Raw genomic sequence first — 277467 nt, forward strand, 5'->3', positions numbered from 1 at the left:
GAATTCAATAGCTGATAAATTAATTCAGCAAAGTAGCAGAATGTGAGATCAACATTCATAAATAAATAGATTCCCTAGAATATAACAGTGATTCTACTGAAAAAAATATCAAGAAGACCATTTCACTTTGAAAAACCTGAATGCAAAAGAAAAAAAATACCCATAAATCTAAACAAGCAGGTAAAATGTTTCTATAATGAAAAACATAGATCACTGAACAAATATATTAAAGATGACCTGAGAATATGGAATGACCTCATATCTTCTTGAACAAGACAAATTAATATTGTCAAATTGGCCTTACTACCAAAAGGAATATAAATCCCTATTAAGATACCAATAACATTCTTCAAAGAACTAGAAGAACTCAGTTCTTAAATTATTTGGAAGAATAAGAGATTCAGAATATGTAAAGCAATTATGAGTAAGAAAGGTGATGCAGGAGGCATCACAATACCTGATCTTAAGTTATACTACAGAGCTATAGTATCAAAAATTGCATGGTGTTGGCATCAAAATAGAAAGCCAATGGAATAGAATAGGATACAGAAAGACCAATCCACATAGAGGCAATCATCTGATATTTGACAAAGTTGTAAATAGTATGTGTTGGAGAAAAGATAGCCCTTTAAACAAACAGGATTAGGAAAACTGAATGTAGATATATAGAAGAGTGGAACTAGATCCCTCTCTCTCACCCTGCACAAAGCTCAAATGAAAGTGGATCAATGACTTAGGAAATAGACCAGAAACTTAAAAACTGCTAGAAGAAAACTTAGATTCAGTACTCAACATATTGGTGCAGGCATTAACTTCCTTATCAAGACCCCTAAAGCTCAAGAAAAAAAAATCAAGAATCCATAAGTGGGATGCCATCAAATTAAAATCTTTTTCTGCAAAGCAAAGAAATTATTAAGAGCATAAAGAGAGAGTCCAAATAATGGGAAAGAATCTTTACCAGCTAATCCTCTGACAGGGGATTAATAGCAAGACTACATAAAGAATACAAAAAGCTTTACACTAAAAAACAAACAAACAAACAAACCACAATTTATAATGCAAAAGAACAAAACAAACTTCTCAAAAGAAGAAATGCAAATAACCAAGAAATACACAAAAATGCAAATCAAAACTGCACTAAATGTTCTTCTCATTAGTTAGAATAGAATTCATCAAGAATACAAATACTAGGCTGAGCCTGCCCCCCCAAACTGAAGTTGGATGCCAGCACTGAGTCTGCCTGCCCCCACCCACCGAGATCAAACGCTGTGGCTGAGCCCACCCCCCACCATGGATGGACCCAGTGCTGAGCCTGCCCACCCATCCCACCCCAAGATTGGATGCCAGCGCTGAGCCCCCTAACCTACTCCCACACCGAGTACGGATGCCAGAAGCTGAGCCTGCCCGCTGCCTCCATACTGACTCATCACACCCTCGCTGGTGCTCCCTAGTTTCTTTGGAGGCTGGTGCAGGCATTTTGAATTATTCCTGAGGGCATGGCCATCATCATTGAAAGGGCAGCTCCCTTCCTGAGACACCTACAGGAGACTGGAAGCCCATTGACAGGTACCTCTATTTGCTCACGTCCTACATCCTTCACCATCCTCTTGTTCACAACTGATACTGATCATTACAATAATGTTAAAGTCTTTATAGGGGCTATCTGGTTGAGGGCTACATTTTCTCTGTATTGGGTGCTATTGGTATTGATCTCCCCTTCAAAGGAGAGGTAGTGGAAAACTGCAGGATAATAATAAGCCTGCAAGGGGGGAACTTCTATATCTCTGATCTTCGCTGCTAAAGGGGAATATATAGAAACAATATGAAAAAAAAAAGGGGAAGAAATTGCCCCAACAAACCAAGATGCTGTTGTGATAGAATCCAATGACAGCATGGCAGTAAAAAATGACAGAAAAAGAGTTTAGAATCTGCACACTTAAAATGATCCGTGAAGCAAAAGACAAGAAAAGAGAACAAATGCAGGCAATGCATGACCATTCCAGTAAACAGTTAAAAGAGCACATGCAGTAAACAAAACAACACTTCAATAAAGAGATAGAAATTCTGAAAAAAAAAAAAAACCAAATACTCAAAATGAAAGAAACAATAAATCAAATTAAAAATTCAATAGAAAGCATCACCAACAGAATAGATCTTATGGAAGACAGAACCTCAGACAATGAACACAAAATATTTAATCTTGAAAATAAAGTTGAACGAACTGAGATGTTAAGAAGTCATAAATGGAACCTCCAAGAATTATGGGATATCATGAAAAGACCAAATTTAAGAATTATTGGGATTGAGGAAGGCACAGAGATACAAACCAAATGAATGTACAACCTGTTCTATGAAATAATATCAGAAAATTTCCCAAATATGAAGAATGAAATGGAAAATCAAGTACAAGAGGCTTACAGAACACCAGGTGCACAATATTACAGCAGATTCACACCAAGACACATTACAATAAAAATACATCACATACAAAATAAAGATAGGATTTTAAAGGCTGTGAGAGAAAAGCATCAGATTACATATAAGGGGAAACCAATACAGATATCAGCAGATTTCTCAGCCCAGACTCTTAAAGCAAGAAGGGCCGGGAACAAAATATTTCAAGCTCTGAAAGAACATGGATGCCAACCAAGAATCCTATACCCAGCAAACTTACCTTCAGATTTGATGATGAGATGAAATATTTCCATGATAAACAAAAGTTAAAAGAATTGACAAATAGAACGCCTACCCTACAGAACATTCTCAGCAAAATATTTCATGAGGAAAAAGTAAAAAGCAACAATACAAGTCAGCAAAGGGAGGACTTAACCTAACTGAAAAGCCAATCAAAGGAGAAGCCATGTCAAGTTAAAAACCAAAAATAAGCCAAAATGACCAGGAATACAAATCATATCACAATAATAACCCTGAATGTCAATGGCCTAAACTCAATAATTTAAAGACATAGACTGACAGATTGGATTACAAAGAAAGACCCAACAATATGCTGCCTTCAAGAGACTCGTCTCATAGAAAAAGACACCCACAGACTAAAGGTGAAAGGATGGGAACAAACATACCATGCACATGGACCCAGCAAAAAAGCAGGGGTCTCCATCCTCATATCAGATATAGTGGACTTTAAACCTAAGTTAGTTCTAAAAGCTTTCTGGTAGAATTTCCCAGTTCCTCTAAATATAAAATCATGTCATCAGCAAATAGGGATAGTTTGAGTTCTTCTTTTCCTATTCATATCCCTTTAATTTCTTTTGTCTTTCTAATTGCTCTGGCTAGAGTTTCAAGGACAATGTTTAATAGAAGTGGTGAAAGAGGGCATCCCTGCCTTGTTCCAGTTTTTAGGGGGAATGCTTTCAGTTTTTCACCATTTAGAATGATATTGGCCATGGGCTTAGTGCAGATGGCCTTTACAATGTTAAGGAATGTTCCCACTATCCCTATTTTTTCTAGTATTTTGAGCATGAAGGGATGCCGTATTTTATCAAATGCTTTTTTATTCATGTATCAAAATAATCATGTGATTCTTGACTTGAAGTCGGTTGATATGGTGAATTACATTGATTGATTTCTAGAGGTTGAACCATCCTTCCATCCCTGGGATAAAACTCACTTGATCATGGTACACTATCTTTTTAATATATTTTTGTATGTGACTTGCTAAAACTTTGTTGAGAATTTTTGTGTCAATGTTCATTAAGGATATTGGTCTGAAATTTTCTTTCCTTGATGTATCTCTGTCTGGTTTAGACATGATTATACATTTAGAGGAACCAGGAAATTCCACCAGAAAGCTTTTAGAACTCATAAGTGAATTCAGTAAAGTAGCAGGTTATAAGATCAATGCTCATAAATCCAATGCATTTTTATACATAAGGGATGAATCTTCAGAAATAGAAGTTAGAAAATCTACCCCATTCACAATAGCTTTGAAAAAAATAAAATACTTGGGAATCAATCTAACAAAAGAGGTGAAAGACCTCTACAGTGAGAACTACAGAATGCTAAAGAAACAAATTAAAGAAAACCTTAGGAGATGGAAAGATCTCCCATGCTCTTGGATAGGCAGAATTAATATTGTCAAAATGGCCATACTACCAAAAGTGCTATATAGATTCAATGCAATTCCAATTAAAGTCCCAATGATGTACCTTACAGAAATATAACAAGCAATCATGAAATTCTTCTGGAAGAGTGAGAAACCCAGAATAGCTAAAGCAATCCTTAGCAGGAAGAGTGAAGCAGGGGGTATCGCAATACCAGAACTTCAACTATACTACAAAGGCATTGGTACCAAAATAGACAGATAGATCAATGGTACAGAATAGAGAACATGGACTACCAACCCAAATCAATACAATTTTCTCATACTAGACAAAGGTGACAAAAATATGCAATGGACAAAGATAGCCTCTTCAACAAATGGTGCTGAGAAATCCATGTGCAGCAGAATGAAACTAAACCCCTATCTCTCACCCTGCAATAAACTAAACTCAAAATGGATCAAGGACCTTGGAATCAGACCAGAGACCCTTCATCTTATAGAAGAAAAAGTAGGTCCATATCTTCAACATGTCAGCTTAGAATCAGACTTCCTTAACATGACTCCAATAGCACAAGAAATGAAAGCAAGAATCAATAACAGGGATAGATTCAAACTAAAAAGCTTTCTCTCAGCAAAGGAAACTATCAGCAATGTGAAGACAGAGCCTTCAGAGTGGGAGAAAATTCTTGCCACTCACACTTCAGATAGAACACTAATTTCCAGATTATATAAAGAACCCAAAAAACTCTACACCAAGAACACAAATAACCCAATCAACAGATGGGCAAAGGAAATGAACAGACACTTCACAGAAGAAGATCTACAAGCAATCAACAGATATATAAAGAAAATGTTCAATATCTCTAGTAATAAGAGAAATGCAAATCAAAACTACCGTAATATTCCATCTCACCCCAATTAGAATGGTGATTATCAAGAATACAAGAAACAATAGGTGTTGTGGAGGATGTGGGGAAAAGGGTACTCTCATATATTGTTGGTGGAGTTGCAAATTGGCGCAACCTCCCTGGAAAGCAGTGTGGAGATTCCTTAGAAAACTTGGAATGGAACCACCATTTGACCCAGTTATTCCACTCCTTGGCCTATACCCAAAGGACTTAAAATCTGCATACTACAGTGATGCAGCCACATCAATGTTCATGGATGCTCAATTCACAGTAGCTAGATTGTGGAATCAACCTAGATGTCCTTTAATTTATGAATGGATAAAGAAACTGTAGTATATATACATACAATGGAATATTTATTACTCAGCCATAAAAAAGAATAAAATTATGGCATTTGCAGGCAAGTGGATGAAATTGAAGAATATCATGCTAAGTGAGATAAGCCAATCTCAAAAAACCAAAGGGCAATTGATCTCGCTGATAAGTGGATGATGACCCATAATGGGAGGTGGGAGAGGGGCAAGAATGGAGGAAGGAGGAACTGTATAGAGGGAAAAGAGGGGTTGGGGGGGGAAGGAAAAAACAACAGAATGAATGAAACACCATTACCCTATGTAAATGTATGATTACACAAATGGTATGACTTTACACATGTACAAGCAGAGAAACAAGATGTATCCCATTTGTTCACAATAAAAATAAATTTAAAAAACCCTAAGTTGTCAGAAGGGATAAAGAAGGACATTTCATACTGCTAAAGGGGAGCAAACAGCAAGATATAACAATTTTAATATTTATGCCCCCCAAAATGGAGCATCTATGTATATCAAACAAACCCTTCTCAATTTTAAGAATTAAATGGCAAAAACACATTAATAGTGGGGGACTTTAACACACCAACTTCACCAGTGGATAGATCCTCCAAACAAAAACTGAACAAAGAAACTATAGAACTAAATAATACAATCAATGATATAGACTTAATGGATATTTACATAGTATTTCATCCATCATCAAATGAATGTACTTTCTTCTCAGCAGCTCATGGATTCTTCTCCAAAGTAGACCATATGCAATGCCACAAAGAAGCCATTAGTAAATACATAAAAATAGAGATCCTACTGTGTATTCTATGAGACCATAATGAAATGCAATTAGAAATGAACAATAAAATAACAACAAAAAAAAAAACCACTCATACACCTGGAGACTAAATAATATGCTATTGAATGGTGCAATGATTACAGAAGACATCAGAGAAGAAATTAAAAAAAAAAAAACCTCATAGAGGTAAATGAGAACAAGGACACAACATATCAAAATCTCTGGAACACTATGAAAGCAGTACTAAGAGGAAAGTTCATTGCATTGAGCCCATACATTAAAAAAAAAAAATGAGAAGTCAACAACTAAATAACCTAACATTACATCTCAAAGCCCTAGGAAAAGAAGAACATATCAACACCAAAAAAAGTAGAAGACAGGAAATAATTAAAATCAGAGCTGAAATCAATGAAATTGAAACAAGAGAAACAATTCAAAAAAATTGGCAAAACAAAAAGTTGGTTCGTTGCAAAAGTAAACAAAGTTTATAAACCCCAGCCACACTAATGAAGAGGAGAGAGAAAACTCAAATTACTAGAATTTATGATGAAAAAGGAAAGACACCATTGAAATACATAATATAATTAGAAGCTACTTTGAAAATCTATACCCCAACAAAATAGAAAATATCGAAGACATTGACAAATTTTTAGAGACATATGTTCCTCCCAAACTGAATCAGGAAGACATACACAATCAAAACAGATCAATTTCAAACACCAAAATAGCCATCAAAAGCCTACCAACCAAGAAAAACCCAGGATCAGATGGATTCTCGGCCAAATTTTACAAGACCTTTAAAGAAGAACTGATACCAATACTCCTCAAAGTATTCCAGGAAATAGAAAAGGAGGAAACCCTTCCAAATTCATTCTACTAGGCTAGTATCACTCTGATACCAAAACCAGACAAAGACACATCAAGGAAAGAAAACTTTAGGCCAATATCCCTGTATGCAAAAATCCTTAACAAAATATTGGCAAATGACATACAAAAATATATTAAAAAGATAGTGCACCATGATCAAGTGGGTTTTATCCCAGGGATGCAAGGTTGGTTCAACATCCAGAAATCAATAAATGTGATTCATCACATCAATAGCCTTAAAGTTATGAATTATATGATTATTTCAATAGATCCTGAGAAAGCGTTTGATAAAATATAACACCCCTTCATGCTTAAAACACTAGAAAAAATAGGAATAGTGGGAACATACCTCAACATTGTAAAGGCTATCGATGCTAAGCCCATGGCCAATATCATTTTTTTTTTTTTAATGGAGAAAACTAAAAGCATTCCCTCTAAAAACTGGAACAAGACAGGGATGCCCTCTTTCACCACTTGTATTCAACATCATCCTTGGAACACTTGCCAGAGCAATTAGACAGACCAAAGAAATTAAAGGGATACAAATAGGAAAAGAAGAACTAAATCTGTCACTATTTGCTGATGACATGATTCTATATTTAGAAGATATAAAAAACTCCACTAGAAAACTTCTAGAATTAATAAATGAATTCAGCAAAGTAGCTGGATATAAAATCAATATGTGTAAATCTTATGTATTTCTATTCATAAGTGATGAATCCTCTGAAAGAGAAATTAGAAAAACCACTACATTCACAGTAGCCTAAAAAAAAAAAAAAAAAAAAAAAAAAAAAAAACTTGGGAATTAATCTAACAAAAGAGGTGAAAGACTTCTACCATGAAAACTACAGAACATTAAAGAAAGAAATTGAAGAAAACCTTCAAAGATGGAAAGATCTCCCATGTTCTTGGATAGGTGTCCAGAGCCGGCAGGCCACACCCCCGCCTCACCATATGTTGAGCTAAGTTGGCGCCTGCCAGATGCTGGCAGGGCGTGCCTCTCCTGCACATGTAACTGTCAGACAATACCAGGTGTGTATCAGGCTAGATTGTGTGGTGCTTCATGACTGGCCAAGTATTTTTCCTTGTTCGAGCTCTGGCACGCGGACAAGTTTTGCCTTCATGTGCTTTCCCCTGATTGGCTTTTGTACTTGATATTAACTGGATTTATTCCCTCAATAAATGAGACTTGATCAGGCTTTTGTCCTGTCTCCATTTCCTGTGTTTCTTGTCTCTCCCAATCCCCGCTCCCCCCTCCAGGTTCCCATTGCAGTCCTGCGGGTCGGACAGTTGGCGTCCAATGTGGGGCAGGGATATGGGGGAATTCACGAGGGAAGAGGCGTTTAATTGTTTGGCTGAACAAAGCAGAAGTCAGTTCAAGGAAGATCTCCGCGGGAGCCTGCCGCTCTTAAAGGTACAGTAATGCCTAACTATGAGACAAGAATTAAGCATAAAGTTTTTGTTAAGCAATTAAAAGAAGCTTTAAAGACACGGGGAGTAAAGGTTAAGAGTAATGATCTTTTTAAGTTTTCTGACCTTATTAAGGACACCTGTCCATGGTTCCCACAAGAAGGAAGCATTAATATAAGAAGCTGGAATAGGGTAGGGGATGCCTTGGGGGATTTTCAGAGAACGTTTGGCTCAGATAAAGTTCCTATTACACCTTTTGCTTACTGGAGTCTCATAAAGGAGCTTTTAGAACATACAACAAATGATTCTGATATAGCAGCAGCAGTTACTCAGACAGAGGACATTTTAAAAGCAGCATCAAAACAGGATCTTCAGGGAGAGTCCTCCAAGGATAAGGGGGAGGTAGATCTTATTTCCCTTGAGAGTGAAGATCAGGAAGTTACAAGTCCTTTTCCAGAAGCAGGCAGCACAGATGGTAAAAAGAAAACTCAACATCAGAATGAAGCTCCACCTAAAATTTATCCTTCATTGACTCATTTTAAAGACCCTTCAAATGAGAATAAAATAGATAATGAGGAAGTTGATTGGGACTTCATAAATGAGAAAGCCTCAAAATATCATAATCCCGACTGCCCGCTTAAACAAGGACAGTCTGTTTTCTCATATCCACCTCCCTATCGCACACCCTCTGCTCCTATGGAAATGGCGGTGATAGATCCAAAGGAAGACCTTAAAGAAAAAATTAAACATTTAGAGGAACAAATAAAACTAGAGGAACAATATCAAGCTCTAATTACCAGGTTACAAAAATTAAAGACAGGCAATGAGTCAGCGCCCAATCCTGATGGATTTAAAAGGGATATTCGCCCCCAAATGCTACCTGGACAACAGTGTCCAAGAGGAGGAGTTCCCTTAATCAACAGAGATTTAAAACCCCCTCCTCTAAGTGCTTTCCCTGTTACTGAGACAAGGGATAATCAGGGACAACCCTGGAGGCACCACACTGGCTTTGATTTTACTATCATAAAAGAATTAAAAACTGCTGTTTCTCAGTACAGGGCTACAGCGCCATACACCCTTGCTATTTTAGACTCCATAGCAGAAAATTGGTTAACACCACAGGATTAGAATACTTTAGTCAGAGCCACCCTGACTGGAGGTGACTTCTTGCTTTGGAAGTCTGAATATTTGAAAATGGCAAAGAGACAGCTAAAAGAAATCAACAAGCAGGAAATGGGTGGACTTTTGATATGCTCACTGGAGCAGGTGATTATGAAACCACAGACAATCAGATGCAGTACGACCCTGGAGCGTATGCTCAGATACAGGCAGCAGCCACTAAGGCCTGGAGAAAATTGCCTGTTAAGGGAGACATCAGCTTGTCTCTTACAGGAGTCAAACAAGGCCCCAATGAGCCCTTTGCTGACTTTGTTCAAAGACTTATAACAACGGCTGGTCATATTTTTGGCAGTTCTGATGCAGGTCTTGACTATGTCAAGCAACTTGCTTATGAAAATGCCAATCCCGCATGCCAAGCCGCAATAAGACCATAGGGAAAGAAGACAGATTTAACATGATATATTCATCTGTGCTCAGATATAGGACCTTCTTATCAACAGGGCTTAGCAATGGCAGCTGCTTTTAGTGGACAGACAGTGAGGGACTTTCTTAATAATAAAGACAAAAACAAAAGGGCCTGTTTTAAATGTGGCAAGGGTGGACACTTTGCCAAAGACTGCAGATCAGATTTACAAAAAACTCTTGAGGCCAAAATACCTGGTCTCTGCCCTAGGTGCAAGAGAGGAAAACATTGGGCTAATGAATGCAAGTCCAAAAGAGACAATCAGGGAAATCCCCTTCCGCCACATCAGGGAAACGGGAGGAGGGGCCAGCCTCAGGCCCCAAAACAAGCATATGGGGCAGTCAGTTTCATTCCAGCTGACAGCAGCAACAACAATCCATTTCAAACCTCAGCAGAGCAACCCCAGGGAGCGCAGGATTGGACCTCAGTTCCACCTCCCATATCCTATTAACTCCTGACATGGGCCCTCAAGCCTTGAATACTGGAATTCTTGGCCCATTGCCCTCAGGTTATTTTGGCTTAATTTTAGGAAGAAGTAGTTCCACTATGAAAGGTTTACAAGTACTCCCAGGAGTTGTAGATCAAGATTTCTTGGGAGAAATTAAGATCATGACTAAAACAGATAACAACATTATTACTGTTACTCAGGGAGAAAGAATAGCACAGCTGATACTATTACCATTAGTTCCAACCAAACACCCAGTTTATAATCCTAGGAGAGGAAATAAAGGCTTTGGATCTTCTAATATATATTGGGTACAACACATAACTGATCAAAAACCTTCTTTGACCTTATGGCTAGATGGCAAATCCTTTACAGGTCTAATAGATACAGGAGCAGATGTGACCATAATTAAACAAGAGGATTAGCCTTCTTCTTGGCCTACCACAGAAACTATGACTAATCTTCGGGGTATTGGTCAAAGTACAAATCCAAAGCAGAGTTCTAAATACCTCACTTGGAGAGACAAAGAAAACAACACAGGTCTCATTAAGCCTTATATCATACCTCATTTGCCTGTTAATTTGTGGGGAAGAGACCTACTGTCTCAGATGAAAGTAATCATGTGCAGCCCCAATGAAATGGTTGCTGCTCAAATGCTATCTCAGGGATATACACCAAGAAAAGGGCTAGAAAAGACCTAAAATGGTATTTTACATTCCATTCCCAATGTAGGACAGATAGACAGAAAAGGCTTGGGAAATTTTTGATTTCGGCCATTGACATGCCTGCACCCCAACTGTGTGCAGATCCAATAACTTGAAAATCAAATGAACCAGTTTGGGTTGATCAATGGCCGCTAACTTCTGAAAAACTTGAAGCTGCTCAAATGTTAGTGCAGGAACAGCTAACAGCCAGACATATCATAGGGAGTAACTCTTCTTGGAATACTCCCATATTTGTAATTAAGAAAAAATCTGGTAAATGGAGATTACTACAGGACTTAAGGGCTGTCAATGTCACTATGGTGCTCATGGGAGCCTTACAACCAGGGCTGCCATCTCCTGTAGCCATCCCTCAGGGATATTTTAAGGTAGTTATTGACATCAAAGATTGGTTTTTTACTATCCCTCTACATGTAGATGATCAAAAAAGATTTGCTTTTAGTCTACCATCAATAAATTTTAGAGAACCTATGAAAAGATATCAGTGGAAAGTATTGCCACAAGGAATGGCTAATAGTCCAACTTTATGCCAATAATTTGTTGCTCGTGCCTTACAGCCAATTAGAGATTATTGGAAACAAATGTATATTATTCATTATATGGATGATATACTCATAGCAGGACAATCAGGAGAACAGGTATTACTATGTCTCACACAGCTTAAACAGCAGCTGTCTACAGTAGGATTACAAATTGCTCCAGAAAAAGTTCATCTACAAGACCCTTATACTTACCTAGGTTTCCTGCTCAATGGTCCTAGGATTAATCATCAAAAGGCAACAATCAGGAGAGACTGTTTAAATACACTTAATGATTTTCAGAAGCTTCTAGGTGATATAAATTGGCTTTGACCATACCTTAAATTAACCACAGGGGAGTTAAAACCACTGTTCGAGATATTAAAAGGAGACCCTAATCCACAATCATCCAGGGTTATAGCTCCTGATGCATTAGCTGCTCTTAAAAAGGTGGAGGATGCTATTGCAGGTCAATTTGTTACCAATATTGATTATTCTCACCCCTTGACACTCATTATATTTAATACTTCCATCACTCCAACGGGTCTTTTCTGGCAAGATAATCCTATTATGTGGATTCATCTTCCTTCCTCACCCAAAAAAGTGCTATTGCCTTATTATGATGCAGTAGCTGACCTGATTATCATGGGGACAGAAGATTCTAGAAAATATTTTGGAATAGAACCATATAAGATTATTCAACCCTACACTTGATCTCAGGTCAATTGGCTGTTACAAAATACACATGGCCTATAGCTTGTGCCTCATTCACAGGTGATATAGATAATCATTATCCACCAAATAAATTGGTTCAATTTTGCAAACTACATCCTTTTGTGTTCCGTCATATTATTAGAAGGGAGCCCTTACACAATGCTCTTGTTTACTTTACTGATGGGTCATCCACAGGAACAGCTGCTTACACCTTCCTTGATAGAATTGTCACTTTCCAGACGAAATGCACATCTGCCCAACTTGTTGAATTACAGGCTCTTATTGCAGTTTTATCTGCCTTTCCCAATCAACCCCTTAATATCTACACAGACAGTGCCTGCTTAGTGCACTTGGTGCCACTCCTTGAAACTGTCTCTCAGATCAGATATGTTTCTAAAACAGCATCACTGTTCCTTCAATGTCAGACACTCATCCATAATAGAGGGGAGCCTTTGCTTATTGGACACATCAGAGCTCACTCTGGCCTTCCGGGGCCATTGGTTAAGGGCAATAAAATTGCTGACACAGCCACAAAAGTGGTTGCGGTAGCCTTTTCAAATAATATGAGGCAAGCTCAAGACACTCATAACCTACATCATTTAAATGCCCGCTCTCTTAGGTTACTCTATAAAATCACTAGGGAACAAGCAAGGCAAATAGTAAAAGGCTGTACCACGTGTGCTACTCATCTACCGGTTCCACATCTAGGAGTTAATCCTAAAGGCCTTGTTCCTAACATGGTGTGGCAAATGGACATTACCCATTTCTTAGAGTTTGGTAATCTAAAATATATTCATGTCTGCATAGATACATTTAGTGGGTTTATATTGGCTACACTTCAGGCTGGAGAAGCAATGAAACATGTAATTGCCCACCTATTACATTGCTTCTCAGTCTTGGGCATACCTAAACAAATTAAAACAGATAATGGACCTGGATATACAGCAAAAACCCTCCAAAAATTTTGTGAAAAATTACAAATTCAACATGTCACCAGAATTCCTTATAATCCTCAAGGCCAAGGGATGGTCAAGAGAGCACATCTTTCTCTTAAAACTACTATCGATAAAATTAAAAAGGGGGAATGGTACCCAATCAAGGGTTCTCCCTGTAATATACTCAATCATGCTTTACTCATTCTCAATTTTTTAAAAATGGATGATCATGGGAAATCTGCCACTGATCGTTTCTGGCACCCAGAATCTCAAAAGCATTTTGCCATGGTAAAATGGAAAGATCCATTGGATGGTTCATGGCATGGCCCAGACCCAGTCTTGATCTGGGGTCGAGGCTCAGTCTGCATCTTCTCTCAAAAAGCTGATGCAGCCAGATGGCTGCCAGAGTGCCTTGTACTCCAAGTTAATGAAGTTATCTCCTCCAGGGATAAAAATCATCCCTGAGAGTCTTTTCTTCTCCTTCCACAGGTATGAACAAAACATTGCTTCTGTGGATGATGGCTGCCTGTTCACTGCTCTCCTACAGCCATGCAGGGTTTGAGGACCCTGCTAAGGTTCATGAGTATTTACTGGAACTCAAAAACCAACCATGTAAGTGTGAGGGAGGATTTATATTGAGTACTGATGAGGCAAGTTACAAGCCATCATACATCAGTAATCTCCTGAAACAACGCATAGAGATAGATTGTGGCAGTCACATCGCATTTTGGAAGACACATACTCTGTGGTACTGTATCGAAAAACCACAAATCATTTCCCCAGTTAATGGCAAATCTGCACCTTGTTCTTGCACGACCTTTCACACTTCCTTCCATAGCTCTTGTTATTCCTCAGCTCAAACCTGTTCTTCAGGGAACAAAACCTATTTTACTACTGTCTTAATAAAGTCCCATCCAGGATCAACTGGAGGGGATTGGTCTAATAACCCTGGAAAATTAAGTGTTGCCTCATGTCCTGCAGACCTAGTGGGGAAAACAGTTTGCTGGTCTACTATGGCTCCCCTACATGTGTCTGATGGAGGAGGTCCCCAAGATTCTAATAGAGCCAAACAAGTCCATGAAAAAATTCAATGGATGTATGAGGAACTGCATCCCAGTCTGTTATATCACCCACTAGCATTACCTAACCACAGACCTTCTGAGATAGACCCTGCCACTTATGATATCCTTGAGGCCACTCACGCCTTGCTTAATTGGTCTAACTCTCCCTTGACTGTAGATTGTTGGTTTTGCCTACAGCAAGGATATCCTGTTCCACTAGCTATCCCAATTGATTATAGAAATAACTCTGCTACCGACCTCACAATAATAAGTTATAAGACTATGACCAATCTTGATGCATCATGGTCCAGTTTTACCTGCAGAAATTGCTTACCGACTCTACCATTTCTAGTACAGCCATTCATATACTCCAATACTACTTGCTTTTTCTCACCTGGCTATAATAATACCTGGGATTTAGATGTAGGGACTATAACATTCAGTGGTTGCTCTCAGACATTCAATCTCTCGCAGCCATTGTGCCCCCCTAATGGCACTGTATTCATTTGTGGAGGTAATAAGGCTTTTACTCAACTGCCTATCAACTGAACTGGACTATGTGTCTTAGCTGCCTTAATCCCAGGAGATGAGTCTGTCCCTATACCAACAATTGATTACATTACAGGGTGACCTAAATGCACTGTCACATTCATTCCTCTACTTGCAGGACTTGGAATAACTACAGCAATGGCCTCAGGTACTGCTGGTTTGGGGGTCTCTCTTACTCAATATACTAAATTATCCAGACAATTGATTTCTGATGTACAGATACTCTCAAGCACCATACAAGATCTTCAAGATCAGGTAGATTCCTTGGCAGAAGTGGTCCTACAAAACAGAAGAGGTTTAGACCTTCTAACTGCCGAACAGGGAGGCATTTGTTTGGCTTTGCAGGAGAAGTGCTGTTTCTATGCCAACAAGTCAGGAATCATTAAGGACAAGATCAAACATCTGCAAGAAGACCTAGAAAAATGCCAACGAGCACTGGCTGATAATCCACTATGAACTGGATTCAGTGAACTCCTTCCCTATCTCCTTCCCTTCTTAGGTCCCCTCCTTTGCTTGCTGCTCATCATATCTATAGGTCCTTTGATATTCAACAAGATTATGGCTTTTATTAAAGCTCAAATTGAGGCTATACAGGCAAAACCTATTCAGGTTTATTACCATCACCTGGAGATGATGGATTGTGATGATGCAACATTTGATCAATATTAGATCCTAATAGACCATCACCCCTGTGAGCTGAACTGGACAGCCAATGACAGGTAAGATTCATGAGAGCTCATACCAACCTAAGACAGGAAATGAGGGCTAGAGCCTCATTATCCAATGACGGGTAAGGATGTTGCTCTGTCACAGACAACCTAAGACAGGCACAGTTCCCGAGGGACTGTCACTCCAGCTCTATAAAATAAAAAAAGGGGACCTGTCTGGAGCCAGCAGGTCATGCTCCCACCTCAGCACATGTTGAGCTAAGATGGCGCCTGCCAGATGCTGGCAGGGCGTGCCTCTCCTGCACATGTAACTGTCAGACAATACCAGGTGTGTATCAGGCTAGATTGCGTGGTGCTTCATGACTGGCCAAGTATACTTCCTTGTTCGAGCTTTGGCGCGCGGACAAGTTTTGCCTTCGCACGCTTTCCCCTGATTGGCTTTTGTACTTGATATTAACTGGGTTTATTCCCCCAATAAATGAGACTTGATCAGACTTTTGTCTTGTCTCCATTTCTCATGTCTCTTGTCTCTCCCAATCCCCGCTCCCCACTCCAGGTTCCCATTGCAGTCCTGCGGGTCAGGACAGATAGGCATAATTAACATTGTCAAAATGGCCATTCTACCAGATGTGCTATACAGATTCAATACAATTCCAATTAAAATCCCAATGACATTCATCTTAGAAATAGAGAAAGCAATCATGAACTTCATCTGGAAGAACAAGAGACCTTGAATAGCCAAAACAATCCTGAGTAGAAAGAGTGAAACAGGAGGTATCACAATACCAGACATTAAACTATACTACAGAGCAATAGTAACAAAAACAGCATGGTATTAGCACCAAAATAGACAGGCAGACCAATGTTACAGAACAGAAGACAAAAATACAAAACCACATAAATACAGTTATACTAGACAAAGGAGCCAAAAACATACAATGGAGAAAAGATAGCCTGTTTAACAAATAGTGCTGGCAAAACTGGAAATCCATATGCAGTAAAATGAAATTAAACCTCTATCTCTCACCCTGCACAAAACTCAACTCAAAATGGATCAAGGACATAGGAATTAGACCAGAGATCCTGCACATGATAGAAGACAAGGTAGGCCCGAATCTTCATCATGTTGACTTAGGATCAGACTTCTTCAACAAGACTCCCAAAGCACAAAAAATCAAAACAAGAATCAATAAATGGGATGGACTCAAACTAAAAAGCTTTTTCTCAGCAAAGGATACAATCAAGAATGTGAAGAGAGAGCCTACAGAGTAGAAGAAAATCTTTTCCACATGCACATCAGATAGAGCACTTATCTCCAAAATTTTTAAAGAACTTACAAAGCTTTACATCAAAAATATAAAGAACCCGGTCAACAAATGGGCCAAGGAACTGGAGAGACACTTTACAGAAGAAGACATACAGGCAATTAATAAATATATTAAAAAGTGTTCAACATCTCTAGTAATTACAGAAATGCAAATTAAAACAACTCTAAGATTTCATCTTACTCCAATTAGAATGGCTATTATCAAGAACACATACAATAATAGATGTTGGCGTGGATATGGGGAAAAAGGCATGCTTTTACATTGCTGGTGGAGTTGCAAATTGGTGCAGCCACTCTGGAGAGCAGTGTGGAGAATTCTTAGAAAACTTGGAATGGACCCACCTTTTGACTCAATTATCCCACTCCTCAGTTTATACCCAAAGGACTTAAAATCAGCATACTACAGTAACACAGCTACATCAGTGTTTATAGCAGCTCAGTTCACGATAGCTAGATTGTGGAACCAACCTAGATGCCCTTCAACAGATGAATGGATAAAGAAACTGTGGTATATATACACAATGAATATTATTCAGCCATAAAGAAGAATAATACTATAGCATTTGCAAGTAAATGGATGGAATTGGAGAGTATCATGCTAGGTGAAATAAGCCAATCCCAAAAAACCAAAGGCCAAATGTTTTCCCTGATAAGTGGAGAATGATATATAATGAGGGTGGGGGGTGGGGAGGGAGAGAAGAATGGGGAACTTTAGATTATGTAGAAGGAAATGAGAGGGAAGGGGTTATGAAAAATGATGGAATGAGACAGACATCATTACCCTATGTACATGATTACATGAATGGTATGAATCTACATCCTGTACAACAATAGAAATGAAATGATGTACCCCAATGATGTACAATGAATCAAAATGCAGTCTGTAAAAAATGAAAAGGTAAAAAAGAATACAAATACTAATAAATGCTGGCAATGTTGTGGAGGAAAGGTACACTTGCACATGGTTGGTGGGAGTACAAATTAGCACAGTCACTCTGGAAAGCAGTGTGGAGATTCCTCAAAAAAAGTAAGGATGCAACCATCATATGACCCAGCAATCTCACATTTTGATATTTATCTAAATGAACTAAAATCAGCATACCATAGCAATATAGTCATGTCAATGTTTATAACAGCACAATTCACTATAGCCAAGTTATGGAACCTGCCCAGATGCCTGTCAATAGATAAATGGATAAAGACAATTTGGTATACGTACACAGTAGAGCCTTACTCAACCATAAAGAAGAACGGAAATAAGCCATTTTATAGTATGTGGATGAAACTGGAGAATATCATGCTAAGTGAAATAAACCAGACTCAGAAAATCAAAGGTCAAGTGTTTTTTCTCATATGTAAATAGGGGTTGGAGGGGTAAATTGGATATCATAAAGATGTGGGGAAGATCAGTGGTTTAAAAGAAGGAGAATGAGAGGGAGGGAGGAGTAAGAGGAAGGAGAGGAAATGTGGAATAAATTAAACAAAATCATGCTACATATACAGAGAATATAACACAGGGAATTTCACATTTATGAGTATGTAGAAAGTACCAACAAGAAATAAATAAACCAGCCCAGCTTGGCAGGCACATGCCTGCAATTCCAGTGGATCAAGAGGCTGAAACAGGAGAATTGAGACTTCAAAGCCAATCTTAGCAAACGTGAGGCACTAAAACTCAGTGAGACCCTGTCTCTAAGTAAAACACAAAATAGAGCTGGAAATGTGACTCAGTGGTTAAGTGTTCCTGATTTCAATCTCAGGTACCAAAAACAAACAAACCAGCAAAAGGATGACAGAGTAGAAAAGGGGAATAAGGAGAAGGAAGAGAGAGAAATGTGGGAAACAGAAACTGAAATGGAGTAAATCAAATTTCTTGCATGTATGATATTGTCAAAATCAACTGAATTACTATGTATCGCCATAAGGTTCTAATATAAAAACCTGTTATTCTTCTGACAAGTTTGTCTGTGTAAGTGATTTGGACATTCTCACTTGCAGCTTATAATATACTTCCCTATTTTGCAATTTGGCAATTTTATTTAATAATGCCTGGAGAGTTTCTTCTCTGGTTCTCTTCACTGAAGTTCTAAATGCTTTCTGTACTTGATGTACATTTTCCCCAAAGTTATGGGAAATTTCCTGCTATTATCCCAAACCCCAGTTCCTTTCTATATACATATGATTCATTTACTAAATTAATACACATGGCCCCATAGGCCATATATATTCTGATAATTCAGGTTTTTTCTTTTTCTTTCTTTCTTTTTTTTTTTTTTTGTTGTGATAATTCATCAATATTGCCTTCCAACTCTGATATTCTTTTGACCACTTGATCTAGTCTATTGATGTAACTTCAACTCAATTTTGGGGGTGACTGAGCTTTTATTTCCAAGATTTATGTTTGATTCTTTTTCAAAAACTCTTTCAATTTTTTAAAAAATATCCTACCTTATCTTCCTTAATACATTGTCATTTATTTATCTACTTTGAATTAATTGACCATCTAACCTCATTTTTGGAAATTTCACTCTAACTTTTCATCTACTGCATTATCTTTGGAATCATTTACTATAGAGTTATGAACTTTTTGAGGAGTTATATACCTTTTTCCCCCATATGTCTGCTGCATGTATGTTGAGATTTGTTCTTCTGTGGGGATGTAAATTTCTTCCACTTTTATGTAAGAAATCTCTCACATGATGTGTCCTCAGATAACTGTTGTGTACTATAGCACTCAATTCATTCCAATTGAAGTTTGTAGTGTAGTTTCCCTATAGCTTCCCTAGCTGTGAACTGTGAGTTTTCATACAGTGTGTATTCTGTCAGAGCCTTTGAAATGAATGTTCTTTGTAGATTTTGCCAAAGAGGATTCACTTTAGTGGTACAAGTGTTGTGGAGATTGGAGTGTCTGGGATGCATCCTCTGTGGTCATTCCTCCAATCCTGTTGATAATGTGCTCTCTGAAAGGGTAGGGGATGCCCCAGGCCCAGGGTACTCTTGGGTTCAGTTTCCACAAAGACCATTTTTCTAGGAGATGAATATCCAGAAATGGAGATTTTTGCCCTTCTCTCTGCCTACAAAGGGCTATGTCAGCTGGAGGCTTTTATCTCCCCTGTCCAACAACTTGAAATATCTGCCAAGGTTTCAGGGGAACTAGAACTTGGCTAAGATACTATTTAAATACTAGATCTCAAAACTTGCTGTGTGGTATTGTTTAGACTTAGAAATGATGAGCAAAATGACAATCTCTGTGCAGAAGGTCAGCCAAGGTCAAAGACCCAATAGATCTGTGACAAGTTACTGGGTGACCTCAGGCAGCAAGACAATGAGATCAAGCTGAATTTAAGGTACAGTACAGACAGTTCACCCAGTAATTGGTGAGATGGGTGGAGATGAAAAAAATATAAAGGAAGGTGTAAGACTTTTGCATAATCCACCCTTCTTTGTCATTGCTGTAGGTGTAACTCTTGGTATGTGATTTATGGCAACCCTGCCTACATTTTACATCTAGAAGATATTGAAAATTTTCTAGATACATATGACCTGCCAAAATTGAATCAAGGGGACATAGAAAATCTAAATAGACCAATAACTAGGAATGTGATAGAGCAGTAATAAAAAGCTTTTTAACAAAGTAAAGCCTAGTAACAAATGGACTCACAACTGAGTTCTATCAGGTTAAGAAGAACTAATGCTGGGAGAACCAGGCCCAAGCCAGTGCCACTGGGAGACTTCCACTCCAGAGAGGCAGACCCAGAGACCCAGAACCAGACCAGTCTGGCCCCAGTCTACAGTCTAGTGCCCGTGCTGTGGTTGACCATCTGTCAACACGTGGAGGTGCTTCTGCCCACTAGTAGAGATTATACCCCACCTGGAGGCCACCATTGCTAGAGGGGCAGCATCCTTTCTGGGTCACTGCATTATCAAGTTCCTCCAAGACATCAAGCTACTGAAGACTATGAGGTTTGAACAGTACTGTATAGTTTTATTGTAGATTTTTTATTAGTAGTAATATTATATTTATTCCTACAATACCTACTGTTATTCCTACTTTTATTTTCTTCTATTAATATTTTTCTCATCCTCTCTATTCTCCTCTTTTCTGTCTCCTTGGAGACTCTTTCTCCCTTTTCACATGCTAACAACCAATTTCTTTTAATTTCACTTTCACTACTCTTACGACATAGTACCTCTATAGACACACATCTTATCTTGTTAACATTGTATCCTACACTCCTCTGCATACACTTTGTCCACCTTTAGAAATTGTGGTCCATATGCCAAACTTATTGGATAAGCTGTAGATAATAATTAAACTCATAATTTCTGTTTATTAAGACAATATGGTTAATATAAAAGGGGACTATGAGTTAAGGACGCATATTGTTTGTATGGCATGCTGCTAATATTGAACTCTCACTTCAAGGTGAGGTATTGGAAACCTGCAGTGACACTATAAGTCTATGAGGGGAAACTGCAATAACTCGGATTTGCTCTAATAGAGGGGAAGATACATGAACAACATGAGAAAACAAGGGAAGAAATTGACCCAAACAAATCTAGATGGTACATCAATAAAATCCAATGACACCATGACAGAAGAATAGTCTGAAAGGGAATTCAGAATGTACATAATTAAAATTACCAGAGAAGCAAACGATGAGAAAAGAGAGCAAATGCAGGCATTGGATGATTGCACAAATCAACAGCTAAAAGAGCAAATGCAGGAAGCAAGGGATCATTTCAATTAAGAGATAGAGATTCTGAAAAAAAAAAAAACCAGAAATTATTAAAATGAAGGATACAACAAACCAAATTAAAAACTCCATAGAAACATAGAAAGCATAACCAATAGACTAGAATACCTGGAAGACAGAACCTCAGACATTGAAGACAAAATATTTAGTGTTGAAGACAAAGTTGACCAAACAGAGAAGATGGTAAGAAGTCATGAATGGAACCTCCTAGAATTATGGGATATCATGAAAAGACCAAATTTAAGAATTATTTGGATTGAGGAAGACACAGAGATACAAACCAAAGGAATTAACAATCTATTCAATGAAATAATATCAGAAAATTTCCCAAATTCGAAGAATGAAATGGAAAATCAAATACAAGAGGCTTACAGGACACCAAATGTACAAAATTACAACAGACCCACACCAGGCACATTATGATGAAAATACCTAACATACAAAATAAAGACAGAATTTTAAAGGTTGTGAGAGAAAAGAATCAAATTACATTCAGGGGAAAACAATACCAATATCCACAGATGTCTTTCAACCCAGACCCTAAAAGTGAGAAGAGTCTGGAACAGCATTTTTCAAGCTCTGAAAAAAAAATGGATGCCAACCAAGAATCTTACACCCAGCAAAACTTACCTTCAGATTTGATAACTAAATAAAATCCTTCCATGATAAACAAAAACTAAAAGAACTTACAAATAGAAAGCCAGCACTACAGAACATACTCAGCAAAATATTCCATGAGGAAAAAATGAAAAACAATGTTGTAAATCAGCATAGGGAGGAATTACCCTAAAGGAATAGCCAAAAAAAAGGACAAAGTCAAGTTAAAAACCAAAAATAAGCCAAAATGACTGGAAATACAAATCATATCTCAATAATAACCCTGAATATCAATGGCCTGAACTTATCAATCAAAAGACATAGACTGGCAGATTGGATTAAATAGAAAGACCCAACAATATGCTGCCTTCAAGACTCATCTCATAGAAAAAGATACCCACAGATGAAAGGCAAAAGGATGGGGAAAATCCTACCATGCACATGAACACAGTAAAAAAGTGGGGGTATCCATCTTCATATCAGACAAAGCAGACTTCAAGCAAAAAGTAGTTAGAAGGGATAAAGAAGGACATTTCATACTGCTTGAGGGAAGTGTAAATCAGCAAGACATAACAATCATAAATATTTATGCCCCAAACAATGGCTCATCCATGTACATCAAACAAATCCTTCTCAATCCCAGGAACCAAATAGAGCACAACACAATAATACTAGGTGACTTCAACACACCTCTTTCACCACTGGACAGATCTTCCAAACAAAATTTTGAACAAAGAAACTATAAATCTCAATAACACAATCAATAATTTAGACTTAACAGACATATATAGAATATTACATCCATCAATGAGTGAATACACTTTCTTCTCAGCAGCACATGAATCCTTCTCTAAAATAGACCATATGTTGTGCCACAAAGCTACTCTTAGCAAATACAAAAATATGGAGATAGTACCTTGTATTCTATCAGATCACAATGGAATGAAATTAGAAATCAATGACAAAATAAAAAACAGAAACTACTCCAACACCCAGAGACTAAATAATGCGTTATTGAATGATGCACAGATAACAGAAAACATCAGGGGGAAAATAAAAAAATCTTAGAGGTAAACAAGAATAAAGATACAACATATCAAAATCTGTGGGACACTACTAAAACACTACTAAAAAGAAAATTCATTGCATAGAGCAAATTCAATAAAAGAAGAAAAGCCAACAAATAAATGCCCCAGCATTACAGCTCAAAGCCCTAGAAAAAGAACAGATCAACACCAAAAGTAGTAGAAGACAGGCAATAGTTAAAATCAGAGCTGAAATCAATGAAATTGAAGCAAAAGAAACAATCAAAAAATTGACAAAACAAAAAGTGGGTTCTTTGAAAAAATAAACAAAATTGATAAACCCTTAGCCACACTAACAAAGAGAAGAAGAGTGAAAACTCAAATTACTAAAATTCATGATGAGAAAGGAAATATCATGACAGACACTATTGAAATATAAAACAAAAGCTATTTTGAAAATCTATTCTCCAACCAATATAAAAATCTTGAAGACATTAACATATTTCTAAATGCATATGATCCACTCATACTGAATCAGGAGGAAATACACAATTTAAACAGATCAATATCAAGCAGTGAAATAGAAGAAGCTGTCAAAAGCCTACCAACCAAGAAAAACCCAGCACCAGATGGATTCTCAGCTGAGTTCTACAAGACCTTCAAAGAACCCATTCCAATACTTCTCAAAGTATTTTAGGCAATAGAAAGGGAGGGAACCCTACCAAACTCATTCTATGAAGCTCACCCTCAAACCCAAACCAGGTAAAGACACCTCAAGGAAAGAAAATTTCAGACCAATATCCTTGATGAATATAGATGCAAAGATCCTTTTAAAAATCCTGGCAAACCACATCCAAAAACATATTAAGAAGATAGTGCACCATGATCAAGTGGGGTTCATCCCAGGAATGCAAGTTTGGTTCAACATCCATAAATCAATAAACGTAATCCATCATGTCAATAGACTTAAGGACAAGAATCATATGGCTATTTCAATTGATGCAGAAAAAGTGTTTGACAAAATACAACACCCCTTCATGCTCAAAACACTTGAAAAAATAGGAATAGTAGGAACATACCTAAACATTGTAAAGGCTATCTATGCAAAGACCACAGTCAACATCATTCTTAATGGAGAAAAACTGAAAGCATTCCCTTTAAAAATGGGAACAAGACAGGGATGCCTTCTTTCACCACTTCTATTCAACATCATACTAGAAATACTAGCCAGAGCAATTAGATGGACTAAAGAAATTAAAGGGATATGAATAGGAAAAGAGGAACTTAAGTTGTCACTATTTGCTGATGACATAATTCTCTATTGAGAGGATCCAAAAAACTCCTTCAGAAAACTTCTAGACTTCATAAATGAATTCAGCAAAATAGCAGGTTATAAAATCAGCATGCGGGCTGGGGAGATAGCTCAGTCAGTAGCGTGCTTGCTTTGCAAACACAAGGCCCTGGGTTCTATCCCCAGCAACGAAAAAAAAAAAAAAAAAAAAAAAAAATCAGCATGCATAAATCTAAAGCATTTTTATACATAAGCGATGAAACATCTGAAAGGGAAATGAGGAAAACAACTCCATTTGCAATAGCCTCAAAAAAAAAAAAATACTTGGGAACCAATCTAACCAAAGAGGTAAAAGATCTCTACAGTGAAAACTACGAAACATTGAAGAAATTGAGGAAGACCTTAGAAGATGGAAAGATCTCCCATGTTCTTGGATAGGCAGAATTAATATTATCAAAATGGTCATACTTCCAAAGGCACTATACAGATTTAACACAATTCCAATTAAAATCCCTAAGACATTTCTTATAGAAACAGAAAAAGCAATCATGAAATTCATCTGGAAGAACAAAAGACCCAGAATAGCCAAAACAATACTGGGCAGGAAGAGTGATGCAGGAGGTATCACTATACCAGACCTTAAACCCTACTATAGTAATATAGTAATATAGCAATAGTAACAATAAATCGATCAATTTCAATCAATGAAATAGAGAAGTTTTCAAAAGTTTACCAACAAAGAAAAGTTCGGGACCAGATGAATTCTCAGTCGAGTTCTACAAGACCTTAAAGAAGTGCTCATTCCAAACTCCTCAAAGTATTCCATGAAGTAGAAGAGGAGGGAACCCTTCCAAACTCATTCTATGAAGCTAATATCACCCTGATACCAAAACCAGACAAAGACACATTGTGGAAAGAAAATTTCAGACCAATATCCTTAATGAACATAAATGCAAAAATTCTTAACAAAATTTTAGAAAAGCACATACAAAAACATATTAAACAGATAGTGCACCATGATCAATTGGGTTTCATCTCAGGGATGCAAGGTTGGTTCAACATCCAGAAATCAAAAAGTGTAATTCACCACATCAACAGGCTTAAAGTTAAGAGTCACATGATTATTTCAATAGATGCAGAAAAACCATTCGATAAAATACAGCACCCCACTAGAAAAAATAGAAATAGCAGAAACATTCCTCAACACTGTAAGGCTATCTATGCTAAGCCTACAGCCAACAGGCTTAATGCAATTCCAATTAGAATTCTAATGTCATTTCTCATAGAAACAGAGAAAGGAATCATGAAATTCATCTGGAAGAACAAAAGACCCAAAACAGCCAAAGCAATCCTGGGCAAGAAGAATGACACAGGAAGTATCACAATATCAGACCTTAAACTCTACTGTACAGCAATAGTAACAAGAATGGCATGGCATTGGCACCAAAATAGATAGACCAATGGTACAGGATAGAAGACACAGAGACATACCCACATAACTACACTTATCTCATACTAGACAAATACTGTGCCAAATACTTACAATGGAGAAAAGATAGCCTCTTCAACAAATGGTGCTGGGAAAATTGGAAATCTGTATGTAGTAAAATAAATTAAACCTCTATCTCTCACCCTGCACAAAATGCAACTCAAAATGGATCAAGGACTTGGGAATTAGAGCTGAGACCCTTCACTAAATAGAAGAAAAATTAGGCCCGAATCTCCAACACATTGGATTAGGATCAGACTTCTTTAACAAGATCCCCATAGTCCAGGAAATAAAAGCAAGAATCAATAAGTTGGATAGATTCAAAATAAAAAGCTTTTTCTCAGCAAAGGAAACAATCAATATGTGAAAAAATAACCTACAAAGTGGGAGAAAATCTTTTCGTCCCACACTTCAAACACAGCACTAATCTCCAAAGTTTATAAATAACTTAAAAAAACTTTACACCTAAAATGTAAAGAACCCAATCAATAAATGGGGTAAGGAGTTGGGCAGACACTTCACAGAAGAGGATATACAGGTGATCAAGAGATATATGAAAAAGTGCTCATCATCTCTAGTAACTAGAGAAATGCAAATTAAAACCACCCTAAGATTTCATCTAATTCCAATTACAATGGCTATTTTCAAGAACACAAGCAATAATAAGAGTTGGTGTGGATGTGGGGAAAAAGGCACACTCATACATTGATGGTGGAGTGACAAATTGGTGCAGACACTCTGGAAAGCAGTATGGAGGTTCCTCAGAAAACTTGGAATGGACCCACCATTTGACCCAGCTATCCCATTCCTCAGTTTATACCGAAAGGACTTAAAATCAGCATACTACAGTGATGTAGCCATATCAATGTTCATAGCAGCTCAATTCACAATAGCCAGATTGTGGAATCTACCAAGATGTACTTAAGTTGATGAATGGATAAAGAAACTGTGGTATATATACACAATGGAATATTACTCAGCCATAAAGAAGAATAAAATTATGACATTTGCTGGTAAATGAATGAAGTTGGAGAATATCATGCTAAGAGAAATAGACCAAGCCCAAGAAACCAAATGTCAAATGTTTTCTCTGATAAGTGGATGGCAATACATACTGGGGGGGGGGGGGTGACAGGGGAGAGGAAGAGACGAATGAAGGAACTTTGGATGGTGTAGAGGAAAATGGGGTGGAAGGGGGTGGGGGAAGGAAAGATAGTAGAATGAGACAGTATTATCTTACATATATGTATGATTACATGATTGGTGTGAATCTACATTGTGTACAACCATAGAAATGAAAATTTGTACCCCATTTGTGTAGAGTGAATCAAAATGCAGTCTACAAAAATAAAAAAAATTTAAATTAAAAAATTAAACCCCTAACTCTTACCCTGCACAAAAGTCAAAGTGGAATAAGGGGTTAGGCATTGTAACAGAGGCCATGCACCTAATAGAAGAAAAAGTAGGCCCAAATCTACATTATGCTGGCTTAGGAACTGACTTCCTTAACAGCCTCTAAAGTGCCAACAGTAAAATGAAGAGTCAATAAATGGGAGAGAATCAAACTAAGAAGCTTCTTCACAGCAAAGGAAATAATTGGTAATGTGAAGAGAGAGCCTACAGAATGGGAGCAAATCTTTGCCAACTGCACTTCAGATAGACCATTAATCTCCAGCATATATAAAAACTCAAAATACTCAACACCAAAAAAAAAAAAAAAATCCCCCAAATAACTAAGAAACTGAGCAGATTCTTCAGAAAAACAGAAATACCATCAATCTACAAATATATGAAAAAATGTTCAACATATTAGCAATCAAAGAAGTGCAAACTAAAATTACACTGAGATTTAATCTTACTCAAGTCAGAGTGAGAATTGTCAAGAATAAAAGCAACAATAAATGTTGGCAAATATGTGGGGAAAAATAGACTCATCCATTGCTGGTGGGATTGCAAATTGGTGCAATCACTCTGGAAATCAATATGGAGATTCCTCAAAAATCTTGGAATAGAACTAGCATTTGACTCGTTATCTCACTCCTCAGTTTATACCCAAAGGAATTAAAATTAGCATACTATAGACACAACCACATCAAAGTTTATAGCAGCTCAATGCACAGTCAAACTGTGAAACCAATCTAGGTGCCTTCAACAGATGAATAGATAAAGAAGTTGTGGTATATATACACAATGGAATATTACTCAGCCATGAAAAAATGAAATTATTGTCTTTGCTTGTAAATGGATGGAACTGGAGAATATCATGCTAAGAAAAATAAGTCAATCCTCAAAAATCCAAGGTCTGAATGTTTTCTCTTTGTTTAAAGGGCTATCTTTCCTCCAACATATACTGTTTACCTTTGTCAAGTCTCAGATGACTGTGTCTATGTGAATTTGTCTTTGTGTGTCCTATTCTGTTCCATTGGTCTTCATTTCTATTTTGATGCCAACAAAAGTGCAGTTTTTGATACTGTAACTCTGTAGTATAGCTTAAGATCAGGTATTGTGATGCCTCCTGCATCACTGTTCTTACTCAAAATTGCTTTACATATTCTGGGTCTCTTATTCTTCCAAATGAATTAAAGAACTCTTTATTCTAATTCTATGAAGAATGCTAAGGTATTTTAATAGGGATTTCATTGAATGTGTATACTGCTTTTGGTAGTATGGCCAATTTGACAATATTAATTTGTCTTTTCCAAGAAGATAGAAGGTATTTCCATATTCTCAGGTCTTTAATTTCTTTCTTCAGTGTTCTATGATTTTCATTTTTTAAATATTTCACCTGCTTGGTTAGATTAATTTATATGAGTTTTTTCTTTTCTCTTTTTTTTTTTTTGTGATTTTTTGAAATTGAATGGTTTTCTTGATTTCTTTATCAGAAGAATCACAGTTGGATTGTAGGAATGCTATTGATTTAGAAATATTGATCTTATATCCTGATACTTTGCTGAATTAATTTATGAGCTCTAGAAGTCTTCTTTTGTAGTTTTTTTTGGGGGGATCTTTTAGTTATAGGATCATGTTATCATCAAACAGAGATAAAGGACATCTTCCATTCTTATTTGTATCCCTTTAATTTCCTTACCTTGTCTGATTTCTCTGACTAGAGTTTCAAATTTCTATTGAATAGGCATGGTAAGAATGAATGTCCTTGCTTTTGTCCTGATTTTAGAAGAAATGCTTTCTTTCTTTTTCTCCATTTCAGTATAATCTTGGGTTTGAGTTTGTCATATTTCTCCTTTATAATGTTGAGGTAAGTTAATATTATTTCCAGTTTCTTCATAATTTTTAACATGAATGGGTATGATATTTTATCAAAGGCTTTTTATGCATTGAGATGATCACATGATTCTTGTCCCTTAATTTTATTCATGTAGTGAATTACATTTATTAATTTGCATATGTTGAACAAACTTTACTTCTCTGAAATAAAACCTACTTGATCATGGTGTACTGTCTCCTTAGTGTGTTTTGAATGTGGTTTAATATTTCATTGAGAATTTTGCATCTATGTTAATCAGAGAAATTGGTCTATTGTTATCTGTATGTCCTTATTTGGTGATGGTATGAGAGTAATTCTGACTTCATGAGTGAATTGTGCTGTATTCCATTCCTTTCTATTTTGTGGAGTTATACTACACCTTGGTTTATACACAAAGGACATAAAATCAGCATACCACAGTGACAGCCACATCAATCTTTATAGCAGCTCAATTCACAATAGTTAAACTATTGAACCAACCTAGATGACCTTTAACATATGAATGGGTAAAGAAAATACACACAATAGAATATTACTCAACCTTAAAGAATGAAATCATGGCATTTATAGGTAAATGGATGGAAATAGAGAATATCATGCTAAGTGAAATAAGCTAATACCAAAAAAACTGATGACTGTTTTCTGTGATAAGTGGATGCTGATCCATAGTGGTGTGGTGGGGGTGAGGGGAAAAAAGAAGGAACTTTGGATTGTGCAGAAGAAAGTGAGGGGAGGGGTGGGGTGGTGGGGACAAGAAGGACCATAGAAGGAGGCAGATATTATTACCCTATATACTTGTGTGATTATACTACTGGTGTGACTCAGCACCATGCACAGCCATAGGAATGAGAAGTTATTCTCCATTTTGGTATAATATGTCAAAATACATTCTTTCATGTATAACCAGTTAGAACAAATAAAAATAAATAAATAAAACATAAATAAAGATTTTCTACATCCTATTGATTCAGTTTGGGCAGGTCATAGGTGTCTAGAAATTTGTTAATATCTTCTAAATTTTCTACTTCATTGGATATAAATATTCAAAATAATTTCTAATGATCCTTTGAATTTAAGAAATGTTGGTATTGACATCTCCTTTTTCATATCTAATTTTATTTTTTCCTCCCTCTCTCTTTCTTTTGATTAGTTTGGCTAAGGGATTATCAATCTTATTTATCTTTTCAAAGAACCAGTTCTTCATTGCATTGATCCTGTGTATTTTTTCTCAATTTTATTAATTTCAGCTTTGCTCTTAATAAGTTTCTGCCTTCTACTGATTTTGGAATTAATTTGTTTTTCCTTTCCTAGCCCTTGTTGTGGAGCATAAGCTTATTCATTTGGAATTTCTCTGTATATTTTAATGTAGGCACTCAATGCAATACATTTTCCTCTTAGAACTGACTTTATGCTGTTCTAGATATTTTGATACGGTACATCTCTGTTTTAAGAAATTTTTTATCTCTCTCCTGATTTCTTCTTTGATTCATTCATCATTTAAAAAAACATTGTTCAAATCTATTCAATGAAATAATATCAGAAAATTTCCGAAATCTGAAGAATGAAATGGAAAATCAAGTTCAAGAGGCTTATAGGACTCCAAATACACAAAATTACAACAGACACACACCAAGGCACATTATAATGAAAATACCTAACATACAAAATAAAGACAGAATTTTAAAGGCTGTGAGAGAAAAGAACCAAATTACATTCAGGGGGAAACCAATATGGATATCAGCAGATTTTTCAATCCAGACCCTAAAAGCTAGAAGGGCCTGGAACAACATTTTTCAAGCCCTGAAAGAAAATGGATGCCAACCAAGAATCTTATGCCCAGCAAACCTTACCTTCAAATTTGACGATGAAATAAAATCCTTCCATGATAAACAAAAGCTAAAAGAATTTATAAAAACAAAGCCAGCATTACAGAACATTCTCAGCAAAATATTCCATGAGGAAGAGATGAAAAACAAAGAAGCAAATCAGCAAAGGGAGGAATTATCCTAAAGGAATTGTCAAATAAAGGAGGAACCAAGTCGTGTCAAATAAATAAATAAATAAAATTTAAAAAATGAACCAAATGACCGGGAAACCAAATCATATCTCAATAATAACCCTGAATGTTAATGGCCTGAATTCATCAATCAAAAGACAGACACAAACTGGCAGATTGGATTAAAAAGAAAGATCCAAACAATATGTTGCCTGCAAGAGACTCACCTCATAGAAAAAGATACTCATAGACTAAAGGTGAAAGGATGGGGGAAAACATACCATGCACATGGACTCAGCAAAAAAGCTGGAGTATCCATCCTCATTTCAGATAGTGTGGACTTCAAGCCAAAGTTAGTCAGAAGGGATAAAGAAGGACATTTCATACTGCTTAAGGGAAGCATAAATCAGCAAGATATAACAATCTAAACATCTATGCCCCAAACAGTGGCTCATCCATGTATGTCAAACAAATCCTTCTCAATTTCAGAAACCAAATAGACCATAACACAATAATAATAGGTGATTTTAACACACCTCTCTCACCACTGGACAGATCCTCCAAACAAAAATTGAACAAAGAAACCATAGATCTCAATAACACAATCAATAATTTAGACTTAATGGACATTTATAGAATATACCATCCAACCAAGAGCGAATACACTTTCTTCTCAGCAGCACATGGATCCTCCTCTAAAATAGGCCATATATTATGCCACAAAGCTAATGTTAGCAAATACAAGAAGATAGAGACACTACCTTGTATTCTATCAGATCATAATGGATTGAAGTAGGAAATAAATGAAAGAGTAAAAAACAGAAACTATTCCAACACCTGGAGATTAAACAATATGCTATTATATGATGAATGGATAACAGAAGATATTAGGAAGGAAATTTAAAAATTCTTAGAGGTACATGAGAACAAAGAAACATCATATCAAAATCTCTGGGACACTATGAAAGCAGTACTTAGAGGAAAATTTTTTTCATGGAGCGCATTTAATAAAAGAAGTAAAACTCAACAAATAAACAACCTAACACTACAGCTCAAAGCCTTAGAAAAAGAAGAACAGAACAGCACCAAAAGTAGTAGAAGAGAGGAAATAGTTAAACTCAGAGCTGAAATCAACGAAATTGAAACAAAAGAAACAATACAAAAAATTGACAAAATAAATAGTTGGTTCTTTGAAAAAATAAACAAAATTGATAAACCTTTAGCCACACTAACAAAGAGTAGATGAGAGAAAACCCAAATCACTAAAATTCTGAATGAACAAGGAAATATCACAACAGACATGATTGAAATACAAAACATAATTAGAAGCTATTTTGAAAATCTATACTCCAACAAAATAGAAAATTTCAAAGACATTACCAGGTTTTTGGAGACATATGAATTGCCTAAACTGAACGAGGAGGACATACACAATTTAAATAGACCAATTTCAAGTAATGAAATAGAAGAAGTCATCAAAAGCCTACCAACAAAGAAAAGTCCGGGACCAGATGGGTTCTCAGCTGAGTTCTACAAAACCTTTAAAGAAGAGCTCATTCCAATACTTCTCAAAGTATTCCATAAAATAGAAGAGGAGGGAACCCACACAAACACATTCTATGAAGCCAATATCACCCTGATACCTAAACCAGACAGAGACACATGGAGGAAACAAAATTTCAGACCAATATCCTTAATGAACATCAACGCAAAAATTCTCAACAAAATTTTAGCAAATCGCATACAAAAACATATTTAAAAGATAGTGCACCATGATCAAGTGGGTTTCATCCCAGGGATGCAAGGTTGGTTCAACATCAGGAAATCAATAAATGTCATTCACCATATCAATAGACTTAAAGTCAAGAATCACATGATTATTTCAATAGATGCAGAAAAAGCATTTGATAAAATACAGCACCCCTTCATGTTCAAAACACTAGAAAAAATAGGGATAGTGGGAACATTCCTTAACATTGTAAAGGCCAGTTATGCTAAGCCCATGGCTAATATCATTCTAAATGGTGAAAAACTGAAAGCATTCCCCCTAAAAACTGGAACAAGGCAGGGATGCCCTCTTTCACCACTTCTATTCAACATCGTTCTTGAGACTCTAGCCAGAGCAATTAGACAAACCAAAGAAATTAAAGGGATACGAATTGGAAAAGAAGAACTCAAACTATCCCTGTTCGCTGATGACATGATCATATATTTAGAGGAACCTGAAAATTCCACCAGAAAACTCTTAGAACTCATAAGTGAATTTAGTAAAGTAGCATGTTACAAGATCAATGCCCATAAATCCAATGCATTTTTATACATAAGTGATGAATCTTCAGAAAGAGAAATTAGGAAAACTACCCCATTCACAATAGCCTCGAAAAAAATAAAATACTTGGGAATCATTCTCACAAAAGAGGTGAAAGACCTCTACAATGAGAACTATACAACACTAAAGAAAGAAATTAAAGAACACCTTAGAAGATGGAAAGATCTTCCATGTTCTTGGATAGGAAGAATTAATATTGTCAAAATGGCCATACTACCTAAAGTGCTATACAAATTCAATGCAATTCCAATTAAAATCCCAATGGTGTACCTTACAGAAATAGAGCAAGCAATTATGAAATTCATCTGGAAGAATAAGAAACCCAGAATAGCTAAAGCAATCCTTAGCAGGAAGAGTGAAACAGGGCGTATTGCAATTCCAGATCTTCAACTCTACTACAAAGCAATAGTAACAAAATGGCATGGTATTGGTACCAAAATAGAAAAGTAGATCAATGGTACAGAATAGAGGACACGAACACAAATCCAAATATATACAATTTTCTCATACTAGACAAAGGTGCCAAAAATATGCAATGGAGAAAAGATAGCCTCTTCAACAAATGGTGCTGGGAGAATTGGAAATCCATATGCAACAGAATGAAACTAAACCCATATCTGTCACCATGCATGAAACTAAACTCAAAATGGATTAAGGACCTCGGAATCAGACCAGAGACCCTGCAGATTGTAGAAGAAAAAGTAGGTCCAGATCTTCAACACGTCGGCTTAGGACCAGACTTCCTCAACAGGACTCCCATAGCACAAGAAATAAAAGCAAGAATCAATAACTGGGATAGATTCAAACTAAAAAGCTTTCTCTCAGCAAAGGAAACTATCAGCAATGTGAAGAAAGAGCCTACAGAGTGGGAGAATATCTTTGCCAATCATACTTCAGATAGAGCACTAATCTCCAGAATCTATAAAGAACTCAAAAAACTCTACTCCAAGAATTCAAATAATCTAGTCGACAAATGGGCTAAGGAAATGAATAGACACTTCACAGAAGAAGATCTACAAGCAATCAACAAACATATGGAAAAATGTTCAACATCTCTAGTAATAAGAGAAATGCAAATCAAAACTACCCTAAGATTCCATCTCACCCCAATTAGAATGGCGATTATCAAGAATACGAGCAACAACAGGTGTTGGCGAGGATGTGGGGAGAAAGGTACACTCATACATTGCTGGTGGGGCTGCAAATTAGTGCAGCCACTCTGGAAAGCAGTGTGGAGATTCCTTAGAAAACTTGGAATGGACCCTCCATTTGACCCAGCTATCCCACTCCTTGGCCTATACCCAAAGGACTTAAAATCAGCATACTACAGAGATACAGCCACATCAATGTTCATAGCTGCTCAATTCACAATAGCCAGACTGTGGAACCAACCTAGATGCCCTTCAATTGATGAGTGAATAAAGAAACTGTGGTATATATATACAATGGAATATTACTCAGCCATAAAGAATGATAAAATTATGGCATTTGCAGGCAAATGGATGAAATTGGAGAATATCATGCTAAATGAGATAAGCCAATCTCAAAAAGCCAAAGGACGAATGATATCGCTAATAAGTGGAGGATGACACATAATAGGGGGAGGGAAGGGTTAGTGTTAGGATTAGAGTTAGGGTTAGGGAGGGGGCAAGTATGGAGGAAGGAAGCACTGTATAGAGGGAAAAGAGGGGTGGGAGGGGTGGGGGGAAGGGTAAAAATAACAGAATGAATCAAACAACATTACTCTATGTAAATTTATGATTACACAAATGGTATGCCTTTATGCCATGTACAAACAGAGAAACAACATGTATCCCATTTGTTTACAATAAAATAAAATAAAAAAAGAAAAAAAAAGAGAGGTAACAGCAGATCAACCTACATTATCATTTCTTATCTGGTTATAATTATAAACAATAATTTCTGAATCTTGCCAATATTTTTAAAATAAAGAGTTTAGACCAAATCAATTTTGGACACCGAGTTTAGTTTCAATTAACTAAAGATTTATTTTTTCTAAAGAAATATATCAACAGGCATCTTTATCTATTCAACAGTTTATTTATACATTTCACATATACTTTCTCAGCACAGAATCCATTTTTAATGACACTGTTGGTATGGGGAAACAAGGCGTGTATGCTTTAAAACTTTAAAATGCCAAAGCAATATTGGGTAGTAAGTTGTCAATTGCTCACATTTCTGTTGGGTACAAACAAAAGCTTCCATTTTCCTCAAACACCTATTAAGTTGATATACCTAGTATTTTAGAGTACAAAATAATCATAGCTACACATGATGATACTCCCAAGAATTTGAACACAATTTGTTTAAGAGGTGTCATCAAACTCTTCTAAATATATTTAATTCTGAAATTATCAGTATGATATAGAACCAACCTCATTATTAAAATGAGTGCATACTACATTAATTTATGGATATGACAATTTATTTCCTTATTGATGAGTATTTAGACTAGTTCCAATTTAATGATATGACAGTGCTATAATAAACACTCTTAATAGTCATATTTATGTATATATTTGTATAAATGTCCTTAACATATATATATTGTATATTTAATGTACCTGTTATGCCTATTAGATATATTCACCTACTGTTTATTATGTACAACATGTAATGTTAGTCCTTAATATATGTGTGTCAGTAATGCATTTACAAGTCAACTTTTCCATTCCAAGAAGGCTCTAGTAATAGATGTGAAGCTTTTAGTTTTGAGGAATAATATTTTGAATCTTTGGTACATGCCACTAATGTACCTTCCAAAAGTGCTGACCAACTTAATGTAGGAACAGTATATGAGAATGTCTTCTTCCTCATAGTTCCCAATGTTCATCATTTTTTTACAGATAAAATATTCATTAACACATTTGTAATAAAATCGTATCTCATTGTTTATTTTCATTTTTCTGAAAACCCTCCAAGGTTGAATATCCCCAGTTAAAGCTTAATGTGCCTTAATCATGAACTATGAGACCAAATGAGAATGAGATTTAGAGAATAACAATTATCTACTGTGAAATACTGCCACAGGCTTACCGGTCATGTTCTTGAAACTTCCTAAGAGAAAAGCACTCATGGTCAGTTTTTCTGCTCTCTTTCTGTTCAGTTGATTCATCATGATAATCATCATCATGATCATCATCCTCTTCAGCACCTTCACATAGGTTTTGTGATTTGTCTCTTTCAGTTGGGTGCTCCTTGTTTTTTTCCTCAACCTTTAAGGAATGTTTGATACTAAGGATAACTGCTACTTTTCAATAAGAAGGTTTCTTTTCTGTTTTCATCCTTGATTTTACCACCTGATTTAGTTTAACTGTCACTTCAACCCATAAAATATTCTGTGCTTCCTTTAATTTTCTAAAATGTCATTGAGAATTTTTGTAAATTCTGCTTTATTTTTGTTCAAGTGGAGACAACAGAATTTTCCAAAATTTCAAATAGAACAATTGTTCATTCCATATTTTCATTTTGATCCATTCTTTGCTATCTAACATTTACACTCCCTATATGACTAGTCTTTACTACCTGGATCTTACATGAATCATCTAGTTTCAGGGGCTGTGTCATTGTTGTCAGTAAAGACAGGAAGATTTCCCCTTTCTGCACTAGTCCTTCCCCATTGCCATTTGCAATTCTTTAGTCACTTGGATCCAGGGAGAGCAAAACAGTGAAGGTGCTCAATGCACTGTATGAACTAACGTTTGCTGTAACAAAAGGAATAGGACAATCCTGCTGCTTTGTAACTGGAGTGCTGGAAAATGAGATGCTTCCCAGATGGGTTATCTACATTAGCCCCATTACCTACTTGGGAGTAAATTCAAGAAAGATTTAATGAGTCTGTCCAAGCTCCCAAGTGGCACTACCTAGCATCTTGGTGGCAAGGAAAGATGCCACAATTTCATAATGCTGGTTCAGATAAATTATCCAGAATTGCATACTAAACAGATATGTTAAGTGTGACCCATGGAAAGTAAAGCAATGCTTTCTTGGGAGATGGGAAGCCTCCCAGTTTATACACCACTACATTTGTTTTAAAAGGATATCTCTATATTTTTGTTTATGTTTGAAACTTGGTGATTTTCATAAGCCCATGTTCTACATTAGTGTCAAGTCCAACATTTGGGACTGAGATTTAATGCTTCATTATGGAATAAAATCATATATACCAAAATTAACAAGTTTTCAAAAAAAATCTTAAAATAAAGGACGCTGAAACAGAAATATTAAACAGTAGTGATATAAAAAATGCATAAGTATTGCAAGCACAAGGCCCTGGGTTCAATCCCCAGCACAACAACAACAACAACAACAACAAAATGCAGAATTATATGTACTTATCAAGAATGTTTAAAGTCCTTATACTAGAATTTTCAATACAAGTTTCAATGGTCTGAATAAAACAGACGAATTTAAACAGATGAAAGCACAATAAACAGATTAGTTTCACTGGAAAAAAAATGTTACACCTCCCAAAATGAGGCTATGGATATATTCCATCTCAGTCATGACTTCCTTACCCTGACATTTCCATTTTTTTGTTTAAATAAATGCCAATTAATCTTAGTTCATAGGAAAAACCAAACAAAAACACTTTAAGCTTATTACATTCCTCTATTCCTATTATGGTTCAGAAGATCATATGGTATAGGACTAAATCTTCCAGTTCATATGCACTTGGAAGACTGATTGACTTAAGCTGATGAAGAAGAAAGATCATGAGAATATTTTCCTGAATCCTATTTATGGAGAGAGCAACAAGCATCTATTTCTGATACAATTTCATATTTAGATAACCCCATTTAATACACGAGCTTTTTAAAAGCAGGAAATCAGAATATAATTGATAGTGAGAAAAACCAACAGTAGCAACAAAAGCACATCTATCTCATTCTGAAGGTGAAATTTTGCTTTTTCTATTGCCAAGACCTCTACTTGTAACATGCCTATCTCATTCCTAAACCTTCACTTGCCTTGCAGTAATTGGTCATCTGGACATTCTTTCATTAATCTGTCACTTTGTGGTAGATAGAATCTTACCTTTTCTAATTCAGTTCCCATACTCTTATAGCTATCAGCACTGCAATGATCACATAGTAGCTTCTGGAACATAATTTGTATTGATTTTGTTTTCTTATAAGTATCTTTAACAGTATAAATACTGTGACTTTTAATTTGAGTAACGTGATTCACTTCTTGGGAGTAGGTAAGATTCATATCAAGATAGCTTTTTGACTTACTACACCTAGGCATTTGTCCAACATTTAAATTTCAACTAGGAGTAATTATGTTCATGGTTGGTTTTATTTGCAGATCAAATTCTTGGTATTCTTTCATTATAACTATAACAGCTTCTGGGTTCCTTGCATTTTTATTTTCTGTATTATTATAAAATTCTCCTCCTCAGTGTTAGAAGCATGTTTGCTTTCTAGTTGATCATTTTCAGTCTCTAATTTATTTTCACTTAGATGCATCTCAGAACATAATTTGTGAGAATGTTCCAGAGCATGTATGAGAAGGACATATATTTTCAAGACTGGGTTCTTTTTTTTTTTTTTTTTACTAAAAATCATAAATTTACATAGGGCAATGTTGCTTGATTCATTCTCTTATATTTTTTCCCTTTCCCACCTCCCACCCCTCTTTTCCCTCTATACAGTCCTTCCTTCCTCCCTTCTTACTACCCTCCTTATCCATAATCCTAACCCTAACCCTAACCCTAATGCTAACCCCTCCTACCCCCCTTATATGTCCTCATCTGCTTATCAGCGAGATCATTCGTCCTTTAGTTTTTTGAGATTGGCTTATCTCACTTAGAATGATATTCTCCAATTTCATCCATTTGCCTGCAAATGCCATAATTTTATCATTCTTTATGGCTGAGTAATATTCCATTGTATATATATATGCCACAGTTTCTTTATTCATTCATCAACTGAAGGGCATCTGGGTTGGTTCCACAATCTGGCTATTGTGAATTGAGCAGCTATGAACATTGATGTGGCTGTATCTCTGTAGTATGCTGATTTTAAGTCCTTTGGGTATAGGCCAAGGAGTGGGATAGCTGGGTCAAATGGTGGTTCCATTCCAAGCTTTCTGAGGAATCTCCATACTGCTTTCCAGAATGACTGCACTAATTTGCAACCCCACCAGCAATGTATGAGTGTACCTTTCTCCCCACATCCTCGCCAACACCTATTGTTGCTTGTGTTCTGAATAATTGCCATTCTAATTGGGGTGAGCTGGAATCTTAGGGTAGTTTTGATTTGCATTTCTCTTATTACTAGAGATGTTGAACATTTTTTCATATATCTGTTGATTGCTTGTATATCTTCTTCTGTGAAGTGTCTGTTCATTTCCTTAGCCCATTTGTTGATTGGATTATTTGTATTCTTGGTGTAGAGTTTTTTGATTCTTTATAGATCCTGGAAATTAGCACTCTATCTGAAGTATGAGTGGCAAAGATATTCTCCCACTCTGTAGGCTCTCTCTTCACATTACTGATAGTTTCCTTTGCTGAGAGAAAGCTTTTTAGTTTGAATCTATCCCTGTTGTTGATTCTTGCTTTTATTTCTTGGGCTATGGGAATCCTGTTAAGGAAGTCTGCTCCTAAGCCAACAAGTTGAGGGTTTGGACCTACTTTTTCTTCTGTAATCTGCAGGGTCTCTGTTCTGATTCCGAGGTCCTTGATCCATTTTGAGTTGAGTTTTGTGCAGGGTGAGAGATAGGGGTTTAATTTCATTCTGTTGCATATGGTTTTCCAGTTTTCCCAGCACCATTTGTTGAAGAGGCTATCTTTTCTCCATTGCATATTTTTGGCCCCTTTGTCTAGTATGAGAAAATTGTATTTATTTGGGTTTGTGTCCATGTCCTCCATTCTGTATTATTGATCTACCTGTCTATTTTGATACCAATACCATGCCGTTTTTGTTACTATTGTTTTGTAATAGAGTTGAAGATCTGGTATTGCGATACCCCCTGCTTCGCTCTTTCTACTGAGGATTGCTTTAGCTATTCTGGGTTTCTTATTCTTCCAGATGAATTTCATAATTGCTTGCTCTATTTCTGTAAGGTACATCATTGAGATTTTAATTGGAATTGCATTGAATCTGTATAGCACTTTAGGTAGTTTGGCCATTTTGACAATATTAATTCTGCCTATCCAAGAACATGGGAGATCTTTCCATCTTCTAAGGTTTTCTTTAATTTCTTTTTTTTTTTTTTTAGTTTGCAAAACTGAACCAATTTATTTGGTGGATAATGATTATCTATATCACTGGTGAATGAGGCACAAGCTATAGGCCACGTGTATTTTGTAACAGCCAATTGACCTGAGATCAAGTGTAGGGTTGAATAATCTTATATGGTTCTATTCCAAAATATTTTCTAGAATCTTCTGTCCCCTGATAATCAGGTCAGCTACTGCATCATAATAAGGCAATAGCACTTTTTTGGGTGAGGAAGGAAGATGAATCCACATAATAGGATTATCTTGCCAGAAAAGACCCGTTGGAGTGATGGAAGTATTAAATATAATGAGCGTTAAGGGATGAGAATAATCAATATTGGTAACAAATTGACCTGCAATAGCATCCTCCACCTTTTTAAGAGCAGCTAATGCGTCAGGAGATATAGTCCTGGATGATTGTGGATTAGGGTCTCCTTTTAATATTTCAAACAATGGTTTTAACTCCCCTGTGGTTAATTTAAGGTATGGTCGAAGCCAATTTATATCACCTAGAAGCTTCTGGAAGTCATTAAGTGTATTTAAACGATCTCTCCTGATTGTTGCCTTTTGATTAATAATCCTAGGCCCATTGATCAGGAAACCTAGGTAAGTATAAGGGTCTTGTAGATGAACTTTTTCTGGAGCAATTTGTAATCCTACTGTAGACAGCTGCTGTTTAAGCTGTGTGAGACATAGTAATACCTGTTCTCCTGATTGTCCTGCTATGAGTATAGCATCCATATAATGAATAATATACATTTGTTTCCAAGAATCTCTAATAGGCTGTAAGGCACGAGCAACAAATTTTTAGCATAAGGTTGGACTATTAGCCATTCCTTGTGGCAATACTTAACACTGATATCTTTTCGTAGGTTCTCTAAAATTTATTGATGGTAGACTAAAAGCAAATCTTTTTTGATCATCTACATGTAGGGGGATAGTAAAAAAAAGTCTTTGAGGTCAATAATTACCTTAAAATATCCTTGAGGGATGGCTACAGGAGATGGCAGCCCTGGTTGTAAGGCTCCCATGAGCACCATAGTGACATTGACAGCCCTTAAGTCCTGTAGTGATCTCTATTTACCAGATTTTTTCTTAATTACAAATATAGGAGTATTCCAAGGAGAATTACTCTCTATGATGTGTCCGGATGTTAGCTGTTCCTGCACTAACATTCGAGCAGCTTCAAGTTTTTCAGAAGTTAGAGGCCATTGATCAGCCCAAATTATTCATCTGATTTCCAAGTTATTGGATCTGCACACAGTTGGGGTGCAGCATGTCAATGGTCGAAATCAAAAATTTCCCAAGCATTTTCTGTCTATCTGTCCTACATTGGGAATGGGATGTAAAATACCATTTTAGGTCTTTCCTAGCCCTTTTCCTGGTGTATATCCCTGAGATAGCATTTGAGCAGCAACTATTTCATTGGGGCTGCACATGATTACTTTCATCTGAGACAGTAGGTCTCTTCCCCACAAATTAACAGGCAAATGAGGTATGATATAAGGCTTAATGAGACCTGTGTTGTTTTCTTTGTCTCTCCAAGTGAGGTATTTAGAACTCTGCTTTGGATTTGTACTTTGACCAATACCCCGAAGATTAGTCATAGTTTCTGTGGTAGGCCAAGAAGAAGGCTAATCCTCTTGTTTAATTATGGTCACATCTGCTCCTGTATCTATTAGACCTGTAAAGGATTTGCCATCTAGCCATAAGGTCAAAGAAGGTTTTTGATCAGTTATGTGTTGTACCCAATATACATTAGAGGATCCAAAACCTCCATTTCCTCTCCTAGGATTATGAACTGGGTGTTTGGTTGGAACTAATGGTAATAGTATCAGCTGTGCTATTCTTTCTCCCTGAATAACAGTAATAATGTTGTTATCTGTTTTAGCCATGATCTTAATTTCTCCCAAGAAATCTTGATCTACAACTCCTGGGAGTACTTGTAAACCTTTCATGGTAGAACTACTTCTTCCTAAAATTAAGCCAAAATAACCTGAGGGCAATGGGCCAAAAATTCCAGTATTCAAGGCTTGAGGGCCCATGTCAGGAGTTAATACGATATGGGAGGTGGAACTGAGGTCCAATCCTGCGCTCCCTGGGGTTGCTCTGCTGAGGTTTGAAATGGATTGTTGTTGCTGCTGTCAGCTGGAATGAAACTGACTGCCCCATATGCTTGTTTTGGGGCCTGAGGCTGGCCCCTCCTCCCGTTTCCCTGATGTGGCGGAAGGGGATTTCCCTAATTGTCTCTTTTGGACTTGCATTCATTAGCCCAATGTTTTCCTCTCTTGCACCTAGGGCAGAGACCTGGTATTTTGGCCTCAAGAGTTTTTTGTAAATCTGATCTGCAGTCTTTGGCAAAGTGTCCACCCTTGCCACATTTAAAACAGGCCCTTTTGTTTTTGTCTTTATTATTAAGAAAGTCCCTCACTGTCTGTCCACTAAAAGCAGCTGCCATTGCTAAGCCCTGTTGATAAGAAGGTCCTATATCTGAGCACAGATGAATATATCATGTTAAATCTGTCTTCTTTCTGTATGGTCTTATTGCAGCTTGGCATGCGGGATTGGCATTTTCATAAGCAAGTTGCTTGACATAGTCAAGACCTGCATCAAAACTGCCAAAAATATGACCAGCCGTTGTTATAAGTCTTTGAACAAAGTCAGCAAAGGGCTCATTGGGGCCTTGTTTGACTCCTGTAAGAGACAAGCTGATGTCTCCCTTAACAGGCAATTTTCTCCAGGCCTTAGTGGCTGCCGCCTGTATCTGAGCATACGCTCCAGGGTCATACTGCATCTGATTGTCTGTGGTTTCATAATCACCTGCTCCAGTGAGCATATCAAAAGTCCACCCATTTCCTGCTTGTTGATTTCTTTTAGCTGTCTCTTTGCAATTTTCAAATATTCAGACTTCCAAAGCAAGAAGTCACCTCCAGTCAGGGTGGCTCTGACTAAAGTATTCCAATCCTGTGGTGTTAACCAATTTTCTGCTATGGAGTCTAAAATAGCAAGGGTGTATGGCGCTGTAGCCCTGTACTGAGAAACAGCAGTTTTTAATTCTTTTATAATAGTAAAATCAAAGCCAGTGTGGTGCCTCCAGGGTTGTCCCTGGTTATCCTTTGTCTTAGTAACAGGGAAAGCACTTAGAGGAGGGAGTTTTAAATCTCTGTTGATTAAGGGAACTCCTCCTCTTGGACACTGTTGTCCAGATAGAATTTGAGGGTGAATATCCCTTTTAAATCCATCAGGACTGGGCACTGACTCATTGCCTGTCTTTAATTTTTGTAACCTGGTAATCAGAGCTTGGTATTGTTCCTCCAGATTTATTTGGTTCTCTAAATGTTTAATTTTTTCTTTAAGGTCTTCCTTTGGATCTATCACCGCCATTGCCATAGGAGCAGAGGGTGTGTGATAGGGATGTGGATATGAGAAAACGGACTGTTCTTGCTTAAGCGGGCAGTCGGGATTATGATATTTTGAGGATTCCTCATTTATGAGGTCCAAATCAGCTCCCTCATTATCTATTTTATTCTCGTTTGAAGGGTCTTTAAAATGAGTCAATGAAGGATAAATTTTAGGTGGAGCTTCGTTCTTATGTTGAGTTTTCTTTTTACCATCTGTGCTGCCTGCTTCTGGAAAAGGACTTGTAACTTCCTCATCTTCACTTTCAAGGGAAATAAGATTTCCCTCTCCCTTTTCCTCGGAGGGCTCTCCCTGAAGATCCTGTTTTGATGCTGCTTTTAAAATGTCCTCTGTCTGAGTAACTGCTGCTGCTATATCAGAATCATTTGTTGTATGTTCTAAAAGTTCCTTTATGAGACTCCTGTAAGCCAAAAGCTGAAATAGGAACTTTATCTGGGCCAAACGTTGTATGAAAATCTCCCAAAGCATCTCCCACCCTATTCCAACTTCTTATATTAATGCTTCCTTCTTGTGAGAACCACGGACAGGTGTCCTTAATAAGGTCAAAAAACTTAAAAAGATCATTACTCTTAACCTTTACTCCCCATGTCTTTAAAGCTTCTTTTAATTGCTTAACAAAAACTTTATGCTTACTTAATTCTTGTCCCATAGTTAGGCGCTACTGTACCTTTAAATGCGGCAGACTCCCGCTGCGATCTTTGTCGAACTGACTTTCACTTTTTTCTTCTTCTTCCACTGAACACTTAGACACCTCTTCCCTCGCGAATTCCCCTGTATCCAAAGCCACACCATTGGGCGCCAATTGTCTCGACCCGCAGAACTTCAATGGAAACCTGGAGGGGGGAGCGGGGATTGGAAGAGACAAGAGACACGGGAAATGGAGACAGGACAAAAGCCTGATCAAGTCTCCTAATTTCTTTCTTTAGTGTTCTGTAGTTCTCATTGTAGAGGTCTTTCACCTCTTTTGTGAGATTGATTCCCAAGTATTTTATTTTATTTTTTTGATGCTATTGTGAATGGGGTAGTTTTCCTAATTTCTCTTTCTGAAGATTCATCACTTATGTATAAAAATGCATTGGATTTATGAGCATGGATCTTGTAACCTGCTACTTTACTGAATTCACTTATGAGTTCTAAGAGTTTTCTGGTGGAATTTCCAGGTTCCTCTAAATATATAATCATGTCATCAGCGAACAGGGATAGTTTGAGTTCTTCTTTTCCAATTCGTATCCCTTTAATTTCTTTGGTTTGTCTAATTGCTCTGGCTAGAGTCTCAAGAACGATGCTGAATAGAAGTGGTGAAAGAGGGCATCTCTGCCTTGTTCCAGTTTTTAGGGGGAATGCTTTCAGTTTTTCACCATTTAGAATAATATTGGCCATGGGCTTAGCGTAGATGGCCTTCACAATGTTAAGAAATGATCCCACTACCCCAATTTTTTCTAGTGTTTTGAGCATGAAAGGATGCTGTATTTTATCGAATGCTTTTTCTGCATCTATTGAAATAATCATGTGATTCTTAACTTTTAGTCTGTTGATATGGTGAATGACATTTATTGATTTCCGGATGTTGAATCAACCTTGCATCCCTGGGATAAAACCCACTTGATCGTGGTGCACTATCTTTTTAATATATTTTTGGGTGCAATTTGCTAAAATTTTGTTGAGAATTTTTGTGTCAATGTTCATTAAGGATATTGGTCTGAAATTTTCTTTCCTCAAAGTGTCTCTGTCTGGTTTAAGTATCAGGGTGATATTGGCTTCATAGAATGAGTTTGGGAGGGTTCCCTCCTCTTCTACTTCATGGAATACTTTGAGGAATATTGGAATGAGCTCTTCTTTAAAGGTTTTGTAGAACTCGGCTGAGAATCCATCTGGTCCCAGACTTTGTTGGTAGGCTTTTGATGACCTCTTCTATTTCATTGCTTGAAATTGATTTATTTAAGTTATGTATGTCCTCCTCATTCAGTTTAGGTAATTCATATGTCTTTACAAACTTGCTGATGTCTTCAAGGTTTTCTGTTTTGTTGGAGTATAGATTTTCAAAATAGCTTCTAATTATGTTTTGTATTTCACTCATGTCTGTTGTGATATTTCCTTGTTCATTCCAAATTTTAGTAATTTGTGTTTTCTCCCTCTTTCTCTTTGTTAGTGTAGCTAAGGGTTTATCAATTTTGTTTATTTTTTCAAAGAACCAACTATTTATTTTGTTAATTTTTCTGATTGTTTCTTCTGTTTCAATTTCGTTGATTTTGGCTCTGATTTGAACTATTTCCTGTCTTCTACTACTTTTGGTGTTGGTCTGCTCTTCTTTTTCTAGGTCTTTGAGCTGTAGTGTTAAGTAGTTTATTTGTTGATTTCTACTTCTTTTGTTGAATACACCCCATGAAATAAATCTTCCTCTAAGTACTGTTTTCATAGTGTCCCAGAGATTTTGATTACGGAAAACCGCTGCTTGCCGCCGGGGCTGCTCCAAGCAGCTCTGCTTACGGAAAACCACGGCTTCTTTGCCTGACTGCTCCAAGTGGCTCGGCGCCGCTTCTCGTGCTTATGACTCGACCAGCGGGACAGAAGACACGTACACTTCAGAGGTTCATGGAGCAGCTTACTGTTTATTCAAATAACACCCTCAATATATAAGCAGTCTCATGCATAAGCAATTGTAACCAGATATGTCCATCCAATCCTGTTAAAGGTCAAGCGATCACTCGCTCGAGCATACATGTAAATATATTTGTCCAGGTGCTAGGCGGCTGAACTGATTATCATACAGCCAATTGTAAATGCGTCCTGCCATTCTCCATGCATATTCAGGACGCTGTTTGCTCTCTGCCAGTCACCATCTTTAGATGCACATGGCGTAACGCTGGGCCCCGGGTTCCGCCCGCCACAACTCCCCCTTTCTGTTTATAAAAGGGACCATGCCTGTCTTAGGTTGTCCATGGCAGAGCAACATCCTTATCCATCATTGGACAATGAGGCTGTAGCCCTCATTTCCTGTCTTAGGTTGGTATGAGCTCCCCATGAATCTTACCCGTCATTGGCTACCGGTCCAGCATATTTAATCAGACTTGGGGGGATGGGCCAGCATCAAGTGCGATGAGAGCTTGGCGAATAACGGCTGTTTTTCTGCGTGGATGTATATGCATTTTGTACATGCACAGAACAGATACAACACACAAAAGTCCTCCCCTGGACAAAAACCCAAACCATTCTTTTCCCCATTGAACAGCAGACTGCAGAAATGTGGCCAAATGTTGTAAAAATAGGAGGATATAGAATAGAGAAGTTGGTAAGCGGTACAGGATAGGGCCACATCTTCACTATCCCCCATAGTTCATGCAAGTCTCCTCCATTAATTTGTCGAGAATTCACCAGCACCATCAGTGGGAGAAGCCTCCTCATCTTCTTACTGTTTTGGGGTCTCTGTTGAGGCCTTGACCAATCTCTCCGGCACCCAAATTGGCGATTGTGCATCCTGTGGGAAAACACAAACAGACCCTTGGGTCCAGATTAATACCAGATCTGGGCCTTTCCATTGTCCTGATAGAATGTCCTTCTAGAGCACTTGAGGTAGATGCTTTTTATTAGGTTCTGAATGACGATCAGCAGCTGATTGGCCCTCAGAATCAAGATTTTAAAAATTTAAAATGAACAAGACAACAGACAATTTGTCTTTTGGGGATCTGTATGATGCCCCTATTCCCCCTTTTTGTTAGTAAAGCATGTTTTTAAGCGTTAAATGGGCACGCTCAACAATGCTTTGTCCAGTAGGATTATAGGGAATTCCTGTGACATGTTGAATACCAAAGGTGGAACAAAATTGTTTAAAGGCCTGGGATGTATATCCAGGATCATTATCTGTTTTAATTTGTTTGGGAACTCCTATGATGGAGAAAGAGTGTAAACAGCGTGTTATTACATCTTGGTTTTTTCTCCAGTAAGAGCAGAGGCCATAATCAATCCTGAAAAGGTATCAATAGACACATGAATGAATTGTAGTTTTCCAAATTCTGAATAATGAGTTACATCCATTTGCCAAATATGATTGGGCTGAAGCCCTTTTGGATTGACTCATAATGAGGGGTTAGGAATAAGTGTAACACATTTAGCACAAGACTTGACTATGTCCCGAGCTGTTGCTTTAGTAATTTTAGAGCGTGTGCATAGAGTGGAAGCATTTCCGTGAAATTTGGAATGAAAAGTTTTTGCATTTTCAAGCATATTAAAGATGTGTGGGTCTCTGGTGGCCATGTCTGTCAAATCATTGTGTAAACTTAAAGGACCTGGAAGGCCAGTATGAGCCCGAACATGCCCAATAAAAAAAGGATTTTTTCTGTCCCAAATAAGTTTTTGTAAACTTTGTAAATATTTAGTAATAGTGGAGGTGAGGGAAATCAGACCAGTTAATTCTAAATTTTGAATAGCATTAACAACTTATTTGCTATCAGAGAAGAGGTTAAAAGGCTCATGGTGGGTTTTGAATACTTCTATAGCTACTAATAGTTCCATTTGTTGTGCAGATAGAGTATTAAACAACAATGTTTCTGTAACATTATCTATAGTAATAGCACCTGTACCATTTTTTGATCTGTCAGTAAATATAAGGGTAGCTCCTGTAATAGGTTCTTTTCGGGTGACTTTAGGAAAAATTATAGGATGTTGACTCCAAAATTGGAGAAGAGGATCAGATGGCATATGATTGTCAAACATAGCAGAAGTACTAGTAAAGACTATAGCCCATGAATTTGAATTATTAATAAGATATTTTATCTGATCAGTAGTATATGGAGTAGTGATAGCTGAGGGATATGATCCAAAGGTGGAAAGGGATACTTTTAATGTCTTAAGGATTAATTCTGCCACAGATTCAGTAAACAAGGCTAAGACCTTATGTTAGGGGCATAATTCATGTGTACCCATAGATTAGGACACTTTTGCCAAAACACTCCTGTGGGTAACTTATGTGTGGCCAAGACAATGAACGATAAAGGCTTAGTTAGGTCAATACGATCAAGATGAGCCTTTTCCATAGCTGTTTCAATAAGCTTGAGAGCTGTTCGAGCCTTAGGGGTAAGCACCCGCTTAGAAAGAGGGTCAGAATCACCTTTAAGAATATCAAACAGGGGGCCCAAACTTGAGGTGGGTAAATGAAGGTAAGGTCTAATCTAATTAATATCACCCAAAAGTTTATGAAAATCATTTAAAGTTCTAAGCTCGTCCACCTGAATGGTAATTTTTGCGGGTTTAACCATAGTTTGATTTATGATAGATCCTGTCGGGGTCTTAAGCCCCCTTGCCCTTCTCGACCAGCGGCAAGGGAAGGGGACACTCCCCAACAAGGTCAGACCGGGATAGGTAACGCCAACTGACCGCCCGCTCCCAGCCCTCCATGCAGAGGACAATCAGACGCCTCAGGGAGACCCGTCACAGCAGGAACTCATTTATTGAGGAAGTCACACAGCTTTTATGTAGGGTGGGGGCTAGGCGGGAACCAATCAGCTTAAAGGTCAGCAAGGCATGGGGTGTTCACACAGGCAAGAGTCCCATAAGACTATATGGCAAGCACGAGCTGATCACATTCGCGGAACTATTGTTAACCAATCCCTGACGGTGGTCCAATTCATCGTCATTAACTATTGAAACCGCCTTTCAGGCCTTGATCTTGCTCACTCACCAGGAAGTAAGGAGTCAGCCTGAGTTAGTTAACGTGTCATTAGTCCCAACATATCCCCCTTTTTTGTTTTATATTAAGGGTGTGTCTGTCTTAGGTTGCCCCTGGAAGGGTCTTACCCGCCATGGACCATCACCCTAGCAGTTTGGGGGTCCGCCTTACTCGAAGGTGTGCCTGTCTTAGGTTGTCCACAGCAGAGCAACATCCTTACCCGTCATTGGACAATGAGGCTCTAGCCCTCATTTTCTGTCTTAGGTCGGTATGAGCTCCCCATGAATCTTACCCATCATTGGCTACCACCTTAGCACTTCAGGCGGGACCCTCAGGAGGAGCAGGGCTTAAGAGAAAGACACTTAGACTCCAGTGTCCTGATACGAGTGATCCATGATCCTATAGGGCTCCCAATCATCATTATGAAGGGCAGTATAATGCTGTCGGACCACCATGAGCTGCACAGACTTAGCCTAGCTCTTCAGGAGATGAATAAGCTTATTGATTATGCAAGGCCCAAAGGTGAACACAAGGATAATGGTGATTAGCAGTCCCATAAGCGGGAGGAGGTAGGGGAGCCACCCATGTAACCCAGTCCAGAGGAAATTAGAGTGGAGCTCGTTCCTACGATGTTCCAGATCTTGTAAGTTTTTGATTTTATCTTGTACAATGCCAGAGCGGTCGGTGTAGAAACAGCACTTCTCACCAAGGAACAGGCAAAACCTTCCTTCCTTCGCCATTAGCAGATCCAAACCACGACGATCTTGCAGGACAACAGCGGCCAAGGAATCAAGTTGAGCCTGTAGATCTAAGATGGTAGAGCTGCAAAGTGCAATGTTAGGAGCTCTGTGTAGCTCTCAAAGAAGTCCACTGTCCAAAGTCATGAGGTCAGAGACCCCAATCTCAATCACTGCTGTCCCATTTTGCTACGGCGCATTACATTCTTAAATGTCATTTTAAGAAGTTTACATATATTGACTTCTGAGTCTATATGAACATTAGTTAACACAATTTAACATTGTATCTAAACATGAATTTAAGAAATGCTGAGAGCTTTTAACTTTCCTTTTGTATGACGAAGTGTCTAAATGCTTTTATGTTTAACCTTTAAACAAATCAGGATCTCAATAACCTCCAGAAATGCATTTAACAAATTTTACATATGCCCTATTGATGATAGGTCCTATAATAGAACATTAAATGATAGAAATAAATCCCCAATAAAATTTACTCTTTTTTAAGTTTAAAATTACTATTACAGACAAGCTTAGTTTAGAGAATAGCAGCTTGATAAATTCCCTGCTTTAAAAACTTGTATACCTGGAAAATATGAACACATTTAATATATAAAGAGTGACTATTTCACAATTACCTTGACATTTTTATCTTACCAAATTTAGTTTTTTAAAGAAAAATTTAGACTCTGTAACATAGTACAATACTCTTAACAGTTGCTTAACCATAATTGTATATCCCAATTTTTAAGACTAATTGTTCTAAAGAATAAAACTTAATAGACACAAAGTTAAGAGTAAATTAGTGTTTCTAAGAAATCCTTGTCATTTTACCATATAGATTAAACTTTGGTTTATATCAGAACATTAGTATTTCACCTTAGGAAAAAACCTTAAATAGCTTTAACTGTGTCACATACATACAACCAACTTAGTTACATGCAAACTTATTGAAACTTGCCCTTTACAGACTTTCTTAGCACTTATTTAGACCCTCATGTATTTTATCACATAAGCACTTTCTTACCCAGAAACATTTTGTTTTTCACTAAATATATTTCCATATCTAGAACCTTTTATTTTTTTTTCTGTTGACCCCTTTTTGTTCACATTCTGAAACAACTCTTATGAAATTTCTTAATTTATATAAATTACTCCATTTTAATAAGATTAAATATTTTGTTATTTATAGTACTCTAATTGAAACACAGTTGAAATCTTTAGAACCCTTTGTATATAGAATTATACCTGTTAGGACATAACTCTTAGTAACCTTGTTTTTAGTTTAGTGATGACACAAAACAATTTTCTCTACAAACACATTTGAGTAATCCCATGCATGTTAACTCTAATTCACTTATTTTGTAAAAACCAAGATATCAGACAAGTGTCCTGAACAGTATTTGCCATCTTTTTCTTGTTGGAGGAAAGTCCTAGAAAAATTGATGTTAGACATTTTATTAACATCAACATTTTTAATTTGACCACCTAGAGACTTGCGAGTTATTTTCAAGACATTTTACTTCTACTAGTTTACCCAATTTAAATTGAACCTTTTTAAATCATGTGAATTAAAAGTATTTGGATCCATTTTTAAATTTTAATTTTAGGAGCGCTCAGTTTTGATACAGACAAAACATGACACCAGACAGCACGACATACACATAACACAACATCAAAAGCCTTGTAACTTATAGGTGACTCTCCATTGCAATGTAACAGATGTTCAAAAACTTTAGTTGAATAAAAAAAAAAAATAGAACTGATCAAAAAATCATGAGCTCAAAAAAAAAAAAATGTAGAATTCAAAAAAAAAAAGAGTCCTGGGAAAATGATCCGTTGGTTAAGTACTTTAGTAAATCACCATAAAATTTACTTTTGCTGGAGTTCAAGAAAGACTCTTTTTGCTCTTTTTTTTTCCCCTTGGGTTTGAGACCGGTCTTCTACTGAGGCTTCAGGCTTTCTCTATTTATATTTCAATGTAAGCCTTGACTGAGATTTGGATCTGAAAGGGGCTAAAATGCTCTAGCAGAAACTTGATGCCTAGGGCATTTTAACCCGTATTCCTGATTAGTAATCAATTCAGGTTTGGATGCAGAAAATTGTGAAACAATTATCTCCCAATACTTGTGGGGACTGGGGCTACTATATCATACTCCGTATTAGGACATGCCACTGATGGTTGGGCTGGTTACTCCCTCCACACCAGTATATATGGGACCTCATGGCCTGGGGAATGGAAGCAGGAACAGCTGAGTCAAAGTTGGAGGAGGAGGAGGGATTTTAGAATACTTGCAGTAAACATACCTCAAGAGGGTAGTTGTTCTTGTACAATATTTCTTAAATGTTGAAGCTTATTTTGGGGTAATGGCCACTGTTCCACCCATATTGGGGGACCTGGGAGCCATTGGATGGCTGGTGTTATTGGAACAGTGGCCCTTAGGATTGGGGGTGAGGGTTTACCCGGGGAGCTGGGACCTTCTGCCTAGATGCTTCAAAAGAGTGTCTCCTCTGTAATTGCTAAAAGGGCCAGATAGATTAAATTGCTGTTCATATTCCTCTTGCTCAAGGAGGTCATCATACACTGCCTTGTGATCAGTTGTTATATAGACCTCTGCTTCCCCTAAGATATCCTGTCCTAGTAAATTTGCAGTAAGACCTGAGGCCACGAGGAGGCGCACATCTCCCTGGGCACTGTCCACATCCCGCCATTTGAGCCAATCTTTGGTCTCTTCTGATTTAATATTACCTCCTACCCCAAGCGACTGGGGGCCAGGAATCAACCTCCATTGAGGTGGAACTTCCTCCTTTCTTAACACAGTCCTATCTGCTCCAGTGTTGATGAGACAGCGGAATTTCTTTCCTGCTATAAAAATGTCCATTTTTGGCCTGACCCTGGGGACAATGGGAACAGTCCAATGTGCCTCAGGGGGGCTTTTGGGGGAGAAACCTCCTTTGTGTGACGGGGCTGGAGGGTGCCCCCTGATTAGTTTAAAGGTTTCCCCTCAATGTCGAATTTAGATTTGCAATCCTTCTGCCAATGAAATCCCTTTCTGCATCTTGGGCAAGGTATTTTGGGGGTGGCCAGCCTTTGAGCTGAACTGGCCGGACTTTGAGCTGAACCCCTAGAGCATCTGGGCAGAGCCTCAGAATACACCCGACCAGTGGGGCAATCCCTCTTGAAGTGGCCTGGTTGCCTACAGCCATAACATATTCCTTTGCCCTTAGCCCCGACTGGTGACAAGGCTGCCGTGAGAGCCTCAGCAAGTGAGGCAGTTTGGGCCTGTAGGGCTGCAACCAAGGATTGAGACTGATGTGCTTAAGTGCCAATATCTTTGGTAGCCACTATCCACCTTCCCATGGAGTGATCTTTCATCCCTGCACAGGCCAATTTGTGATCGGTAGTCATTCCTTCCCAAACTAACATTTTAACAAATTGATCTCTTGGGGCCCTGGAGGAAATTTGCTCTGAAGGCTTCTTTCTACCCTTTCAATGAAGGTTGCTAGGTCTTCAGTTGCCTTCTGAGTAATTCCTGAGATGGGGGGTTCTGAGGGGCCCTCTTCTAGCTTTTTCCATGCCACCAACCCTAGGGCTCTTACTTGTTCTTGATATGGGGCTGGGATGGCAGCCTGTAAGAGGCCAGTAGAGAATTGGTCACTGGACCCCGAGAGCATCCCATAAGTAACCGGGATGGGAGGGTTAGCGGCTAGCGGCCTGGTTCCGTTCAGCCTGAGCATGACATTCTTCATTAAAAAAGGCACACCACTTTAGATATAAAGGACCAGGAAGGACAGCTTTAGTTAGGTTCTTCCAATCCTGAGTGGTGCACTGCTGGTGGGCGAGGCCCTGGAGAATGGTTTCAGCCCAAGGGGAATTGGGCCCATCCTCTGAAACAGCTTTCTTTAGTTCCTTTAAATCTTGTGTCTCCCATGGGTACCATATAGCAGGCCAGCTACCCCCTGGATTAGCATTTACCGGGAAGGCCATACAGGGAGGGGGGAGGGTAGAGTCAGTGCGTTCTCCCCCAGTATCATAAAATGGCTGCTGGGAAGATTTCCCGTCATCCGGAAGGAGGAGGGCAAGGGCTTTCATTGGAGTCTGATGTGGCCCCAGAATACAAGAAATTTTATTTCTCCTATAAAATCAGGGTCTATAATTCCAGGGACAATATTTAATCCTTTTAAAGCAGAAGAACTGTTCCCCAGAACTAGTCCCACTGTTCCTTTAGATAATGGGCCAACAGCCAAAGTAGGTATTGGCTGTACTCCCATCTCTGGAGTTAATACTGCTCTGGCGGAGGCACAGAGGTCTATATCTAATATTTGATGATATCTCTGATTGTTTTGATCTTCAAATACTGGGAGTATTGGGAACACTGATGGAGATTCTACATCAGCCCACTGTCTGGGGGCCTCCCCTGTGCTGTAATTACATGCGCACTTACAACTTGAAAAAGAGTGATGATCTGGATTATACGCCAGAGGGCGTGGCACAGTAGGGGTTAAATGCCACTGAGGTAACTTCTTTTCTGGCTCTGTCTCAGATTGCTCCTGTTCCTCAGAGTCTGAACATCTACTTTCTCTTTCAGAAGCTTGATTTGATTGTTCATTTTCTACAGTTTCTAATATCTTTTTCCCTTCTCTTAACTTTTTTTGAAATTTTGGTTTTTTGGAAGTCAGACAAAAACAAACTAATGTACACATCGCTATAACAACTACAAACAGAAACCAAACAAGAAAAGGTAACAGAAACAGCAATTTACACATATTTGTTATGGGATGTCCTTTGCTGTCTCTTGGGACAGTCTTTCAATATATTCTCTCTCTAGGAGAATCTTCCATTAATAATCCCTCTCTAGGGGACTCTTCAGTTAAAAATAAGGTAACCATTTTCTCAAATAGGGAAACCTTCTCATTAATTATGCTAGTGAAACTGTCTATTATTTATCTGAGTGCTCACCAACTCCCAGTTCGATCCTCCTTTCATCCCAGTCTGGACCACCACTTACTGAAAACTGCCACTTGCCACCGGGGCTGCTCCAAGTGGAACCGCTTATGGAAAACCACGGCTTCTTTGCCTGACTGCTCCAAGCGGCTCGGCGCTGCTTCTCACGCTTATGGCCCGACCAGCGGGACAGAAGACACGTACACTTCAGAGATTCATGAACCAGCTTCCTGTTTATTCAAATAACACCCTCAATATATAAGCAGTCTCATGCATAAGCAATTGTAACCAGATATGTCCATCCAATCCTGTTAAAGGTCAAGCGATCACTCACTCAAGCATACATGTAAAGTATATCTGCCCACGCGCTAGGCGGCTGAACTGATTATCATACAGCCAATTGTAAACGCATCCTGCCATTCTTCATGCATATTCAGGATGCCGTTTGCTCTCTGCCAGTCGCCATCTTTAGATGCACGTGGCGTAACCCTGGGCCCTGGGTTTCGCCTGCCACATTTGATATGATGTGTCTTTGTTCTCATTTACCTCTAAGAATTTTTTAATTTCCCTCCTGATGTCTTCTATTATCCATTCATCATATAATAGTATATTATTTAATCTCTAAGTATTGGAGAAGTTTCTGTTTTTTATTCTGTCATTTATTTCTAATTTTAATCCATTATGATCTGATAGAGTACAAGGTAGTATCTCTATCTTCTTGTATTTGCTAACAGTAGCTTTGTGGAATAAAACATGATCTATTTTAGAGAAGGATCCACGTGCTGCTGAGAAGAAAGTGTATTCATTCTTTGTTGGATGGTATATTCTATATAAGTCGGTTAAGTCTAAATTGTTGATTGTGTTATTGAGATCTGTGATTTCTTTACTCAATTTGTGTTTGGACGATCTACCCAGTGGTGAGAGAGATGTGTTAAAATCACCTAGTATTATTGTGTTGTGGTCTATTTGATTTCTGGAATTGAGAAGGATTTGTTTGATGTACATGGATGAGCCAATGTTCGGGGCATAGATATTTATGACTGTTATGTCTTGCTGTTTTATGCTTCCCTTAAGCAGTATGTAATGTCCTTCTTTATCCCTTCTGACTAGTTTTGGCTTGAAGTCATTTTCTGAAATGAGGATGGATACTCCAGCTTTTTTGCTGTGTCCGTGTGCATGGTATGTTTTTTCCCATCCTTTCACCTTTAGTCTATGGGTATCTCTTTCTATGAGATGAGTCTCTTGCAGGCAGCATATTGTTGGGTTTTTCTTTTTAATCCAATCTGCCAGTCTATGTCTTTTGATTGATGAGTTCAGGCCATTAACATTCAGGGTCATATTGTGATATGATTTGTATTCCCAGTCATTTGACTCATTTTTGTTTTTTGACATGATTTGGTTTCTCCTTTATTTGGCTATTCCTTTAGGCTAGTTCCTCCTGTTGCTGATTTGCATCATTGTTTCTCATCTCTTCCTCATGGAATATTTTGCTGAGAATGTTCTGTAATGCTGGCTTTCTTTTTGTAAATTCCTTTAGCTTTTGTTTATCATGGAAGGATCTTATTTCATCATCAAATCTGAAAGTAAGTTTTGCTGGGTATAAAATTCTTGGTTGGCATCCATTTTCTTTCAGGGATTGGTAAATGTTGTTCCAGGCCCTTCTAGCTTTTAGGGTCTGGATTGAAAAAATCTGCTGATATTCTTATTGGTTTCCCCCTGAATGTAATTTGATTCTTTTCTCTCGTGGCCTTTAAAATTCTGTCTTTATTTTGTATGTTAGGTATTTTCATAATAATGTGCCTTGGTGTGGGCCTGTTGTAATTTTGTATATTTGGAGTCCTATAAGCCTCTTGTACTTGGTTTTCCATTTCATTCTTCAGATTTGGGAAATTTTCTGATATTATTTCATTGAATAGATTGTTCATTCCTTTGGTTTGTTTCTCTAAGCCTTCCTCAATCCCAATAATTCTTAAATTTGGCCTTTTCATGATATCCCATAATTCTCGTCGATTCTGTTCATGATTTCTTACCATCTTTTCTGTTTGGTCAACTTTGTTTTCAAGATTAAATGTTTTGTCTTCAATATCTGAGGTTCTGTCTTCCAGGTGTTCTATCCTATTGGTTATGCATTCTATGGAGTTTTTAACTTGTTTTATTGTTTCCTTCATTTCAAGGATTTCTATTTGTTTTTTTTTTCAGTATCTCTAACACTTTATTGAAATGATCTCTTGCTTCCCGTATTTGCTCTTTTAACTGTTGATTGGTGTGAGCATTTAATGCCTGCATTTGCTCTTTCATCTCCTCCTTCAATGCCTGCATTTGCTCTTTCATCTCCTTGTTTGCTTCCCTGATTGTTTTAATTATGTACATTCTGAACTCCCTTTCTGACATTTCTTCTGCTGTGCTGTCATTGGGTTTTATTGATATAGTATCTAGGTTTGTTTTGGACATTTTCTTCCCTTGTTTTCTCATATTGGTCAGATGTCAGTGGGACTCTGTGATATTGCAGATTTCCTCTATTGGCTTATAGTGTTCCCGTAGATTTCCAGTGTATCACCTCCCAGCCTTCAGTAGCCTGAAGTCTTGGGGTAACGTGATAATGCAGTGCTTCCAAAGAAAGCTGCCCCTAGCCCGCTACTGGTTCCAGGGAGAGAGACCTGGAGAGATCTCTGGCTGCCCTGCCCTGGTCCCAGAGGCTGCTTGTGGGTTGGAGGTCTCTGCTGGCTTGGGGGCTTGTGGCTGGCTCTGTGTAGAAAGGCTCCCACTGGGCAGTCTGCTCTGAGAAGCTAGCCTAGAAAGGCGCTTCCTACCAGAGGGAGCCAGGCTGCTTGAGGAAGTGCCTGGCTGCCCTGTCCTGGTCTCTGAAGCAACCTGCAGGTGGGCCAGAGCTCACTGCGTGCTGGTTCAGGGACCTGGAGCTGGCCCCGCACAGAAAGGTTCTCCCTGGGGGGCCTGCTCTGAGAAGCTGGAGAATCTGGCCCTGTGGGAGGAGCCTACCACCGGAGTGCTCAGGGCTGCCTGGGGGAGACTCTAGCTGCCCTGCCCTACTCTAATAAGCCACCCAAATCTGGCCTGCTGCCTGGGCCAAACTTCACCAGGTTGGGGAGACTCACCCCGTGGTTCTGTTTTAGTCCCAGTCTCTCAATGCCTCCCCTTCTTGAATCCTGGGTTCTGGAGCGACTGGAGATGCAGTCACCCTCTAGTCCGCCATCTTGGATCGCCCCGTGGAAAAAGCCTGCAGCCAGAGGGGGGCAGGGCCACCTGGAGAGGTCTCTGGCTGCCTTGCCCTGGTCCCAGAGGCTGCTTGTGGGTCCGAGGTCTCTGTTGGCCTGGGGACTTGTGGCTGGCTCTGTGTAGAAAGGCTCTCACTGGGCGGTCTTCTCCGAGAAGCTAGCCTAGAAAGGCTTTTCCCGCCAGAGGGAGCCGGGCTGCTTGGGGAAGTCCCTGGCTGCCCTGTCCTGGTCTCTGAAGCAACCTGCAAGCGGGCTGGAGCTCGCCGCGCATTGGTTCCAGTACTTGGAGCTGGTTCTGTGCAGAAAGGCTCTCGCTGGGGGGCCTGCTCCGAGAAGCTAGAGAATCTGGCCCCCGTGGTTCTATTTTAGTCCGAGTCTCTCAATGCCTCCCCTTCTTGAATTCTGGGTTCTGGAGTGACTGGAGATGCAGTCACCCTCTAGTCCGCCATCTTGGATCCTGGGTTCTTTTTATTTAAGACATTTCTGCATTATTACAGAGACGGACAACTAGAAGCAATCTTTCCTAACAATCAAGTACAGGACTTGTCAAATTTGAGTGTGTTTTCTTTGACATTATCATGTATTAAGAGCCAGTATTAATAGGCATCAAATAAGGCAGTGTGGTTGTGAAGGACCTGAGGAGCAAAAGCAGTTGGATTTTACTGTATGTCAGGAACATTGGCTTGGCAAGGTGAGCTGGGGGCCTCTCTGCCAGCACAGCTTGGCAGCCCCTCCACAGTCCCTTCTCACTCACATGATTATTTCACTAGATGCAGGAAAAGCATTTGACAAAATAAAGGTTAAAAACACAAGAAAAACAAGGGAGAGTAAAAACATGCCTCAACATTTTAAAATTTCTTTTCTCTGCAAAATGGCCAACATTATGCTAAAAAGGAGAAAAACTGAAATCATTCCCCCCAAAATTGGAACAAGACAAGGATGCCCTCTTTTACCACTTCTTAATAACATAGTCTCTCATTGCTCTAGCCAGAGCTTTTAGGAAAATAAGAGAGAAAATTAATTCATACAGGAAAATAAAACTAAACAGCTCACTTTGACAACAATATGATTCTCTCTCTAGAAGACACTAAAAATGCACCAGAAACATTCTAGAACTCATGACCCCATGCAGCAAGCTAGCAGCATACAATATTAACACCCATAAATCAATTGCATAAGAGTAAACTCCAACAACTCATGACCACTAACACAGCACTGCTGAAGGTACTCAAAAGAATCCTACATAGAAAAGAACAAGACAATGAGACAATAGAGTATGTGAAAGAATAAATATCACAAGAGAAGGGAAGCAAATGTGAATTAGGGGCAAATGCAATATTAAAAATAAAACAAAATGGCACAAAAATATATATACCACTCTACCACTTATACTGAATGTACATGGAATTGATCCTTCAATTAAAAGACATTGAGTGGAATATTGAATGCAAAAGTCAACACCCAACTGTAGCTTGTCTACAGGAAACATGTCTCATGTGAAGAGAGTCACAGAATTAAAGGATGGAAAATGTTATGTGCATTTCATACAAACAGAAGCTCAAAGCAAGGAGCAGTGGCTCGTCTCATATTTGCCAAAAGACTTCAAACCACCATGTGCCAGAAATAACAAGGGAGATCAATGTATTGGTGAAACAAATATTCCAACAAGAAGCATAAAGGGTTATAAGTAATTATGCCATGGACTTCAGTGCCCCCAAATTCATGGAACAAAACCACTCAAAGTAAAGGGACAGATGAGCCCCAGGAAGATCAGGATAGGTCACTTTAATATACCATGCTCACAAGCAGCTATGACATCCATACTACAAATCAGCCATTACTACACAAATTAAATGTACTTTGGATCAAAAGCACTTTGCACGGTCTATGGAATATTTCTTAGAGACAAGTCAAATACTCATTCTTCTTATAAAATTTTCTCCATTGATGTGGCTGTATCTCTGTAGTATGCAGATTTTAAGTCCTTTGCTGCTCAATTCACAATAGCCAGACTGTGGAACCAACCTAGATGCCCTTCAATTGATGAGTGGATAAAGAAACTGTGGTATATAAATACAATGGAATATTACTCAGCCATAAAGAATGATAAAATTATGGCATTTGCAGGCAAATGGATGAAATTGGAGAATATCATGCTAAGTGAGATAAGCCAATCTCAAAAAGCCAAAGGACGAATGATATCACTAATAAGTGGAGGATGACACATAATGGGGGGGAGGGAAGGGTTAGTGTTAGGGTTAGAGTTAGGGTTAGGGAGGGGGGCAAGTATGGAGGAAGGAACTACTGTATAGAGGGTAAAGAGGGGTGGGAGGGGTGGGGGGAAGAGAAAAAATAACAGAATGAATCAAACAACATTACTCTATGTAAATTTATGATTACACAAATGGTATGCCTTTACTCCATGTACAAACAGAGAAACAACATGTATCCCATTTGGTTACAATAAAAAAATAAAAAAATAAAAAAATTAAAAAAAAATTTTCTCCAAAGCAGGCTCCATCTTGGATATCAAAGCTATTCTCCTCAAATACACAAAGCAATCAGAATAATTACTGGCATAGTATCTGATGATAATAAAACAAGTTTTCAAAACTACACAATCCAAAAGAAAACAATCAGTACAATCACTGTGAGAATGAACAGTATACTTTTCTAGTATGAATGGCTCTTCAAAGAACTCAGGAGAAATATTTAAATACCTTTAGAATCAATTGAAAAGAGAAACACATCATAGAATCTCTGGGATACAATGAAATCTGTGCTAAGGTGGAAGAGTATAAATAGGACTACTTAACAGCAAATCTGATGGAAGGCAACTAAAATTAACTAGAGATAAGTCTTGACATCATAATGAAACAAGAGAAAGAATGAAATGATAACTATTAGTGCCAACTTAATTGAATTAGAAAATGAATAAGTAATACAAAGAATAAATGGAACAAAGAGATGGTTCCTTGAAAACATCAAGAAGTTTGATAAACACTAAACCAAACTAACAAAGTAAAGAGAGAGAAGATATCATTGATAAATTTGCAGACAAAAAAGTGACTTTTGAAGAGAAACCTTTCTGAAATCCACAGAACAATCAAGAACCATGCTGAAAATTGCAATGCCAATAAAACAATTCTAGAGGCCTGCTGGAAATAATTTTACAGTATATAATTTTACTATAAATAATTTTACAGTATAAAATAAGAAAATGTAGAAGAAATGAATGAATTTCTAGATATAGAAAGATCAAAATTTTCACATTCAAAATATAACACAGAGCAATAATCAGGAAAACAGCATCATGCTGGCAATAAAATACACACAAACCAGAGTTGATGGAAGATACAGAGAAGAAGCCACTTGGCTACAGCTTTTGCTTTTTCTTTTAATGAAGCAAACAGCAAGAGAAATGATAAAGAGCCTGAAGAGAGAATCTAAAGAATACTAGAAAAATTTGCAAACTATTGCTCTGAGAGGACACTGATAACAAAAGTATATAAAAAACTGAAAATGCTTAGATTAATGAGTACAATTAACCCAATAAATTAGGAATAAATGGACACTTAGCAAAGGAAGAAAAAGAAATATTCAAATACATATGGAAAATATGTTCAAAATGTTTAGCAGTCATGTTAAATGCAATTCAAAGGAGATGCAATACTCAGAGATTTCCTCTCCAGTCAGAATGGAAACCATCAAGAGTACACAGAGTAAATGCTGCTTAGGATGTGGGGAAAAATGTATCTCACAAATTTTTGGTGGAACTACAAATTAGTGCAGCCATTCTGAAAAGCAATATGGACAATTTTCAAATAACTCGAAATGAACAACCATATGATCCAGCTAATCACTTCTGGGCATATGTCCAAAAGTTGTAAAATGAGCCAATGGGGATATCAATAGGGATAGAAGTACATAAATAACTTCACCAGCAAAACTCACATTATCCAAGACATATTGAAAGGGTAAAAAATGTGATATATATACATAAAGATGTATTCATGCATACTAAAGACCTTATGCCATTTGCCAAACATAGATGGTAAAATAGGATATTGCGCTAAGTGAAAAAAGGCACATGAGAAAATCGGTTTTGAAAAATTTACTCTCTGAGGATGAAATTAAAGCAAGTGAAAATATACAATATCGGCTGGGGAAAGGCTATCATAGAGTTACAAGGAGATTATGAGTAAATTTTGATGGGGATGGAAGATGAAAGGGGGAAAGGAAGAGATTGTGGAATGAATCTGATTACAAAATAACTATTTGCAAGAATGAGAATATCATATTGAACCTTTATGCACATCCATGAAGCATCTATTAAAACTTAATAACTAAAGGAGTTGATGTTAGACCAGCAGAGAAGACAAAGGTGAGATTGAACACAAAGGGATGGGATGGTGGGAACAAGGGTCTGAAATCCTGTAAACAACATTCAGCCATGACAGCATCAATATGCATCCAACTACCTGTACAAGTTAACAGTTTACTCCTACCCAATCCTCTGCATCTCAGTCCTCCACATACCTCTCCCTTGGGGATATATTTATTTGCTATTGTGAACTAGTAGGGGCCTTGTGCTTCTTTCTAGGATTATTGTCATCATTAAAGGACTATGGGAGGTGAGGTGTCAAAAAGGGGTGGGGAAAAGTATTAGAAGGCACCTTACATTTTCAGGCCAGGACGATGGAGTCAACTCAGGCAAATAGTTTACCCTCAGGCATCTAACATGAAAGCTGGAGAACACAGGTTCTGAGTCACTCTCAGAATTATCCATGTCATGCAAGGCTTGATTTTCCCCTTGTTTCCAGGTGTCATAGATTCCTTTGATAATAATAAAACCAAATAAAATACACATGAAACATTTTATAATTTAGAATCAATAAAAAGCACAGGGTGGGGGACCATTTTAAAACACATTACCATTGCTCCAGAATTCAAAGAAATTTCTACACACTTCTCCTTTTCCTCTACGGATATTCTAGGATGAAGAAAAACATGATAATTGTAATGAGCAAGCATTCAATACTATTTAAACTCAGCAGCACACAAATCATTTTCTGAAATGAACCATATATTAGGACACAAAGCAATGTTTCATACCAAGGAAAAAATCAGAGAGAATAACTTGCCTTCTGTCCGATGATAATGTAAAGAGATTAGAAATCAGCAATGTACTAAAAAGTAGAAGCTACGCTAACCTCTCCAGCCTAAACAGTACACTAGTGAATGACCACCGCAGAGCAGAGGAAATCATGGATGAAATTTAAATATATTCAGAGACCAAAGAGTTTATCAAAACAAAATATCCTTATCACTGATAGGCTCTGCAGGCGGTTTTCAGAACAAAGGGCATACCACTGATCTCATTCATTAAAACAACAGAAAGTCTCCAAATAAATAACCTAACATTGCACATCAAGGCCCTGGGACACGGAGAAAAAATCAAAACTACAAGCACAACAAGACCTGAAATAATGAATGTCACAACCAAAATCAATGTAATGGAAACAAAAGATTCAAATGTTTCAACGAGACACAGAATTAGGTTCCTTGAAAAAAATAACAATCCAGGTGACAAACCCTTGGCCTTCATAAGCAGGGAAAGAAGAAAAAAGACTCCATTGTCTACAATATGGGATTTAAAGGGAAATGTCACCATGGACGAGATCAAATACGCTGGATAATTGGAAACTGTTTTGAAAACATCTTATCCAATTAAAGAGATTATCAGGAAGATATTGGCACAATTCTAGAGAAAGATTTCCTACCCACATTGAGCAGGGAAGACACAGAAAATTTACAGAGATCGAGTTCAAAGAATCAAGTTCAAGATACTAGAAATGCCTTCCAACCAAGAAAAGCCCAGGACCCAATGGAATCTCAGCTGTGTTCAACCATACCTTCAATGAAGAGGTAATAAAAATCCTCTCCAACATATTCTATGGAAAAGAAAAGGAAGGGATCCTTCCAAACTCATTTTATGAAGCTGGCCTCACCCTGATTCCAAAAGGAGAAGAAGACCCATCAAAGAAAGAAAACTTTAGACCATACCCCTGATGAACACATCATGTCAATAATAACATTTTATCAAATAAAAAATAAATAAATAAATAAATGCAAAAGTTCTTAAGAAAATGCTGGTGCATCACACACAAAAACACATTAAAGTGATAGGGTACCATGAAAAAGTGTGTTCCTTTTCCAGGGATGAATGTTTGGTTCTATTGATGGGATTCACCATATCGATACACATAAAAAGAGATGCACATGATTATCTCAGAGGATGCAGGAAAAGCATTTGACTAAATAAAGTTTCAAAACACATGAAAAACAAGGGGGAGTAAAAACATGCCTCAACATTTTAAAAGCTATGCTCTCTAAAACAAAGGCCTACTTCAATCTAAATGGAGAAACCTGGAAGCATTCCTCCAAAAGTTGCAAGAAAACAGGGATGCCCTCTTTTACCACTTCTGTACCACATGAGGCCCATTGCTCCAGCCAGAGCTATTAGGAAAATATTAGAAAGGAAAAGAGTTCATACACATAAACTAAGAGCTTAACCTAGCTCTCCTTGCCAATATCTTGATTCTGTATTTAGAAGACCCAAAAATTACACCTGAAAAATTCTAGAACTTGTTACCCCTTGCAGCAAATTATATCCCAACCTTTTTTATAATGCAGGGGTCTCCCTGCTCCAAATGAGAAGTAATCCCATCAAATATCTAAGTCACAAGTTATTAATCCTGATGAACATAAATGCAAATATTTTTAGCAAAATACTTTTAAATCACATTAAATTCATAGCACACCATGATCTAGTGTGTTTAATTTTGAGGATGATTGTTTCGTTCAAGAGATATGAATCACCCCATCTAAACATAAAGACAACAATCACATGATTACCTCAATTTTTGCAGTAATGGCATTTAACAAAATAAAGGTTCAAACCCCCAAAACATGAGGTAGAGAGAAAACATAACTCATCCTTTTAAAGTTCAAAACATGGCCAACACCATTTTAAATGGAGAATAATTGAAAGGGTTCCTTCTAAAAACTAGAATAAGACAGAGAAACCCTCTTTCTCCACTTCTGCCAACATAGTCCATGTTACTCTAGTCAGAGTTCTTAGGCAAAGGAGAGAAATAATATAGATATAGAAAAGGGATACATACAGAAAAAGAAGCACTTATACTAGCACTGTTTGATGACAACATGATTCTCTCTTTAGAAGCTCCAAGAAAAAATATTCTGCTACTTTTTTTTTTTTTTTGCGGTACTGGGGATCGAACTCAGGGCCTTCTGCTTGCGAGGCATGCACTCTACCAGCTGAGCTATCTCCCCAGCCGAAAAAATATTCTGGATCTCAGGAACAAATGCAGTAAGCTAGCAAGATTCAAAATTATCACCTATAAATCATTTGCATATGAGTAATTTAAAACAATTCATGGCCACTAAGGTAGCAGGCCTGAATATAATCAAAACAATCCTGCATATAAAAGAAAGTAAAAATCAGACATAGAGCATGTGAATTAATAAATCTCGCTACAGTACATAAGCAATTATGAATTATATTGAATTCAATTATTTAAAAAAGAATAAAATGAAATGAAGAAATACATACCTCTCTATCATTTACACTGGATGAAAATGCACTTCCTTTTTCATAAAAGACATTAATTGAAACATGAAATGATGAAAGTCAAGACCCAACTATATGTTGAATGCAGGAAACAACCATCACATTCAAAAGGTCTCACAGAATAAAAGGATGGAAAATGGTATTTCCATTTCACACAAATAGAAGTCAAATGCAAGCAGCAGTAGCTCTTCTCATATTTGCTAAAACACCATAAGCCAGATATTACAAGGAAAATCACTACCTGTGAAATGTAAAAGGAATAATCCAACAAGAAGTTTTAGTGACTCTAAATATTTATGCCATGAATATCAGTGGCCCCAATTTTATAAAACAAAAATTGCTCAAAGTAAAGGTACAGATGGGCCTCTGTGAAATCAGTTTTGGTCACTTCAATATACCATTCTCAACCATACCTATGTCATTCAGACAAAAAAATCAACAGTTCCTACTAAGTTCACATGTACCTTTCATCAAATGAAATTAACATGTCTATGGAATATTTCCACATACAAGAGTAGAATTCTTTCCATAGAATTTTCTCTAAAACAGACTCTATATTAGGCCACAAGGGTTATTCTTAGCAAATACAAAATGCAATCAAATTAATTTCTTGCATATTATCTGATCATAATAAAATAATATTTCAACAGCACACCATGAAATAAGAGAGAGACAGTACAGTCACTTTCAGAATGAGCAATACACTTTCACATTATCAATGGGTCATTAAAAAAATCAGTGGAAGTGCTCAAAAGTCTTTATAATCAATTAAAAAAAGAAATATCCCACAATCTGTGGTATACACTAAAAGCAGTTCTAAGGTAGAAGTTTATTATAAATGTGGCCATATAACTAAAAGATCAGAGGGATCTCAACTAGATATATGACACATGAATCTCCAGGTTTTAGGGAAAAAAGACCAATCTCATTCTAAATGCAGTAGAAAAAAGAAATAAATATAGTGCCAAAATTAATAAATTAGAAATGAATGAAAAATTAAAAAGATAAATAAAACAAAGAGTTGGTTCTTTGAAAAGATAAACAAGAGAGATAAAGCCAGAATCACACTAACCAAAATAAAAAGAGAGAAGATATAAATGGGTAAATTTCCAGACAAAAAAAGTATATCTTATAACAGACAACTTTCTGAAATCCAGAAGACCATATTAAGGACTATTTTGGAAAGTTCAATGCCAATAAATGGGAAATTCAGAGGACTATCAGAATTACTTACATTATAAAAATTAGAAAATGAAGAAGTAATGGATAAATTTTTAGACACATATGACCCTACAAAATGAATCAAGAGTATACAGGAAATCTAAACAGACTGATAGTTTGCCATTATTGTGAAGCAGTAATGAAAAGCCTTCCAAAAACAGAAGACCAGGACCAGACATATTCATGGTTGAAATTTCCCAGACCATCAAAAACAGCTAACACTGATGAGCCTCAAAAAATTACATGGGAGAGGGAAGGGAGAAAACTGGCAAACACATAATTTGAAGTCAATATGAACCTTATATGAAAAACAAGAATACAAAAAGAAACTTATTTAGTAATATTTCCGGGAACACAGTTACAAAACACCTCAAGAAATGTTTGAAAACAATTTCAACAACACATTTAAATGATCATACAACAACATAAAATTGGTTTAATTCCAAAAATCAAGGATGGTTCAACACATGCAAATCAATAAATGCATTACACCACAAGGAGAATCAAAGATAAAAACCTCATGATCATCTCATTAGATGTACAAAAAAGCCTTTGACAAAATTCAGCAGACCTTCAAGAGAAAAATCTTAAGAAAATAGGGACTGTGGGAACTTGATAGAGTATTACAAAAACTGTATGCCAAATCCAAGGCCAAGGGCATACTGAATGGTAAAAAATTGCAACATTCCCTCTAAAATCAGAACAAGGAAAAGATGAACATGCTCACCATTTCCATACAAAATATAACTTGAAATTTTAGTCAGAGCAATTACACAAGGGAAGGAAATACAAAGTAAGAACTCAAAGGATCCCTATTTACAGATTATCTGATTCTCTGCTAGTTAGAAGACCTGAAAGGCTCCACCAGAAAAAGGTAAGATGGGATAAGGGATAAAAGAATTTTGTGAAGTAGCTGAGAACAAAATCAACATAAAATATAAATATCTATATGATAAAAACAACCCCAATGAGGGCAAAATAAGGGTAACAACTATTCTGACAATAGAAGGAAAGTTTTAAATAGAAATAAACCAAACCATGAAGGTGTTATAAATATTCAAGCAAAATGTGGAATGACACAAAATTGTAGAAGATACAAGATTGTAGAGAAACCTCTGTTATTCATGAAAAGACTGACTTAGTATTGGGAAAATATCCACATACACAAGGTGGCTCACTGATTTTATGCAGTCCCTATAAAACCTCCAATGATATTCTTCATGCAACTAGAAAAATTATCCTGAAATTCACATGGATGAAAAACAGACCAAAAATAGACAAAGGAAACCTGAGACATAAGAGCAATGCAGAAGGCATCACAATACCAAATTTCAAAGCATAACACAGAGCCAGAGTCAGGAAAACAGCATGATGCTGGCGTTAAAACACAACCACAAAACAGAATTGACAGAAGATACAGAGAAGAACCCACTGAATGACAGTATCAATATGAATCTAACTATTATGTGCAAGTCTAATAAACAAGAAAAATTTAAAAATGGCAATGGGTAAACTGGATATCCACATGCAGAAGATTGTAACTACATCTCTACTGCTGCCGAAGTACAAGACATCACCAAGGGGACAGAAAACCTAGATAAAACATAGAAACATTACAACCACTTGCAGAATATGTAGGGGAAACACCTCAACATATAGTCATGGACTAAGACTATGTAAAAAGGAATATAAGAGCCGTGGAAAAATAGCAAGTTGGAGTGCATCAAAATAAAATCAGAAGAGTAAAGAAAACAACTAACAGTATGGAGAAAGTGCAAAGCATGGAGACATTCCTTGCCAGTTTCTCTGACAGATTATTAGCATACTAAATAATTAAAGTGCTAAAGGATTCAACTTTCATTTAAGCAATGACACGAGCAGATAGTTTTTCATTGTCTTTAACCATCAGGAACATGCAAATCAAAATTTATTTCAAAGTGCATCTTACAACATTTGGAAAAGAAACATTCAATAGTATAAGTAATGAATACTGATGAGGATGATGTGGGAAATAGGAATTCCTCTACATTGCTGGTGAGGATGCATATTATTAAATCTACTATTGGAATCAGGATGGAGGTTACTCATAAAAGTAAAAATAGAAATATCATATGGCCCAGCTATACCACCTCTCCACTATACGCTGAAAAAATATAGGCCACATACACACAATGGATTCTTATTTAGCCACAAAAATTATGTCATGTTCAGGAAAAATGATGGAACTGAGCAGCATCATGTTAAACAAATTAAGGAACACTCAGAAGGAAACATGTAATATGGGGAAATGTACATTATAACAGTGGAAGGAAGACCAGAAATGGGAAGGTAGAGAAATGGACAGAAAGAGGAGGGAATGGTACGGCCGTGTTTTGGGAGTGACATTCTTCAAACTAAGTTATATGAATATAACTTATATATTCACTGTGGTATATTTGTATACCACAGTGAAACCCTCTATTCTTAAAAAATGTGCACTGGTATAAAACTTTGGCCAACTTCAAACTTTTCAGCCTATAATTCATTAGTGATAATATCAAATGATTATTAAAAGTATTAATACAAAGAAATTTATTTAAGTAATATGTATAGGCATAAATTTGCCTATATTTCTACACCTTATAATCATAAAATGATTGTGGTCATGTATTCTGACACCCTGTTCCCGTTCACTCCAGAATCTCAGGAGACCAATACTAGAACAATGTTCTCTGTCTACAATGTTTTTCCCCCTAAACATTTATGTGGCTGGCTCCTTCCCTTCTATACTTCTCAGCTTAAATGCCACTCTTGGAAAGATCTTCACTGATTCCATATTCTGCTCACATAACTATCCACATCAGAACTACATAAATACTCCATGAATTTAAAAGAAGTGAGAATTACATTTTCTTTCACTTCTTAATTAAAATGAATTTCCAGTACTTCAGAAGAATGAAGTCTACAGTTCCTGCTATTCTTAACTTCACCATTTTTGTTGTGTGCCTTACACTCTCTGTCTTCATTCTCTATTCAATATAAGTATTTATATTACTCTTCTTTAAAGAATACTTTCCATTTTTCCCTTCTCACCTTCAGATTCACCACTATTCATTTGGTTTTCTTTCTAATTTTTCCTTCCCCAATAGCATATCTGACAAATGATTTCTCTTACCAACTTCCACAACTCTCAATCCTGCACATGTCTCTCTTGGTGCTATACTTATTTGCTATTGTGAACTAGGAGGGAGTTTATATTTCTTTCTAGGATCACTGTCATCATTATGAGAATATGGGAGATAATATGTAAACAATGGGGTGGGAAAAAAGTATTACAAGGCACCTTACCTTTGTGTCAGTTGAGGAAGGAGGAGTACCATGCAAGCTCTTTACTTTGATAGTTCTTACATGAAGGGTTGAAATCACACATTTCCTTTCACTCTCAGAAATATCATGGTCCAAAAAGGTTTGATTTTCCTGTTTCTCAGGATGACATTTTGCTTTATGATAAAAAACAGTAAAATACATATGAAACTCTATAATTTCAAGTATTGTTATAAATACTACTTGAAATCTGTTGACATTATCAGGAGAGATAAAGAGAAATAGAAAAAGAGATATTTCATGTATTTCCCTCTGAAAGAAAGAACTGGCCATCAGAATTCTAAAATGTATGTATAGCGGTAAGAGATACCTAACAGCACATCAGTGGGATGTCAAAAATGTTTAAGATATTATAATCTAAAAAGCCAACCAAAACTCAAAATAGGAAGAATCTATTGACATTCTAAAATCTAGTTTAATATATTTATGAAAATTCTCTAATTTTTATTTCTAATTTGTGACATTATTTCAATATAACTCACCTGAAATGATAACTTCTATAATGTAGAAGAGAATATAAATTTAAGTCACATTTTAGAAATTCAATAACTGTAATTATTAGCTACTTCCTGATTATAATATTATGTAGAAAACTTTATTAAGTAGAAATCTTATTTTCTGCCCATTTGTTCATGTCTAATGTATCAATCTTTCTTACATTCAAATCTGTAATCTAAATGTTCCAAGATACACGAAACTGTTTCCTAATTTTCCATAACACTCAGTGGCAGAAGACATTTAAAACAAACATTTAAATAAATAAGTACAGAAACTTCTAAAATTTGAATTTTAGAATGTGACATGAGGTCTTGGAGTGGATATTTGAAAACACAACAATGCAAAAACAGTCTGAAATTACTGTTATACATTATGACCACTGAGTCTTTTCTTCTAGAACTGGTTATTTTGTAGAACAAATCCTTCAGATAGATTTAAATACTCTTTCAATGGAAGCATGAAGAAAACTGGGGCAACACCTTTGCAATACAAATTTTGAAAAACATTTAAAATTTCTAAATTTTCATAGTTCCTAACATTATTCTAGTGTAAAAGTAGAACCAAGGATTAAAGTAGAGAAAAAGCTCTTCCCAAAATAAAATGATACTAAAATATAAAGTGTATCAGAGAGAGAAGAAACCAAAATTACAGGCAATGTGCCATACAGCTTTCAAACAAAAGTCATCATGATAATTATCAAAACTAATTAATTAGAAATTAATTTAGAATTAAATATTGTATAATTAACATCACTAGGACTTAGGTAAGAGTAAGCTAAATGAAACAAAAGAATCATTGACCAAATTTCATTATCTCTCTGCAGTTGGAAGGCTCTATCTAATGCAATTCTCCTATTATTACATATTTTCTGGTATGTTATTTTCCAGGGGCTACTACCCTTAAATGTTTGAAGACTATTTACAATAAAAAAAGAAAAATATAAAGTCCACATAAAAGGTTTCTTTTGCAAAATTCCAATAGAAAATAACACTGCTAATTTTAATGGTACACACTTCACAAAATTCATACCAAAAACATTAATTTCACAAATGCACACCTTATCTTGATATAAGATTTATTGTTGCTCCCATAGGATGTAGGCCCAGGTTCAACAGGTCCAGATTTCCTTGACAATCATTAGAGGAAAAATGAATTTATAAAATGATTGAGCCCAGGTTTCCAAAGAAATAAAAGTTGGTAAATATCTGGATATCACTATATTAAAGAGGTTTCTAGACAGATATAATTAACATATGACCTCCTTTTTAAATTAATTTTTAGTCTGTTCTAATTAGTTGTACATGACAGTAGAATGCAATTATACATTGTGATAGATCATACAAAAATAAAGTGTAATTTCTCATTTTCCAATGGTAAATATTCTAGGATGACATTGGTCATGCAGTCACATATGTACATGATGTAATAATGCCTATTTCACACTACTGTCCTTCCTACCTCCATACTCCCTTTACCTCCCTTCACTCCACTCTTCCTAATAAAATTAACTCTATAATTCCTTAGTTCCCCCTGACCCTTATGGTGAATTAACATCCACATATCAGGGAAATCATTCAGCCTTTGGTTTTTTAGTTCACTTAGCATGATATTCTCCAACTCCATCCATTTACCAGGAAATGTCTCTGTTTTTAGAAGCCTTTTTTTTTTTTTAACTTCTCTCTACCTCCACTTTTCCCAATCTATGGAATGTGAAATGAAGGCATTCTCCGTTCCATTTCAAAGGTTATGGCCAATATGTTGGCAGAACCTGAGAATAAAACTTTAAGAGAAAATTGTCCTGAAGGTTGAACTGAAAATCCAAGTGATGATGGAAATCACTTTTATTATCTGAAATGAAATAAAAACTGATAACCCAGATTAGGTAGAAGATACACTCTCCATTCATTTTTCTCCCTCCCGGGGATCAAAGACTAACAGATTAACTTGAAAATGGCAGATTCAGTTTTTCAGCAAGGAAACTACCTACTGAAAAGAATTTGTTCTTCCCCTTACCCAGAAATACCATAAGGAGTTACCCAATCCATTTTAATTGTTTGAAAGATGATTGTAAAATAGTGGAAAAAATTTGTATACTGTTACTGAAAATAATTTTCTCTGAGAGATGGAGACACTATACATTATAAAATCCAACTCATTTTCCTATTCAGAAAAATGGCAAGTAATTCTGTAGGAATGCAAAAACTTAAGGGGACATACTACTGGAAGCTGCATCTCTGTTTCCCTAAGTACAATCTAAGTAACTTCCTTCATGTGGGCTCCCACTCTAAAGACACTGTCCTGTAGGACTCAAAGGCAATCCCCTACTTTGTAATCTTCATCCTAAAAAGATGAAGATTTCTGACTCAAGGTTGTGTTCGAAGGACCAAGAGCAGGAGTTCTATCTCCTGCTCTGGGAAAACAAACTAAGTGACATCTCAGTCAATGACCTAAACATGAACATGTTACCCAACTACCCAACTGAAGTTTCATGATGACTCTGTCAACTAATTGTACTACTACCCTACCCTACATAGGAATGGTATCAGTGAGCTGGATGAGGGAGAGCAGACATCTATTAGGGGCAATACAACCATGGACTTCAGGAACTTCAAGTCCCATGGTACTTGAGGGACTCTAAGCCATTCTCACATTCCTCTGCTCTGAGGACTCTTCCCAGTGGCTCAAATTATTTTAACATCTTTCCACAGAAATGTGGATTTTGCCCACTCTCCAATAAAGCTTAAAAGAAGGTAAAAACCTATTCAATACTCCCTGGGGCACCAATTTTTAAATAAGTCTATCTAGATAGCTCCCAATGGTCTCTGTCATTAATGTTTGCTTGGTCTTGATCAAATTGACTACAGAACCTAATATTCTGATCGCTTTCCTCAAAACCTATGCCTCTAAAACTTGGTCTTGTTCCTTTGCAAACTTGTCCTCCTTACTTACATTCTGATGCTCTAGATGGGGATCATGCATAACTTCACTCATATACTTTTCAGTTTGGTTCACTTGACATGCTCTCCTATTCTATTGTTAAAGCAATTAAAATTACACTGTGATTCCATCTCACTCCAACCAATTGACAATATTTGGGAATACCAGTGACAATAAAGTTTGGCAAGGATGAGGGGTAAAAGGTATACTCATACTTTGTTGGTGGGACTGCAAATTGGTACAATCCCTCTGAAAAGCAGTGTGGAGATTCCTCTAAAATCTAGGAATGAAACCACCATTTGACCCAGTTATACCACTCCTTGGTATATATACACAAAGAACTAAAATCAGCATATTACAGTGAGGCAGCCACATCAATGTTTATAGCAGAGCAATATCTAGGTTATGGAGCCATCCTAGGTGCCCTTCAACAGAAAATGTATATTGATACAATGGAGTATTACTCAGCCATAAAAAATGATTTGATGATATTTTCTAATAAATGGGTGGATCTGAAAACTATCATTCTAAGTGAAGTAAACCATTCCTATAAAATCAAAGGCTCAATGTTTTCTCTGGTATGTGAAACCTATCCAAAATAAAGGGAGGGAAGATGAAAAACAAGAATTGAATTTCAGTGGAATAGACAAATGGGAGTGAAGGGCAGGGACAGGGATTAGCAAAGGGGGAACACTGGAATACAATTGGCATAATTTTTCTATGTAAATATACGAATACATCATAGTGAAGCCATTGTGCACATCTGAAAGAAATTAATTTAAAAAATATCAATAGGCAAATGGTAGAAAGATCAGTGGAGTAGAACAATGGGAGCTGGGTTGGGGGGGCAGGGATAAGAGACACTAGGGACTGAATTAGAACAAAATATATTCCATGTTTTATAATTACATCAAATGTCTCCTATTGTCATGTGTAACTCAAAAGAACCAATGAAAAATAAATGAACAAAAATACATACAGAATAGTAAAATTGCAGAATACTGGGCTAATAATTAAGGAATCTGAGTTCAAATCTGACTGTGACCACTTACTTTATACAGAAAAATCACTAAAATATTTTTAACTTGTAGGTTGTTGATCATAACAATTTGGCCAGATGATTAAACACATTAGGAAGTACTACATGTATCTTTGATTGGTTGCTAAGATTCCTTGAAACCCTGAAATTTCCTGGGTTCTTGATTCAGTATATAGAAGAAGAATCTTAGCTGATGGAATTTTTTTACTATATCAACAGAAATGCAAAAAATAGTAGAAGAGAAACTAAAAAATGACAACAATAAAAGAACAAGAAAAGATTATAGTTGTATAAAAGCAAACAGACTATAAAGAAAGAAGAGTCTAGATAGAACTAGATAGGGGTTGTAACTTGAAGGGAAATCCAAACTGAGCAAACCAAAAATAGAGATATTGATTAAAATATATTCTAAAGAGATTCCAAAAATAATTAATACAATGTGATATAACTTGGCCTACACATGAATATTTCACACTTCCAATAAAATAATTATTCTCCAAGACTTGCTTGTTTTTGTTCATTAAAATCCATGGTCATATAACTACAGATCTGTTTGATTCTTCCCAAAATATTCAATCTTATAAAAGGTACTGGTTACCAACACATCTATAGAAAATATTAAGACAAACTGGCACTATATCCAGGCTTCCCAGGTAAAGTCTGAATCAAAATGTGCACAAAACGGAGATTGAATTTCTGAATACATCTGATATGAATCTACATCTTGATCTTAATGCCACATTGTTCTCTATCACAGGAGTGAGAGAATGGATTTGTCAGCAAAGCTTGCAGAATGTCAAACCACAGGCCACCTACTTGTTAATTAGGAAATCATGGGACAATCAGTCAAAATCTCTGACAGTGGCTTCATCAGTAAATAATAGGTAATAATAATGCAGATAATTTCAAGCTTCTGTGATTACGATAAGAAAAACAAGTGGTTGGAGAATGCCTACAATTCCAGTGACTTGGGAGACTGAGGCAGGAGGGTCACAAGATGGAGACTGGCCTCAGCATCTTAGGGAGATCCTAATCAACTTAGCAAGACCCGGTTCTGAAATAAACAACAAGAAAGAACAGGGATGGATTACTTGCTAAGTGTTCCTGGAACCAAATAAAAAGTGCCAGACACACATGATAGGATCTCTAGCCCAGAACAGAACACTCAAAACTCCTTTTCTCTGTGTGCTACAGTATTTAAAAATACAATTTTTAAACCTATAAAACCCTAACTGGTTGAAGTTTCATTTTTAGAATTCTCATCTGTTATTAAAGAAAACAGTAAATTCAATAAAACAGTATAAAATAAAAATTAAAAATATATGACACTGATATTTCTTACAAAGTATTCCTTTGGATTCCTGGATAGTCTTCTTGAATTAATATTATTTATTTTAGGGGCAGGCAATTAAGGCATAAAAACTCTTATGTACCCTTTTTTTGGATTTATCCCATGAAAGGAGAAAGAACATTTCTCAGTGTTTGATTCATAAACTGATGTGTTCATGCCCATAATCCTAAGTGAATGCTGAAACACCGACAAGAAAAATCATTAGTATATAACTGATAGTGCCAGACAAATACCAGGAATTTTCTGGAATACTGTCAGTAGAACAATTATAAGGAGTATACTTATTGGGCCATGGTACAAAAGTCTCTACAGGTTTTCAGTCAAAACTAGTTAGGATGAAACACCTCACCACAAGGAAGCTAGTTCTGTGAGCAGTATACTAGGTAGAGTGGCAAAATGAGGGAAGCAGACCAGGGACAATTACTTACAAAGAAAATTCAGTTTTCCATTGAGAAGTGCTTGATAGAAGTTCATGAGGTTATTCTCACTAATCCTCTTTTGCTAGTCTCTTAGTTCCAGCTATTTTTCTCTCTCTCTCTGTGATGCAAACAAGGCTTTTTCTCCCACAGAAAAAAACACTGGAAAGATGACTTATAAGTTTAATTACTCTGATTCTTATGTAATTGTCTTACAGAAGATTACAAGGAACTACTGAGGAGACAGTAGCAAGTTGTCAAGGAGGAATACTTGATATGCTAATAATCTTTAAATAGAACCATTAATAAACTCAAGGAGAAGGAAGAGGAGGAGATGAATAAAAGAAAAGGAGGAAGTGAAGGAGAAGGCAGGAAAGGACAAGGAATAGGAAGTAATTTTCTTATTCTTGGAAGGGTAGTTTTAATATTGTCAAAATGGACATACTACAAAAATATTACACAGATTCAACTCAATTTTCACCAAAAACCAATGACATTCTTCACAAAACTGGAAAATAACAGCTCTAAAATTCATTTGTAAGAACAAAATATTCAGAATACTCAAATCAATACTAAAACATAATGGGAGAAGCTAAAAGCATTGCGATATCTGATATCAAATTAGACTACAGACCTAAGGTAACAAAAACATCAGGATATTGCATCAAAACATGCATGAGATCAATGGAATAGTATAGAACATATGGAGAAATCCACAGTCACCTGATACTTGACAAAGATGAAAAAAACATACATTGGAGAAGAGATAACCTTATAACCAATGGTGCTGACAAAACTCTATGTCCATAACCAGAAGAAATATCTTTTGACCTGGACAGAAATAAATCAAAGTTGATCAAAGATAGGAATTAGACCAGAAACTTAGCAACTGCTGAAAGAAAAGACAGCATCAATACTAAAAGTTGACTCGACTCCTGGACTCCTGGGTGAGTCATGAGTCGGGTCCCAGCACGCTGGAATAAACACCTCTTGCGGTTTGCATCAAGTGACGCCTCCTGTGGTTGATTGGGGTTGGCGTCGATCCATGGGACAGAGTTGGGGTTTCCTTTTTGGGGGCCTTACATTTGGGGGCTCGTCCGGGATAAGACGGCCCCCCCTCATCCGCGGAGTCGACCTTGGAGGTAAGAAGGGGTACCCTGAAGTTGTCTGTCTTTGTCTTGTGTTTTGTTAGTTGGTCTGGTTCTGTGAGCGCGCTTTCGGTTTCGGTGGCAGCCGTTCGGTGACTCGTGAGAGTGGCCGAACAGTGGTCGGTAGACGTGCCTGGGGGGCCACAGGTTGCAGCCCTGGGGGACGCCCTAAGGGTGGAGGAGAGCCAGGGATGCCTGGTAGTCTCCGTCGGTAAGGGCGCTGATGGGGTTCAATTGGTGGATCAGAGATTGGCGCCCGTCTGTATCTGGTTCTGTTGTGTGTTTGTGGCGGAGGTGGAGGAAGAATTGGAACAACTGCGGGGTTCTCGGCCCGGGCTACTCTCGGGTGGACCCCAAAGGTTCCTTCTCTGGACTCCCCCTCCTGACAGCCCTGAAGGGTAACTTAGCAAAGTAGCTTCAGTCTCAAAAGTAATGAAAAATAAGGTCTCATAATTTTAACATCCAACCTGTCCTGATGAGATGGCTAAAATGCCTTAGACACAAAGTTTCTGTTAAAACCTGTTAGATTGTTACAGATCTCAGTCAAGGCTTACATTGAAATATAAATAAAAGAAGCCTAAAGGCTCAGTAGGAGACCTGTCTCAAACCCAGGGAAAGAAAAGGTAAAAAGAGTCTTTAAAACTCCAGCAAAGTAAATGCTATGGTACTTTACTAAAGTAATTAACGACCATATCATTTTTCCAGGACTCTTGTTTTTTTAATTATATGTTTTTTTTGAGCTCATGATTTTTTGATCAGTTCGATTTTTATTCAACTAGAGTTTTTGAACATCTGTTACATTGCAATGGAGATTCACCTATAAAGTTACAAGGCCTTGATTTTGTGTTATTTGTATGTGGTGCTGTCTGATGTCATGTTTTGTCTGTATTAAAACTGAGCGCTCCTAAAATTAAAATTTAAAAATGGATCCAGATACTTTTAATTCACGTGATTTAAAAAGGTTCAAATTGGGTAAACTAATAAAAGCAAAATGTCTTTGAAAATAACTCAAGTCTCTAGGTGGTCAAGCTAATAAAATACTGATGTTAATAAAGTGTCTAATACCAATTGTTTCTAGGACTTTTCTTCAACAGGAAAGAGACAGCAAATACTGTATAGGACACTTGTCTGATATCTTGGTTTTTACAGAATAAGTGAATTAGAGTTAACATGTATGGGATTACTCTAATGTGTTTGTAGAGACATCTGATTAATTTACAAAGTTAAAATGCTAATTGTTAAATAACATCGAGTACTTTTAACTCCTTAAATTCCATGGGGTGTCATACTTAAACATTATTGGTGTTTTCATAGGTTGGTAAATAAAAGGGTTTAAACTTGCTTTGTGTCATCACTAAACTAAAAACAAGGTTACTAAGAGTTATGTCCTAACAAGTGCAATTCTATATACAAAGGGTCCCAAAAGTTTCAACTCTGTTTCAATTAGAGTACTATAAACAACAGAATATTTAATCTTATTAAAATAGAGTAATTTATCTAAATTCAGAAATTTCATAAGAGTTGTTTCAGAATGTGAACAAAAAGGGGTCAACAAATAGGAAAGAGAAAATAAAAGATTCTGGGTATGGAAATATATTTAGTAAAAGGAAAAAGGAAATGTTTCTGGGTAAGAAAGTGCTTGTGTGATGAAATATATGAGGGTCTAAGTAAGTGCTAAGAAAGTCAGTGTAAGTAAAGGGCAAGTTTCAACAAGTTTGTGTGTGACTAAGTTGGTTATATGTATGTGAGACAGCTAAAACTATTTAAGGTTTTTCCTAAGGTGAAATACTAATGTTCTTATATAAACCAAAGTTTAATCTATGTGGTAGAATGACATGGTAAAATGACAAGGATTTGAAACACTAATTTACTCTTAACTTTGTGTCTATTAAGTTTTATTCTTTAGAACAATTAGTCTTAAAAATTGGGGTGTATACAATTATGGTTAAACAACTGTTATAGAGTATTGTACTATGTTACAGAGTCTACATTTTTCTTTAAAAACTAAATTTGGTAAGATAAAAGTGTCAAGGTAATTGTGAAATGGTCACTAGTTGTATATTAAATGTGTTCATATTTTTCAGGACCACAAGTTTTTAACGCAGGGAATTTATCAAGCTCTGCTATTCTCCAGATTAAACTTGTCTGTAATGGTAATCTTAAACTTATAAAGAGTAAATTTTATTGGGGATTTATTTCTATCATTTAATGTTCTATTAAAGGACCTGCTATCAATAGGGTATGTGTAAAATTTGTTACTTTTTACACTGAGATAAAGAATTTCAAATGTAAATGTATTTCTAAACATTAGAGTCTGATTTGTTTAAAGGTTAATATTGTGAAATATGAAAGAAACATGAAAACATTTTGCCACTTAATCACACAAAAGGAAAGTTAAAAGCTCTCTCAGCCTTTCTTTGATTCATGTTTTAGATACTATGTTTAATTGTGTTAATTATAAAGTTTATATAGGCTCAGGAAACAGTATATGTAAACTACTTAATGATATTTAAGGAAGAAGCAAAGATCAACATCAGAATTAGAACACTTAAGATCTGTAAGAGCCCTGCCTTACCTGAGATAAGGCTCTGCCTCCCACCTTACTGCATATTAGAGTGACTCCAAAATAAGTCAGACTTCAGCTTATTTAAAGTTATAGTCAAAAGATTGGTTCTTGTTGTAAAAGCACTGTGATCTCAAATAGGGGATAGAATGTAGTTCTCAATAAAAATTCAAGATAGCTATTATACAAGCTGAATATATTTTAACTCTTGCTAATTTCATTTTGTAAAACTGTTACCTGTTAATGTTTTGCAGAAGTGGCTGCTTCAAGAACACACAACCTAGGTAACTTGTGATAATAAGCCATCACCTATAGAACAGATAGTGGTAACTTCCAGTACTAATACAGACTCCAGTTAGATAAAAGGGTAAATAACTGTAAAGTTATAGACAATGAAGTTAAAGCCCAGTACTCTTATTTTATGACTGGTGAGACTGGCTTGCTGGATAATTAAGATCAAACTTAGAGATTGGAGTTAAATACAGAGGTCAAGAAAAGTCCATATTTTGGTCTTGCCCTCAATGTCAGCCTGAACCCAGGGAATAAGAGAACTTCTCTAAGGAGCGTTGCAACTCTGGGTCACACAACCTCCTGATCAAGGAGATTGTTGAGACTAGAGGATGAAAAATCACCCAGTGCATCTGCTGCAGAGGAGGGTCATGGAAAAAGGGAAACATCCCTTGATGCTTCTAAAGGAAGTCACCTCATCAAGAGACCCTGCCTAATCAAAGTCACTGGTGGAGCTAAGGAGCCCACGAGTGACCCCTGTGGGAACTCAGCTGACTCTTTAACAAGACAGGAACCAGGTCAATTTGACCAGCTTGATCTTAGATACCCAGCAAAACAGTTAAAACCAAAATATAGCCATTCTTGGGCATTTAAAGGAAATAGTTAAATGTAACTTAAGATGTACACTTGTACTAGCCCACTAGAATAGACTAGAAGCTACAAATGAGAGAAAGATTCTTCAGCAAATGTGCCTGATAACTATCAAGAGAAACTGCCAGAGTCAGAAGTTTTTAGTCAGTTTAAGGCCTGCAGACCTTCCTAAGCTACACAGGTAGACTTAATCTATGTTTGCTAGTATGATTATCTATTCCTAAGTAACAGAAGTATAGAGATCTCTACTAAACACAGGTTATACCAATAAAGGAATATTTTACAAAATCAGATGACATTAAGTAGCTTAACTATATTTTCTGGGGACATCTATGACATTAAGAGTTAAATGTTGTGTTTACATTCCTGATAACCTGGACAATGTTAAAGTCCCCAAATAAAGGCCTTGTCCTCTCCTTGTCCTTTGCTAGGCCTAGTTATGGGAACAATTTCTCAGTTCTTTCACCTCCTGGTGAGAGATTAACTTCTGTCATTTTCATGATACTCAGTGCATGTTTCAGATGCTGCAACATTTACTTTGTACTAATCTCATTTCAGTACTCATGTCTTTTTGTCCTTCTATCATAGAAGCACCCACGCCCAGATGACTTTACAACCTGCTCTTCCCCAACCAGGCTTCTTCCTGGGACCCCTCGATTGACCTGATTTTTTTTAAAAAAGAAGGAACTCCAAACTGCTTGCCCCTCACTGCCCCCATTCAGCTTCGAAGCAGCCAGAACAACCGACGCCCCTTTTCATTTCCTTAACAAGCAGTTATGGGTTCCTAAAGCTAAAGGGGGGAATGAAGCCAGAATTGGGAACAGGTAGTTAGTGTAGAAATAGGGGATCGGGTCAATTCGAGCAAATGAAGCCATGAAGCCATCTGCCTCTGGAAGTTGGAGACTGCCCCTGGAAGAATGGAATGTCAAGGATCTCCAGAGGCCATTGATTACCAAATTTACCTGCCTTTATCAAGGACTATTTATCAAGGACTGCAAACAAGGGGCTGCTAATTGGAGCCGCCTGGGCTCTTGCGTGCCTGAAATCGCCTAGTCACCTTCATCAGGGAAAGAGTAAGTGCTGTACAGGTACTAATGCTCAGGCAATAATACCAGTCCCTCCGCCAAGGAAATAGCTTTGGAGAAGAGTATATAGAGACAGAAGTTCCATGATTAGAACTTAACAGAAAAGAAAATGGGAAAATGAAAGAATGGAATTTTTTTTAAGCTGTCTGTTTTATCTTAACTCCCTAAGGTCACCCTCCCAGTTATCTCAACTCCCTAAGATCTCCCTCCCATTGTCTCAACTCCCTAAGGTCACCCTCCCAGTAATGGGAACAAAGCCCCTAAAGCTGTTCCAGGAATCAGCCCCAAACAGAGAGTAAAAGAGTAAATTGAGCCAGATAGCCAGATAGTGCTCAAACAGTAGGATTACCAGAAACTATTGACCAGAATCTACGCCCAGTTGTAAAACACTGTGAAACATGTTGTATGTTATCAGCAAACCCAGACCCCCTTTGAAATTTCCTGGCAGCTTTGTTCCCCTTTTCCCTTTCACATGCGACCCCTCCCGATGTGTGGTCTCTGCCTTTATAAGCCTACAAGATTTTCTGCTAGGGACTCAACTCCTGGACTCCTGCGTGAGTCATGAGTCCGGTCCCAGCACATTGGAATAAACACCTCTTGTGGTTTGCATCAAAAAAAAAAAAATACTAAAAGTTATTTACTCAGTTACCAAATGACTTAAGAAAACCTTAAACTCAAGAAAGAAAATCAAGAATCAACAAATGGAATGACATCAAATTCAGCATGCAAATCAAACAATTAGATCATGAAGACTGAGCATACAGAATAGGAGAAAACCTTTTCCAACTGCTCCTCCAACAGGGGAATAATATACAGAATATTTAAAGAACCCCAAAAGCCTAACACTGAAAAATAAACAAATAAACCAATGAATAAATGGGCCAAAGAACTAAATGGGTACTTCTCAAAAAAAAAAAAAAAAAAAAAAAAAACACAAATGCCCAAGAAACACATGGAAGAAGTTCAACATCTCTAGTAATCAGGGAAATCCAAGTGAAAACCACATTGAGATTTTATCTCACTTCAATCATATTGGCAATTTTCAGGGATACAAACAATAATAAATGCTGGAGAAGTCAAGGGGAAAAATGTACACTCACACATTGTTAATGGGGACTTCAAATTAATAAAATCATTCTGGAAAGCAGTATGGAGACTTCTCAGAAGCTGGGAATGGAACCACCCAGCTATCCCACTCCTCACTCTTTATTCAAAAGAACTAAATCAGCATACTACAAAGATACGGCCTCATCGATTTTTCAACACTGCAATTCACAAGACTATGTAAGACCCCCAAAAAGGAGACCCTAACTCTGTCCCACGGATCAACGGCAACCCCAATCAACCGCAGGAGGCGTCACTTGATGCAAACCACAAGAGGCTTTTATTCCAGCGTGCTGGGACCCAACTCGTGACTCACGCAGGAGTTGAGGAGTTGAGTCCCTAGCAGAAAATCTTACAAGTTTATAAAGGCAGAAGCCACACATTGGGAGGGGTCACACATGGAAGGGAAAAGGGGAACAAAGCCGCCGGGAAATTCCAAAGGGGGTCTGGGTTTGCTGATAACATACAACATGTTTCACAATGTTTTACAACAGGGTGTAGATTCTGGTCAACAGTTTCTGGTAATCTTATATCCTGGAACAGCTTTAAGGGCTTTATTCCCATCACTGGGAGGGAGACCTTAGGGAGTTGAGATAAAACAGACACCTTAAAACATGTCCATTCTTTCAACTAAGATATGGAACAGGCCTAAGTGCACATCAGTAGATGAACAGATGAAGAAAAGATAGTATATAGACAACAGATTTTTACTCAGCCATACAAACTAATTATGGCACTGCTTGTAAATGGATGGATCTGGAGAAGATCATGCTAAGTGAAATAAGTTGGACTCAGAAAGTCAAGGGCAGAATGTTTTTCTCTCATATGCAGAAGCTAGAACCAAATTAAGAAAATGGGGAGAAGTCTATGAAAATGGAAGGAATATCAGTGGGATAGAAGAAAAGGATATATGGGGAGAGAAGAGACACAGGAAAAGGGAGCAAATCTGAAAGAAAAGAAGTTGATTAAATTATGCTGGGCACATATATGAATACACCACAAAAAAATTTACCTCTGTGTCTTATGTACAAACACAAATTTTAATGATGGTAAATAAAGAGATGGATGGCCAGCAGATTTGAGGAGGAAGAACAATAGAAGGGATTAGGGGAGGGAAAGTGGTACTAAAAACTTAAGTGGAGCAAATTATATTCCACACATGAATAGGTATGACAAAAATAAACCTCAATACAATATAGAGTTATAATGTGCTGAAAAATAATTTTAACAAAGGTTTAAATGTAGATGCATCTAAGACAAAGGTTAAATATATAAAAAATCATTTTCCTATGCTCAAAAATATCACATTTAAATCATGGCCACTGACTTTAACATTTGAATTTTTTTGGTGAAATCATACCATAGAATTTGGAAAGAAAACAAGGACTAAAAGATTGCTTATAATTCAATAGCTTAATGTAGTTCTTCCCAGAAAATTTGTACAGCAAAATTTACCTGGTTTGAATGTCCTTACAGCATTCACTTCCAATGCCTTACTTGCTTCATTTGTGTCTTCAATGGCAGGCTTGATGGGTTCAGAAACAAGATATTATATTAAAATTGTATATATCATACAACATATAGTTAATGATTCTATATAAAAATGGAAATATTTTACCCTGTCTTGAGGACATTTCTTTTGAAATACTGAAAAGTAAAAGGGACATATTGTCAAAGCTGATGATAGAATGTAACAGGATATGTCATTCATGAAACACTCAGAACCATTTATATGATTATATGGCATGTGTGTATACTGCTCCTAAAATTGCCTCCAATTGATTAAGTAAAAATTATGACATTTGTTGGCTTCTCAATGTCACATTTTGCTTCTATCTAAATTAAACAAAATAAAGAATATGTGAAAATGTCGATAATTGCAACTCAATAAACAGCACAAGAATGAGCAGACTTCAATTACACTACCATCATTCTTGGATGGCTGAAAATCTCCACATACTTCTTTTTTTTTTCAGGAACATTCTGGGGAGGATGAAAAAGCTTTATGTGTAACAAGCATAACATTTAATAAAATGATTGTAATATTCAGCATTACTACAAGACACATTGGAAAGAACACACGTTTCTGAATCATTCCTATGTACATTCAAATCCCAATTCTGCCATGTAATGACCTGCATTTTCACATGGGTTGAGAATTATAAGAAATAAGAGAGACAATTCCAAATATTACTCTCCTTACCTCTAGTTAGTTATTACACAAATACTGTGATACCCAATGGATTTTTTTCTTGAGCACAATAGCGTGGGGTAAAACTTTGATCCATCTGTAGCTCAGCATACTTGTAAAAATATGACATTTTAAGAAATCTGAAGTAATTACTTGTGATGTTCTGAATGTTTCCATGGTTTTTATTTGCACAAACTACCTCTTGGGGGAAAAAAAACACAAAAGCTGAGTTTTGAGGACAATTTGTAACTAAGATGGGATAGGGTCACAAACAGTATGTAAGTTCCTTTTACCCTGTATGTCAGACAGCTAAAGACATATGATTACATATATTTGGTCCATCCCAGAAAGGCAAGAATAAATTCTGTAGGACAAAGATGGATGAATGAAACCACCCACAGCAAACAGAAAACAGGAAGACTAAGTAATGAAGTCATCAAGGAGGCACAGGTGACTGAAGAGACTAGACTCTAAAGAAATGTATTCTAAAAAGAAATACTGAGTCTAGGGGTAAAACATTTTTAGAAAGGTAATGGAGGAGGAAAAACCAAACAGAAAGATAGAGACATGACCAGTAACATGCATTTAAGCCAAAGAAGAAGGAAAGGAAGGAAGAGCAAAGCATGAAAAGAAATACAACATAGAGTTTTGACCAAAATATTAATACTGATAATATTCATTTCTATTACACTATCATTTTTTGCATAAAAATTTGTATAAAAAAGCATTCAGTTTTATTAGTATAAAAGGAATTCAATTTGTTAACTGTAGTAATGAACCACTCTCTGAAATCTGTAACATTATTAGTATGGAAAATAATTTTCCACAATTTCCCTCTGAAAGAGAAAACTGATAATCAGAATGCTAAAAAGTACATAAAAATAAAAAGATATATTTAATAGCACATGGGTTGGGCCTCAAAAAATATTTTACAAATTTTGATCTAAACTCCAATCTTAGCTCAAAGCTGTGAGAAGTGAGGGATATTCTACTATCTAATTTCATACTTGTTACATGTTCTTATTTGCTTCTTATTTATGACATTAGTTTAGGATAACTCACCAGAACTTTTACCTCTTGAACTTTAAAAGAGAATGTAAACTTAAGCCATATTTTCAGAAATCCAACAGCCTTAATATTTAGCTACCTCAGGTTTATTACTTAAAACACTTCATTATATAGATATCTTATTTTCTTCCCATTGATTCATGTTCACAATGTATGTAACAGTCTTTCACATCAAAACACTCTTCTCAGTTTTCCAAGAAATACCCACATGTTTCCTATCTTGCAGTAGCACAGATGGACAAAAGACATTTAAAATAAATATTTAAGTAAACTAAGTACACAAATTTCTCAACCTGAAATCTGAGTATGACATAAAGATTCAGAGTGTATATTTTAAAATGTTACAATGCAAAAAGTTTTCTGAAATTCAAATTGGGCCTTGTGGTTTTTAAGACTTTCTGCTTCAACAACTAGTTTTTATTTGCAGAAAATATCTAGTCTTCATTTAGATTAAGAAATTTATATGTACTTTTAAGAGTCAGGTCCAGGGAGGTTTCAAGATGGCGGCCTAGAGGGTGGCTGCATTTCATGTTGCTCCAGGACTCAGGATTCAAAAGAGGAGATATTGAGATGCTTGGGACCAACTCAAAGCAGCCGGGTGACTCTCACCCTGTGGGGGGGCATCCCGGATGGGACGGTGGTCCCGGAACACAGGAAACTTTGTGAAGTAGAACTGCCGGCGAGACACCCCTCCCCCCGCTGGAGCAGTGAACTCGGACAGCTGGGAGCGCCTTAAAGGAGGCCGCTCGGCACAGCGCTGGGACTGGGAGCAACCACTGGGGCTCCAGCAGCTGCCCAGGGGAAGAGTGGCGAGGAGAGCTGTGTGGACTCAGGACACCGGGGCCTGCCCTGAGGAGGAGGAGGAGGAGCGTGGCCACTTGGATTTGGAGTGACTGCACCAGAGCTGCAGGCGGTTGCCAGAGGAGAAGCTGCGCGGCGAGCTGTTTGGACCCGGAGCGACGCTTCTGAACCCCGGGGCCTGCCCTGAGGACTAGGAGGAGGAGGAGGAGCGCAGCCGCTTGGATTCGGGGTGACTACACCAGAGCTACAGGCGGTTGCCAGAGAAGGGGCTGCGTGGCGAGCTGTTTGGACTCAGACCACTTCTGAACCCCGGGGCCTGCCCGGAGGAGTGGGAGGAGGAGGAGGAGGAGTGCGGCGGGTCGTTTGGACTCGCAGTGACTGCATTAGAGCTCCAGGCGGCTGCTCGGAGGAGAAGGCGAGTGGTGAGTTGTTTGGACTTAAAGTGACAGCTCCTGAACACGGGGGGGCTGCCTGGAGGGGAAGCGTGGTGGGACGTTTGGTCTTGAGTGGCCGCACCAGAGCTCCGGGCGGTTGCCCAGGGGACCCGTGCTGCGGGTCACATAGACTCAGGGCCACTCAGAGCGACCGCTCTGGAACACCCGGGGGGTTATCTGGAGAAGGAGGAGGAACGGGGAGGGTCACTTCGACTCGGAGTGATTGATTGCCCAGGGCTACAGGTCGTTGGTGGAGGTGGAGGCACGCAGTGAGTTTCTTGGACTCCTAGTGACCGCACCGGAATACTGGGCGGCTGTCTGGAGGAAGAGGCCTGTGGCGGGTCTCTGGGACTCAGAGTGATTGTTCGGGGCCCCAGGTGGCTGCTCAGAGGAGGGGCCGCATAGCCAGGTGATTAGGTGCAGAGCAGGGTCCCAGGATCTAGGAGGCTTCTTGGTGGAAGAGCCGCACAGAGACAGGCTTAGGGCGGAGCGAAGGTTCCAGGCCTGCGGGCAGATTCTCTGAGGAAGGGCAGCCTAAGGAGAGTCATCTGCAAAGGGTGAGGCTCCCAGGCCCAGGAGGTAGGGCCGGGCCCCTGGGAACTTTGCAGAGGAAGGCAGCCCAGCCCAGGCGGTAGCTGTAAATTGAGGGGAACCTCTAGGAGGGAACTGACCAGCGAGACCTCCCCACTGGGTGAGTCTTCCCTGCTGGGTGAGGTTTCCCCACAAGGACGGTAAAACCAGAGACACAGGCCCAAACAGGCCTTGCCTCAGCCCACAGCCTAGGTCCCCTTTGGATGATCATTGGTCAACAAGCGGAGGCACCTCTGCCCACTAGCAGGGATTATACCCCACCTGAAGGCCACCACTCCTAGAGAGGCAGCTTCCTTGTGGAGCACCGCATTATCAACTTCCTCCAAGACTTCAGCCTACTGAAGGCTAAGGGGGGATATATATAGAAATCTTCAGGGACATTGTAAGTCAATAGAGGAAATCTGCAATATCTCAGCGGTCCTCTGATACCTGAACAATATGAGAAAACAAGGAAAGAAAATGCTGCAAACAAATCTAGATGTTACATCAATAAAACCCAATGACAGCATGGCAGAAGAAATGACAGAAAAGGAGTTCAGAATGTACATAATTAAAATGATCAGAGAAGCAAACGATGAGATGAAAGAGCAAATGCATGCACTGAATGATGAGATGAAAGAGCAAATGCAAGCATTGATTGATCGCACCAATCGACAGTTAAAAGAGCAAATACAGGAAGCAAAAGATCATTTCAATAAAGAGTTAGAGATATTGAAAAAAAAAACAAACAGAAATCCTTGACATGAAGGAAACAATAAACCAAATTAAGAACTCCATAGAAAGCATATCCAATAGGATAGAACACCTGGAAGACAGAACCTCAGACATTGAAGACAAAATATTTAACCTTGAAAACAAAGTTGAACAAACAGAGAAGATGGTAAGAAATCATGAACAGAATCTACAAGAACTATGGGATATCATGAAAAGGCCAAATTTAAAAATTATTGGGATTGAGGAAGGCCTAGAGAAACAAGCCAAAGGAATGAACAACCTATTCAATGAAATAATATCAGAAAATTTCCCAAATCTGAAGAATGAAATGGAAAATCAAGTTCAAGAGGCTTATAGGACTCCAAATACACAAAATTACAACAGACCCACACCAAGGCACATTATAATGAAAATACCTAACATACAAAATAAAGACAGAATTTTAAAGGCTGTGAGAGAAAAGAACCAAATTACATTCAGGGGGAAACCAATACGGATATGAGCAGATTTTTCAATCCAGACCCTAAAAGCTAGAAGGGCCTGGAACAACATTTTTCAAGCCCTGAAAGAAAATGGATGCCAACCAAGAATCTTATACCCAGCAAAACTTACCTTCAAATTTGATGATGAAATAAAATCCTTCCATGATAAACAAAAGCTAAAAGAATTTACAGAAAGAAAGCCAGCATTACAGAACATTCTCAGCGAAATATTCCATGAGGAAGAGATGAAAAAGAAAGAAGCAAATCAGCAAAGGGAGGAATTATCCTAAAGGAATTGTCAAATAAAGAAGGAACCAAGTCGTGTCAAACAAATAAATAAATAAAATTTAAAAAATGAACCAAATGACCGGGAAACCAAATCATATCTCTATAATAACCCTGAATGTTAATGGCCTGAATTCATCAATCAAAAGACATAGACTGGCAGATTGGATTAAAAAGAAAGATCCAACAATATGTTTCCTGCAAGAGACTCACCTCATAGAAAAAGATACCCATAGACTAAAGGTGAAAGGATGGGGAAAAACATACCATGCACATGGACTCAGCAAAAAAGCTGGAGTATCCATCCTCATTTCCGATAATGTGGACTTCAAGCCAAAGTTAGTCAGAAGGGATAAAGAAGGTCATTTCATACTGCTTAAGGGAAGCATAAATCAGCAAGATATAACAATCATAAACATCTATGCCCCAAACAGTGGCTCATCTATGTATGTTAAACAAATCCTTCTCAATTTCAGAAACCAAATAGACCACAACACAATAATACTAGGTGATTTTAACACGCCTCTCTCACCACTGGACAGATCTTCCAGACAAAAATTGAACAAAGAAACCATAGATCTCAATAACACAATCAATAATTTAGACTTAATGGACATTTATAGAATATACCATCCAACCAAGAGCGAATACACTTTCTTCTCAGCAGCACATGGATCCTTCTCTAAAATAGACCATATATTATGCCACAAAGCTAATGTTAGCAAATACAAGAAGATAGAGACACTAGCATGTATTCTATCAGATCATAATGGATTGAAGTTAGAAATAAATGAAAGAGTAAAACACAGAAACTATTCCAACATCTGGAGATTAAACAATATGCTATTATATGATGAATGGATAACAGAAGATATTAGGAAGGAAATTAAAAAATTCTTAGAGGTAAATGAGAACAAAGAAACATCATATCAAAATCTCTGGGACACTATGAAAGCAGTACTTAGAGGGAAATTTATTTCATGGAGCGCATTTAATAAAAGAAGTAAAACTCAACAAATAAACGACCTAACACTACAGCTCAAAGCCCTAGAAAAAGAAGAACAGAACAGCACCAAAAGTAGTAGAAGACAGGAAATAGTTAAACTCAGAGCTGAAATCAATGAAATTGAAACAAAAGAAACAATAGAAAAAATTGACAAAATAAATAGTTGGTTCTTCGAAAAAATAAATAAAATTGATAAACCTTTAGCCACACTAACAAAGAGAAGACGAGAGAAAACCCAAATCACTAAAATTCGGAATGAACAAGGAAATATCACAACAGACAGGATTGAAATACAAAACATAATTAGAAGCTATTTTGAAAATCTATACTCCAACAAAATAGAAAATTTCGAAGACATCAACAGGTTTCTAGAGACATATGACTTGCCTAAACTGAACGAGGAGGACATAAACAATTTAAATAGACCAATTTCAAGTACTGAAATAGAAGAAGTCATCAAAAGCCTACCAACAAAGAAAAGTCCAGGACCAGATGGGTTCTCAGCCGAGTTCTAAAAAACCTTTAAAGAAGAGCTCATTCCAATACTTCTCAAAATATTCCATAAAATAGAAGAGGAGGGAACCCTCCCAAACTCATTCTATGAAGCCAATATCACCCTGATACCTAAACCAGACAGAGACTCATCAAGGAAAGAAAATTTCAGACCAATATCCTTAATGAACATCGATGCAAAAATTCTCAACAAAATTTTAGCAAATCGCATACAAAAACATATTAAAAAGATAGTGCACCATGATCAAGTGGGTTTCATCCCAGGGATGCAAGGTTGGTTCAACATCAGGAAATCAATAAACGTAATTCACCACATTAATAGACTTAAAGTCAAGAATCACATGATTATTTCAATAGATGCAGAAAAAGCATTTGATAAAATACAGCACCCCTTCATGCTCAAAACACTAGAAAAAATAGGGATAGTGGGAACATTCCTTAACATTGTAAAGGCCATTTATGCTAAGCCCATGGCTAATATCATTCTAAATGGTGAAAAACTGAAAGCATTCCCCCTAAAAACTGGAACAAGGCAGGGATGCCCTCTTTCACCACTTCTATTCAACATCGTTCTTGAGACTCTGGCCAGAGCAATTAGACAAACCAAAGAAATTAAAGGGATACGAATCGGGAAAGAAGAACTCAAACTATCCCTGTTCGCTGATGATATGATTATATATTTAGAGGAACCTGGAAATTCCACCAGAAAACTCTTAGAACTCATAAGTGAATTCAGTAAAGTAGCAGGTTACAAGATCAATGCCCATAAATCCAATGCATTTTTATACATAAGTGATGAATCTTCAGAAAGAGAAATTAGGAAAACTACCCCATTCACAATAGCCTCGAAAAAAATAAAATACTTGGGAATCAATCTCACAAAAGAGGTGAAAGACCTCTACAATGAGAACTATACAACACTAAAGAAAGAAATTAAAGAACACCTTAGAAGATGGAAAGATCTTCCATGTTCTTGGATAGGAAGAATTAATATTGTCAAAATGGCCATACTACCTAAAGTGCTATACAAATTCAATGCAATTCCAATTAAAATCCCAATGATGTACCTTACAGAAATAGAACAAGCAATTATGAAATTCATCTGGAAGAATAAGAAACCCAGAATAGCTAAAGCAATCCTTAGCAGGAAGAGTGAAACAGGGGGTATTGCAATACCAGATCTTCAACTCTACTACAAAGCAATAGTAACAAAAACGGCATGGTATTGGTACCAAAATAGAAAGGTAGATCAATGGTATAGAATAGAGGACACGGACACAAACCCAAATAAATACAATTTTCTCATACTAGACAAAGGTTGCGGGGGCGCCTAGCACATAAAACTCATGCCAGGGAAGTGTGCCTGGCGCATAAAGACCCATGCCAGAGGTTGGTAATCTTCCTCTGGAGGATGATAGCAAGGACTCGTCATAAGTTGGGTGCTGCCAAGGACTTCCCTGGAAGACGATAGCAAGGACTCGTCGTAAGTTGAGTAAAGCTGGAGCCCCTTCCTCAGAGTGTTAATCTCTCTTCCTTTTTTGTTTTTCGCCAGAACTCACAATATTACGCGGATTAATCATGTTTAATAAAGTTCTTCGGTTGAAGGATGATGGGAACACAAACAGTTCATATGAGTTAACTCAATTCCAGTAAAATAAAGTTCATTTGTTTACACAAAGCACTAATATTCCTATAGGGAATGGTGGACATTCTGAAGCAATATGTCTTGTGATGTTTTTGCTAACTTTTACAAGATTCCCAGACATCTAGTTGCATATAAGTGATTCTCTTAGCTTCAGTGATCAACATATTTATTACATCTGGTTTCTTCTGCAAAGTAATGAGCCTCCCACAGAAATACATTATATTTAGTTCAAAAGAAAAGTTTTAGTTCTTTTAGATGAAGATTTTTTACTCTGAAGATAATAACTTGGTTCTTAATAGTATAATATGATTTAACATAACATAGACATGTAATTATAGTCATGAAAAATTAATAACAAATTACTAGAAGTTATAATTAATCTTAGCAGTAAGAAATCAAATAAAAGTTAAACTTCAAGGAAAAACAGGTGGTATACATCAACTTGCTTTTGTAAGTTTCGAGTCAAGGATACTTCATTGTGGGGAAGTGTCAAGTAAGATAAGATGTTACCAGATGGCACCTGTTGGCTAAATGCCCAAATCCTTCTTCTGTTATCTATGCCCTTGAAACTTCCTCCTTAGTAAGTTTGTAAAGGGTATAAAAATTGTTGGTGAATTCAATAAACTTGTCAGCAACCTAACACTGACCTGAGTCTGTGTGGTTGCAGTCCATCGCCGACGCTGCGCCGCCTAATCACTCGGGGCTTTTACATTTCAGGCCATCAAGGACCCCTGGACTCTGCTGCTTGGGCTGGTCCCCGGCAAAAGGTGCCAAAAATATGCAATGGAGAAAAGATAGCCTCTTCAACAAATGGTGCTGGGAGAATTGGAAATCCATATGCAACAGAATGAAACTAAACCCATATCTCTCACCATGCACGAAACTAAACTCAAAATGGATTAAGGACCTCGGAATCAGACCAGAGACCCTGCAGATTATAGAAGAAAAAGTAGGTCCAAATCTTCACCTTGTTGGTCTAGGATCAGACTTCCTTAACAGGACTCCCATAGCACAAGAAATAAAAGCTAGAATCAACCACTGGGATAGATTCAAACTAAAAAGCTTTCTCTCAGCAAAGGAAACTATCAGCAATGCGAAGAAAGAGCCTACAGAATGGGAGAATATCTTTGCCAATCATACTTCAGATAGAGCACTAATCTCCAGAATCTATAAAGAACTCAAAAAACTTTACTCCAAGAATTCAAATAATCCTGTCGACAAATGGGCTAAGGAAATGAATAGACACTTCACAGAAGAAGATCTACAAGGAATCAACAAACATATGGAAAAATGTTCAACATCTCTAGTAATAAGAGAAATGCAAATCAAAACCACCCTAAGATTCCATCTCACCCCAATTAGAATGGCGATTATCAAGAATACGAGCAACAACAGGTGTTGGCGAGGATGTGGGGAGAAAGGTACACTCATACATTGCTGGTGGGGCTGCAAATTAGTGCAGCCACTCTGGAAAGCAGTGTGGAGGTTCCTTAGAAAACTTGGAATGGACCCACCATTTGACCCAGCTATTCCACTCCTTGGCCTATACCCAAAGGACTTAAAATCAGCATACTACAGAGACACAGCCACATCAATGTTCATAGCTGCTCAATTCACAATAGCCAGACTGTGGAACCAACCTAGATGCCCTTCAATTGATGAGTGGATAAAGAAACTGTGGTGTGTATATACAATGGAATATTACTCAGCCATAAAGAATGATAAAATTATGGCATTTGCAGGCAAATGGATGAAATTGGAGAATATCATGCTAAGTGAGATAAGCCAATCTCAAAAAGCCAAAGGATGAATGATCTCGCTAATAAGTGGAGGATGACACATAATGGGGGGGAGGGAAGGGTTTTGTTAGGGTTAGAGTTAGGGTTAGGGAGGGGGGCAAGTATGGAGGAAGGAAGTACTGTATAGAGGGTAAAGAGGGGTGGGAGGGGTGGGGGGAAGGGAAAAAATAACAGAATGAATCAAACAACATTACTCTATGTAAATTTATGATTACACAAATGGTATGCCTTTACGCCATGTACAAACAGAGAAACAACATGTATCCCATTTGTTTACAATAAAGAAAAAAAATGAAAAAAAAAAAAGAGTCAGGTCCAGTAAAGTACAATACCTTTACAATAGAAATGTTGAGAAACAGATTTAAATTTCTCCTTTTTAACAAGTTCTCACAGTTTAAATGTAAATATGGAACCCAGGATGGAAAAGAGAAAAGTTCTCCAAAAAGTTTATGAACTAAAATTTAAAGCATCCAGGAGAAAAAAAAAAAAGTATGCAGTGTTCTTTATAGTATTCAAACTAAGGCATCAGGAAAATTACATGACTCATAAATACTTACCCAAACCATTAAAGATTTATTTAGTCCTGAGTATAATTAATTAAGTTCATTTACAAGTCACAGTGAACTTACCCAAATAATCCTTCCCAAATCTCATATTTCCTGTGCTATTAGAATGCTTCTCCTGGGCTGAGGTTGTGGCTCAGTGGTGGAGCACTTGCCTACCTGTGAGGCACTGGGTTCACTCCCCAGACCACATAAGATAAAATAAATGTATTGTGTTCATCTACATTTTAAATATTTTTTCAAAAAGAATGCTTTTCCAAATATAATTTTGTTTCTGTTATGGATTTTCAAAAGTCCCTACTTCCCTGAAGTAGTAGATGGAACATTGATATTTACAAAGGTAAAAATAAAAATTCAACACAATTGTGCAAAATAATTTCTCCTGAGATAATTTCCAAATAAGATGACAAGAAAAGCATTGTTAAACTGTAAGACTAAGCATTTCACAAACAGAATTCAGAGCAAGAAAATTAATTTGACAAGAGGGCATTTACCTTGATATCAGATTTATTGTTGCCCTTTTCTGAAGTAGGCTTGATATCATCAGGATCAGGTCTCTCTGCAGAACTTCTGAGCAAAAATACATAACAAAAATGGGTGAGTCCATTCCAGTTTTTAAAGTAATAAAACCTAGTGAATGTTTGGGTATCACTATATTAAATGAGGGTTTGGACTCATAGGATTAAAATATGACTCCCATTTTAAGAAAACTTTTGTTTCCCTCATTCTGCCTCTGCTTTTCCCATTCTATAAATCATTCAGTAAAGTCACACTTGGCTCCATTTCAAAGAGTGATGGCCAATACAAAGACAGAAAACTGAGAATAATGTATTTTACAAATCTCTCTGTCCTGAAGACTGAACTGAAAAATCCACTAAGTGGCCAACATAAACTTTGTGGCCTGACTTGAAACAAACCTAATAATCTAACATGAGGTAGGAAGATATATTGCTTTTGCTCCATTGTATCTCCCTGGATCAGAGACTAAGATGGCTAACTCGAAATTTCAGCCTTGGTGTTTCAGCCTGGAAACCACCTGCTGAAGTGTCCCTCTTGATTCCCTTTATGCAAAAGTAGCACAGAGATTTCCCTGAAACATTTTAATGGTTTGAAAGATGAAGACCCAAAGAAAAAAACAACAAATATTTATGCTGTTACTGGGAATCCCATTCTTAGAGAGATTGAAACATTACAAATTTTAAAATTCAATTAATTTCCCAGTACAGTTCCTGCCTTATTCAGGGCCACAAAAAATATCAAGCACTTTAAAACACTCACAGACACTCACTCAATGGAAATGATTGCCTATGAAGTAGAGGAATGCTACTTGGACTTCCGTTTCCCCAAGTACTATCTAAATATCTTCCTTCCTGTGGGTTTGCATTCCCATGGCCATCTTCAGAAGGACCTCTAAATCTTCATCCTATGAAGATGCAGTTTCCTGAAACAAGGTTGGCTCCAAGGACCATGAGTGGGTGTGGCTCTTTCCCTACTCCATTAAAACAAGCTAAATGGAGTCTCAGTTACTGGTCTCAGCATAAGCACATTACCAACCATCCAACTGACACTCCATGATAGCTCTGTCAAATTGTACCCTGTCCTACCCTACCTGTACATAGGAAGGACATGAGAGACTTGGCAAAAGGGGTGGAAGTGAGCATATGCCTGCTCTGGGCCATAGATCATGCGGTTTAGCAACTTCTAGTCTTTGGTGCTTGAAGTTTGATATACCACCATCACATTCCTATATGCTCTACAGATTCTTCTCAGCAGCTTAAAAGTTTTTAACATCTTTCAACAGAAACCCTGAAGTCTGTCATTCCTACAAACATGAAAGCAACAACATGTTTTGGACTCCTGAAAACTCCCTTTTAATATGATTTTCTACATAGTTCCCAACATCCATGTCCCAAATTCTCATTTTATCTTCCTCAGACAAGGTTAAAACCCCAATATGTTGATCTCTTTTAGAAAAAACAATGATTTCTACACAATTAAGTGTTTTTCCTCTTCAAACATGCTCTCCCTTTGTTAGTTCTATTATGATTCTCTAACTCCAGGTTCACTTAATAATTCTCTTCTGATCATCTATATTTGGGTTCACTAGACTCACTCTCCCATTTTATTGTTGAAACTCTCACATGATCTAAGACAATATAGGAGAGTTTTGGCCTCCCATTAAGAAACATATGTTCAAATCTCATTGCTGCTACTTTCTACAACCAGATAATATCCTTTAATATATTTAAGTTTCATGTTAACCATCAAAACAACCAATTAGGCAGAATACAGAAAATATTTTGAAGTATTAGAGACTTTTTGACTAATTACTAAGATTCTTTAAATTTCTGTTATTCTCTGTGATTTTGATTGTATATACAGAAAAAACGAGGTACAGAGCTGATAATAACATTTTAAAAGTCGAAAAGAAACACCAAGAAAAGCAGAATAGAAATTTTTAAAAATTCAAGAAAAGATTACAGCTATAGAAAAAGCAAAAGTGATAAAAAAAATAAAAATGTTTATGGAACTATAGACAGTGGTACTAGCCTGATGAGAAAATCAAACTGGAAAGTCAAGAACTAGAAAAATCAATTAAACTATTTTCTAAATATGTGTTTAAGAAGATTAATGCAATTAATACTATGTATTCATATATATCACAGTTAAGTCATAGGTATTCTTCACCAATAATTACCTAACTTTGCTTATATAAAACCCTTGCTCCTATGACCCTAGCTATTTGAGATTTGCCCTGAAAGGTTTGAAGTTTAAAAATGTATGGTGTGTCACTGCAAATTTCAAAAATAGCACAAATTCTTCAAATATAAACATGTTTTTCGGGAATGTCTAATTTAAATGTTAAAAGACAACTGTTTGAATTAACAAATTCATCTGATATGGACCTGCATCTTGATCCTTTGTGCCACACACATCCCTATCAATCTATGGGAAAGGGCAAGAGAATGAATTTGTCAATCAGGCTCCTGATCAAATCATAGGCCAGCTACTTATAAATTATGAGATCATGGGCTCATTAGTCAACTTATTTGAATGACAGTTGCTTAATCACTGATTAATAGGTTGTAAGAGCACAGCTTCTTTCAAAGATGCTGTGATGACTATAAGAAAGTTTTAAGCACATATTATGATGTCTGGATAGGACTAGAACATCCAACAAATTTTATTTCCTTTTGTCTGCATTTCCTCATTAACTTTATTAGTTTCATTAGTTTTCTTTTCTAATTGTAAAAATCATACCTGGATAAAGAGTCATCACTCTCTAAAACAGAAAAGGGTGAAATAAATATGTTATTAACAACAGAAAATATATAATAGTAGAAATAATGAGTGATTATTTTTTAAATACAATCCTTTGGGACCAGTCCTGAAGATTATCCTACACTGGATATCAATTATATTACTGATAGGCAATTAATGCAATATGAATCAAGGTTACATACAAAGAAGCACAGGTATAGACTGTAGGATAGCAAACTTTTTCTGTAAAATAATACCAGAAAATGTACCATGTCTTCAGAAAGATGTTGACATCCAAGTTCAGAAAGTATTTAGAACCCCAATTGAACCTAACCACAAAAGTAACTCTCCACATCATATTATTATACACAATTGTCAAAAACACAAAACCAGAAAGAATATTGAAAGTTACAAGAGGGAATAGTCAAACCACTTATACAGGCAAACCTATAAGAAGAACACAGTTTTTTAAACTGAAAATTTAAAAACCAAATCAGTACACAATGATGTCTTTCAAGCACAAGAGGGGGAAAAATGGAAAATGAAAGGGCATTTATCATATAATGCAGAATAAACCAGAAAGTCAAGTATCATGTGTTTTCCCTTACACGTGCAGTCTGGAAAATAAATAAATAAATAAAAGGATACTCTGAAAAGAGAAGTGATGACTAGGGAAGAGGAAGAAGACTGGGAGAGGGAGAGAGAAGGGAGAGGTAGAAAGTAGGAAGAGAGGTAGGATTCAAGTATGATATCCTTGCTTGGAAATGTTAGAGTGGAATGCAGTCATTTTTACAATAAAAACACTGTCCATTTTTATAGCAAGCCCAATTTACTATAATGTAACTATAGAAACAACATACAACATACTAATTTTAAAATATTATTTAAATAAAGGTAATATGTCTGAGGCTAAATTTTAATTAACGAAACATTTTTTCAGAAAACAGATTTAAATTTTAGATTATAAATTTCAGCTTTTAAATTTTCTACAATGTAATAATTCTAAATTACAGGATATTAAGAAGAAAATTAAGAAAAATATGAATGCCATATACACATTGATTTGTTGCCACTCCTTTCTGATCATACTTTCTTATACAGGGTAGGAACACTAAGAGTAATTCACTATCAAAAGGAACTAAGTTCCATACTCTGCACCAAATAAAAAAAAAATAAAAACATTGTATCCATCTACAAGTAAAAATATATTTTTTAAAAGGTTTAACCTGCTTTCCTGGTTTTAATATGTTCATATGCTTCCCTAATAAGATCCAAAATTAATTTCCTATTATAGTTTATGAAAAAGTAATGAAATTAGTATCAATGCTGATAAGAGAAATACTAACCAAACAAATTGTGAAAAGTATTTTAGATAGCATCAAACCTAATATCAGTACTTGACCCCATGTATTTCAAATGTGCAAGTTTTCTCTACAGGTTTTTAACCTTACAGTTATTTTTATGTTGTTTGGAGAGGGGGTGTTTGTTTTGTTTTGGGGATAAGGTTTCCCCACATTGCCCAGGCTAATCTTGAAACCCTGGGCTCATGTGATCCAACTGCCTCAGCATCCCAAGTAGCTGAGGTTGAAGCACATGCCACTGCACCCATAAGTTGTAACCAAAGAAGAAAGAAGTAAGGTGAAGTGAATTTCACCTACTCAAGACTCAAGACATTAACTAGAATAGCCTGACATAAAGGAAAGTATCCTGAATTCAGAAGATGTCCTCTATGATCAATAGCTCTTTGTTCTTGCACAAATCATTTCACTTAGGCTCAAATTCTCCTCCTAAAAAATAAGGCTTGTACTGCTTTAGTTCACCAGGTTGTTTTGTTATGAAGATTTAATGAGAGAATATAAACTATGCTGAGAGAAATAGTAAAGTAATGGAATAATTTGTACATTAATGCTGAACTCTGAAACCTGAGTAAAATCCAATTTTTCACAGGTTCAAATATTACAATTGTTAACAAATGCTAATGAGTCTTAATTTGCGCCACGGGCTGTGATATTCTCTGTGCTTTCTTGTTTAGGACAAATCACCTATTTAATAATTTGTAATTTGATTTATTTTTAAATATAATTGAAAGACAAATATCCTCTATAATTAAACTAATCAATCACTGGGCTTGGACTATTACTATTACAGCAGATCTTTGTTCAGAATGAGGTTTAATTTCCATGTTGATCTCTAACTAACTTGAAAGAAGCAACCTTCTTTTATATGTGGATGCTGATGTGTCATAATGAGGCTTAGCTCTTTTAGATGCAATGAATCTACTTTAATTTCTGAGAATTCTGTTTAAGAAAGAATTGAAATATTCTGTAAAATGAGAAACAGATCCTAGTAGCTGGGTAAATTTTCATTTGCAGGGAAAAAAATCATGTGAGGTAATCAAAAGTTGGCAACCTCACTGGGAAACTCTAACCTGGGCCTCCCACAACCAAAGAAACTGTGCTTCACAAGATATAACGAGGCTTTGTGGTACAGATCTGTTAGAAAAGGTAAAAGGGAACTCTCAACTCTTCCTGTAACATTTTTTGAGGCTATCCCACAGTTTTGAATGATGCCAAATGATATGTGTTGGCCAAATGACAAACAAAAGCCTCAGAGGACCACTCATCATGAAGGTCTAGGCTAGCATGTGAGCTCCACATAAGGTTGTAAAGCTGAAGGGCAGGATCAGTGTGCTCACTGTGGAGTGGATAAAACTGGGAATCCTGAACCAAAGCAGAGTGCCCATTGAGAAACAATGGCTGTACGTGAAAGGAAAAAATGTAACTTTTAAGTGTAAGTGGGTATTACCATAAAGACTCAGGGATCTGGGTCAGTCAGGACAATGTAGTAGTAAAGTTAATCATTATCAGACTGCAGGACTACTTCTAATTGCAACACTGTAGCAACAGAATTAACAGAAACAAAAGAATGATTGAAAAGTTCTTTTATTCCCACCCTCTGGTGAAAGAAAATTTTCTTTGTTAGACATAAGAAACTCCTCAGAGAAATTAGAATTGCTACTTCCCAGCAAAAATAAGGATATCTTCTGGTAAACTGACATTGCAAGACCCGAAAATTCAAAAATAAAAATCAAAGATATGATGCTATTTGTGCCCCACATGCAGGGGTTATACTTGAAATGTAATGGATATTGCTGGGATTCCTAAGGATAAAGGTTTTAAAAGTCCTGAGACAGACTGATGGCTCTAGCTCAGTACTGGAGTGCTTGCCTCCCATGCCTGAGACCCTGGGTTCAACCTCTAGAACCAAAACAGAGAGAGAGAGAGAGAGAGAGAGAGAGAGAGAGAGAGAGAGAGAGAGAGAGAGAGAGAGAGAGAGAGAGAGAGAAAGAGAGAGAGAGAGAGAGGTCCTAAAATAAACCCTGCACACATTTTTCCTTCTAACTAGTCTAGACTTTTGCAGGGGTCCAGACTGAGGAAGAGGACAAAGTCACTGCATTCCAAACATATCTGAGCTATGAAATCTCATTGATGTGTAAGATGCAATAGTTGTAAAAATTTTGAACCTCCGTTTAATTAGTATGTTAATGTAGACACTTACACATTGAAACCACTTGCAAGAGCATAGGATAACGCTCTCTTTCCAGAATGATCTTCTGCTAATCCATCAATACCTCCATGAAAAAGAATCTCAATTACATCTTTTGATTCATATTTTGCAGCCAGCATGAGGGCTGTTCTAAAATAACAAAGAGATAATTTCGCCCCTTAGATACTTTAAATGATGAACTGTCTTTAAAAGTTATTTAAACAGATAATTTGATATATTTTTTGAATTTGGTTGTGTAGAACTAAATCTTTACATATATTAACACACATAAGTATCTTAAAGTATTCATCTTTACATATTGCCTCCAAGTCAAATAGAAAACCCAAAACAGGAAACCTCTTGTTCCAATGGGGTATTACATAGAAGAAGTTGCAAATTTAAAGTCCTTTGATGGACAATAACTATGAAAAGGTCATTTAACTAATATAGGTAAAGATTTAACTGAAGGATAATCCATTTTTCCCTAGTCTAATGTAATATGTTGTAACTCAGTTACCTAAAAAGGTCAAATATGTAAAAGTTATTTGCTGGCTTAACAATAGGAATAAATATGGTGATGATAATAGTCATCACAGTTTCAGATATTGATGATGATAAGCATCTGCTAAGCACTGAAATTGATGCAATCTACACAGTCTTTCAACCATCCTTCAAGCTTATATTTTCCACATTTTTATGTTAAGAAACATATTTAGTGATGAGTAATTCTTCCAAGGTGACACACCTCACAATTAGCAAAGGTAGGAATCCAAACCAGTCATGTTTGGATCCACACCTATCACTTGAGTCCTTCTCACCCACTTATGACTTATGTTTATTAGCAAATATTTATAACACTAAAGCTATTTTATTTCCCTTTGCTCAGGTCCATCAAAATTTGTTAGAAATCAAAAGGAAAAATTGAACATAATCTGACAATAGCAATTAACACTCAGAGATAACCAAAAATCCATGTTCTTCAAAGAAATTTTAAAGCAAAGGGTCATCTAAAAGTAAATGATTTTCAATGCCTACTTATGTTCAATAGAGCACACTATTTTTTTTTTTTTTGAGAATTGTAATTAATTTTTATTTAGGGATAACCTAATATCAGTTACTATAAAAAACAAAGTAATTTAAAGCAAACAATCATCCAAATGAAAAAATGATTTTCAATATCTATATTTGATTAATATAGCAATTTGAAAGGGAAAGTATGTAAGAAACAGAAGTTGAAAACAATAGAAAGGTTGGAAGTTCAGTATTAAATCAAAAATAAACTGAGTCCATACTTTACATGAAAACCCTTTGGCTAACATCAAATCATGTGGTCAATGAAATCCACTTACAGATAAAAAACAACAGGCAATATTTGAAAGGAAAAAATTATACATATCTTTGTAAGGCCCAGTCCAAGAAATTACATATCAACATAAAAGGTGGTTTGTGCTTATATTTCTCTCTCAATACTTGTAAGTTGACATTCTCCTTCCAATTAATCTAATATTTCTGATTCAAGTGACTATTACCACACCATTAAGGCTTTTTAAAAAAATAAGATCAACTTGCTATACCTTCCCTTCTTATTGACAGCATGTATATTTGCTTTTATCTGAATTAAAAATTCTGCCATCTGCTGTTTGATTCTTGTCAGAGCAAGTAAAAGTGGTGTGTGCCCTTTCTGGAAAACAAAAATAATTTATTATCAAAATCACTCAATTGAACTGAAAATCTGATAACAGACCATATGAACATAAAACATATGATATATAAAGAAAATGAAGAGCCAGCCTCTTCTTCCTACCACACTTCATGTCTACATGAACTGCTCTTTCACTTTACAATGTCCTCCTCTGCCTAGAGCGGCCACATGACCTCCAGTCATCTCCAAAACTTGCTTCAAATGTTACTCTTTCCAGGAATCTTTGCCTCTGTCATAGCCCTTGTCATGATATTTTGGAGATATGTAATTGCTGCCCTGTCTAAACCAAAACCTTCTTGAGGACAGGTACTGTAACTTTATTCTCAAAAACTAAACCACAGTAAGAAAAGGATTTAAGTATCTTATTGAATTAACGAGTTAAACTTTGATCAGTAGAGCAGAGCTTATCAACGGATTTTCTGGAGAATGTCAACATTTCCAGAAATAACAAGCCTCATCAGAAAAAAAACAATTTTTTTTATTGTAAACAAATGGGATACATGTTGTTTCTCTGTACATGGAGTAAAGGCGTACTATTTGTGTAATCATAAATTTACATAGGGTAATGTTGTTTGATTCATACTGTTATTTTTTCCCTTTCCCCCACCCCTCCCACCCCTCTTTTCCCTCTATACAGTCCTTCCTCCATTCTTGTCCCCCTCCCTAACCCTAATTCTAACCCTAACACTAACCCCTCCCACCCCCCATTATGTGTCATCATCCACTTATTAGCGAGATCATTTGTCCTCTGGTTTTCTGAGATTGGCTTATCTCACTTAGCATGATATGCTCCAATTTCATCCATTTGCCTGCAAATGCCATAATTTTATCATTCTTTATGGCTGAGTAATATTCCATTGTATATACACACCACAGTTTCTTTATCCACTCATCAATTGAAGGGCATCTAGGTTGGTTCCACAGTCTGGCTATTGTGAATTGAGCAGCTATGAACATTGATGTGGCTGTGTCTCTGTAGTATGCTGATTTTAAGTCCTTTGGGTATAGGCCAAGGAGTGGGATAGCTGGGTCAAATGGCGGGTCCATTCCAAGTTTTCTAAGGAATCTCCACACTGCTTTCCAGAGTGGCTGCACTAATTTGCAGCCCCACCAGCAATGTATGAGTGTACCTTTCTCCCCACATCCTCGCCAACACCTGTTGTTGCTCGTATTCTTGATAATCGCCATTCTAATTGGGGTGAGATGGAATCTTAGGGTGGTTTTGATTTGCATTTCTCTTATTACTAGAGATGTTGAACATTTTTCCATATGTTTGTTGATTCCTTGTAGATCTTCTTCTGTGAAGTGTCTATTCATTTCCTTAGCCCATTTGTCGACAGGATTATTTGAATTCTTGGAGTAAAGTTTTTTGAGTTCTTTATAGATTCTGGAGATTAGTGCTCTATCTGAAGTATGATTGGCAAAGATATTCTCCCATTCTGTAGGCTCTTTCTTCGCATTGCTGATAGTTTCCTTTGCTGAGAGAAAGCTTTTTAGTTTGAATCTATACCAGTGGTTGATTCTTGCTTTTATTTCTTGTGCTATGGGAGTCCTGTTAAGGAAGTCTGGTCCTAAGCCAACATGTTGAAGATCTGGACTTACTTTTTCTTCTATAATCTGCAGGGTCTCTGGTCTGATTCTGAGGTCCTTAATCCATTTTGAGTTTAGTTTCATGCATGGTGAGAGATATGGGTTTGGTTTCATTCTGTTGCATATGGATTTCCAATTTTCCCAGCACCATTTGTTGAACAGGCTATCTTTTCTCCATTGCATATTTTTGGCACCTTTGTCTAGTATGAGAAAATTGTATTTATTTGGGTTTGTGTCCGTGTCCTCTATTCTGTACCATTGATCTACATTGATCTATTCTGTACCATTGAATTACATTTATTGATTTCCTGATGTTGAAACAACCTTGCATCCCTGGGATGAAACCCACTTGATCATGGTGCACTATCTTTTTAATATGTTTTTGTATGTGATTTGCTAAAATTTTTTTGAGAATTTTTGCGTCCATGTTCATTAAGGATATTGATCTGAAATTTTCTTTCCTTGATGAGTTTCTGTCTGGTTTAGGTATCAGTGTGATATTGGCTTCATAGAATGAGTTTGGGAGGGTTCCCTCCTCTTCTATTTTATGGAATACTTTGAGAATTATTGGAATGAACTCTTCTTTAAAGGTTTTGTAGAACTCAGCTGAGAACCCATCTGGTCCCGGACTTTTCTTTGTTGGTAGGCTTTTGATGACTTCTTCTATTTCAGTACTTGAAATTGGTCTATTTAAATTGTGTATGTCCTCCTCGTTCAGTTTAGGCAATTCATATGTCTCTAGAAACTGGTTGATGTCTTCGAAATTTTCTATTTTGTTGGAGTATACATTTTCAAAATAGCTTCTAATTATGTTTTGTATTTCAATCCTGTCTGTTGTGATATTTCCTTGTTCATTCCGAATTTTAGTGATTTGGGTTTTCTCTCGTCTTCTCTTTGTTAGTGTGGCTAAAGGTTTATCAATTTTATTTATTTTTTCGAAGAACCAACAATTTATTTTGTCAATTTTTTCTATTGCTTCTTTTGTTTCAATTTCATTGATTTCAGCTCTGAGTTTAACTATTTCCTGTCTTCTACTACTCTTGGTGCTGGTCTGTTCTTCTTTTTCTAGGGCTTTGAGCTGTAGTGTTAGGTCGTTTATTTGTTGAGTTTTACTTCTTTTATTAAATGCGCTCCATGAAATAAATTTCCCTCTAAGTACTGCTTTCATAGTGTCCCAGAGATTTTGATATGTTGTTTCTTTGTTCTCATTTACCTCTAAGAATTTTTTAATTTCCTTCCTAATATCTTCTGTCATCCATTCATCATATAATAGCATATTGTTTAATCTCCAGATGTTGGAATAGTTTCTGTGTTTTACTCTTTCATTTATTTCTAACTTCAATCCATTATGATCTGATAGAATACAAGGTAGTGTCTCTATCTTCTTGTATTTGCTAACATTAGCTTTGTGGCATAATATGTGGTCTATTTTAGAGAAGGATCCATGTGCTGCTGAGAAGAAAGTGTATTCGCTCTTGGTTGGATGGTATATTCTATAAATGTCCGTTAAGTCTAAATTATTGATTGTGTTATTGAGATCTATGGTTTCTTTGTTCAATTTTTGTTTGGAAGATCTGTCCAGTGGTGAGAGAGGCGTGTTAAAATCACCTAGTATTATTGTGTTATGGTCTATTTGGTTTCTGAAATTGAGAAGGATTTGTTTAACATACATGGATGAGCCACTGTTTGGGGCATAGATGTTTATGATTGTTATATCTTGCTGATTTATGCTTCCCTTAAGCAGTATGAAATGACCTTCTTTATCCCTTCTGATTAACTTTGGCTTGAAGTCCACATTATCGGAAATGAGGATGGATACTCCAGCTTTTTTGCTGAGTCCATGTGCATGGTATGTTTTTCCCCATCCCTTCACCTTTAGTTTATGGGTATCTTTTTCTATGAGGTGAGTCTCTTATCGGCAACATATTGTTGGATCTTTCTTTTTAATCCAATCTGACAGTCTATGTCTTTTGATTGATGAATTCAGGCGTTAACATTCAGGGTTATTATAGAGATATGATTTGGTTTCCCGGTCATTTGGTTCATTTTTTAAATTTTATTTATTTATTTGTTTGACACGACTTGGTTCCTTCTTTATTTGACAATTCCTTTAGGATAATTCCTCCCTCTGCTGATTTGCTTCTTTCTTTTTCATCTCTTCCTCATGGAATATTTTGCTGAGAATGTTCTGTAATGCTGGCTTTCTTTTTGTAAATTCTTTTAGCTTTTGTTTATCATGGAAGGATTTTATTTCATTGTCAAATTTGAAGGTAAGTTTTGCTGGGTATAAGATTCTTGGTTGGCATCCATTTCCTTTCAGAGCTTGAAAAATGTTGTTCCAGGCCCTTCTAGCTTTTAGGGTCTGGATTGAAAAATCTGCTGATATCCGTATTGGTTTCCCCCTGAATGTAATTTGGTTCTTTTCTCTCACAGCCTTTAAAATTCTGTCTTTATTTTGTATGTTAGGTATTTTCATTATAATGTGCCTTGGTGTGGGTCTGTTGTAATTTTGTGTATTTGGAGTCCTATAAGCCTCTTGAACTTGATTTTCCATTTCATTCTTCAGATTTGGGAAATTTTCTGATATTATTTCATTGAATAGATTGTTCATTCCTTTGGTTTGTTTCTCTAGGCCTTCCTCAATCCCAATAATTCTTAAATTTGGCCTTTTCATGATATCCCATAGTTCTTGTAGATTCTGTTCATGATTTCTTACCATCTTTTCTGTTTGGTCAACTTTGTTTTCAAGGTTAAATATTTTGTCTTCAATGTCTGAGGTTTTGTCTTCCAGGTGTTCTATCCTACTGGATATGCTTTCTATGGAGTTCTTAATTTGGTTTATTGTTTCCTTCATGTCAAGGATTTTGTTTGGTTTTTTTTCAATATCTCTAACTCTTTATTGAAGTGATCTTTTGCTTCCTGTATTTGCTCTTTTAACTGTTGATTGGAGTGATCATTCAATGCCTGCATTTGTTCTTTCATCTCATCATTCAGTGCGTGCATTTGCTCTTTCATCTCATCGTTTGCTTCCCTGATCATTTTAATTATGTACATTCTGAACTCCCTTTCTGTCATTTCTTCTGCCATGCTGTCATTGGGTTTTATTGATGTAACATCTAGATTTGTTTGCAGCATTTTCTTTCCTTGTTTTCTCATATTGTTCAAGTATCAGTGGACTGCTGAGATATTGAAGATCTCCTCTATTGACTTACAATGTCCCTGAAGATTTCTATATATATCCCCTCTTAGCCTTCAGTAGGCTGAAGTCTTGGAGGAAGTTGATAATGCGGTACTCCACAAGGAAGCTGCCTCTCTAGGAGTGGTGGCCTTCAGGTGGGGTATATTCCCTGCTAGTGGGCAGAGGTGCCTCCACTTGTTGACCAATGGTCATCCAAAGGAGAACTAGGCTGCGGGCTGAGGCAAGGCCTGTTTGGGCCTGTGTCTCTGGTTTTACCGTCCTTGTGGGGAAACCTCACCCGGCAGGGAAGACTCACCCGGTGGGGAGGTCTCGCTGGTCAGTTCCCTCCTAGAGGTTCCCCTCAATTTACAGCTACTACCTGGGCTGGGCTGCCTTCCTCTGCAAAGTTCCCAGGGGCCCGGCCCTATCTCCTGGGCCTGGGAGCCTCACCCTTTGCAGATGAATCTTCTTAGGCTGCCCCTCCTCAGAGAATCTGCCCGCAGTCCTGGAACCTTCGCTCCGCCCCTAAGCGTGTCTCTGTGCGGCTCTTCCACCAAGAAGCCTCCTAGATCCTTGGACCCTGCTCTGCACCTAATCGCCTGGCTATGCGCCCCCTCCTCTGAGCAGCCACCTGGGGCCCTGTACAATCGCTCTAAGTCCCAGAGACCCGCCACACGCCTGTTCCTCCAGACAGCTGCCCAGTATTCCGGTGCGGTCACTAGGAGTCCAAGCAACTCACTGTGTGCCTCCTCCTCCCACCAACCACCCGTAGCCCTGGGCAACCAATCACTCCGAGTTGAAGTGACCCTCCCCATTCCTCCTCCTCCTCCAGGTAACCCCCCGAGTGTTCAGGAGCGGTCACTCTGAGTGGCTCTGAATCCATGTGACCCGCTGCTCGCGTCCTCTGGGCAACTTCCCGGAGCTCTGGTGCGGCCACTCGAGACCAAGCGACCCACCGCACTTCTCCTCCAGGCAGCCCCCCTGTGTTCAGGAGCGGTCGCTTTAAATCCAAACAACTCACCACTCGCCTCCTCCTCTGAGCAGCCACCTGGAGCTCTAATGCAGTCACTGCGAGTCCAAACGACCTGCCGCACTCCTCCTCCTCCTCCTCCTACTCCTCAGGGCAGGCCCCGGTGTTCAGAAGTGGTCTGAGTCCAAACAGCTCGCCACGCAGCTCCTCCTTGTCCACGTTCACTGCTCCAGCGGGGGGAGGGGTGTCTCGCCGGCAGCTCTACTTCACAAAGTTTCCTGCGTTCAGGGACTACTGCCCCATCTGGGATGCCTCCCCAACAGGAGAGACTCACCCGGCTGCTTTGAGTTGGTCCCAAGTCTCTCAATATCTCCTCTTTTGAATCCTGAGTCCTGGAGCAACATGAAATGCAGCCACCCTCTAGGCCGCCATCTTGAAAACCCCCTTTTTGAGTTCTTTATAGATTCTGGAGATTAGTAATAGAGCACACTATTAAAGAAAAAATACAAAGAAGTAGAGGTTGAAATACACTGAAGGGTTAAGCATTTCAGTATTGGATGAAAAAGTAAACAAAGAGTCCATATTATATAAAATGGATGAAACTAATGTGAAACTCCTTTGGCTAATGGATTGATGCTATGACCAATAAACTCAGATTACAAATAACTAACACCAACCAATATTATAATAAAATCTGAATTGTACTACATAATGTTATTTGTATTACCTCATCACAATAATTACTTTTCTAAATGGTGATTTGTGTTCATATGATTCACTTCATCCCAATAATTATAAGTTAATATTCTTCTTCCCATTAATCTAATATTATTTACTTCAATGATCATTATCATTCCATTAAACTTCAAAAAATATCACCATTTTACCTGTTTACCTTGTTGACTACATGTATATTTGCTTTATTCTGAATGAGAAGTTCTGCCACCTGTTGTTTATTGTGCTTCAGTGCAAGTAACAGTGGTGTGTGCTCATCCTAGAAAACAACAAATTATTCACCGAATTTCTCAACTGAAGCAGAAATCTTATAAAAGACCTTCCAGGTTCCAGAAATCTTGGCCTTTATCATAGTATCATAGGACCTTAAATTTGTGTGTTTGCAACTTCCATCTAAACCAAGAACTTCTTGAGGACAGGAACTAGGTCTTTTATCTCCATAACCCCAAACACCAAAACATAAAAGGTAAAGGATTTAAGTATTGTTGGAATTAATGAGCTAAATATTCTTTTCTAGTGTGCTGATTATCCATCTGTTTTTCAAAGAATGTGTACTTTTCAAGAAATACCAAACCTCATCATGAAGATTTCTTGATCCATTCTCAGAGAAATATTATAATGAAGTATAATATTTTATGAAGTCCTTTGTCATTATTAATACCAATTTGACCAATTTTTGTGTCTCAAACAGTCACACTGGAGGAAATATAAGAGTCGAAGGGAGACAGCTCTAAAAGCTTTCCAATAAGGAGAAAGCTTCCTCCATGTAGTACTAGCCCTCTTGATTCCATTTATGGTGTCAGGATCCCAGATACCAATGTCAGGCACTCCTCCTCCAAGTGGGTCACTAAGGAAATAGGTTTTGAATTGAAAGAGGCTTCAAATAACTTTCATTTCATTTCTGATTGGTCCCTGCATTTACTTCCATTATTAAATGAAAGCTATTTTTATTACCTGTTATAAAGCTCAACACAAAATATATTCTCATTTATAATGATAACCCTGGTTTATCATTATTATCACTATCAGAGTGCACATGTACGTTTTAGGTTCTGTTTTACTCTGGTTCCATTTTAATTGCAATTTAAAGTTATTATTTCAAAAATATTATGAATCAACAAAAATTTATATTGATATTTGTGGATTGATTTTACTATCAAGAAAAACACTAACTCACCCGCATTTTAAATGTTGATTTAATGAATGAAGACAAATTAAATATATCCATGGGTTACATTGAGTCTGAAGCCCTTGATTTTTATCTTTGCTGTGGATATTCCAAATTGTCATGTACAATACAAGTATTTGCATGCAAAATCTTTCCTTTCTTGAATATCATTTTTCAACCAAAAAAATGATGTCTTAAAATGTAATACAAAAAATTCATATCTTCATTTAAAAATTTTTTCCAACACCATCTATGATCTAATACTCCATTTGTTTACTGTTTTCCCAGACTATTATTTTAATAAGATTTAGTTGCATAGGAATGCTGACACTAAGTAATTAAGAGGATCCCCCATGGTCTTACTACATGGTTTTGTTTTTTTTTAACTGCTAAGCTGATGAAGCTGGAGCCCCAGAAACACAACAGATCTACTGAGACAGTCTAGCATCCAGCCACTGCTAAAAATGTTCAATACTTGCTATTATTCTAACCAAGAAAATCATTCTTAAAGTCAGCATTTGTTGACCCAATGACCTAAATGGTAAAACTCTTAAAAAGTCAGTCTTCGCTTATTGAAAGACTAGCCATCAAAAATTTCTCAACACCTTTTAAATAATGGTGGATGATTACTGTTGTTGGAAGGAAAAATGTATTCTGTAAGTCAAAAATGTATCACTAATCCTACTTCTTTTAATTTCCCAGTCATGAAAATAGAGAAAAACAACTGTCAATTAAACTAATATTGTCAGAAAACGGAGATTGGAAGAAAGTCAAACTCCAATTCTCCCAAATATTTCTTCAGTTTCAGAGAGCTGGGAATTTCTATATTACACTTCTTGATTTAGTGATAAGTCTCTAGGAGTTGGGTGGGAATCTCAGGATCTATTTGAAAATATCTATGTCCAGAACCTACTGGATTTACTGAGTATAAACCTCCAAAGAAGAGGGTAGGTTTCTAAATTGCTAAAATCTTCCCCACGTCACTTTGAGATACTATTCTAGTAGAGAACTAGAGGAGCAGACAATCATATCTTCATCTCATCTCTCATTTACAGGGATGAATCCCTTTATAATTTGGACAGTTGCCAAACCAAAACAAAGCCAAGAGACAGGAATTTACCAAAGATTCTATGTAAGCTTCCTAGGCAGTGAGAGAATATGGACCAATAAATTCAAAATGCATCTTGGGATTCAAGATGGCAGATTAGAGGGTGGCTGCGTTTCGTGTTGCTCCAGGACTCAGGACTCAAGAAGAGGAGATATAGAGAGCCTTGGGACCAACTCAAAGCAGCCGGGCGAGAGTCTCCCACTGGGCAGGCGTCCCGGACGGGGCAGGAGTCCTGGATGGGGCGGTAGCCCCAAAAGCAGGGATCTTTGCAAAGTAGAACGGCCGGCGAGGCGCCCCTCCCCCCGCCGGAGCAGTGATCGCAGACAGCTGGGAGCATTGAAAAGGGGGCTGCCCAGAGGAGAAGGAGAAATACGGGCTCGGCTCGTCGCTTGGAATTGGATCAGCTGCGCCAGGGCTCCGGGCGGCTATCCGGAGGAGCAGCGTGGACTCAGGACTCAAGAAAAGGAGATATTGAGAGACTTGGGACCAACTCAAAGCAGCCGGGTGAGTGTTTCCCACTGGGCAGGCATCCCGGACGGGGCGGTAGCCCCCGGACAGGGCGGTAGCCCCGAAAGCAGGGATCTTTGCAAAGTAGAACTGCCGGCGAGGCGCCCCTCCCACCGCCAGAGCAGTGATCGCAGACAGCTGGGAGCATTGGAGAGGTGGCTGTTCACCACAGCGCTTGGACTCGGCGCAACCCACCTGCGCTCTGGGAGGCTGCCCAAAGGAGAAGGTGATTGGTGAGCTGTTTGGACTAAACGTGACCACCCCTGAACACAGGGGGCTGCCCAGAGGAGAAGGAGAAATACGGGCTCGGCACGTCGCTTGGAATTGGAGCAGCTGCGCCAGGGCTCTGGGCGGCTATCCGGTGGAACAGCGTGGTGAGTGGTTTGGTCCCAGAGCATCCGCTCCTGAACATAGGGGGGTTGTCTGGAGAAGGAGAAGGAGCGCGGCGGGGTGCTTGGGCTCGAAGTGACTGCACCAGGGCTACGGGAGGCAGTCGGGACAAGAAGGTGCACAGTGAGTTCTTGGGACTCGTAACGCACCAGATCTCTGGGTGACTGCCTGGTGGAGAAAGAGGTGCGTGGTGGGTCACTTGGTCTTAGAGCGACCGCACGGAACAACAGGTGGCTGCCAGAGGAAAAGGCGTGTGGCGGGTCACTGGGACTCGGAGCGATTGTAAGGGGCTCCAGGTGGCTGCTCAGAGGAGGGGCCGCATAGCCAGGCGAAAAGTGCAGAGCAGGGTCCTAGACGGCTTCTTGGTGGAAGGGCCCCACAGACAAACTGAGGGGCGGAGCGAAGGCTCCAGGACTGCAGGCAGCTTCTCTGAGGAGAGGCAGCCGAAGGAGATTCATTTGCGAAGGGTGAGGCTTCCAGGCCCAGGAGGTAGGTCCGGGTCCCTGGGAACATTGCAGAAGAAGGCTGCCCAGCCCAGGCGGTAGTTGTGAATTGAACGGAACCTCTGGGAGGAAAACCGACCAGCGAGACCTCCCCACCGGGTGACTCCTCCCTGTTGGGTGAGGTTCTCCCAAAAGGACTGTAAAATCAGAGACACAGGCCCAAACTAGTCTTGCATCAGCCCACAACCTACTTCCCTTCTGGATGACCATTCATCAGCAAGTGAAGGTACCTCTGCCCACTAGCAGGGAATATACCCCACCAGAAGGCCACCACCCCTAGGGAGTCAGCTCCCTTGTGGAGCACTGCATTGTCAACTTCCTCCAAGATTTCAGGCTACTGAAGACTAAGAGGGGATATAATAGAAATCTTCAGGGATATTATAAGACAATAGAGGAAATCTGCAATATCACAGCGGTCAACTGATACCTGAACAATATGAGAAAACAAGGAAAGAAAATGCTGCAAACAAATCTAGATGTTACATCAATGAAACCCAACGACAGCATGGCAGAAGAAATGACAGAAAGGGAGTTCAGAATGTACGTAATTAAAATGCTCAGGGAAGCAAACGATGAGATGCAAGAGCAAATGCAGGCACTGAATGATCGCACCAATCTACAGTTAAAAGAGCAAATACAGGAAGCAAAAGATCACTTCAATAAAGAGTTAGAGATATTGAAAAAAAACCAAACAGAAATCCTTGAAATGAAGGAAACAATAAACCAAATTAAGAACTCCATAGAAAGCATAACCAATAGAATAGAACACCTGGAAGACAGAACATCAGACATTGAAGATAAAATATTTAACCTTGAAAACAAAGTTGAACAAACAGAGAAGATGGTAAGAAATCATGAACAGAATCTCCAAGAACTATGGGATATCATGAAGAGGCCAAATTTGAGAATTATTGGAATTGAGGAAGGCTTAGAGAAACAGACCAAAGGAATGAACAATCTATTCAATGAAATACTATCAGAAAATTTCCCAAATCTGAAGAATGAAATGGAAGATCAAGTACAAGAGGCTTATAGGACTCCAAATATACAAAATTACAACAGACCCACACCAAGGCACATTATAATGAAAATGCCCAACATACAAAATAAAGACAGAATTTTAAAGGCCGCAAGAGAGAGGAATCAAATTACATTCAGGGGGAAACCAATACGGATATCAGCAGATTTTTCAATCCAGACCCTAAAAGCTAGAAGGGCCTGGAACAACATTTTTCAAGCCCTGAAAGAAAATGGATGCCAACCAAGAATCTTATACCCAGCAAAACTTACCTTCAAATTTGATGATGAAATAAAATCCTTCCATGATAAACAAAAGCTAAAAGAATTTACAAAAAGAAAGCCAGCATTACAGAACATTCTCAGCAAAATATTCCATGAGGAAGAGATGAAAAACAAAGAAACAAATCAGCAATGGGAGGAACCATCCTAAAGGAATTGTCAAATAAAGGAAGAACCAAGTCGTCTCAAAATAAATAAATAAATAAATAAACAAACAAATAAATAAATAAATAAATAAATAAATAAAATGAACCAAATGACCGGGAATACTAATCATATCTCAATAATAACCCTGAATATTAATGGCCTGAACTCATCAATCAAAAGACATAGACTGGCAGATTGGATCAAAAAGAAAGATCCAACAATATGTTGCCTGCAAGAGACTCACCTCGTAGAAAGAGATACTCATAGACTAAAGGTGAAAGGATGGGGGAAAACATATCATGCACATGGACTCAGCAAAAAAGCTGGGGTATCCATCCTCATTTCAGATAAGGTGGACTTCAAGTCAAAACTAGTCAAAAGGGATAAAGAAGGACATTACATGCTGCTTAAGGGAACCATAAATCAGCAAGACATAACAATCATAAACATCTATGCCCCAAACAGTGGCTCATCCATGTATGTCAAACAAATCCTTCTCAATTTCAGAAACCAAATAGACCATAACACAATAATACTAGGTGATTTTAACACACCTCTCTCACCACTGGACAGATCTTCCAAACAAAAATTGAACAAAGAAACCATAGATCTCAATAACACAATCAATAATTTAGACTTAACGGACATTTATAGAATATACCATCCAACCAAGAGCGAATACACTTTCTTCTCAGCAGCACATAGATCCTTCTCTAAAATAGATCACATATTATGCCACAAAGCTAATGTAAGCAAATACAAGAAGATAGAGACACTACCTTGTATTCTATCAGATCATAATGGTTTGAAGTTAGAAATAAATGAAAGAGTAAAAAACAGAAGCTACTCCAACACCTGGAGATTAAACAATATGCTATTACATGATGAATGGATAACAGAAGATATTAGGAAGGAAATTAAAAAATTCCTAGAGGTAAATGAGAACAAAGAAACATCATATCAAAATCTTTGGGACACTATGAAAGCAGTACTTAGAGGAAAATTTATTTCATGGAGCGCATTCAATAAAAGAAGTAAAAATCAACAAATAAACAACCTAACACTTCAGCTCAAAGCCCTAGAAAAAGAAGAACAGACCAACACCAAAAGTAGTCGAAGACAGGAAATAGTTAAACTCAGAGCTGAAATCAACGAAATTGAAACAAAAGAAACTATACAAAAAATTGACAAAATAAATAGCTGGTTCTTCGAAAAAATAAACAAAATTGATAAACCCTTAGCCACTCTAACAAAGAGAAGACGAGAGAAAACCCAAATCACCAAAATTCGGAATGAACAAGGAAATATCACAACAGACAGGATTGAAATACAAAACATAATTAGAAGCTATTTTGAAAATCTATATTCTAACCAAATAGAAAATTTCGAAGACATCAACAGGTTTCTAGAGACATATGAATTGCCTAAATTGAACGAGGAGGACATACAAAATTTAAATAGATCAATTTCAAGTAATGAAGTAGAAGAGGTCATCAAAAGCCTACCAACAAAGAAAAGTCCAGGACCAGATGGGTTCTCAGCCGAGTTCTACAAAATCTTTAAAGAAGAGCTCATTCCAATACTTCTCAAAGTATTCCATGAAATAGAAGAGGAGGGTACCCTCCCAAACTCATTCTATGAAACCAATATTACCCTGATACCCAAGCCAGACAGAGATAAATCGAGGAAAGAAAATTTCAGACCGATATCATTAATGAACATTGACGCAAAAATTCTCAATAAAATTTTAGCAAATCGCATACAAAAATATATTAAAAAGATAGTGCACCATGATCAAGTGGGTTTTATCCCAGGGATGCAAGGTTGGTTCAACATCCGGAAATCAATAAATGTAATTCACCATATCAATAGACTTAAAGTCAAGAACCACATGATTACTTCAATAGATGCAGAAAAAGCATTTGATAAAATACAACACCCCTTCATGCTCAAAACACTAGAAAAAATAGGGATAGTGGAAACATTCCTTAACATTGTAAAGGCCATCTATGCTAAGCCCATGGCTAATATCATTCTAAACGGTGAAAAACTGAAAGCATTCCCCCTAAAAACTGGAACAAGACAGGGATGCCCTCTTTCACCACTCCTATTCAATATCGTTCTTGAGACTCTAGCCAGAGCAATTAGACAGACCAAGGAAATTAAAGGAATACGAATAGGAAAAGAAGAACTCAAACTATCCCTATTTGCGGATGATATGATTATATACTTAGAGGAACCAGGAAATTCCACCAGAAAACTGTTAGAACTCATAAGTGAATTCAGTAAAGTGGCAGGTTACAAGATCAATGCTCATAAATCCAATGCATTTTTATACATAAGTGAGGAATCCTCAGAAAGAGAAATTAGGAAAACTACCCCATTCACCATAGCATCGAAAAAAATAAAATACTTGGGAATCAATCTCACAAAAGAGGTAAAAGACCTCTACAATGAGAACTACCGAACACTAAAGAAAGAAATCGAAGAAAACCTTAGAAGATGGAAAGATCTCCCATGTTCTTGGATAGGCCGAATTAATATTGTCAAAATGGCCATACTACCAAAAGTGCTATACAGATTCAATGCAATCCCAATTAAAATCCCAATGACGTACCTTACAGAAATAGAGCAAGAAATCATGAAATTCATCTGGAAGAATAAGAAACCCAGAATAGCTAAAGCAATCCTTCGCAGGAAAAATGAAGCAGGGGGTATCGCAATACCCGAACTTCAACTTTATTACAAAGCAATAGTAACAAAGACGGCATGGTACTGGTACCAAAATAGACAGGTAGATCAATGGTACAGAATAGAGGACACGGACACAAACCCAAATAAATACAACTTTCTAATACTAGACAAAGGCGCCAAAAATATGCAATGGAGAAAAGATAGCCTCTTCAACAAATGGTGCTGGGAGAATTGGAAATCCATATGCAACAGAATGAAACTAAACCCATATCTCTCATCCTGCACAAAACTCAACTCAAAATGGATTAAGGACCTTGGAATCAGACCAGAGACTCTGCAGATTATAGAAGAAAAAGTAGGTCCCGATCTTCAACATGTCGGCCTAGGACCAGACTTCCTCAACAGGACTCCCATAACACAAGAAATAAAAGCAAGAATCAATAACTGGGATAGATTCAAACTAAAAAGCTTTCTCTCAGCAAAGGAAACTATCAGTAATGTGAAGAAAGAGCCTACAGAGTAGGAGAATATCTTTGCCAATCATACTTCAGATAGAGCACTAATCTCCAGAATCTATAAAGAACTCAAAAAACTCTACTCCAAGAATTCAAATAATCTAGTCGACAAATGGGCTAAGGAAATGAACAGACACTTCACAGAAGAAGATGTACAAGCAATCAATAAACATATGAAAAAATGTTCAACATCTCTAGTAATAAGAGAAATGCAAATCAAAACCACCCTAAGATTCCATCTCACCCCAATTAGAATGGCGATTATCAAGAATACGAGCAACAACAGGTGTTGGCGAGGATGTGGGGAGAAAGGTACACTCATACATTGCTGGTGGGGCTGCAAATTAGTGCAGCCACTCTGGAAAGCAGTGTGGAGATTCCTTAGAAAACTTGGAATGGACCCTCCATTTGACCCAGCTATCCCACTCCTTGGCCTATACCCAAAGGATCTAAAATCAGCATACTACAGAGATACAGCCACATCAATGTTCATAGCTGCTCAATTCACAATAGCCAGACTATGGAACCAACCTAGATGCCCTTCAATTGACGAGTGGATAAAGAAACTGTGGTATATATACACAATGGAATATTACTCAGCCATAAAGAATGACAAAATTATGGCATTTGCAGGCAAATGGATGAAATTGGAGAATATCATGCTAAGTGAGATAAGCCAATCTCAAAAAGACAAGGGACGAATGATATCGCTAATAAGTGGAGGATGACACATAATGGGGGGGAGGGAAGGGTTAGTGTTAGGGTCAGAGTTAGGGTTAGGGAGGGGGGCAAGTATGGAGGAAGAAAGTACTGTATAGAGGGTAAAGAGGGGTGGGAGGGGTGGGGGGAAGGGGAAAAAATAACAGAATGAATCAAACAACATTACTGTATGTGGATTTATGATTACACAAATGGTATGCCTTTGCGCCATGTACAAACAGAGAGGCAACATGTATCCCATTTGTTTATAATAAAATAAAAAAAAAAAAGAACCATATGGAAGAACAAAAAAAAAAAAAAAAAACAAAATGCATCTTGGTTTCATATGCAACCCTCCTAAAACTGCTCTTTAGACATGTTTGCAACTCTGCATCTTCCTTTCCTAAATTAAGCATTGTTATTCCCCAAATTGACTAGCACCTCATCCATATACAGAAACTGGGAAAAGATTTACAAAAAATAAACTCATCCTGCTATTTTTTCTTAATTATCTAATTTCCACATTGGCCTGAATATGGTTTACATTCTTCACTTTTCCACTGCTCCTGCTCAAGCCTTACCACAGTGAGGATAATTAACTCTTATGTACCTTTTCCCACAGCAATGAGATCACCATTTTTTTTTAAAATAGAAAACAAAATTTTATTAGATGAAAACCTTTTAAAAGTTCCAGTATGAAGTAACAAAACCAACAACCTACAAATCTCTCAGACCTTTGCATTTCAAGCAAAATATTCTCTTCAGAAAAATGACCATTTCATAATATATATCCCTTTCTGTAGGCTAGAGGTGTATGTGTGGACAAATGGATATAAAATTTAAGAGAAAAAAATGAAACTATTTTAAAAATAAAAATCTGAACCCTCTCCTTGAGGTGTATTGCAATATGGTTACCAACATATTCAGCACCTTATAATCACCAAGTTACTGATTTAAGTCCTGGAACAAACCCCTGAAAGGAAAGAACAAGAGATCCTAGTTGTTTGTGAAGTTGGTTGGCAGAAGAAAACCTGACAGCAGCTAGAGAGGAGCTCAAATACATGAAACCCACACTTCCAAAATATTTAACACTTGCTTCAAAAATATAATTGTCTATATGGTAACAGCTCAGAGTTTAGAATGCAGAGAGTGTCCTCGGAGTGACCTGGGCATTCCTGATGCATCTTCAAAGCTGTTATTAACATATGTCGCCATTTGAAGGACCAATCAAGTATCAAAAGATTTCCCTGCAGATTACCTTGGGTACAGAAACTTTGGATGCCACATGTTCTTTTACTCTATCCCTAAACCAGGTTTATTCTAGACTTACAGGAATCTTCAAAGACTTAAGGTTCTTGTCAATGTTTTATTCTAACACATCAAGTCAGAAAAGTCAAGAAGGAATCAATGCACTAAGTCACCCATTGCACCAATAGAAAAGACAGGTTTTTTTGAGTCTATTCTCTTTTGCCTCTTTATTGAGAATCCTGAGACAGTTAATCAGAAAACAAATGAGGCGAGCAAGATACTGCTATTAGTGAAAGAACTACTAGATTCAAAATAATTTTTAAATGAGCTTTAACCATTAGCAAAACCTAGAAATAAGCAGTCCCCAGTTTTTAAGGGCGGACAACACCTTACATCTTCATCTTAGGAATAAAACTATCTGTAACAAATATCTAGGGATCAAGTTATAAATCACTTCATGCTTAAGTATTTCAAATCTTGATGCTATTAAGTAAATTTGTTTCTGTTTAGAAATAGTTGTGAATTTTTGAATTTTATGAAACTTTTTGTCCAGATTGTTTATATACTCTTAACTTTAAAAGGGCAATGATCTGTGCTTATCTGCTTATGTGTCTGAAATCGCCCATGATAATCATATATAAGCTTATTTACTAGAAACTACAAGGTTATGCTTTGTACCACAAGATCTGTTCTATTAACTTAGACACTGAAATCTTCCACTGTCGTAATGCAGTCCTGTAGGTAAGCTGTATGGATAACACCGTGCTGAGAACTTAGTGGGTCACTCATTCCCATCGTAATCACTGTAGCCCTGGTAGCCACTGTTCCTTCTTTCGTGGATGTTGGACATCTTTTTCCATGCTGAGTCCTGATGGAAACTAGCACTGAAGGACCAGCCCAGACACCCATGCTGCTTCTTGGAAATATTGTCTTCACTCTCAGATTTAGCGATTCCCTGGGCATGTGCTGGAGGTTGTGATTCTTGTCTGATGGTTCCAAAGGGAAAGTTCCAAAGCCCAAATCTTTGCCAGTGAAGTCTCCGGAAGGCTAGGAGGCAGTGCAAATTTCCCCCAACCTTCTTTGTTTTTCGAAACTGCAGCCCTTTCTCTAAGTGCCGGATATCTAGGTACTCTGGATTTTGGGTGTTTAGATCAGTAACAATATCTGCCCATTTTTTACAGTGGATGGCAGGATGTTTTCTACTTGATTCTCCAATTAAGATCCAGTATTCTACTTCCTGTGGTGAGAGAGGACCCCTGAATGCCTTATTTGCTTTAAGGGGAGTTGCTTCAAAGCCAATTGGACAAAAATAATGATTTTGGCAATGATAGATATAAGCCAGTGACTCATCTTTCAATCCACGTGTTAACTTCGACAAGGCTCCTGAAGCTGTTTCTCCAGCTGTTTTGTTCTTTCCATGAGGCTTATATAGAACATAGGAACATCCTTTTACATGGACATGGTCATTAATTTGTCTAAACCATCTCATGAGTGTTGTGTTTCCAGTGAAAGGGCCAAACCTGATATCTTCAAATGGGGGTTGAAAGCCCAAAATATGTAAAGCCTCTTCTTGTGTAATAGGTGGAAGACTTCCAGCTCCCATTGTGCTATATAAGAAATTCCAACAAGAAATTAATGAGGAGATGCCACATGAAGTCTTATATTGTGGTCGGCTTATGCAGTACCATCGTCTGAGGTCTAATACTTTCCGCTGTTTAATGTCCTCAGGAGGAGAATGCTGAGGACACTCCCTCTGATGTCTTCCTTTTTTCTCTGAAGTTTTTTTCTTGGAAACTTGTTTCTTCACATTGCCTGATTTGTGTTTCAAATTTGTAGTCACCCCGTCAAATTCTGATTTATCAATTTCCCATGCGAGAGGTAGCTTGCCCAGCCTGTTGGATAAGTTTTCCAAGGTATTTTCTTCATTATAGATGATTTCTGATGTACTCGTTGGGATACCAATGTACCTTGACGAATTATTTCCAGAAGATAATGAGGTACTATCAGGGAGGCAAGAAGAGCGGGCAGGTTTTGGGGTTTTATAGATTGAGATTGCCTGGTTGAGAAAGGCATTGTCTGAACAGATGGCATAAATTTTTTACCGAGTATGAGTCACAGGACAACTCCACGGATAATGCCCATCTCCTTTGGGACCCAAGGGTGCTTCTGAGGCACTTGTGCAGAAAGATTTGACAGCACCTTGTAGATTTTCTTCCAGAGACTTCCTCTCAGATTTGTGTCCACCATTTCCAGAATCATTGGACCTTTCGGTTTCCGCAACGTTAGGCATTGAATGCAACTGTGAAAGTTTCTATTACTATGAAAAAGTTGCAAGCCTTTCTGTTTCTTGAAGAATAACTTTGGCAATTATTTACAGCATTCTGTAAAATCTTGATAGGCATCAAATGGGATCCTCTGGCCTGTTCACCGGGTTGGGTCGCTGCAGCCCTGGTGGAACCCTGCGTCGGACCTGGATCACAGCTGCCAGTGCGCCGCTGCCCGCAACGTGCCTCCGGTTACCCTGGGGCTGGCGTCTCTGGTCCCATCGGAGCGCACAGGGACAGCGCTTTGGACTGCGGTGGCCGGCCACGGGTCGTCGGACATCAGTGACAACACCTTCCTTCTGCCCTCCTTTTTATATCTAACCTTTGCACGTGCTGAGGATGTGGTGACCAAAGAAATTAAAAATCTTAGCTGTGACTCCAGACCCTTGTGCCCCTCTATTAGGCATCTGTAGTGATGACCTCTGTCCGAAAGCGATGACCGAAAAGTAGAATATGGGTGAGAGTTGTTTAAAAAAAAAGAAAAAAGAAAAAGGGTGGGGGGAGCAGGGAGGAAGCGGGGAAAGGAAGAAAGAAAGCCAGATCACCATTTATTGTGAAATACTTTTGTTTGAGTTTTAAGATACAGCCTATTTCCAGGGCAAAATTTGTTTCCCTGTTTTATTTTACACTACTTAGAAAAAATCTTGGGTGCAAAACATAATTTGGAAACAGGAAATGTTTTACCCTTAAAAATTCAGTGTTTTCACAAATATTTGCAATTGGTGCATACAAGAAAGCTGTGCCTTCTAATACTTCTCTTATAGTATTGGTACTTAGAGTGAAGTCTTCCACAGCTCATTGTTTTCAACACATTTTCCTGCAGTGAGTGCTTAAGTTTCTAAATATGGAAATGGACACTACATATCTCACTATTAAAACAAATGTATTTCAAACAATCTAGAAATAAAATCAGAAAATGTGTACCTTGTTTTGTAATTCCATATTGGCATTGTATGAAAGCAGATTTTCAGCCATTGCTGTGGTCTGACAAAAGACAGCACAGTGGAGAGGAGAGTATCCATCAATATCCTGAACATTTGGGTTGGCACCATTATTTAGAAGAATTTCTACACATTCATCATGCTGGTGTTCTACTGCCTGTTGGCATTTTAACAAGTAATGTACCATAAATTCAAGATATGCAAGCCAAACATTTCACAAGTTTCACAAATTAGTTATATTTAAAGTATATTAAACACTTTTTATTCAAGCATTTCAAGCCCACCTCCTGTAGAAACCCTAGGCACTGGGGTGTTTCAACACTTCTGAAACCAAGAAGAGTTCACTTAGTCTCGCCAACGAGTGGCCACCAAGTAGGGGCTGAACCGCTCAGCCTCAGTTATCCGTCAACAATGGAAGAATGATTACCTAGCAACCCTTCGTGACAGTGCCTTGAGTGCAGTGCGCATGCGCAGCTCGCTTGGAACCTATGCAGACAGTTTCAGCTACCCTGCTCAGGTTATGGAAGAGCAGGCTGGATGGTTGCTGACTATGCAGATCAGGAAACCCCACACCTACCTGGGTGATGGACAGCACCTATGTGGCCACGGGTGTTCAGTCAGCCCCAGGTTCCTCCACCCAGGAGTTGGTGGAGGTTTAGGACATGAGGTAGTGGGGAAGGTGCTAGAAGCCGAACTCAAGGTGCAAGGCTCCAGGTCTCATTGTAGGAGAGTTCCTCCTCTAGAGGTCTTGCAGTACGGCTCAGGTAGAGTTGAATGAAACCAGATGCCTTCTGATACAAGTCCAAGAATCCTCTGTGAAGGGCAAGAAGTCCTTTCCGAGCTCCTGGACTACCAGTACCAGCTGCCACCCAGATTCAGCACCATCAAGGACCCAGAAAAGGTCATTTTTGAGGATAACCACAGCAGACAGTGGAAAACCTCATGCATACTGGACACTCCATGCCACAAAGGGAATTACATTGCACCACCCCACAAACACTATCCACCTCCCACTGTGCTCAGGTTCAAGTGTACTGAGCGGTGACCTGTGCACCCCAGAGGGCAGCAGCCATATACCGCCCCACCCCATGGGCCACCCAGCATCACATCAAGCAAAATATCTCCACCTTACACTGCCACACCTCACACTCTTCAAAATATCCACTGGGTACCACACCCTGGATTTGACAGCACTGGATACATGGAGTTCTCTTCAGGAGGGAACAGAAGACACCACCTCCTAACGGTATAACCGGGCAGCTTAGTCACAGAAAATTACACATCCTCTCTTCCAAACTGACAGGAAGCTCATAGGTACCTAGATGTAGCAAAGATTGGAGGGACTCTCCTAGAATTGTTTTAGAGTGAGCTGGTGTGATCACTATTGCCATGCCCAGAGAAACATAGACTTAAAGCTGAACGTTGGTGGGCATGTTCTAAAGGTCCCAAATCCTGATGAAATCCACACAAGCAAGACTCAATAAGAACATTTTTTTCGCTTTGGCCTGGATTATTATATGTAGCTCTAATGTCAATTTTGACCTTGTATTTTACTTTTTATTCAAATCAATAAATGTTCACCTTTTATCAATATTATATCCTCAACCCATTTGACTGTACTCTTGTAATATTTTAAAACAGTAACTGGAAACCATTCTATTTTTGCTTTTCTAGGTCAGATTTACACTTGCTCCTCTTAGTCACTCTTTTCCCTCTAACATTAACTGCTACCAACAAATCCCTCCATCCATCTTTTTCTACTTTTTAATTTGGTTTGGATTATTCATTTCTATTTTTCCTTTTCTCTTTCATTTTTTCATGCCCTTTTTAATTCTTTTCATCTCCTACATAATGTAAGAGTAATTTTACTATTGTTAATAACTCATTTCTCAATCTATTCCATGTTACTACAATTTTATTCCAAGCATATGGAAAGAGCAGAGAATTTTTTCATCAAGTCCCCTGTGCTGTAACTTTTACTAGTGCATGAGTTTGCTCTGAATCAATTGTAGTAAATAGGGTTTAGTATCTTCTGCCAGTAATGCTGCAATTGGGAAAAGCAGATGACACATGGTGAGTGGAAGTAACAATACCTGGATATTCGCCCAGTCCAGGGCACTTACACAAAAAAGATAACTAAATTATCTCTTGTATAAAAGGAGAAGTAATTGCCAGGTGTGGAGTCTCGTGCCTGTTAGGTCAGTGGCTCAGGAGGTTTAGCAGGAGGATCACAAGTTCCTGCCCAGCCTAAACAACATACTGAGACCATAAGCAACTTAGGGAGACTCTGTCTCAAAATAAAAAAAAAAAAAAAAAATAGGCCTGAGATGAGTCTCACTGTTGGTTAAGCACTCATGGGTTCAATCCTTGGTACAAAAAAAAAAAAAAAAAAAAAAAAAAGAAAAGAAAAAAAAAAAAAAAAAAAAAAGAAAAAAACCTGTAAAAGTAATAATCATTCCAGAAGATGGGTACACACAAAAATAGTATGAAAAAGCAAGTAAACCATCTACCCCAAGCAGTCCACAACACATCAACAACTGATCCTGTTGACACCACAGTAAAGGAAATGTTGAGAATTTTGAAAGTTTATAGCTAAAATATTCACTGAACTAAAAGATGATGTAAGGAATTAGAAAATACAGGAAGTGAAAGAAGATTTTTAAAAAGAGAAATTCTAAAAAAGAACCAATCAGAAATCCTGGAAAGAATCAGTAAATTAAATTAAAAATTTAGTGGAAAACATCACCAGTAAACTAGACCACTTTGAAGACAGATTCTCAGACCTGGAAGACAAAGTATATAATCTTTTTTTAAGTAATAGGCTTTTTTCATCTTTTATTTTTTCATTTTGTTTGTTCTAAATAGTTGTATATGGCAATAGAATGCATTGATACATTTTGATAGATCATACATAATAGAGTGTAATCTCTCATTTTTCTGATTATACATATTGCAGGATCACCTCTGCTATCATTCCTTCCCCCATAGCCCTTCCCCTTTCACTCCCCTCTACCTCATATAAACTAACTCTATTCTACCCTATCACCCCCTTATTATTAATTAACTTCCACAAATGAGAGAAAACATTCAGCCTTTGTTTTTTTTTTGGGGGGGGGGTTGGCTTATTTCACTTAGCATGATATTCTCTAACTCCATCCATTTAATGGTAAGTGCCATTATTTCCTTTTTCTTTAAAGTTGAGTAATATTCATATATATATATATATATATATATATATATATATATTATCCATTCTTCTATTGAAGGGCATCTAGTTTGATACCATAGTTGAGCTGTTGTGAATTGAACTGCTATGAACTGCTGTGTCACTCTAGTGTGTTGATTTTAAGTGCTTTGGGTATAAAGCAAGTGGGATAACTGGATAAAATGGTGGTTCTATTCCAAGTTTTTGGAGGAATCTCCATTCTGCTTTCCATAATGGTTTCACTAAATTGCATACCCCCCAGCAATGTATGAGTGTACCTTTATCACCATTTCCTTGCCAACATTTATTGCTGCTTGTGTTCTTGATAATTCTCATACTGATTGGATTGAAATGAAATCTTAGATTAGTTTTGATCTGTATATCTCCAATTGTTAGAGATGCTGAACATTTTTTCATACTATACAATCTTAAAAATAAAGGCAGCAGTAAAGATGTTAAGAGACCAAGACCAGAATATTCAAGAAATCTTAAATAACAAAGGTAAGAATACACAGTACAGGAATGTACAAACTTTTCAATAAATATCAGAAAATTTTAAGAACATTAAGAATGAGATAGAAATCCAAATTCAAGATTCTCATAGAACCCCTCATAGGCAAGATCACTAAAGATCCTCTCCAAGACATGTTATAATTAACTGCCTTATATACAGACTAAGGTTAGAATGTTAAAATCCTCAAGATAAAAAAAAAGGTAGTCACATTTTGAGGTAAACCAGTTAGAATTTCAAGTGGTTTCACACTCCAAACCATAAAAGCAGGGAGGCTTGGAATTATTTATAACATATCCAACAAAATTATTTTTCAGAATTGAAAATGAAATAAAAACCTTCCATGCTAAATATAAAAGAATTTATATAACCAGGAAGACTGCACTACAAAGCTTACTCAATGAAATATTTTATGCTGAAAAAAAAATAAGACTGAGAGCCAACAGGGGGATGAAACTCACTAAAAGGATACTCAACCAAGGAGAATTGAGTCTAAATTAAGCATTAGAAATAAACAAAAGTGGCAGGAAATAAATATCATAGCTCTATATTCACACTGACTGTAAATAAGAATCCTTTGCATGGCATTTGCTTTGATCCTGAAATTCTATAAACAATACCACTGCAGTTTGCTAACACAAAAGAAAAATTAGTACAAAACTAACTGGCAGGGACGCCAAACCCCATTTCTCTCTCCCATTTCTCCAAATCTCAAACTCCTCCCCCATCACCATAACTCACTTTACTGCAGAGACCAATGGGAGCTCAAGGTGTATGAACTTAATCCTAGTGGCCCCAAGGTGTTTGCCAGGTATCTCCTTACTCAGAATAAATGGCATCTGCTCTACCTGGTGCTACAAGGTAATTACAATGTTGTTTTGGCTTGTATTTTCTTTTCATGTAGCATCCTTAGTTGGTGTTCCTGCTTAGGATGGGTAGAAAGAGCAGTCAGTCTATTGCAGTGTTGCAGGGGACCATGTCCTGTGATGAGATAGCCTTCAGGGATTGTTATGAGGTTCTGAGGGTCATTGGGTGTGGTGGGTGTTTCCAGGTGAAACTAGCCCACCATTTCCTCACTGGGGCAGAGGTAGTGGTAAAAGACCTGTCAAAGGATAAAGGAAACATCTTGGTCCACTCTGAACTGAATATGGTGATGGACCTGGAACATCCCATGTGACCCAGCTATTTCAGGTTACTAAAATAGGTAAACATATCTATATCATGATGGAGCATGCTGGTGAGGGAGGACAGCTAGTTGACCACATCCAGTTTGATGGCATGCAAGGGGAGGATGCCTGGAGAATGTTCAGGCTGATCTTGTGTGCAATAGACAATTGGCACAAGGGCATCATGCACTGAGACCTGAAGTCAAGAACATTGTGGTGGATGCTAGAGACAACCTCAAACTCCTTGATATTGGCATATGCGTGAAGTTCACACCTGAGCAGCAACTGATCTGGTTCCAGGTCACTCTCCTATACCATGCCCCTGATATCATCCAGCAGGAAGAATACAAGACTCAACCCACCCCCAAGGATGTTTGGAGTCTAAGTGTCATTCTGTATTTTCTATTGTCATGGAGACACCCATTTATGAAAATCTTTGGGAGCTGGCGACACAGATCATGGAAGCAAGATACCACATTCCTGATCATGCTCCCATCAAAAAAGGATGGCTCATCCACAAAATTCTGACCAAGAACCTCCATGAAGTGGACTGCATTAGAGTAAAACTTTCAGCACCCATGGCTGAGTGAGGGTGAGGAGTATTCAGCCCATCAACTTATTGAACCACTCCCCAAACACCCAGACCCCAGAATAATGACAGTCCTGTTTGACATGGGTTATAACCCACACGACACCTGGGTGTCCAGCCAGTAGAAAGTTCGATGATGCAATGGTTATCAGATGATACTCCAGTCCCACATGCACCAGAGGCAAGGCTGCATTTTCCAGGGGAAGCTAGGAGGTCAGAGTGTTGGGCCTCAACGATGACCTACGGATCATTCCAATTTCCCAGTTCTACCAAATAAGTGTGCCAGTGACTGTGCACTCCATACCTTCTCCTTGTGCTATGAACAACTCCCTGTAGAATCCAAGCAGTCAGGGCAAAAGATTACCAGAAGGTTAAGCCTGCATGTCCACTCCCTGCATGCAAAGACCTCTGCTCCCTAGATTACCTTCCTGCCTGACCCTGAGTCCTACATGCTCAAATCCAGGAGGATCCTCAGGGACATTGCATCAGCAGACAGCAGCAATTTCTCCCAATATTCCACCAAAAGGCAAATTCAGGACAACAGCAATGTCTGCAGGAGTGTGAAAAGGTGGACCACTGCCTTCATTTAACACCTGTGTTTTATATGCTGTGTGTCAGTAAAAGTGACTCTTATCCAGGGAGAACTGAATATGCTAGATTCAGACACTGGGCAATTCCAGTATAAATGCAGACCTGAGACAGACAAAACAATGGATGGCCAGTCAGAGGACCTATGCTCTGTGGATTCTTACATCACAAGATGAGCATGAGTCACATAGACTCTAAACAACTGCAGGAGCCAGTTGTGCATATTGGCTCAGGCTTCTCTGCACAGGTTTCAGCCAGGAGCATCTCTGGATCCACCTGGACATCAGGAGTATCCTCTGCCCCCACCTGTGAGAGAAATCAGAATCTGTTTCCCCTGGGACACTGCCCCTGCCCTACACTTCTCTGTCCTTTCCCCCGTGCTCCAATGATGATAGCAATATTTCTTTAAATATTGCTTCCTTTTTTATATAATAAAATTGATGTTCAAAGACTAAAAAAATATAAAAGTGTGGTTAAAACATAAAGAGAGTGCCTCAGGGTGAGGGCACGAGTACAGGATCCATCCTCTGCACATCTTGGACCACTTAGCCTCTCTCTCCTATTCAGGGTAGTACTTCCCTTGAGCCACTATAGATGAGCACTCAATTGGCTTGACCTAGTGTGACCAGAGATTCACTCCCCTTCTTCTAGTGTGGGTGGAGATTCTCCCCTTGAGCCAGTGTAGACATGACTTACTGTGAACTGGTAACCTTGAAGGAATCCCTCTCCCAGTCATCAGGCCCTTCCCTGAAATATGTGGAAAGGGCGGGTGGCAGCAGTTGGAAAAGTCATATCTGAGAAGATACTGGAGCACATATCATCTCCATACCCCATGTGGCTAGCCTGCAGCAGAGGCTGGCTGCACCACCACCTGCCTACACACCCCAAATCTCCTCATGGTTTCTGCTAAACAAAGTAGAGAAGGAACACATGGGATTTCGGATGTGGAAATGTCAAACCATCTCATGCTATTTACATAAAAGTAAACTGCACCAACGTGGAATTGTTCTTATCTTTGGATTCTATTAACACTGAATTTTGTAGTGCACATAAGGAATGAGTAAGAAATGGTCAGGATAATCAGGAGGGGAGGCTTTGGGTACCTTCCATCCCGACATCTCCACAGGGTTGCAACCCCAGAGCTGGTCTGGCAGCTTCTTACTGATCTTCCCCAGAGTGGTAAGAAATGAACACATTTTAAAAAAATGTATGTCTCTATAGTTTTCACTGTAGAAGTCTTTCACCCCTTTGGTTTGATTTATTCCTAAGTTCCTTTATTTTCTGTTATTTTGACATTATTGTGAGTAGAATAGTTTATCTAATTTTTTCCCACAGATTCATTATTGGAATAAAGGAACGTGCTTGATTTGTCCTGCTCTTGTATCCTGCTAATGTTGCTTAATTGATCAGTTCTAGAAGTTTCCTGTTGGAAATTCTTAAATAGAGGATAATGCCATTAGCAAATAAATAATTTGACCTCTCCTTTTCTTATTCTCTATCCCTTTAATTTTATTCTCTTTCCTGATGAACAAGAGCTTTAAGGACTTTATTGAATAGAAATGGGAGAGCAGACATGCTGGACATGTTCCTCATTTCAGAGGAAATTCTTTTAGTTTTTCTCCATTCAGTATGATGTTGGCATGGGTTTGTCACTTTACAATGTTGAGAAATGTTTCTTCACTCCCTCGTTTCTCTAGTATTTTAAACATGAGTGGGTGCTTCATTTTATCAGATACTTTTTGTACATTCATGATGTATTCCTGTGATTCTTGTCCTTAACTCTATTTAGGTAGCGAACAGTATTTATTGATTTGTGTTATGTCTTCTACTGATTCTGGTGTTAACTTGTTCTTTTTCTACAGCTTTGAGGTGTATGTTAGAACATTAATTTTGTATCTTTCTGTTGTGTATAAATATAGGAACCTGGTGCTATAAACTTTCCTCTTGGAACTGCCTTCACACTGTCTCACAGATTTTGATACATTCTCTCTCCGTGTTGTCACTTGTGCTAAGACCTTATTTCTCCTCTGATTTCTTCTACAAACTCTGGTCTTCTTTAAAGGTGCATCATTTAATCTTCAGGTGTTAAGAGTATTTTCTTGTAAAAAATCTTGTTGATTTTAGATTTCAATCAATGACAATCTGATAGGAAGAAAATAATTCTGATTTGTTTTTATTTGTTAAAATTTTCATTGTACCCTAGAATATGGTCTATATTACAAAATGTTCCATGTGGTATTGACAACAAAGTGAATTTGGTTGTCAATGGATAACAAATGGCAGTAATTCTTATAAACAGATGGAATTTTGAGAAAAGAAATTAGGCAAAATACATTATTCATGTTATACTTCCAAGCAGGTCAATTTTTTATGGTGCTCCACAGGGTTAGAGAGTATCATCCAACCCAATGTAGACCTATATAGTAGTCCCTGTTATCTACAAGGAATATGCTTCAAGATCCCCAGCACATGTCTGGGACTGCTGACAATTACAAATCCTAGCTATTTTCAATGTAGTTTTCCACACATACATCTATATAATAAATTTTAATTACTATAATAAGCAGAGTAAGAGGCTATAATTCACAAGTATAGATTATAGTTATGTACTGTGATAAAATTTATGCAAGTGTAGATTTTCTCTGCCCCTCTCAAAATATCACAATTGTTCTGTACTCACACTACTTTGGTTGATTGTGGGTAATTGAAACAATGAGAAGTAAAATGGTGGGTAAGTGGGGACTGCTGTAGGACAAAAAGTTGGAGTAAGGTTCAAATAACTGCCTGATTGCTTGAGGTAAGAAAGTTGTCTCCTCCACTCTTGGTTTTTAGGTCTTCCGAGCCAACAGTCTACTTTTGGCTCTGCAGCTCCAAGACTTTGAATTATACCACTGATGTCCCTGAGTCTCCACTTGCAGACATCAGATCAAGGAAATGCTCAAGCTTTCTACTCATATGAGGTAATTCACCACTACAAATCTGTTTCTTTGGAGAACCCTAAATTATACAGACATCTTTTGGAAGCAATTAATCTGCCTTTTGCAAAGTATGTGCAATATGTATGATACAAAACATGTTATAAGTGATGCATTACATATACATACATCTAGATTTAAAATAATTCAATATTGAAAAAAGCATAGAGAATAACAGGATGGGTGTCAGCATGCATGGTGTGTATGTGTAATTTTAAAAAAGAGGTAATAATTATTATTAAAATTTTAAACATTGTCAAATCTTTTCATTTGATACAACTTAAAAATCCATATTTCCAGATATAATCACTACACTGAAGACAGTGAACATATTTCCCACCCAGGCCATATATTCTCCCTAACTATGTAGGTTAATAGTATCAATAATTCAATATCTGTTCTAGTATCTGTTCTTTTATAATTTGTTAAATATCTAGATAGTGGATATTAAGATTTACAACAGGTTTCATGAATAGGTTTATATATTTATTTTAAGCAATGCATTTTCTTTTATAACAACATTCCACACTAAAATATGTATTTCATTTTTACTGAGCATTTAATGTTTATTTCTGAAATTCTTATCTTCATTAACAATGGTCTGCCTATTTACACGACTTGCTTTCATACTTACAAGTTTTATTGACAGCAGTTGTATGTGTAAATTCTGAGTTATATTTAATATGTTCAAATAAAATTAACCTCATCAGTTTTGCAAAATATTGCAAAAGTTGTATGTATTGAATCAATTAAATATTATTTCTCTGTATTTCTCCTGTTTAAGTGTAAAAGTCTGAGTAACCTTGACCCCATTAAGTAAGACATATAATATCTAATTTGATACTTGAGTATATACCTTTGCAATCACCTCCCATTTGGTGGTGAAGACAAGCAAGTAATTAGTAATTCGTCTTTAATTTTTCTTTTGGTAGAAGCAATAAGGCATACTTTTAAAGAATGAAGAGAAATTAATCAAGTCAACAGTATTTCAATATTAACAAGAAACAATAATTTTTGGGTCTGGTAATACTTCAGATTTTTGAAAATTATAAAAAAAAATTCTGCCCCCTTGATATACTCAGAAATCATATACTAAAAGCCTCAAGATCTCACACCATGATTGATTGCCCCATGAAATTTCTTTTTAGTAAATGGTATTAAAAATATATTGAATACAAATATATTTCCCACAATTTGACATAGTTTCCAACAGTCTCCAACCCTTAGGTACTGGTGAAAGGTTTCATATATTTCTGTTACTCTTCCATCATGAGTTATTTGTGTTATTGTGTGTAATAAACAGGAATTCAAAAGTGCATACTAATTTTAGCATTTACAACTTAGTATCCGGTGGGAAACTGCTTCCATTCAAAGAACACATTTCCATGAAAAGAGGGACCATGGACTGATACTCAGTATCGTTACACTAGTATTTCTCCCTTCTCCTTCAGATGAGAGCTTGTCTCAGAAACAGAAATGAAAATGTCTTGACCCTCAGGGCTGCCTGGGCCTGCACTTGGTGTTGTGGCTGATGAGTCACCCTGGTGTCCGCCGCTGTCAGGTGGGTCTGGAGCTCCAAACCCTTTGAATATTTCCAGCAGCACAGAACATTCATCTGCCCAGTTTCCAGCAGAGTCCTGTGGGTGTTTTAGGCCTGAGGTGTTTTGCTGCTACCTGGAGCAGAGTTTGTGAGCTGGCAAATGAATTCCCTTGAAGTGAAGAATCTTTTGGAAGCAGTTTTCTATGCCCGTACCAGACAGTTACATGAGTAACCCGAGCAGGGAATGATGGAACCCAACACCACAGATTGATCTGAGCACCTCTTGGCAAAAGGTTTAGTCTCCCGCCAAACCTTCAATGCGACCAGTCAGGGAAGGAAGGGTACGTCTGGCATGTCACGGTCACTCCTGTTGATGTCATTAAAAATACAGGTAGCTGACTGTCCCAGTAGACATCTACCCAGCGCCCCCCGCCCCCGAACACCACATCAGCTAACGTGGAGACCTGCTCCTGGGGAAAGCAGATCAGTTTTTGGTGGTCTGTGCTCACAAATTTCCCCTTAGCCAGTGAACACCTACCTCAATTTGAGGTTTAGCGACACCTTTTCAACGGATTCAGACTCAAGCCTGTCTGAAGCTTATCTAGCTCACCATGGCCTTGGGGTCAGGAGCTGACCTGTGTATTTGCATTGCTGCGATGAAGCGCCACAGGCAGGATGGCGTATAAAGCACAGACCTTTCTTTTCCACAGTTCTGGAGACTGAGGCCCAAGGCGCCGACAGCTGGGGTGTGGCAGAGCCCACAGTGGGAGGCGCTCCCTCGCTGGGCAGCCTCTGATGGAGGGCCAGGCAGATCTTGGGCCCTTAGACAGTGGCTACTCACACTCACAAGGACCCCGCCCCAGGCCTGATTGCTGCTGCGGTCAGTGTCATCCTCGCTGTGATGTCAGCTGCCCATGTGATTGGGGGACACAGATTCAAGTGGTAGCTGACTCACACCTCTGCAAGGTGCTACTTTTTAAACAGCAGAGTCGCCCGACGAACAGCATGAAGGTGTGAAAAACATGCAGGAAGCAGACCGTGGAAGGACCCCAGGGGCAGGAGAGATGCAGCAGTGCAGAGGCACCCCCTCCTGCTCCAGCCAGATCCGCCTGGCAGGAGGCCCCCAGTTTCCGCTGCTCAGTACTAGTCAGAAAATGACTGCGAAGGCCCTCCAGCACTGACCTTGCAGGTGCGAACGGATTCTAGCACAGAGCCCTGAACACTGGGAGAGATGGCGTCCATGCAGCCAGTGCAGAGAGGCCATGCCCTTCTTGCCTGTTGCTGAGCAGCCCTGGCTTGACCGAGGCCTCATGGGGAACCAGCGTCCAGGAACCATGCCAGGACTGGCCCTAACCTAGGTTCCCTCAGGGCCTCTCGGGCATGGTCAGGGGACATCAGGCTGCTGCCTGTGGGCCACATCCAGACACAGGCTGTTTTTTCACCATCCACAGATAAGAATGCCTCCCCCCGCCCCTTTTTAATGGTATGGGGACCTTTCATTTGACACATTTGATGAAATTCCAATTTGGGGAATTGAGGACTGAGCTCAGTGGTAGAGTGCTTATCTAGCATGCACAAGGCCCGGGTCATCCCTAGTTCAGTAAGTAAATAAAAACGGCATCCATGAAAAGCTTTATTGGAACATAGCCAGGTCCTCTCATTTACATATTGTCAGTGGCTGTGTCATGACTTGGATGTGAGGTATCCCCACAATGCTCCTGTTAATGCAGATGTGTTGGAGGTGCCATGATTGGACTGTGACAGCTGTGACCTAATCCTTCCATCCTCATCCAATGGACTGACTGGGTGATCACTGGGGCAGGCAGGGCCTGCCAGGAGGTGGGTCACAGATGTGTCCTGGAAGGGTGTGTCTTCCCATGGCCCCTTCCTCTCTGCTTCCAAACCCCGTCAGGATCTCAGTGGCTCTCCTTCATCACTCCCTTCTGCATGATGTCTAGCCTCATCTTGGGTCCAGAGCAATGGAGTCAGCCTACCATGGACTGAGACCTCTGCAACCTGGGTCCAGGGAGGTGTTGGAGGGTTCCCTGCTGTACCTGGGTGTGAGGTGATGGAGGTGGTGAGGGTCCACGCTATGCCTGGGAGTGGGAGGTGGAGGTGATGGAGTGTCCCCTACTGTACCAGGGTGTGAGGTGATGGAGGCGGTGAGGGTCCATGCTGTGCCTGGGAGTGGGAGGTGGTAGAGGGTCCCCTGCTGTACCTGGGTGTGAGGTGATGGAAGCAGTGAGAGTCCACACTGTGCCCAGGTGTGGGAGGTGGTGGAGGTGGCTACTGCCTGTGCTCTGTATGGGAGTGGGAGGACGTGGAGGAGGTAGAGGGTCCATGCTGTGCCTGGGTTGGGGAGTGAGAGAAGGGGAGCCCTACATGCCTGAGTGTGTCTCAGCTCTGCTCTCTGGCTATTCCCAACCTCCCTGCTTCCTGGCCTTCAGTGGGTTGGATCCACTGGGCAAGGTCTGTTTTCTTCTCCTCACTTCAGTGAGGGCCACCATGGCAGGTGAGGGCATGGGAGAGCAGAGCTGAACTTTCCCAGGCCACTTCCCTCCTTATTTCCACTCTGGATATTTTCCTGGACCTTCCCAGGGTTCCTGTGCCAGCATCAGATGGCCAGGGGTGTTACTCACCTCCCTCGTACCTTGAGTTCCACTGCTCATTGGGATCTACCATTTTCCAGAAAGCTCCCAACTGTCCTCTGAAGTTCTTGTCAATTAGACCGTGGGCCAGACTGGAAGTAGGTTACTTGCTTAGGTCCTGGAAGGAAGCTGTGAAATAGTCATTCACGGTAGGGGTTAGATTTTATTGGGCTTTTCACCACTCAGGTCCTGCTCGGGTGGGGGCTGATCCACACAGAGCAAGTTTAACTCAGAGACCTGGGGACCCGCATGGACCTGGACTGGAATCCTTTGCCCTGCAGTTGCTCAGTCAGTGAGCTCAGGAAATCTCGTCATCTCCTGCGCCCAAATTTCCTCCAGTGTGAGATGCCAGCTGCTGCTGTTGGGGAGGAATAGGTGTGAAATAATGTGAGGTACAATCACAGCACCGGGCACACAGGACGGGCCATGGGCGGAAAGCAGGCAGCTGTTTTCCAGGGTGACCCTTGCCCTCTGTCTGCTGCACAGGCTTTTGATAATAAGGGGTTCTGCCCCTTTAACAGGGCCACAGCCCTCTGAAGCCCTTCCTGGGATCACCTTCTTGGTTAGCTCCAGCAAGTCAAACCCCTGGACCTGACTTAACCCCAGACATCTCTTCCCATCTCTTGTCTGCAAGCTCCTCTCTGCATGTTCTGCATGGAAGCTGCCACTTACCACTTTACCCCTGGTTCTTGACCTGGAATGGCCTCCCCCTCATTCCCACATCCACATTCTTCCATGCCATCCAGGCGATTCCATTGCATGTGTCCAGTAATGGGCACAGTGGGTTTGCCAGCCCAACTTGCAGGTGAAAGAACCCCAACTTTCCTGAGGGCTTAGGTAGGGCCGTCTCCCCTGGTCCCCACCCCAGTGTCAAGGTTGGGTATGGGATTCAGGCATGGTGGGTCAGAGTCAGCACATGACACCTGAGGGGCAGGTACCTGGAATTATGGGACAGGGACTGTTTCTGAGAGGTTGCTCCATGCCCCAGCTGGCAGCCTGCACCGAGAGTGTCCACCCTGGCTCCATTGGAGGTTCTGTAGGACAAGGAGGTCAGCAGTGAGGAGATACCACTGAGGCAGTGGGAGAGACAGAGGAGCCTGTGCCCAAAGCCAGCGCCTTCTCACCTGCTGCTCCTCCAGCCCTGAATTCCCCCTCCCCGTCTTCTTGGGTTGATTTATTCCTGCTGCAGCCTGTTCAGGTGGGTTCCTATCCTGTAACTAAAGTGTTGTCTGAAACTGTCTCTTTTCCATTCTAAAACTCCCTCAATCCACCCCCAGTTTATTTCCAGGGAATGTAGATCCACTTGGTGGCTCTGAGCTGTGGCACTTATGCACCCTGTTTTCCTCCTGGTGTCCTTTGATCTCTGGCACTTGGCACAATTGACTTCATTTGGAGCATGTGTGCTTCTCCCATCTCTGCCGAGCTCTGGATGATAAAAACTCTGCAAATCTAGTGTGTTCATCTCCTACTGCAGCATAGCACAACAGTGCCATTTTAGTAGCTTGAAGGATGTGCACATGTGTGTTATCTCACAGTTGCTGTGGATCAGGAATCTGGACATAAGTATGTCTGATCCTCTGCTCGAGGTCCCAGCAGGCTGAAATCAAGGGGTCTGTGGGGCTGTGATGTTGCTGGAGGCTCAGGGTCTTCTTGCAAGCTGCTGTTGGAATTCAAGACCAGAGCCTCTGCTCCCGAGGGCCACCACGGTCCCTCTCATGTGGACCCCTCTGCAACAGGGCAGTTTGCTTCCTCAAGACAGTAGAAGAACCTTCTCTCCAATCTGCTACAGTGGAGTAATCACAGGGTGGTGACTCCTCACCTTTGTAAATTGAGGGCAAGCTGATATAACATAGAGAGTTAGTATCATCTTCCTAGGTTAAATGTTTTCCTAAAATCATCATTGTACTGTTCTTTACATTTTCTTTCTCCTGTTTGTTCTGTGTTCTAGTATCTGTATTTAATTGTGAGTCATCCATTTCATTCTTTATCAACTATGAGTTTAAAGACCACTGTCCACTATACAGGCATTAGTGAAGATGTAGCAGTCCTTTTTAACTGATGTTCTTTGTCTTTTCTACTTATCCAGTATTGGCTACCTCTGACCTGTGTGTTCCACACAGGAACTGTGATCAAGGCTAATGCTGGACTTCCCTGGCAGTTGACTATTTGGGAGACAATATCCACTTTTTTGGCAAGGGAGAATACCAGGGATTGAACTCAGGGGCACGCAACCACTGAGCCACATACCCAATACTATTTTGTATTTTATTTAGAGACAATGTCTCCCTGAGTTGCTTAGTGCCTTGCTAAGTTGCTGAGGCTGGCTTTGAACTTGAGATCTTCCTGCCTCAACCTCCCAAGCCACTGAGATTACAGGTGTGTGCCCCTACTCCCAGCAATAATATCCACTTTGAATGGAAGAGTGCAGACTCAGTGGTATATTTAAAAATCATGTTCTACAAGCACAAAAGGATCTAATAAACTGGGCATGTTGCTATGGTTATTTTGTGTTAAATTTTTAAAATAAAGTGAACAATTAAGAGGAATGACTTAATAAGACTGAGAGGATGAAAATGAAAAGATAAAAAAATGTGATTGACTTGCTTATGAAACTGCATAATATCTCAGAACAATGTCAATATACAGAAAGCTGCTGGATGCTTTCATTGAAATTTATTAAAATCTCATGGTGCATAGAAGAAAGTTGGATAGCTGGGACTTCCTCATTGTGCTTTGCAATGGATCTGCCAGTGCCAATTTGCCCTCAATCAGTTCTCAAAGTCATACATCTGGATATCCTGAAAGAGCTTTGCATTAACTTCTCTCTCACCCTATTAGTGTCCTACTGGGGGGTTTACTGGACTACTTACTGATCAGATTCATCAGCCTATGCACTCAAAGTATGCTCATATTCACTGCTCATATTACTAAACAATGTACAACCAGGTTGGTAATAAATAAAAAAGAAATTAGAAAATGACTTGCAATGATGTATTGAATTTGGGCCAGTAAAAATTTCACATCAATAAGAACTGAATCCAGAAACTGATAAAAAAAAAAAAAAAAAAAAAAAAAACGAGGATTCAAAAATGATATATAAAATTGGAAAACATACCATTTTAGAGGTCACTGCAGAAGACCTAAAATAATCACTATCAGGAAAAGAGTAACACTATGAATAATATAGATACCAAATGACTAAGAGAACTTGAGGAATATTATAGACTCACCAATCACAAAATTTAAACAATGTTGTTATGGTTCTTTTAAACCAAAATTTCAAATAGTGACACAAAATAAGATAGAATCCTCCAAATACTGAAGTATTGGCAAATGTCATTAGAGCCATTCCCACAGAAAAAGGGAAAGTAGAAGGACAAACAAAACAAAAGCTCATGTCAGGTGACTATACTGTTGAATTGCTCCACAACTTTAAAAAAAATAATCAGTTTAAAACACAAATCATTCTAGATGATACATAAAGGGAAAATGTCTCACCTGTTTTATTCAGTCTAACATAATCATGTACGTGGCAAAAATACTTCTAGAAAGAAAATTACCAGTTAATCTCTTTCAGAAATTGAAGGCAAACTTCCTTTAAAAAGCAAGCAAAACAGCAGGGTGCAGAGGTCCACACCTATAATCCCAGCAACTCCAGAGGCTGAGGCAGGAGGATCTTGAGTTCAAAGCAAGCCTCAGCAAGTTAGTGAGGCCCTAAGCAACTCAGCAAAACCCTGCCTCTCTATAATATATAAAAAAGCACTAGGGATGTGACTGGTACCAAAAAAGAAAACAAACAAAAATCCAAATAAAAAAACAAAACAAACAAATTCAAGTCAGTCACAGGGAAATTTCACAACTAAGTTGTCCTAGAAATGAAATGATATGATGATCATATAAAATACAGTGCAATTCATCCAGTTTTTAAAAAAATGAATGAATTCATGATCATCTTAATAAATATAGAATATAATTTGATAAAATTCAATATAAAAATCTTGCTAAATTATAGAAATAAGTAACTTCTTTCGATCTTCTAATAAAATATATCTTCGGTAAAAAATACCTAGTATAACCATAATGATGAAATATGAAGCTCGTCCTCTGTACTTAAGGGAAATGTTCCATTATCAATTCTTATTCATAATACTAGAATTCTGTCTAAGGCCAAGAATGAAAAAAATGTGTACTGATGAAGAGGAAACTCTAACAATATGTACAGGCAGACTGATGACATATGTGATTATAGAAAACATCATAAATACCTAAAGTTTTTAAATTTGCTATAAGCAACCTAAATATAGTGACTTTCAATTATATTTCATGTATCATCCATAGAAAATTAAATATTTAAAAAGCTATTTATATTCCCGCCAGGAAAGAAAACCAGTATGTCAAAGAGATGTCTACACTCCAATGGTTCACTGCGGCCTTATTTGCATCAGTCAAGATATAACACTAAAGTATCCACTGACAAGGGAATTCATTGTGACAATGTGGACACAATGGAATACTAGTTAATGTTCCCAAAGAGGAAAACCTCTCACTTGCAACAACACCATGGAAGACTCTGTAGAACATTATCCTAAGTAAAGTAAACCATGCCTACAAAGATCAAATGATCTCACTTATATGTGGAATCTAATAAAGTCAAACTCATGTAGGGAGAAAATAACAAAACTGTGGGAGTGAAAGTGAGGTGATAAGTAGTTCATCAAGGTATAATACTTCAGAGAAAGAAGAGCATTAAGTTTTTGAATCTACTCCATATCAGATAACTATGGACAATAATAAAGTCTATTTATTTACAAATGATTTACTAATTTCAAATTTCTCACCATAAAAAATGATAAGTAAAAAAGTAGGAATAATAATTAGCTTCACTTAATTAAGAGATGTTGTATAAATGTATCAAAATTTCACATTATACTCCATAAATGTATGCACTTCTGATTTGCCAATCAAAAACAATAGTGAAAAATTTTACACTTACTGATTTTTTGATTTATTAAGAATATTATTTATTAAAAATCAACATTTATTGTCAGTGAGGAAAAGGTACATTCAACATTGCTGGTAAGACTGCAAATTGATGCAATCATTATAGAAGGCAGTATGGAGATTCTTCAGTAAACTTGCAATGGAACCACCATTTACCCCAGCTGTGAGACTCCTGGGTTTGTACCCAAATTACTTAAAATCAACATACCATAAATGACAAGGCCAGATCAATGTTTACACTAGCCCAGCTCACAAGAGCTGAACTATGGTACCAACCTCGGTACACTTCAACAGATGAAAGAATAAAGAAAATGTGGTATTTAGCCCAAATGGAATATTACTCAGCATAAAGAATAATTAAATTATGGCATTTGCACGTGAACGGACAGAGTTGGAGAATATAATGTTAAGGGAAATAAGTCGAAGCCAAGGAACCAAAAGCCCAATGTTTTCTTTGATATGTTGACACTAATTCATAATAAAAGTGGGCTAGGAAAAAACAGAGGTATATTGCCTTGGACGGGGGGAGTGAAGGCAAGTGAGGTGGAAAGGAGATAGGAAGGATACTACAATGCATTGGACCTTACTACCCTCTGAGCACATGTGAGTACATGACCAGTGTAATTCTACACCATGTACAGAAAGAAGAATGAGAGTTATACTCCATTTACGTATGATGTGTCAAAGTGCATTCTACTTTCATATATAACTAATTAGAACAAATAAAAAAATGAATATATGTAAATACAAGTAAAAGTGGTACAGAATAGAAGTCACAGAGATGAACCCACACATTTATAGTCATCTGATCCTTGACAAAGGTGTCAAAATACACCTTGGAGTAAAGATAGCCTTCTAAACAAATGGTACTTGGAAAACTGGTTATAATTATGAAGAAGAATGAAACTAGAACCTTGTCTCTCACTCTGCACAAAAATCAACTTAAAGTAGACAAAAAAGTTTTGCAACTTCTAAAAAACAAAGTAGAGTCAATGGTCCAGCATATAGGCCCAGGAAACACCTTTCTCCACAGGACCATTCTAAACCTCAGAAAATAATGCCAAGGTTAAATAAATGGGATGGCATCAAATTGAAAACTTTCTACATATCAGAGGAAATGATAAAGACTGCAAAGAAGCAAACTAATGAATGGGAGAAAATCTTTGCTTGCTATTCTTTTGACACAGAAATAATACCTGGAATATAAAAAGAACTGAAAAATATTTGCACCCAAAAATCAAATAACCCAACTAATAAATGGTCAAATGAATTCAACAGAAGCTTCTCAAGAGGAGAAGTACAAATGGCCAACAAATATGTGAAAAGATATTCAACCTCACCACCCATTGGGGAAATACAAATCAAAACGACACATTTATATGATCATTATGGAAATCAGTATGGAGGTTCCTTGGGAAAATAGGCATGGAACTACCATATGACCCCACTATATCACTCCCTGGTATTGATACTAAAGAACAGTCATTACGCTATGGGGATATATTCATTCCAATGTTTATAGCACCTCCACTTACAACAGGCAAATGGAGTGATTCTGTCCAGCAAATATAAAATGTCTATTATAAACAGCAACCCAAATAACATGGCAAGAAATGCAACAGACCAGGATTATTATCTGCAACATAAAGTCTGGAATCACACTGAAATATATAATGGCGATTCAATGGCACTTTCTAGTAAGCTGTGATAGTCTCATTGGCAAAGTCTAACAAACACTTAAAGAACAAGATATCAGAATTCTGTGCAAATATTTCCAGAAAATTAAAGAGGTGTGAAAACTTCTCATATCTCATATCTGAATTACAATGTTAATCCAAATGTTTGTAAGATAATGTAAGAAATATACAGATCAACACCCAAATGAGAAAGGAAAGAATTCTTAACAAAATTTAGGAATAACAATATCAATAATGGATACAAAAATGCATCAGAACAAATGGGAATTTAGCCCATAATAGAAAGTTGCTTTAACATTTGAAAAAGCAGTCAAAATCATTCACAATCCTGAGAACCTTACCAAAAGAAACCAACAAATAATCTCCACACCGTAACAAACTGACCTGCCAACAATCTTATGCCCAAATCATAATTTAAAACTCTTGGCATACACAACTTGGAACCTTTAGAGTCAGATCCCACCCTCAAGAGAACATCTCTAACAGCATATTTTCTGCTAAAGAGAGAGACATTTTCCCCATCAACTCAGGAACAAAGCTAAGCTATCTACTCTACTTCTCTTCAACACTTCACTTTAGGGATTAGCCAATGCAAATAATAAAGGCAAATATGTTTGAAAACAGATATACAAAACATAATTGTCCCCATAGGAAATTTTCAGCATCCCACAAAAACTCATACAATCGATGTGTGCTTTGTAATAGTCAAAGATGTCTGATGGCTATAGATAACCTCATTTTATTCTTATTCAGAGGCAATCAAATTCACAAATTAAAATGAAAATACCTCTTAGAATAAATAATATGCAGGAATCCATTGATGAAAGATGTGAATGATTTATATAATAAAAACCATAAATGTTCCTCAAATTACACAAATACCTGAATATGTTGAGATATATGCCATAGTGATGTGTCAAATTCCTTTTCTTACAAAATGCATTTTTAAAAATCTACACAATCTTAACATTCTTTGTACATATGTCATCATCCAGAAACAGTAGATATTTCAAATAAGGAAGTCAGTTTGTCCACTATGTACATGGAACTGTAAAATAATTTACCCATCAGGAGTCTGGTAGAAGACCTTCTCTTCCTCCTCCTCGCAGTCTTGTTCTCCTTGTCCTCTTCTTTTCAAGGTTAGGGGAAAGCGGAGATCAGGGTGTTCTTCTATGATAGGCATGGGCCTTCTCCAAATGGGCAGTAAATCTTCCAAAAGACTTGGGCATTTGCAACAGGCAAAGGTGGCAAGTCCCTCTGGCCTTACCCTTTTGGGTAGAACCAAGACCATGCACCATAGACAGGGACTTCTTCACCTTCCAGAAGCAGTAAAGGCCTTTGCCTGTGGTTGTGGGCCAATGTGGGTGAGCAGGGCCCAGGTGTGGGGGCTCTGCTGGCTCCCACTGGCTGAGTGCCTGCCACTCTTCTCAGCACAAGTCCTGGGTGGCAGCTTCGCCTAGTGGAACAGGATTAGGCTGGAGAACAAGCACCTCGCAAGGTCTGGGCTCCCACAGGTCATAGTGCCTGCCACCATCAGGTCGCCCAAGCCAGGCAGAGCCTTCCTTGACCAGCAGTGTGCAGCTGCACAAGGCATCTGGGCATTCACAGATCAGGGGTCAGTGCCTGGCCCTACCCCCAGAATTTACGTGACTCTGATTGGTCAATCAGAAACAGTCACAATACAGTTTTCTTGCTTATTTTTATACAGTAATAATTTCACTGATTTAAAAACAAACGAGGCATGGTGGTAACATTGTGGTGGAAAAGGTACGCTCCTGCACTCCTGGAGGGACTTCAAATAGGTGCAGCCATTTCAGAAAACAGTATGGAGATTCCCCGAAAAACTTGCAATGGAACCACCATTTGGCCCAGCCACACCACTCCTCCATTTAGACCCAAAAGACAAAATCAGCATAGTACAGTGCCACAGCCACATCAATGCGTACAGCAGTTCCACAAGAGCTAAACCAGGGGATCAACTGAGGCGCCCTTCAACAGGTCAATGGATGAAGAGAATGTGGTATAAATACACAATACCGTATTATTCAGCTTTCAAGGATAATTAATTTATGGCATTTGCAATTAAATGGACAGAGCTGGAGAATATCATGCTAAGAGAAATAAATCAAGCCAAAGAACATATGCCGATGCTAACTGACAATGAAGGAGGGCAGATAGGGGAGAAAGGAGGTCCTTAGCATTAGACAGAGGACAGCGAAAGAAGAGGAGGTGAATAGGAGTAGGAAAGATACTAGAATGCCTAAGACATTATTACCCTAGGTCCATATATGATCATATGACCGGTGTATTTCTACATCATGGACTACCAGAAGTATGAAAAGTTACACTCCATTTATGTATGATATGTCAAATGCAATCTCCTGTTGTGTATAACTAATTACAAAATAACAAATAATGAAAATCAATATATATTTGAAATTCCATGTAAAAGGAGGGGCAGAATAGAAGACACAAACCCACACCTTTACAGTCATCTGATCCTTGAGAGAAGTGCCGAAATACACACTGGGGTGGAGATAGCCTTCTAAACAAAAGGTGCTTAAAAACTGGTTCTCCCTATGCAGGAGAATGAACCTGGAACCTTATTTCTCACCCTGCACAAAAAGCAACTCAAACTGGATCAATGATCTAAGAATTAGAGGGAAAATGATGCAACTTCTAAAGAATAACGCAGAGTCAACATTCCAGCCTAAAGGCCCAGGCAACACCTTTCTCCATAGGACCCCTAAACCTCAGGAAATATGCCAAGATTTAACAAATGGAATGGCATCAAATTAAAAACCTTAGGCACAACTGAGGAAATGATTAAGAATGTGAAGTAAAAACCTAGAGAATGGGAGAAAAACTTAGCTAGCTACTCTTCTGACCAAGGATAAATATCTGCAATACAAAAGTCCCGAAAAAACGTTACAGCCCAAAATCAAATAACCCAATTAATAACTGACCAAATGAATTAAACAGAAGCTTCTCAAAGGGAACAGAGTGAGGGAACATGGCCTCATTTTTAAAGTCACTGCGTGTTGAGTAGAGGGCTCAGAGAATATCCTAAGATTAGTCACACCTCTGTGATGAAGAAACCATCTTTTGAGAAATGTTTCTTTTTTTTCCCTGCTCACCAAATTTATTTAGTTAGTTTTTATTTTTTACAGACTGCATTTTGATTCATTGTACACAAATGCGGAACATCATTTTTTATATATGATTGCATGCTTCTCTAGAGAGTTGTAGTGAGGATCATACTTTATTTCTAGGGAGTTACAAGATTGATTATGGAATAGTTATTGTTCTTAAGAGTTCCTGGGTTTTTTCCCCAAGAAACTTTAATGTCATGTAAAGGTTATATTAGAAGAAAGTAGAAGACTGTTGTGTTAAATTCATTTCAGGAAAGTAAAAATTTTAAAACCCAAGTGTTGAGAACAGGGTTCATAACCCAGCTTCTGCTGAGACAGTGTTAGAAATAAAGTGCTATCCTGATTGTATGCCTCTGTATCTGTCTGGCCCTCCTCTCCTTGACCATAGTGTGGGGTTTTTCAACATTTTAGGACAGAGAGAGCAATATTCATGGGGAAGGAAGTTTGTACTGGGACAGTATTCTCCTATGAAAACCCACATGTCCTTTCTTATAGTAGATACATCCTTGCCTTCAGAAATAATGGTTGCTTTCTCTCAAAAATTTCTCTGGTTCCCATGACCAGGCACTCCATGCTGTCCAGAAGAGCTGTGGCAGTCCAGTTCTGCTACATGATCAACCCTCCTACCACTCTTTCTGGACATTCCTCTCTAAAGTCATATATCCAATTCAATTCTATCCCATCTACCCTCTCCTGCCAGCTCCTCATCCTGCATTCTTATTTTAGAGTGTTATTTTTCTGTCTTTGTAGGTGCCATCTCAAATTTTTTTTCATAAAGTAAATACTGGCATAAATAATTTCAAACCTTCTTTTAAAATAATCCTAAAAACTATACAGGATAGGATATTGCCTTTTACTTCTTCCAGACTACATAAACTAAACCTTTCTATAAAGAGAGGTTGCCTGCTAAAAAAAACAGAAAGCCAAAAATTCAGTTATCCTGATACAGTAAATGTATCTTACCTGGTTTTACGTATTTATTTTAGAATCATTCCGAAATCAGAATTCAGTTTTTAGAAGAAAGAAAATAATCTAGGGCTGACTTGTCACGTGGTGAGAGGTTTTCTGAATGTAGCATCAGAGTGAATTCTTTGAGTAACTCAAGACAGGTGTTCATGGAGTCAAGCAGGCCCTCTGAACAAGTATGGGTCACACTCTCCTCTACCCAGGGTTCCCGGGGAGCGCTATTGCCAGGAGATGCTGGCACAAGGTGGGGTCAAGGAGCCCATGCTGATGGTTCAAGGTAAAACAAAACCAAGAGTAGAAACTTTTCTTTGTGTGTGTTCTGTTTCTTTTTAAACATTTTATGAGTTATACATTTTGGTGTCCACTTTCAGAATGTTACTGAGATACTAATAGAAAATTGTTAAATTAGTTCTAAATTCTCAAAAAACATGCTCTTAGATTTTGACAGGTTACAATGAGTATGGTTTTGTTTATTGTTTTCAGCATAGAGAACTCATTTGCTTCTTCATTTTTCTTCTGAAAAATGCCAAAGCTTCAAGATAGATGTTTTTACCTATTGAAAAATAAAACCTAATTAAATCATCTTTTTTGTGATATCATAATGTTTGTTTTACTATAAACTTTGAGTAGTTTTTTTAATTTAAATATTTTTACAGAAAATTTAACTGTAAATTGAAATGGCCATCATAATTTTTTATGGAATGTTTGCACAAATATTTCTAACAAGATCCAAGTATTATTGAATACTCTCAATATATTAACAAACATTTACAGCTGAACCTTCTGAATGTTGGACAAAATTGCATTTAGGAAATAACTCCCAATATTGGGGAAGTGTAATTTTCGTTGTAGCAATGGAGTGAGTCCTGGTAGTAACTGGTCTAACTTAAATGTGTCCTGGCCTACCTATGTTGAATCTAATGACTATTACCCTTTTTAGCATTCCTCCTGATCCTTGCCTTCAACTGTTCACTTATACATCTGGTCTTGCTGTGTTGCATGGACTGGCCTCCATCTCCTGGGCTAAAACAATCCTGCCTCACCTTCCTGAGTAGCTGGGATGACATGTGCATGCCACCGTACCCAGCTAGAATTGATTTAGATCATTTTTATGTATTGGCTAATTTAATCTCAGTAGCTCTTTAAGGTAGAAATTATCATTATCCCCATTTACAGATGATTGAGGGGGTCAGGTCCCCCACCTGTGCAGAAGGCAGCAATCTGAATGAGCTTACTGAGAAGCCTGGTTAAGGTGGTATTTCTATCCTGTTAAATTATTTTCTGCTTTTTGTACTGTCCTTTGGCAGCAAGTCACTAAATCCAGTACATGAAACACACACACACACATAATTAAACTCACCTCCTATGGAGGTTTTATATATATATATACATAATTTGGAATGCTGTAAGGAAGGCTTGTCCATTCTCCATTCTTTGATTTTTTTTGAGAATTTATACCAGTGCGCATTTATATATATATTTTTTCCAACACTGGATGGAAATCCTATACTGTGTTATTTTGCTGCTCAATTGTTTCCAGCTTAGGGGCTGGGGGCATAACTCAGTGGTAGAGTGCTTACCTAGCATGCACAAAGCCCTAGGTTTGATCCTCAGTACCATCAAAGCTTTGGCTATTGGGAGCACTTTCAAGTTGGCTTTCTGTTCCTTTAACTGTCCTCATTTTAATTGCCATTTTTCCTATACTTTGTTGTATAGCTTGAATTTTTAGAGCATGATTATAAAATTACATTATTTTCATTTTAATATTGGCAGAGGAGGAGATATAACTACTACTTTGGTGTTCTACCAACCTATTTCTGCTTTTCAACTTCTTTGCAAGGTCAGAGAGCACAGAACTACTTCTTGGAGAACGTGAACTTCACTAGATGTTTGTGAGTGGTAGGTCCAATGATAGTAATTGGAATGAACTTCAACAATTTTCAAATAGATGGGTGTCAGGGTTAGGTTTAAATTAAAAGATTCCCAGGAGCAGGGGTGGGGGTAGGGTTTACATTCAATCATTCAGCAACTCTTTTTTTTTTTTTTTTTTTTTTTGGTGGTGGGTGCTAGGGATTGAACCCAGGGCCTCCAGCTTGCCTGTGCTCCACTACTGAGCCACATCCCCAGCCCCAGGCAGTAACGCTTATCACAAACCTTTGTGGTAGGTGCCCCAAGCCCCACCCCCCCAAAAAAAAAGATGGGTAGAGGCATGAATTGGGAGGTTACATTATAGGAAAAAGATAAAGGAAAGCATGCTTTGAGTAAGAAACTCTTCTATACCACACCATTAACCTATAGCACTGTTAGATCTCAAACTCAAAATCAGAGGGATGGGCCCAAAGTCAAACACTCCTCAAGGTGAGGCAAATGACTGGGAGGTGGCTTAAAAATCACAACAGTAACACTTAGTGAACCAGGCGCTATTATCAACACTTTTTATCAAATCACAAAACCTTACTGCGGTCCTGTGAAGTACCTTCTGTCGTTACCATACTACAGATGAGTAAGGTGAGGCACAGAAAGTTGACAAAACGCCTCCATACATATGGGAAATAAAGCAGGTTAAGAGCCCAAGCTCCCTACAAATTCTGTGCGAAATACTTCCGAAAGTACTCCTCGCACAGTACTACCATCGTCACCTTTCCTTGCGCTTTTTCCTTTTTGTTAGTTACATGCGTCTTTGAAGGACACAGCATTCTCTCACATTTCCTCGTTTAGTTTTTCTTTCAGTGTGGACACCGAGTCCACTCACAGTCCTGGAGAAGCAGTAATTTGTTAGAAACGGAAGCGTGCTACAGACGCGATAAACGACACGCAGCTGACCCTGGGAGGAGATCGAACCATCGCCACAACTCTGACAGCCACAGTTCAGTCAGCGACAGCGACTATTCTGAATTCGGGAAAGAACCGCTTCCGGCAGGACCGGAAGTCCGACGGGGACCGTTTATGGTACGGACCTCCAGATGGAGAGTTCCTCTGGGTCCGGAAGGTGATCTCCGACTGGGATCAGAATCGAGGTACTCAGAGGCTCAAGTAGGAGTGGAGTGAGTCGGGTTTATTAGCCAGGGTCTTCCGGGTGGCGTGTATTTTTTGGCTTAATATGTCAATGGCATAAATCACGCGAATTCATTAATGTTGCTCTTTCGGAAGCCTTTCCAAGACGCATTTCATCCCTGCGTGACCTCCACATTAGGCATTCACCAAAGCCCGTGCACCGTTCTCCCGGAAGCCGCCGGCGTCTTGCTTCTTCCTGGGGGTGCCGGTCTTCACTCCCCAGCCTTCCTGTGGCAAAAACCTTTCTGAATTCGAGTTCAAGGCGAACCATCCCGCATTCTTAATTATTCTACAGTGACTTCCTTTTCCTTTCAGTTAAGCTCTCTAAGCTTCCAACTCTTAATTTAGAAGTTTCCACTTATGCAGTTACGTATGTCCACCATCCATTTCCCCCCAGATTCCTCACACCAGTACCCTTGCAGCAAAACAGCTCCGAACTGGGAGTTAGAAAACCTGGGTTCTAGTCCCGACTGCCATTAACTAGCGGTATGACATTGCAGAAGTATTTCTGACCCGTCTGGATTCCAGGTTCCTTTGCTGTAAAAACCAGGGTCTTGTGGTATCTAACAACCAAGGTTCCTTCCAGTTTGACGTTTGGTTTATTGCCTCCCATGTGTCTTTCTAATTCCTGCCTCAATTACGTATCAGTACTTAGGTTAATATCTTGCAGAGTCTTTCCTCTCACTCCATGAATCAATGCCCATGTAAAATCTGTTTTCAGACTAATTTAAAAATAATTTCCTAAGGAATACTGTGCTCCCTGAGCATTTTTTACTTCTTAGATTAGAGGCACATACCTAAATAAGGTTTTCAACGTGCAGTTCTTGAAGTGTTAAATATGAATGAATTGCTAAGTTTTATTGTGTTTATATCTTTGAAATTGTCAGAATTTGTTTTGATCTGGACTTGAATAAATCTTCAGGTAACCTGCTAAGTTCAGCACACACACACAAAAAAACCCTCAGAATTATCTGTAAATAAACAAGATAATGACTTGTGAATATTTTTAACTTACAAGTAATGAATCCTTAAGGCATATAAGCCATCACTAAAACAACATATAATGTAGTCAAAAATAACATGACAAATTATATACATCACCTCATTTTTTTTTTTTTTTTGTAGCCTTGTGGTAGGAAGGACAGACATTTAAACTCTTTACTTTTTGTTTTACAGAGATCAGAAAAAATGAGGCTCATAGGAAAGAAGTGATTTTCTCAATCAAGATGACACTTGCTGCTAAGTATCAGAGGAGGTATCCACCCAAGATTCTTTTGTTGTTTAGTTAGGTCTTTGTTCACTATACTATGCCTTTTTCAGTTATCATTTCTTTCCTTTTTAAAAAATATTCTGGGCTGGGACAGTGTAGCACACCTGTAATCCCAGCATCTCTGGAAGCTGAGGCAAGAAGACTGCAAGTTCAAGGCCAGCCTCAGCAACTTAGCAAGGCCCTAAACATCTTAGTGAGACCCTCTCTCAAAATAAAAAATAGAGGTGGGAATGTGAAGCAGTGGATAATTGCCTCTGGGTTCAACCCTCAGTACAAACAAACAAACAAACAAAGAATTCAGTGTACTCTATTTATTATGTCAGGAACATAAAGTACATGTTGGGAAGATTGGTTAATATGTAACATTTTATTTTTAATTTATTGTCCATTTATGTAACAAAACACACTTGCTCAGGCCCCAATTTCTTTGTTCATATCTTCTAACAATCATTTCTGAAGAATCTTAAAGAATATATAATATAAAATATAAATATATAGCAATAATAGATGTAACTTCCAAGTAAATGTTTTATAATTATATTTTATTGTAATTCTGTAATAATAAATATATAAGCAGATTGTAGAAATACCATATTTTGAGAGAAACAGTTAAAAGTTTTTTTTAAACACTGTTTTTGAGATGGGGTCTCACTGTTTTGCTGAGGCTGACCTCAAACTTGTCATCTTTTTGCCTCAGCCACCAGAGTAGCTGGTGTTATAGGCCTGCAGCACCATACCCAGCTAAAAATATTTAAAGGCAATGTAAAAGTTGAGAATTTTGTTCAAGAAATTTTGTTCATTGAAATATTCCATAATTTTATTTTTTATTTTTATATTTTTTATTTTTTGTAGTACCAGGCATTGTACCCAAGGCCTCTCTAAGCAAGCACTCTATCACTGAGCCATATCCCTGACCCTTTTTTAAGATTTTATTTTGAGACTGGATCTCCCTAAGTTGACCAGAACTTGTTGGCCTCAAACTTGCAATCCTCCTGGCTCAGTCTCCTGAGAAGCTGGTATTCCACTGTGCCTGAAGTTTCCTTTTCTTTCTTTCTTTTTTTTTTAATGTTGAAGAATAATGTTTAATGATATAAAACACTATTGTTAATATATTCTTTAGTGGAAAAAATTATAAACATAGTATGGCTTCATTTTTTAAAGTAAAATAGATATAAGCACAGAGAAAAGGCTTGAAAAGATATATATATTAACATGATTTTTTAAAGTTTTTAGATTGTAGATGGACACAATGCCTTTATTTAATTTATTTTTTTATGTGGTGCTGAGGATCAAACTCAGTGCCCTCCATGTACTAGGCAAATGCTGTATCACTGAGCTACAACCCCAATCCCTACACGTTAAAATGTTAACTGAAGTTATTTCTTCATTTTTCTTTTTCTTTTTCTTTCTCTCTCTCTCTCTCTTTTTTTTTTTTTTTTTTTTTATGCTGGGGATTGACTTCAGGGCTTTGTGTACACTCCAGCATATGTTCTATCCCTGAGTTATACTCCCAGCCCAGGTTATTTCTGAGTAGTGAGTAAAAGAAAGTCTGTATTAAAAAGTCTGAAAGCAAAAAAAAAAAAAAAAGTCTGAAAGCCCATATTCATTACTTGAAAATTTACACTCTTTAAGAAAAAAAAAAAAAAGAAAAACCTTGAAGTGAGTATAATTTAGAGAATCATACATATTATTACAATGAATGTGCTACTCTTGAGTTGTAATCAATCACCACATCTGGTATACTTGAAAATCATATTGGAAAGCTTTAAGGACAGTGAACTCTTTGTGGAAGGCTTATTAAACTTTGCATCAGCAACATTAAGCACAATGCCTGGCATATGGTGCTAAGGAAATGTTTCCTTACAAGAAAAAAATCTACTTTCCTACATTATTTTAATTGCTCTGCCCTTAAAAATTGTAAAGCAAAGCTGTAGAAATACAACCTTGAGAGAAAATAGAGGATTCTGAAAGGAAAAGAACTATATTTCTAATGAGTTCTGTTGTAGCTACCTCTCATTAAACGTCTTTTTTGTTCCAAGAATAGTATTCAAAAGGCGTTATTCAGTGACTATCAGGTGCCTTCTTAAACTGTCAAGCATCCATTTTTGGCAGGAGTAAGGTGGTTGGGGGGAAAATTGTTAAGAGTTGAAAAACCATTCCAGCTACAGGAAGCATATATAAAGGTTCAGAAATTAGAGGACGAATGATTGGAGATTATAGGTGGGTCAGAATATCAAAAGCTTGGACCATGGGGCTGGGGTTGTGGCTCAGTGGTAGAGCACTTGCCTAGCCTGTGTAAGGCACTGGGTTTGATTCTCAGCACCACATATAAAACATGAATAAAATAAAGGTTTATCAACATCTTAAAAAGTTAATTAAAAAGAAAAAAAGCCTGGGCCAGATGGTGCACACCTGTGATCCCAGTGTCTGCGGAGGCTGAAGCAGATGGATTGCGAGTTCAAACCCAGCTGTAGCAACTTACAGAGGCTCTGAGAAACTCAGCAAGACCCTGTCTCTAATAAAATATAAAAAAGGGCTGGGAATGTGGTTTGGTGGTTAAGCACCCCTGGGTTCAATCTTTGGTTAAAAAAAAATAATAGAATATCAAAAGTTTTGGAGAGCCCTTCAACAGATGAATGGATAAAGAACTGTGGTATATATATATACACAATGTAATATTACTCAGCCTTAAAGAAGAATGAGATTATGGCATTTGCAGGTAAATCAATAGAACTAGAGAATATTTTGTTCAGCAAAATAAGCCAATCCCAAAGAATCATAGGCCGAATGTTTTCTGTGATATGTGGACACTAATTCACAATAAGAGCCTGGGAGAATAGTGATATTTTGGACTAAACAGAGGGGAGTGAAGGAAGGGGCGGGGGCATGAGGGTAGGTATGATAAGAGAATGAATTAGAAATTATTTCCTTATGTGCATATATGATTACATGACTTGTGAAACTCTACATCTCATGTACAACCAGATGAATGAGAAGTTATACTCCATTTATATATGATGTGTCAAAATGCATTCTACTGTCTTATATAACTAATTAGAACAAACTAACAAAAAAGCTTGGGAGATACAAGTGGGGAAATTTCATGAGTGTAAGAGATGGAGAGGTTAGCAGAGGGTAGAAATGTGTCCTTATATAGGATGTTAGAAAGCTATACATTGAATTGGCTAATGGGGAGCCATTGGAGGGTGTTTAGCAGAGGTGATTGACTTTCAAGTTTAGAAAAATCCTTTCTCTCTTGACTTGACTGAACTCTTTTAGGGCAGGAACCCAGTTGTACTCACTGTTTTAGTCTTGTACAGTGCTTTGCATGTTATAGATACTAAATTGATATTTACTAACTTGATTTAAATGTTAACCCAGACATTATTTTTAAGTCTTTCTCTTTAGGAAAAACATGAACCAGAAGCTACTGAAGTTGGAGAATTTGCTACATTTTCACACTGTGTATAGGTATCTGCACAGCCTGGGTCAAAGAAGAACATTACTACAGTGTACACATGGATTTTCATCTGCTTACCCAGTGTGGACAACTCAGCTGTGTGTCTGGCCTTGGCAGACAGATGTGTTCATTGGGGCTGCTTTATCACAATACAGGCTTCTAGTAACAAAGGAGGTAATTACAGATTTCTACCTCTTATTGTATTATTTAGCTTGATACTAAAATACTTAGAATGATGAGTAGAAATCCATTTTTAGTATTTTATCATTTGTAGAATCTTTATTACTTATGCTATACTCCAGGCAAGAGATCTTTGTGAGGAAGGGAAGTTCTGGTTAGTTGTTTGGTAATGTTCGTGAATTTGATATCCGAGAGATCATAGTAAAATAGTGAATAAAGGATGCAGGATTTTAAAATTTTAGTTTTAAGGTTTAACTACTTACGGAAGTGTTTATTGGTGGTAGATATTCCAGAATAAATCTCTAAATTGTTACTTAATTTTTTTTCTTCTTATTTGTCTATTTTTTTTTTTTAATAGGAAAAAAGACCATGGAAATCTCAATTATCTTCAACAAAATCTAAAAAGGAGGTAGAAGTATGGATTGGAATGACTGTTGAAGAACTGGCCACAGCAATGGAAAAAGACATAGGTGAGCAGATAAGTTTACAAGGAAAAATATGGGAACGTGGAAAAACTGGAATCTTACAAATTAGATTCAGGTAGTCAGGGATTAAAAACTAGACTGACACGTTAAGAAGATAAGTCATTCCAATATTTTTCACTTTAAGTCACAAACCTTTGTAGTATTTTTACTCTTTATCAAATATAGTTCTCTATGCTTTTGCTTTTTGTTTTTTTTAATATTTTTAGTTGGAGATTGACACAATAACTTTATTTTTATTATTTATTTTTGTATGTGATACTGAGAATCAAACGCAGTGCCTCACACATGCTAGGCAAGTGCTCTACCACCGAGCCACAACCCTAGCCCTATGCTTTTGCTTTTAATAAAAGTGGGAAATAGGGTCTGGGGTTGTGGCTCGGTGGTAGAGCAGTTGCCTCATATGTTTGAAGCACTGGGTTCAATTTTCAGCACCACATATAAAGAAGTGAATAAAAAATAAAGGTCCATCAAGAACTAAAAAAGAATTTTTTTAAAGTGGGAAATATTTTCTTATCTGAATTACTTCTTTTCAGAAATTTTGTGGGTTGTTAGAATAAGTCCAAAGAATGCTTTTGCACTAAGGGGTATACTTACACTTTGATTTTTTCCCTTTGTTGTATAATTCTTTTCTTTTCTTTCTTTTTTGTTTATTTTGTTAATTTTTTTAATTTTTATAGACTGCATTTTGATTCATTATACACGAATGGGGTACAACTTTTCATTTCTATGGTTGCACATGATGTAGATTCACACCATTCATGTAATCATACATATACATAGGGTAATGATGTCTGTTTCATTCTACTATCTTTCCTTCCCCTACCCCCTCCCACTCCATTTTCCTCTGCACTATTCAAAGTTCCTTCATTCTTCTCTTCTCCCCACCCCCACCACTGCCTCTTGTTATGTATCCTCATCCACTTATCAGAGAAAACATTCGAACTTTGCTTTTTTGGGCTTGTTCTATTTCACTTAACCTGATATTTTCCAACTTAATCCATTTACCAGCAAATGCCATAATTTTATTCTTTTTTATGGCTGAGTAATATTCCATTGTATATATATACCACAGTTTCTTTATCCATTAATGTATTGAAGGGCATCTTGGTTGGTCCCACAATCTAGCTATGGTGAATTGAGCAGCTATGAACGTTGATGTGGCTGCATCACTCTAGTATGCTGATTTTAAGTCCTTTGGGTATAAAGTGAGGAGTGGGATAGCTGGGTCAAATGGTGGATCCCTACCAAGATTTCTCGGGAATCTCCGTACTGCTTCCCTTCCAGAGTGCCTGCACCAATTTGCAACTCCACCAGTAATGTATGAGTGTGCTTTTTTCCCCACATCCACGCCAATACTTATTTTTTGTTTGTGTTCTTGATAATAGCCATTCTAATTGGAGTTAGATAAAATCTTAGGGTGGTTTTAATTTGTATTTCTCTAATTACTAGAGATGATGAGCACTTTTTCAGATATTTGTTGATCATCTGTATATCATCTGTGAAGTGTCTGTCCATTTCCTTAGCCCATTTATTGATTGTGTTATTTGTATTTTGGGTGTAAAGTTTTTTAAGTTCTTTATAAACTTTGGAGATGAGTGCTCTGTCTGAAGTGCATGTGGAAAAGATTTTCTCCCACTTTGTAGGTTCTCTTTTCACATTATTGATTGTTTCCTTTGCTGAGAAAAAACTTTTTAGTTTGAATCTATCCCATTTATTGATTCTTGCTTTTATTTTGTGCACTATGGGGGTCTTACTAAGGAAGTCTGATCCTAAGCCAACGTGATGGAGATTCGGGCCTACTTTTTCTTCTATTTGGTGAAGGGGCTCAGGTCTAATTCCTAGTTCCTTGATCCATTTTAAGTTGAGTTTTGTACAGGGTGAGAGATAGGGGTTTCATTTCATTTTACTGCATATGGATTTCCAGTTTTGCCAGCACCATTTGTTGAAGAGGCTATCTTTTCTCCATTGTATGTTTTTGGCATCTTTGTCTAATATGAAATAAATGTACTTATGTGGGTATATCTCTGTGTTTTCTATCCTGTACTATTGATCTACCTGTCTATTTGGTGCCAGTACCATGCTGTTTTTGTTACTATTGCTCTATAGTAAAGTTTAAGGTCTGGTATTGTGATACCTTCGGCATCACTCTTCCTGCCCAGGATTGCTTTGGCTATTCTGGTCTTTTGTTCTTCCGGATGAATTTCATGATTGCTTTCTTTATTTCTATGAGAAACATCACTGGAATTTTAATTGGAATTGTGTTAAATCTGTATAGCACCTTTGGAAGTATGGTCATTTTGATAATATTAATTCTGCCTATCCAAGAACATGGAAGATCTTTCCATCTTCTGAGGTCTTCTTCAATTTCTTTCTTTAATGTTCTATAATTTTCATTGTACAGATCTTTCACCTCTTTGGTTAGATTGATTCCCAAGTATTTTTTTTTTTTTTGAGGCAATTGTGAACAGTGTTGTTTTCCTCATTACCCTTCCAGATGATTCATCGCTTATGAATAAAAATGCATTAGATTTACGCATATTGATTTTATATCCTGCTATTTGCTGAATTCATTTATTAGGTCTAGAAGTTTTCTGGTGGGTTTTTTTGATCCTCTAAATATAGAATCATGTCATTGGCAAATAGTGACAGCTTGAGTTCTTTTCCTATTCGTATCCCTTTAATTTCTTTGGTCTGTCTAATTTCTGTGGCTAGTATTTCAAGCATGATGTTGAATAGAAGTGGTGAAAGAGGGCATCCCTCTCTAGTTCCAGTTTTTAAAGGGAATGCTTTAATTTTTTCTCCATTAAGAATGATGTTGGCTGTGGGCTTAGCATAAATAACCTTTACAATGTTCAGGTATGTTCCTACTATCCCTATTTTTTCTAGTGATTTGAGCATGAAGGTGTGTTGTATTTTGTTGAACACTTTCTCTGCATCTATTGAAATAATCATATGATTCTTAATCATAAGTCTATTGATATGATGAATTACATTTATTGATTTCCAGATGTTGAACCAACCTTGTATCCCTGGGATAAACCCCACTGATTGTGGTGCACTATCTTCTTAACATGTTTTTGTATACAGTTTGACAGAATTTTGTTAAGGATTTTTGCATGTATATTCATCAGAGATATCGGTCTAAAATTTTTTTTCCTTGATGTGTCTTTGTCTGGTTTTGGTATCAGAGTGATACTAGCTTCATAGAATAAATTTGGAAGGGTTCCCTCCTTTTCTATTTCATGAAGTACTTTGAGGAGTATTGATATAAGTTCTTCTTTGAAGGTCTTGTAGAACTCAACTGAGAATCCGTCTGGTCCCAGGCTTTTCTTGGTTGATAGGCTTTTGATGGCTTCTTCTATTTCATTGCTTGAAATTGATCTGTTTAAATTGCGTATGTCCTCCTGGTTCAGTTTGGGAGACTAATATGTCTCTAGAAATTTGTTGATGTCTTTGATATTTTCTGTTTTGTTGGAGTATAGGTTTTCAATGTAGCTTCTCATTACTTTTTGTATTTCAGTGGTGTTTGTCATGATATTTCCTTTTTCATCATGAATTTTAGTAATTTGAATGTTCTCTCTCCTTCTCTTTGTTAGTGTGGCTAAGGGTTTATCAATTTTGTTTACTTTTTCAAAGAACCAACTTTTTGTTTTGTCAATTTTTTGAATTCTTTTCTTTCAATTTCATTTATTTCAGCTCTTATTGTAATTATTTTCTATCTTCTTCTACTTTTGGTGTTGATCTGTTCGTCTTTTTCAAGGACTTTGAGATGTAGTATTAGGTCATTTTGTTGTTGACTTTTTATTACTTTCTTGAATGTGCTGCATTCCTCATAGTACTGCTTTCATAGTGTCCCAGAGATTTTGATATGTTGTTTTGTCATTCTCCTTTACCTCTAAGAATTTTTGTATCTCCACCCTGACGTTTTCAGTTATCCATGTTTCATTCAATAGCATATTATTTAGTCTCCAGGTGTTGGAGTAGTTTCTGTTTTTTATTTTGTCATTGATTTCTAATTTCATTCCATTATGATCTGATAGAACACAAGGTAATATCTCTATTTTTATACATTTACTAAAGGCTGCTTTGCAGTATAACATATGGTCTATTTTAGAGAAGGATCCATGTGCTGCTAAGAAAGTGTATTCATTCGTTGATGGATGGAATATTCTATATAGGTCTGTTAAGTCTAAGTTATTGATTGTGTTATTGAGTTCTATGGTGTCTTTGTTTAGTTTTTGTTTGGAAGATCTATCCAGTGGTGACAGCGGTGTGTTAAAGTCACCCAGAATTATTGTGTTGTGGTCTATTTGATTCCTGGAATTGAGCAGGATTCGTTTGATATACATGGATGTGCTGTTGTTTGGGGCATAAATATTTACAATTGTTATGTCTTCCTGATATATGGATCCCTTAAGCAGTATGAAATGTCCTTCTTTATCCCTCTGACTAACTTTGGCTGGAAGTCCACATTATCTGATATAAGGATGGAAACCTCTGCTTTTTTACTGGGTCCATGTGCATGGCAGGTTTTTTCCCATCCTTTCACCTTTAGTCTGTGGATGTCCTTTTCTATGAGATGAGTCTCTTGAAGGCAGCAGATTGTTGGGTCTTTCTTTTTAATCCAATCTGCCAGTCTATGTCTTTTGATTAATGAGATTAGGCCATTAGCATTCAGGGTTATTATTGAGATATGATTTGTATTCCCAGTGATTTGGGCTTATTTTTGGTTTTTAACTTGATTTGGTTTCTCCTTTGATTGGTTTTTCCTTTAAGGTAGTTTCTCCCTTTGTTGACCTACATTGTTGTTTTTCATTTCTTCCTCATGGAACATTTTGTTGAGAACATTCTGTAGTGCAGGGTTTCTCTTTATAAATTCTTTTAACTTTTGTTTATCATGGAAGGATTTTATTTCGTCTTCAAATCTGAAGGTTAGTTTTGCTGGGTATAGGATTCTTGGTTGGCAACCATGTTCTTTCAGAGCTTGAAATATCTTGTTCCGGGCCCTTCTAACTTTTAAGGTCCAGGCTGAGAAATCTGCTGATATCCTTATTGGTTCCCCCTATAAGTAATCCAATACTTTTCTCTTGCAGCCTTCAAAATCCTATCTTTATTTTGTATGTTAGGCATTTTCATTATAATGTGCCTTGGTGTGGATCTGTTGTAATTTGCATGTAGTGTTCTGTCAGCCTCTTGTACTTGATTTTCCATTTCATTCTTCAGGTTTGGGAGATTTTCTGATATTATTTCATTGAATAGTCTGTTCATTCCTTTGGTTTCTATCTCCATGCCTTCCTCAATCCCGATAATTCTTAAATTTGGTCTTTTCATGAAGTCCCATAGTTCTTGGAGATTCTGTTCATGATTTCTTACCATCTTCTCTGGGCAACTTTATTTTCAAGATTAAGTATTTTGTCTTCATTGTCTGAAGATCTGTCTTCTAAGTGACCTAGTCCGTTGGTGATGCTTTCCATTGAGTTTTTAATTTGGTTTATTGTTTCCTTCATTTCAAGGATTTCTGTTTGTTAGTTTTTTTCAAGAATCTCTCTTTGTTGAAATGATCTTTTGCTTCCCGCAGTTGCTCTTTCAACTTCATTTGAAATCATTCATTGCCTACATTTGCTGTCTTATCTCATCCTTGCTTCACGAATCATTTTTAATTATGTATATTCTGAACTCCTTTTCTGACATTTTTCTACCATGCTGTCATTGGATTCTATTAATATAGAATCTAGGTTTGTTTGGAACATTTTCTTCCCTTGTTTTTTCATGTTGTTCATGCTTCCCCTCTAGCAGTGCAAATCTGGGGTATTGCAGTTTTCCCCCTGTAGGCTTATAGTGACCCTACAGGTTTCTAAAACTTCTTTTTTAAGGGGAAGATCAATATTAGCAGCAGCCAGTACAGGCAGTATGCAGCCGTAATGGGGATCAAACGCAGGGCCTTGTGCCCAATCCCTTCTATATTTTTCCTATTTCCTTTTTTCATTAAGTTTAACAATATCTATAAGAGTGGTGAGAAATATTTGTAGTAATAACTACAACTTTTATTCTGCTGTGCTGGGGGTTGAACCCAAGGCCTTGCCCCTGCTAGAATAAAGATAAAATAGTATGTTGATATTGTATACATTTACTGTAGAAGGAAAAGGATTATTGGTTAATACCAGCTGCCTCTCAAAATTGCAGGATAGGGACTGGAATTGTAGCCTAGTGGTAGAGCACTTGCCTTGCACGTGTGAGGCACTGGGTTCAATTCTCAGCACCATATAAAAATAAATAAATAAAATAAAGGTATTGTATCCATCTACAACTAAAAAATATTTTTAAAAAGTGTTGGATAACTTATTGGAAAACTGTAGTAATTGGATTATTAGGTATTTTCAGCATTATTGAAAACAGCATTGCCACCACTCATGCTTGTAATCCTAGCAACTTAGGAATCTAAGGCAGGATAGTGAGATCCTGTCTCAAAATAAGAAATAAGCTGGATGTGGTAGTACACGCTGGTAACACCAGCAGTTCGGGAAGCTGAGGCAGGAGGATTGAAAGTTCAAAGCCAGCCTCAGCAACTTAGTAAGGCCCTGTCTCAAAATAAAAAATAAAACGGACTGGGGATGTGACTCAGGGGTAGAGTACCCCCTCAGTTCAATTCCTAATATTGCAAAAAACAGGAAAAAAAAAAAAAAAAGCATTGTATTTGTAATTTTATATTTTTGAAGGAGTTTTGTAATTCTCTGAGCATATCCACATAGAGAATTTGAATTGTATTTTTCTTAAAATGTGTGTTTTTTTTTTCCAGAACACTGTAGCAATTTATTAATCAAGGTAAACAGAACCATGTTAACTGTCAAGTTTTTTTCCAAATTAAAAATACATGTTTTCCCCATGATCACTAATTAAGAAAACCATATTCTAAACAGTCATTTGCTTGGCACATCTCCCTCTGGTTTCTTCTAATTTACAATAAAGCAAGCAAGTCTAGAATGATGAGGGCCCAATTTGAAAGGCAGTAACCTCTGCGATGTAACCTCTCCAAAACCTCTCCCTCTTACTTCCTCCCTCTCTTTCTCTCTCTCTCCATCCATATACCCTCCTTCTTTTGAAAAAAAAATTCATGATGACACAGAAAGAAAACCCAGCAATGAAACACATTCCGAAGCTTCTGGGCATTGGGAGCAGGCATAGTGGGAAAAAAGGGAGGAAAGTAAACAAGCCAGAATCTTTGGTTCCTTACTTTATGGCACTGATAGTATTTATTCCCTTTCTCAGCATACATTGGGCACCTATAAGGCACAAAGCTCTGTAGTAGACCCAGGTTTTCAAAAACAGAGCAATTTACTCCTCCTAAATCAAATGAAAACAAACTATACATTATCAGCATTGCTCTTTGACACCCTCCTTTTTTTGCACACAAGAAGATGTAAGTTCCACAGAAAAGTAAATGTGTCCTAAGTGACATAAATTTAACAAAGTTTTATAAAATTAAAGAGTCTGAGCCTGATATTACATAAATAATGTTTGTAAGTAAGTTGTTTGACAACAGATTACCCTCCTAATTGCAATTTTATAAAATCCAGCCAGCACAAAGTTAGCATCTTAAGACAAGAGTTTCATAACCCCACCAGCCTCTTTTTGGCCACTTTCCAGCACTCTAGAAATACAGCCTGGAGAATTTAGGTATTATAAACTTCTTCTACATAAACAAGTTTCTTTTCCGGTTTTTAAATATTCAATTTAAGTTTCTTTCTTTCTCTTTTTTCCTTCCTTTCTTTGTGGTGCTGGGGATTGAATCCAGGACCTGATGCATGCTCGGGACCTCCTATCATTGAGCTATATCCCCAGCTGTTTCAGTTTCTTACACTGGCATCTGAGCTATGAACACAAATTTATCAGGCAATCACAAATTTTTTTCCATGAAATTAACTCAGGATAGATGGGAGTGCCTGCTCCTTTGGAAGTGGAATATATTCCTTTTCTCTTCCCCAGTGCTTGCTTCTAAAATTCCCTCCTAATTAGTTTCATAAATTTAAGGCAAATTTTCAGGTCACTTGATGGTATAATTACTAAAGGCTTTTGGTGTATATGTACTAGGAGTATTATCTTAAAACCTTTTGATAGAAAGTCAGTTATTAAAAAAAAATCAACACACATCTATCACTTTTACCTCTATGCTTAAAGCAATGATGTGAGTTGAGAAATTTGGTCCTTGTTCTCTTGGCCCCCCAGAAGAAGCATTCCCTAAATATGGCTTTGAATTTTCCAGTTGCATACAGAGTTTTCCTGGGCATTGTACCCTGCTATAGTTTTCTTGTTAAGGACATCCTTAACTTTAATACAATGTTTGTGCTCTGTATTTTCTTCTTAAAAGAGGAATAAGATGAACACAGTGCAAGTTATGGCCCTTGTATGTTAAGATGAAACAGTTTCCATAGAAACTCCAGTATGAGGCTCTGTGGTCCCTCCTGACCTAGACACTTGTGTTTCTCTTTCTTCCACCTCTCCCTCTGTGACTACTACAGCATCTACCTCAGCTACCTCTTCAACCATGGTGAATTCAACTCCATTGGGCTGTTGTCGGGCCATAGCCTCCAGTTTAAGGCGGTACTCTTCTGCTTCTTGCTCTTTCTTTAGGAGTTGGTGTCGATATTCCTGCACTCTTCGATTGGCCTCCTGGAGTTGCTGCTGTAGTAACTCTCTTTCTCTGCCTTCCTTGCCTTCTTCCACACTGTTTGTCATCTCTTCCATCCTTGGTTTCTTTGCCAGTGGTAACTTCTCTACTACTTCTTCTTCTTCAATTACAGTCTCTTCTGCAACCTGACCAGCAGGTACAGTTAGAACTTGCTGTCCATCTTGCATAGTTACAATAAATGGTTGGCCAATGGCTCCAGCAGGGATTGCAGTTTGGATATTACCCAGAGGGACTCCATCAGTCACTATGGTGATGACTCTTTGGCCTCCACTCCCTACCACTTGCTGGATCGAAGAGTCAACAGAATTTCCTTGTATGATTTCCTCTGAATTAGCTGAGGTTGTTTTGGTGCTGGTTGAAGAAACAAGGCTAGCAAAGTTAACAACCTCTCCGGAGGTGAAGATGAATGGAGCAGCCACAGTCACAGGGTTAGTCACAGAGTTGGCTCTCTCAGGATTAGCATTCACCTGATTCTGCATTGCTTCCTGAAGGATGACCAAAATCTCAGCATTGTTTTTCTCCAGGGCTATGTCAAAGGCAGATTTATCAAATTTGCTGAAAGCATGGACATCAGCTCCATATTTGATGAGTAACTCTACCACATCCCGATGGTGGCGCTCTGTGGCCCAATGCAAAGCTGTCATCTTCAGCATGTCCTTGGCATTCACATCTGCTCCATTCCTAACAAGCAGTTCCACGATGTGTGCATGTCCATCAGCTGCAGCCATGTGCAAAGGGGTCCTGTCCACTTTGGTCCGGGCATCCCTGCTAACGCCTGCTCTAAGGAGCACTTCCGCTGTGGAATAATGACCATACTGGGCTGCAAGATGGAGGGGTGATGTTCCAAGCTCCTCGTCCGGGACGCTGCCGGCTCCACTTTCACCGAGCCCGCCAGTTTGGTCTCATTTCCTTCTCCAATTAAGACTCCCTGTCAGTGACGGTTACTTTTTGGTCTTTTCATGTATGCATATTTTGGGGGCCTTTACCCCCCCCCCCCCCCCCCCCGTCGTGGAGAAATGGAGGCAACAAAATGGCCAAATGTGTTGTTTTTTGGGGGAAAGGATTTGGGAGGTAAATAGGAAATGGTTTCTTGGCATTGTTATGGAATAGCAATGGCTGACTTGTACTTGCTGTGGCTGACTTGTACTAGTTTGTGAGCCCAAACTGGTACCATCTAAATCATAAAGAATTATGTGAGCTACTTCTTACACATAACCATTTTTTCAAATAAAGTCATAAAAAGAAAATAGTAAAAGCTTATTAAAGTCAGGCACAATGGTGCACACCTGTAATCCTAGTGACTCAGTAGGCTGAGGCAGGAGTATTAAAATTCAAGACTAGCTGAAGCAACTTAGCAAGAGCGTGTTTCAAAATAAAATAAAAGGGCCTGGCTATGTAGCTTAGTGGCAAAGAGCTCCTGAGTTCAATCCCTAGTACTTCTAACAAAACAAAACGAAACTCAACAAAACCCTTTACTTCCTAACTACTTAAATGCCTCTTACTACTTACTATTTTTAATTGCTTTGAGGTTATTTATTCTTATCTGTATGGTAGAAATACTATATAATAGTGTGCTATTATGATCTCTTCCCATCTCTGCATTCATCAACTTCATGTTGGTAGATTAAATGAAATCTAATTGGAATCTTTCTACATAGAAATTGGGAAATATTATAAAACAGGGATTTTAATTTTTGGAGAGCCTCACTATTAAACATTTATCAGCACACCATGAAACTGGATGTTTTTTAGTGTAATGCTCTTATTTGAAGATATTTTTTTCTATGATATCTCCTAAGTATGTTTATGGAATGACTGAAAGTCTTAAAATATAAAAATATATTTTTTCATCATCATCACAGATACATAATTTATGACTGAGATTAAAACACATTAAATAAAATGAGTAAGAGAATAAGTAAATATTTTTCCTCTATTTCAAGACTTTTTTTCTATTGGAGATTGAACCCAGGGGTGCTTTACCATGGGCCTACATTTCTAGTCTGTTTGTTTGTGTGTTTGTTTATTGAGACAGGGTCTCACTAAGTTACTGAGGATCTTGCTGAATTGCTGGAGCTGGCCTCAAATTTGGGATTCTCCTGTTTCAACCCCTCAAGTCACTAGGATTATAGCCATGTGCCACCATGCCCGGCTATTTCATGACTTTTTGGAAACCCTAAATAAATACATAAACAAGTAAATAAATCATGGGTGAATACATTCAGAAATGTGTGTGTGTTTGTATATCTGAATGTACATACAGGCAATGCTCATTTTTTGTAGATACTGCATTTACAAATTTGCCTACTTGCTAATATTTGTAGCTTAAAAAGCAATATTCAGGGCACTTTTGTAGTTATCCTGGACTTGCTTGCTGTGAAAAATGTTGGATGCTGCATGCATATGTGCCCAGTGAGATAGAGCAAGGAAATTCTCTTCCTTCTTGCTTCACCTGTTATGCTGTAAACTTTTAGAAACTGTTCTGTTTCAGGTCATGTTTTCAAATTTTCGTGCTTTTGTGGATGATATTGCTCTTTAAAATGACTCCTTAGTATAGTGATAAAGTGCTGTTCAGTGTTTGTAAACACAAGACTGTGATGTGTATTATGTAGGAAGTTTATGTCTAACACAAGCTTCTTAGGTATCAGGTATGCTATTAGCTGTGAGTTTGATGTTAATCAACAATATGTATTTTTTAAAGTGTCTTTAGATAGAAACACACAAAGTAAGTTTATATATTGATCAGTTGATAAAATATGATTAGAGGCTTGAAGGAACCTACCCTGTATTTTCTCTAAGAGCAGTGGTTCAATATTTGCTAATTTAGTATTCATGGCAGCTCTGTAGAGTATAACTGTTGTAAATAACAAGAGATGATTTCTGTATATACACATACACATAGGTCTATGCATGACATATGAGCCTACAAAGTTTTCAAAGAAATAGACTGATCAACCACACAATGCTAAATATATACAACATACAACTTAACGTTTTATTGATGTTTCAGAAGGTAAATAAATATTTATGAATATATAGAAATGTCAGTTAATATGAGTGCATTATTTTAAGGAATTAATTTGTTTCACTTTTGTACTTTGTTAACATTAGAGAAAGTTTATATACTTATATGTCCCATTTATACATCCCATTGAGTATACTGTTTATGTAGACTTAGTAATAGAGGTCACTTTCTTAAGCATTTAATGCATGATCCTAAAAGGTTTTGTCTTATTTCGACCAGATTATATATATGAAGCTTTATTGAATACTGCTATTGATGTAGATTCACTGGAAGCACACTCACAGTTGGATGAAATGTGGATCAAAGAAGTAATAAAGAAGGCAGGGATGAAGTTGAAATGGAGCAAATTAAAACAGGACAAAGTCAGAGAAAATAAAGATGCTGTAAGAAGGTAAAACTTACCTATATATTGGAGGAAGGAGACCATATATAGTTTTATTCACACACCTTAATGGGAAGATTTGCCTTAAAATGGGATATGAATATAGGGTAAACTTTTTTTCAAAGTGCTTAAAGCATCAGAAAGTACATTCAGGTTATAAAACTCTAAAGGTTATTTTCCATAGTATGTTGACTGTGTGTATTAGCCCGAATTTTAAAATTTGATTCATTTCTGTCCACTGTTATGAAGATTCCAAATATAGGTAAAAAGTCATTAATTATTCTGTTACAAGTAGTTATATGTAGTGAAGAGAAAAATAATTGTGTCTAATTAAACTTGAATATTGGGTTTTATGGTTAATGGTAGCTTGGAGAGATAACTGCAAACCAATTCACAGGTTATGAAATGTTTCTGGTATTTAAGAAATGAAACTCCTTTGCTGTTAATTGTAGGCCCCAGGCAGATCCAGCTTTATTAACTCCAAGGTCCCCTGTTGTTACTATAATGGGCCATGTTGATCATGGGAAAACGACGTTACTTGACAAACTTCGAAAAACTCAAGTGGCAGCAATGGAAGCTGGAGGCATCACTCAACACATTGGTGCCTTTCTGGGTATGAACACAGATTACCTTACAATGTGCTTGGGAACCCCACTATTTTCTTTAATCAAATATTATGATATGAAATATACAAATTCAAGGTAAAAGGGAAGCCATTGGATTGATGAAATGTAGAGTGAGTGGTTAAAATTATTTTGTACTTTCTCTGAGAAATTTATGTTACTGTTTTTTCTTGGTTGTTCTTAGTTTGGTTTAATGAGCCTAAATTTTTTACTCAATTAATTAATTATGCTTATATAAGCTCCTAAGATAGGTTGTGATAATGTTGGTAACGATAATTAATAACTACTGCTTAGTGAGCATTTAACATGTGCCCAGCACTGTGCATCTTTTTTTTTTTTTTTTTTTTTTTGCAGTGCTGGGGATTGAACCCAGAGCCTTATGCTTGCAAGTCAAGCGCTCTACCCACTGAGCTATATCCCCAGCCCCAGCACTGTGCATCTTATATGCTTTATCTCTTTTATCTTCACAACAGCATCATGAGGTAGGTATTAATATTTCTACTTATAGCTGAGGAGGCTGAGACGACTTCAGATTAAGTAACTTGCCCAAAGTACATAGTTAGTAAGTGGCAAAGATGAGATTTAAACCAAGGATCCTGAGCTACTATCTGTGTACTAAATTGCCTTTTTCTGGCTCAAGTCCTTTGTGCAGATGTGGTTTGCTAATGTGGGGTATGACTGACTATACCACTATTGGTCTGTTCTCACTCCAGAATGAATGTCAGTTGGTACATTTATGAAAGGCACTATATTCTAGGAGTTTGAAAATGTTACATGAAATAAAAAAAACATAAAGGTCTCTCTGGTATTTTCTAAATTTTCATTGTGAAATTTCAATCTGTGTGGTTCTAATTAAGATTAGTGGAAGGAATACAATTATTTTAAAGAATTGTTGATTGTATTTGATAATGTCATATATACATTCCATACATTTGTTAAGGAAGTTCATATTTGAATCTTTGGTGTTCTTGGATTTCTGTTTCCACAGTCTCTCTGCCTTCTGGGGAAAATATAACCTTTCTTGATACTCCAGGACATGCTGCCTTCTCAGCAATGAGAGCTAGAGGTGCTCAGGTCACTGACATTGTTGTGTTGGTTGTGGCTGCAGATGATGGGGTGATGAAACAGACCATAGAATCTATTCAGCATGCTAAAGATGCTCAAGGTATTGTGTGGCTGACTTGTATGTATTATAAAGAAAGTTGTTTATTATTTATTGATTTTTTTTTTAAAGGATCTCTTCCATAAAGTTGCAATTCTGGAGTCATTTACATGTAACTCACTTAATTGTCACAGCAGCCCCAGGATTGTTATACCTGTTTTACAGATAAGCTTCAAATATAGTTAAATTATTTTCCCACTGATATATAACTAAAAGAAAAGGCCTTAGCAGGATTTGGCTTGGGTCTTGTGATCACAAGTAAGTCTTTCTTCCACTTTAAAAAAAAACAAAATTTTTTTATTATAGAAAATTCATATATATGCAATGTTAAGAATAGGATAATAGGGACTGCGGTTGTGGCTCAGTGGTGGAGCACTTGCCTTGCATGTGGGAAGCACTGAGTTCAGTACTTGGCACCACATGGAAATAAATGGATAAAAATGAGAATATTGTGTCCATCTACAACTAGAAAATATATATATTAAAAAAATAGGATAATGAATTCCTATTTATACTTTATCCAGATTTATTGCCAAGAGGTGATATGCCATTATTCCTTGTTCACTTACCTGGGATTCTTCTCTTAAGAGAAATATTTTCTTCATTTGCTTTATTTTATTTATTTATTTATTTTTTTAATTTTGCGGTGCTGGGGATTGAACCTAGGGCCTTGTGCTTGACAGGCAAGCACTACCAACTGACCTATATCCCCAGCCCTTCATTTGCTTTATTTTTTAAAAATTTGTCCTTTTTAGATGTACATGACAGTAGAGTGTATTTTGACATATTAGACATACATGGATCTTCATCTGCATTTAATAAGTTCTTATTTAATCAAAGGAATAAAATTGCAGGCTTTGGAAAATAACCTGATCATCTTCTCCCTTATTTCTCTTTTTTTTTTTCTCATTTTTCTTTTTTCTTTTGAGACAGGGTCTCCCTAAGTTGCTTAGGGCCTGGCTAAGTTGCTGAGGCTGACCTTGAACTTTGTGATCCCCCGGCCTCAGCCTCCGAGTTACTGGGATTACCAGCATGTGCCACCATGCCTAGCATCTTCTCCCTTATTTCTTCATTTAAAAACTATAATAAGTGGAGCATGTCTGTAATCACAGTGACTCCGAAGGCTGAGGTAGAAGGTTTGCAAGTTCAAGGCCAGCCTCAACAACATAGCAAGACCCTGTCTCAAAATAAAAGAGAGGTGGGGATGTAGCTGAGGGGTAAGGCATCCCTGGATTCTGTCTCCAATATTTGGAAATTATTATAATAAATACTTCATATATGTAAACATATATACTCTATACATTCATTCTTATTGTGATATGATAGCCTGTACTTGCCCCCCAATGAGAAAATATGGAATGCTGTATTCCCCCCAGGTATGTTGACAAGACAAAACAAACAAAAAAAAAAAGGTTGAGAATTACTCTTCTAGGCCCATTCTTTCATCTTATAATGTGAAAACTGAAACCCAGGCAGCAGCCAGAACTCTCCCCAATTATATATAATTACATAACAAATGTGTGACTTGTTTGAATTTGGGATCTGACTCTTCTAGCTTCCAGTATTATTCTCCTTTTCTTTTTGTAGTACTGAGGATTAAACCCAGGAGTGCTCTACCACTGAGCTACATTCCTAGTCCTTCTTATTTATTTTATTTTATATTTTTCCAGACATGTTTTTAAATTTTGAAACAGTATCTTCCTAAGTTTCTGAGGCTGGCCTTGAACTGACAATTCTCTTGTCTCAGTCACTCAAGTAGCTAGGATTACAGGCATTCTCTTTCCTTTTTAACTCCTCAAAACTGTGTTTGTATGTTGATCTTAATAATTCTAGGCAATACATGGGAAAAAGGAGAGAGGTATAATTTGCCAGGGATCCTATAATAAAGCAGTTGGTTGAGATAGAATCAATTCATTATATCATGCTTTCTGCCTATATTCTTTGGATCCCTGTTAAGTTCAAGCTTATCAATATAGAAAATGCACTTTTTCACAATAGTAGGTTATAGGTTGAGAAACTTTTTGTCTCTTTCTGAAAGGAATCACACAGAGACACAAGCCAAAGCCAAAAGCGGGAGCAGTTCTGTTTTATTTTAAAAATGCACACACTTATATAGGGCTGGGAAGAGGCTGATTGGTTGGGGCATGAAATGGGGTGAGAGTTGATTGGGTGAGCCTTGTTGCTAGGGTTCTGGGCGGGGTGTCAAGCGCAGATTGGGAAAAATGAGAGCGGTGACCTTATATTTCTCCCTTTTTTTAATATTTTGGAATGGGGTGTCACTCAATCTGGCTACTTCCTGCTGGATGGGGGCAAAGTCTGGGAAGGGGTAGAGGGTTTTGGGAGAAATATGGTCAGGAGACCCCATAACAAGACCGAAAAGGGAAGGTTTCTTGGGGGTGAGGTTGGTGAATGTCCCTTGTAGTGGCCTCGGGTGGAATGAGCCAAGCGTTCTGGTGAAGGGATGTGAGGAAAGAGTTCCATGAGCTGAGTAGTTTTTCCTTAACAGGTGGTGGTAAGATGTCCCTGGGGGGATGTGGGGACGTCATCTGTAGCCAGTGGTTGATAGTACCTGAGAAGAAGCTGGTTGAAAGTTTGGTTAGAAATAGTCTGAAGTTGACGTTGAAGGAACTTTAACAAGCAGGGTAAAAAGAGACAGGTGAGAAAAATGAGGAGTATTGGATCCAGGGTTGGGAGTACCCATGCAAAAAATGAGGAGTATTGGACCCAGGATTGGACCCAGGATGCAGGGAGGGAGGACTAGAGCCAAAATGAAAGAGGGGAACTAGAAGTATGTCCTCGAAGCCCCGCAGCTAAATCCTGTAATTTAATGATGTTCTGTTCTACCACCCCGGATTCATTTATGTAATAACAACATTCTTCTCTGAGAAATAAACAAGTACCTCCTTTTTCAGCCATAAGAAGATCTATGGCCCTGTGGTTTTGCAGTGTTACCTGGGCCAAAGAGGTCACCTGTTTTTGTAAGGAGGCTAGGGATTCAGCTGTTGAAGTGAGGGTGCCTTCAAGTTTGGTGTTCAGATCTTCCGTGGCCCACAGAGAGTGACCGAGGGCTCCGCCCGAAAGAGCAACTCTGGTGATAGAAGAGGTTAGTGATAGTCCCATGAGTATAGGTAGGAAGGCAGCTCGTTTCTGCTGTGGGTAGGGAAGGAAAAAAGATTGAAGCTCGGAGGAACTGTAGAGGGTCAATTGAGGCACCAGTGTGATAAGGACACAGGGAGAAGTGGAATAGACGTGGAGCTGGTTACTGACAGTGGCATTGCACCGGAAGAAATGTCCAGGGTGGTTATTATATACAGAGCTTGTAAAAGTGGTATAAGCGTGGCAAAGTATAGCTGAAGGATATATTGAGGGTGAGGATGTAAAAGGCAATGAATGAAGTGATCTGGTTCAGGTTCCCATAAAGGGACAGCATGGATAGGTGTCATTGGTTTTGCAGAGGTTAGGAATGAGTAGTTAGAGGAGTTCAGGGGGACTGCTGCCAGAAGGGGTCGTTGCAAGGAGGCACATAAGAAGCAATTTTTAGGATCAACGGAGGTGAGATTTAGAAATCTAGCTGTATCTTGGATAAGGTGTAGCCAAGAATAGGTAAGACCAGAAGGTGAGGATGTATCTTGTAAGGTCTGGATAAGAACCTTTTCTGAGTGTTGTATATCTGAAGCAACTTGAGAGATTTGTGACCCTACGGGTGTCAGTTCGCGAGAGATGTGAAGGGTCCCATGAGGTTTGGACCAAGTTCCGTAATAAATGAAGGCCGTCTCTCTGGTTGCCCAGCGAGGGTCCCAGGGGTCTTTGATAGTGAGTGAAATTGAGCCGTTGTCCTGTTTTGGAGATTGTTGGAGGCGGAGGTGTGATGATGCCCATGGGTGGGGTGTCCCAGGTAGTGAATATTGCATGACCAATATGGACAACCCCCATAAACATCAAGCCACCAATGACAGTAATCTTTAGTCTGGTCATATATGAAGCAGAGGTAGGAGAGAGGAGGGGCTGACTGAAGAAGACCTTGGTTGATGGTGTGAATATAAGGGTTTTTGGAGCTGAACATCCTGTTGTTGGACAGGATGCAGAGGTGGGAAGTAGATGAGTAGTTTTGGTGCTATGTTCGGTGTAGGTCTCTCTGATTTTGAATGTCCAGACGAAAGTTGTGGCATGTGAGGGGAGACTTGGGAGAACTAGGAGGAGTAGGTGGAGCAACATTTTTGTGTATGGTTTGAGTATTTTGGGGTATGGGTTCAAGAGTGAGATGTGAGAAAAACGTAGTTTTAGAGGGTTTTGGGGGGAGGAAGGACGGGAGAATTTGGGATGAGCTTCATGAGAAGGAGTTTCTTGATGAGCTTCTTTTGGATCGGTGGGGCAGGAGGCTGGTTTGAGCCTAGAAATATGAATCCATGGGGTAAGTCGGTTGTGGGGGAGTGCTAGCTTAGCAGCTGGAGTACATAAGATGACTTCTACAGGTCCTTCCCATTTGGGTTGGAAAGGGTTTCTTTCCCTTGGAGGACAGTAGTAGACAAATTGCCTGGGTGTCAAAGGAAAAAGGGTTTTGAGAGAGACTGGGATCAGGAAGGAGCCAGTCCTGGGGTTTCCATAGTTGGGATCGAAGGTGGAAAAGAAGGAGTAAGGCATATTTGTCAGAAATAGGCCAAGGCTTGGGTGAGAGTCCAGGGGGAATGAGAGGGCGGCCATACATGACCTCGAATGGGGAGAGAAGGGAGGGTTTCTTGGGCAAGGCTCGCAAGCGTAAAAGGGCCAAAGGGAGTAATTTAACCCAAACTTAATTCCATAGCTAGTTAGTTTAGTGAGGATATCCTTAAGGGATCTATTTGTTCTTTCAACCTTCCCTGAGGCCTGTGGGCGATAGGGGCAATGAAAATGCTGTGGGAAAGAGAGGGCGTGAGTGAGAGCCTGAGTGACTTGGGAAACAAGTTCTGGGCCGTTGTCGGATTAAATGGAGGTGGGCATCCCAAATCGAGGGATGATTTGAGCCATTAGGATGTAAAGGACGGTAGAGGCCCTTTTGTTGGATGTAGGAAAAGCCTCGACCCATCCGGAGAAGGTATCCACCAGCACTAGTAGGTACTTCATGTGTTTAACCCTAGGCATATTGGTGAAGTCAATTTGCCAGTCAGCTGTGGGGATGTGCCCTCGAGCCTGATGGGAAGGGAAGGGTTTAGGCTGTAGGGCTGTGTTGAATTGGTTCGTTGACAAATATGGCATGTTGAGGAAATGCGCTGTAAGAGGGCTTTATCATCCCCAGAGAGGGTGAAAAAAGATTGAAGAAAGGTTTCAAGACTTTGGGGGCTAGAGTGAAACATGGAATGGAGAAAATGGAAAAGATGTTGATGATCTTGTTCAGGCAGTCTCCGGAGAAGTGAGTGTGAGCATGTGAGCATTGGAGAGAGATTGGAAGTTTGGAGGGCTGCCGATCATGCGGCTTGATCAACTTTGGAATTGCCCGCTGTGATAGGGGAGGAGTCAGTTTGGTGAGCTTTACAGTGTGTGATACCAAGTTTAGATGGTAACTTTGAGGCTTCCAATAGGTCAGAAATGAGTTTTGAGTTAGTGACCGAGGTGCCCTTGGTTGTTAGGAGTCCCCTTTCTTTCCATATGGCTGCATGGGACAATAGAATATGAAAAACATATTTGGAATCAGTGTAAAGAGATAAGGTTTTATCTGTAGCTAGTTCACAAGCCCTGGTGGCTGCTATGAGTTGGGCCTGTTGGTTTGTAGTGTTTGGTGGAAGGGGTTTTGCTTCAATTATAGAGGAGAGGGAGACAATGGTATATCCTGCCACTTTGACCACATCCTGCATAAAGGAACTGCCATCAGAAAACCATGTGAAGTTGGGACAAGACAAAGGCCCCTCAGAGATCCTTGTGGGGAAGGGCAGGGCAGAAAAGCCTCCAGAGCTTCAGTACAGTTATGGACTGGGGGCTCTGGCAAGTTAGTTGTAATAGGGAGTAAGGAGGCGGGATTTAAAGGGGGACAGGGTTTGAAAGATATTGTGGGGTTCTGTATTTATTTATTTTTATGTGGTGCTAAGGATCAAACCCAGTGCCTCACAAGTGCTAGGCAACCACTCTGCCACTGAGCTACAGCCCCAGCTACTATTGAGGGGTTCTGAAAGAATGTACCAGTAGGGAAAGAATCCTGGAAGGGGGGAGAGATTGCAACCCTTTGTAGGTCAGGAGATCTTTCAAGTGATGTGGTGAGAAAATCGTGAGGGGAGACCCAAAGGTGAGTTTATGAGCTTCCTTTTGAAGATCATAGCTGGCTGCCAAGGCGCGTAGGCAGGGAGCCCATCCTCTAACAGTAGGGTCCAACTGCCTGGAGAGATAGGCTACTGGGGCAAAAGTTGGCCCATAGTTTTGTCCAAGGACTCCTAAACTTTGGCCTCCCTTTTCATGAACATAGAGAAGAAAAGGTTTTTTTAGGTCCAGCAGGTGGAGGGCTGGGGCCTGGAGGAGTGCCCTTTTTAATATGTGGAAAGGCCGGTTGGGAGTGGAGGGTAACAGCTCATTTTGAGGGCCCGTTGTCATGTCATATGAAGGCCTTGCTAGGAGGGAATAATTGGGAATCCATGCCCTAAAATATCCTGCTAAGCCCAGGAAGGATAAGATTTCAGCTTTAGTTTTGGGAATGGAAAGGAAGCTAATGAGATGTTTCCTGTCGGTAGTGATGGCCTTCCTTCCGTGGGAGATGGAGAACCCGAGATAAGTGGCTGTGGGACAGGACACTTGGGCCTTTTGAGGGGAGGCGGGGCAACCCTTGCAGGCCAGAGAGTTGAGTGGGGATATGGTGTCATGCTTTGAGATTTCCATGGAGGGGCTGCAGAGGAGGAGGTCATCTACATATTGAAAGAGAGTGGAATCAGGGCAAGTTGAGTGGAAGTCCTTTAGGTCTGTTGCCAGGACTTATCCAAAGAGATGGGGACTATCTTTAAAATCCTGGAGAAGGACTGTCCATGTAAGCTGTTGAGAGTGTCTGGTTTCTGGGTCAGTCCAGGTGAAAGCAAAAATGTCTTGGGATTCAGGTGCAAGGGGAATAGAAAAGAAAGCATCCTTGAGATCTATTACTGAGAAATGAGTGGACGTAGCAGGAATTTGGGAGAGAAGGGTGTAGGGGTTAGGGACTAGGGGGTGGATGGGGATAATGGAAGAGTTCATGAGGCGAAGGTCTTGTACTAAGCGGTAAGAACCATTAGGTTTTTTAACTGCTAGGATAGGGGTATTGAAAGGAGAGTGAGTGGGTCGTAAGTATCCCTTTTTTAGGAGGTCCCGTATGATGGGCTGGAGGCTAATTAGCAAGGTGGTGGGTAACGAGTGTTGGGATTGATTAGAAAAATGAGTGGGGTCTTTGAGTCGGATCTTAATAGGGGGACAGGCAACTATAGAAGGGTTACAGATGTTCCAGACAATGGGGTTTACAAGGGAAGTGGGGATAGGGAAGTGCTTGCGTTTGGGGTGGTCTTGGGTAGGACCTACACAATCGGAGAAGAAAGGGTTTGTGAAATCATCAGCTAAGAGAGCTATTAAAAAGTGTGGTGTGGGGGATGATGGAGGCTGTATAGAAATTGTAGCCTTGAGGAGTGAGAGGATATCCCTACTGAGAAGTGGTACTGGACATTGGGGCATTACAAGGAAAGAATGGGAAAAAGGGAAACTCTATAGAGCAGGTGAGAAGAGGTGTTTTTAATGGGAGTATGACTTTTCCCTCCTACCCCAACAGTTGGAGAGGATGAAGGCAGCGTGGGTCCCCAAAACTCCCTCAAGACCGTAAAGGTGGCCCCTGTATCTAGGAGGAAGTTGATGCTGCGCCCATTTACTTGGAGTTGCACCCTGGTTCCTGCCTGTTGATAGTAACGGCCAGGGAGGAGGACCCAAGGCCCCGTCAGTCATTGAGCACAAGACCCAAGAGGTCACTACTGGGATTTTTGGTCACAACTCCCCTTCAGGAGGTGGGACAGTCTGAACCCCAGTGGCCCATTTGCTGACATTTAGGGCAAGGTGTGTTGGGGGTCCTAGGAGTAGGGCATGCTTTAGCCCAATGACCCTCTTTGCCGCACTTTAAACAGGCTCCCAGGGGATTGGGATGTTGCAAAGGTTGCTGACGTTGGCCATGAGGGGCCCTCTGTAGGACCTGGGCGAGCATCTGAAATTTGTTGCTTTCTGCCTTTTTGTACCTATGATACTTACAGCATTCTGCTTCCTCATCCCGGTTATGGAAAACCTTAAAAGCCATAGCCAGAATTTCCATCTGAGGTGTTGCAGGCCCTTGTTCAAGTTTCTATAATATAGCCTTTATGTTGGGGTAGCTCTGGGACAGGAAATATGTCATAAGGACATGCCTGCCATCGGGGGCTTCAGGATCTAAGTTGGTGTATTGTTGGAGAGCTTTAGTGAGGTGATCTAAGAATTCAGAGGAGGTTTCATCCTTTTTTTTTTGGATTATCTCTTGGATTTTTTTAGGCCAGCAATTATACAGGCAGCAAACTAATTTCTTAATTGTAGTCTGGCTGTGGTGTTATAGTCCAGTCTGGGTCTTGTTTGGGGACTGCATGGGGGCCGGTAGGGTGATTGGGGTTGACCCAGTGAGTGTCATCTGTGTGAGCTTGAGCTAGATCCCAGACCTGTCTGCATTCCTCAGGAAGTAGAGTGTTAGCCAAGAGCATGTCAATGTCATGGTGAGTAAGACTATAGGCCTGTAGGACCCATTGGAATTCACGGATGTAAGTAGTAGGGTCAGTAGTGAAAGAACCTAGCCTTTTTTCTAATTGAGTAAGGTCAGTCATAGAAAAGGGAAAATGGACCTGAATAACACCTTCGGGTCCAGCAACTTTTCCTAAGGGTGCCATTGTATGAGGCTGAGTAATTTGGTTGTGGGTGTGGGACCTGGTGGCTGGTGGACTAAAGGAGGCTGAAGCGGGAGAAGATGGCACCGTGGAAGAAGAAGAAGATGGTGGTGGAGAGGAAAATCATGATGAAGCAGAAGCAGGCGAAGAAGGGGCAGGGGAAGTGGGAGTGGAAGGAGGGGAATGATAAGGAGGGGGTTCTTCGGCTGGGTCAAAGGAGGAGGAGGACTCAGAAGAGGGTAGTGCGGGTTTGCAGGCTAAAAGAACTTGGTGAGGGATACAAGGGGTGCAGAGGTCAGGGTGGGACCAGAGGAGGGAGAAAGCCTCGATGTAGGGAATCTCCTTCCACTTTTTTAAGCACTAGCAATAGTTGAAAAGATCTCACAGAATTTGAAGGTCAAGGGAGCCTTCAGGAGGCCATTTATTTTGATTATCTAAGTAATAAGAAGGCCAGTCCTGAGTACAGAATTCGATGAGAGTTTTTGGCTTGATGTCTGGGGTCAGTGAGAGGCGAGCCAAATTGGAGAGTAAACATTTTAAGGGGGAATCGCTCGGAAGGGAAGAAGAGGCCCCCATCGTCCTTTGAAAGTAGAGAGAGAGAGAAAGAGAAGGGGGAGAGAGAGAGAGAAAGAAAGAAATCTCCAGGCCAGAAAAATGAATTAATGACTCACTTAGGCATCCCCAAGGAGAAAAATCATTCACAGGACCCAGTAGGGTTGGGGGCAGAGGGAAAAGTCAGGTCGTCAGGATTCCCTTGCCAGGCAGAAATGCTGGAGGCCGGGGGCCGGAGGTTGCAGAGAACCTAGTGCTAGGTTTTTTCTGGAAAATGGAGGAAGGTAGGAGAAGGTAGAGAAAAAGAGAGAGGGAATAAGAAGGGGTCTATTGTTCCCTCCCACCTGATTGGATAACAGAAGAGGCACCTAGGAGTCCACTGTGGCCATAAAGACCGAGGTGGGGTGTGATCTCCTCCCTATAACCAGACGTCAGGGGCTGCCTGATGATTACGGCCAGACACCCTGTGATAGTCAAGTTAAGGGCAGCTGTCTCCCGAGGGGTGACTCACCTAGAAATTGGCCAGTGGTGGTTGCAAGGTAGCCAGCGCTCAAGAAGGCAGACGAGGGCGAGAAGCTTTGACCTGGGGAGATGGAGGGGGTCCTCGATATTTGAGGAGTTTCCCCTCCCGGGTTTCCGGCACCAATGAAAGGAATCACAACGGAGACACGAGCCAAAGCCAAACGCCGGAGCAGTTCTGTTTTATTTTAAAAATATACACACTTATGTAGGGCCAGGAAGAGGCTGATTGGTTGGGGCATGAAACTGGTGAGGGTTGATTGGGTGAGCCTTGTTACTAGGGCTCTGGGCAGGGTGTCAAGCACCCATTGGGTGAAGTTCACGCCAGCGGGAGAAGGTCGGTCAAGAGCGGTGACCTTATACTTTGTTTCTGTTCCTTTGACCCTGAGAAAATGGTGGAGATAGTGAAACTCAACTAGAATTATATCCTAGAATTTTGTGTGATATCTCTAATGAGAGGATATGTTTAGTAATGATGAATGATTTTAAGATTATTCGGTTCATTCATTAAGTGTATACTTATTGAGAGTCCACTATATATTGGTCACTAAAGTAAGTATATAAACAAAGAGTTGCTATAAGTCCCAAAAGAAAATTTGCAATAATGATACTTAGATTCAGCTGAAGATGGGATGCTGGGTTTTATCAATGAATAAATTTTTTCTCATGTAAGGTGTCTGTTCTTAATTCAGAATTTACTTATAATTACAGTTTTAATATCTTATATATGAATTCCTTCTTTATGTGTAGAGAGAGGGGTGATGTGAGTCTGAGTGCACCTTTTAAGCCTTTCTATAAATAAGTACATCCACTGAATAAAAAGAAAGCCTGAACAGGTTGTTGTCTCAGTGTGAATTCAGAATTAAAGGTATTCTCATTTACATTTTGTCTCTTTTAGTTCCTATTGTCCTTGCAATAAATAAATGTGACAAAGCTGAGGCTGATCCTGAAAAAGTGAAAAAAGAGTTGCTGGCTTATGATGTGGTGTGTGAAGATTATGGAGGTGATGTTCAAGCAGTGCATATCTCTGCACTCACGGTAAATATGGGTACCTCAGAGACAGATATGTGCAGATGAGTGCTTTACATCATGCACATGGTGTGTTATACCTAAAGAACATGTTGACATGCGTGATTTTTATTGTTTTAAAAAATTCTTTGGGCAGCCAGGGAACCTTGGCACACATTTATAATCCCAGCAATTTGGGAGGCTGAGGTAGGAGAATCACAAGTTCAAGGTCAGCCTCAGCAAATTAGCAAAACTCTCAGCAATTTAGTGAGACCCTGTCTCAAATTAAAAAAAAAAAAAGAAAGAAAGAAAGAAAAAGAAAAAAGGGCTAGAGATATAGCTCAGTAGTAAAGTGCCCCAGGTTCAATCCCCAATATTGAAAAAAATATTTTTTTAATTTAGGAAAAATCCTTTGAGCACCTGGCAAAGCTCATATTAGTCTGATATGGCAGATTAGGAATTGAACTCACAAAAGTCAGTTACCAGTTCATGGTGGCATAGCTGATTGGTGGGGAGTCAGTTCTAAATCTAATGCTTTTTAAATAATGAGGTACTTAAAATAAGGGGAATAAATGGTAAATGATGTGAGGATAGGAAAACAGAAGGCTAAAGAGTATTTTAAACAAATGAAACCCAGTTGATAATAAGAAAGGCTTGCCCATGCCTTTTATAGGTTAAAAAAAAAAACACCACAAACTATAAAATAGGGCTTTGGACATTTAAGAGAAATTTAAACAAAAATTTCACTAATACAAGGATTAACTATTTGGGTTGATTTTGTTATTGACTTACTGTTTCTGTGGATTAAAATGCTGTCAGTTTTATAATGTTATCTATGGTGAACTCTGTTTTCCTTTAAATTACCAATTATCCTTTCTTGGATGAAAAACACAAGGGAGGTCTTATCTTGTCTTATATGAGCATCTTCCAGTTCTCTTATCCTACAGAGGGTGCTACCAAGTAATGATTTCCTTTTTTGTCCTTTCTCATCATATTCCACAGTTGCTCATGATACAGACATTATCCCCCTGATTATTCATTGGAGGGATGGTGCTGTACTCCACTGCTTTTCTCCAACTAAATTTCTTTTCCTCCTTAATTTCCATAAATCTGTTATCTCCAGGTTAGAAAATATGCCATTAATAGGAAAACCATGCCTCTTTTTCTCTGAAGTTCATAAAACGCCACCTTATTTTATCTTTCCACTTTACCTCAATTGTTACTGCACTATGAAAGCCAAATAGCACACGTATCTCAATAACATTAAAATATTTGAAGACTTAGCCACTTTTTCTGCTGTGATACCATCAGATGAACAGATGGGTAACAGCTGCTGAGGCAAATTTAGAGACATGGCAGAGATGATACCTAGGGAATAGAAGGAATTGGGGAAGAATGGCAGGGAATAAGACAGGTCTTTTCAAAGACACAGAGGGTTATTTCATGCAAATAAACAACCTCAACTCTGCTTTTTTGAAGTGGTATTTTTTAATTGGAGTAAATACTAGGTATAATTTGTTGGGAAAGCAAAGTATTTAGTCAGTTTTTCACATTTGTTGCTTTATACTCTATAATTAGTATGAACAATCTCTTAGCTGACAGAGTGTGAAAGATTCCTTGTCCATCAGTTCCAGTTCCATCAACAGTTAATTAGCTCTGTGATCTTGGAGTCCTAGGGAGCATTGTAAACATAAATCATTAAAGATTAAAGAATAATCTAACCTAGCTCCTTCATTTTCTGGTTGAGGAAAAGGAGATGCAGAGAGATGAAGTGATTTTTCAAGAATACATAGATGAATGGTTGCAGGGTATGGCTTAGAGCATTAGTGTAGTCAGTGCTTTTTTCCTCATTTATTTAATAATGCTAAGTAATGCTTGATTTACTTACAGGATTCTTGAGTGAGTCAAATGAAATAGTAGATATGCAGGCTTATTAAATTTTATAAAACTTGAAATGCAAAGTGGCATCATTAGTAGTGAGAAGAAGAAAACAATTGTAGAGGCAGATGGAGGAGAAAGAATTAATAAGCATGTGTTTACGAAAAGGTATTAGCAAAAAAAAAAAAAAAGTCAAACTTTAGGGCTGGGAATATAGCTCAGTTGATAGAGTGCTTGCCTTGCAAACACAAGGCCCTGGGTTCAATCCCCAGTACCACAAAAAAAAAAAAAAAAAAAAAAAAGAGGTATTAGCAAGGACCACCAATGACCAACCTATTAAAAATTCTATTATTCCTTGCAAGACCTGTACCTGGGTCAGGCTTTCTTGCTGATTCTTCCTTCCTTCCTTCTCCCCTTCCTTCTTTCCTTTTAAAAGTTTAGTAATTCTTGCTTTAAATGCTTAAAGAAAAAGTATAACTGTCAAGGATAATTTGGTTTTTTGACCCTAGTATTTATATTCACAGATAGTATTTATTAATGTATATTAACCTTTGTTGTTATTGTTGTTAAAGGGTGATAATCTGATGGCTTTGGCAGAAGCAACCATGGCTCTCGCAGAAATGTTAGAATTAAAAGCAGATCCCACTGGTCCAGTGGAAGGAACAGTAATTGAGTCTTTCACAGACAAAGGAAGAGGGTAGGACTGTGCTATAATGCTTCTTTTTGATAATTTTGTTCCATGATTTTTGTGACTTGATTATATAACAATGCATGTTTTTATTGCATGTTATTTATAGTTCATGAACAATATTTTCAAAGCATTTGTTTTGGAAAGTATTTATTGTACTGGCACACAGAACACAAAAGCAGTTATTGTCAATAGACCATAGCAACTATCTGTATACACCTAGTCATACTTCAATGACTTAGGTAATTCAGTTTTTTCCCCCTGACTAGACTTAACCTAAATTGAAAGGAATATCAATTCTAAATTCTTTATGACCTTACCATTAATACAATATATAGAAAGGTTTTTGTTTTTTTTTCCACATGAGAATTTATTAAGCAAACAGGCAGAGTTTCTCCCTGCAGGGCAAGAGAGAAAATGAGAGTAAAAGAGAGAGAGAGAACACGCATGCATGAGGGAGTGAAAGCCAGGAGGAGAGAGCATCAAAGCAAGGAGGAGAGAGAGAGCAGGAAGGTTTTTGAAATGGTGTTCTCTTCTTGATCTTCCTATATGCAAGATTTTGTCATTGTTTTATATACTATACCAACTGTGAGCAGTCTCTTAGTTGACATGAACAGTGGCATAAAAAGTAGATTAGGATGGTGTCAAAACACTGTGCTCTTTGCTTCCTCCCTTAACATAACTTTGTAGGAATTGTTTTTTATTATAGTAAGAAATGTGTCATTAAATTTTCTGTGTTAAACTGGGCATGATGAAGCATGCCTGTAATTCCAGTGACTTGGGGGCCTGGGGCAGGAGGATTGCAAGTTGAAGGGCAGCCTAGGAAATTTAGCAAGAAAGACTGGCTGGGTGAGGTGGTTCACACCCGTAATACTAGTGGCTTGGGAGGCTGAGGCAGACAGATCGTGATTTCAAAGCCAGCCTCAGCAACTTAGTGAGGCCCTGTCTCAAAATAAAATATAAAAAGGGCTGGGGATATGGCTTAGGTTCAACAGCCCTGGTTTCAATTCCTACTACCAAAAAAAAAAAGAAGAAAGATTCTGCTTCAAAATAAAAAACAAAAAGGACTGGGAATGTAGCTAAGTGGTAAAGCACTGCTGGATTCAATCCACAGTCCTGCCAAAAAGAAGAAAAATTATAATATGTTATCCTTTTTTATTTTTATATTTTTGGTACTGGGTATTGAACCCAGGAGTACTTTACCATTGAGCTACATCCCTAACCTTTTTATTTTTAAGTACAGTTTAATAGTATTAAATACATTTACATTATGCAGATTTCTAGAACTTCTTTATTTTGTAAAACTGAGACTATAGACCCATTAAACACTAATTTCTCTTCCCTCCTCTCTCCAGTCCTTGACAATCACCTTTTTATTCTGTTTTTATAATTTTAACAACTTTAGATATTTTCAAATGGAATCATACAAGAGTTATCTTTTGTGATTTTATTTTTCCCTGTTGTGGGAATTGAACTCAGGGGCTCATGCATGTTAGATATGTGCTCTACCACTGAGCTACATCCTCAGCCACCACTGACTTGTTTTCTTTAGCATAATGTCTCTTAGGTCCATGCATGTTGTAGCCTGTGACAGGATTTCCTTCTTTACAAAGGCTGCATAATATTTCTTTGTGTGTATGTACCACATTTTCCTTGGACAGTTTATCCATTCTTCTGTTGATGGATGTTTAGGTTGCTTCCACTTCTTGGTTATTGGGAATTTTTTTTTTTTTTTTCTTTTTGTGGTGGGGCTGGGGTTGTAGCTCAGTGGTAGAGAACTTGCCTAGCACATGTGAGGCACTGGGTTTGAGCCTCAGCACCACATAAAAATAAATAAATAAAGGTATTGTGTCCATCTACAATTAAAAATATTAAAAAAAAAAAAAAATACTAGGCAAGTGCTCTGCCACTAAACTACAGCTGCAGCCCAGGATTTTTGTGTGTGTATGTGTGTGATACCGGGGATTGAACCCAGGGCTTTGTGCATGCTAGGCATATGCTCTACTACTAAGCTACATCCTCAGCCCTTTTTATTTTGAGACAGGGTCTCCCCAAGTTTCCCAGACTGGCCTCAAACTTGTGATCTTCCTGCTTCAGACTCCCAAGTAGGTGGGATTACAAGTATAAACCACCATGCCCAACTTAAAAAAACTGTATTTATAGTAACAAAAATTGTTTGGTAGTTGAGAAGAGAATTAACACATAGGTTTATATATATTTCCCTGCATATAGATATCTTTGCTATAGTTAAGAAAGTGTAATTATATCTTTATTATGGCATTAAGTACATATATATTCCTTTTAGTCCTGTTACTACAGCTATAGTTCAAAGAGGAACTTTAAGAAAAGGCTCAATTTTGGTTGCTGGGAAGAGTTGGGCAAAAGTACGCTTAATGTTTGATGAAAATGGAAAAACAATCAATGAAGCCTATCCCAGCATGCCAGTGGGAATTATAGGCTGGAGGGACCTTCCTTCTGCAGGAGATGAAATTCTTGAAGTAGAATCTGAGGTACATCAAGTTTAATTCCTACATATTGGATATGATACAATGATTTTATTTTTAAAATTTTTTTCCTTTTTATTGGTGCATTATAATTATGCTTAATGGTGAAATTTGTTACATATTCATAAGTATATACAAGTGATTTAATGATTTTAAATATCAGTCTACAGTTTTATCAAATAAGTGATTAGTGTTAAATAATTCTAGTTTGTAAGGGGCCTTGAGGGAGCCAGTTGTGTTATTTTTAAAATTTGAATAGCATTATTTTTAAATTTTGAAAGAAAATTTGAAAATTAAACTAATTATTTTAATTATTTAATTACTTAAATTATAATTTTATAATTTAAAAAATGTAATTATACAAGAAGCTCCCAAATTGAATTTTAGAAGTTTCTTGAAACTTATAAAAGTAGTGGTTTCAGACTAATTAATTTCATAATGGGGGAAAATACAAAACTTCTCGGCTAGCATGTAGCAGTGTCTGTTTTATTAAATAATGCCAGTATTTCCACTGTAAAGTCAAGGGCACGTGAAGTTATTGACTGGAGGAAGTTCGAACAAGAACAGGAGAAAAGTAAAGATGATCTGAAAATACTAGAAGAAAAACGAAAGGAACACCAAGAAGCATATCGGAAAGCCCGTGAGAAGTATGGCACTTTGCACTGGAAGAAGAGATCATTTATAAAGTATCTAGAAAGAAAAGAACAAAAACCCTTAAAGCCAAAAGAGAAAATAGAAAGAGATTCAAATGTACTACCTATAATTATTAAAGGTATATTTTGAAGATTTTGCTTTACAACTCACCTTTGAATACATGTATATCTTTATTCTTTATTCTTCTCAAACTCCTCTGGGAGTTTGGACTCAAAAATTGAGTGAAAATTTGGTATTTTGAGGGACATTTTTCTAAGTGAACATATTTCTTACTAATTTAGTTGTAAGTGAACATTTGGTTCATTATACTTTATATAAATTCTTTTAAATTTTTTTTTCCTTTTTAAATTTTCTTTCTTGTCAGTGCCTAATTCTTAACACTAACAATTTTAAACTTGCTGTATTTAGGTGATGTTGATGGTTCTGTTGAGGCCATCTTGAACATTATGGATACCTATGATGCTTCACATGAATGTCAGCTAGATTTAGTACATTATGGAGTGGGTGATATTAGTGAAAATGATGTTAACTTGGCTGAAACATTTGATGGTAAGGTTTCTACTTCCTGTTTGTCCGTGTTTCTCAATCCCATTGTGACCATTTGCTTGTCTTTTTTGGCCTGACATACCTGGCATTCCCATTATCATCACCCTTCCCACAGTAGGGTTAGATGTCACTTCTAATGAAAAGGTCTTTTTCAGTAATGCTGATGAAAGTATTTGTTAGGCACTGATTACTAACCTAGCACTATTCTTTATGAGTAAGTCTAGTGAAGGATTTTTTTTAACCTTTATTTATTTTTATGTGGTGTTGAGGATTGAATCCAGTACCTCACGTGTTGTAGGAAAGCACTCTACCATTGAGCTACAACCACAGCCCAAGGATTTCTTAATGTTAAAACTTTCAGGGTGATCGGGTTTTTCTTTTAAGCTGTCTTTCCCTCTTTCTTTCTTTCACTCTCTCTGTTCAAGGTGTTTTTCCTTGTTTCTTCTCCTTTTTTTTTTCCTGTATCAGGGATTGAACCGGGGCACCAAATCAGTGAGCCACATCCCGGGCCCTTTTTCATTTTTTGAGACAGGGTTGGGTCTTGCTAAGTTGAGAAGTTGGCCTCAAACTTACAATACCCCTGCCTTACCCTCCTGAGTTGCTGAGATTACAAGTGTGTGCCACCTTTGCTTTTTCTTTCAAAGTATTTGCAGTTAAATATTATTATTCTTTGGTAAAAGGGCCAATTCTTGAACTTTGCCAGTTAAGTAACTTTTTGAACAACTTTTGGCCAAATGGATACCCAAATATAAACCACAAAACTTGTAGGCAGTAGAATTACAATTTTTAAAATTTTTTTTTAGTTTTTTATGGACACGATACCTTTATTTTATTTATTTTTGTTCGGTTTTGAGGCTCAAACCCAGTGTCATACATGTGAGGCAAGTGCTCCACCACTGAGCTACAACCCCAGCCCAGGATTAAAATTTAATAATGGAATTATTACTAAAATAAAACAATATATTAGCCCTGATTATTTTTTGTTTTGTCTGGCATAAAACCAAAGCTTTGTTTAGCATACTGCCTTGCACATTATAGGCACTTAAAATAATGTTTCTTAATAATTTAATATCATGAAGAAAATTTCCTTATTGAACAATTTATAAAATTCAATGATTTGAAAATTTACTAGTTTTTGTGAAAAACAAACCACATTTTTTTATTTCCCTGATTGCTTTTGCCATTTAATTTATATAGAATAAAATTTGAGTTCTGCTTGAAAGACAAATGATAATATGTTACTTTATTATTTCTGCTTTCCAGGTGTTATATATGGTTTTAATGTGAATGCAAGCAATGTTCTCCAGCAGTCAGCTGCAAAAAAGGGAGTAAAAATTAAACTTCATAAAATCATTTACCGTCTTATTGAAGATTTGCAGGAGGAACTGAGCAGCAGATTGCCCTGTGTTGTAGAGGAACACTTAATAGGTAAGTGTTCACTGCGTGTTACTTTTATTTTATTGTGGTACTGGGGTTTGAATCCAGAGGCACTTTACCACCGTGTTACATCCCTGGCCCATTTTATTTTTGAGACAGGGTCTCACTGCATTGCTTAGGGCCTTGCTGAGATGTTAAGGCTGGCCTTGAACTTGTGAGCCTTCTGACTCAGCTCCCCTTGTCACTGCGATTACAGGTGTATGCCACCACACCTGGCCTGAGTGTTACTTTTAACCATTCATACCTTAGGTATTGTAAACAGCATCTGCAAGCAAAGTTGAAGGCAAATACATTCAGTGCTTCAATAAATATCTATTATTCTAGAAAAACTGATGATCATAAGATGAAAATTCCTGGTAACCTCATATGTATTATAAACGTGTCCTCTAAAACACATTGTGCTTCATTTAAGCCCTGAAAATACAAAGGCTAATAATAATGCATTAAAAACTTGCCCTCCAATATAGACATGAACAACTAATGGTAGTACAAATTTGACTAGGATGGGCAGCATAAAGATTAACAGTGTCGCCAGGTGCTGTGGCACATGCCTGTAGTCCCAGCTGTTTGGGAAGCTGTCAGGAGGGTCACAAATTTGAAACCAACCTCAGTAATTTAGCGAGCTGTCTCAAAATTTAAAAAAGGGATGAGAATGTAACTCTGTGGTAACTCTGTGGTTAAGCACTCCTGATTCAATCCCTGGTACAATATATATATATATATATATATATATATATTAGCAGTGTTTTGGAAGGAGCCACTGATTTTGTCCGGGGACTGGCAGAGAAATTATACCAAAAGAAAACTTACTTTGTTAAGTATTATCTAGCACATCCTTTAGCCAGATTTAAAGGCTGAATTTATATTGTACCCACTTGCCTCTAATTATGGACATTAGCTAAATAAGTACACAGATGTTCTTACAAAACCAGTGATTAAATGATATTCTCTAGTTCAGTCTATATTCAAATTTTGTCTGTTGTCCTCACAGTGTACTTTGTAGATACATGTTTTACCTCTAATCCAGCGTCATGGGTTATTTCATTGTCCTATCTCTTTTTAGTCTCATTTAATCTGGAATCATTCCTCAATCTTTCTTGACCTTGACCTCTTTGAAGTGCATAGGTTGGCGGCTGTAGAACATACCTTAATTTTTAATGTCTAATGTCTCCTCATGATGATATTTGATTTTACATTTTGGTCCATATAGTTTCTGACCTGCTTAAACATGATCGTGCAGATATTTGTATGTTCTTTTACAAGCAGCAATTTGGAAAGTCATATTATGAGGCTTTTTAGAAGTGAGCAAACACTAGTCAAATCCCACTAACAAGTAACACCAGTCAAGTGACACCCTAGACAATTGGTAAGTTATTACATTATGGGAACTTAACTTTCAGAGGAAAAAGTTACAGAATGTTTATAAGTAGATATAAAAACATTTAAATGACTTAAAAATAGATCAGGTAATGACAGATGATCTGCTATAGAAAATATATTGAAGTAGGTTTTCATACCACAGTGGCAATACCCAAGGACTTTCATGTTTATTTTTTGAGGTAGAGAGCCTCATATGCTAGGCATGTGCTTTCCAAGCTACATACATCTCCAGCCAACTTGCCCAGTCTAATCTTGAACTTGGGATACTCCTACCTCTAACCTTGGTCCCCAAGTTCATCTGTTATTCCTTTAATTATTGGACAGGGAAATAGTTGGGTGGAAAGAAACCAGGACATGCAATTTTTATACTGTAAACTTTTTATACTATAGAACAGCAGGCATTATTTTTCAGAATCACTAACATAATTTTCTTCCTAAAGGTGAGGCTTCCATACTAGCTACCTTCTCTGTAACAGAAGGAAAGAAGAAAATCCCTGTGGCTGGCTGCAGAGTCCAAAAGGGACAGTTAGAAAAACAAAAAAAATTTAAATTAATCCGCAAAGGACAGGTTATTTGGAAAGGTAAGCAACATCCTATGATCTCTGCAGTCCCCAAACCTGATTGCATAACCATCTGAAATCCACTGATCTTTCACTGCCATAACCCTGTTTTAGGCCATTCCTAAATTCTCTGTAATGATAGTCCCCCTCTGTTACTTCTTACTTTTGGAGACTTGAGTACGAGCCTCACTGTTATTCAGGCTGGCCTTGAACTTGAGAAACTGTCACCTCAGCTTCCCAAGTAGCTGGGATTGTAGGCATGCACCATTGCATGCAGCAGTTTTCCAACCTTTTAAAATATGGTCTACCTTTTATCTCCAACACTTACACATTCCACTCCTCTACTCCCATCTTTTCATAACTTGACCTCCTACCTACAGTGTGTGTTGATTTTTCTCATTCAGGCTCTGAGTATAATGATCTTTAAATAGTAGACTTTAAAAGTCTTTTGGGCTTTCCTCATATAAAATTCCATTTAATGACAGGAACGTAACATTTCTAAGTATTTCAGTGTGACTCCTTTTAACACCAAACTACGTAACATTTAATACTTCTGAAGCTGGCCTCAAACTTAAAATCATCCTGCCTCAGCCACAGAGATTGCTGGGTTTATGGGTATGTGCCTTCATGCTGGTCTTTACAGTATTTTATATTAATCTTAAAATTTTTCTTTTTTTAAGGCTCATTGACCTCATTGAAACACCATAAAGATGACATCTCAGTTATCAAAACTGGAATGGACTGTGGTCTCAGTTTAGATGAAGAAAAAGTGGAATTCCAAGTGGGAGATGAAATCGTTTGTTATGAAGAAAGGGAAGTTTTACCTAAGACTTCTTGGGATCCAGGATTTTAACTCTATTAAAAATGCCAATGATGAAATGTCTTTGCTTTATTTTATATCAACTAGTTTTGTTATATTAAAGGTAAAAATTTGCCACTAAACGATCAAAAGGTATACCATGTGTATTAGAGCATGTCAGATTGCTACAGAAATAAACTGTTCAAGGATGTCTCCAATGAAATTCTCAAGTGGGAACATAAAAAAAAAAAAAGAATTGGTAGCATTACCACTGAATATAAGTTTAATAAACATATTTCAGTTAAGATTGGCACCACAAACCAATCCTCCCTGAATTGAATTCCATGGGTAAAATGACACCAACATGTACTGCTTAAAATTGTCTTTTTTGTTGTTAACAGCACTAAAAAGGATTCATCCTGAACAGAACAATTTCTAAGAGTTCATGCACAACATTAACCAATAGTGTGTTCCCTTGCATTGCAAACAGCAAATATCCCACTAGTACAGATACATCTTTGAATTGGTAACTTGAACTCAGTTTTAAAATTTCCTGTGTCTGGAGTAGCTACATGCCACACATTTTAAGACAAAGTCTTAATGATTAGGGGTAGCCCTGTCATTAAGTTGAGAGGTAAGGGATCCTGCTCACCATCCTATGCTACAAGTAACAGTTCCTGACCCAAAATGCCTTTAAGTGCTGAAGCCCAACTGGCTCATATTTAGACAGCTAATGTTAAATTTCTCCTGTCAAAGTATAGGAAATTTAAGAACTTACTATATAGTGAAAATATCAATTAGTTGACCCAGAACCACATGGGTCACATAATGTGTGAAATCAATATTCACATGCAGGCAATAGCACACCAAAAACTTATAAGGATGACAGGACCATCAATTTGATGCTCAAAAGTCTTTAAATTTGCAATAAAATTCAACAATTAAATATTAGTTTATGTCTTTTATTAGCTCATACACATTACTTGTCTTCTGGTTTGTTGAAGCAGTAAGTCAGACAACACTTGCCACAATAATGTCTGTCAAAGTGGCTGGCCATAAAAACTCCAGCACCACATTCATCTGAAGGGCACTCCCGGCGAAGGCGACTAATTTTTCCATTTTCATCCACCTGAAAATACAAACTTGCTATAAGGATTATTTTACAAAACATTATGAAATCTGATTTGAAAGACTCGGGAGTATTTAACTTTTTAACCCCAACAATACTGGTTTTAGTGCTTATAAACTGAAGCACTCCAAATTATTACCAATACTATACTACAACAAAAGTTTGTAAGTCATAGGATATTTGTACATTAAAATCCAGCTTTGTTTACTGGCAGATTAAGTCCTGAATCCAGATCTTGCCTCAAATTCAGAACCCTATGGAATAAGCACTAGAGCTAAACTCCATTAATGTAAGTATATTCAACTACCAAAGAGGAAGACTTCAGAAACTGTGAACTTTTCATTTTCAGAATACCTTGTTTAAAACAAAATAGGCTCATTTAGGTATTTACTTTTTTCCATAAGAAAATGCCAACAAGTTACGAAGGCTGTTTACAAATAAATAAGTTTTCTGTATTCTACTCTTCATGTAAAACTGGCTTACCTTATAATATTTCAGGACAGCCAACTTAACCTTCTTTCTCTTATGCTTGTTCTTCTTGGGAGTGGTGTAAGACTTCTTCTTCCTTTTCTTAGCACCACCACGAAGCCTCAGCACAAGATGAAGAGTGGACTCCTGATAACAAAGGATGAAACATACTTTTATGCTACAGATAAGGACAACCAATATCATGCATCTCAAAAGTTAGTGTAGGAAACACCCAGGAATCTACTGCCAAAAACTATTGCTGTTTTCTTTATTTTTAATGTGCCCAAATTTTAAGGGGATGCTTCTTTCCCCCCAAACAAACCTTCTGAATGTTGTAGTCAGACAAAGTACGTCCATCTTCCAGTTGTTTACCAGCAAAGATCAGTCTTTGCTGATCAGGTGGAATTCCTAATGCAGACAACAAAAACCCCAAATTAAGTCAGCAGAACAAGGTATATATGCTCCAGATTTACAAAATAATCCAGAATCAAATATTTGCTATTTATGTCTGAGTCCTTTCTACAGAGCTACACAGAGTTCTGAAGGTTTACACGTTAGCTAGTTTAATAGGTGTCAACACAATAATCGTTTTATGTATCAAAACATACAAAATTAATGCTAGATGCAGGTGGTCTATGCCTTCAATCCTAGTGGCTCAGGAGGCTGAGGCAGGAAGATCACAAGTTCAACCTCAGCAACTTAATGAGCCTGAGTCCATGCTCATTGTTATTATTTAATTCCATTAGTATTTTAGTTTGTCAATCTGACTTCTTCCCACCCTAGGAGAGCAGACAGGCTAAGGGCTTACAGGTAAGGAGTGTCTGTACAGGTTAAATTTCCTAAACTTCAAATATTACTTGCCTTCCTTATCCTGAATCTTGGCCTTTACATTTTCTATAGTGTCCGAGGGTTCAACCTATGTTTTAAAATGAAAGTACATTGGTTACACTATAAGAAACTAGAACGAACACTGATTTAATTCAATCTGACAGTTTCCACAGGACCAAACTCTGCTAGGGGTGCTGAAGCCTACCCAATAAAGCTGACCCAGTGGGCAATCGCCAATGGATGCTACAAGTGAGCACGATTTCCCTCCCTATCCCAGGGCTGCCGGCGGCTGCTGGGCCACACGTGCCCGCCCAGCGAGAAGCATCTCCTTCCCCGTCCCGGGCTCCCTGCTTTCGACATTTGGCCAGAACCACGCGAGACGAGAGGCCTGGCCCTAGACGCTTGCTCCGCAAACCACCCTCAAAATTCAGGGCCAGGTTTCAGAACGCAAATTTGGAGTCGCCTCCTAAGGGTTGGAAAGCGGCGCGGGTATCCAAATACACCTCACCACCATATTCAGGCCTTGGCTTCCTCACACCACCTAGCCCGTACCTCGAGCGTGATGGTCTTCCCCGTAAGGGTTTTTACGAAAATCTGCATCTCGGCGGTGGTCCCACCTGAAGCCAAGGAAAAGGGAGACACAGGTTAGACGTGGGGGACACCGGTTTGGGCGAGTTAAGAGCCGCCCGCCGGAGGCCGGACCCGAGCACACACTCACCGCAGATGGCGGATTGGAAAGGAAGAGCGCGGCGCTGGCCCTGGGGTTTCCCGGCCAAAGGTCCCTCCCCTTAGGCGACCACAGCAGATGCCTGGCTGCTATCACAGCAGCTGTCTAACCCAGTGCCGGACTAGGTCGCGAGACTCGTTTTCTCCTTTGTCTAAGTCGGAGCTTATTCCTCACGTTAGCCTGCAGAATGCTCTCGAAATGGTAGATTTCAACAACTTAAAGATGTTTTTAAAAGACCGTTCGCATGCGGTCGAGGTGGCTAAAAGGGTCTTTCAAAGTGGCTATTGAGATTGCGGAAAGGGAGGAAATGAAAGTGTGTTCTGGGAATTGTAGTTTTCCACTGCTTTTTTTTTTTTTTTTTTTTTTTTTTTTCTCGTCAGGACTACTTGTCCCGAGATGCAATTCCACACCCCAGGCTCCCTGGTTACGGTCTCTAACCACTAGAGTCGGGTTAGGAGAAGGGGATTCAGGTGAGGGCTGAAGAAAAGAAGCGGAGTAATGGTTTCTGGGAGGGTGGAACTGTGTCGGGAATAACTAGAAGGGAAGGTTCAAGAGGCGTGAGCCTGAAAGTGTCGCTGATCCTCTTACAGAGTCGCAGGGGGAGGGAGGGAGGATTAGGCGTCGTCTTTCAAACCTCCAGGGGAAGGGAAAGGGGCAAAGCAGAACGCAGATGAAATCTTGAAAAGTGGGTGATCAGCCGTTTCCGTAGCCCGCTTCCTGCGTTCAACCCCCCAAGTCTCCTAGCCGGAGGAAGGTTCTAGGCCTGGTATGTCACTCCTTGATGTGAAAGGGTTTAATTGGTCGGAAGTTTCAGGAGTTTTACAAATTTGAGAATGGAGTCACATGGTAAAACTTTCAGAAGGTAGGTTGTAGAATATACAGGTTTGGACGTGGCATTGGCGAAGATCCTGATTGGGAAAATTTTGGAGTACGTATAGCAAGTTATGCCCTCTCCTTGCCCTTTCTCTACAAACCACGGAATCCTTTCAAATTTTCTCTCTCTCTCTCTCTCTCTCTCTCTCTCTCTCTCTCTCTCTCTCTCTCTCTCTCTCTCTCTCTCTCTCTCTCTCTCTCTCTCTCTCTCTCTCTCTCTCTCTCTCTCTCTCTCTCCCTCTCTCTCTCCCTCTCTCCCTCTCTCCCTCTCTCTCTCTCCTAGGAATTGAACCCAGGGTTACTTTACCACTGAGCTACATCCACAGCCCTTTTGTATTTTTTTATTTTGAGTCAGGGTTTAAGTTTCCTAGGTTGGCCTGGAACTTGGGATCCTCTTGCCTCAGTTTCCTGAGTAGCTGAGACTACCAGGAGCATGACACTGTCCAGCTTTAAGAAAATCTTCTTTCTTCTTTTGCAATACTAGAGTCCTGCCTAGGGAATTCACATGCTGGAGAAGCGTTCTACTATTGAGCTACACCCCCAGGCCTTTTTAAAATTTTTTGAGACACAGTAAGTTCCGAGACTGGCTTTGAACTTTCATCTTCCTTCCTCTTTATGTCTTATGTCTGTTATCTCCCCACCCTCAATTCATGCTTCTTGTATTTTCTCCTACAGGGGTTCCTTATCAACCTCCGTCTTTTTTCCTTCCTAACCAACCTCTATTGCCTCAAAAATATTCATTCTAAAAAGTAAACTGATTGTCATTGTTTTACTTCAAATGCTTTGCCTTCCCTCTAAAATCCAAATTCCTTAGTATGATTTCAGCCTCCGCCTCTTTTACAGTCTGATCTGCTAAACCTATCTCTCACTTCACATTTTAATAACACTGAATTGATTGAAGTTACTGACTTACGCTGTCCAAAGGCTTTGTCACTTCTAAAGAATTCATTCTGGAGCTGGAGTGTGGCTCAGTGGTAAAGCGCTTGCCTGGCATGCATGAGGCACTGGGTTCAATTCTCAGCACCGCATATAAATAAATAAAATAAAGGTCCATTGACAACTATAAAAATATTTTTTAAAAAAAGAATTCATTCTTTCCCTCTTCTTGGAATATTCTTCATCCATATTGTGCTAACTAATCTCCACCTTTACAACAGAACTCTTAAAGACTTGTTTATACTCATTGTCTTCAGTTTTTTCTCTTCATTGAGCCTGCTGTTATCTGGCTTTTGTCCCACCATTCTGTTGGAGTAGCTCTTGTAATGGGTACTAATGTCCTCCATGTTGCTAAACTGGTCATTTCATCTTTGATGAAAGCAGCATTTAACACAGTTGATCACTTCCTCTTTTTTTAAAAAAAAATTTTTTTTTGTAATTGTAAATGGACAGAATGTCTTTATTTTATTTGTTTATTTTTATGTGGTGCTAATGATCGAATCTAGTGCCTCAACATGCTAGGCAAGTGCTCTGCCACTGAGCTACAACCCCAGTCCCACTTCTTTATCTTTAAAACATTTTTATTCACATAACTTCAGGGTATCTCTTAACACTTCTATCATACTAAATGCTCTTTTCCAGGCTCTTATGCTGCTTCCTTTTAATTGATGAGACCTCTAAACTTAGAGCACCCCTAGTCTACAGGTATCTCCTTTATTTATATTCCCCAAGTTATCTCATTTCAACAATTTTTAAATACCATTTATATGCAGAAGACTCATAAACTGTCACTCAGACCACTTCCCAGAGCTTCTGATTTACATATCTAGCTGTGTATTTAACCTCTCTAAAAGACAAGCCATAGACTCTGAATCTCATGAAATTGCCCTTCCCACCTTTATATGTGAAAGTTCTCATTTTTCCATATGCTAAGGCCAGAAATTGTATGGTCATCCTTGACTGTTCTTTCAAACCCCATGTTTAACCTCTAAGGAAATCTTGGCTTTGTTTTCAGAATATGTGCAGAGCACTTCTTACCACCTCCACTATTACTACTTGGTTTTAATGGACCATCATCTTTTGCCCAGATTATTGCCTTCTAAAAATACTCCAGCTTTGACCCTTGTCTCCTAATAATCTATCCATTCTTCACAGAGCAGCCAGAGCAATTTAAATGTAAATCAGCTGTCATTCTGCTTCCCATCTCACCAGAGCAAAGCTTTAGTTTCTTTAAGTGAGATTGTTGCTCCAGCATAGGAACAAGTGGAGGTCACAATCCATTCAGTGTGGACTGGTAGTAGTCCTGCCAAAACTACCCAGAAAAAGGGGTGGTCCTCTTGCCAAAACTACCCAGAGAAATGGGCACCGCATGGACTGCCTCCATAGCCCTGTGTCCTGCATGATGTGACAGCTATCTCACACCTTCTCTCTTCTTTCCCTTTCTCATTCTCTTCAAGTCCTACATGCCTTCTTGTTCCTTAAACATACTGTCCCACCCTGAGGCCTCTAGATTTCCTATTCTCTGCCTCAACCACTTCTCGAAGGAATCTGCATGACCTACTTTCTGAAATGTTACCTGGTCAGTGAAGGCTTTCCTCTTTCTTGGCTCTGCGTTACCCTCTGAACTTCTGTACTCAATCTCCCATATCCCCTGTCTTATTTTTCTTCATACAACTTGCCTCATCAGTCATTCATTTTTCACTTGTACGTTGTCTGTCTCTACTTTGAATTAATTTCTGAGAAGTTAGGGATTTTTAGTCATTGCTATATCTCTAGTGGCTAGAAAGTGGCAGACACACAGTAGATTCCCTCAGTATTTATTGAATAAGTAAATATAGCATTACCCTAGATATTGTTCCACTGGATGTTTCCCTTAACGTTTCCCTGTCCTCTCTCACAGGTTAATGAAATGGGTATGGGCATCTGTATTGTATTGTACTCATTGCTTCACACTGCATTCTCTGGTCTGTACCAGTGGCTCATTTACTAGACCCAACAGACTTGATTAGGAACCCTGGTGACTTGTTTTTAGTGTATCCTTAAGCATCTAATATTATTGAACAAGTGAATGGCAATCTTAGTTGATATGTGTAATTCAGTGACATTTTGAATATGCTATGGAATGATTACTTTAACTGTCTTCTGGTTTGAGGGCACCATAAGTCACATGTCTTCTGAGAAGACAAGGTTATTGCTTAGTGATTCAGCAAATACTTGTTGAATACTCACTCTGCCAGAAACTGCTATGCACTGGAATGCATGTGGGTGGAAGAGGGGTAATGGGGATAAGACATATTGGTTCCAGATCTTGTCAGATTTACATCCTTACAGGAGAGGCAGAGAATAAGAATAGAAAATCTAAAATACAGTGTGACTGAGTGATAATACTGCGATAGGGGAAGTGGATAGTACTATAGGAGAACATGCCAATGGCACGTGACCAAGTATGAGGGAATTCAGGGCAGCTTTCCTGAAACTATACAGGCTGAGATCTGGAGAACAAGTGAATGCAGTGTGCTTGTGTGGATTTTTTTGGGGGAAAGGGAAAGATGAGTGTGAGATGATTATTGCAGGAAGGGAGAATTATACAAAACCCTAAGGTAAAAGAACAAACTCATGGGGAGGATAGAAAGGGTATGAGGAGAAAGACAAAAACATGAAAAGGATAGATTTTATCAGAGAGAAAAAGAGTTGTTGGTTCCTAAAGGGCATTAATAGGTCAAATAAAGGAATTTGAATTTTATCCTAAGGGTTATTGGATGCCACTGGTATTCTGATGTGACCACTACTCCCATGTGATTAAATCTATTCTTTCCTCCTTTGATTTTTATCTTTTGCTCTTTAAACTTACTTTGTTTTTAGTTTGTCTCCCCTGCTAGAATTTAAGCTCCACGGAGCCAGGGGCATCATCTTATTTATTGTTGAATTCCTAGCTATGAAATACTACTTGGTGCTAAGTAGACACTCAATAAATACTGGTTCAATGAATTAATAAATTAATTGATTTTTCATTTATGAAAACTGTTTATCCACTATGGGTTATTACCTTGTTGTAGTTTATGTTCGTTTATAAATTGACTTTTTTGTTATCCAGTTCATCAGTATAAGATCAATTTTATCTCTTAAACTTCAAAATTATTTTGATGACTGCCCTTTTTTTTATGACCTGTAGTTATATAGGAAATAAATCCATTATTTCAGATAACTAGGTGTCAATTATGTTGCTAAAACATCATAAAATTGGTTTAGACATTTATCAATCACAGCATTATTTATAATAGTGAAAATATCCAACAGTAGGGGAGATGGTTAAACAAATTATAAAGTATCATACTATGAAATACCTTGCAATCATAAGAAGTTGTTTTTTGCAGGGGCAGGGGCGGTGGGGGGTGGGGAGGCGGCAGGGTACCAGTGATTGAACTCAGGGGCACTCAACCACTAAGCCACATCTCCAGCCCTATTTTGTATTATATTTAGAGAATTTTTATTTAGAGTCTCACTGAGTTGCTTAGTGCCTCACACCCGGCAGAAGTTATGTTTTTTAAAAATTTTTTTGTGGTTGTAGATGGACAGAATACCTTTATTTATTTTTATGTAGTGCTAAGGATCAAACCCAATACCTTACACATGCTAGGCAAGTGCTCTGCTGCTGAGCTACAGCCCCAGCCCCAGAAGTTATGTTTTAAAAACTATTTAACAATGGGGTTGGGGCTGTAGCTCAGTAGTAGAGCACTTACTAGCATGTGTGAGATACTGGGTTTGATCCTCAGCACCACATAAAAATAAACAAAATAAAGGCATTCTATCTACAACTACAAATTTTTTTTAAAAAACTATTTAAAAAAATGGAAAGTGCTTTTAATATTAAGTGGAAAAATTAGAATATACAACTGAAATAGAATTTGAACCAAATGCTTATAAAGATTGGTAGGAAATATAGCAATTATCTTTGGGTAGTAGGATTCTGGATGATTTTTGTTCTCTTCACTAATTTTCTTTAGTTTATATTTTCAGATTTTATTCCATGGATATATATTGCTGTAATTGGGAGAAAAGTTAAAATGTTTTGCCTAGCCAGACAAAGCCAGTCAAGCATTCTGTCTGATATAATTCTGTATGTTTAATATAATGACAGTATGCTTTTTTTCTTTGTTTTGGTGCTGGGGCTTGCACCCAGGGTCCTGCACATGCTAAGCATGAATTCTACCACTGAACTACACCCACAGCCTAACTCAGTGTGTTAATGTGGATGGATTTTAGGAACCACCTTCTGTATCAATTTCACTTGAATAATGATTCTTTACGAAAAGCCATGTAAAAAGATGTTTGAAAACTATACTGTCCAAAATACTGTTATCTTTGACATTATTGATGGATGGATTTTTTTTTCCCCAGTGTTGAAGATCAAACCCAGAGCCTCACACATGTGAGACAACAGCTCTGCTGCTGAGCTTTATCCCCAGCCTTGATGGATGGATTTTAACAGAAGCCCTCCCTCTTAATTTTTGGTTAGTACCTTCATATCAAGGATAAGATTTATAATAAAATCTATTATAAAAATTAATTATTCATAGGTACTATATGCTGGATGACTATGACTGGGCCAGGTAGGCATTGGGGTAGAGGAGTATCTGACCTTGTTTGTGTCATCAAGAGACTAGTTTTTCCACATGAAACAAAGTTTTAAACCTTCTGTTAAAAAGTGTGTGAGTTCTAATGATTTTCTAGCCACTTATGGTATCCTTATAATTATTCAAATGTGATATGAGAATAAATAAGAGGAGCTGGTATATAGCTCAGTGGTAGAGCACTTGTCTAGCATTTGCAAGGCTCTGAGTTCAATCTCAGTACTGCAAAAAATTTTAATAAAGTAAAAAAAGTGTTGAGTTCATATTAGAAAACATTTATTATATGAGAGGAATTGTGTGTGGCTAATAAAGGAAGAGCTCCTAATTAACTAGTATTTGGTACTTCTATCCCAGAGATAACTATATGGCCTAGAACAGCATAGACCTTTGTGTGTGTGTGTGTGTGTGCTGCTGGTCAAACCCAGGGCCTTGCACATGGTAGCAAGCACTCTACCACTGAACTACATTCTACCCTCTAGCATAGACATTTTAATTTATAGATCAAAATATTTTTATTAAGAGACAAATCCATGGGAATTTTTTTCTGAAATAAATATATGATTTTTTAGATTTATATTCAGTTTATAATTTTTAAAGCCTTTAGATTAATCAATGTTCTTTTTTTTCTTTCAGGTTTATCAAAGTTTTGGCTTTGTTGCAAAAGCAGATCAAGATTTTACTTTTCTTTGGTGACTAAGTGTGCAAACTGTGACTTATGTCCGTCCAAGAAATAAATAAACATGCAGTTCTTCCTCCTATCATTAGTAGAAGTGACAAGGAATTTTTGGAATGTATGCAAAGATACATAATTACTGAAATTGAAAAAGTGGGCTGTAATGAGGAAGGACCTGCTGATGAATATTACATCATATACCGAAATGTTTTTAATAAGGTATCATAATGCTCTTAAGGCAATGAAGTTTTCATGAGACTAGAAATGTCCTATCTTGACATACTTAAAAATATCCTATCTAAAAATATCCTTGTCCTATCTTAAAAATACTGCTGTTTGTTTGACCTCATTGTTTTTTTCAGTTTTTATAAGTTCGTCTAGTTTGTCAGAAAGGAATGAATGAGGAAAATGCAATACTGAATTTACATTATCTATTAATGAATGTTGTAGCTATTTTAAGTCAGCAGGTTTTTTTTGCGGTACTGGGGATTGAACCCAGGGCCTTGTGCATGCAAGGTAAGCACTCTGCCAACTTAGCTGTATCCCCAGCCCAGCAGGTTGTTTTTGATCAACAATTGGCCCTGTCTTCTTATAATCATTTTGATCTCTCTTTCTGAAGGCATCATCTAATTTCTTAGGAATTGGGTTTTTTTAATTTGTTCTATTTAGTTATACATGACAGCAAAATGCTTTTCGATTCATTATACACAAATGAAGTACAACTCTTCATTTCTCTGGTTGTAAACTATGTAGAGTCACACCATTCATGCAATCATACATGTAATAATGTCTGTAATAATAATATATAATAATATAATATAATAATAATATTACATTATTATTACAATATTACATTATTAATAATGTAATAATGTCTGTAATAATATAATAATAATGTAATATAATTACATTAATAATGTAATAATGTCTTTCCCACTCTTTCTCACTCTATCTCCATCTCCATCTCCATCTCCCCTTTTCTCCCCTTATTCTGCTCTATACAATCCAAAATACCTCCATTCTTCCCTTACACCCCCCTTACACCCCTTATTATGTATTAGCATCCACTTATCAGAGAAAACATTTGGCCTTTGGTTTTTTGGGATTGGCTTATCTCACTTAGCATGATATTCTCCAACTCCATCCATCTACCTGCAAATGCTATAATTTTATTCTTCTTTAAGACTAATATTCCTTTATGTATACATACCACAGTTTCTTTATCCATTCATCTATTGAAAGGCATCTAGGTTGGTTCCACAATTTAGCTATTGTGAATTGAGCTGCTAAAACATGCATGTGGCTGTGTCACTGTAGTGTGCTGATTTTAAGTCCTTTGGGTGTAGGCCAAGGAGTGGAGGAATGGTGGAGGAATTGGGTTTTAATCAAGAGCTTACTAGTTCCTTGTTGTTTGGGCTTTGTTTGTGGTATCGTTAAATGTTGGTTTAAATTTGATGTAGCATATTAAATTTAGACCTTCTGAGCCTGGCATGGCATATACATGTAGTCTCAGTTACTTAGGGGACTGAGGCTGGAGAATCCCTTGAGGTCAGGAATTTGAGGCCATCCTTAGTAACAGCACCCTGACTCTAAATAAATAGGCAAACAAACAAACAAATAAAAGACAATATAAAAAACATGATACCTCTTATAGTTAATGGTCTTGATAAACATGAGCTAGAGATTTGACTGGGCTTAACACTGGAAGTAATAGAGGTTAGATTAGAAAATGTTATGACTAACATTTAATTTAGGTCCTTGAGATTTTAGAAATAATTGTTTTTCCTTATAAACAATTACAACTTGTACATGGATCCTAATTTTTTGCCTGGCTTTTTAAAATTTTTTTAAACCTCCTTTGGAAGATGCCCTGATAATAAAATAAGTAAAATTAGCATCCTTTCCTTTTTATTTAGAGGAAATGCTCACTTTAAGCTTCAATGAACTATTGGTCTCTGGGTAAAATAGCTATAGGCAAAATAGGAATTCAGTATTTTACTTAATTTTTAAATGTTAATGCACTATGAGTCAATTATTTCTCCTGTAAACAAAAACTTAGTGCCTCACTTTACAGAAAAGCGAATTAAGAAAATTGATACATATGTATAAGAGTATAGAGAAAATCTCTCTTTTAGAACTGGTTAAGGTTATCTTCATTCTATATGTTATGATCATTGATATTGCTGTTGGTCTTTTAGTTAGTGATTAAGAAATGTTTTGGGTCAGTGTTTTAAATAAAGGTATTACCTTGAATAGGTTTCATAAATATAAGTCATGCTGAGACTATTTGGTGAAATCAGCAAAGAAAAGTTGTGTGACCTACTTATCTTTGCACGCTCAAATGCTAACACTATCAGAATTTTTCTTATCTGAAGAGCAGTGTTCTAAATTAGTATAGTTAAAGTGAAATCATTTTGGAGTTGGTGTTGGTAAATGTAATTCTTCTTCTTTTTTGGGGGGTGGGGGTATTGGGGATTAAACCCAGGAGGTTTTAACTACTTAACCACATCCCCAGTCCTTTTTACTTTTTATTTTGAGACAGGGTCTCTTTAAATTGCTGCGGCTGGCCTTGAACTTGTGATCCTCCTTCCTGAGCTTCCAAGGTTGTTAGAATTACAGGTGTACACCATCATGCCTGGTGGTAAATTTAATTCTTAGAAAAGCAGATGGGATTAAGTAAAAAATACCATATCTATAGTTCATGCTCTTTTCTTTCTGTTCTTCAAGATTTCCATCTAGATTGTTTACACATTATATAATTATAAATTGTACATTTACTTCTATGTTGTAAAGAATCTGTTTTCAAGATTGAGAGGCAATTCTGAAATGGAAATCATTTGATACTTTTAGCAGAAAAGAGAAACTTTTTTCTTAGCTTCTCTTTCATTTTTCACATTATTCCAATACATTTGATTATTAATGATTTGTTTTGAATGATTTGATTGCCTCCCCCAATTCTTTCTCTCTTGGAAGGATCTGATTGGACAGAAGATAAAAGTGTCAGCGTGCATCTCAGGTTCTTGGAACTGGAGAACAAATACCAAATTATATTTAAAATGATTTGACTTGGAAACTTATGCCTGAATCAAAGCAAAAAGGGCCTGAGACTCATATATTAAGAATTGGGGGTAGACGTAGAGTGAATTAAAGAGCTGGTAAACAAGACAAAAGCCAGAAGAGTGAGTTTCCATAGAAATGGGTGTCTTACAGAGGTAACTGAACTTCAGAAAATGTCTAGAATTTTGTGTTCCTGTTTTTCTCCCTCAGATTCCTGTACCAAGGAAGTATAGTTGTGGTTTTCTTGGGTTCAGTGGAAACCTTTTTGTTGGTGGTGGTCAGGGGGGAGTACCAGGGATTGAACTCGGGGGCACTTGACCACTGAGCCACATCCACAGCCCTATTTTGTATTTTATTTAGAGACAGGGTCTCACTGAACTGCTTAGCAAGCCTTGCTTTTGCTGAGGCTGGCTTTGAACTCAAGATCCTCCTATCTCAGCCTCCCTAGCTACTGGGATTACAGGCATGCACCACTACACCCAGCCATACTCTTTCTTTGTTACCCTTTCTTATGTTATTTTCTTCAGTTATCTTTCCTGAGATATTCTTTAACACCATTAGAAACCATGAATATATAGTGATAAAGGGTTTTTAAAGTTGCATTTGACACCTTGAGAATAGAAATGCATTAGGAATTCAGAGTACTGATTAGCCAGGAGGAACTGATAAATTAGAAAAACAAAGGTGAAGGGAATTCAAGATTTTAAAATCTAAATGAAGGGACTAAGAGAAGATATGTGAGTAAGAGATTTAGGATTAGGGACTGGGGATGATATAGCTCCATTTGTAGAGTGCTTGCCTTGCAAGCACAAGGCCCTGGGTTCAATCCCCAGCACCCAAAAAAAAAAAGATTTAGAATTGGGAAATTTTAACCTGGTATTAGATTTAACTGACATAATATGGTTTGTATTAATAACAAGTAGAACAGAAATAGTCTTTTTCCCCCTCTTTCATACTTAAGATCACAATATCTACTGTAATGATCCACAAGGAGCATATATTCAATAAATATTGTCTTAAAGTGCCCAATCATGTATGAGCTTTCTGTAAAATTTTTAGATTTCTAATTGTTAATCATGTTTCACTTAAGAAATAATATATAAGGCTATTCACAAGAATTTTGATCTGTAGTATTCTAGAAAAAATTTCAGTACCATAGGCCGAAAAATCATATTTCAGGTAATAGACTATGTCACTGCATACAAATCCATTCTTACTTCAATCAAAAAAGAATATGATACCTTTATTGAGACACTAAAGAAAGACCGAAGAACTGCGTTTTTTCTTCATGGAAAACTTAAAGTTTTGGCAGCAGAGCCCACAGCTTTTGTATATTACCAGAGAAGAATTATCCAACTTGAAGCAAAGTGAGTATATTAGTAGCTAGCCCAAAAGGTTATATTTGTTTATTTATTATAATAAATAGCCAATATAACTTTAATAAGTGGTTCTTAGTTTTTTAAATTTCATTTTAATTTTAAAAGTCAGGTTTTTATGCTATTCTTTTCTATTAATTATATTTTTTTTACATTTGAAGTAAAAATATTAATTTTGTTTGAGAACTTTATAATGACCAGAGGTACATTGTGGTATCATAAAATGAAGGATGCATAAAATGATTCTCTAGGTAATTTCTTGCATGGAAAATTTGATAATACAGTTTCATGATTATTTCTGAATTAGAGCACTTAATCCTCTGAGGCACAAAAGTAAGTAACCTACTATAGAGGAGAAAATACTTTTGTTGAGTAATCTTATATTTATAGTATTAAATTTGGCAAATAATTGATAAAAATGTTTTTATAGACAATTTCAAATCAACTTAAAAATTATGCAAAGTTTGACCTTTCTGGGGTAATATGAGTAGCTAGATGTTGGAATAGACATTGCTCTTGAGAATCTATCTTTTTAAAAAATTTTTCAGTATTGGGGCTCAAACTCAGGGCCTCATGCATGTAACGCAAGCATTCTACCACTGAGCTAGCTACCTTCCCAGCTCATTTTTATTTTGAGAAAGGCTCTCACTGAGTTGCCCAGATTGGCCTTCCAATTGCAATCTTTCTGCTTAAGCTTCCTGAGTAGTTGGGATTACAGGTGTGTGCCACCACACCAAGCTTTTATAATTTTTTTTTTTTTTTTAAATATTGGGAATTGAATCCAGGGGGACTTTGCCACTGAGCTACATCCCAGTCCTTTTTTCCTTTTTCTTTTTTAATTCTATTTTTCATTTTTATTTTTTGATACAAGGGATTGAACTCATGGGCACTCAACCACTGAACCACATTCCCAGCCCTATTTTGTATTTTATTTAGAGAGAGAGTCTCACTGAGTTGCTTAGCACCTCGCTTTTAGTTTCTTTTTTTTTTTTTTTTTTTTTGGGTGCTGGGGATCGAACCCAGGGCCTTGTGCTTACAAGCCAAGCACTCTACCGACTGAGCTATCTCCCCAGCCCCAGCACCTCGCTTTTGCTAAGGTTGACTTTGAACTCACAATCCTCATGCCTCAGCCTCCTCAGATGCTGGGATTACAAGTGTGTGCCACCATGCCCATCCCATCCCAGCCCTTTTAATTTTTTGATTTGAGACAGGATCTTGCTAAGTTGCTTTGGGTCATGTTTCAAATTTGTGGTCCTCCTGCCTCAGCCTCCTGCATTGCTGGAATTACAGACATGCACCACTATACCCAGTTTATAAGCTAAACAGAAATCTTTCCAGAAGCATCAGAAAGCTGATGAAATAGTAAGAGATTATCGGGGCAAAAATCTAACAGAAAATAAAAAGATAAGCAAAGCACTGAAAATACTTTGGCCCTGAGAACATTTATTAAAACTTGTGACCATGTTTCAGTTTTTACTATGCAATATGTGATAGAAGACAAAGCCTAGGATCTGCCCAAGGGGATAGCCCACTGGGAAGCCTTCCCCACAAAGCTGGAATGATAAAGGGCTCCACTCCCATAGAGTGGAACCACACAGGTCAACTGCTTCATGCTGGGGACTCGATGGAAAATTGCTTTCTGCTCAGCACACTTCTGATGGGTAGAGGGATTATTTTTTTGGATGATGATACATTCTGGCATTAAATAGTGTTGATGGTTGTACAATTGTAAATATATTAAAATTCACTGAATTATACTCTTTATAAGGGTGAATTTTAAAGTATCTGAACTATTTCCCAATTGAACTATTAAAAGATGTGGAAGATAGGTCATATTATTATGTCTAATTTTAGCTCTAAAAGAAAATACTATAGGACAGAAATAATATTTGAGGAGATAATGATTGAGAATTTTCTAGAACTGGTGAAGGATACCAGTTCACAGGTTCAAGAAACCCAAGTGTGAAAATGCTAAGAAACACTCAGCTAGATTCATCATCATGAAGTTGTAAAAAAATAGACCATAAAAGTAACATAGAAAGAAGCAACACTTAGATACTTTTTCATCCATGTGGTAGCATGAATTGGAATGTCATTATTTTCTGATCAAATAATATTCCAGTGTATATATATATATATATTACATTTTGTGTTCCATTCATCTATTAATGAATTCTTGGGTTGTTTTCACCTTTGGCTATTCCACTATGAACAGTCATATACCAGTATCTGTGTGAGTTCCTGCTCTAAATTCTTCTGAATGTCTGTTTATTTTTAATGTAGCTTTCTTCCACAAGCATAAATTTATTTGGAATAAAGCCAAATAAATTTTATTTCCACAATCCCTTTTTCATAAATACTTGGCTTTTACTCTGAGCCATCTGTACTTACGGAGGATTCTGTATAATAATCAGAAGTGGACAGCAGTTATCTGAAAAACTGGGTTTTAATTAGCAAAAAAAGAAAGAAAAAAGGAAAAAATGACATTTTTATATTGACAAATATTCTTTCTCTGGTTTCCCTGAACTCTTTTTCAAATAGACTTGACTTTTAGACTTCCATATTCACCTAAACACTGTATAGTTACAGCAAGAATCCTATCCGATTGGTTTAGGCAGAATCCTCAACCCTATACCTGATCATCCTCAATGTCTGACTAAACTCCATGTCTCATCATGTGGGGGATAGTGGAGCCTTGCTGGCCTACCTTCAGCAATCCTGTTTGGTCTTATCCAGAGTCTTCCCTTACTACTTCTTTTTTTAAATATATATATATATATATATATATATATATATATATATAAATTTTTTTTTAGTTGTAGACGGACATAATATCTTTATTTTTACGTGGTGCCGAAGATGGAACCCAGTATCTCACATGTGTGAGGTATGTGCTCTACCACTGAACTACAGCCCCAGCCCCCTTCCCTTATTTCTGATGTATCCTCTCGGTTATTTTCTTTCCACTGACCCACACTCTTGCCCCAGCTTCTTGATTATGAATTCCCACTTGCCAAACTATAATAGGAATTGAGACTAGTCTTTCTTACTGCAGATCCCCTGGTCCCAAGATCTTGCCATGTTCCTCTTGCTTAATTTTCCTACAACCGTATCTAACTTATTTTAGTCTTATTTTTCCCCCTGGGCCATCAAAGCCAGGAAATAAACCTCAAATCATCCTTAATAGAAATTTGTAATTAGGCTGAAGCAGGAGGATCTCAGATTCTAGCCAGCCTGGGCACTGTAGCAAGATCCTGTCTCAAAAAGTAAAGCAAAACCAAAACAGGCTAGGGATGTAGCTCAGTGGTAGAGTGTTTGCCTAGTACATGTGGAGATCTAAGTTACTTCTTAAACTAAGTTTAGCAACTTGTTAAACTAAAAAGTAGAACAAGTTTCATTTCTTTCCTTTTTTCTTTTGGTTTCCTTGGAGTACTGGAGATTAAACCCAGGGGTGCTTAACCACAGAGCCACATCCCCAGCCCTTTTTATTTTGAGAGAGGGTCTTGATAAGTTGCTTATGCTGACTTTGAACTTGAAATCCTCCTGCCTCAGCTTCCTAAGACTCTGGGATTACAGGCATGAACCACCATGCTCAGCACTATATATCCCCATTTCTGAATGTGCTCAGTTTTACCTCAGGGATGTGTATCCTTCCTCTAGCTTTAATACCAAAATTTCTGCAGTAGATTGAATAATGACCCTTATAGACATCAGGCCCTAATTGCTGGAGCCTGTACATGTTTATCATTGTTTGGAAACAGGGTTTTTGCAGATGTGAATAAATTAAGGCTTTTGAAATAGGGAGAATATTCAGTAAGCCCTAGATACTAAGAAGTGTTCTTAGAAGTGGGAGGCATAGGAGCGAGCAATGTGACATGAAGGCAGAAATTGAAGCTTTGCAGCTATGGAATTCTTGCAGCTCCCAGAGGCTGGAAGAGGCAAGGAACAGATTCTCTCTTAGAGCTTCTAGAAGAAGCATGGCCCTCAAAACACTTTGATTTTGCAGATAGTGATACTGATTTTGGACTTCTGCCCTCCAGAATGGTGAAAGAGTAAGTTTCTGTTAAGTCACCAAATTTGTAGTAATTTTTACAGTAGCCGCAGGAAACCAAAACAATTATTTACAAAAATAATATTTAGGGCTGGGGTTGTGGCTCAGTGGTAGAGTGCTTGCCCAGCGTATGTGAGGCACTGGGTTCAATTCTCAGTACCACATATAAATAAGTAAATAAGGTAAAATGAATAGAAATTTAAAAAGAAAAAAATTGTGTCTGCCCTGAACATGTGCAGACTTAAAAAAAAAAAAAGATATTTAAATTGCAAAAGTCATTTTTTACTAAAAGAAATAGATGATGTTTTGTGACCAGAATATGTTTAATACTTACTAGTTTCTATTAGGGTTAATAATCATAGCCAGTATTAGATTAGATTTTATTGAAACTCTGAAAGAAAATTTTTCCTCATTTGTGAGATTAGTTAACTTTTTCACGGCATGTTTTTCTGAATTTCTACCTAATCATAATGGTTCAAAATGATTATTAGCCAAAATAAAATAATGATTTAACCTGTGTTATTTTAAATCTTATGATTCAAGAATTAAATTAATTGAAAGAAACATAAGAATTTCTGTTTTTTAGAATTAGGATTATTGAAAATAATTCCTTGAAGATTCAACTGCAGATAGATCAAATGAGACAGCTTAAAGCAGAGTATGACACAAAAGAAGCAAAATACTATACTTTCTCCAAAGATCCTTCAAAACCTATTCCAGGTAATGTATTTTGTTTAAAATGTTTGAGAGAAATCCCAACTATTTCCAGTTATTACCTATTACACAAATTTATATAAACTTGCTGACATGTTTGTATCTTATCAGTTGTATGTTGTATAAACAACTTTAATCAGGGTTCCAGGCAGATTCATTGAAAATAGAAAGCTCTAAACAACTCTAAAACATTTTAAGTATTCCAGTCTGTCAGGGTTATATGAGTATAAGGCAGTGACTCAAAGTATGGTTCTTGTTTCAGTATCAGCATCACCTGGAAACTGGTTAGAAATGTAAATTCTTGGGCCTCACTCTGCAGACTTACTAAGTTAGAAACCCAGTGATTAAGTCTAGCAGTCTTGTTTTATCCAGATCTGGTTATTATGATGTATTCTTTTTTTGTGGCGGGGTGGGTACCAGGAATTGAACTAAGGGTACTCAACCACTGAGCCCCAGCCTCAGCCCTACTTTATATTTTATTTAGAGAGGGTCTCACTGAGTTGTTTAGCACCTTGCTTTTGCTGAGGCTGGCTTTGAACTCTTCCTGCCTCAGCCTCCCACGCAGCTGGAATTACAGGTATGTGCCACTGCTCCTGGCATATTATAATGTATTCTAAAATTTCAGAACCACTGGTATAATACATGGAAAAACTGTAGGATATTGTTTTGGTGAATCTTATTTGTGTTTATGTCTGTATTCACTGGTTCCACATCTTAGTATAATACTGCTGCTATATTTTAAGAAATTGGAATATATCCTAGAATTCACTAGGAGTTGGAGAGGTTTCTATGGTGAATGTATAAAGTAGTCGCAAATATTATTCTGGAGAAAAAAAAGACTTTGAAAATAATTAATGATATTCAAAACTTATATTTGGTTGGTAGTATCAATAGGTAGAAATTATAGGATGCCACATTTGGTTTGAATGGAAGAAGCTCTTCCTTGAAGTAATAAGCTATTCTATACTAAAGGATTTTAACTAACTTTGAATGATCATTTTGTATTTTGTGGAAATAAAGACTAAATTCTCTTTTCTATTTTTTGTCTAAATTCAGTTTCAAATATAAAATTGTGACTAGCAAACTTCAAATAAGATACATATGATTAAGTATAGAATAACTGACAAATTGACAGATGAGAAGATATAGGACAAGGAAATGATTAAAATCCAGTAGGGTTAATTTAGAGGGGTTCTGGAAGAGGGGAATTTTGAGGTATATCATAAAGTTATCAGTTGGCCCAGATGAGAAAGGAGGTCATTTGAAGTGTTTGTATTAGGAATAATGAATTCAGGGACAGCATGAGAGGAAGAGACAACTAGAGTTTTGGCAGGCATTTGTAAGTTTTATGTTGGAAAAAATAAAGTGATTATCCTGGGGTTAACTTGTAGAATAACGGGAAATGGAATCTGTTGATTAAATCCTCAGTCATTAGGCAGAAACTCTTGGTGATATTTAGGGACTTTCAGGCCATATTGATGAGGTCATTAAAAAAATTACTGATGTTAAGATTTGTGTGTTCTCAGAACAAGCAATTTTAACTGGGTCTTCAATGGTGATGTTTAAAACTGCTTGCCTTTTGCAATTTTTCACTAATTCTGCTTATGTCAGAAGCAGTAGGTACATGCTACCATTTCTGAATTATTTCTTAGCATTGGAATAATCTGATCTATTTTGCTAAGACACTGAGCACAATAGTCCCACAAATTGCTTGGCCTGTTTGATTTATTTCCTCTTCTCATAGGCATGACTCTCCAAGATTCTGTCAATCTAGATGCTCTCAGGAAATACAGGAAACGCCTTGAAGATAAATACAGAGAAATTAAGCAAGCTATGTTGGTAAAATATGTACCAATTCAAAGGATGGCTGATTTTGATGAGGAAATGATTGTGTTATTAAAACGGCGAGATATAGCTGAAAATCTGAATGAAAAATTACAGTTTCGGTATGAAAGTTGATTATATATTTTTAAAGTTTAAATTTAAGATTTTGTTTATTCTAATATTCCACCATTTGATTTTAGGCTTAGTATATTGTTGACGTTTTATTTTTATAGTCATCAAAGACTACAAATTATTTCATATGCACTTACTTCATGGGTAAAATCTGATATGAGCACCTCATTTCAAGACTTCGTGGAAGAAATTCAGAAAACCAAAGATTTACATGGTAACTTATCTACATTTTTTAATTAGCACAAGTAATAAAAGATATTTTTCTCCTAGAAAGCCTTAGCTTAAAAAAAGCCATTCATGAGACTTCCCTAGATTGAGTTTAAAGAAAGCAAAAATATACTTACCTCTACTAGTTCTCTGACACCTTATGGGTTTCAGCAGCTGACAGATAATTGTGAGCCAAAGAGGGAATCCTTAAAATGTACCCAAAAAATAACGAGGAAAGGGACAGGGAGGCCACTCAGTTTAGGAAGGTTGGTGCTGTTTGAAACCAAAGCAATAATTGTTGGTATTAAATGTATGTTTATTATTTTTTATTGATAAATAATCTTAAATAGCTTGTGGTGGTCCTTTTAGTATTTACAGGTGACCAAGGCTTTGTTGAAGAACTGCTTGAAGACGATCCAAGCAGGACAAAAAATGCTGATGTTATACTCTACTACATTGAAAGGCAAATATTTTAAAAACTTTGATTCCTCACATTTAAGTGAACATGTTTACCATTTATTTAGTATCTTGATGACCTGTAGTCTCTAGCTTTTGTATCTTTGAAATTCTATTCTAGTTGAAAATTTAGAACATAAACTAGACTAGAATTTCATTTTTTCATAGATTCTTTGTGGAAAAAAACAAGCTTATAGCAGACTTTTCAGAGGAGATAAGAGGATTGTAGTGTTGTTATAAATTTTTATTTATATTTTTCTTGTATTCCCTGACCATCAACTTATTGGTCTTAAAAGTTTTTGAGAATTTCTTCTTGATTCAGATTATCCTAGCCAGTTCAGTTTTTTTTTTCCCCTCATTTCTATTCTATGACATATTAAGATGGCTTATTTCTCCCCAATATTAAATATTGTATTTAATAGAGGTATAGAAATCTGAGACTACTCTTTGAAAGTTCATTCGTAGGCTCTGAGGCCAATATGTAATGAACATGTAAATATTCCTAGTCCAAATGTTAAATAGTTTTTTACCTGTTGATTTGCTTGTTATGGTACAAAGAAGTGGATAAAGATAATTTAGGGCCTGGAGTTTTGACTCAGTGGTAGAGCACTTGCCTGGTATGTGTGAGGCCCTGGGTTTGATACTCAGCACCACATATAAATAAATAAAATAAAAAATCCATTGACAACTAAAAAAAATATTAAAACAAAAAACAAATTACTTTAAAAAAAGATAATTTGGAGTGGGGGCACCAAAGCCTATGTTGTTTCCTTATACAGTATGGTGCTTTTCTGAGTCTATCAACTTTGATATGAGAGAAAATCCTTGCTGAGATTGAAAGTTTTATGTATTTTACTTAATGTTGCTTTGATGGTTCATTCCCCTTGGGGTTCTGCTTTCACTTGCAACACTGTGTAAACCCTGATTATCATCAGGTTGTTTTTTTTTTTTTTTTTTGATTCATTGTAGTCATTGTTTTATTCATTATGAGATAAGAACTGATTTGAAGACCTTTTGCTGTAAGAGGAGTAGGGGCTTAAGCTAACTATTTTTAATATATATTTTTAAAGTTTTTGATGGACTTTATTTTATTCATTTATTTATATGTGGTACTGAGGATTGAACCCAGTGCTCTACCACTGAGCCACAACCCTAGCCCGTTCTTAAGCTGTCTTAACTATTATTTCTCCTCCTTGTATTAGTTTAACATTTAATTGGGAGTCAGATGCCCAATAGAGGAACATAGGCTTCTGAATACCCAGGACAACTCTTGATTTTCAGTTTGGCTATCTCTACATTCAATTAATATTTACCTAGCCTGAGCTTCTAAACAGATTGCCCTTCTTTCCTCTGATGCCCTTTTACATGTGGAGATATGAGGAAAAACTTCTGAGCTCATTGTAAATTCAGTTTAAATTCCCTGGGTGTGGTGGTGCACACCTGTAATCCCAGGACTCTGGAAGTGGAGGCAGGAGGATCACAGGTTTGAAGCCAGCTTCAGCAATTTAGCAAGACTGTAAGCAACCTAGTGAGACCCTGTCTCAAAATAAAAAAATTTTAAAAAGGGTTGGGAATGTGACTCAGTTGTTAAGCATCCCTGAGTTCATTCCTTGGTACCAAAATCATCATCATCATCATCATCATCTTTAAGTTCTCTCCATTTTCTCTTACTCCCTTTAAGTACTATGGGAATATGTATAGGATCAAGTTCAAAGTCAACTTTGTTTTATGAGACAAAACAGAACACCCCCAGAATATTAGAGAATTGAATGAACATCCTGTATGAAATAAATCTAGTAATAGTTCATTAGAACTATTTTTTGTTTTTCTATATTATGCTACTGTATATAGTTCATATTAGATATTTCTAACCAGTTTTCTTACTTTTTTTGTGTACCATTACAAAATGCGATGGCTATAGGTTCAATGAATTAATCTCACTTGGTGAATATGAAAAGGCAGCTTATTTTGCAGCAAACAGTCCTAGAAGGATTCTTCAAAATATGGGTTCAGTGGATAAATTTAAGGGTAAGTATCTCTCTCTGAACCTTATATATGTGTGTAAATTAGACTTTTTTTTCTTGATAGAATAGAAAGAATATTAAACTGAGAAACTGGAGATCAGATCTAGGCTCTATCTCTATCATTAGAGATATATCTAGCCCTATCTCTATCATTTACTGTTAAATTAAGGACTCTGGACAGTTTTTCTAAATTAAATTATGGTATATTGCAAGTATATAGAAAATATGGAGAAATGTATTAACACTCATGTGCTCACTACCAGAATTTAATAAATGTTGGGCTAGGGTTGTAGCTTAGTGTTAGAGCACTTGCCTAGCACATGCAAGGCACTGAGTTTGATCCTCAGCACCACATAAAAATAAATTAAATAAAGGTATTGGGTCCATCTACAACTAAGAATATTCTTTAAAAAGTTAAAAAAAAAGATTTAATGAATGTTAATATTTTGTCAGATTTACTCTATATTCTCTTTTTTTTTTTTTTTTTTTTTTTTTTGGTGATACTTGGGATTGAACCCAGGGATACTCTCTGTGTTTTTAATTTTTTATTTTGAAAAAGGTTTCACTAGGTTGCCAAGACTGTCTTTGAACTTGTGATTCTCCTGCTTGCCTTCTAAGTAGCGAGGATTACAGGCATGCACCTCTGTGCCCAATAGGCACATCCTTTTTAAAAACAACTTTCTTGTTGTAAGTTGACATACATACAACAAGTTGTATGTATTTAAAGTACACAATTTGGTAAGTTTTGACATCCGTATACATGTGTGATGTCACCCAAAAGATCCCTCATGCCCCTTAGAAATCCTTCTTTTCCATTACTCCTTCCCTAATCATCTCTCTCCACAACCTTTCTTCCCCCAAGCCCTAGGTAATAAAATCACTAGACTGCTTTCAGTCACCACACATTAGTTTCCATTTTCTATAATTTTTTATAAATGGAACCATACAATAGATACTGGGTGTTTTGTTTGTTTGTTTTGGGTTTTTTGGCACTGTTAATTGAACCCAGGGATGTTTAACTCCTGAGCCACATCCCTAGCCCATTTTTATATTTTATTCAGAGACAGGGTCTTGCTAAATTACATAGAACCTTGCTAAGTTGCTGAGGCTGGCTTTAAACTCGCAGTCCTTCTGTCTCAGCCTCCCAAACTGCTGGGATTATAGGTGTGTGCTGCAGAACCCGGCTAGGTACTGTTTTTTGACTGACAACTTGTACTCAAGCATAATTATTTTGAAATTCATGTTATTGGGTCTTTCAGTAGTTTGTTCTTTTTTATGGATGAGTAGTTTTTCATTGAATGAATATAAACCAGTATTAGATATATGATTTGCAAGTATTTTCTCTCTTTTCATTCTCTTAACAGTATCTTTCTAGGTGTAAGTTTTTTATTTTGTTAAAATTCAGTTTGTCAAATTTTCTTTTATGGATCATGATTTTAGTGTATGATCCATGATTTTAGTGTTAATAACTAAGAAATATCTGCCAAATGCATAATTCTGTAGTTTTAAGTTTACATTTAGGCCTGTGATTCATTTTGAGGAAGTTTTTGTTATGGCATAATATATAAAGGCTTATTCTTTTGCTTATGGCTATCTAGTTGTTCCAGAACTGTTGATTTATTTATTTATTCCTCCCTCCCTCCCTTTCTTCTTATTCATCCCTCCCTCAAAATTCCCCCCTCTGATTTTTTTTTTTGGGGGGGGATGCTACTGGGGGTTGAACTCAGGGGGCACTCAACCACTGAGCCACATCCCTAGCCCTATTTTGTATTTTATTTAGAGACAGGATCTCACTGAGTAGCTTAGTGCCTCACTTTAGCTGAGGCTGGTTTTGAACTTGTGATTGTCTTGTCTCAGGCTCCTGAGCCACTGGGATTACAGGTGTACACCACCATGCCTGGATCTGTTTTGTTTTTTGAGATGGGGTCTTGTTACCCAGGGTGCCTTCCAACTCATGATCCTTTTGCCTCAACCTCCTAAGAAAATGGGATTATAGGCACATGCTGCTATGCCTAGAACAGTTTATTAAAGAGACTTTCTCCACTGACTTGCCTTTTTGCCTTTGTTTAAAATCAGCTGTCCATATGTGTGTGGGTCTATTCTGTTTCATGAATCTATTTCTTGATATGAATACTATACTGTCTTGTATGTGACTTTAGAAATCTTAAAGTTGAAGAGTGACTGACTTCAAACTTTGTTCTTTATCAAATTTGATTTGACTGTTCTAGGTCATTTGTATTTCTATATACATTTTAAAATCAACTCTTCAATTTCTACAAAAAAGCCTGTTGGGATTGGGATTGCATTGAATCTATAGATCAATTTGGGGTGAACAGGCACTAAACAATATTGAATCTTCTGACCCAGTGAACTCATGAATATAGTATAACTCTCTATTTGTTTGAGTCTTTGAAAATTTCTCTCAGTAATATTCTGTAGTTTTCAGTGTTCAGATCTGTAACATTTTTTTCAGATCACTAAGTGGTTAACAATTTTTATGCTATTGAAACTTTTATCTCAATTTTCTAAATTGTTATCAGTATATAGAAGCACAATTGAGGAACATCTATATTGTTTTTCCATATGACTTTATCAATTGGCATTTCCACCAACAGTGTAAGAGTTTCCCTTTTCCAAATCCTTGCCCTTTTTATCTTTTTGTCTTTTTCATAATAACTATTCTAACAAATGTGATGTGATATCTCATGTTTTTTGTGTTTTTAATACATGTATACATATTTACTTATTTGTTTTACTGGTTACATTTAAGATATAAAATATGTTTTTATATATCTATATATATAATATCTGTCTATACATAGTGATTATGGCAATCAAATTACCCCACCCATTATCTTTCATAGTTACTTATTTTGTGTGTGTGGTAAGAGCACCTAAAATATACTCTTTCAGCAAACTTTCAGTATACAATACATTATTATTATCAACTATAGTCTCCCTGCTATATATTAGATTACTAAACTTATTCATTCTATGTAACAGCAAATTCATCCCCTTTGATCTACTCCTTCACCTCCCATCTTTGCTAAGCACCATTCCACTCTCTATTTCTATGTATTCAACATTTTCTAGGATTCCACATATAGCTGAAATCATGCAGTATTTTTCTTTGCGAGTCTGGCTTATTTCACTTAGCCTAATGTCCTCCAGATTCGTCTATGCTGTTGCAAATGACAAGGTGTCCTTTTTTAAGGATGGATAAATATTCTCTTTCTTGTGTTAGAATGTGTTTGTGTGTGTCACAAGTTTTTTATCTGTCAATGAATGATTTTTTAAAAAATGAAGGAAGATACTAATAAATGGAAAGATCTCCTGTGCTCGTGGGCTGAAAGAATTAATATTGTTAAAATGTCCATACTACTCAAAGCAACATACAATTCAATACAGTATCAAAATTCCAATGGCATTTCCACAGAAATTGAAAAACCAATTCTAAAATTTATATAGAAGTACAAAGACCTTAAATAGCAAAATCAATCTTGAAAAAGAAGAAAAAGTTGGAGAGGTCACACTTCCTGTTTTCAAGTTACATTACAAAGCTCTAGCAATTAAAAAGTATGATGCTGGCATGAAAACACATACACACACATGGACCAATGCACAGAATAAAGCTCAGAAATAATCCCAAGTGTATGTGGTCAACTAATTTTTAGTAAGACCACTAAGAAGACACAGTGAGGGAAAGGATGATCGTCAACAAATGGTGCTGAGAAAACTGGATATCCACATGCAAAAGAATGAAACTAGACTCTTAAACCATACATAAAAAACTAACTCAAAGTGAATTAAATACTTATAAGACCCAAAAAAATAAAAATCCTGAAGAAAACAGAAGGAAAACTCCTTGACTTTGTCCTTGGCAGTGATTTTTTGGATATCACATGAAAGCACAGGTAACAAAGCAAAAATATACAAATAGGATTAGATCCAACTAGAAAGTTTCTGTATAAGGAAGGAAACAATCAGCAAAACAAAGGGAAAAATATTCATAAACCATATATCTGATAAGGGATTAACTAGCCAGGATATATAAGGACTTCATGCAGCGTCATAACAAGAGAAAAATCTGATTTACAAACAGGCAAAAGCTCTGAATAGACATTTTCTTAAGATATACAAATGGCTGACAGGTATGAAAAGGTGCTCAATCTGACTAATCATCAAAGAAATGCAAATAAGGACCATGAGATATTACCTCATATATATTAGGATTGTCTCACTAGACAGACTTAGGGTCCACCTATGTAAGGGACAGGAAAGGTCTTACTCAAGTGGTACAGTGGTAATCTGGTCTTGGTGTTTCTTGAATATGGTAGATTCCCCATTTTGGCTAAAAGAGACTTTAGTTTTTGCCTTTGAAAGTCTTCCCACTGAACCTTTTATTTATTAAGTATTGCTTCAGCTGACTTCTTAGGATCCTCTCCTCAGCTACTGCTTCTAATGATGTATAATCCCACAAAGACTCTCTTAACTGGGGTTACTGTCCTATATGTGACTTTTTTTTTTTTTTTTTAATGCTCACTACATGGACATGTAGTATAATCCATAAATAACATTTAATATTTTGCTTCGGGAGGACACTTCCAAGACAATTCCAGCCGACTAGAAACTCCGTGGAGTTTCCTTCATCCTTGAGAAACATGCAGTTTTATGGAAGTTGAATCTGTCCTACCTTAACTAACTCTGTTTTCTCACCTGAAAACTTTCTAGGCAAACATTAGGTACTTGTCTCTTTGTTTTCTAAATTCCAAGATGCTCACATCCAGCTGTATTCTTAAAATTTTGAAGATGGAGTCAAATAAAAATCTGGGAAATAGGTTTTTTTTCCCATTCACAAAAGGAACATAACCTGATGAATTAATTAGGAACTCACATTGTCTTTCTGTCTTGGAAGTTGAAGCATTTAAATAAAAAATGAATTGTAGTCATGGTAATTTTTTTGAAGTTATGCTGATTTGAAATTGAGATACTCTTTTTTGGTCATTGGCTGAGTCTATATATAAATTTCAAGATCCCAATTTGTGATGACTCTGCAAGTGAAAAGTAAGGACCACAGGAGAAACTATATTCCAAGGAAAGAAAGAGGAGAGTTCCAGGAATAAATAAGAGATGACAGAGATCTAAAAAGCACCCAGAAGCAGAAAGGCAACTGAGAAAAGTACAAAGCAGTCTACAACTCCAGTTCGGGTTGGGGAAGGAGGACTAACACTGTAAACGTAAGGTAAGCCTGGAGAGTGCAGGCAGCCCCAGTGTAGACAATGAACACTCCTTCGTATCCATAGAAGAAACCCATGATTCTTGCAAACTTTAAATCCAGTGCAGGAAGCCAGGCACCATGGTGCATGCCTGTAATCCCAGCCGCTGAGGCAGGAGGATCTTGAGTTCAAAGCCAGCCCCAGCAACTTAGCAAGATCCTATCTCAAAAATTTTAATTTTAAAAAAGTGAGGTTGAGGGGCTGGGGATGTAACTAGTGGTTAAGCGCTCTTAGGTTTAATCCCCAGTACAAAACAAACAAACAAACAAACCACAGGAATTCAAGCCAAAAGTGATTCCTCCTGCTAACTTTGGAGAAGAAATCCATTGCAGTGCTGGCTGTATCTCCAGGAGCCATCATGAAAAGGGGCCTGTTTGGGACTGAGCTGCTCTGTGGATCAGAAAACAATCACACTTCTGGATCCCTGATACAGTGACTGCAGAAGATGGCCCCTAGACATTCATGGGGAAGAGGGAGGGTCAGTCACAGACCCGCTGAGTTCAAGCAGTAGCGAGCTGAGCTCGGGCTGTGGAAGGGAGCATGGGCTATGAAGGGCACAGTGATTGTTGGCATTGTCCTCTGTGGTGAAGAGTGAGACCCATTGTGGTTTGCTGAGGGGGCTGGGTCTGAGTGCTTAAACCAAGGCCAACAGATTGCTTAGTTCCTGTGGCTGCTCCCCTTTAGCATAGAACTTGGTGGTCTGTTTGTTCCCCTACTATCCAGTGCATTTGGGGATACACGTTGGCCTGGACATTTGCCATGTCACTGTGTGGATAGACTGGGTAGCTTTGAAGCAAGTGGGCACTTGCCTGACCCCCATGCCACAAAACTGTTTGCTAGCAGCTGTGCACATGCACATTTTTTAAAAAAAAACCTCTGGAGAGAATACAGTCCTTTTGCAGACAGTGTTAATTGGCCCAACCTAGTGGGAAACTTGGGGCAGGATTCAACCTATGTACTGTACCAACCTGTTTTGTGGGAGTAGAAAGGAATTGCAACAAACCTTGACTGTGACTACCTTGTTCTCATACCTGATAAATTTCAAAATAAGTCTTCTTTAATCTAAGACTCTTAGCTTGAAGAAGTTTTTTGGACTCATTTTCCTTTTTCTTACTTTTATGTAATATTTATTTCATTCCTTTTGCTTTCTTAAATCTCTCACTTCCCCCTGCTTTCTCGTTTTCTTTTCCTTTTTCATCTTGCTTCTTCCTTTTTTCCTTTTCCATAGCCCCTTTTCATTGTTTTGTTATTATTACTTTGACCTTTACTAATTTTTAATTTTCTAGTTTATTCTATGATATTTTTGCCCTTTCCTATTGTTCTGAGTGGTGTAGTAGTTGGTTTAATTGACTTTTACAGTATTTCTATATTGGGTTTATCGCTGTGTTGTTATCGGGGTTTGTTTGTTCCTTTCTGAGTGGTACTGGAAATAGAGCCCGTAAGAGAAGACTGCTCACGAAAAATACCCTCACGTAGAAGTGGAAGATAATCCATCTCAACAGAGGTGCAAATCCCAACAAAACTACAAGGAATATGAAAAAACAGGGCAACATGACTCCTCTAAAGGTTTATAACTCTTCAGTAACTGAATCCAAAGATACTGAAGTGGATAAAATGGTGAACAGAGTATTCAAAAGATTTGTTTTTGAAATGATCACTGACTTCAGAGAGGATGCAAAAAAAAAAAAAAAAAAGTTGAATGAATGAATTAAGGAACACAATAAAGGATATGAAAGAGCAATTCAATAAAGAGATAGATATTCTTAAAAAGAACCAAACAGAAATTTTGGAAATGAAAAGCTCAATAAGTCAAATAAAAAACTCAAGTGAAAGTATCACCAATAGATTAGATCAAATAGAAGAAAGAATATCAGGGCTTGAATTATCACATTGAGAGTAATAAAGAAAAAAGTAAGAAATTATGAACAGAACATGACCTATGGCACATAACTAAGACACCAAGCCTATGAATAATCAGTTCAGATGAAGGAACCAAAGTACAGGCTTAAGGCATTAAGACCCTATTCAGTGAAATATAGCAGAAAATTTCCCCAGTCTTGGGAAAGATATAATAGACATTCAGGTATTTAGAAAATAGACATGACCAGAAAAGAACCTGTCCATGTCATATTATAGTTAAATTGCCAAAAGTACAGAACAAATAAAGAATATTGAAAACCTCAAGAGACTCCGAATCACTAAAGGCAAACCCCTCAGAACAAAGCAGATTTCTCAGCACAAATTCTAAAGGCCTAGAAGGCATTGAATGATTTCTTTCAAGGCCTGAAAGAAAATACTTGTCAACCTAGAGTACTATATCCAGCAAAGTTATCCTTCAGAATCAAAAGTAAAATAACCACCTTCCAAAATAAGCATAAAATGAAGGAATTCATAACCACTAAACCAGCAGTGCAAAAGGTATTTAAAGAGGAACCTAGGTATACGATCATGAGAGCATGGTAAAGAATAACTTTATTTTTTTATTTTTTTTTATTTTGCGGTGCTGGGGATCAAACCTAGGGCTTTGGGCTATCTCCCCAGTCCAAGAATAACTCTTACTAGAAGAGTTGAAAAGCAAATGAGACTTAAGGAATATGAAAGCCATCAAGCCTCACTGAATAAGGGAGAAAGAAATGAACATAGATCGTTTAAATCAACCAGAAGATAACAAAATGACAGGAACTGGTACATACTTTTTTTTTTTTTTGCGGTGCTGGGGATCCAACCCAGGGCCTTGTGCTTACAAGACAAGCACTCTACCAACTGAACTATCTCCCCAGCCCCCATACTTTTTAATAATTACTCCAAAGCTAATTGGTCTGAATTCTTCAATTAAAAGACATAGACTAGCTGACTGAATTAAAAAACAAGACTCAATTTTTTTTGCCATCTGGAAGAAACACCTCACCAGAAGAGAGAGACATAGACTGAAAGTAAAATGAAGAATGATATTCTAATCAAATGGAACCTGAAAGCAAGAAACAAATAAGAACAATTCATTAAAAGAAGTGGCTATTGTAAATATATATGCACTGAACATCAGAACTCTCAGTTTTACAAAACTGTAGCCATAGAGACAGGCTCCAGTACCCTAAAGGGTAATAAGTGGGTAACTTAAATACCCTACTTTTACCAATAGATAGATCTTCCAGATCCCCCACCCCAAAAAAAGAAGCATCAGAATTAATTTACATTATTGATCAAATGAACTTGACAGTCACAATAGCTGCAGAATATGCATTATTTTCATCAGCACATGAAACTTTCTTCAGAAAGAGATATTTTAGGCCATACAGCAAATCTTAACAAATACGAAAACGATTCAAATAATTTCTTGCATCTTATCAGACTATAATATTGAAACTAGAAATCAATAGCAAAAGGAACTGCAGAAAATGTACAGAGAGATTGAACAATATACTTTTGAGCAGTGGGTTATTAAAGAAATTGGGAATGGGTTTTTAGAAATTCCTAAATCAAATGAAAACACTACCAGAACCTACAGGACACAGCAACGGAAGTTTTATGGGGGAAGTTCATAGCCATAAATGCCTGCGTTAGAAAAACAATCTCAAATAACCTAATGCTGCAACTCAAGGCCTTAGAAAAAATAAGTCAGGCCTGGTGGTGCACGCCTGTAATCCCAGTGGCTCAGGAGGTTGAAGCAGAAGGATTGAAAGTTCAAGGCCGGCCTCAGCAATTTAGTGAGGCTCTAAGAAACTTTGTGAGATCCTTGCTTAAAATAAAAGAACTAGGAATGTAGCTTATTAGTTAAGTGCCTCCGGGTTCAATCCCCAGTAGGCTCCCCCTTCAAAAAGAAAAGAAAAACAAAACTAATTAAGCCCCAAAATTAGTAGAAGAAAAGAAATAATACATGTCAGACACAAAGAAATGAAATAGAGACAAAATAAATAAATAAATAAAATACAATGAAACAAAGAGTTGGTTCTTTAAAAACATAAAATTGACTAATCCTTAACCAAACTAACCAACAGAGAAGATCCAAATAAATAAAACTAGAGATGAAAAGGGGGACATTACAGTAGATACCAGTGAAATCTAGAGGATTGTTAGGAAATATTTTAAAATACTACATGCCAATAAATTTTTGGACATATAGGACCTGCCAAAAATTGAACAAGATGATATATAAAAATGTAAATAGGTCAATAACAAGCATTCAGACTAAAGCAGTAATAAACTCTTCCAGCAAAGTAATGCCCAGGACCAGATGGATTCACTGCTGAATTGTACCAGACTTTTGAAGAACTAATACCAATGTTTCTCAAATTACTCCATAAACAGACAAAAAGCATACACAGGTACTCTCCCAAACTCTGTTTTACAAAGCCTAAATGGTAGTAGGGTTTTGGTAGGGCTACTACCAAAGCCTGATAAAGACATATTAAAAAAGGAAAACTATACACCAATATTCTTGGTGAACATAGATACAGAATACTCAATAAAATATTTGCAAATTGAATTCAATGTCACATTAAAAATATACACTGAGATCAAGTTGTTCTTATTCCAGGATGTAAGACTGGTTCACCATTTGCAAATTAACAAATGTAATTCACTACATAAACAGAATCAAAGATAAAAATTACATGATCACCTCAATAGATGTAAAATAAAAAACCCTTTGATTAAATTCAACATCCCTTAGGATAAAAACTTTTAATGAATTAGATATACAAGGATCATGTCTCAGCAAAATAGAGGCTATCTATGACAAATCCACAGCCAACATCATACTGAATGGGGAAAAACAAAGAATTTTCTTTAAAATAAAAAATGAGACAAGGATGTACACCCTTAACACTCTTATTCAATTTAGCACTGGAAACTTTAGCAGAACAATCAGGCAAGAGAAAGAAAAGGATTTAAATGGAAAAGGAGAAAGTCAAATTAACTGTAGATGATATGATTCTATACCTAGAAAATCCTGGAGAGAGTATCATAAGTCTCTTAGAACTGATAAATTGAGCAAAGTAGCAGGATACAAAATCACCATACAAGAATTGGTAACTTTCCTGTACACCAATAATGAAATCAGGAAAACAGTCCCATTCACAATAACCTCAAAAAAAAAAAAAAAAAAAAAGGAATAAACCTATCTGAGGAGTCGAAAGACCTCTATAATGAAAATTATAAAACAAAAAAATTGAAGGAAATATTAGAAGATGTTCATGGGTTGGGAGAATTAATATTGTTCAAATGACTATACTACTGAAAGCCATCTACAGTTTCAGTGCATTCCCCCATCAAAATACCCATGGCATTATTCACAGACTAGAAAAAATAATCTTCCAGTTCATATGGAAGCACAAAACACCTGAATAATCAAAGCAATCCCAAGTTAAAAGAACAAAGTTGGAGGAATCACAATACCTGATTTCAAAATATGCCATAGAGCCATTGAAATAAAAACAGTGTGGTACTGGCATAAAAATAGGTACATAGAATCATGGAAGAGAATAGAGGATCCAAGAATAAACCAACATATCTATAGTCATCTGACTATTGATAGAGGAGTCAAAAACATATGCTGGAGAAAAGAGTCTTCAATAAATGGTGCAGGGAAAACTTGGTATTTGCACGTAGAAGATTGACACTAGATCCCTCACAAAAATCAACTCAAAATGAATCAAAGACCTTTAATGTAAGACCTGAAAATTTGAAATTATTAGAGGAAAACAAGGGAAACACTTCAAGATATTGGTATGGGGCTGGGGATATAGCTCAGTTGGTTGAGTGCTTGCCTTGCAAGCACAAGGCCCTGGGTTCAAATCCCCAGTACTGCAAAAAAAAAAAAAAAAAAAAAAGATATTTGTATGAACAACAGTGTTCTGAACAAAAGTCCAGTAGCTTAGGAAGTAATAGCAAGAATGGACAAATGGGACTGTATCAAATTTAAAAGCTTCTGTACAACAAAGGAAATGATCAACAGAGCAAAGAGGCTACAGAATGAAAGAAAACTTTGTCAGCTCTTCATCTGACAAAGAATTAATATCCAGAATATAAAAAGGACTCAAAAATTAACACAAAAAGAACAAGAAATCCAATTAATAAATAGGCAATGAGCTAAACAGACATTTCTCAAAAGAAGTACAAATGGCCAATAATTATATGAAGAAATGCTGAACATCTTTATCAGGGAAATGCACATCAAAACTGCATTGAAATTCCATCTTGTTCTAGTCAGATGCTCTCAAGGCTGCAGGGGGAAAGGAATACACTGTTGGTTGAACTGTAAACTAATATAGCCATTTTGGAAATCAAAATATTCTCAAAAACACACAAATGTAACTACCATATACAATAGAGATACCTGCATGTGCATGTTTATTGCAGCACTATGTACAATAAGCAAGTTGTGGAATCAATCTAGATGCCCATAAACAGTGAACTGTTTATATATATGTGTGTGTATGTATATAAATATATATACACATATATTCTCTATATAAATATGTGTGTGCATCTATGTATCACATTTTTATCAGTTTATACATACACATACACACAGTGGAGCATTATTCAGCCCTGAAGAAGAATGAAATCTTTTCATTTGCAGAAAAGTGGATAGAACTGGATCTCATTGTGTTAAGTGAAATAAACCAGACCCAGAAAGACAAGTATCACATGTTTCTCTTGTGTAGAATCTGGAGTAGGTGAGGGAGGCAGCATGCAAGTAGAAAGGGTACTATTAGGGAAGGGGAGAGGGACCAGGGGCAGGGAGTAAGTGGTAAGAGAGGGTAACAGGATGAATTTGATCAAAATATATGCATGTATGAAAATGCCACAAAGAAACCCATCATTTTGTGCAATTAATACACATTTTTTTAAAGATTCTAATTTGTTATTCTCATTATTTTCAAAGTTAGGGTATATATATACTCTAGCTACATATGTAGTTCTGAATATCTAGTTTTGTATTTGTCTCATTTAGTCATAGAGCAATATAGTTTACATGAGGAATTTTATCCTCAATGTATTTGTAACTACATCTTTTGTTTTCTGTATTCAAAACAGTTTTTCTTTGGTCACAGCATTAATGATTTGCACCATTAATGGGAGACTCCTGTGACTTGAAACAAAATAAATTTGTAAATTTATTTTCTCACAGTTCTGGAGGCCAGAATCTGAAATCAGAGTGTCAGCAGGGTTGGTTTCTTCTGGAGATTCTAAGGGGGATCACCTACCTTCTATTCTGTGTTAGCAATTTTTCTGCATATCTTGGCTTGTAGATGGATCACTAATCTCTGCCTCATCTTCACGTGGTATAAAAAATGATATTTAGTCATTATCTAAAATATAAAGTTTAATCTATATGTATTACTAAGCTTTTAGAAAATAGAGAGATGGAAATAGTAATATGACATAAGAAAAAGCAAACTATTTCTGAAAACATTTGACTCAATTTTTTTTCTTTTTGTAGCTATTGGAAAAATTAGAGGAAAAACTCTTCCATTACTCTTATTTTTTGAGGCTATATTTAGCACAAGCCATGCCTTTAAACATCCTGTTGATGCAGATCTAACCCTAGAAGGAATCAAATGTGGATTATCTGAAAAACGGTTGGATTTAGTTATCAACTGGGTCACCCAGGAAAAGTAAGCAAAATTTAACTTCCTTTAATTGTGACATTTTGTTAACAATGTTGTTTGGTCTAAGAATTATAATAGTTTTCTTATCAGTACATTATCTGAGCATTTACATCAGGTCCCTATTGCAGTTAATCAGAAAGTATTCACTAAGCATTCATAGAGTAATGAGGTCTAGTCACAATAAACCTAAATAAAGAATTGATTCATGGCACTTCATGAGATGATTTATGAGAACCTAATAGTAATGTGTTGGGGACTGTGCCATCTGGATGGTGCCAGAACGGTGCCTGATCACATCAGCAGCGAGGAGGTTAATTGACATAAGCCACTCAGATGATTTATCATCCATGCACACAATGTATGCGCATGTGTTCTCCAGCACTCCTAATCTTGCTTAATCTTTGCATAAGAGGCGTGGCCCTGCCCTCCGCTTCCTGGAGGTGATATAAGCGGCCGTAGGCAGAAGGCGAGGACAGCGGAGCAGCAGCTAGCAGAAAGAAGCACAGAGAAGCCATTAGCAGAAAGGAAGAAGAAGAAGCAGCAAGCAGATAGAAGCAGCGAGTAGGGGCAGCGGCAGAAGGCAGATCGCAGAGCGGAGAACTGAGAACACATCTTTAGGTTGCAGATCACAGATAGGCAGATTGCAGTACGTGGGACACATCACTAAAGCACCTTAGGTAGACGCACCCTTAGTTCACAGGATGCAGGATGCATCTTTAAGAAGCAGCAGAACTATGAAGATATAGATATCTCTGAAGGTGTAGTCTCTCTCTTAAGCAAAGTCTCTCTTTCTCTCCGATAAGCAAAGCCTCTCTCTCTCTCCTCTCAAAGCAAGTAAGCCTCATTTCCTCTATCCTCTATAAACAAGCAAGCAAGGAAGCAGTCCAGAGATAGAAGTAGCTCAGTTTCCAGTCCACCTTTGATAAATACCCGCGCAATTGTTGCTGTGGGCGGTAATAAATATCCGCAGATGGCAACAGTAATGGAAGTTGAGCAGTACAGATAGAGAAGGATTGGTCGGTATCACACTGATTGGGAGAGAAAAGGCAGATTTGAATCTGGTTCTGGATAGGCTGTGGGAACTTGTAAAGAATAAAAACCAGGAGACAATGTACAAGCAACAATGTACAACATTCAAGAAGGAGGACCAAGGTAGTATTTATAAGAACACACAAACCAGGCAAGGTTGACAGGCAAGAGGTGACTTCTTGAAACTGAATCTTAGCACAGATTAGCAGGTTAGGTTCCCTGGAACCAAAGCCTGGAGACAAGAATTTGGGAGCACATGGTTAATAGAGGGAGGGCTTCTCAAGAAATGTACTAGGGAATGAGTGAAACAGAAGAGGGAAGGGGAAAGAGTCAAGCAAGGATATGGCCTCAGGCAAAGTCTGCTTGGCCTAATTTGTTGCTCAGGAGCATAAACCACACTATAGAGCTGTTGTTCTATATTTCTCTATCAGTCAAGAGCTGTGGGCTACCTGGAGGCGAGGGAGCACATAGATTCCCAGGAGGCAGAGAGGTACCTGTGAAGGACCAGCAGCCAACACACAGAGCAGTGAGGGAAGAATATCCTGGCCCTGAAGGGAAAATTTGGGTGGGATATTAGAGTGGCATCTGTCCCAGTCAATCATTTGCACAGAGTAGTTCTATTTGCCTCTTACATTAACGCATACTTTATTCAGGCACAACTTATGCAGGATTTTGTGGTCATAATTCTTAGGGAAACTCATAAGAGGAGAGTTAGTGGAACATATTGCAGCTCCTGTTACTATGTAGAGTATTAGGTCTCTAATTTGTTTTTTATAACTTTATTGAGGTAAAATTTACTGTTACACATATTAAGAGGATATAATTTGATGAGTTTTTATAGAAAATAGCTTTAATGGGATATAACTGACAAAAAACTCATTTAAAGTATAGAATTTGACAAATTTTGACGTAAGTATATACTCACGAAATCTTCCCCATAATTAAGATAATAAACATATCCATAATTCCCAATTGCTTCCTTATGCCTCTGTTTTGTTCCTTCCTTCCTTCCATCTCCTTACTCTGCCTCCCTCTCTACCCCCAGGTAACCAGATTGACTTTTTATCACTGTAGATTAGTTCATGTTTTCTAGAATTTTATATTAATGGAATTATACAGTTATGTATTCTTTTTTCTCCTTCGATTGGCTTCTTCCACTTAGAATTATTTTCAGAGTTATCCATACTAATCAGTACTCATTATCGTTCTGTTCTGTCATCTAATTTAAATTTTTCTTATTCTTATACATCTGTTGGTTTTGATGACTTGCCTGGTAGGATGACCTTGGTTGCCAAACCTTTATCAAACAGAAATGAAAAGTGATATCTTTAATTATACCCAAATGTTCTTACTGCTCATGCTGATGATTTCTAGGTAGAGTTTTGTGATAGTACAGATGATTCACTTCAATTGCATGTGAAGATGACGAATTAAAATATGATGACAACCAGACATGATGGTGCAGGCTCGTAATCACAGCTGCTCTGGAGGATGAGGCAGAAGAATTGCAAGCTCAAAGTCAGCCTCAGCAACTTAGAAAGGCCCTAAGTGAGACCCTGTCACAAAATAAAAACTGAAAAGGACTGGAGATGTGGCTCAGTGTTAGGTGCCCCTGGGTTCAATCCCTAGTACAAAAAAAAAAAAAATCTATTCTATCAAGCTGTCTCAACAGAACTGATTCTTCAGTTTCAGACTCTCCTAATAGGCAGTTATGTTTTTTCTCCCATTGCTTCTTATAAATCTATAACAAATTTTAAAAGTAACAATCCTGCATACTTTGTTTTCTTTTTAGTATAGATGCTTGCAAGATCTATTACTAATTTTGAGGTAAAATCTTTATCTTTAGCCAACAATTACTAAGTTATTTTTATTCTATAGAATTTAGAATCTGAACTCTATGTAGCTGTTGAGAATATTGTGACCCCCAATTATAAGAGAATTTTTGTTTACCTTGTAATTTTAAATCCTGTCTGTCTTTTCAGGAGAGTTTTAACCTTGTTTATAGATTTTTGTTTTTGTCCTTTAAATTTATTTTCCTTTTGAGACAGGGTCTCACTAAGTTGCAGAGGCTGACATCAAACTTGTGATCCTCTACTCTCAGACTCCTGAGTCACTGGAGTTTGTAGATGTTTTAAAAATTTGATATCAGTTTCACCAAAATATCTTCCCCCCAAATAATACTTGTTCATTTTGTTGTTGTTAAATCTCAGATATATTTATTTTATTTTACATCAATTGTCTACTGATTTGGAATCATTATAAGGTATAGAGAATCCATTTCTACTATGCTGAATTTTCAAGTATTTCAGTCTCAGCTACTCATCAAGAATTCTCTAATGTGTGCCCTATTGATCTGCTTGCTCTAGGCTGACATTTTCAGAGAAGGCTGGGGATGTGATTTGTGATTACGGGGAACAAGATACTTTTAACAAGTCCAAGTGCCTGGCTTTAGCTCAGAATATCTACAGTGAATGTGGCCTCCATAAGAAAGCTCTTTTTTGCCTATGTAAACAGGGTCAGATCCATGGAGCTGTGGAATACATACATCAATTCAAGGACTTTACTTCTGGTAAATAAAAGAGCTTATTTGTGTGCATTCAAATTCTAAACTTTAATTGTAAGATCACTGATAATAGCAGGTGATATTTTAAACTTATATTATAAAATCTATTTTATACATACTGATAAATAGGATATTTCTTTTGTAATTTTTCATGAAAATAGTTAAGATGGAGTTTATTGACTTTCATTGTAGATATTAACATTCATTATGCATTTTCTCAAGACTTTTAGTAAATTAGATAATATTGGAAATATGTAGTCTTAAAGATAAATTTAATGGATATGCAACATAAGGGCTTTTTTAAAATTACTGAACTTATCTGTCATGTATAATATTCTAAACTATAAGTATTAAAATTGAAAAGATTAAGGAAATAATGTTCATTTCAGAATTTTTAAAACACTTAGGTTATATCAGGATGCTGAGATACAGTTTTTCATTTTTACTTTCAGATGACCTGATAAAGCTAATAACATTATGTCCTCAAACTGAATTAATTCAATGTCTCACTGAAGAAAAGAATGGGAAACCACCATTTTTATCTTTTGGACTTGCCATACTTCATCTGTTCTCTGTGAATATGGAAAAAGTTGGCATTAAACTACTTCAGGAAGTAAACAAAGGTGGGAAAGGTAAGTAGAGGAAAATGTTATGAAAGAAATATTAGTGGATTATTCAGGGAAAGGTTCAAGATAATTATGTACAAGTTAACTCAGATTTTCCTTAGGGTTCCTTCTTAACTTGAGACTGGACACAATGGCACATGCCTCTAATCCCAGCTAGTTGGAAAGTTGAGGCAGGAGGATTTCAAGTTGGAGGCCAGTTTGGGCAATTTAGTAGGACCCTATCTCAAGATACAAAGATAAAAAGGGTTAGGGGTATAACTCAGCAGTAATGTACCCCCAAGTTCAATCCTTAGTATTCCCTGCAAAAAGAGAGTTAACTTTAGGAGTTTATAAATATAAAAATTACCATGTCAATAAGAGTCTATTGGCATACTATATGTGTGTGTGTGTGTGTGTGTGTGTGTGTGTGTGTGTATTAGTTGTAGATGGACACAATACCTTTGTTTTATTTATTTATTTTTTTATGTGGTGCTGAGGATTGAACCCAGTGCCTCACATGTGCTAGGCAAGCAATCTACCACTGAGCCACACCCCAGCCCCAATACTATATATTTCTTCAGAGAATTAGAATGAAGAGAGAATCTTTTTAAAGCCCAAGGGAAATGCACTAACAATTAATTATATAACTAATACTTTTATAAAAACTTTACATATATTAACATATGTGTACTTTTAGCAATATTTTATGTGTATTTTAAATGTTATTTAGATATAAACATGAATTTTAATTCCTAAACCAAATGTGTGCATATTTAATATGATAATCATTCTGAATCTAACTGCAGTGGGATGGAGAATTTTTAAAATTCCCTTTTTTCTCTTTCATTAATTTAACATAGGAGTAGAGTAAGCAGCTTGATTTTATTTTTTATTTTTATTTTTTGGTACTGGGATAAGTAAAGTACAGAGGTGCTTTACCACTGAGCCACATTCCCAGCCCTTTTTATTTTTTATTTTGATAGGATCTCACTTAGTTGCTCATGGCCTCACTGTGTTGCTGAGGCTGGCCTCAAACTTGCAATCCTCCTGCCTTAGCTTCCCTAATTGCTGGAATTACAGATGTACACCACTACATGTGTCTGGTGACAATCTGGTTTTAAATTATTGTCTATCATCAAGGAAAGAAATTGCCTGAAAACATATTTGTAAAAATAATTTAATATTTTTAAATTCTCATTGCAGATATCATCTTAAATATTTGAGGACTGGAACGTAGCTCAGTGGCAGAGCACTTGCCTAGCATGTGTGAGGCACTGGGTTTGATCCTTAGCACCACATAAAAATAAACAAATAAAGTGAAGTCATGCTGTCCATCCACAACTACAAAAAAAAATTGTTTTTAAATAAAATTTAAAAATATTTGATAGGAAAAAAACAATTGTGGTAGAAATAAAATAATAGCAATGATTAATCCAAAGAGAAATCCTCTTTTATGAAGTATCACTAAGTGATGCGGGTAATTGGTAAGAAATTTGTTTAGCAGAATTCCACTATTACGTATAATTATAATGCACTAATAAAAAACTTAATTACATAAAATGATAGATCACATAGTGAGTCACTGTCATTGAATTTCAAAAGTAAATAATGTCATTATATTTCTTTTAAAAATAAAATTGTTGGTCTGGGGGTATAGCTCAGTTGGTACAGTGCTTGCCTCACAAGCATGAGGCCCTGGGTTCAATCCCCAGCACCACACACACACACACACACACACACACACACACACACACAATAAAATAAATTATTTCATTTCCTTTAGAAAAACATTTGTTATAGAAGTTACATCATTAAGAGGCTTCTGTTTAGGGAAAGGATGGAGGATTTGCCTAAGAGTTTCTGAAACCCTTGGGACAGCACTCCTTAGGCATTTACTGAAGTGCTTGAAGAATCATGAGAACTCAAGCAAAGATACTTAGTTATTTGACAATTTCTAGTAGTGAATAAGGAAGAGCCAGCACTCTTCACTTTCTGAGCTCCCTGCCTTCCAGCCTTCCGTGTCTGCTACCTTACCAAAAAGAAGATGAGTGGAGTAGTGTGGAATGTGAAAAATGGTAGAGGGTTGAATTGAGATATGAAAGGGTAATGATAAAGGGGGAGAAGGAACTAACAGTTGAAAACTTACCCTGACCTAGTCTAAGCATGCTACATTATATCATTCAACTTAATGGAAATCAGGTAGAGTTCAACAGTAACTGAGTTCAAATTATGTACCTTTTTTTATTTTTGAAGAATCACTGAGCCCATCATAGTGGCACATGCCTGTAATCCCAGTGACTTGGGAGGCTAAGGTAGGAGGATTGTAAGTTTGAGGTCAATTTGGGCAATTTAGTGAGGTCCTAAGCAGCTTAGTGAGACCCTCTCAAAAAATAGAAAGGACTGGGATGTGATTCAGTGGTTAAGCACCCCTGGGTTCACTCCCCTGTACTTAAAAAAAAAAAAAGAAGAAGAAGAATCATCATCACTAAGTGTGGTTTGCCAAATAAGTATTATACTGTAATACTGTATTTTTCTTCTCAGATGCCGTAGAACGTCTTGTGATAAGTGACTCATATTGCTCCATAGAAAATTGGCAAAAATTGGCAAATATATGTTTACAGAATGGCTTTGACAAATTATCTAATGACATCATGTCTATTCTTCGATCTCAGGCTGGAGTTTCTGAAATTTTTGAAGAAGATGATACAGTCAATTTAATGGAACATGTTTTTTGGTAGTTCTGTATTTTAGCCAGTTGAGGGAGCTTGTACAACATTTTGCAGGCAAACTAGTTTTGGCATAACTAACTTACAAATAAATCTAGTGTATGAAGCTCACGGAAGTAAATCACACTTCTTTTGTTATGATTTCAAGTTGACTTCTTAAAATCTTAAAATTTAAAATCTTAAAATTTTTGAATTTTTGAATACTTGATATTTTTAGGAAAAAAGTCTGAGGTCCTTTTTCTGTGTAATGCAAGAAAAAGCAGGATGATGTTTCAAGGTTGACTCGTTGACAAAAAGAGTACAATAATTTTGTACTGCTGATTTCAAGATGTGTCCCATGATTTGGCATATATAAATATGGCAAAGGTTAGGCTTCTACTAAAGTTGGGCATCTTGATATGTTTCTTACTTAGAGGGAAGACCAGCCAAGGTTTGCACTTAAGTAGACCTGGGACACCTATAGGAATAGAAAATGTGTCATAAAAAGTGTTATTTTATGACTTTCAAATATGTAAATATTTGAAGTATTTGAGAACTCAAGAGTTCTGTACCTTGTACAGGTGTGAAAGTCAAAATTGTTAATGATCAGTATGATAGGGGCACCAGTCAAGCAGATCAGACATTCAACTAATCAGAGTAGCTTTCTGTCCTGTCACATCAGAACATAACAGTTGAATGTCAGCCTTGACCACGGGATATGGTAAAAATTAGCTGATATTACATAGAATAAGAACAAAAAATCATAAATTTTTTTCCTCCTAAATTTTTTTATTTCACAATGGAAAGAATGTGAACTTGGAGTCAGTCTTATATTAAAATTCTAAAACTGTGTCTTACTCATTTGTAAAATATGCCTGATCTAGGTTTGTTATGAGAATTAGTGATAATTTGTATGTATAGTATAAGTATATAACATAATGGAGAAATTTAGAAGATGGCTATCATTTCTATGTAGTAGGCCCCAGAAGCACATATTCTGTTTAATAAATAATTAATCCCACATTTCTGTCCCTTTGTATGCTGTAATTATAATTTTTTGAAGTAGTTGACATTAGTTTAACTTATTGCCTAAACTCATATTTTGGTTGCCTGGCATATATTATAAATCCAGAAGTGTACTGGCTGAGTTTAATTTTTCCTATAGTGCCAAATGGTTATGGATAACTATACTTCCAGTTTTCTAAAATTTAATATTTTTACTAAAGTAGTATGCATAGTGTAAAAACCAATATATTATTAAGATATTTATAGATTAGTATATTTTCATATATTAACATATATTCTTATTTCTGATCTTTCATTAGCTGTAATTTTTTAAAAGAACAAATGAAGGACTGTGACTGTGGCTCAGTGGCAGAGCACTTGCCGAGTACACATGGGGCACCAGGTTTGATCCTTAGCACATATATAAAAATAAGCAAATAAAATAAAGGCATGCTGTCCATCTACAGCTACCAAAAAAAAAAAAAAGATGAAGGACAGAAAAAAAGAGAAAGTAAGAGAGTGTTTCAGTCACATCAATTCTTTAGGTCCCAATGGTTTAAGACCTTTTTTCCTTTGAGACTTGCACAACTGATAGCAAGCTCCTGTTCACTGACAGAACTTAGGAACAAAATGTGACCATGAAGTCCAGGGGGATGAAATAGGCATATAAATCTGGAAAAAGCTTATTAAGCAGCAGCTGTTGTTGTTTTTCTCTTAATTTTACCTTGATTTTGAAATGTTTTTTCCTTTGCTCATTATGATTCCTTCTCAGTTATCATTACCTTTGGCAGCTTTCCTAAGGAAAGTGAAAATTGTCAAGTGAATATAAATTATGCCTGGAGGCATTTTAAAGTCAAGAGGAAAAGTGAGAACACAAATGAAATGGAGAAGGAGAACGAATTGAGTTGTGAGCTATGTAGTGCTTGGAAGCTATAAGAACCTTCCGGTAATTTACGCTGAAAGACGTATAATATGGTCCCACCACAGAACCTGCCTCACGGACTAGCTCTACCCCTACTGAGCTTTGTGTTCTTTTCCTCATGCTTAAGATAAATTTATTTATTTTTTAAAAATATTTTTAGAGAAGGAAAAATTTATTTAGGGGTTCATGGTTTCAGAGGTCTCAATCCATAGACAGGCTCCATTCCTTGGGGCTCAAGGTAAGGCAGGACATCATGGCGGAAGAGTATGGCAGAGAGAAGCAGCTCACATGGTGATCAGAAAACAGAGAGAGCAAGACGAATTTATTTTGACTGGATAATTTCTCTTGTCATTTCAAAACTCTAAAATTCAGTAATCTGAGGGCTGAGGATTCAGCTCAGTTGGTAGAGTGCTTGCCTTGCAAGCACAAGGCCTGGGTTCAATCCCTAGCACAACAAAAAATTAAATAAATAAAATAAAATTCAGTAATCTGAAAAGATACAAATTATTTCTCAGTGCTTTTTGATCTTCTTCCTAAATTTGAAATACTCAGATTCAGCATCAGCATTGACCAGCATTACATACAGTTTCTGCTATCGAAATCACAACTTTAATGGAAAGGCAGCATATTTTTAAAGTTTTATAACAGTAATTCCTTAATATCATTAGTAGTACATTCAAATTTCACCAATTGCTTAAAAGTGCTTTTTTAAAAAAAGGCAATTGAGTTGTTTGAATAAGCATCTAAACAGTGTTCCTGAGTTCTATTTGATCTAGTAATCTAGAGTATATCTCCTCTCCTGTCTGTTTTTTCTCTTGTCAGTGACTATGTGAACTGACTTGATTGCTACTGAGAATGTTCCACATTTTGGATTTCTCTGATTATTTCCTTATAGTATTATTTTACTTGTTCTTCCATTTCCCATATTTACTATAAACAAAAGTTAGCTCTAAAGGATCACCTAGATTTAGGATCAACTCTTTTAACAAAGATACTCAAAGGTGATGCTGAGTACTTCACATTCCTTCATGGTATGAGGCACCCAATGTTTGGTTGTCTCATGCCAGTACTTTTTGAGATAAATTCCCAAATCCTTAACATGACCTGAAACCCCTACATAATCAGGATTTCAGCTGCTTCTTCAGCCTTATCGCCTATTGTGCGCCTCACTTTCTTTGAACTACATACTTGCCTTCTTTCTGTTCCTCTTGTAAGGGGATTTAAAATACTTTCTTCTACCTAGAAGTCTTGTTCCTTTCTTTTTACTTTAAAGCTCAGCTTAGTTAAAAACTTCCTCAGATGATCAATGTGTTATTTGCATGTAAAAATATGCCACAGTGAAACCCATTATTCTGTGTAATTAAAATGCACTAATAAACAGGTAAAAAAAAGAAGATCTTTAAAAAAATTTCCTCAGGGAAGGAAACCTTTTATGACATCCTTAATCATTCCCGTTTTCCTTTTTATAGTCTTTCCCTTATTGCAGTTATCATCCTTGTAGTCAAGGATATTAATTTTTATTAAGGGCAAGAATAGCTTTTTAAGGGTCTGAGGGATGGGGAGGGCATCATAGTAGTTTTCTATGGCTGTTGTAACAAAGTACTACATACGGAGCCATTTAACAAGCAGAAATTTATCATCTCATACTTCTGGAGGCTCGAAGTCTTAGCTCAAGGTGTCAGCAGGGTTGATTCCTTCTGAAGGCTCTCTCTTTGGCTTATAGATAATGAACTTCTCTATGTATTTTCACATTATCTTTCATTTATATGTTCCTGTATCCAAATTTCTTCCTTTTATACCAGTCATATTGGGTTAGGGCCTACCCTGATGATGTCATTTGAACTTGACCCTATCTCAAAATAAGGTCATATTCTAATGTACTGTGGGTTAGAACTTCAACATATGAGTCTTGGAAGGATATACTTCAACCCTTAACAATTATCATTATATCACTGAAAATATAGTACTGGACACAAAATTGATAAAATTATATCATGTGCAAGTATGAACATGTCAGAATGAATCCTATTATGTATAATTGTTATGTGTCAAAAAACTAAAAAGCAGTAACAAAAAATGAATGTTCAATAAATAGTTGCTGAATGAATAAATACCTGAATGGGTCTAATATCTTTAATATTTAATGCTAATTTTATTAATTAATTTTTTGCTAAATTTTACTGTATGTACACGTCTACAATTATATCACATATTCTAAAAAATGCATAAATTACAAATGTAGAGCTCAATGATTTTTCACAAAGTGAACATATCTGTGTAACCAACTCACAAAGAAATAAAACACCAGTGGAATGTTCCAACCCCTACCATCCCTCTTCCCAAAGTAGCTACTCTCCTGAATTTTTACACCATAGATGAGTTTTGTCTGAATTTTATACAAACAAAATAATGCATTTATTCCTTTCTGTCTGGCTTTTTCTTTGTTGTTGTTTTATTTGTAGGTGGACACAATACCTTTATCTTATTTTTTATGTGGTGCTGAGAATGGAACCCAGGGCCTCAGGCATGCTAGGCGAGCTACCACTGAGCCACTTCTTTTACTCTTTATTATTTTCGTGAGACTTTCCTTGTTGTATGTAGTTGTAGTTACTCATTCTCTTTGCTATTTGTTAGTCTATAGTATGAGTATACCACACTTCTACTATAAATGAACATGTTTCCAGTGTGGGGCTAATACATATAGTGCTCCCATGAGCATTCTAGTACATGTCTTCTATGCACGTATGTGTGCATTTCTATTGGATAAGTGATCATGTTATTCTCCTCTGAGCTACTAGGAAATATGTGTAATAGAAATTTTGTGTATTTTTGTATATTTTTCTTTCTGAACTTAGGGCTTTCTTCATTTCTTATATAGGGCACTTCTTTGCTTCTCATATAAAGTCAAGAACAAAATTCTTTCAGTGCTCTTGGGTGCCAGACACTGTGCTAGCAATTTAATATATGTTCTAATAAAATTTTCTTAACAATTTTTACAGTAGATATCATCTCCATTTTTACAGACTCCAAAAAATTATTCTCAAGTATATAGAGGTCTGATACTACTGTAAACTAGTGAAATTATCACACTTTCACATAGGGACATCTGACTACTTTTTTAAAGGGACAATGGTGATAGATTCCAGCCAGTTTTTATTAGGGAGGATTATGGACTTGGTACTACCCTCTCAGAAGCTAGAAATATAGATTTGATGTATGTAGTCCTGATTTTCATAATACTGTGTGAGTCAAACAAGATACTTGTACAGACCAAGATTGACCTATAGACCAGGTTTAATTTTTGTGTTTATCAACTTTAAAAACTTTTTGAGTTGATAATGAAAGTTTAAAAAAATGCTTTTTTCATTCAGAAAAAGCTGCTGTAGAGTACCCAATTTACTGATGTAGTGGCACTAGAAGAGGGGATAAAATGTAAAGCAAATACGTGTATTGCCAATCCCGTATGGAGGCCATTTTGATTTTTAAGGTCAAGGAACTTGGAAGGTAGCACACTTGTAATTTTTGTGTAGAAAGAAGAAAAGATACACAAATAATGTTGACACCTTTTTCTCTAAATAATTTATCAGTATCCTTCTCCACGTATATTGCCAGGAGAGTGGTTAGGAAGCAACATTACAGCCGGGTGTGGTGTCGCAAGCCTGTAATCCCAGCATCTCTAGAGGCTGAGGCAGGAGAATCTCGAGTTCAAAGTCAGCCTCAGCAATAACAAGGCACTAAGCAACTCAGTGAGTTGACTCTAAATAAAATAAATAGGGCTGGGGATGTGGCTCAGTGGTTGAGTCACCCTGAGTTCAATTCCTGGTACCAAAAAACCAGAAAGAAACAATATTACAGTTTCTTAAAAGAGGCTACTTAGATACAGCTTGAAGATTTCCCTACTTGATTCTTATGTCTATTCAGTTACCTCTTTAGTAGAAATTCCATTGTGGCTGTGAGGGTTTGCCATTACCATGTTTATCAAAATACCTGCGACAGTAATCACCACCAAAGGGCTGGGGTTGTGGCTCAGTGGCAGAGTGCTTGCCTGCCACGTGTGAGGCCCTGGGTTTGATCCTCGGCACCATGTAAAAATAAATAAATAAAATATAGGTATTGTGTCCCTCTACAACTAAAAAAAAAAGTGTTAAAATAAATCACCAGCATTTTCAGCCCTCTACTGGGTGCAGACACTACCTTTAGCTCTCATCCGTATTAATGTGTTGAGACCACTGGGGAGAAGCCATATTTTTAATCCAAGGAACAGTTGCATGGGTTATATTCTGTTATTTAAAAGTACTGTAAATAGGGCCAGAGTTAGTTAGATATGGGCTTATGTGGAGTGCATGTCACCCCCTTATGGTTTGAATGTGTCTCCTAAAGTTCATATGATGGAAACTTGATCCACAGTGTTGCACAGCTGGAAAGCAGGCCCTCATGAATGGGTTAATGCCATTATCAAGGAAATAGGCTTATTATTGAGGTGGTGGGTTCTTAAAAAATGACAGGTTTGGCCCTTTGTGCTTTCTCTCTCATGTCCATGTGATGCCTTCTGCCATGTGTATGATGAAGCAAAAAGGCCCATACCAGATGCCAGCACCTTGGTCTTGGACTTCCAATTTCCAAAACTGCAAGCCAATAAATTTCTGTTCATTATCAATTACTGGTCTGTTGTTTTCTATTATAGTAACACAAAGTGAACTCTCCAACTCTGACTGTATAAAGATTAGGATTCCAACAACACAGCCTATTCATGTTCTCCTACAACTCTTTCCTCACCACGCATATTCACATTCACACTTTTTGTTTTGGCATAGGGGATTGAGCCCAGGGCCTTGCACATGCTAAGCTTATGCTCTACCACTGAACTGAGGAAATCATATCACCAGTAGCAGGTACAAGAAAAAAGCACATATCTGTTTTTTAAATTAGAGTTTTATAGTTATACATAGTATTTGAGTTCATCCCTACAAAATCATACGTTCATGGAAATCAATTTCAGTTCATGATTCCTCCTTTTCCCTCCCCTTCCTCCCATCCTCCTTTTCCTTTCCCATTTTCCTTCCTCTACTTGACTTCCTTTTGCTCATCTATTAATTTATGTTTGATTGATTCTTTATATTATCCTATCCTCCCCTACCCATTTCCTTTATTTTACTCTACCTTCCACATATAAGAGAAAACATTTGACTTTTGAGTTTGAGTTTGGCTCATTTCACTTAGCATGATATTTTCCATTTCCATCCATTTACCAGCAAATGCCATAATCTCGTTCTGTTTTACGGCTGAGTAGAACTCTATTTTGTGTGTGTGTGTATGTGTATGTGTGTGTGTGTGTGTGTGTTTATATATGTGTGTGTGTATACATATATATAAAAAACAATTTGATTGATAGTAAATTTTATTATCAGTCATATACATATATTTATTATGCATATTTTACTACAATGAAAATATTAGGAATCAGTAAACAACATGAATGAAACAAAGCAAAAGTCACTTTAAAGACAATAATATTTCAGGCCAGGAAAGACCTGGCTATAGCCTGATTAGTGATACTAATAGTAGAGAGAAATACTCAGTTTAAAAATAAAGAAAAAGAAAACTTAGATGCTTTCACTATTTATCAATGAACTTTATCCTGTTTGGCTATGAGGGAGGGAGAGTGATATTTAAATCATAAAGTTCCGTAACTGCAATTGTTTATTGTTGGGTCATCATTGTTAAGGGTTTTGCTGTTAATTTTTCATATTCATCAAGTCAATCTTGAGTTGATCAGAAAGGGAAACTGACTTTAAACAACCAGAGAAGGAAGAATCTGAGTAAACTAGGATACCATCTCATTAAATTACAAAGGGTAAGCTTTCTTTTCAGTGATGGAAATTATACCTACCTGTTTTACAGTGTGCCCCCTAACCAAGCACTCTGCACATCAGCACTGAAATGAATCACCAACTCCTGGTAAATGTAAGGTTTGCCTAATGCAAGGTATGTCTGTGTATACTTGTGTATACTCGTCTCTGCCTAAATGCTAATTTGAACAATGGAAATAATTTTGAAGCATCACAATAAGAAAACTACTATAAATTTCGAGCATGTGTAGATAATGAAGACAAAGAAAAGTTGAAGGAAAGGGATTGTTCAGTTTTGAAAGAAAACAAAAGTATAATCACAATCCATTCTGCTTTTGAGTGTGTAAAGGCCCTTACATTAAAGATACAATCAACTTTAATCCACATCAGGTGAAGAACTAGGAAATAACCTTTTTTTTCCAGTGTTGGGGATGAAACCGAGGTCCTTGAGAATACTAAGCAAACACTCTTATTGCTGAGTTACATTCCTAGTCCAAAAATAAACCATTTTTTAAAAATACATATTTTTAATTGTCAATGGACCTTTTTATTTTACTTATTTATATGTTGTGCTGAGAGTTGAACCCAGTGCCTCACACATGCTAGGCGAGTGCTCTATCACTGAGCTGCAACCCCAGCCAAGAATAAACCATTTTTAAATTGAGACAAAATTTTGCCAAAGGTGGAGACTGTGAAGACTGACAATGGGTAAATGAGGAAAGTTGTAGGAGTTTTTGTTGTTGTTGTTTTGGTTTTGGTACAGAGGATTATACTGAGGGACCCATTACCACCAAGCTACATCCCCAGTCCTTTTTATGTTTTATTTTTAGACAGGGTCTCTAAGTTGCTGAGGGTTTTGCTAAATTTTTGAGGCTGGCCTTGAACTTGCAACCCTCCTGAGCCACTGGGGTTATAGGCGTGTACACATGGCTCAGGAGTATCTGTTCTTATGGAATTTAAAATAAAATTGGTTTCCTTCCTCTGTTTCATATAATCATGGTAGTTCTGAAGGTTGGAAGAGTAGCCCTCAAGAAAGTTCCTTGAGCTAGTCTTTTTGGTCAAGGACCATGGAAGACCACTTAATTCAATAACCATTTCTTGGTTACCTACTGCAAGGTTAATAATACATCCTACATATCTGTGGGTACTTGCAATCTAGAAATACAAGTCAACACAATTGTAACACAAACTGGGAAGTGTTAAAATGGAAGCCTAAGGATATGAGGACTTTTTCTTTGGTTGGGACTAGAATGTAGTACCGACTAGACTCAGTAGATGGCAGCAAAATTGCCAGTGCCACCAGCAATGAGGATTGTTTGGGGGAACGAAATAGAGCTTTTGATTGGTCTTATTGTTGTTGGCTATTTATTTTTAATATTGGTGTTCTGGTGGGAAATCTCGGACAGCTTGAGGACCATTCTTGGGGATTTGTATTCTTAGGAAAATGGCCCTTTAAAGAAAAAAGCTACTCTATGTTAAAATACTTTTAAAGTTTTAGTCCTTTTCTTTTGAGCTTTTCAATAGAAGCAGGGACTTTGGTGGGATGAGTGGGGTGAATGGGGCCTCAAGAGGAGGGCTTTGTTTGCTAGACATAGGATTTCTTTTTAGGGCACTTCAAAGGCTTTATTGTAGTAGATCCCACACTGTTAGATGCTTGACCAGATCTTCAAGGTTTGGCTGACTTTCTATTTGTGCTGCTTTGGGTTGAAGCACAGACTGGTGAAAAGTTGTTGCTCATACCTTAACTGTAGCAGTGAAATAGTTTGGCCTGCCTAGTCTGTTATTCAGGAAGATAAGAAATATAGATATAAAAAATATCCTAGGCTGGTCAATTAACTATCAGATTGTGAGGAGTCTTTTTCCCCAAAACTATAGAAATGGTTTTCAAAATTAATTGAAGAAGGTATCTGCTCATTCTGTTTGCCCAGTGTCCAACCCCGGATTCAAAATAGGAAAACGAGATTATTAGAGAATTGAAAGCAAGAGTCCTTTCTTTGTGCCTCTGAACAAGACCCTGACCTTGGGACTAATTCTGAGAATTCCTTGTTGTTTTCTGACTAGGCCAACCAGCCTTCAGATCCCCCAAATAACACATGGCTTTTAAAGGGAGCTTATGAGCTAAAGCTAAGCTTGGTTTCACCTCACAGTTGGGGCTTCCTTTGTTCCTGGCTTTGCCTCCATCTTAAAAAGCACCTTGTAATTTCTCCAAGAGTATCTAAAGGAGGAGAAACAACAATGCCTGAAGCTTCTTGAGGAAGTGAGTACATTTAGGAGGACATGAAATTTATTCATAAGTCAAGGTTTCTTAATTTCTGAACTGTTGACATTTTGGGCAGGACATTTGCTGTATGGGGCTGTCCTGTGCCCTGTAGGAGGTGGAGCAGCATTTTGGCCTTAATCCACTAGATGCCAGTAGTTTTTCTAAAGAGTATAAAAATTCCACCAATCTACAATTAAACAAAGAGGGTCAAAGATAGAAAAATAAGTGAATACGCCTTCTTTACCTTTTGCATGCATAAATCGCTATTTACCATGAAGATCCAGAAAGCACCATGAGTTAAGTGCAAAGAAATAAAATGGGGCTTACCTTACTTTTAACTGATAATTCAAAAATCGAAATATCTCAGGGATAGTCATCAAGAAAGAAGTAACTGATGTGCTCAGATTTCTCGCACAGGCAAAAGCACATCACCACCAAGCATGAGCTGTTTGCTTTCTGAGCTCTGCAGAAGTGTTCCCACCACCGCTCTTGTTTTGTGAGGTGCCGTGTCTTCTGTTTTACTTTTCTTCTTCCTACCTCTTGATCTCTCCCTGTCTCCTCAGTTAGAATCCCAGTCAGAGTTTTCAGGCTGTGGGAATGCCCGCTCTGAAGAATGGAAATGAAGGAAAGTGCCCTCGGTGGCTTGTAAATGGTGACTTGTTGTACTGAAAACTCCTTTGATAGGAGATGATAGAGGTGACTCTTAACAGGTGAGCAATTGGTAGAGCCATTAAACCGACAAACATCCAAACCAAGGTTTGAAAGAACCTCTGTGCTCTTTACAGAAAGCTCGGAGATGATGATGGGATTGAAAGCATAACCCTTACAGAGACGCTAATAGAAAATGGGATCATTCATTTGGAAGAATTGAAGATGAACCATGAGGGTCACTGTTTATGTTTTCTGCATAGAACCTTATAAATGTTTTCTACCTCAGCCTATGATAACAAAAATAAATTAACATGGGGTGTGAGGACTTTAAATTATTTCAAAGGAACATTTTTGATGACTAAGGCTCATAAACTTTATATGGGGTGCCAGTACCAAGGGTGGTTTTGGAGACATCTTTAAAGATCTTTAAGAATTGCCTGCAGCTATATCTGGCTGCCTGGTTGAGGCAGGGTGTGGTCCTGTAAGGAAAGGATAGTCTTCCTTTTTTTTTTTTATTGTAAACAAATGGGATACATGTTGTTTCTCTGTTTGTACATGGAGTAAAGGCATACCATTTGTGTAATCATAAATTTACATAGGGTAATGTTGTTTGATTCATTCTGTTATTTTTTCCCTTCCCCCCACCCCTCCCACCCCTCTTTTCCCTCTATACAGTACTTCCTTCATCCATACTTGCCCCCCTCCCTAACTCTAACTCTAACCCTAACACTAACCCCTCCCACCCCCCATTATGTGTCATCATCCACTTATCAGCGAGATCATTCATCCTTTGGTTTTTTTGAGATTGGCTTATCTCACTTAGCATGATATTCTCCAATTTCATCCATTTGCCTGCAAATGCCATAATTTTATTATTCTTTATGGCTGAGTAATCTTCCACTGTATGTGTGTGTGTGTGTGTGTGTGTGTATATATATATATATATATATATATATATATATATATATATATATATCACATTTTCTTTATCCATTCATCAATTGAAGGGCATCTAGGTTGGTTCCACAATCTGGCTATAGTGAATTGAGCAGCTATGAACATTGATGTGGCTGTATCTCTGTAGTATGCTGATTTTAAGTCCTTTGGGTATAGGCCAAGGAGTGGGATAGCTGAGTCAAATGGTGGGTCCATTCCAAGCTTTCTAAGGAATCTCCACACTGCTTTCCAGAGTGGCTGCATTAATTTGCAGCCCCACCAGCAATGTATGAGTGTACCTTTTTCCCCACATCCTCTCCAACACCTGTTGTTGCTTGTATTCTTGATAGGATAGTCTCTTTAGTTTTGCTTTGGTGCTTAGATGCCCAGTACACATGTTGTCGTCGACAGTGAGGTATCACCTACCAATGTTCATTCTCAGGTCTGAGTTACCTGACCAGACTCATGGACGAAGATCTCTCTGCTTTCAGTGGGGCTCTGACATTTATTTAAGCAGTGTTGTGGGTTAGGCTCCTCCAAAAGCTGACTTCGAGATGATTCGTGCACAGGTTTTTCATCAGGAAGAGCTCATAGTGTCAACACTGAAAGGCAAGGGGAGGAAGCAGGTTTGGGCTGGGAGAAGGTTGAACCCTGAAGAAGTCCCCACAAAGACCTCAGCTGATCACATGCAAAGCTCTGAAGTTGGGAGGGCCCCTCTGGGGTGTCCCAGATGGACCAAAGGGACTGGGTCTTGATACTTTGATGAATGCATTGCTAGATGGAGATTGGCACCCAAAGAAGGCATGACCTTAGCAGGGCAGCTTCCTTCAGCCCAGGCATTCCCCTGGGAGTGCTGATGACTAGGGTCTTCTTCCAGCACCTCTCCCACCACATGGGGGAGTAAATCCTTTCATGAAAGTGGAACATCGCAACATCCACCACAAGCAGCTTGCACTGTGTTCTACTGGATTCTGAGGCTTTCCCTCACCCTTTACTCATCTATAAAAGAAGCATTTTCCCTTCTTCAGGAATGTATTTCCCTTCTCCTCATTCCCATTCAGCTCTTTATCACCCCAGTATATGGAGTAAATGCAGAATCCCATTGAGTCTTCCTTCTCTCTCTCCATCCTTCCTCATCTTCCTTACTTTCCTCCTCTACATTAGGCAGATCACTAGCCAGATCATTAGCCAGCCTAGCTAGCAAGCTAAATGTCAATCAGATTTCTCCCTCTGGAGTTTTTCCATTATTCCCTTATTGGCCACGTGTTCCCTCTGCCCTCTGCAAATACCTTGTGGGTGAATTCCCAGGGCAGTAGTGATGGACCAGAGTTGGGTTAGCTCAAGTGCTAACTGGCAGGACCTTGATCAAGGCCTGTTTCCTTGATTGCCTCTCTAAGATAGGGAGAGGCCATTGGACTAAGTGACCTCCAACTTCTCTTCTAACTCCAACATTTAATAACTTTTTGATTTGAAGTATTTTCATAAAAGGAAATGGAAACAAAAGGGACATCTTTTGCCATTTTTGCATCTTACACACACAGAATACCTTGGAGCCTCCATCCCCAAATAAAAGCAAGATGTGAAATTAGGGGGGGGGGGGCTAATCTGAAGTATTTGGGGAGTGAAGTTTTAGAATGTCCCAGAACATTTTAGAAACCATTCTGAATTGAAATCTGCAAGTTCTTAGCAGCCTCCTAAGGCTGCACTTTGCTGGTCTGTGAGCCTCTTGTGTGAGGTCAGATGAAGGTGAATCAGGTTTGCAGCATTTGAAATGTGAAGGGGAGCACACGCACCAAGAGCAGTTTCCTGCTCTTCTGGTTTTACTCTATGGCCTCCCTCTGCTTTTCTTAACGTAGCAGGTGTTTTTGTTGTTGTGTTTTGTTTTTTACGTTTTCAATTTTGGTGTTTTTTTGATTTTTGTTTTTTGCTTCTTTTTTTGCACGAGATTAAGCTTGGATAAACATTGGCCCTTGAAAGAAACCCAGACTCAGGGAGACCAGGTAAAGATCCTTCAAATAATTCTTTCTGTTCTGGGCTGGTTATTTCATTCAGGAATGACAGACCATGATAAATGAGTTGCAGAGTAAATATAGCACAGAGCGTAGAAACTGGAGAGAAAAGTGAACTTGGCTGTTCAGACAGAAAGCAGACCTGAGCTTATTTGCATAGTAACTCAGGTATGGTTACTTATTTATGAAGCACATTTCCTCTGAGGTGTGGAAAATAGACTTACTGTGAACCTGATCTCTGCCCTAGGATGCTCAGGTTCAGGAGGTAGAATTCGCAGGGACTCCCCACCCACCCCTAATTCTTCCCATCCCACCTTCATAATTTCCTGCTGAAGTGGCAGAACTCAAAAAGTCTATTTACTTGTCTTGAGATCCTGCAGAGTGGAGAGCAGAGACAATGTTTGGTCACCCTTGTTTCCTCTGGCACATCACAAGCCTTCAGAAAGTGAATGTGTAGTGAATAGGTGTAAAGTAACCTGCTGACTGACTTGGCAATGAAGGTTGCAGCTACCTGGAAGGGGGAGGAAGGTAAATACAAAAGAGGAGGAGAGACCTTGGAACTCCCAAACTAGATACCCACCCTGCAGTGAGAGGAGGAAGTAGACTGAGGGAAAGACTGAGGGACTGAAGAATCACCATTTTGAAAAAGGGGTCAGTTGGAGACCTGCTGTAGGAGGAAATTCCAAATACACTTGACACTTGTCCAAGTGTATAGGTCTGAGTCTTCCAGAACAAGGCAAAAATTTAAAGCAAAGAGAAAACCCTCTCCTTCCCCCACTCAAAAACACCTACCTCAAACAGATACTCCCCCAGACTCTTAGCGGTGCCCTAGTCAAACAGCAGAAAGAACAAAGAAGTGATTTAAACATTTTGAAATTGAAATAACGATTGCCAAACGCCAGAGGATCAGCAGAATCATTACATTCCAGAGAATGCTGAACCTCTGAGGCCTCTGTATTCTTCCATCCTGATGTCAGTGCTGGCAGCCCACGCTGCGCTGCTTTATAAGAATGTGCTGCTCGGCCACTGCCTCCAGAAAGATGAGGGGAGGAAGGAAGAGCAAGCCCCCTTTGCCTGGAATTTGGAAGCTCTGCATGGAAGATGAGTTAAAAGGCATTGGACATAATAGTTGCTCTGCCCCCAGTGATGAATGAGGATAAGGCCAGTCTTTTTAGCTGATCAGATGTGAACGCAGATGTCCCTGAGTATATCAGTCGGGGTCCAGACAGGAACATGGAATTTATCCATAAATTCCATAAATAAATAAATTAATCAATAAAGGGATTATAAGCAGATATTATAGATTATTCTTAATAAAAAAAGGTAGGATACCCAGGGACTTGTATTAGTGGGGAGCCATTACCTCCATAAAGCAAAAGGACAAAGGAAGGAAAAAAACCTGTACAAGAACCAATGAGAGCTGAAGCTGTGGAAGGTGGAAACTTCATGGAGCTGTCATCATACAGGGACACAGGGACATGGCCCTGGGGCACCAGATCCAGGGAAGCAGTGGGGAAGAAATGCCCTGCCCATTTTTCCTGTTGGGCGCCTCTCCTTGGCCAACTGGAAGCTGGTCCTCAAGGGTTCTCTGGATGATGCATTTCTCAGGGTTCAGCCTCCTTCAGTTAAGTGTACATGAAGGTGGCCAAATGGAGAATAATCAGTAGCAAACTGACCACTAACGCAATTACCATAAATCATGTATGTTAAATATTTCATATAGCTTCCTATGTTATCTCATTTAATCCCCAAAATTACTCCATAAAGAGGCTGAGTCAGGGACTCCATAGACTACCAGAGGCAAATGGGCATAGTGCACACTCACCACTCACGCCCCATTGCATGTTGAAGCTAATGAGCTGAGAAGAGGGGAAGTACATTAAACCCCTCATCTGGAGCTGGAGGCCAGTGGGACAGTGGCTGCGAGCACTTTGTCCACTCTCTTCAGCCTTTGTGATTTCCCCATATTTGTGTTTCCTATCCTGAATGTAGAGAGGTAGTGGAGCTGATAGTCCTGAGAAAAGCATGTGGCCTGGGCACACAGGAGCATGGCCCAGACTCTGTGTCTCTAGCTCCTTGGAGTATGAATCTCCTCTGGCTGCTCTGTTTCCCTGACTGAGGGGTTGGGACAGCTCACATGCATGTGCGAGTGAGTGACCCTCTAAAGACTTGATGTCAGCAGGCACTGACATCAGGTCTACTTCACTGTAAGGTAATCCAAGAAAGAGTGGACATTTGATCTGCAATGCCAGGTCTTATCACCAAATAAATATTTCATCATTCAGGTCCCCACTGAGCTAAGGCAGGGACAGGGCTTTGGTGTATGCCCAAGTCTTCTCTCTCCTCTTAGATGTTCAAGGACTCCCATCTAGGGAAGGGGGAAGTGGGGGCCTGAGGCTGAGTCACTAGAGAAGGTGGGAGAGGGTTGGGCCGGGAGCCAGGGGCTGGAGCTCTACTGACCTGCTGAGTCACTCAGCTAAATCACCTTTCTTTGCCCGAGTTTTCTCAATTGCAAAATAGAAATGATTTCTCATCCCAGCTCTCGTGCCCTTTTCTTGTTGCAGAGATCAAAAGTGATAGCATATGAAAGCACTTTGGAAGGCAGAAAATGTTATAGCAAATGTACCAATTATTAATACTGACCATGTCTTTTCAGAAAATGTCCCTGAAGGGGCCTAAACCATAGTGAGCTGCCTTTATTCGTTTATTTAACAGATATTTATTAAGCACTTGCCATATGCCAGAGGCTTATTTTCTGCCTTATGGATTGGCAGAATTCTTTGTATATTCTTATCCACTCACCAGGCCTGAACTTCAGAGGTTTTATTTTAACCTCTGCTCCCTAGAGTTGACAGGGAATATAAAAGGAAGTCAAATGCTTGTCAAGTGGTGACAGGGACAGTGTATGGTAATCTCAGCCTGTAATCCCAGCTACTTGGGAGACTGAGGCAAGAAGATCCCAAGTTCAAGGCTAGCCTCAGCGACTTAGAGAGGCCCTGAGCAACTTAGACCCTGTTTCAAAATAAAAAAAATAAAAAGGGTTGGGGTGGTAACTTAGTGGTAAAGCATCCTGGGTTCAATCCCAATACCAAAAAAATTAAAATAATACAAAATAATTTAAAAAATGGAGACCAGTGGTGTAGCTCAGTAATAGAGCACTTGCCTAGCATGCACAAGGTCATGTGTTTGATCCCCAGTACCAAAAGACAAAACAAAGGGGGTGATGGGAGTATACTGACTGAAATAAAATCTCAACACCCGCTGCTCATTACTTCCAGCCTTATTGACATTCTGCCTTTTTGCCTAAGGAAATTCAGGCTGGGTCTGCGGAGGGAGCAGGGACACTGAACAGCCTTGCAGGGTGCCATGGCAACCACACAGAACTGCCACCAGGGAGTTCATGTCAGGTTGCACCTTAAAGTGAAAAGAAACCCTTTCCTATTCTATGAGGTGGAGATAGGGGGAAAAGAGAGGTGGGTGGGATGGATATAGCTCAGGCAGGATTCTGTTCATAGAGATGCATTCATCAGAGGGGACTTTGCTTCGTGGGAGCTCAGGAGGTCAAGCCCTAGCAGAGAGAAAGGCACTAATGCTTGACTTGGGTTATTAAATGCTGAGACATCTTCTCAGGATGTTAATCTCACAGCAAGAATCAGAGTTAGGGCGCTGGGGAGATAGCTCAGCTGGTAGAGTGCTTGCCTGCCTTGAAAGCACAAGGCCCTGAGTTCGATCCCCAGTACCAAAAAAAAAAAAAAAAAAAAGAGAGGACTCTCTCCTGTGGGGCAGTTCAGGACGTCTGAGGTGGCACCCTTCTGAACTGGTCCTAGGTAAACCACACAATGCCTCCATGTCCCAGACCTCTGGGTAGGTAATATTTTGTCATTCCTTTTGTTAGTTAATAAACCAATCCTCCCACAGCATTCCTAATAGTAGGTCACCAGCTGATGCCTGGATGATCTCATGAAACCTGAAGAAAACTGTTTGTGAAGTATTACTAAATAAGCATAAAATGGTGTCCTTATTGTAACAGAAAAGGTGAAGAAATGTGGGGAAAGGGTCTTGGGAACTTGATTTCTCTTGGCACTTTCAAAATGTGCCCCTATTCTGAGGATCCAGGGAAGAAGGCGAGGGAGACAGGTGCAGAGCACTAGCTTCAGGCCCTCACCACCTCACTTTTCCCAGTGGGAGGTCAGGGACTCATCTGGAGTCTCAAATACTTGGCAGTGGGCCCTGTCTACTAGGATTTGTGCTCTGCATTTCTCTTTTTATGCTGCTTTCTGGTCATCCCCCAAATCAACATCTTTAAACACATCCGGCCTCCTTACTTACCTTATTCGCCTGCAGGCATGCTAGGAGGCTGCGTAGGAGATGTGTCTGTAGTTAAGGTGGGTCATTGTTGGATGATAAGATGATGCAAGAGCCTCTTCCTCCTACTCAATATCATTAATAGGGGCCATAATGATGATGTTTCACAGTCCTTCAGGGGATTTATCTTATTTTAGTTTCTCTTTGCAGAGTTGCTTTCGGTTTTTTGTTGTTGTTGTTGTTGTTGTTGTTTTTGTTTTGTTTTGTTTTTTTGCGTGGGTGGGTACTGGGAATTGAACCCAAAGGTGCCTAACCACTGAGCAAAATCCCCAGCCCTTTTTATTTTGAGACAGGGTCTTGCTAAACTGCTTATGGCCTCACTAAGTTGCTGAGGTTGGCCTCTAGTTTGCAGTCCTCCCACCTCAGCCTCTCAAGTCGCTAGGATTACAGGCATGCTCCACCATGCCTGTCATACTTTGGGATTTTCTACAAAAGACTCCCAGATCTCTGCAGATTTGTCTCCCATTGTTTCTCAGACTCTGGAGACTATGTTGGTTTAGAAAGTTCACCTATTTGGGGCTCTGTGTGTGTGTGTGTGTGTGTGTGTGTGTGTGTGTGTGTGTGTGTGTGTGTGTGTGTATGTGTGTGTATGTGTGTGTGTGTGTGTGTGTGTGGTGTAGGGTGGCTGCCAGATTCTTAAAGGAGAGATCCATTGCTTGGCTCTTTTCATAGGTGCTGTGTCGGCTACTCAGTCAATATTGATTTTTAGATTGCTCCTTCTGATCACACTGCATTATGCTGCACTGGCCCAGGGCCTGTGAAGAGATTTTAGTTTGAAATGTTTGTTCTCTGGAAGCTGCTGACCCTCTCTCCTTTGGCTGCCCCATCAGGCCTGCTGGGGCCCCCAACTAGTTTGAAAAGGTGAGATCATTCACACTCATAATTTGCTAAGCACAACAATTTGGCTTTGACTCCTAAAGTTGCTTTGGTCTTAGAATTTATGGTGGGAGAAGCTGAGCCAAGGAAAGTTCCTTTTATTCTTTTTCTTTTTTTTAGTTGTAGATGGACATAATGCTTTCTTGCTTTCTCTCTCTCTCTCTCACACTCCCCCCGTAATACAAAACCGATACTCCTCACTTCCAGGTGTAGCCATTTTTCCCTGCCTCCCAACCACTCGTCAATGTGTGCTCCACCGCCTCTTAGTTACAGGAATTTCCGGCCTATGCTATAGCCATTTTCCTGCTTCCCACTTTATGTCCTAACATGCTAGCTAGCTATTGGTTCATCAGTCAGCTTGCAAGTATTCTCCTCTGCTATTGGTTCCTTCCAGCCCGGGAGAGTCCAATATCTGGGAGGACCGTCCAGGCCATCTTTCTTTTTCCTTTCTTTTGACCTCGGATAGGGAGTGCTAGTGGTCCGCATAATAAAGTCTCTTGCGTGAGGCCTTGTGTCCGCTGTGGATTTTTCTGGGAGCTATTGCTGAGCCGCAACAGAGGGGCGCAGGGAGCGGCAGTTCCGCCAGAGGGGCTGGAACTGCCGAGTCCCGAGCTGAGCTGTATTTTTCCTTACCCCCCCCCACCTTCTGTGGTGCTGAGGATCAAACCCAGTGCCTCATGCATGCTAGGCAGGTACTCTACCACTGGGCTACAACCCCAACCCCCAAGGGAAGTTCTTAAAGAAAGAAAAATATATTAACATCGGAAACCAGCAGAGGAAGACTTCGAAACACTCTGATGAGAATATATTGTGCATTTGGAAATAGAAATAAAGGTTAGTAGCCAGGTTTTCCTTTGCAAAATTAGCACTTGATGCATACTGTTGGGCTGTGGTGATGAAAGGGACTGTGCCCTTGAGAAACAGATTTGTGAAGGTCTTAGAAGAGTGCTGAGTATGTAGTAAATACTATATAAATGCTCAATAAAATATACAGCAGAACTGAGGGCCAAGTGGGAGAGGAGGAGCTTTAGATAGAAATATGCTGTTGACACCAAGAGAACCACATTTGGAGTTTGGGGAAAGTTGTTATTGATGGTGGACAACAAATCTAGGAGGGGCTGAGGGCTATGAAAATTCAGGAATTACTGCTGGAAGAAGACACAGTTTCTTAGTTGAGTACCCATCACATGGGAGGTGCTTCACAAATGTTATTTAATCATCATTGGGTGAAGAAGGTGTTGCTGCCATATTTTTACAAATGAGGAAATTGCCAAGGGTCCAATAGCTATTACACCAGGTCAACTCTTTCTCTCCAAGGAAGGACTAAGAGCAGAGAAAGGATTTGGGCCTGTTCTCCCTGGATACTTTGTTGAGGGGAGGGGCAGCAACCCTCCCCCATCTTTTTAGAAGGTTCAGGATCATATTGTGGGAAGGGGGTCCCTGACCAATTGGAGGTTGAAGGGAAGCCAGGCATGGTGACCTTGCTCTAGTAGGAGCTCAGAGGGGCTGAGGAGAAGCCCTCCCTGGGGCCTTTCCACCCTGGAGACTCCTCTAAATCTGCCCCTGACTCCTCAGTCTTCCTCTCCCTGGGGACTTGGCCAGATGCCCAGGCAGTGCTGATAGAGTACTGACACATTTCCTAAAATAGGAAGCCTTTGTCACCCGCCCATTCTCTCCCTTTGACTGAGCTGGGTGGGGTCTCCTTAGAATAAATTTCTTCTTGCTAGGTTTGTTTTACCAGAAGAAATTTTGGCATAAAAGGTTGTGACTTTTGGGTGCCTTTGGCCTGAGGGCCAGTTTTCTGGTCCTGGAATTTGCAACCATTGATGCTGAGGGTCAAGTGAAATAATAGGGTAGGTTTGGGGGTTGGGCAGAAGTCTAGTTTTTACTTCCTGTTTAAAAGGGAGAAAAGAAGTCCAAGGAGCCTCACTAACTACTCAGTTCAGTCCCTGCCCTTCCTGCAGCTGCTCAAGTCGGAGCTCGAAGCTTGGCACTAGAAGAACCACATTCGAGTCCAGATTACATCATTTTTCTAGTCAGAAGGGCCTGGAGAAGATCTTTCTGATACTGGGTTTTCTTGTCCCAGTCTTTGCCCTACCTCCTCACTGGGCTGTAGTCTGGGCCCACAGGTGTGGCCTTTGTGTGTAGCAGGCGCTGCGTCACTAGACTTCTCAAGCTGATAAGAGAGATTTTGTTTGCTCAGAGATAACAGGCATACAGGGTCTGGAACAGGAAAGGCGAGCCCCAGCCGGTTGTCTGCCCAGAGAGCTTCTTTTTCGAGCCTGGGTCAGCCTCTGTTTCTTCCCACCCCTGCCTCTTTTGTATTGATTATGACAGTCACCACACACCTCCTTGGTCTGCTGTTTGAGTTTTATGTGGCTGATCTAATTCACTGTCTGAGCACAGTTCTCCCCCTGTACTTGGTAGTTCTGAAATTGGATTTCAACGATAGAGCAGACTTCCACCCTCTTTTGTTTATTAAAGTGTAGATTCGTTTCATTATTTTCTTTTTCTTTTCTTGTGTGTGTGTGTGTGTGTGTGTGCGTGCGCGCGCCCTTGTGCATGGGATCAAGCTGAGGGCCTTATTTATGCTAAGCCCACACTCTGCTGCTGAATCTCATTCCCAACTTGTCTCATTTCTAAATCTTGTTTTTATTGTTCAGAACTCACTTGAAAAAAGAGAAATACAAAAGAAAATATAATCCCCCTGATACACTTGGTTTTCCAGCTTCTTATGTGATTATAGAGTAGGAGACCACAGTAAGAGCAGTGAAGACAGTAACTTCCCCTTCCTCTATGTGTCATTTTGCCTTGAAAATTAGTAAGAAAGGAGGAGGAAAAGACCCATTCTTGGGTTGAAGTTACACTTCTACCATGTCCATTCTGTGTTGCACTCTTCAGAGGTGAGTTTGGTGGGGCTTGTACAGGGTCATAAACATGAGCCTTGATCTTTTTGCAAATGGTGATGGGAATAATTCCCAAGGGTACAGTTGCCACACAAACACACCCATTAGAATAGGCAGTAACTTGGGGAAGACTTATCAGAGGGGACCCTGCTTCTCTCTGGACATGGTTGGCTTTGGGTGTTTTGAGTCAGGAAGGAGAAAGAGATACCACAGGAAACAAATGACAAAGGCTCAGTGGCTAAAGCAGGAGGTGTGCAGCAACCCTGGCCAAGCTGGAAGCAGTCTTGACCAGAGCCCCTTGTGAGCAGTGCAGTTATACCCTTCATGCCCAGGTTAAAGGCTGGAACCAGACAACATTCCTTATTGCCAACAAAAATAAGTAAACAAAGTAGGTAAAGAAGGAAGTTCTTGTGCTTGAGGAGCTCAACATCTACTAGAGATCAAAAGATCAAAACAATTTCTAAAGGAAGAAAGATGTGGCAGTTATTACAAGAAGATTACATATGAGAGTGGCAGTGAGGATGGCATTTTACCTGGGCTCACTTTGACCTTCTGAACTAGCAGAGGGGAGTGAATTAATAATCTGCTTGTTTCCCATCTTCCCTCCATGCTTCTTTTCTGTCTCACTGAAATTCTGCTATTTGTATAGCAACATGCTGGGTTCTGGGTAGGGATTGATGTATCACAATAAGGGATTCAACAGTGTTTATGAAGGGATGTCATTGCCAGAGTTGGGGAGCACTGCTGTGAGGGCCAAGTTATGCTGCCTGAAGGGGACTGGGATCTAGACTTCCAAAATCCATGTTGAGGCAAGCAAGTTTCATCCAAGGGCATCATTCTGGACTGACCACATCCTAACCTCAACTTTTGCACTGCAGGGAACATTCCTCAAGCTTATTTGACAGCAGTTGCTGACACCATGGTTTAAATAAACCTAACAGTCTAGATGGAGAAACTGAGGAAATGGTAAAGACTCGCCATGGCTTGTAGGCCTTTGCAGTTACTGAGGCTGAGCCACGAGCTGAGGGAAAGCCTCACTCAACAGGCATCACGGCAAGTCGTGATATGAGTTCGCCAGTGGTGCCTCACCTCATGCTGTGTGCTGGAACTTGCCCTTCCTCCAGTCTTTTGTCTCAGATTTGTTGCCAGACAGAATCACTTAGGGATACTTGGTTTGTTTACATTAGTACGACATATAGCTTACCTATAGGTTGGTTTTGTTATGTTTTAACAAGCATCTTAACCTGATTGCATAATGTGCCTATATATGTCTTGTACAATCTTAAGTAAAATCAGATCTGTGCCTTCCGAGCCTGGTCTCCGATGTCTGTGTTTATTGGAAGACATCGCTGTCTTCACCCTCAGTGGACCCCTGTCCCAAGTACCTACATTGCACCTCTTCTGTTCCTTTGTGCTGGTGTTTGAAAATGAATCATTGGAATAGATTAAACATGAGTGTCTTTCATTTAACTGTGTCTGATTTGGAAAGACCCCTGGCATCACCCCTGAGGCAAGGCTTTGGTACTGGGCCTCCTTTTTCATTGTGGCCAGCTTTTGGGTTTGGGTCCTGGCAAATTGCTTCAACCCAGATGTATCATGGAAGGCTTCAATGTAACTGAGAAGTCAAGACCTTGACTTTTTTTTTTCCCCCAAAAGTATGTTAATTGTCAAGAGAACAGGGTTATGTGAGATCTCAGAGGGCTTGATTTTGGTCCTGAGGGACGGTCAAGATTTGCATAAATGGAAAAGAGTGAGGAGTGAGTGCATTCTTGGCAGGAGGCAAGGCTTCAACAAGGACTCTGAGAGGGGAATGTGTCAAATGCATTCAGGGAGCAAGCAGTAGACTGGCTTGCTAAAAATATTTATCAAGCACCTCCCATGTGCAAGACACAGAGCAGATACAAAGGGTAATAAGTGATCTTTGTCCTCAGTAAGTCTATAGACTGATTCCGAAATGCCTCCAACAGAATGAAAAACCAGGGAGAAGTCTAAGGTATAAAGCTGGAGACAAGAATCGAGGGTGCAGGAGAGTGTCAGCTCTTCCAACACAGAGATTCGGATGACGACGAAATGTGTGCTCGGGACATAATCTTAGTAAAGCTGCAGATTATGTTTAAAGCAAACATTTACAAAGAGAATTGGCATGAGGAATGTGCAGAGAGAGTGAGCGGTCCTGTGTTGCAGAGCTTCCGAATTGCTGCAATAGAATTAGCCAGCGAAAGTGGAAAGAAAAGAAATCAGGGGTCAAGCATAAATTATTTTAATAGCAATCCCTGCAGCCTGGGGCTGATCTTCTGATGTTGCTATGTTGCTATTATCTTGGTGACTGTGGCAGCAAAGTCTTATAGGGCCAGGCAGACTTTTCCAGGTTGGTAGATTCTTTGGCTTTTTGAACTTGTCCCAAAAAGTTACTTTGGTTTCCTCTCCCTGAATAAGAGGAATGCTTGTGGTCCCTCAAATAGAGTAATAGTTGAGAGAGCTTTATGTTGTTTTAGCAGGAAAAACTACAAATGAGACAGATAATTTTGGTCCTTTTTTTTCTTCTCCTGAGCATGAGCTGAATTCTAGTGGTTTCTCTAAAGGAAATTTGATCCGTGTAAAAGCTGGTTTATAATAACTTAAGGTATAATTTTAAAAACAGCCAAGAGTTAGGGATGTAGCTCAGTGTAGAACCTTATTTAGCATGTCTGAGGCTCTGGGTTCCAATTACTAGAACAGACAAAAACAAAAAAAACAAACAACAACAAAAACCCCACACACATACAAACAAACAAAAAAACCCAGACATGACATAAGAGCACAGGAGTACCAACGATGAGAATTCATTCAGCAGTTATTTTTGTCCCTACTATGTTCAAGTTACTCTGCTGGCAGAAAACCAAGTGCCTACTTATAAAAGCACCCCTTGAACTAGCCTCCTCAATATTCAAGATCAGGACACTACCCAACTGAATGAACTGGAATTCCAGACACTACTTCCAATGGAAATATAATGTCCACATAATGAAAAGGATGGAGACAAGGGAATTTTTCAGTGGATTTTCCATTTGGCCAGAAGCTTTAGCCTCATTCCCCAGAAGTCTTTGTGAGGCTACCAAACAAGTTTCAGCAGAAAAGGCCCTTGTTCAGATCTGGGTATGGAGGAAGCATTAGATCAAGAGAGGTGGGAGAATCATCTGTGAAGTGGGGAACAAAACCAACGTGGAGTCTTGGAAATGGGTGGAAACAGGCCCACTTCTTCATTGCTACTTTTGTTGCTGTGGATTGAATCTAGGGCCTCATGTATGCCAGGCAAGCACTCTACCACTGAGCTACATCCCCAACCCGTATAGGCCCACTTCTGATGAAGCTGGTCTCTCATACAACAAGCAGTTTTGACCCCGGCTCAAGGAACCTCATCTGGATTAGTCTGCTGGGTGGAAGGGTGTGTTTCAAAAGTCAGCACAGATGCCAGGCCTATTGGCATATACCTGTAATCCCAGTGATTTGGGAGACTGAGGTAGGAAGAATGCAAGTTTGAGGCCAGACTCAGCAACTTAGTGAAAACTTGCCTCAAAATAAAAAGTTAAAAGGGCTTGGGATGTGGCTCAATGGTAAAGCATCCCTGGGTTAAATCCCCAGTACCAAAAAAGAAAAAAGAAAAAAGAATCAGGACAGGTGGACACAGGCCACCATTGGTTGAGTTTGGAAGGCCTTGCAGAGGAAGGGGTATTGTAGGACTGAGTCCTTTCGTGCTCCTGCTCACTCCTGTGACAACCAGATAACCAAGGACGGACAGATTGACACAGGATGGTGTCAGAACCTGTGCTGTGGGAGACTAACCCCAAACTATGGCAAGTTTCCTTCCAGATTGCCCAAAACAGGGATCTCTGTTGTAGGTTAACCTCTTCCCTCCTCCTTCCTCCCTGCTCCTCCTCCTTCTCTTTCAAATTGGGGTTTCTGTCAATATGAATAATTTGTTAAAGCAGTTCTAGGCCAGAAAGCATGCTGTGTTGCTCCTGGGTTTACTCTGGGAGGTGCCTCTGACTCAGAGTTGGTTGATCCTTTGTACCTCAGTTTCTCCTACATATGAAAACAAGAAGATACTTGCCTGCCACAGACCACAAGACTGTGGGAAACTCACAGAGAATAAGGAATATTTACATTCTCTTAATACCTTTGAGGAAGGCAGGATTTGGGCCCAAACATTTTCTATGTGATAGCTATATGTTGACCTTTAAAATCTTTCCAAGCAAAGCCCATTTCATTGTTTGTGCCAATATCTCTTTTCTTTTAATGTCTCTTCTAATCCTTTCTGAATACTAATTGATTCCACATGATAATTTGATAGTTTGTTAGTAATAATAGCTATTATTTATTGAGCAGCTCCTATGTATTAGTTACTCTACTAGATATTATATTATCTTAGATTCTTAAAGCAGATATGAAAGATGGCTATTATTAATTCCCCTTTATACTTGTAGAAACTTAGGCTTAGAGAGGTTAGGGCATAGGCTACCCAGTAAATAAGAGCTATAGCCAGGATTATATGTCAGAACTACCTGGCTCTGAAGCTTACCTTTTCCACTCCACCCCACTGACTCCTGGCCACTCTGCTTGAATAGAATCTGCCCAAGAAGGGCAGCTCCTAGCAGAATAGGTGACTACAGAATGCTTGGTACTGAGCACAGGTGCTGACAGTATCATCATGCAACCCAAAGTGTGCTTAGGCTGGTGTGGTGGGCACAGTATAGAGTCCTTTCTTTCCTTTTCTCTGCCGTTAGCTGAAACGTCATCTGAAATCGCCATTTCTTATGCAGAAGGCTATATGTTCCTGGCTCAGAGCACCATGGAGGACAACAGAGTTCAAAGAAGAGAAGAATTTGCCTGGGGAAAACTCATAGCACACCTCCTGGACTTTGAGCATGCACCAAGTCCCTCTTGCTCCCATCTGACACTTCTTTAAAGAAATAAAGGCAAGTGGCTTCACAGGGTGCTGCAGATTTTACCCCTGCACTGCTGCTTCCAGAAGGCCCAGTTTTCTGACAGCACAACTTACCTGGAAGCTGTTAACTTTGCCCTAGTTCATTTTATTACAGGCGTCCTTATCCTTTCTGTGATGCTTTGAGAAAATGGGTGTGGTGGCTGATGAGTTGAAACCTGTCTTAATTAAGTGCTGAGGCAGGCTTTAGGGATGCTATTACTTGCTTGACGATAGCAGCTTGCACAACAGTTTCCATGGCTCTAGCACCACCATGTCTGCACTGCCATACATCTGCTCCCAAAAAGATTTGCCATTTGGAAATGCAAGCATTTGGCTCTGGCAAATGGCACCCAGACAATGCCCTCTAAATGTCATTGCCTCGTGATCAGTATTGATTTGAGGGGTTCTTTCAGCTGCTGGGCTGCGAACAACTGCTTTAGGGGATCACAGTCTTTGATACCTGGGGAGTATCTGCTGGTTTTATTGATGTGTTGCCAGGACCAGAATTCCCCAGGGCCTGTCATTAGCCTGAGTTGTTTTTTTTTTTTTTTTTTTTTTTTTTTTTGCATACAACATCCAAAATACTTGTAAAATCAAAAATACTTGTAAAATTTTGTGTTATGTAATCACTACCAATATCGCATGGATAAGACTTTTTTGCCCCATTTGTGCTAATTACCATCTTGATAGTTATTTAGGCCAAGATGTACATACAGTAAGGCATAAATTTAAAGTCCTTCTTATATATAGTTGTATTATATTTTTCCAACTTTCTAGCCTTCTCAGAGAATGATGTATTACAAGTAATATATATATATATACACACATATATACCATATTATTTTATTTTAATTAATTAATTTTGCAGTGCTGGGGATCAAACCCAGGGTCTCGCACATGCTAGGTAAGTGTTCTACCACTAAACTACTTCCCCAGCCCTAAATAGTATTTTTTTTCTAGTATTTAAAATTTATCCCTGTCGGGCATGGTGGCATACACCTATAATCCCAGCCATTGGGAGGCTGAGGCAGGAGGATCACAACTTCAAAGCCAATCTCAGCAACTTAGCAAGGTCCTAAGCAATTTAGTGAGACCCTGCCTCTTAAATAAAAAGGGCTGGGGATGTGGCTTCACGATTAAGTGCCCCTGGATTCAATTTCTGGTACCAAACAAAAACAAAACTTATCCCTTGAAGTAAAAAATTTAAAGATTTTAAACTTTTTTTGATATAGCTCTGGTTTCTTCATTATTACACATTTAGTATAATGTAGGTTTTTATTTTAATGACTAGGGCAACTAATATCAGAGATGATACAATACAGTACTGCTATCATTCAATAACCCTCTCTCAGCACAGTTGAGATACACGGGGTTGGCCCTTTGTCCCCTTCTGTCCCTAATAGCTATGCTTTGTGTTTGTTTATCTCCTTGGGGTCTTTAGCCCTCTCTGCTTTCATTTCTCCTTGTCACCTGTTCTATGGCTTCTAATTCACAGCCTTATTCCTCACACAGTGGAAACAAAGAATTGGAAGCAGTGCTTCTTTCCTGGAGAGGTTAAGCACAAGGGTCTAGTTGCTCAGAGGTCCTCCTTGTTTATCCAGAATTCACAGCTTTGGCACAGGTGGTAGATGTGGAAGAAGAGGGAACCTCTAGTGTGGGAAGAGTTGCCACTGAGTCCTCGTGGGTTATGAACTCACTATCCAAGTGATAAAGATGGTGCCCTTTGTTTCCTTGTGGGTCTTTGACAGAAGCCAATGCTCTGACTTATAGTTTACCAAGTAGCTGGGTTGGTAGCAGAGCAAACTATTTTTCTCCTCCAGTCTCCAGAGGGAGATGTAACCTCTTTTACCTTAGGTGGGCAGGAGATGCCAACATGATATCTTAGCAGAGAATTGCCCTCTCTGAATTGAAATCTCTGAACTTCTAAGCATTTCTGAGGATCCTTTGGCAACCATCATGACATAGGTAATTTCTTGTTTAAACTTGTCTTCCATAATAGACTATGAATCTCAAAAAACTGGGAACTGCATATCTTCTCACCATAGCCCTAGTGCCAGCAAAGTGCCTAACCCGCAGTGGGCACTTGGGGAATAATAATTAGATTAAGGTTGAAAGGGCACTTCATTTTCTTATCTGAACAGCCCTGAAAAAAAATTAGTAAACAGAAATATTCTTTGACCTCGGGATTTGAGCCTAAAGAAAAGATTTTTTGGTGGCAAAATTTGTGCTCTCCCCTAAAAAGAAGATTGGAAACTCTGCCCTGTCTTTCTAGATTTTGGTCTGATTGTAGCCCAGTTAGCAAGTGTCTTCCCTATGGTGCTACAGTGCTGTAATGGCTGGAGAGGTATTGTGAGTTATTACTCTTGTCATGAACAAGTTTATATCCTAGGTAGGGAGGCCTAGCAACCCTGTAGGTAAAGTATGTTAAGTACTCAGAGAGGACAGATGGATGGAGACCAGAGCTAAAACTAGGACTTCCATGTTAGATTCTTAGATATTTGGATGATATAACCTCTTAACTTTCTGCCTGTCTTTAGTGGATATAGTCCTTTGTACAGAAATCTTAGATCATTTTTTATTTGTGTATGCTGAAACTTCTTCACCTTGGTCTTCTCTGGTGAGCTAGTTGCAGACTGAGCAAAACAGGTATTTAGTATCTTTCCACCAAGATTTCTTTTTTTAATATATTTTTAGTAGTAGATGGACACAATACCTTTATTTTATTCATTTATTTTTATGTGGTGTGGAGAATTGAACCCAGTGCCTCACACATGCTAGGCAAGCGCTCTGCCACTGAGCTATAGCCCCAGCCTTACACCTTGATTTTTTTTCCTGTCTCATTTTCCCATGTCATTGTTTCCCTCTTTTAGTCCCAATATAGCAATTTTCTTCACATTCTCTTCTGCACATTCCCAGTTCGCAGGTCTCTAGTATCCTTAAGTATTTCCCCAAGTTTGATGCTCGTAGAAAACAAAGATCATGTAAAGAAGGACAAACTGTGGCCCTTGCTCCTATAAAGAATCACAGTGTGATGGCATGTTTAGGAGAGTGGACACAAATACACATAATAGAGGGGAATAAATAGAATTGGGGTGAAGGGTAAGGAGAGAAAACACTGAGGGTGAACTGAGTATGAGATTGGCCAACCTCAGCGATCCAAATGAGAAGAGTGGTCTTTCTTCCTTGGAAATCCACTCAAATGATTGATTGTGCTTGTTCTTTGTGACCCACATCTCTCAATAATTGCTGATGAGGAGATAAGGACCATATGTCCTTCATTCATTATAGTCCAAAGAGAGCATTTTTTCCCACAGAAGAAAAAGCTAATGCCACCAGGTAGTTAAGGTTTGCAGGGTCCAGGTAAAAACCAGTTGTCCAAGGAGGTTGATTCCATGACCTCAGGACACTCCTGTTCCATAAAGATGACTTCAACACACGTGGTGCAAAATTATTGAGGACCAGTGATGGTGGGGATCAAACAGACAACAACACCCACATGATGACTTTGCAGCCCAGAGAAGTTAGGCGCTTGCCCAAATTCAGAATTTCAGAGGAAAGGATCCTCCTGCAGAGGGGTCAATTCCTCTGCAGTGCAGCATGATGTTCTTCAGCTGGGCTAGATTAAGGCTCTCACATCCGGAAGTCCCTTGGTAAAACAGAATGAGCTATGCATTAAGCTCCATACTTGAGTGTGCATAGTGACAATGTTTTACATCCAGAAGACTGGTAGTATAGGATTCAATATGAGCTTTCCCATGGTTACTAGTGGTGAAAACTGCCCCTTCTTTCCTCCCTGTACTCTGGCCTAAAGGAGATGCTCACCTCATTCAGGGAGCATCTTTGCTGATAATTAGCCTAGAAAACCATGCTGATTCTCTTGTTTGGGGTAAGGGCCAAGTGGTGATTTCCTAGACAAGGCAGATCTTTGGACTTTTATTGTGTTTTTCTAGTTGTAATTTCCATAATGGAAGTGAAACTCAGGATGCTCCAAAATAAATATGATCACTCATTCCCTCTTCACACCCAGGTCAGGAATAGAGGAGGAAAAGCCTATTAACTATTGATGCTCATAGAAAACAAAGATCATGTAAAGAAGGACAAACTGTGGTCCTTGCTCTTCTGCCATCCATTAGGATCATTGATGACTAAAATGATAACTGTTTTTAGAAAAGGTTGACACCAAGAAAATGCATTTTTGGGGGGTATTAAAAACTCTATTTAGAGCTTTATAAATGACACGATGATTTTAAAAATGTTAGATGTTCCATGTTCTGTGAGGAACATGGGTTATGTGGTTTGCTCCCCTAGCCCCCATTGGCATCTACGTCAAAAGTGAGATGCTTCGATCAGATCTCACTACCGAACATGTAATCACTGCCTGGATTAAATCCTTCTCTTACAAATTTCCTTCCCTACCTATCTTCTCATAGAATCACTGGCTCTTCAGTTTGGTCCATTAAAGATGGCTAATGCACAGTTCTTATTTTCTCTACTCTAAACTATTTTCAGATGCAGAATGACTATACCTATGATTCACAAAGAGTGGTCCCTGGACGAACAGTGGGGACTAGCATCACCTGGGGACTTGTTAGTAATGACAATTATTGGGCCCCACCTGAGACTCTGAATCAGAAGCTCTGTGGGTGGCCCAGTAAACTGCTTTAACAAGCCCTCCTGACGACTCTGATGCACATTTAATTTTGATAAACACTGGACCACAGGGTGAAGGGCTCTCTAAGGCTTACCATTGAAGGGACTTTGTATTATAGGTCCACCCTGCTCCACCTCATGTTCTGCCTGGTACACATTCTGTGTTCCATTTCAACAGAAGAGACCCTTCATTTTCAAACCTTCCTGCCTTTACTCCAGTAAGTCCTCTCCCTGGAATTATTTCCCTTTCCATTCCCTGTTCTCCCAATTCTTTTTTTTTTTTTTTTTTTTTAGGATAGTAGACACGCTTTATTCAGTGGCTTCAGCTATAGCCCCGAGCCTGTTCCCAGTAACCCCTTTCACCCCAAGTCTTTTCTGTAAGCCCTTTTTTAAAAAAATTATTTGTTCTAATTAGTTATACATGACAGTAGAATGCATTTATGCATTTTGATAAATCATACATAAATGGAGTATAATTTCTCATTTTCTATTTGTACATGTTGTAGTATCACATCGGTCATGCAGTCATATATGTACATACTAATGTCCCTTTCACTCTACTATCCTTCCTACCTCCATACCACTTCCCCTCCTTTCATTCCCCACTACCTAATCTAAAGTAACTCTATTTTTCCTTAGTACCTCCTCCTGGTTATTGTTAATTAGCATTTGCCTATCAGAGAAAACATTGGGCCTCTGGTGTTTTGGGTTAGGCTTGTTCCACCTAGTGTGATATTCTCCAATTCCACCCATTTGCCAGCTAATGCACAGTCCCTTTTTATATACAGTAGAAGGCACTGCCAACAGGTCACACAAGTGGGTGGGTACTCACAAGTTAATGTTTATGACCTGAATATATATGCCAAGTCCGGGTGTTTTTGGCCTTGATTCACCACAACATTAGTCAGTTTCCAGTCCTGGCTACACACTAAAACCATAACATAGCCCAATGGAAGTCTTGGTGAGGGAGCATAACTACAGTCATTTGGGGGTCTGCCCTAACATCCTCCATGCTTTGGCCACTGGTGCTTTATTTCCTCCTCAAATCTTAAAAGAGCAAGGTATTGGCCAGGGAATGCCCTGGGGACTATGAATTAGGGATTTTTGTTTCTTTTTAAGAAAATTACTTGCACTTGCATCTGCCCAATTTTTTACCTAAAAACTTTGACTGCCTTAAATACTGGCAGACATGTATCTGATGTTTTTCAGTTTGAGAAGACAAGATGACTATCTCCAGTTATTCACAAGCCCTTGATCACCCTAATAGAACTTCAGCAATCCTGTTTTCTTCAGGTGACAGTTTGCAAACAACCTCTAATCAGCATATAAGTTAACTATCATTGCTTTTTGTTTCCCTTCTGGGAGCTTTCAAAGGCAAGTGTTGTGACAGAAGAGGGGATGATTCAGTCCAGACATGATGGGAAAACAGGATATAAAATCCAATACCACTGATGTGAGCCACGAACAATAATGACAACCTATATTTAAGTGGCATGAGCCTTGGTAATTATCTCTTACAGTATCTACCTCCCAGGTTCAAAGCATCCCCAGGATGCGAAACACATTCTAATATGTGAAGTACTGGCAGGCTCACAAAAAGTGTGTATTTGTTGGGATGTGACTAGGAAGTGGAAAGATTTGAGAAGAGGAAGTGGACTTGTACACTGATTTTCCCAGTGTGGTCCTCAGGTTGGTTTCTTGCTTACAGAATCATGGGTTCTTTGAATTGGAAGGACTGTGGAGTTGAGTCCTCAATTGGATATAGTTCAGTGGCTAAGCACCCCTGAGTTCAATGCTCCATACCAGGAAGAAAAAAAAAAAAAAAGGAACCCAGCAGTAACTAACTGAATCTTCAAGGTCCGAAGCCTCCAACACAGTGATCTTGACTACAGGCCTGATACTGTCTGATGTAGAATGAATTCACTTGATATAATTCCTACTGATCATCTCTTTATTCAAAGTGGTGGGATTCTTTCTTAATTCTGTAGAAATGGTTAAGGAGCAGACAGTATAGGAAGTTGGATGCAGGGATAAACTGAAGAGACAAATCAAAGTTCAAATATGAATTCAGATATCTACATTTGACTTTACAGCTCTCAGTCTCCATTTTCTCATCAGTAAAATGAGGATGGTCATCCCACCTTATGAAGTTGATGTGAGAGCTAAATGCAATGACGTTTTCAAACCAGAGCCTGGCTCACAGTGAGTACACCCTGATGTTCTTAGCACATGCTCTTTCTCCCTTTGAAGCAATGCAGGCAAAGGTGTTTGATGTGGCGAAGAGAGCCCTGGGGATCTGAAAGCAGGGATTGGCAAAGTTCTTTTTGTCAAGGGTCAGTTGTAATGATTTTAAATTAACTAGCCACATACGTGTGTAACCACTACTGTACTGAACACAGCGATCTTAGAGCATGTAATTAGAATTGTGGTACATAAGGCAAACACCAAGTCTGTGCACCAAGTGACAGACTAGGGGGCAGTGAGGAAATGTTTTGAGTTTTCTAGGACAAGACTATCAAGAGCAGAAATGTGGAGAATATTAAGATGACTAATGGCTGGCACCCTTGTGCAGGATAGATAGGAATTTCAACTGTGTGGATCATACGGTCCATATCACAACTACTCAGCTCTGATGTTCCAGTGCAAAAGCAGTCACAGACAATTCATGATTGTCCAATAAAGCTTGACTTATGAAATGGGTAGTAGTGGATTCAACCCAGAGGCTATTGGTGGTCAATCTTGGATTTAAACTCTTATTTTCTCCTCTCCTTTCCTTTCCTTCCCTCCCTCCCTCCCTCCCTCCCTCCCTCCCTCCCTTCCTTCCTTCCTTCCTTCCTTCCTTCCTTCCTTCCTTCCTTCCTTCCTTCCTTCCTTCCTCTCTCTCTCTCTCTTGCAGGAAGAACAAGTAGTATCAATTTTACTCTTTTAACAATTTTTAAGTGTATAACACAATATTGTTAACTTGTAGTCACAATGTTGTACAATAGTTTTCTAGAATTTATCATGCATAACTGAAATTTTATAACTACTGAATAGCAACTTCCAGTTTTCCCACTTGCAGGCCCTGACGGCCACCATTCTAGCCTTGGCCTGTAGGAGTTTGAGTCTTCAGGTTACTCATGTAAGTGGAATCCTGTGGTATTTGTCCTTCTGTGATGAATATATTTCGCTTAGCATAATGTTCTCAAGGTTCACTGATGTTGCTGCTTATGGCAGGATTTTCTTCTTTTTTAAAGCTGAATAATATTTCACTGAATGTATTTACCAGGTTTATTAATTAATCCATTAATGTACATTTAACTTGTTTCCCTAACTTGGCTATTGTGGATAACACTGCAATAAACATGGAAAAGCAAATATCTTTTCCATATCCTGGGGTATTTATCCTGGGATGAATACCTTGGTGGGATTGTTGAATCATCTATTTTAATTTTTTGAGGAACCTCCATACTTTTTCCACGGCAGCCGTTACCATTTCACATTCCCACCAACGGTGTACAAAGTTTCTCATTTTTCCACATCTTCAACACTTGTTATCTTTTCTTTTTCTTCATGATAATCATCCTAATAGGTATAAAGTGGGTAGAATCTTACTTTGAAATCTCAGCTCTAGAGACCTACTTCTGGTGATCTTTCCAAGACCATCTCTCTGGGATCCCTTCAATGATCACCTGGGCTCATAACCCTAAAACTTTCTCTGAAGATTTACTTTAAGTACTTGTGGTTCCTAGAGAGGCAGGGACATTTGTCCACCATTCTTGAGAGAGAGGAAGAGAGAGATTTTGTGCAAACCCCTCAGGGGAGGCCCCCTGGATTCTTCATCATTGCTGAGAGCAAAGTACTTGTATCCCATGTTTGTTTTTAAATCATCTATTAGGTATACAGAACACCTGGCTGTGTTCCTCCATAGCACCCCATACCTCAGCTTTGTAACATTTAGATGAACTATGATTATTAGTGTGATGATCAGTATAATGTGTCTCTCCATCCTCCAAGAACAAAAGTTCCATGAAGGCAGGGTCATGTTTGGGTTGCCATCATGGCTGTACCCCTAGCATCTAGCAGAGGGACCTACACACAAGACACACCCAACAACACCTACCAAATGAATGAACGTGAAAGTTTTGACGCTCAAGTCACCCACAGAACTTTTTTAGACTGTATCTTGAAAGTTTTCTTGGATTGGCGCACGCTTGTAGTTCCAGCAACAGGGGAGGCTGAGACAGGAGGATCACAAGTTCAAGGCAGGCCTGGGTGACTTAGTGAGACCCTATCTCAAGATTTTAAATAAAATAAAATTTTAAAAACCGCTAAGGATATAGTTTAGTGGTAGAGTCCCTGGGTTCAATTCCCAGTCTCTCTCTCTCTCTCTCTCTCTCTCTCTCTCTCTCTCTCTCTCTCTCTCTCTCTCTCTCTCTCTCTCTCACACACACACACACACACACACACACACACACTGACATGGTAGCTCTATGTATTTACACAATTGGTGGCGATTTCTTGGAAGTGATATGAAGAACTTAAGGATCTTTTCCTCTGCAACTTGGGAATAGTCATCCATTCAAAACCAGTATCCTTCTCTTTCTCAGACAGCATAATTTTAGAATTTTTGTTCCTTGTGTACCTTTCCTGACCCTTCAATTAGATTTTGCTATTTGAGGTTTTTCCCTCTTCCTCTCTCCTCCTTTGGAAACATGAACAGCAGCAGAAGGAAGTTAGCTGCCGAATCCTGTACTGAGGTACCAAATGGAAGTACGGTCACTTGAGCAGTCTGAGTGGGCGATGTGGCTGACCTCCACAAAGTGCTTCCCAGAAAGGCTGTTCGGAGAGTTGATCCCAGGGGCTCAGCCCAGGCTGCTGCCTTCTGCAACCCCTAGAGGGCAAAGCACTGGGCTAGCCATGGGTCTCCCAGCAGGGGTCAGTGACATGCGAGGATGTGGGGGTGGGTGAGTGGGGAAAGATACTGATGACGGGGCTACTTCCCTGGACCTTTGTCAGTACAGCCGTCTAGTGTGCTCTGTGAGACTCAGTGGAAGGCAGATCCCAAGCCCTTCCCTTCCTTTGACAGCTATGCTGAAGGCCCATGAACACCTCACTGAGTGTTTGCTGCCATAATTTAACTGAATAACTCCTGTCTCTATCTTGTCCCATGAGTTCTTACAGGTTTAAATAGAGCTCAGTGTGATTTTCTCAATTTCCCCTTCCCCTTTGTTTGGTGAGTTTGATAGCAGCCCTGCAACATGTCCAAGTGCTAACTCCCAGGACTTATGAAAGTGCCCTTTTTAGTAGGTGGGGAGAAGGTCTTTGTAGATCTAATGTAAAGATCTTGAGATCATCCTGGACTTAGAGTGAACCCTAGATCCACTGGCACATGTCCTTTCAAGAAGAGGAAAGGACACACAGACATGGCGGAAAAGGCTATGTGAATTGGAGGGAGGAACTGCATTGAGCCATAAGCCAAGGAGTGCCAGAGATTGCCAGTAGCCATCTTTTCTGCTAGAAACTAAAAGAGAGGCATGAAGCAGAGCCTCCAGAAGGAACCAACCGTGACAACACCTTGACTTTGCAGTTCCATCATCCACCAAGTGTGAGAGAATCAGGGGTTTTTTTTTTGTTTTATTTTAAGCCATCCAGTTTGTAGTCATTTGTTACAGGGACTCTAAGAAACTAATAGGGTGGAGCTATGAGTGTAATTTGAAAAATTCCTTTAAATTTTGAGCATATTGATGGACACTATTGTCTTTTCCACAGTCTTGTCTAGGCTGATGGGACCAAGACTGGAAGTGTTGAGGAAAATAATGCTGGGTCTTGTGTTGGTAGGCCCCAGCCTCCAAGTTCTCCTCCCCTAAAGCTGGAGGCTGATCATAGTAGATAGCACTGCTCTTATTCTTATCAGCTGAAAAAAGGAGAGACCAGCTCCTGGGAGTCCCCAGCTGGGTGGGGAGGGTGAAAAGGGCAAGCCTTTGAGCAGGTCATAGGACTTTCCCATTGCTTCTGTCTCCCCACTCCTCTTTTGTCACTAAGAACATAAGTAGGAAAACAACACCATTCCTGTCCACAGTAGCAGTCATCAGTTAGACTACAACCAGTCCATTATCTCAAAGATGGAATCTTAAAGCACAAAGCAGTACAACACTTAAAATTAGAAGCTAGGTGAGGTGGCGTACGCCTGAAATTCCAGTTGCTCAGGAGGCTGAGGTAGGAGAATCACAAGTTTGAGGCCAACTTCAGCAACCTAGTGAGGCCCTAAGCAATTTAGTGAGACCCTGTATCAAAATTAAAAAAATAAAAAATAAAAATAAATAAAGGGTTGGGGATGTGGTTTAAGACCCCTGGGTTCAATCCCTGGTATCCCCCAAAAAAAATTAGAGAAAAGAATCCTCCCACCCTCCCTGCTGTCTTTGGTCTTTCCCTCTCCCAGGCACCTGCCCTTTCACTTGGCATCAGAGCAGCATGGCTGAAAATCTCTTATTTCATTTGAGTCTCCCAGTAGCCTGTGAGATGAGTAGAGCAGGGCTTTCTATCACATTTGAAAGTGAGAAGTGGTAGCTTGTGAGGCTTAGGGGATGTAGATGACTGTGGAGAAGAGTAGAGAATTCCGAGTGGGGGTAAGGGGATAATGTGAAGAAGCCTGGAACAACCTCCATGGCTGGACAGCAGGGCACAGGGGTCAAAGACAGGAGGAGAGCTCTGCCATTTGGAGAGGCCCCTCGAGAGGCAGGTGTGGGTGACTAGAAAATCCAACCAAATGGTGAAAGAATGAGGGAAACCTATGGTCTGTAGGCTTCCTTACAGAGGAAGAGCCTGAACATTCAACAGAGGTGGATTTGGGGAAAACTATCTCCTCACCCCAATAACTTCCCAGCATGACATTGCTTCGTGATATTACAGTGAACAAATCATGTCCTCTGCAGTAGAGTGGAGGCTGGCCTCCTCAGTGTACTCTATGAAAGCGTATCATTGAATCCTGGGCCTGGGTGTCACATGGGGTCCGCCTACACAAAGCAGCAATTGGGGAAGTGGGTTCTCTCAGGCACTGGCAGGCCTGGGCTGGTGAATGCGACCTTTGGGTTGTTAACCCAGCCAGCCATGGTGAGCTTTGAGAGGGCCTTGGCACCCCAGCAGGAGGTCTGTCCTCAGCTGGTCTGACATACCACATTTGCTTTTTGATTTGCACACATAGAATGAATCTCCCTAACGATCCTCTCCCCAGAGTCCCGTCAATTAGAGCTGCTTTTGTCCTTAGCATCCTTTTGTTGACCAGCTTGGAAATTAGTTAGGAGGGAGAAGAAAGGGAAGTTGTCTTTGCGGGCAGTGGCACTGGAGAGCTGGCTGCTAATGAAGGAGCCCTGAATGGTGCGATTGTGCTGCTGTTTATATAGTTTTTATTTTAATTTGCATCCGTACCAGGCTCGGATCCCAAGAGTCATTCAGCCGTGTTTGGAGCTTTTATCTCCTTCCATGGAGCCAAACCTGCCAGCTTATCATTTGCCTCTAGGAAATTAATGTGGATCTTCCCTCCCTTCACTTTTGTCATGTGCTCTTGGATTGTTTATAGATCTATGGAGAGAAAGACTCCACAGAACTCTACAAGATTTCTTTGCTCACGTTGCTAGATCAGCTGAGACTTAGATCTCTTGTTAAAAGACTTCTGGATTCACGGTCTCAGAGAAAAGGGCCTAGAATTGAGGCAATGACATGGAGGTAGGAGTTGAAAAGAGTTGAGTTGAATCTCTTAAGATGTGAGAGAAACTGTGTTCCATTTCCTCTTAGGTTAACTCTGCATGAGTGTATATTCCTTACTCTTCCTCGACTTTTCCCATACGTGTCAGCAGAATTTGACTCAAGAACCAGCCTAGCCCACTAGTCTTTTTTAAAGTAAGTTGCAACTCCTCAGCACAGTATTTAAGATTCCCCAAAACTTAGTCCATTTGGTTTTTGCTGATTGCTGATGAGAATTCTCAGTTCCAGTGTATCTATTTCCTAACCCAGTGGCTCTCCCCACCTAAGCTTGACTCTGCTCCATGCCTCTGCTCTGGCTCTCCTGCTCCCTCGCATGCCCTCTCCTGCCTGGCCCTGTCCACCCTACCTTCAGGCCCCAGCCCTTCCTGTCGATGGAGCCTTTCCTGAGTGCTCCAACTCTTAACTATACTCAACATTTGCTAAGGTTCTTGCCCTTCAAAATGGTGTTCCAGACCAACAGCCTGGATCTCCTTTGGAAACATGTAAGAATTGCAGGATCTTGAGCTCCACCCCAGAACTACTGAGTCAGAATTTGCATTTGAACAAGACTTCCAGGTATTTTGTGGGCACAGTGAAGGTTAAGAAGCCCTGTTCCAGATACCTCTGGCATTTATCAACTGGTCCTCTCCACCAGGTGATCTACTTAGCTCTGCATGTCCTCATACATATGGCTCTTGCTTCCCCAGTAAGATGTTACCACCTGAAGAAAAGAACAGGAGACATAAGGTTTACTTGTGGTACCTTTTATAGCTCTAGGGCAATACTTAAGTACATTGTAAGAACTCAATAAATACCTGTTGGTCATTCCATTTGCTGCTCCTTAAAAATGTTTCAGTGTCTTTTTTTGTATGCTTGTTCTGTCTTCTTCATCTTAATTATTAATATATTAAAGACAGAGATCTGTTTTTTTTTTTTTTTAATCTCCATATAGCTTTTCCCTTCTTTGACAAAATAAGTATCCCCCAGGACTTTCAGAGTAGAGACTAGAGTAATGATTCTATTTGGGAAAAAATCACCTTAGACCTCTTACCACATTGTGTCGGGTCAGAATTCCTGGCGGTGGCTGAGTGCCGTAGTGCATGCCAGTAATCTTGGTGACTCAGAAGGCTGAAGCAGGAGGTTTGCAAGTTCAAGGCCTACCTGGGCAACTTAGTGAGGTTCTAAGCAACTTAGTGAGACCCTGTCTCAAAATCTAAAAAAATAAAAAGGGCTGGGATGTGACTCAGTGATAAAGCACCTCAGGGTTCAATCCCCAGTATCAAAAAAAAAAAGGAAAGAAAGAAAGAAAAGAAAAATCCTCGCGGCGCATAGGACTTTGTCTTTGGGGCTTTTCCTTCATCTTTATTTCACCTTTCCTGAAGAAATTATTGCCAACACCATATTATTTAAATCTCTGTATCCAGCACTCCAGTTCCAAAAAAAAAAAAAAAAAATAGTTTCATGAGCATGAAGAAGGTTATAAGAGCAGTGCACAGTGTGATCTGGGTCTCAAGGGGTCTAAGGCCTCAGAGAAAGGTCCTGGAGAAGGAACCTCTAAACCAGTCCTGGGAGGGAGGAAGCTTTTGTGTTCAGTCTAGGTTGAGCCATGTGACAAACCTCACAGCCTGACAGAACGCGGAGATGGAGGGCCCATGCGCTGCTGCACATGGTGTGTGTGTGTGGTGGGGCTTGGGAAGAAGGAAGGGCAGCTGGGGAGAGCCGCTGAAGCACACTGGACTGGCAGGACCAGGCAGCACAGGACTGCGGTAGGCCCAGTTTACCCGGCGCTTTGGGCCCATGTAAGGGAGGGGAGATTTCATTTTACAGCTGATCCAGGGAACCCTGAGCTGGTAGGAGACAGGGTGTTTAATTCTCTCTATGCCAACAGTGGAGAGGGTGGCCTGGCCAGGGCAGAAGGGATACCTGTGTGGATGCTACAGCCAGAGCAAGAGAGGATGGCAT

At 38.2% G+C, this 277467-nt stretch overlaps 8 protein-coding genes and 2 long non-coding RNA genes across 19 annotated transcripts; 2 read left to right on the top strand and 8 right to left on the bottom strand.

Moving 5' to 3' along the window:
- Positions 1-35522: 35522 nt before the first annotated feature.
- Positions 35523-71259, bottom strand: LOC306643896 (uncharacterized protein). Of its 2 annotated transcripts, XM_079110242.1 has the most exons (4): positions 71065-71259; positions 63798-63855; positions 63544-63698; positions 35523-36858 (listed from the first exon to the last, which is right to left on the bottom strand). In XM_079110242.1, exons 1-4 carry the CDS (start codon positions 71242-71244, stop codon positions 36676-36678), a joined length of 576 nt encoding a protein of 191 aa, XP_078966368.1. In that variant the 5' UTR covers positions 71245-71259; the 3' UTR covers positions 35523-36675. The 2 variants fall into 2 exon arrangements, 1 of the variants encoding a protein (XP_078966368.1); XR_013759100.1 differs by lacking the exons at positions 63544-63698; positions 63798-63855.
- Positions 71260-72199: 940 nt separating this feature from the next.
- On the bottom strand, positions 72200-86696 carry LOC306643908. Of its 2 annotated transcripts, none has more exons than XR_013759110.1 (4): positions 86047-86696; positions 85739-85767; positions 85576-85645; positions 72200-72724 (listed from the first exon to the last, which is right to left on the bottom strand). It is a non-coding gene; the product is annotated as an uncharacterized lncRNA (long non-coding RNA). The 2 variants fall into 2 exon arrangements; XR_013759111.1 differs by lacking the exon at positions 72200-72724 and adding an exon at positions 76807-76837.
- A 9277-nt stretch (positions 86697-95973) lies between these two features.
- Positions 95974-124877, bottom strand: LOC306643898 (uncharacterized protein). The gene is made up of 6 exons (XM_079110244.1): positions 124721-124877; positions 111347-111453; positions 103032-103169; positions 100700-100758; positions 99474-99495; positions 95974-96782 (listed from the first exon to the last, which is right to left on the bottom strand). Exons 1-6 carry the CDS (start codon positions 124769-124771, stop codon positions 96683-96685), a joined length of 477 nt encoding a protein of 158 aa, XP_078966370.1. The 5' UTR covers positions 124772-124877; the 3' UTR covers positions 95974-96682.
- LOC306643893 (basic immunoglobulin-like variable motif-containing protein) lies at positions 120861-123934 on the bottom strand. The gene has a single exon (XM_079110239.1). The coding sequence runs from the start codon at positions 123073-123075 to the stop codon at positions 122254-122256; it is 822 nt and encodes a 273-aa protein (XP_078966365.1). The 5' UTR covers positions 123076-123934; the 3' UTR covers positions 120861-122253.
- A 12850-nt stretch (positions 124878-137727) lies between the features above and the next one.
- On the bottom strand, positions 137728-146336 carry LOC306643900 (uncharacterized protein). Its single transcript, XM_079110253.1, has 3 exons — positions 145722-146336; positions 138898-138993; positions 137728-138088 (listed from the first exon to the last, which is right to left on the bottom strand). The coding sequence occupies exons 1-3, from the start codon at positions 145946-145948 to the stop codon at positions 138031-138033; spliced, it is 381 nt and encodes a 126-aa protein (XP_078966379.1). The 5' UTR covers positions 145949-146336; the 3' UTR covers positions 137728-138030.
- Positions 146337-151685: 5349 nt separating this feature from the next.
- MTIF2 (mitochondrial translational initiation factor 2) lies at positions 151686-192785 on the top strand. Of its 5 annotated transcripts, none has more exons than XM_079110213.1 (15): positions 151686-151792; positions 153006-153118; positions 156495-156733; positions 157098-157209; positions 169155-169326; positions 169770-169930; positions 170929-171105; positions 181939-182078; positions 184499-184623; positions 186920-187124; positions 187638-187890; positions 188181-188321; positions 189582-189746; positions 191576-191716; positions 192376-192785. In XM_079110213.1, the coding sequence occupies exons 3-15, from the start codon at positions 156515-156517 to the stop codon at positions 192546-192548; spliced, it is 2184 nt and encodes a 727-aa protein (XP_078966339.1). In that variant the 5' UTR covers positions 151686-151792; positions 153006-153118; positions 156495-156514; the 3' UTR covers positions 192549-192785. The 5 variants fall into 5 exon arrangements, with proteins under 5 accessions (XP_078966339.1, XP_078966341.1, XP_078966337.1 ...); XM_079110211.1 differs by having other exon boundaries at positions 151687-151792; positions 153006-153084; XM_079110214.1 differs by having other exon boundaries at positions 151720-151819.
- On the bottom strand, positions 164024-166896 carry LOC306643892 (GA-binding protein subunit beta-2-like). The gene has a single exon (XM_079110238.1). The coding sequence runs from the start codon at positions 166636-166638 to the stop codon at positions 165631-165633; it is 1008 nt and encodes a 335-aa protein (XP_078966364.1). The 5' UTR covers positions 166639-166896; the 3' UTR covers positions 164024-165630.
- Positions 192786-193440: 655 nt separating the features above from the next.
- Positions 193441-195536, bottom strand: RPS27A (ribosomal protein S27a). Its single transcript, XM_079110255.1, has 5 exons — positions 195472-195536; positions 194953-195007; positions 194414-194499; positions 194107-194238; positions 193441-193623 (listed from the first exon to the last, which is right to left on the bottom strand). The coding sequence occupies exons 1-5, from the start codon at positions 195517-195519 to the stop codon at positions 193474-193476; spliced, it is 471 nt and encodes a 156-aa protein (XP_078966381.1). The 5' UTR covers positions 195520-195536; the 3' UTR covers positions 193441-193473.
- Positions 195537-196098: 562 nt separating this feature from the next.
- Positions 196099-243240, top strand: CLHC1 (clathrin heavy chain linker domain containing 1). Of its 4 annotated transcripts, none has more exons than XM_079110216.1 (12): positions 196099-196116; positions 201862-202978; positions 206996-207183; positions 211830-211963; positions 213702-213903; positions 214015-214127; positions 214490-214583; positions 216498-216604; positions 229321-229495; positions 232885-233087; positions 233534-233713; positions 236228-237617. In XM_079110216.1, the coding sequence occupies exons 2-12, from the start codon at positions 202802-202804 to the stop codon at positions 236422-236424; spliced, it is 1770 nt and encodes a 589-aa protein (XP_078966342.1). In that variant the 5' UTR covers positions 196099-196116; positions 201862-202801; the 3' UTR covers positions 236425-237617. The 4 variants fall into 4 exon arrangements, with proteins under 4 accessions (XP_078966342.1, XP_078966343.1, XP_078966344.1 ...); XM_079110217.1 differs by lacking the exon at positions 196099-196116 and adding an exon at positions 196210-196412; XM_079110218.1 differs by lacking the exons at positions 196099-196116; positions 236228-237617 and adding an exon at positions 242888-243240 and having other exon boundaries at positions 201217-202978.
- Positions 207816-210000, bottom strand: LOC306643917. Its single transcript, XR_013759122.1, has 2 exons — positions 208275-210000; positions 207816-208157 (listed from the first exon to the last, which is right to left on the bottom strand). It is a non-coding gene; the product is annotated as an uncharacterized lncRNA (long non-coding RNA).
- Positions 243241-277467: the final 34227 nt, after the last annotated feature.

The sequence above is a fragment of the Sciurus vulgaris genome (assembly GCF_902686455.1).
Source record: "Sciurus vulgaris genome assembly, chromosome: 14".
NCBI classification, from domain to species: Eukaryota; Metazoa; Chordata; class Mammalia; order Rodentia; family Sciuridae; genus Sciurus; species Sciurus vulgaris.

Excerpts from the sequence above, each read along its gene's own strand:
- CLHC1 (XM_079110216.1), top strand. The coding sequence starts at position 202,802 with ATGTCCGTCCAAGAAATAAATAAACATGCAGTTCTTCCTCCTATCATT. Across the intron at positions 202,979-206,995 it reads ACCGAAATGTTTTTAATAAG|GTAATAGACTATGTCACTGC; the intron begins GTATCATAATGC and ends ATCATATTTCAG. Across the intron at positions 229,496-232,884 it reads AACTGGGTCACCCAGGAAAA|GCTGACATTTTCAGAGAAGG; the intron begins GTAAGCAAAATT and ends TGCTTGCTCTAG.
- MTIF2 (XM_079110213.1), top strand. The coding sequence starts at position 156,515 with ATGAACCAGAAGCTACTGAAGTTGGAGAATTTGCTACATTTTCACACT. Across the intron at positions 157,210-169,154 it reads AGCAATGGAAAAAGACATAG|ATTATATATATGAAGCTTTA; the intron begins GTGAGCAGATAA and ends TATTTCGACCAG. Across the intron at positions 169,931-170,928 it reads ACACATTGGTGCCTTTCTGG|TCTCTCTGCCTTCTGGGGAA; the intron begins GTATGAACACAG and ends CTGTTTCCACAG.
- LOC306643896 (XM_079110242.1), bottom strand. The coding sequence starts at position 71,244 with ATGTATTTTACTGTTTTTTATCATAAAGCAAAATGTCATCCTGAGAAA. Across the intron at positions 63,699-63,797 it reads CTTTGAATTCTGGAGCAATG|GAATCTATGACACCTGGAAA; the intron begins GTAATGTGTTTT and ends TTATTATCAAAG. Across the intron at positions 36,859-63,543 it reads CATCGTCCTGGCCTGAAAAT|GTTGAGGAAAAAAACAAGGA; the intron begins GTAAGGTGCCTT and ends CATTCCTTAAAG.
- LOC306643892 (XM_079110238.1), bottom strand. The coding sequence starts at position 166,638 with ATGGCTGCAGCTGATGGACATGCACACATCGTGGAACTGCTTGTTAGG.
- RPS27A (XM_079110255.1), bottom strand. The coding sequence starts at position 195,519 with ATGCAGATTTTCGTAAAAACCCTTACGGGGAAGACCATCACGCTCGAG. Across the intron at positions 195,008-195,471 it reads GGAAGACCATCACGCTCGAG|GTTGAACCCTCGGACACTAT; the intron begins GTACGGGCTAGG and ends TTTAAAACATAG. Across the intron at positions 194,239-194,413 it reads CTGACTACAACATTCAGAAG|GAGTCCACTCTTCATCTTGT; the intron begins GTTTGTTTGGGG and ends CTTTGTTATCAG.
- LOC306643900 (XM_079110253.1), bottom strand. The coding sequence starts at position 145,948 with ATGGTCTTGGTTCTACCCAAAAGGGTAAGGCCAGAGGGACTTGCCACC. Across the intron at positions 138,994-145,721 it reads TTCTACCAGACTCCTGATGG|AACCTCCAATGGAGCCAGGG; the intron begins GTAAATTATTTT and ends CTTGTCCTACAG. Across the intron at positions 138,089-138,897 it reads TCCCTGTCCCATAATTCCAG|CTTCCTTCCAGGACCTAAGC; the intron begins GTACCTGCCCCT and ends ACTATTTCACAG.
- LOC306643898 (XM_079110244.1), bottom strand. The coding sequence starts at position 124,771 with ATGGCTGAAAATCTGCTTTCATACAATGCCAATATGGAATTACAAAAC. Across the intron at positions 99,496-100,699 it reads TATTAAAACCAGGAAAGCAG|AGAGTGATGACTCTTTATCC; the intron begins GTTAAACCTTTT and ends TTTCTGTTTTAG. Across the intron at positions 96,783-99,473 it reads AGTGATGACTCTTTATCCAG|AAGTTCTGCAGAGAGACCTG; the intron begins GTATGATTTTTA and ends ATTTTTGCTCAG.
- LOC306643893 (XM_079110239.1), bottom strand. The coding sequence starts at position 123,075 with ATGGGAGCTGGAAGTCTTCCACCTATTACACAAGAAGAGGCTTTACAT.